Source organism: Panthera onca, chromosome B1 (genome assembly GCF_046562875.1).
Source record: "Panthera onca isolate mPanOnc1 chromosome B1, mPanOnc1 haplotype 2, whole genome shotgun sequence".
Lineage (NCBI taxonomy): Eukaryota > Metazoa > Chordata > Mammalia > Carnivora > Felidae > Panthera > Panthera onca.
This window is the reverse complement of record NC_138342.1, coordinates 141300666-141589023: the sequence shown is the minus strand read 5'-3', so window position 1 is coordinate 141589023 and position 288358 is coordinate 141300666. Positions and strand designations below refer to the sequence as shown.

The 288358-nt window shown below is 37.9% G+C and overlaps 1 pseudogene; it reads right to left on the bottom strand.

The window, feature by feature from the left end:
- Positions 1–123983: 123983 nt before the first annotated feature.
- Positions 123984–220390, bottom strand: LOC132692972 (large ribosomal subunit protein eL8 pseudogene; annotated as a pseudogene).
- Positions 220391–288358: the final 67968 nt, after the last annotated feature.

The window sequence follows — 288358 nt, the reverse complement described above, 5'->3', positions numbered from 1 at the left end:
TATATGGAGAAGGTACATAAAAATAGTATTTCAAGGAGAAAAAAGAAAAATGTAAACTATTCTGTTAAAGACTCATAAGTATTTTTTAAAATGAATGATTCTGGATATCAGATTATTATGCTATTTTCATAAGAAATAAAATCTGCAACATGCAAAAGGATGATCATATGGCTTTTCAATGTCATATTAACAGGAATATTGTCTAACAGGCTCAAACATGAAATACCTAATTTTCTAAAGCTAGTTCCTTTTTTGACCATTACATACTATTGATCAAAATACTTTGTAATTCTTTAAAAGTAGGTGCTATAATTGTAGAAAACTAATAGCAATGCAAAGATTCTTTTTTTTTTTTTTTTAATAAGTTCTAGGACAAAAGTGGGGCTTGAACTCACAATTCCAAGATTAAGAGATGAATATTCTACTGACTGAGTCAGCCAGATGCCCCAAATGGAAAGATTCTTGTTCAGTAAAATTGCAAAGGAATTTTCTTCAGTAGAAATGTGAATGACTTCTATAAAAAACAGTTCAGAGTTAACATTTTTTAAAAATTTAATTTAATTTTTAAAATTTACATCCAAATTAGCATATAGTGAAACAATGATTTCAGGGGTAGATTCCTTAATGCCCCTTACCCATTTAGCCCATCCCCCCTACCACAATCCCTCCAGTAACCCTCAGTTTGTTCTCCATATTTATGAGTCTCTTCTGTTTTGTCCCCCTCCTTGTTTTTATATTATTTTTGTTTCCCCTCCCATATGTTCATCTGTTCTGTGTCTTAAAGTCCTCATATGAGTGAAGTCATATGATATTTGTCTTTCTCTGACTGACTAATTTCACTTAGCATAATACCCTCCAGTTCCATCCACGTAGTTGCAAATGGCAAGATTTCATTCTTTTTGATCGCCAATACTCCATTGTATACAAATATACCACCTCTTCTTTACCCATTCGTCCATCGATGGACATTTGGGCTCTTTCCATTTGTTGGCTATTGTTGATAGTGCTGCTATAAACATGGGGGTGCATATGTCCCTTAGAAAGAGCACACCTGTTTCCTTGGATAAATGCCTAGTAGTGCAATTGCTGGGTCATAGGGTAGTTCTATTTTTAATTTTTTGAGGAAACTCCACACTGTTTTTCAGAGTTTACATTCTTAACTACTGGCATATTAACTAGTTTTATGTCTAATTTAGCAATCTTATTCCATTATACATCCTTTCAGAGACTATAAACACTCTTTCCTATAATTTTTTGAACCTGCTTTAGTTTCCTGCTGGTTCCCTCATCAATGACTTAAATAAATCTTCAATACATTCTCATTTTATATTTCTATGAATCATGCTTTTAATTTTGTAAATTATACTTTGGCTGATTCCAGTATCTACATTTTTAAAAAGTAATATAAAGTTTTTATTTAAAATATCTGTATTTACAGGTGTGCCTGGGTGGTTAAGTCAGTTGAGTGTCCGACTTCAGCTCAGGTCATGTTCTCAAGGTTCATGTCAGGCTCTTTGCTGACAGCTCATAGGCTGGAGCCTGCTTTGGATTCTGTGTCTCCTTCTCTCTCTGCCCCTCCCATGCTCATGCCCTCTTAGTCTTTCTCTCTCAAAAATAAACATTAAAAAATTTTTTTTAAATACCTATATTTACAATGTACCAGACATTACATCCTTGGCAACTTTTTAAACTCCTAATGAAAAAATTTTAAATGTCAACTCAAAAATGTGTGAGGACATAGTTTTAAAAAATTATCTTACATGGTATTTAAGAAAAAAAAAAGTCCTGGGTAATTATTTCATTGTTTCTTTCCCCTCAAACTTCCAACACCTTCCTCTCTTCCTCCTGCTTTGACTTCGTTTATTCACTATTTCACTGATTAAAGTAGGAGCATGAGCGGGGGAGGGGCAGAGAGAGAGACACTCAGAATCTGAATCAAGCTCCAGGCTCTGAGCTGTCAGCACAGAGCCGGATGTGGGGCTTGAACTCAGCAACTGCGAGATCACGACCTGAGCCGAAGTCAGATGCTCAACCGACTGAGTCACTCAGGTTCCCCAATAAGAGAATTTCTATTTTTCTTATTTATTAAGTTCCTATTGTGTTTTTTATTTGTCTAGATCCTGGGGGTAGTCAATAGTAAAAAAGGACAAAAATTATTTAGAAATGCTCTATTTGTTCAGGGCCCGTAAATTCTAAGAATATAGGCAAAATTAAATACTTTACACTGTAACTAAGTAGACTTGATTAAAAACTCATAGCTGGAAGGAGGTTAGGTATAATCTAGTCTAGTGACCTTATTTTATAGATAAAATCTAGAAAGTTTAAAAGATTTGCCCCAAATCACACAACTAGATCATATCATAGCTGTGAATTCTCTTCCCAGGACTTTGCCCTTTCTCATCAATCTTTCTGCCAAGTGGATCTATTAATGTAATTAAAGACAAGCGTTTGAATGTGTAGACTAGCTTTTTAAAGAAAAGTAAATAGATTCTTATGAATTGTGAATTGTCTGCGTGACTGAATTTAATAATACCTTCAACTTCCACACACATGATCATCTGTTCTGTGCAGTTCGCCGTTTATGTAGTATTTATGCGAATATCTTCATTTGAGGAATTAGAAGGGCTGTTTATCTTCAGAATTCTTCAGAAATGCTGATTCATTTCAAAAAGAAACAATTCATCTGTTGTAGCAGAAGCAGGCAGACTGCAGAGGGCCAAATCTGGGCCACGTGCCATTAGTTTTTGTATAGTCTGTAAGTCAAGAATGGTTTTCACGTCTTAAAATAATTGGAAAAAATGAAAAGAAGAATAATATTGTGTGGGTGAATGAAATTCACATTTTAGTGTCCATTTGCATAGTGTTTTTAGAACACTGCCATGCCCCTTTAAGTAACGTCAAAGTCTGCCCTCTCAATACACCACAGAATCGAACAGTTGCAACACAAACTGGATGGCCTGCCAAGCTTAAAATGTTTGCTGTCTGGCCCTTTACAGAAAAACTTGACTCATCCTTCATTATAGCAACAAGTATCACACCATACTTCCCTCTCTCCACACTTGTAAGACACTGAGATAGCTACTATTTCGTAAGAACCGGCTGCTTTCCTCAAAAAAATTAAAGTTTAAGGGGCACCTGGGTGGTTCAGTCAGTTAAGCATCTGACCTCATCTCAGGTCATGATGTCGAGGTCTGTGGGTTCGAGCCCTGCATCCGGCTCTGTGCTAAGAGCTCAGCGTCTCCCTCTCTCCCCCTGTCCGTCCCTTGCTCGTGGTCTCTCAAAAATAAATAAATAAACATTAAAAAAAATTAAAGCTTACAGGTGATGTTTACATCTAGGTGGCATAAAAAGCTTCCTATAGCCTATCCACAAAAGGTCTGTATTGAAATCATTTGTAATGGTGCAGCAAGGAACAGGTCCCCATGGGATCTATTTGTCAACAAGGGAGGATGTGTTCTTTTATGATTAGTTACTATGTCTCCAGCTCCTTCTACTCTATGTTTAGATATTTAAAACTAAATGTTTTACATTAATTTCGAAGCTTAGGATTCTTTGACAAGGAAATTCTGGGCTGATAATAGAAATAGTCAAGAAACAATTTCTTGTTTTACTTGAGACTTCTTGGATTATTAAAACACATTTTAAAGCAACTTTACCTTTAACCGCACTAAAGTTTACTAACAATGCAGTGGAAAAAGTACACAAAATGAATACACATATGGAAGTGTTTACCCTCATCAGAAGTTAAATAAATACAACTTAGAACAGTGATGAAATACGATTTTTCCTATATTAAATTACAAAGAAAAAATACACTTCCTATTATTGGCCATTCGGTAGTGACATAGTGAATATTGATATTCTTTTGTGGGACAAACCTTATACATAGACACTCCAGTGATTTCCAAAAAGGTGTAAAATACCATCCAAAAGAATTCATTTGAGCATTTCAGGTTTTGGTGCTCTATAAGAAAAACCAACTATTGCAGAAGAGGTCAATTCACATTCTAAATTGAATCCTATCTTGGATACAGGATTGTTACCTAATGTACAAATCTCACACGCCACTTCCCTGTTTAAAATCCTTTGAGGGGCCCCTGGGTGGCTCTGTCTGTTGAGCGTCCAACTTTGGCTCAGATCATGATCTCACTGCTCATGGGTCAAGCCCCACATTGGGCTCTGTGCTGACAGCTCAAAGCCTGGAGGCTGCTCCCGATTCTGTGTCTCCCTCTCTCTCTGCCCCTCCCCCGCTGGCTCTCTGTCTCTGTCTGTGTCTCTCTCTCTCTCTGTCAAAAATAAACATTAAAAAATTTAAAATAAAATAAAATAAAATAAAATAAAATAAAATCCTTTGAATGTTCCCAATAATCAGCTGAGTCAAATCCAGTTTATATAGAGGCATTAAAGTCTCTCATCTTAGCCTGGACCTCTCTTCTTCTTATTTTCTGCCAATCTACTTGTGTAAACAAATATTCTCCCTCTCTACCCCATTTAAACGCATCTTTCCAGTGACTGGCACCAAATCTCTGCATTATTATTTTCTCACCTTTCCTGAAGCATTTACAAGTGATCCTAGAACAACATGGGTTGTAACTGCGTGAGTCCTCTTATACAAAGATTGTTTTTGATAAGTACAGTACAGTATTGTAAATGTATTTTCTCTTCCTTATGCTTTTCTTTTCTTTCTTTCTTTCTTTCTTTCTTTTTTTTTTAATGTTTATTTATTATTAAGAGACAGAGAGAGACAGAGCATGGGCATGGGAGGGGCAGAGACAGGGGGAGACACAGAATCCGAAGCAAGCTTCAGGCTCTGAGCTGTCAGCACAGAGCCTGATGCAGGGCTCGAACTCAGAAACCAGGAGATCATGACCTGAGCCGAAGTCAGACGCTCAACTGACTGAGCCACCCAGGCACCCCTTCCTTATGCTTTTCTTAATAACATTTTCTTTTCTCTAGTTTACATTATTGTGAGAATACAGTATATAATACATACAACAACAAAATGTATTAATTTATTCTTTATGTTATCAGTAAGGCTTCCTGTCAACAGTAGACAATTAGTAGTTAAGTGTTGGGGGAGTCAAAAGTTATATGTGGGGGCGCCTGACTGGCTCAGTCCGTAGAGTATGTAATTCTTGATCTCAGGGTTGTGAGTTCAAGCCCTACGTTGGGAGTAGAATTTACTTAAAAAAAAAAAAGTTATATGTGGATTTTTGACTGTGCAGGGCAGGCTCAGCACTCCCCCGCCCCTCCCCACCATTGTTCAAGGGTCAACTGCACTTTCATCTTACAAGAAATTCAATCTGGGTCTCAGATACCCTCCAGCTACTGTCTCATTCTCTCCTTTTCTTTAAAACAAACTTTTTGAAAGAATTGCCTGTATTTTCTTGATGATTTGTCTCTAATCTCTCTCCTCTTATTTCTCTTGAACCCATGCTTTTCTCTTTTTATTTACCTTTATTATTAAAAAAATTAAACATACGCACAAAGAAAATTGTGAAATAAACACCCATATACCCATCTTCCGGCTTCTGCCAGATTATTTCAAAGCCGATCAGAGATATGTGAACATATGTAAACAGCTTTTCAGACTCATCCTGACAAACTACTCTTGTAAAAGCCAACAGTGACCTTCACTTCACTTATTTTGTGGAGTAAAATACACACCTATATATTTTTCTCCCAAGCAATAGCTTGGATTGAAAATTTACATATTTATTAAAAATGAAAACAGAAAAAAAAATCAACAGAAATTCTACCACATAGAGATGAGCATTATTAACAGTTTAGTGAATTTTATCCCAGATTTTATGTTATGTTTATATTAACATGTATTTTTAAAATAAGGTTATACTATTTAAAAATCTTTTATTTACTTGATGAATTATGAATGTGCCTTTTTATATTCAACAAATTATAGGTGTAGGAAATATTTTTTTTAAAGCTCCATAGCATTCCATCATTTTTATGTTTCATGATTTATTCAAAAAATCTTCTCTATTTGTATATTTTACATGTTTCTAATTTTAACTTTCATAAACATGACTATAGTGATTATCCTTATAAAGCATTTTTATGTACATGTGCTATATTTCTTCAGCATAAACTCCTAGAAGTGGAATTTTGAGTATTACATATTTTGAAAGCTACAAAGCAATGTTTTTTTTTTTTTCAAAACCATAAGGATTTAATCCATAGAATGCTGCTAGCTAGCAAAAAAAAAAAAAAAAAAAAAAAAAAAAAAAAAAAATTCTTACCTGTAACACGGGGTCATGGGATACCTAAAACAATGAGTGTGAAAATGCAGTGCTTCTCCAAATCTTATGCGATGTACCCAGAAGATTCTGTGGTAAATGGATGAGGATCCAGAGTTAGAGGTATGTTTCCTCTCAGCTCATACAAGTCTAATAGAGTAAAATAAGCTTCATCTATAAGCTGCCCAGATTTTTCATCTAATAACTGCTTGCCCCTTTCCTGAAGATGTATATTTGACTTTGATGGGAATGAACCATCAAAGACAGAATGGAGAACTCTTACAGAATGAACTAGTTTGGGAAACAAATTTTCAGCTCCATCTTCCATTTTCTTTTTTTTTTTTTTTTAATGTTTATTTTTGAGAGAGAGAGAGAGAGAGAGAGGCAGAGAGAGAGGGAGACAGAATCTGAAGCAGGCTCCAGACTCTGAGCTGCCAGCACAGAGCCCAACGCGGGGCTCACACAAACCACAAGATCATGACCTGACCCGAAGTCGGAGGCTTCACTGACTGAGTCACCCAGGCGCCCTTCTCCCATTTTCTGTTTTCAAATTAATCTCATTAGTCATAATTTATTTTATTGGTGGGGTCTTAAATATATAGTCTAGTTCAAAAAATGCCTAAGAAGATTTGAGAAAATATCAACAGTGCCTTCAAATAAAAACGGTAGACTTTAATATGGCAAAAATAAAATAGAAACAAAAATCGAAGGACTTGTCACCAAAAGATACCTTGTCACCAAAAGATAGCCTGTGGAAGGTACCAAGCTGCCCATCAAAGCCATCTGAGGAACTTCTCTTTGAGGAAAGAGAAATTAATTTTATTCAGGCAGAGGAAGCTGGATCTCAGTAGAAAGATCTAGGGCGAGCATATTTTACATACAAAAAATTCTTGGAAAAGTAACACACATTTCTAAGGAAAATAAACAGTTGTCAGGTATCACAAAAGCTGTTTATTCCTCTGACTTAAATTCTTAAATGACCCTCAATTCTGAAATCGTGGAAAAGGACCTTAACATTGCCAAATGTCTGACTGTCTACTCAGTATTTTCAAGAGTTAGAGAAGAGCCTAGTAACTGAAATTTTGCCCAGGGGTTTACACAGATAGTCGTTTCCATCTGCTTTCAGAGAAAGCCCTTGAAATGTAGAATGTCAAATGAGGCCTGGGCATTGATTAGCATAGTTTGAATGATAATAGAAACTTAAAAAAAAAATCAGTCAACAGTAAATCTGAGGGTTTCACTTTTATCTCTGCAACTACCAATTCGTGAATAACATTTTAAAAATAGGACAAACTACTTGTTAACTACATAATTTTACTATAAGGGATGTAAAAAATGGGATGTCTGGATTTTGTTTCTCCTAAATTGTTTTGATTTTGACTTAATTCTCTTAATTCAGGATATAATGTGAGTTTCAGTTCCTTGGATTAGATGGATTCTGAACTCAGTTTGGAGTTTACATAAGATGCTCAGTGAAGTCTTGAGTATTCAGCTTAACATGAGCTGACAAGTTGGTATGATATTCTAGAAAATGTTGTTGTTGTTTTTTTTAAGATTTTATTTTTAATTTTTTTTTTAACGTTTATTTATTTATTTATTTATTTTTGAGACAGAGAGAGACAGAGCATGAACAGGGGAGGGTCAGAGAGAGGGAGACACAGAATCCGAAACAGGCTCCAGGCTCCGAGCTGTCAGCACAGAGCCCGACGCGGGGCTCGAACTCACGGACCGTGAGATCATGACCTGAGCCGAAGTCGGATGCTTAACCGACTGAGCCACCCAGGCGCCCCAAGATTTTATTTTTAAATAATTTCTACACCCACCGTGGGACTCGAACTCACAACCCCAAGATCAAGAGTCACATGCTCTATCCACCGAGCCAGCCAGGTGCCCCATGATATCTTAAAAAAGGCCTTTGGGGGGAAGTGGTAAGCTGTTTCCTAGATTAGATATTATTAGGCCTTGCCAACCTGAACATTCTCCCAGTCAGTATACAAACTTCATGGTTAGGTGGGAAAATTAATAACTATGGTGGTAAATGGTGAGTCACAGTGCACCTATTCTGTTATCATTGAAACTTTCTGATGGCTCTAATAAGACTTAAGCCACAACTTTTCATAGAATTATAAGGCTGGTAGGTACTTTAGAGTTACTAGTTTCTTCTTCTACCAGTGGAAGAATTTCTTTTACATTGTACAAAGAGATGATCATCCTCAACTTTTCCAATGAGAAATTTATTTATTTATCTATGTATTAGTTATTTTGTCATGAAGAAGTCCATTGAACAGAGGTACATTTTTATTTTGTTAATTTTTAAATATTTAAATATTTAAGTATTTATTTATTTATTTATTTTAGAGAGAGAGCACACGAGCAGGGGAGAGGAGCAGAGGGAGAGAGAGAGAATCTCAAACAGGTTCCACACACAGTGTGCCGCCCAACGCCGGGGTCCATCTCACAATCCTGGGATCATGACCTGAGCTGAAATCAAGAGTTGGACGCTCAGCCGACTGAAGCACCCAGGCGCCCCTTTTAAAAACTTTTTTGTAAAGATTTTATTTTTTTTAAGTAATCTCTATAAAATATAAAATATTATAATATAATAATAAAAATATAAAAAATATAAAATATAAAAATATTTTAAAATATATTTTTATGGTGGCACCTGGATATCTCAGTTGTTTAAGTGTCCGACTTTAGCTCAGTCATCACTGATATCACTGTTTGTGAGTTCGAGCCCCACATCAGGCTCTCTGCTCTCAGCATAGAGCCGGCTTGGGATCCTCTGTCCCCCTTTCTCTCTGCCCCTCCCCTGTTCATGCTCACTCTCTCAAACATAAGTAAGCATTTAAAAAAATAATAATAAAATAAAATGTCTTTTTAATTATAAAAATTTTAAGTTTCTACTAAAATTATTTTTTAAGATGATAATAAATTAGGTCTTTTTTAAAATATCTAGCCATTGCTTCTAGTTCTGAATGTTGTGGCATTCTAGAATAAATCTATTTCTTCTTTTAAAGCTGTATGTTATGAAAAATACCTTTCAGTATTTAGAGAAAAACTTTGTCTCTCACTGAGCCTTCCCTTCTCCAGCCTAGGCATCTCTAGTTTCTTTAGTGAATTTTTGTATGCAAGATTTGAATATTTTGTTCTTTGCCATTCTGGGAGTCTGTCCTTTGTTCCTGTAACTTTTCCTATGTAATGTCAAAGCCAGAAAACAAGGCTTTCACAATAGATATGAATTACTTCAGAACCATATTATTGGAAAAAATAATTCAACTAAGTAAAATTTAAAGGTCTTACTGGCTTTATTCAGTGATTCACGAATTGGGCAGCATCTAATCCAGCAGAATAAAAAGGAGCTGCAAAGAGTTATACACAGTTTGAGATTTTATAGGCAGAAAGGAGAAGGAAAAGGAAGTCAGTATAGGCACAAAAAAAAAAAAAAAATGGATTGATTATCGCGAGGTTACTTTCCTTATAGGGGATTGCAGGAGTCTATTTGGCAGATTGCCGAGCTAATACTAATCAGGCAGCTCCTGATCCACTGGCTTAAGATTCCATTCCTGGGAAGCTGAAACTATAATAAAGTCTTAGCTTAGTTTTTTGGGGCTTAGAATAGGTGACTCCATTTGGGGCCTGTTGTTTCATCTTTGACAGTATTGGATATTTGTTGCTGTCATTTATGTGGTTGTGTATGCTACAAATATGTTTATTAGTACTGAAACTAATCCCACTATTTTCACTAACAAGTACGTCTCTATTTTTTTCTATTTGGGAGGAGGCAAAGATGTAGTTGATTTTAGAAGTTCACTTTTTTGGTTTCATTTTGTTTTTTAATTTTATTTTTTTAAGTAATCCCTACACTCAGTGTGGGGCTTGAACTCACAGTCCTGAGACTGAATATCACCTGCTTCACCAACTGAGCCAGCCAGGTTCCTCAAAAGTTCACTTTTTTTTTTTTTCTGATTAAATACATATCACATGCAATAAATGTTCAAATATTACAGAAATGTTGATTTAGAAATTAAATCTGTCCGTAATCTCTCTCCTTCTCACATACCAGTGGAAACAGTTGGTAAATATATTATTACAGATTTTTCCCCCCTGCGCATTTGTATTCAGTAATACATATAGGCAGAGAACTTATTAAGAGCTTGGGCTTTGGGAACCTTGGGTGGCTCAGTTAAGTGTCTGACTCTTGGTCTAGGCTCATGTCATGATCTGGGTTCGTGAGTTCAAGCCCCATATCGGGCTTTGAGCTAACAGTGTGGAGCCTGCTTGGGATTCTGTCTCTCTCCCTTTCTTTCTGCCCCTCCCCTGCTTGCTCTCTGTCTCTCTCTCAAAATATATAAATAAACTTAAAAGAGAAAGAGTTTGGGCTTTGCCGTCTGATTGCCTTAAATTCTGACTCTGCCATCCGTTAGTTGATGCTGTTTCTTTATTTCGAAAGTAATGATAATAATATGCCTATCTTATCAAGATGTTGTGATTCTTGAGTGATATAATACTTAAGATGCTCTGTACACATGGCATGATATTAAGTTTTTATTTAAAGTTAGCCACTTTTGGGGCGCCAGGGTGGCTCAGTCGGTTGGGCGGCCGACTTCAGCTCAGGTCATGATCTCGCGGTCCCTGAGTTCAAGCCCCCCGTCGGGCTCTGTACTGACAGCTCAGAACCTGGAGCCTGTTTCGGATTCTGTGTCTCCCTCTCTCTGACCCTCCCCCGTTCATGCTCTGTCTCTCTCTGTCTCAAAAATAAATAAACGTTAAAAAAAAAAATTACAGTTAGCCACTTTTTATGTTTATATGATATGTATTATATGTCAATTTACGGGCATGAGAATCATGGAGAATTTTGTTTTGTTTTGTTTTTAAGATTATTTTATTTTTGAGAGACAGGGAAAGAGAGAGAGAGAGCACATGGTTGGAGCAGATAGAGAAGGAGACAGAGAGAATCCCAAGCACTGACAGTGCAGAGCCTGATTTAACCTAGGGGCTTTAACCTCGGAACCTTGAGATCATGACCTAAACCAAAATCCAGACTCAGATGTTTAACTGACTGAGCCACACAGGTGCCCTGAGAATTTTATTTTTCTTATTTAGTAATATCCACCTCGAAACTGGTTTATATTATATCAATGTAACTGTCAATTTCTATCACATTCTTTTAATGTTTGCACATTATGGTAGGTAGTATTGTAATATTATAGAACTGCACCTTAGTTTATTTAAACAATACTCGTCTGATGGACAAGGATTACAGTTTCAGTGGTGTGATGGAGGTTGCTTATACCAGCTCATAAGAATTGATTGTCACATCTTTTCCTAACTCTGTGTGCAGTTGATATCATGTTGGTATCTTGAAATCAGCCATGGTGAGAGTGTTTACAACCTTGAAAATTGGCCAATGCGACATGAAGACTCCCCTTCTCCACCCCCACCCACACACATACCATTTACCAGAACACCACTGTGTAGTTCTCTAAATTTTCTAATAACATATAATTAGCATTCTGGAACATATATATTTGCACATTGGTGAGGGAATTTCCAAAGAAATATCCTTAAAAGAAAAAGAAACAGAAAAAAAAAAACACCCCAAAACAAAACAACAAACAGTAGGCCTTTCCCCAACCAGGTTATGAGTCAGAAACCAAGGGAAAATGTTTTTATCCCTTCATAGGGCATCCTTTGCTTCCTGGCTGGGTCCCACCCACCAATGCTGGTCCTTGTGCCAAGGAATTATGGTAACTTGGCGTTAATATTGTCATTACTTTCAATTAATGTAGGGGCATATGTGCCCAGAAAGACTTGACTGAAATCTTTTGGCTTTAGAAGTCAATTGGCTTTAGATAGTCAATGGGGGAAAGAGATACTTTTCCAGACCTACTTCCCTTCAGTTCTTTCCTTTAAGTGAATGGATCACAGGGGGAAGGTGAAAGGAGATGTAAATTTGAACCTATACTAAATTCCTTTCCTATTCATATTATAATGAAAAGTTGCTAATCACATCACAAAAACAAACTTCTTTTTAACTTATTCTCTGAACACAAAGTGGGCTTGTAAAACGCAGATTAGTTCTTAAAGATACACAGAGATACACAATAGAGAAGATCTATCAAGGACGCATTGGGAGGGCGGATAAAAGATGAACATAAAAAAAGAAAAGTCGAACATAGAAGAAAGTAAACTAATCCCGAGTTCATTGTTGTCACCACCTTCCATCCTTGGACCGCACCTCGGAAGGTTTTGTGAAAGCAGGAAAAAACTGAATGGAAAACAAATGACTAGTTTGTGCTGAAAGGTTTTGTGCTATTCATATTTGCCCTGCTTATTTTGAGGAACTTAGATAATTTATTTGACACTTTTAGATAGGGTTGTCACTTAGAAGAAGAAAAGCCATATTCTAGGGTCTGGGTAAAGCCTGGGGAAAGACTCTGAAAGGAAAGGGGAACAGAGCAGAATAGAATACATTTAAACCTCAATTGCATACCAAAACTGCATAGTACAGCTGATTTAGTTAAAACCTAATGCACACAGTGGCAATTTTAATAAGAACATACATATTTAGTTGGTAACAAAATTCCAAATAAAATCTCCAAATTTTACAGAACAAGGGTAGGAATGTGACCATGAGCAAAGTCTTCTTTAAGTGAATATTAGAGCAGCTAAAGAGAAGAAACACAAAGAAAAAGAAAAAAAGAATAATTTCACGGAACATTTCCTAACCTCATGGAATAGTGCTAAAAGGATATCCCAAATATTTAATTGAGAAGTGAGACCTCCCTATTTTCCTCTTATTTTTATTGAAATGCAAGTGACTTTTGTTCTCAAAAAGCAAAACCAACAGACTTTACTAAAAAATTATGATCTCCGCTTCTAATTGTTTGGAGAGCAAGAAAGTTAAAGTCAGAATGTGTTTACTTTGGGCTGAGGTGAATTTGAATAAAAGGGAATTGCTAGAAAGTTTAATAAATCAGAAAATTTTTAAACATTAAAATTGTATTCATCTCCAGGCAATGTGACTTAGGACTTGGTTATCCATGGATTTGGGTGGGGGAAGAATGGGGACCTGAAACGCTAGTTACAACTTGAAATGAACATAGCTGAAGCATTTTTTGTTTGTGCTTGTAACTTCTCAGACTTTTCTTTTGGTTCCAGACCATGAAGTCTCATCCCCATGACCCTTTAGCAAGTTGAGTGGCTTCCAACAAAACTCAGTCATGGGTGATGTTTAATTAGGCAGGAGACGATGCACAGAAAACATTTAGAAAGCTGCAGTTTTCTGACTTAAGTTACACATTATCAGCATCTATTTCTCATGTAAGTAAATATAAATGTGTGCTTTGGTCCATCAACCTAACCATTTGGCAATAGTGTGATTTGGTAAAGCGTACTAATAACTTCTCAAGTAGATGTTAGGATTAGGACACGTTTTTTTGTTTTGTTTTGTTTTGTTTTGTTTTTCAGCCAAACCAAAGCTTGTAAAAACAAAGAATGATGCCAAAAATAATGGTAGAATATCACTAAAAGTTTTCTTCATCAGCTTGTGACAGTGACAATTCCTGAATGATTCCCCTATATACACAAAATATATGCATAGTCCTGTATGGCTGCAGGAATAGAAAGGTTGCATCATACAATTAGTATGATTCTTTTGAATAGGAACTGCTTCTTTTGTTTTCGGGCTCATGTGTATTGCAGGTGCCATATTTTCATTTTCTTCTAAACCTCTTTGGTATAATTCTTTTCTTTGAGCCAGGCTTATTTTTAATGTGAATAACAGGATCCATGATGATAAAAATAGTGCAGGGAAGGCATGAAAGGATGCCAAAGTAAATAGAGCCATGGCCATCTCCAGGGGATGATCACAGCTCTAATAAAACCACATTCCTATAGTTTAGGCTGGGAAGTTTGCAAACTAGCTAAAAAAGCACCTCTTTCTTCCTGTCATATAATCTACAATATAGCTGTCTTGAGAAAGATATATATAGTCCTAGCACCTTCGTCCTGTGAATAGTGCTCCCTGTTCCAAATAAAGTGAAGCTTCCTGTCAGAAGTTCTGCCTGGTTTTCATGCCCACTAAACAGGATTGAAGGCAGTTGATATTGGTATTGGGGGTCAAGGTGGCTGCCTGAATGATTTATTTCGATTGTGCTTTTCAGCTGCTTTCATATTTCCCAGGTCTTAGACGTAATATCACTTCACAAAAAAGAAAAGGAAAGCTTTCAACAGTGCTCACAAAGTATGGGACTGGGAAAAGGAGCTTAAGTTCTCTGGGTTTTGAATGATCGTAGGGGTCCTTTTGTGTGTCTACTATGTATGGCTAAGGACATTTTATTGCAACAATAGTGGAATAAAGAAATAGTTCTTCCCACCCACCCCCATCCCGCCCCCAATAAATAGTTCTAAAGAAGGATTTTATTTTTCTGGGGTTTTTTTTGTTGTTTTTTTGTCATATAGAAGTAATAAAGAATTTAAATAACGAAGTAGCCATGGGAACTGAATTTAAACCATACAAAAACTATCAAGATATTTTATAGGATGGATACTGATAACAGCTGCTATTTACTGATCTTTTCCTAAGGGCCAGTCACTGTGTTTCACATATATTACAGATTTTAAACTTCCCTATAGTTGTAGGAGCTAGCTGTGAATTATGATCTTGGTCTTCCCCATGATGAAATAAGGTTAGGTTGGGAGAGATTCAACAGCTTGGCCACAGTTTTAAAGACAGTAACTATTTAATAATTTATGTATTTTAAAATATAAATAGAAAATAGAAAATTATAAAAATTATTGTAAATAATAAAATACTATTAAAAAGCTGGTTTTGAGGATGTCAACCTTCTTTTTTATTTAAATATATATATTTTTTCAATGTTTATTTATTTTTGAGAGAGAGAGTGCAAGCAGGGTAGGGCAGAGAGAGAGGGAGGGCAGAATCAGAAGCAGGCTTCAGACTCCCAGCTGTCAGCACAGAGCCTGATGCAGAGCTCAAACTCACGGACCTGCAAGATCATGACCTGAGCCGATGTCAGACGCTCAACCAACTGAGCCACCCAGGTGCCCCCCCCCCCCCACCTTTTTTAAACATTCTTAAATATTTTTTTAATGTTTATTTGTTTGAGAGAGAGAGAGAGTGTGTGAGCAGGCGAGGGGCAGAGAGAGAGAGAGTGAGAATCCCAAGCAGACTCTGCCCTGTCAGGGCATAGCCGGATGCTGACAAATTCATGAACCATGAAATTGTGACTGGATCTTAAATCAAGAGTTGGATGTTCAACGGACTGAGCCACCCAGGTGCCCCAAGGGTATGAACATTTTGGGAAGGGATGTGCTTTCCAGGAAGGGAAGAGTAATCTTTGAGGCCTACTTGGAAATCTCACATTTAGGGAAAATAGACACTTTATTATATAAGAAGTGTTTTGTATCTTTGTTCATGGTCCATGTAATGTCTTCTTTTAGTCAGAAATTAGGTCTTTAGGGGTGCCTTGGTGGCTCATTCGGTTACCCATTCAACTCTTGATTTTGGCTCAAGTCATAATCTCATGGGTCATGAGATCAAGCCCCATGTCAATTTCATGGGTCATGAGATAGAGCCTTGTGTCAGGCTCTGCTCTGACAGTGTGGAGCCTGCTTAGGATTCTTTCTCTCTCCCTCTCTCTCTGTCCCTCCCCTGCTCACTCTTTCTCTTAAAGTAAATAAGCAAACATCACAAAAAGAAAAAAGAAAGAAAGAAAAAGAAATTAGGATTTTAAGTGCATCGGGTTCTTTCTTGCTTTCTTAGGTTTTGAGGGGACCATTTGAGTTTTTGTATACATTAACCTGTGAATAATCTTCTGAAATTCTTTTTTTGTTTTTTAAAGTAAACTGTATGACCAACATGGGGCTTGAACTCATGACCCTGAGATCAAGAGTTGCATGCTCTAGGGACTCAGCCAGCCAGGCACCCCAGAATATCCAGAACTCTACTCTGGAGCCTGTTCTCCTGAAAAGCAATATATCCTTTTTTATAAATATTCAATCTAATTTAAATGCAAACTGGGAAATTTTACCTCACCCTTTAGTTATGTACATGCTTTAGTATTGTCCCTTGTTCCCAAAGCTAACCTTAATGGGTTTGCTCATCTATTAAAGTCTAGCAAAGATTTCTGCATCTGAACTCTCTTTTGGGAAACTAGATATCTTTTACTCAATGTTTTATGGAGTTTTGCTGGCTTGCACAAATACTGGGAAGTTGCTTATGCTTAAATGAGAGAACTAATTTTTCTGAATGTGCTTTAGAGGTATGGATTATGTCCTCTATAAGCTTAAGGCACAATATATATATATATACACTGTGGTTATATGATATTAAAGCATCCACCATAAGAAGGAATAAAGTGATTAGAAAATGATTAACACTGTTAGGACATACTAGAATTCAGGAATTATTGTTTTATCTGTTTCTATATTCCCTGTATACAAAAGTCTTCATGGTTGATGTTAGTATGTGCTCATTTACTTTTTTTCTTTTTAAGTTTATTTATTTTGAAAGAGAACACGTGTGCACACAAGTGGGAAGGGGCAGAAAGAGAGGGGGAGAGAGAGAATCCCAGCAATGCAGAGACTGGAGCAGAGCTCACCCTCACCAACAGATCATGACCTGGGCTGAAATCAAGAGTCAGATGCTTAATCAACTGAGCCACCCAGGAGCCCCTGTGCTCATTTATTTTTTAATTAAGTAAATAAAAATAAAAGGTTTTTAAAGGAAAAAACCAGAAAATGCTTCAACAATTAACTTCTGGATTAAGTTATATGTATGTACATGTTGTCTGTGTTTCTCCCTCCCTCCCTCCCTTTCTCCCTCCTTCCCTCCCTCCTTCCCTCCTTTCTTTCTTTCTTTCTTTTTTCTTTTTAAGATTTTATTTTATTTAAAAAAAAAATTTTTTTTTAACGCTTATTTATTTTTGAGACAGAGAGAGACAGAGCATGAACGGGGGAGGGTCAGAGAGAGAGGGAGACACAGAATCAGAAGCAGGCTCCAGGCTCTGAGCCATCAGCCCAGAGCCCGACGCGGGGCTCGAACTCACGGACCGTGAGATCGTGACCTGAGCTGAAGTCGGACGCTCAACCGACTGAGCCACCCAGGTGCCCCGACTTTTTAAGATTTTATTTTTAAGTAATCTCTACACCCAATGTGGGATTTGAATTTACAACTTTGAGATCAAGAGTCACATCCTCTATCGACTGAGCCAGCCAGGCACCCTTATTACCTTATTTTTAATATTAATTTTTATTGAAAGAAATATTGAACAGGTGGGGTGCCTGGCTGGCTTAGTCAGTAGAACATGTGACTCTTAATCTCAGAGTCATGAGTTTGGATCCCATGTTGGGCATAAGGAATTACTTAAAAAATGAAAACACTGAACAGCTAAATAAAATTTTAGCATAATGTTTTCATTTTTTCTCCCCAAATGTATCTTATCTAAATAATCTGACATTTTCTGACATTCTAGAGCCATAACACATTTCCACATCACATATGACATTTCCCGTCTCTCACTGTAAGGCCTTGCAAGATTAAATAAGGTAGTGACATGTGTTTTAGCGTATGGTAGTTGGCAATGGTGGGTAAAATAGCTAATCTTGGTCTCATTAGAAATGACTGATTTGTTGATATTAGACACATTTTTAACTGCTGTGTACCTCAAAGTCAGCACAAAAAATGCCTTTGAAATGATTCTGTCATTACCATTTATGATGGTAATAACCACATTTTAAGAGATCTGTCCTGTATATTTTTGAAACTCATTTAATTTTCAGTTTCATGCTATACCTATGGATTACTTGAAAAATGACGAGTGATTACAAGCTGAGCTGTGGCTCTGGTTAAAGGCCTACGTGCATGGGTAGTTTCATTTGTTACAAATGAATGCTCTTATTTTCATTAGCTATTTGACATTTTTATTCCAAGAGTTGCTGATTTTAGTTCTCAGGTTATCAGTTATCAAACTTTGTTCTTTTTGTTCATGAGTCCTCACATGACTCATGACTCAATGTAAAATAAACATTTGGCAAATTAAAAAAAAAAACAAACCACAATGGTTTATTTGATAAATGATCAAAGCTTGGAAATTAAAAAGAAATTAAATACATTAACATTTTAAAAATTAGATTTCCATTAGTAATCTTGGTGATATTAGTATAATCTAATAACACTTATTGTGCATCCTCCAATCTGACAAACACTCATTTTATACAGACGTTAAAATAGAATGTGTTCTTATGTGCAGGTAACCCAGTTTTCAGTGATGTCTTGTTCAGATTATACTTATCGTCACGCTTTCAAAAACGAAATAAATCTTCACAGTTCTTCCATACAAGTCAAACAAATGAATGTGAATACTTTACCATCCAGTTCATTATTTGATATATTCCTTTAAGACATGATCCCAAAGCACAGTACTCAGAAGTACTTAATAAATTTACAAGTCAATTTACTGCTAGTGTCTAGAAACTTTAAACAACCTTCATTAAATTACTGAGGAAAAAGGTAAAGTCTATTGACCTACATTCCCAGACGTTTTGCCACTCATTTAAGAGACACTAAAACAATGATATGAGATTTATTTAACTATTCTCTCCTGCCACCATCATTCCCTAGAAAGATAATACTGATATACTGATAAGACATCAGTCTTACAGTTTTTTTTTTGTTTGTTTGTTTGTTTTTTTTACAAAAAGTCATAACTTTTACAAAAGTCTTGGCTTTTGGAAAAATTTCAGGACCTGATTCTTAGGATTCAGTAGAAGAGAAAGAAAACACTTCCTGTCCTCCTCCTCCCTGTATTCCTTGATATTCACACGTACACCTGATTTTCAAGGTTTGGTTGATAGTGGGTTGATTTCTTTAGATGTGCTTCCAACTCAGTAGATCAAACAACAGAGGGTCCATTTCCTAATTGGGGCTTATTTAACTGTGACATAGGGTAATGACAAGTTCCACAAGACTAGGCCCAGAGGAGTCTTCACACACTAGTTGGTTGTCCACATCTCTTTGTTCTGGCACATGAGTCTGGCAGACGTCTTCCCTGTGAGTCTCACTTTGTTTGCATTCGTGCTTCTGCTCCTTCATAGGACAAAGAGGTTTCGGTGGATTACAAGTTAAAGACATGGTGTATGCCGCTATTAGCTTTACTTTTATCCAATGAAGGGTCTCATTGAATGCCTCAGAAAACAGAATCAAAAAGGTATTTTGACTTCACTCATGTTTCATACCCACTATGTGGAAAGTACCATTTTTGTCAGTGTGGCCAAAGTAAGATATCTGTTAAAACAAGCCCATCACCAGGAACTGCAAATAGAATGCCTTGGAGATTTATTCAAAACACAAGGCACTGGCATCTCTGAAAAAGTATCTTCAGCAATAGGTCAATCAGGTACAGAAGGAAGGAGGAAAGAACATTTCAGGTGGAGTGAATTGTAAGCAGAAGGTCAACACAGTGTGGGGAGTATCTAAAGATAGATGCTCACTGGGGCCAAGGCTGGAAGTGTGCGAGCATGTTCTGAGACGCGGGTGGAGATGACCTGGCTGACTGAGTTGAGGGATTTGGGCTTTATCATAAACATAATGGAAAGATAGAGTTTAAGGTGTGTCTGTTATGGGATGGAGGCTGTTGGAGGAAGGATGGGAGGACTGGACGTGGGATGAGTGCTGACAAGTTTTTGAACAGATGTCTCTAGCTGGATGGTGGAGAACGAATAGAATGAGAGCCAGTACAGCTGGGGGCTTCTTCAGTTGTCTTGATGAGGAATGATTGTAGCTGGGACTCTGGCGGTGGTGCTAGAGGGAAGGGAAGTGATGGATTAGATCTTTAAGGTTCTTTGTAGTTTCAAAAGTTTACCAAAAGACAAAGGAGAGTAATTTGGTGGGGAGTGGGAAAAAATGCTAAAGGAAAAGTAGAAATAATTATGATTTGGGGGGGGAGGATGTGGAAGGAAGTTCTGGTTATTAATATGAAGTTTCTTATCTCTAATGCACAGGGGTAAAATGATATAATTTGTTTTAGGAAACCTGGAAAAAAGAACTATCCAACTCAAACCAGTTTATATCCAACATATTACACTGAGAAATTAAGATTAATGGAGTCTTTCTTTGTAGACAGTTAGTTTTATGTTCCTTATATGATTAGGCCAAGGAAGATAAATTTTGGTCTTTTTATAGTCTATTTATAGCAAAAGATATGGTCTATTTATAGCAATAGATTTAATTGGAATACTTCATCAAAATGGCAGATTTTTTTTTTCTGAATTCTTTGCTTACAACATGATGCAGAGATACAACTGGTGAAATCACTCCTATTTGACCCATAGCGTTAATGAAAATTCAAAGTTGAGAAGCTTGTATAATTTGGTCTACAGGGTACTGACATGTGTTCACCATATGGTCTAAGTTGTTTACGGTTACGTTATTTAAACCACAGCAAAAATAGTAGCAACAACAAAGTACTTGTGCATTTGCCTTTTTTTTCCCCTAAGTGCAAAGGAATTTTTCTCTTGATAGAAAGCATTTGCTCTGGCTGACAAGTCTTAATCAGTTTTTGGTCATCACTTGGTTCAGACCTTGTGCCTAAAAAGTACTTGGGAGTTTCCTACAGGGAACTGATTCCAGGACTTGGACCCTGAGGGGCACAAGGAAACATGTTCTATTTCTTTCCAGAAAATTCCAAGGTCATCCTATCTTTTTCAAACTTTTACTTAAAATGTACCTGTTGAAAATGTAAGCTTTTTGTTATTCTCCTTTTAAAAAAAATTTTTAATGTTTATTTATTTTTGAGAGAGAGAGAGAGTGAGTAGGGGAGGGACAGAGAAAGAGGCAGACACAAAATCCAAAGCAAGATCCAGGCTTGAGCTGTCAGCATAGAGCCCGACGTGGGGCTCAAACCCACAAACTGTGAGATCATGACCCTAGATGAGGTTGGATGCTTAACCGACTGAGCCTCCCAGGTACCCCATATTCTTTTTTTAAAAATGTAAAAATGTACATGATTTCATCCTCCTCTCCCCTCCTCCCCATTCATTGCAGAAAATCACACTCATGCTTCTGGTCAGAGGACCTGTAAGACAATGGCAGGAACAATCTTTAGTTCTTTGTTCAAAAGATGTTAGTTGGTCTTTCACAGTTGCCACAGTTACTCTGCAGTCAGAGCTCCCCTGCTTTGTCTGTGACCCCAAGAAGTAATTTTGTTTTTAACTTTAACTCCAGCCTAGTTCACAGACATTGTTATATTAGTTTCAGGTGTACAATATAGTGATTCAATACTTCCATACATCACCCAGTGCTCATCGTGACAAGTGCACTCCTTAATACCCATCACCTACTTTACACATCCTTCCACCCACTTCCCCTCTGGTAACCATCAGTTTATTCTCTACAGTTAAGAGTCTGCTTCTTGGATGGCCTCTCTTTATTATCTTTTTCCCATTTGCTCATTTGTTTTGTTTCTTAAATTCCACATATGAAGTAAATTTCATATATTAAAAAATAAAAAAAAAAATAAAAAATAAAATAAATATACCTTTTTAAAAAAAAAAATTCCACATATGAATGAAATCATATGGTATTTGTCTTTCTCTGACTGACTTATTTCACTTAGCATACTCTATAGCTCTTTCCATGTATTGCAAATGGCAAGATTTCATATATGTATATCACATCTTCTTTATCTAGTCATTAATTGGTGGACACTGGGCTGCTTCCATAATTTGACTTTTGTAAATAATGCTTCAAGAAACATAAGGTTGCATGTACCCCTTCAAAGCTGTATATCTGTATCCTTTGGGTAAATACGTAGTAGTGCGATTGCTGGATTGTAGGGTAGTTCTATTTTTAACTTAAACATTTTTTTAATGTTTATTTAAAAAAAATGAGAAAGAGAGAGAGTGAGCAGGGGAGGGACAGAGAGAGAAAGGGAGACAGAATCCCAAGCAGGCTTCACATCATCAGCGTGGAGCCTGATGTGGGGTTCCAACCCATGAACTGTGAGATCATTACTTGAACTGAAATCAAGAGTCAGACACTCAATGGACTGAGACACCGAGGCACCAGGCACCGCTCTATTTTTAAGTTTTGACAGGAAATTCCACACTGTTTTCCACAGTGGCTGTGTCAGTTTACATTCCTACTAACTGTGCAAGAGGGTTCCTTTTTTTCCACATCACCAACACTGTTTTGTGCGTGTGTGCGTGTTTAAGTTTATTCATTTAGTTTTAGAGATAGAGAGCATGAGCGGGGGAGGGGCAGAGAGAGAATATCAAACAGGCCCTGTGCTCCACATTGAGCCTGATGGGGGGCTTAATCTTGCAGACCATGAGATCATGACCTGAACTGAAATCAAGAGTCAGCCGCTTAACCAACTGAGCCACCTAGAAGCCCCTTTGTGTTTTTGATTTTAGCCATTCTCACAGGTGTGAGGTGATGTCTCATTGTAGTTTTGATGTGAATTTCCCTGCTGATGAGTGATTTAGCATCTTTTCATATGTCTATTGGCCATCTGGATGTCCTCTTTGAAGAAATATCTGTTCATGTCTTCTGCTCATTTTTTAACTGGATTATTTGTTTTATGGGTGTCGGAGGTGTACAAATTCTTTATATATTTTGAATACTAACCCTTTACCAGATATGTAATTTGCAAATACCTTGTCCCATTTCATAGGTTGCCGGTTGTGTTTTAGTTTTGTTGATTGTTTCCTTTGTTGTCCAAAACCTTTTTATTTTATTTATTTATTTATTTATTTATTTAGTAGGGTTCATATGCAGCGCAGAGCCCAGTGCAGGGCTTGAACTCATGACCCTGAGATCAAGACCCGATTTGAGATCAAGAGTTGGGTGTTTAACTGACTGAGCCACCCAGGCACCCAGAAGCTTATTTTAATGTAGTCCCAGTCGTTTATTTTTGCTTTTATTTCCCTTGCCTCAGGGGAAACATCTAGAAAAATGTTGCTCAACGTCAGAGAAATTACCGCCTGGGCTCTCTTCTAGGATTTTTATGGTTTCAGGTCTCACATTTGGGTCTTTAATTCATTTTGAGTTTATTTTTGTGTATGTTTTAAGAAAGTGGTCCCGTTTCATTCTTTTGCATATAGCTGACCAGTTTTCCCAGCACCATTTGTTGAAGAGATTGTCTTTTTCCCATTGGATATTTTTTCCTGCTTTGTTGAAGATTAAGTGACCATATAATTGTGCATTTATTTGTGGGTTTTCTGTTCAGTTCTATTGATCTATTTTGTGCCAGTACCATATATTTTGACTGCGACAGCCTTGTAGTATAACTTGGAGTCCGGAATTGTGATCCTTCCTGCTTTGCTTTTCTTTACTCAAGGAGTGATTTGACTCTCCTTTGTCATACATTAATTCTTTCAAAGACCTTGGATAATGTTATGAGATATTCATTTAAGAACCTCCTATCCTCCCACCCCCCCAAAACATGCAAATATATAATACCCTAAAATCATGCATGGGACATGTCCAAGGAACTGGATGAGGGGGTATAGAATACCCAAGATTAAATCTCTGAGGCTAAAATTTTCATCAGTTCCCTTGTAAACATACATTTGTGGTCTGAGATATTATGGACTGAAATTCATACCTACAAATTTATCTCATTTATAATCTTCTGAGCCAATTTCCACCTCTCCTTTGGAGAATGCCTTTTCTTCACTGAAAGGTAATTTGAAATAATAGATGTGGGTGGAAAGATTATTCTTATTTCATTAGTGGTTTGATTACTGTACTCATGAAGTCATTAAAATTTTTTAAATTTCTGAATGCAATTTTTACAGTCTTATGTAATCTGGCCCTTAAGTTTCTTCTTTTTTTGAAGTCTTATATGGACAGTGACATGTTTATACAAATGTTTTCTTCCAGTGATGTTTTTCAGGAAGGAGAAGTTCTATAAAGCAGAGCTTTTTTTTTTTTTTTTTTTTTTTTTTTTTTAAGTGGGCTCCGTGCGCAATGTCATGCCCTGAGGTCAAGAGTCCGAAGCTCTATTGACTGAGGCAGCCAGGTGCCCCCAAAGCAGAGCTTCGTAAATTTGCAGCATAGCAGGGCTCTCCAGACTTTTCAAAAATGCAAATTCCTACATTCCACTTTAGATCCACTAAACCAAACTATTGCAGGTAGGGGTGGTGGGGAGGTGGTGTTAGAGTTTGCATTTTTTTGTTTGTTTTAAGTACACTTTATGCCCAATGTGAGGCTTGAACTCATGAGATCAAGAATCCCATGCTTTACTGACTGAGCCAGCCAGGCACTCCTACTAGAGTTTGCATTTTTAAAATGCTTCCCAAGTGATTCTGGTGTAACCATTCACTCATTTATGGACTGCTTTTAGGTGTCCTGTAAGCATTTTCTTGGACTGAATTAATTTACTTGGAAATCCTTTATCTTTGGAAGTGAAACCATTTTAGGATGCTGTAATGGGCTCAATTTTGTCCCCTTTGAAACTCATACGGTGAAGTCTTAACCTCCAGTAACTCAGAAAGTAAACATATTTGGAGATAAGATCTTTAAATAAATGATTAAGTTAAAAGGAGGCCATTAGAGAGAGGTCCTAATTCAGAATGACTGGTATCTGAACAAGAGGAAGAGACACCGGGGTGCCAGGTACATGGCCCTCAAAGCTGAACTCAGAGCACTGTGATCTTGGATTCTAGCCTCCAGAACTGAGAGAAAGTAAATTTCTGTTATTCAGAGATACCCAGTCTGGGATACATTATTATAGCAGCTTTAGCAAATTACTGTAGATGTCATGTACCATTGGGAAGAGCCATGTAGTAGCAAAAATATAGTCTTTAATTTGGGTGTTACTCACAGTGTTAATTTAAAAAAATTTTCAAAATCTATCAGAGGGCACCTGGGTGGCTCAGTCAGTTAAGTGTCCGACTTTGGCTCAAGTCATGACCTCACGGTTCATGAGTTAGAGCCCACATCAGGCTCTACACTGACAGTGCAGAGCCTGCTTGGGATTCTCTCCCTCTCTCTTTGCCCTTGTCCTTCTTGCTCTCTCTTTCTCTCTTTCTCTCTCTCTCTCTCTCTCCCTCTCTCAAAATAAATAAATAAACTTTAAAAAGTAAAAATCTATCAAGAATTAAATCTATTCCTATTGAGTTCCCAAGTATACCATTATGATAGAGTGGGATTAAACATTTAAAAAATGTGTCAAAGCGTATTATGAGTTTTGACCTTAAATTTGAGAAATTAAATTGGAAACCCACTTTTATTTATTTATTTATTTATTTAGAGAACACACATGCAGGAAGGGGATACACACAGAGAGAGAGAGAGAGAGAGAGAGAGAGAGAGAGAATCTTAAGTAACCTCCATGCTCATCTGGACACAGGCTCGATCCCATAACCCTGGGATCATGACTTGAGCTGGAATCAAGAATTAGATGCTCAACTAAATGAGCCATCCGGGTGCCCTGCAAATCCACTTTTAAAGATTGACCATGATAGCTTAAACAATTGACTGTGGCTTGCTGAATTCAGATACCTATTGAAGGCATAATTATATAAATTTACTAGTATGTAATGTAGCGTGGTATAATTCTTGATACAGCCAAGAAAAAAAAAAGCCATATCTCAATGCTATGAACAAATAGATAGATATAAACTACTCACTTTGTCAGCAGATTATAATCTTAATAGAAGCTGAGAGAATAATGTATGTACCAGGATAAGGTGTTAGGTTCCTTGAAAAGAAGTATGATTGACTTTGTAATGATAACTTCTTGGGACCTAGTATCATGTTCTGGGTTGCTGTTAATTATTTCAGGCAGAACTTTTGTAAGATATTCTTCCCATTCTCTCTTTTTTCCTCTCCTAAGTACTTCCAAAATCACTGTACTTTTTTTTTTTTTAATGTTTATTTATTCTCGAGACAGAGACAGAGTGTGAACAGGGGAGGGGCAGAGAGAGAGGGAGACGCAGAATCTGAAACAGGCTCCAGGCTCTGAGCTGTCAGCACAGAGCCTGACACGGGGCTCGAACCCACGAACTGTGAGATCATGACCTGAGCTGAAGTCAGACACTTAACCAACTGAGCCACCCAGGTGCCCCATGTACTTTTGACAGCATATAAATTTATTACTTACTACGATCTGTTATAAATACTTGTTCATGATCCTTAGAAACTGTAAATTCCATGAAGGTAAGACGTCTACATCTTCCTCCAGGTATTGCTCTCTACAATATCTGGCACATTTTAGATACACAGTAAGTATTTGTTTCATAAATAAAGGTCAACTGAAACAAATATAATTTATTATACTTGACTAAATAACATACTAAATAAATAAATATGTTAAATTTACTAAATAAATAAATCATATACAATTAGTAAAATCTTTATCAATTTAATCGAGTATAATTATGAAAAATACTGTGAAAAGCTTTTTGAGTTACTGAATATTCAGTGACAACTGCAGGTAGCTAAAAGATAAATTATATGAAAATAAACCAAGAATTATCAAAAGGTTGAAGAAAATTACATAAAGAAAGCAGCAAATTTTAAGGAAATTTCTAAGGGAATAAAAGATTATATTATATTTGCTAACTTAAATTGGATTTCTTTTTATGTTATTAGAACATCAACTTCATACAATTTGAAGAGAGAACATCAAAGGGCACTTCAGGGGGTTTGATTCAATGTTTTTTTTTCTATTTTTCTTTCCTTTAGTTATTTTTATTTTTTATTTATTTATTTTTTACATTTTTTTAACATTTTTATTTATTTTTGAGACAGAGAGAGACAGAGCATGAATGGGGAGGGGCAGGGAGAGAGGGAGACACAGAATCGGAAGCAGGCTCCAGGCTCTGAGCCATCAGCCCAGAGCCCGACGCGGGGCTCGAACTCACGGACCATGAAATCGTGACCTGAGCTGAAGTCGGATGCTTAACCGACTGAGCCACCCAGGCGTCCCCTTTAGTTATTTTTAAAATGCTAGTGAATGAAGATATAGTCCATACAAATCATAGATCATAATTTTCTTTGTTAAGCTTAAAAATTTTCATTTAAATAAATGATTTAAAAAATCGTTTATACATCACATGGTTCAAAGTTCAAAAGACACAAAACACGATATATTGAAAAATCTCTTTCCCACCTTTGTTCCTCAGACCCTTAGTTCTCCTTATCAGGAGCAAGTAAAGCTACCAATTTCTTATTTATTCCTTCATAGATTTTATGTATTCACAAGCAATGATATATCTATATCATCTCCATCTACTTTAAACATAGATGATAGTACACATTATTCTTAACACTTGATTCAACAATCGTTTTTGGATATCATTTAAGATATATCAGAATGCAAATTATCTTGCCACCTCCTCTCTTACCCCCACGGTTCACACTAGTGTTCATCTCTTGATTTTATTAAAGCAGTAGATACCTAACAAACAGGTCAACTGGAGTGATCCTTAAAAAAAAATTCAGATCATGTCCGTTCATCTGTTCTGGACCCTTTGATGGCTTCCCATCACACTAGGAGTGAAAGGGACGTTGTTTACGCTGGTGTAAAAGTGTCCTGTGCACTTTTCCCACTACATCTCAGATTTCATCCCACACCTCTACATAGTTATATACATATGTCTCCCCTCATCCTTTATATAGCTGCCACACCAGCCACCTGGCCATACCTTAAATGTGCCATCTCAGGGACTTTATATGGGAGCTGTATTGCTTGGTGGTTCTTTCTCCAGATATCTGCATGGCTAACTTCCTTTCTTCTTTCAGATCTCTGCCGAAATTCCACCTTAATATAGATAACTTCCATGACTATCTTAAGTAAAAGAGCAGCAATCTGGGCCACTACCTATCCCCCTTACGTTGTTTGGTTTGACCCCATTTGACATAATTTATTTGTTTATTTTTGGTATCCCATGTAAGAAGGAGCTTTGTCTTGTCCAATTTGTATCTTCTTTGTTTAGAAAACAGTTGGTGCTCAATAAACTTTTGTTAAATAAATAAAATCAATCAATAAATCAATAAAATAAACAAATGAGTCACCATATTAGTACATAAATATGTACCCGATTCTTTTTTAATGGTTACATAGTATTCCATTGGTGCATGGAAGGATGCCATTGGTGCCTGTACCTTAATATATATATATTTTTTTTAATTTTTTTTAACGCTTATTTATTTTTGAGACAGGGAGAGACAGAGCATGAACTGGGGAGGGTCAGAGAGAGGGAGACACAGAATCTGAAACAGGCTGCAGGCTCTGAGCGGTCAGCACAGAGCCCGACGCGGGGCTCGAACTCACGGACCGCGAGATCATGACCTGAGCCGAAGTCGGCCGCTTAACCAACTGAGCCACCCAGGCACCCCTGTACCTTAATATATTGAACTAGCCTCCAACTAAGGGATATTTAGGTTGTTTTTAATCTTTTGGTAAAAGGACAATACTGCAAAGAATAAGCTTTTACATACCTCTTTTTCTAAATATTTGACTGATGTATATGTCTGGGATAATTTCCTAACAGTAGAAATAGTAGGTCAAAGTAATGTGCTTTTGTGACTTTATTAGCTATTGCTAAATTGTCTTCCATGGAGATTGTAGCAATACATAATCTCATCAGTCATATGTGAGTGTCTATTTCTCCACATCTTCAACATGTGTTAAATAGTCCATATTCACATCACATGACTTCTTTCCTAAAAAGATTATCCTATTCCCAAAAGTTGAATGAATTTCGAGGGACATATGGAAAAATAACATCTTCCTAATTAACTTCCTAAAAAAGGTGAAATAAGTAGAGTAAGGATAAACATGAAATGACACATACATTAAACGAAAATCTGAGGAAGCTGATAATTAAATGAAAACATAATAGTCGCAGAATTATTGGAAATACTTACCAACATAAACTTCATGCAAATAGTATACCAGGAATGGGCAGAGATTATATTTTTACTTAGTGTTACCACCTCATTCAGGGTGAGAGTTTTTCCTCTAGGTCACAGTTATTAGTTTAATTTTCATTCAGTTTTAGTTTTTATTCCCTACCCCCAAATTTGAAGTGGACTTTGAGAGAATCAGAGTTTCTTTCTTGGATTTTTTGCTTTAGTCATACACCAGCAGACTTTCTCAACTGTCATTCTCCGGGAGAATTAAGCTCCAATTAACTAAGGTGGTGGCTAATGAACTTTTCTATAAAGGACCAGGTAGTAAATTTTTTTGACTTTGAAGGCCATGTGGTTTTTATTCACAAAAACTTTATTTACAAAAACGAGTGGGCAACTGATTTTGCCCATACGGCTGTAGTTTGTCAACACCTTACCTTAGACATCAATTAATGTAACAAATGAGCTTATTTTCTATGCAATTAGAATGGCACTAGCTATCTATTACCAGTGGGGAAATTAGCAAATAGTCATGCAACTAATCTTCTGTATGGCTAATTCTTTTGCAAACCATAGACACCAAAGTCTGTGGGATCTAGAAAGCCATCTTGTAATTGATGTCAACTGGTCCCTTTGAAACCTAAAAGCTGTGTCTCAGAAAGTGGCAGGCAGTGGTCCATGAAGCCCTCTTCATCTCTATTTAGCATCTTTAATCTGTGGCTTCTTTGAATCCACCTTGCCCCAATTCCTGAAGTCTGGTTTAAAGCACATATATTTCTACCTCTTGTGTCCTCTAATTCCCTAGTTTAGTCTGGATTTATGTTCTCATAGCTCAACTGATGCCAACAGTATTTTTAAATAAACATAGCCCCACTTATAGTTTGTGTAAGCTTTCTCCAGTGGGTAGAAAATGAAGGGATGGAGCGCTGGATGTATTTCTCACTCTAGGGGAGGTGACATGTGATTTCTGGAAGAAAATCGAGGCCCAGAAGATTAATGACCCAAATGCAGTAACATAGCATGTAGGGTCCGGTCCAAGCACATAGGTTGGACACTGAAGAGTCACTTCTGGATTATGTAGGGCAAGATTAGTCTAGCCTGAGATTGAGAAAATCACAGCTCATTTGGTCCACATTTTCCTTTCCATTTTTATTTTCTGCAAGCCTTCTAGAATTTTCCTTATACTTTTATATCTTTTTTCAGAAGGATTTAAGATTGAAAGAGGAAAAAGTTAAAACCTCATCTAGTCAGTCTAGTTTCTGATTAGCTCTTCAAATAATAGATTAAGTTTGAGAGAAGCTCAAAACCATTGAGTAAAGTTGGCTTTTGCATTATTTGTAAACTTTAGTTATTCTTTCTCTATTTCCAGGTAGTACAAATAATGGATTGTTAGTTTTACTTTTAGAAAAATTTACTTCACTTTGCAAGTGATTACACAATGATTATTTTATTTGGGTGGATAAATGCAGAGGTAGCATTTTGAACCCATCTGTGTATTTTATCACTGTCATGAATGCTTGAAATACAAAGGTTTTCTTAGGAATAGAGTGACCCAGATTTCCTGTCCATGGCCTTTCTTCCCAAATCAGGTCAAAGAGAAATAAAATACTTTAGCCTTTAATCAGTTAAAATACTGATAGTTGGGAAAATAACAAACAGTAGCTTGTTTTCCTGCCTATTGTAAAGCAAAATAAAATGTTTACTTGTTGGAAACACTATATCTTCTTTGAGTGTCTCTCTCCCTCTTTGTCCTATCTTTTCCTTTTTCTTGATGGAATTTTTCTCTTATCTGAGCAAACATTTTTCTTTGTCTGACTCTTATTCTCTGAGTGGGCATGACAGCGACACATTAACTCTAACATGGGTCTGACTATTTCAAGAGTAGGAGTTTGAAATACATACAATTCTTTTCCACCATATTTCTCCAATTCTTAGCTCCCCTTGACTGCCTTTTAAACACGTTGCAAAATGAGAAACCTGTTGAAAAAAACAAAACAAAAAACAAAAACAAAAACAAAAAACCCAGCTAATTCTTTTAGAGATGTACAAGGAAAAGCTATGAAGAGAAGCAAGTTTCTTTCTTTAGCATGTGGCTGCTTGAAAGTTGCTACTAAATCAAGAGGGCCTTTATGCCATATGATTAGAGTTTGAACAAAGCCTATTTTTAACATTCTCATTAGGAAATATACATAAGGGACCCAAATCTATTTATAATTTTCAGAGGGCATGCAGAAATTTAAACTTCCATTAATTGCACACATCAAAACAGGAGGCTTATGTGATGGGTACATTTCATGTACTTTACAAACTCTTTATCCAGAATCCAGAATGGGAAGCTGTGAGAATAGGATTTTTTGAGAATACCTTTCAGTCTCTAGAAGATTTAGAAGTTTCTTATTCAATTTATTATTACTCTAGCTATAAACCAGAAATGATAGAACACTTAGACCAACTAAAAGATGGAAAGTTTGTTAAAATATTCTTGGGGCTGGCTCAGTTGGAGGAGCATGTGACTCTTCATCTTGGAGTCATGAGTTCCAGCCCCACCATGGGTGTAGAGATTACTTAAATAAATAAATAAACCTAGAAAAATGTTGCCCTTGATAGGAATAAAGTTTAAAATATGTTATGTATCTAAGACAGTTTACTTACGACCTATATGCAAACATGAAATGGAAACATTCTTATTTTCAGTGTTACACAATGTCGGTTGTAGCAGTACAGAAACAACTCGAATTAATTTGGTAGATTGGTTATGCTCTAAGTGACACAATAATAGCCTAGGGATTTGGCAGTTATTCTAGTAAACATGTTAGGGAGATTTTATTTCATGTCTCTGCTTTCCCATCTGGCCTGAAATGTTCTTAATTCATTGCTAAGTGCTTCCCATTCCCACTCATTCAATATAATGTAAGATGAGTTAAGGGACTGAACTGGACAGCAGCCAAGTATTTTGAACCATGTTGTAGACTTTCCTGCTTTCCTGAAAACCTTATCAAGTAAACCTGAAGGTCTGAGGGAATATCAATGCTTTATAATAATAATGGCTAGCCTTTTTGAGCAACTACCTTAAGCGGTGAATTATACATTTGATATACATTGTATCTTATCCATTCATCAATTCAGCAAAGGTCTTTTTATCTTCTTCTTCTTTTTTTTTTGAGAACATCAAGGCTCAGAGAAATTAATTAATTTGCTAAAAAGACACAAAGGAAGATTGGAGTAGATTCAAACCCAGATCTATTTGTCCTTAAATTGTATGCTCTGTCCTTTTCTAACTCAGTGTGTCCCCCCACTTTTTTTTGAGAGAGAGAAAGGATGCAATAAATGAGGGAGAGAGAGAGAGAGAAGCAGGGCTCACCCAAAGCGGGGCTTGAGCTCACCCAATGTGGGACTTGAACTCACAAACTGTGAGATCATGACCTGAGCTGAAGTCAGTTGCTTAACAACTGAGCCACCCAGGCACCCTCACTGTGTCCTGGGAGACTTCTTGGTTAACTTTGCTAAACAATATGCTGACAATAATATGCATATCTACCTATGATAGGGAACTGCTTTTATTAACTCTTGCTTGAGAGCAAAATATATAAGGCAGGGACAAATAGAGATGAATTGAGTCTTTTACATATTAGAACTCGATAGCCAAAAGCATTATAGACCTAAGCTATGATTCTTACTAAAGGCATGTTAGGTATCTTTGGCAGTATTGTGGATTCCTTTCTGTCACTACAAGGCTACCGGTTATTGATTGTGATGATTTAATATCTCTTTACAACTACAGAAAATTTCACTTTTAGGGGAAAAAAAAGTAAGCAGAATGGCCCTTTTTCCAAATGCTTACACACTATGAATTTGCATAGTACTAGGATCAGAAGTTTATAAAGACTCACGCCATTGTAAACCATGTTGCCTTGGAGAACTTCAAAATTTGTGTTTTAAACCCCACTGAAGCACGGATAGCATTTTCAGTTAGTGCAAGCAATTCAAAATTTCAACCTTAAGTCTATGAAAATATGTAGTGTTCTTTCTATTTCATGCTTATTCAGTTACAAAAGCAGTAATACAGTTAATTATAGTTTGCACCATCATGTGTTAGGACAGTTAAGTCTTATGCATTTACCATATGAGTCTCAAGTTTAAACAAAATGATTAAAATGCATTTTTTTCCCTCTCAGCAAATTATAACGCATGTAATTTGGGCTCTTCTTGCTCTTGGTACCATATTAATATTGTTACTGCTTTGGCCATATTCCTCTGCATAATCCATTGAAACTGGCATGGCACCTTGCTCTTAAAAAGCATAATAAATGCTTTTTAAATAAAGCTGAGACATGAAGATGTTATGAAGTCTTCTCCCCAGTTGCCTTCATTAATGGCTGTTACCATCATGTCTGGTCAGTAAATGCATCTTCTAACTTCCTCGATCTTCTCTTCGTCTTATTTACTGTAAGTAGCTCCTGTGGGTCCCTTCTTCCATCTCTGTAGCGGCAAGTATCTGTGGCTGTGACGTCATAGGTGGCAGCTTCGAGCCTAAACAGTTTCAATTTTGTGCTCTTTCTTTGGGAAATTTTTCTTCTCTTTAGACTCTCTTCTTTTCTTTTTCTTTTCCTTTTCCTTTACTTGGTGTTCTTCCTCTATAATAAAATAGAATTTAGAAACAAAGGATTGGGAATCAACCATTTGCTAAAGTGGAAATTAACTTTGGTTATAAAAGGACTTGGGTCCTCACTAATGTAGCGTTTCCTGTTGGGTAAGGAAAGGGAGTGGACCTTGGAAAGGGGACAAAGCAAAGAGAAAGCAGAAATCTGACCACTGAGAGGAGACTGCCGAACATCACATCAGGTGATGTTTTTGTTTAGTACCACAAAGGCTAATAACATCCTTTAGAAGACATGAACTGCCTCTGAACTGTTTTAGCATTTAGGTTAATGTTAAAGTTAACTGTATGTGAGAAACCTGTCACCTGTGAAGACAGAGGGGGTGTAGAGGGTTGGGGGATAGATTCTTAGATCCTTAGGCCTGGGGGTCATTGTCATGTGGTCTGGTGGCCGATCTCAGTCTGTAATTCGGTCCTTGGACCTAGTGTATGAGCTATCAAGATAACATGTCTTTCTTTTTCTTAGAGAGAAAGAGAGTGAGCAGGAGCATGTGCATGTGAGTGGGGGAGGGGCAGAGAAAGAGGGAAAGAATAATTTTTTTTAATGTTTATTTATTTATTTTTGAGAGAGAGAGAGTTTGTGTGCAAGTGGGGGAGGGGCACAGAGAGAGGGAGAGACAAATCTCAAGCCTGCTCTGCATTGTCAGCATAGAGCCTGATTTGGGGCTTGAATTCATGAACCATGAGATCATGACCTGGGCCAAAATCAAGAGTCTGACGCCTAACTGGCAGAGCCACCCAGGTGCCCCCGGGAGAGAGAGAATCTTAAGCAGGCTCCACTCTATGCCCAGTGCAGAGCTCCACACGGGGCTTGATCTCACAACTCTAAGATTGTGACCTGAGCTGAAATCAAGTCTGTCACTTAACAGACTGAGCCACCCAAGTGCCCTGAAATACCATTTCTTTAAGCACTAGTTTGCATTTGTAGGGAGAAGTAAATCAATCACCACTTAGACATAATTATGACTGTCTTCCAGAGCCTCGGGAAGTCTTGGTTAAACCTCAAGAATAGGCAAGAGAACTAGTGAAGACTGGGGAAAACCACTTAGGTTTTTGAGATTTTCTTTACTTTGCCATGAACTAACAGTACAATTTTTGATAAATCTTTTTATTTCTCTGGTTCTATTTTCAAAAATTTTTTTTAAATGGGTTGTCTTGGGTGAGCTTTAAAGCACCTTATGGGTTTGGGATTCTATTTCTATCAACATTAATCATTCATACTGTCCATTTATAGTATTTAATGCTAATGTCAATGAGTATCATTAATCTTCATGTATTCATTCATTCAACAATTATTACCAAGCACCAACCATGTATCAGGTTCTGTGCTAGATGCTTGGGATACATCACAGAATAAAATTGGCAAAGATTTCTGTTGTCTTCTCCCTATATGCCCCAAGCTCACATTCTTGTGGACAGAAATAAGCAATAAACAAACAAACAAACAAAAAAGAAGATGTATATTATAGTAGTAAATGCTATATATAAAAAAAAAGTAGAATATGAGAAGGAGGATCAGGAGTACTGAGGTGAGGAGATTAACATTTAAATGAGGTAGTTAAGATATTCCTTACTGAGAAAGTGACATTGAGTAAAGATGGTGAAGAAGTGAGCTATATGGATATTTGTTAGCTGTAAGAATGATACAAGCAGAGTGACCAGTGGGAAGGCTCTAAGGCAGGAGCATGCCTGTGTGTTCCAGAAACAGCAAGGACAGCAAGGGAATCTGGGGGAGAAAGATAGGGAAGGAGGTCAAAAGACTAGGGGAGAGGTGCCTGGGTAGCTCAGTTTGTTAAGCATCTGACTCTTGTTCTAGGCTCAGGTCATGATCTCACAGTACCTGGGATGGAGCCCCGAGCTGGACTCTGTGCTGGCAGCGAGAAGCCTGCTTGGGATTCTCCCTCACTCTCTCACTCTGCCCCTCCCCCTCTCATGTGCATGTGTGTGTGCACTCTCTCTCTCTCTCAAAATAAATAAATGAACTTGAAAGAAAAAAAGGCTAGGGGAAAGACATTTGGCTCTGTAGACCATTGTAGGAATTTTTGGCTTCTACTGTCAATGAAACAGGAAGCTATGACAAGCTTTGAGCCAAGGGACAATATGATCAAATATCGTACTATTCCAGATAAGAAAGGATGGTCGCTTGGACCAGGTGGTGTCAGTGCAAGTTTAACAAGATGTGATTGAATTCTGCTCATATTTTGAAGCTAGAGCTAACAGGATGTACTGACAGTTTAGATATGGAGTATGAAAGATTCGTCTTGAGCTACCGGAAACATCTAGCTGTCAGCAACTTCGGAAGGAAAATTGGCAGGTGGAAGAGATGTAGGGAGTGGTATCGGGAATTAAGTTTGGGTGTTAAGAGTTTGAAGTAGAGATGCTGAGCAGAAATGAGGTCTGGCTGGGGATATGTGCCTGTGAGTTTTCAGTTTAGCAATGGTGTTTAAAGCCAAGACTGGCTAAAAGAGATCACCAACAGGGTGTGTGCACACAGAGAAGAGAAGAGGTCCCAGGATTGAGTCTTGGTCCCTCCATCATGAGGTGGAAACTGCAAAGGAGATGAGAAATGACAGGGGAGGTAAGGGAAAACCAAGGGTGCATATTTATATATTTCTCATTACTGCAGGAAGTCAGATTTACTATCAAATTTACTACAGTAAAACTATTGGCAGCTGGGAATGAATTTGACATTTCACCAATTGAAGAAAAAGAAAAGAATGAAATGTGATACTATAGGATTTCATTTTCACAAGGTGGATTGAAGACAATAGTAACAACAAATATATACGTACTGTTGGACATTTGGAGGTTTACTCAGAAGGAATGATTCAAATTCATTTACATGTTGGGTAGGCCAACATGTAAATGTTCTAAGCCTGTTCTAAGCCTGCTGAGAACTAGCCCATGAGCTGGGCATGTCTATAAATTTAGGAAAATATTGCACATTCTCAGAGCCCTTTGAAGATGTCACTGGGGGGGATTTCTTTGCGGTGTGTCTGAGGGTGTGTGATCAGAAGCTAAATGAAGAAAACTGAGATGTTACACATCATTAGACTGTGCTTTCTGTGAGGGCAGAGACTGTTTTTTGTCACCTTTCCATCACACAGACCTAGGATGTTGCAATCAATCAGTAAATAGTTATTACATGCATTATTAACTGCTTATAATGAAAGATTATTGATTGCTTACAACATGCCAGGGCATGTGAATATAAAGTGATTACAGTACAATCTTAATTTATTTATTAATCATTTGCTCTTCTCAATAATCCTATGAGGTAGATATTATTAAACCCTTTTTATAGATAAAAAAAACTGAAGCTTAGTGATATTGTGCATTTTATCCAAAGAGTCAGAAATCAAATTTCTAGATCTTTCTGTTTCATTTTGATTTCTTCCTTTTTTTCTTTCTCCCTGCTCTGTCTCTGTCTCTGTCCCTCACTGTCTCTATCTCTTTCTCTTTTTCTTTTTTTCTCCAATATTCATTAAATATGTTCCCTCTGGTAGAAGTGGAGTAAATTAAGCCTTTGCAGAAAGCTACCTGAAGATTTGGAAAAGTGGTATTCTAAACTCTGCTACTGATTGAAGCAACTTAGGGGTATATAACTTTTCCTTCCTTCACTTTTCTACCTCTAAGCACATTTTACTCTTTTTATTATGTAGATGTATAGGATGAGATATTTAGAAATGCTTCATAATCGTTCAGGAATTTTTTTTAATTGTGATTTTAAAAAACCACACACATACAGGGACACCTAGGTGGCTCAGTCCATTAAGCGACTGACTCTTGATTTTGGTTCAGGTCATGATCTCATGGTTCATGATTTTGAGTCCTGCATCAGGATCCATGCTGATGGTGCAGAGCCTGCTTGGGATTCTCTCTCCCTCTCTCTCTCCCTCTCCCTCTCCCCGTCCCTCTCTGCCTCCCCCTCCCCTGCCACGCACCCCCCTCGCACTCTCTGTCAAAATAAACAAACTTAAAAAAAAATTAAAAACATACACATATATGTAAATTTACCATCTTAACTATTTTTAAGTATGTGGTTTAGTAGCATTAAGTACATTCATGTTGTAAAGCATACCTCTGGGGGTTTTTTCATTTTGCAAATTTGAAATGCTGTCCCTATTAAGAAACAACTCCCTTTTTCTCCCCAACCCCAGCCCCTGATAACCACCATTCTACTTTCTATTTCTATGAATTTGATTCTAAGTATTGTAAGTGTAATCATACAGTATTTGTGTTTTTGTGACTGGCTTATGTTACCTAACGTCCTCAGGGTTTATCTGTATTGTAACATGTGACAGGATTTCCTTCCTTTTTACTTTTTTTTAATGAAAAAATAATTGGCACAAATATTGTTTTATTTTTTATTTTTTAAATGTTTATTTATTTTTGACAGAGAGAGAGAGAGAGAGAGACAAAGCATGAGTGGGGGAGGGGCAGAGAGAGGGAGATACAGAATCTGAAGCAGGCTACAGGCTCTGAACTGTCAACACAGAGCCCGACATGGGGCTCGAACTCACGGACAGTGAATTTGTGACCTGAGTCGAAGTCAGACGCTCAACCGACTGAGCCAGCCAGGTGCCCTGGCATAAATATTGTTTTAGTTTCAGGTGTACAAAATAGTGCTTCAATACTTATATGTATTATGAAATGGTCACCCCCTTCTAGTTACCATCTATCACCATACAAAGTTATCACTATGTTATTGACTATATTCTTATGCTATGCATTGCACCCCTGTGTCTTATTTATTTATTTATTTCATACCTAAAAATTTGTACTTTTTAATCCCCTTCACCTATTTCATCTACTCCCCTACACCTATTTCTCCCCTCCCTGCACCCATAAGTTTGTCCTCTGTATCTGTGCATCTATTTCTATTTTGTTCTTTTTTTTTTAGTTTTCACATATAAATGAAACCATACAGTATTTTTCTTTCTTTGTCTGTCTTATTTCCCTTCGTAAAATATCCTCTAGGCCCATCCATGTTGTCACCAATGGCAAGATTTTATTCTTTTTTGTGGCTAAGATTACACTGTATATGTATACTACATCTTTTTTTTTTTTTTTATTTTTAGAGACAGAGAGAACTCGAGCAGCGGAGGGGCAGAGGGAGAGGGAGAATCTTAAGTAGGCTCCAAGCCCAGGATGGAGCCCAAGGCGAGGTTCAATATCACAACTGTGAGATCACGACTTAAGCCGAAACCGAGAGACGAACACCTAATGAACTGAACCACCCAGGCACCCCAATACTGTATCTCCTTTATCCATTCATCTCCTGATGGCCACTCAGTTTGCTTCCATATCTTGGCTATTGTAAATAATGCTGCAATGCATATAGGGGTGCAGACATATTTTTTGAATCAGTGTTTTTGTTTTCTTTGGATAGATACCAAGAGGAAGAATTGCTGGGTCATGTGGTAGATCTATTTTTAATTTTTGGAGGAACCACCCAACTGTTTTACATAGTGACCGAACCAATTTATATTCCCACCAACAGTGCATCCACATCCTCACCAACACTTGTTATTTCTCTTGTTTTTGATAATAGCCATTCTAAGTGGTCTGAGTGATATTTCATTGCGTGTGTGTGTGTGTGTGTGTGTGTGTGTGTGTGTCTGTGTTTTAATTAAAAAAAATTATTTTAGGAGTGCCTGGGTGGCTCAGTCAGTTCAGTGTCCAACTTTGGATCAGGTCATGATCTCACAGTCCGTGAGTTAGAGCCCTGAGCTGGGTTCTGCACTAATAGAATTCTCTCTCTTTTTTCTCTCTGCTCCTCCCCGACTCATGCTTTCTCTCTCTCTCAAAATCAATGAATAAACTTTGGAAAAAAGAAGAGTCACTAAATTCTACTTTTGAAACCATTATTAAACTATATGTTGACTAGCTTGGATTTAAGTAAAATTTAAAAAATTTTTACAAAATGAAAAAAAAAAAAAAAAAAGAATGACTAAATTTACCAAAATAGAATTTTTAAAACTCAGTGATTACAATGTCATGTCTTGCTTCATATAAGCAAATAAATTTGTTTTTTAAATAGGATTAACTATTTAATGTCAATTTAATCTACTTAATGTAGTAAATTTACTGAAAATAAGAAAAAATAATCCAAGATAACATTAGAAGTAAGTATAAATTAATAATGGAAGTGGGTGGAAATTACACATGATCAATTTATATATAACTTTACTATTTGTTCATTGACCTCATGTATTTTGCTTTGGATCAATAATATTCTAAAAGTTGTTAAGGCCTTTAATTTTAATTTAATATCTTGAGATAACATAAATGGGGTTTTTTTTTACATTAAAAGTATTTACTTATCCATCCTTTTCAGTGTGGAATCTAGACTTTTTTCCTAATGAATAGCATTAATAATTTGACCAAATAATATTAACCCTAAGTATTTTAAGGGTTGAGCAACATTTACTCCTGAATAGTCTATAAAACACAAACAGAGCATTTCATTTTATTATTTATATAAAGTTGATTTGTTACCTTAGGTTTTCTGTTTTTCATCTTTCAGAAACAATGTATACTAAAATAAGGAGAGTCAAATCTGATGCTTCTTTACTTTATTTGTAGCCATAAGAATATATAAGTACTGGGTGCCTTGGTGACTCAGTCAGTTAAGCTCTGACTCTTGCTTTCAGCCCAGGTCATAATCTCGCGGTTTGTGGGATTGAGCCCCAGGTCAGGCTGTGCACTGATGGTGTGGAGACTGTTTGGGATTCTCCCTTACCTGTCTCTCTGCCCTTCCCACTGCTCATGCACTCTCTCTCTCTCTCTCTCTCTGTCTCTCTCTCTCAAAACACAAATAAACTGAAAAAGAAAAAGAATTTGTAAGTAATGTGTGAAGTCACTTAAAGCAAGCACTCTTGTTGAAATTTCTTGCATTACTTTTTTTCGAGTTTTTATTTATTGGGGTGCCTGCCTGGCTCAGTCAGTAGAACATGTAACTTTTGCTCTTGGGTTTATGAGTTTGAGTCCCACACTGGGGGAAGAGATTACTTAAAAAAAAAAAATTAAAACAAATTTTATTTAAGTAATCCCTACACCAACATGAAGCTCAAACTCATGACCCTGAGATCAAGAGTTGCACACTCTTCTGATTGAGTCAGTCAGTTGCCCCTGTTGAGTTACTTTAATAGGGATTTTGAAATCTGTAAAATAGGCAAATAATTCAGAGTTGGTTTTTTTTTTATACATGCTTCCTCACCCATTTCAAAAGATTAAAAAAAATTTTTTCTTAATGTCTGTTTATTTTTGAGAAAGAGAGAGACAGAGAACAAGCAGGGCAGGGGCAGAGAGAGAAGGAGACTCCAAGGCAGGTCCAGGCTCTGAGCTGTCAGCATAGAACCTGATGTGGGGCTCGAACTCACGGACCATGAGATCATGACCTGAGCCAAAGTCAGACACTTAATTGACTAATTCACCCATGTACCCCAAAAGATTTTTTAAATACAGTTTAAATGATTTTCTAAATCATTCAAGTGAGTGATAACAGGAAAGGAAATTGTTTAGCTTATGAGTTTTTCAAATTTCTTGATTAGGTGTTTTAGTCATCATAGTATTTCATGTATTTCTTTTAATTTTTTTTAAAGAATTTTATTTTTAAGTAATTTCCACACCCAACGTGGGGCTGGAACCCACAACCCTGAGATCAAGAGTCCCATGCTCCACCAACTGAGCCAGCCAGGTACCCCTCAAGGACGTTTTTCAAAGTAAGGGTTTTGCTTAGCAGAAGAATCCTGGAAGGATTCTGCTGCTGTAGTGGACTATTAAAGACTATATATTTATTGTTTATCTGATTACCTTTTATTTATTGCGAGAGAAAAGTAGGGAAAGGGAAACTGAGAGTGGTCTCCAGATGAAAAAATGGGTATTTCAAGAGAGTCCTTGGGGCGCCTGGGTGGCTCAGTGGTTGAGCGTCTGACTCTTGATTTGGGCTCAGGACATCCTCTCATGGTTTGTGGGATTGAGCCCCCCTACATTAAGCCCTGCATTGGGCTTTGAGCAGACAGCATGCAACCTGCTTGGGATTCTCTGTCTCCCTTTCTCTCTGTGTCCCTGCTTGCATTCTCTCTTACTCTCTCTCTCTCTTTCTCTCTTAAAATAAATAAATAAAGTTAAAAAAAAAAGTCATCTTCTCAGCAAAGCTAGGTTTCTAGTCCTTTGCTTCTTTGGAAGGAACATTCTGCACAAAAGTGTTAGACTAGGTTGATATATCATGAAAATGACTAAGAAGTGTCAGAGAAGAGGGAATCTGAGAGAGAGAGAGACATTAACTTCAGTTTTTGTCAAGAAAAGGATAAAGGATTAAAGAAAGAACTTTTTCTCAAGAATAGGAACCATCTTGCCGCATTGTTATCTCTGAGATGGAGAAAAGCACTGTAGTGATACAAACACACTGGTTCTGAAGAAGCATCAGATTAATAAAGATTTAGTTAAACTCTTCTGTCTCTGGTAATTACTATCAGGTCAAATTGATTTGCATTTCACTCTTTTCTAGATATAAATCCTATATGTAAACAGGAGTAAAACTCGAAAGGTTAAAGAACCACCAATTACGCACTGGGAATATCACGCCTCCACAGGGTGAAGTTTCTCACACAGCTGACAAATAAATTGGTAGACATGAAGGAAAAGTGTAATTATTTTAAAAGTTCATATTAAATGCCAACACGTCTTCATGAAAGTATGAAATTATTAAGTTATTCCTTAGTCCGATCCCTATAGATATTTGACCGAATTTTTGATATTACGTCTGGAATGTCATTCTAGATAAGGGAGAGACTCCAGCTCTTCACCTGACTGAATTCATTTCTACCTCTGTTATCCTTGATTCTCCCTCAACACCCTCAACATCAGTGTTGTTGACAAACCTATTTCTGCATTCCAGGACTGTCAGCTAATTATTTGCAGATCCTTGGAATCTGCAAACATTCAGAGAGTAGCACTGAAGTTAATTGAAAAATTCCTTATGATAATCAAATTATTCTTGAATTCTTGCTGTATCTAAGGAAAAAAAGACTTCCAGAAATAGTCCCTTTTGAGATTTTTTTTTTTCCAGATCACATAGAAGTTTTCAGGTAAGAACATCAGGATCACACACAAACAAGTGCTTTGTGTCAATTGCTCCTTAACTCTCAAGTTGAATTGATGTCTCAGAATTCTCCAAGTTTTGTTAAAACATAAAATCAAATGCATTTTATTTTCTGAACGGATGGATTTTATACCTGAAATAGTAAATAAGGATACCATAGGATGCTATGTGAAATGATTTGAAGTTTCTGAATAAGACATATAAAATATTGGATGTTTTTCTTTAAGTGGACTCAAGAAACCGTCTTAAAAATGGGGAGACAATGAATTTTATAGATTAGGATTGGCCGCTAGGAGTTGGCTGACCTGAAAAGTTGTTTCATCAGTACTATGACTAAGACACTAATTTCTGTTACTCTGTTTCTCCTTTTATAAAATGGAAATTCTAATATTTTCCATGGACTTAAAAAGTTCTAAAATTGAGATATAATTCACATATAACATATTAGTTTCAGATGTACAATGTAATATTTTGCTACTGTATACATTGTGAAATGATCACTGCAATAAGTCTAATTAACATCTCTCACCGCACAGAGTTGTACAGTTTTTTTTAATGTGATGAGAACTTTTAAACTCTTCTTAAGTTTTTAATTTTTTTTCTTCCAAGATTTTATTTAAGTTCCGTTTTGTTAATATATAGTAATACAGCACTGGTTTCAGGGGTAGAATTTAGTGACTCATTACTTACATATAACCCCCAGTGCTCATCCCCTATTTAGCCCATCCCTATACCTCTCCTCTAGCAACCATCAGTTTGCTTTCTATAGTAAAGAGTCTCTTAAGGTTTGCTTCCCTCTCTGTTTTTACCTTATTTTGTTTTTCCTTCCCTTCCCCTACATGCATCTGATTTGTTTCTTAAATTCCACATGTGAGTGAAATTATATGATCTTTTTCTTTCTCTGGCTGACTTATTTTACTTAACAATACAGTCTAGTTCCTAAGCTTTTTTTTTTTTAAGTATGTATTTATTTTTGAGAGAGTGAGTGTGAGTAAGGTAGAGGCAGAGAGAGAGGGAGACAGAGGGTCCATACTGTTATATTGTCAACTACTTTTCTGAATCATACGGACTACACAGTATTTAAAAAGTTCTTCCAAATCAGAACAAATGTTCAATGAACATTGGTGATATTTGTATTATTTCCCAAGAACAGCAAAGGTTTGAAAAGACACCTGAAAAGCATTGTGCAATCCAAAGTCTTCCCATAATACAAGAGTGAGGATGGTAGGGGTCTTTGAAAAAAAATGAATTAAAGGGCTGGGCAATGAGCCTAGACTGGGAACGATATTATAGCCCTGGAAAATTGACAATAACACATGCCCCAAGGCGGTACGCATGGACATAAATACATTGCCAAAGATGTTAAAAGAACAAGTATGTGTCTAGATGAGAACTTGATGCTATATTCAAGGACCTTCTCTTAGATGGTTAACTTCTTAAAGCACTAAAGAGACTAGAACAGAACAGGACACAAAACAGACCTATATCCTTGGGAAGCTGACAGTGTACATTTGTTTATATAAAATGCATTTTCTAAAGAGGGAGGGATTTGGAGGTCAAGATTCAGAGATGTAGAATTTCCATTACTCAAGTAAAGTGAGTTCTAGTTCATGACATTTGAGATTCAACTGTCAAAGCAGAAAGAGCGCAAAGAACACTAGGCTTACCCTGATTTTATCCACTAGTTTTAACTTTGTAAAGAAAAGGCCCAAATGCTTATTTTTAACTTCAAACAAAAAGGAAGATATAGAGAAAGGGAAACAAGAGAGGAAGACAGGAGGGAAGGAAGGGAGGGAGATTAAAGTACCAGAGACATTGTATGTTTATCCTGTGAACATATGCATTTCTTTCTCTAAACAACTTGTAGTAATCATAAAAATCTTGGCACACCATTTAGCAACCCTCCCCCCTTATTGTCTAGGGAATTGTAACATTAATTTCAACTTACTACAAGTACCATTATCCTATTTTTTTTAAGTAGATTTAAGAATTATTTAATGAAAACTCTGAGATGTAAGTAAAGAGCACTGAAAAGTATTAAAATAGAACCATCTACCCCTGAGGGTAGGACTTAATGTTACTTCTTTCCCTTAATTTTCTGTCCTCAAACATTTCTGGAAAATGTTCTTTGGTTTCTGCAAAGAATTGTTGGTGTTAATTGTAACCTCATGGTTTTCCTAGAGATTCCAAGAACAAAGTTTGAGCTATGATTCCTATGGTTTATGGGTGCTAATCTAAGGTATAAAGATACTTTTATCATAAATATCCTATACATACCCATTTACATTTTACATCTGGGTGAAGTCAAGCAGGCTCTAAACCTCTAAACCCAATCTAGAGTATCAGAGTGTTCAAACAAGGCAGTGACAAAGCCTTTTGGGCAAAATTCAACCAAGCTTTACTGGTTTGGATATTCTACCTACAAAACCTTGCCACTAGCATCTAGGCTCAAAAGAAGAAACACATCAGTAACTAATGTGTGAGAACATTTTCTAGATAATCAGTCGCTGGCCCAAGAATGTCAGAATAAAGCCCTAGAATTCTAGAAGGAAATATACACATAAGATAAAATAAATATTCAAAATTAAAATAAAAATTAAAAAAATAAAACACATATTCAAATGAACAAATATCAACCCCTCCCCCTCTCTCTTTTTCTCTCTTTGTATTTTTATTTAATTTTTATTTTTAAAAATATTTATTTTTATTTATTAAAAAAAATTGTTAATGTTTAGTTCTTTTTGAGAAAGAGAGAGACAGACTGTGAGCGGGGAGGGGAAGAGAGAAAGGGAGACACATAATCTGAAGCAGGCTCGAGGCTCTGAGCACACAGCCGGATGCAGGGCTTGAACCCACAAACGGTGAGATCGTGACCTGAGCCAAAGTTGGAAGCTTAACTGACAGAGCCACCCAGGCGCCCCAAAATGTTTAATTTTGAGAGAGAATGAGAAGGCAGGGGAGGTTCAGAGAGAGAGACAGGGAGACATGAGGTCTGAAGCAGACTCTGCACTGACAACAGCCAGCCCAATGTGGGGCTCAAACTCACAAACCGTGAGATCATGACCTGAGCTGAAATTGGAAGCTTATCCGACTGAGTCATCCAGGTGCCCCTTTGTCTTTGTGTTTTTAAATCCTAAGGTTTCTGGCAATAATTCTGACCACCGAGTGGCAGAATATTAACTGCCCATAAAAAAAAAAAAAAAAAAAAAAAAATTAGTTATCAAGGTTTCCAAAAAGATGTCATTGATGTACTCTTTCACCTGTAATATAGACCAGGCCCTGGGAATAGCTTTCAGGTAGCTCTTGAATGGAATTTTCAAGATCTCTTAGGACAATCTAATTGTAACCCATTAGTTAAAACTGGAGCCAAAAAGGCTGTCACTACTGGTGGGTGGAGGTTGGTTTACAGGGCAAATAATTTAGCGAACATCCTTCAACCAGGATTGAGTTCCTGGGAAACTGTGTCATAAAAATAAATTCTCCTACTTTCCTCAAATCTGTAAAGTTGATTTTTCCTTAGGATTATAATTTTTAGATGTAAATTGGATATTGGTTTATTGTACACACATACTTTCTTTAAAATGCTTGGTCTCTTGACCATCTCAGACAGGAAAACCATAGCTTATGTGGTCTTTAGGGACAACCACAATCCGTCATTGTACATAATTTTTACTATCTACAAATTGAAGTTTGGGATTGGATTTAGAGAACTGAGAGGTTCTGTGGTATCTGTAGCCATGATATTTAACAATCTATTCCAAATGATATTCTGCTTCTCCGCCGTCCCCCCCCCCCCCCCCCCCCGCCTTTTAAAAGTTTATTATTTTGAGAGAGAGAATGAGGGCTAAGGAGCGGCAGAGAGAGAGAGAGAGAGAAAATCTCAAGCAGACTTCGCACTGTTAGCACAAAACCCAACACTGGGCTCAAACTCATGAACTCGTGAGATCATGACCTGAGCTGAAATCAAGAGTCAGGTGTTTAATGGACTGAGACCCCCAGGTGCCCATCTGCTTCTAACATTGTAAGAAAGTGTCTGATCTTACAATTCTTGAGACATAGGTTTCCATTTGTTAAAGAGAGATATATAACAAGGTTATGTAAAGTATACATTGCATATTTGGAAGCTGGATCTCTGTTTCAAGAATCCATTCATTAATAAACAAAATATTTTTTAGTGCCTATATAAATAATTCCCTGAATATGATTAGTATTTTGTAGTTCCCAAGGTTTCTCGAGCACATCGTGTCATTGAATCCTCCCGCCAGACAGGCTAGGTGATGTTGTGTCCATTATACAGAGTGAGTGATTGAGGTTTACAATGTTTGATGAACGACCTTGAATTTCAGAATGAATAAAGTTTTTGAGAAATAAAGCAGTGTAAACCAAGGAAAATAACTAAAGAAACCCATTTTGGAGTGACTTCTAAAAGATTCTGTCCTGAAGAAATCTTTCTTCCTTTAGTAAATGTTGTTACAAGACTGAACTACTCAGGGAAATTAAAGAAAAAAAAAAAAAAAGTCACCCTTCACCTGCTCCTCACCCCTGGGGAGACAGGGAGCCCTCAGTAGCAGCTTCATAGCAAAGATCTTTTTGTCCAAAGACACAGTATTTCAGAAATACCCATGACACTCTGTATAATCAATTGAGATGGTTTCATCCCAATTCTTGTTACAATTCCCAGGTGTGTAAGTAGGATGTAGGTCCCCCAAACCAGCCTTTTCATTGCATCTCAGCATCCGAGGAAGTAAGCTGTTTGTGGGTCTTGTTTCTCCCAAGATCTCTTCTCATCTCTTAAATGGTAGTCAAGAAACAATACTCTTGAATTTACTGGTTTACTGCTGGATTTCCAGTCCTTTGAAATTCATTATGTCATATCTAATTCCACCTATTTGTGGGTTATTTTGCCATCTTTTAAAAAATGTCTTATACCCATCAAATGTCTATTTCTGCATTAAAAAATAACTTTATCTGGATATGTGGAATTTTCTATTACCAAGAACTAATGGCATCAGCAATCATTTACCAACAACGTATCAAACTGTTGCTTGACTCAGAGTTCAAGCAAAAAGGCAGCTAAGGTTATTAGTCTATAACTTAAAGACAGTCTTGAAAGCTAAGCTTGGAATGTCTTTTGTACGCTAATCATACATTTTACATCTCCCCAGGCAGTGGTGAGAAAGTCATGATGTCCCCTGATGGCTCCCACACTATTAGTCTCTTCTCCTGGCCCTGGCCTCTGCTTCCAACTTTTTCTTCATAGTTACTGCTACTTCTAATTTTTATTTTTAGGGCCACGATTCTTATTTTGCTTTTCAGCAAATGGTGTGTGAGCAGCAGAATTTATTATGCCCTGGTGAGGAGAAATCATGCCTGGAATCCTTGTCTTTTCCAAGTTACAAAAGCGATGCTTTGATAGTTAACTAAAAAAAATTTTATGTCATAAAGCAAATGGCTCCTTTATTTTCCATTTTCTGAGGTTTTTCTGTATAAGTAGCTATGGAGAAATGTATGTAAGTGAAGTAAAAATGTCTGTATGGGTAAAAAAAATCTTTTCATTTTTACATGATGTATTATAAATGCATATCTATATGTGTAAATATATGAAGAATATACTTTTCTATATTGGCAGACAACTTTCCATTCAGAAATGAATTTAAGATATGCAATAAATTAATTTTGTTGAAATGATTACTGTGAGGAAGCTATTATAATGTCTTTAAAAATTATCCTGTATATACAGATATACACACTTATTCATAGATTAAAGAACTTTAAACCTCGCCATACTGTTTATATGCTTTATAGTCACTGGTATATTACAAATATTCCCTCATATTTGACATGAAAATGCAGAACTCTCATTTAATGCTGCATTAAATATTATTCTTCTTAAGTTTATATATTTCAACTATGATATTTATTGTATATTGCTTTAGAGATAAAGAAGTGTTTTATGTGCGTTTTAAAATTTGTTTTTCAATTTACATAAAACAAAATTCACTTTTTTTTGGTGGACAGTTCCATGAATTTTGCGAAGACAAAAACATCACTGTCATCGGGATACAGAACATGACCCTTTATTCAATTTCCCTCGTGCTATTTCTTATAGTCAAACCTCCCTCCTATCCTTACCAGCTGGCAATCACTATTGTTTTCTGTCCCTATAGTTTTTTTGCCTTTTGCCAAATGTCAAACAAATAGAATCATACAGCATGCAACCTTTTGATTTGGCTTCTTTTGCTTAGCACAGTTGTTGTTCATGGAGGGCACCCTTGGTCCCCACAGAGGACATCTGACAGATTTGGAGACGTATTTGGTTGTCAGATCTGGAAGTACTCAGGGAGTGCTACGTGGATCTAATGGGAAGAGGCCAGGGATGCTGTTAAATATCCTACGATGCACAGCCTCGTACATCCTACGATGCACAGCCTTTGATGTGGCAGCCTCCCACAACAAAGAAGTATCTGGTCTCAAACATCCATCTATAACACTAGCTTAGCATAACGTATTTGAGATTTGTTCATATTGTTGCATAGATCAGTAGTTCATTCTTCTCTGTTGCTAGGAGTCCTGTGTTGTATGGATGTATTATAGTCTTTCTCCATTTACCCACTAAAGGACATTTGGGTTGTTTCTCGTTTTTGGCACTTCTGAAAGTTTTTGAGTGAACACAAGTACTGGGAATAGGATTGCTTGATCATATGGGAAGTGTATGTATAACTTTATAAAAAAAATCCAAACTGTTTCTCAGAGGAGCTGTAGTATTTTATTTTGTGTTCCTACCAGCAACATATGAAACTTCCCGTTACTCTGCATTTGGGGCAGCACTTGGTATTGCTTTCTTGTTCTCTTAATTTAATCATTCAGTTGGGTATGTGGTAGTGTCTCAGGGTGGTTTTAAATTGTCCACCTGGTTAACTTTTAGAATTTTAGAATTTAATGCACATTTTCTGAGATTTCAAAAATAGTTTTACATAAAGTATTTAATAGTTGGCACTAAATTATGAATCCCTTTGTAGACTTTTATTCTGTTCTTCCTAGTTGTAGAGTTACTGATCCTTTTATAGGATCCTTTCCATTTTAAGAGAATCCCAGTTTACCAATGTTAGGATTCACTGACCTACAAAGATCTTTCATATATGCTTGGCCCAGGCTACACAGACTGAGAAAAAGGGAAGGAGGAGGAGAAGCCATCCGCGTTTTATTTTATTTTTAATGTTTATTTATTTTCATGGGGTGGGAGGAAGAACAGAGAAAGAGAGAAACAGAGAATCTGAACCAGGCTCCATGCCATCAGTGCAGAGCTGGACATGGGGCTCGAACCCATGAACAGTGAGATCGTGACCTGAGCTGAAATCAAGAGTCAGACACTTAACCAACTGAGCTCCCCAGGCACCCTTGCCGTCCCTATTTTAAATATAATTAAGGGATTATTTGTAAGAGCTGCATGTAGTTGTCATAATTCACTGGTGAAAGAGACAAAACCTTGATGTTCCCATTGTTTAGCATTATCCTTGGCATGAAGCAAACTCCACAGAGGCAGGTCTTGAGCACAATAGAGTAAAATTATTTTCTCTTAGATTCCAGTGTTTGTAAAACATTTCCCCTTACTTCCTGGCCACTGAAATTACTTCTGGGAATCACATAGAGGAACTAGTTTGTTACCCACTCTCACAATTTGCTATATTTCCACCTTTAGCAACCCATTATTAAATGGTTTCTTGTGTCTTTTCCTTCTTTTTAAATAAAAGATCCCCACCATTGATCCCCACTATTTCCCTGGATTAGGTGTGTCTGGAGTATTGATGCTGAGAGGATGTTATGATTTTGTTTACAACAAGCTTGAAATTTGCCATCAGAAGTAACTAACTGTATCCCTGTATCATTCGTCATGGTCAAGTCTTCCAAGTGAGAGAAATAGGAGAACCTCAGTCCCACTAATGGCATGCCTTCTTAACCTTGGACAATTTGATTCATAAGTGCAGAAGGTTCACAGCATCCAATGAGAACAGAAAAATGGCAGAAAATTAGTCTTAAAGCTATGTCTAATAAGAGTGCATCTACAGATTGGCCAGCAATCTAGATTTGGTCTTTTTGCTAGGAGGGGCTTTCCTCACTTATGAAGCGAAGGCAGAGGCAGACAATTTGGGATCCAGACATGTTGGCATTTTATTCCCAACAATTTAACCAGAATCCTTGGTGCCTGTGGCCTTTGGCACCCAAAGCACTATGTTGCGAACCATTAGTTCAGCATGTTGAATAGTTCACCCACAAAGTACGGAAATAGCCTGGGGTGGCCAAAATGTAAACCCAACTCTAATTACTTAAGAGCTGGAAATGAACACACACAGTCCTCATCTATGGTCTTTATAAGACCACACTGTTTCAGTTATACATATCCTAATGTGAACTTCTCTGGGATCAAAAGACATTTAATTTATGTTTCCATTTAGGTAATTTATATTCAAACTCAGGTAATTGCAAACAGCCCTTGAAGGCAGCTAATGAAACCCTCATTTGAAGATGAGGATTCTCTGGATTTACATTTGTACCTTCCACTCTCAATATTATTTTACATTTTCCTCAGGGTAGGAGGTTGTTTTTTTCCACAAAAATTTCACTGCTATAGTAAACAATGGTGGCTTATCTTTGCTCAAGGACTCTTGAATTCAGAAGTGAGGGTTAATTTGGCAACTCGCTCTCAATCACACAGTTACTTCTGAGTAGATTCCCCTTTCCACTCTCACATCTGACTCAATTGTGCTAATTAAGAACATGAATCATGATCATGCACTCAGACCTAGACCTACATTTTCCTGAATAGGACCTTGGGCACATTGTTTCTGGGAGTTTCCTTTTCCTCATCTCTCAAGTAGAGGTAACAATACATCCCTACTTTCTAATGTGGTCACAAGGATCAGATGATGATTAACTATGTCAAGTGCTTGGCATGCAGTGAATACTCAAACTATTGTTATTATTTTCTCTGTGGCTACCATCAACTCTTGAAAATGCATTTTTTTGCAGATAACTCAACTTGTGTACAAAAGAAAGCAATCTTTTATCCAGTCATCTAGTATAACTCCCTCAGTGTATGCTGCTGTCATTGAATTAATTTAGTATTATTAGAGGCATATATTTATTTTTTTGTTTTGGGTTTACTGGTTGTTATTGTTGTTTGGAAAAAGGTGTATTGATATTGGAGAAAAAAATACCTCCCCTCATTTACATGGGTAAAATCGACATCATCCTTACTGTGGTTTTGCATCACCACTCTGACGACTATAAGGTTTATGTCTTATGACTACTTGTTGACTCTGATTTATGAGCCAGGTCTAGAAACAGTAGGAATTTCCTTACATGACAAATGGGTTTGGTGATGTCTGATTAACATGGAATCACTGCAGTGGTGATTTCTTTTAGGAACAGATAACTTTATTTCATTTATTTATTTATTATTTATTTATTTATTTATTTTTACATGCAACATATTTATTTTGAGAGAGAAAGAGACAGCATGCACAAGGGGGGAGGGGCAGAGAAAAGGAGAGACAGAATTCCAAGCAGGGTCCATGCCATTAGTGTAGAGCCCAATGTGGGGCTCCAACTCACAAACTGAGATTAGGACCTGAGCTGAGACCAAGAGTTGGCTTAACTGACTGCACCACCCAGGTGCCCCTGAACAGATAACTTTATTTATTTATTTAAAAAAAAAATTTTTTTTAACGTTTATTTATTTTTGAGACAGGGAGAGACAGAGCATGAACGGGGGAGGGTCAGAGAGAGAGGGAGACACAGAATCTGAAACAGGCTCCAGGCTCTGAGCTGTCAGCACAGAGCCGGACACGGGGCTCGAACTCACAGACCGCGAGATCATGACCTGAGCCGAAGTTGGACGCTTAACTGACTGGGCCACCCAGGCGCCCCCTGAACAGATAACTTTAAATCAAACTTTCATGACTGGCAGACCCATAAAACTTATAAAGCACAGAAATTTGTTTTAAGATCAGAACCGTATTCACTTTATGCTCATCTGATTTCATGGGTTTTGGAATTCTTTTTTTATCTTTATTTTTTAATAAAATTTCTTTCAAAATTTCGGTGGTGCTGAGGGGAGACACATTCATTGTTCCTCATCTAGGCCACTTCTTGCCTGGGTGGCCTCCATATCATCTTCTTGCTTATTTTCCTGTCCTGTCCAGCATTGTCTTTCCACTCTAATCTGATTGATCTTGTAAAAAGATGTATCTAATTGTGTCTCTCTCCTGCTTAAAATCATTAATTGTTGTCTTTTTGCTTATGGAATATAATCAGAAATCCTGACCCTGGCTTCCAGCCCACCTACTTACCTTGTCCCAGTCACCCTGCCTGACCCTCTGTGATCAAACCACATGGGGCATCCTGTTAGTTCTTTGTGCTTTTATTAAATGGCCTGCCCGTTTGGTCTTCCACAGATGGAATAACAGTTCTCTTTCTACCCACCCCCACCATTGCCTTACCCTCGTCTCTGTCAATGCTCAGCCTATATGTCATTTCTCAGAGACATTTTTCTGGGTCTCTCATGTGGTCAGATTCTCATATTGTATGTCTCTTCCTAGCACTTATCACAACTGTAATAAAATAGTTATGTGGTTAGATACTCAATTTCCCAACATTATGTATGTTCGCTTTATGAGGGACATTTATTTATCAAAAGAGTCAACTTCTGCCACAGTGAATCAATATTTGTCTAATACATGATTGAATGACATGTCCAGTATCATATTGTCAATGTCTAGAATATAGCAGATACGCAATAGCGTGTGATGACCAAATGAAACTTTTGTCTATTCAGAAAGAAAGGTGGGGGGCGGGGCTTCAGTAGTGTGGAATGAGTCTTAGTGAATCACAGTGAGAGGCCTGTGTGAGGATGATGAAAACCCAGGGAGAAAATGTCATGGATTATTTGGATAATTATCAGCTCACTAGAGTTTTTGTGCGTGTGAAGAGTTCCTCCAGTTTTGCTTGTTTAAGGAGTTTAGAGGGTACTGCATTTATGTCCGGATGTCAGGGTGTATGTTCTGTCACTGGCTGGCTATGTGACTTCAGAAAGTCACACACTTCCATTTCCTAGATCAGGAAGGACACAGGGATCTTCCTGCCTCCCCAGCCAACATCGTAGGTTTATGAGAGTCCCTTGAAACAAGTGCAAGTACTTTGTAAACTGTAAACAGCTATAGATGTATGATTATTCAACAGTGGAAGGAGTTTGTAACACGTTGTTGGTAAAAAAGTTCAGTCCATCAGTTCAGAAGGGCATAGAGTCCCCTCTCCCAATTCTTCTCTCCAGAGTTACCCACTTTTGCCAGTTTCTCTGTTTATTGTCCTTCAAGATATGATCAATAGATTGGTTGATCTATGTGTATGTATGTATATGTATATATGTGTGTGTATATGTATGTTTATAAGCACACACAAATATGTAAACCCCAAAACACAAATCAGATCACAAGGCTGCTCAGCAACGTATTTTTCCAAGTACTGCATCTTGGGCATTTTAATGATGGTGCTATTAGCTATTGCATAGTATTCTATTATGTGCAGCTACCATGATTTATCTTATGTCTATACTGATGTGTGTATAACTTGTTTCCGTTTTTTACTGCTGTAAACAATGCTTCAGTGAACATCCAATTTGATTTCTTATCGTCTCTATTTAAAAATCACTCAATAGCTTCCTATCTCTATCCTCTGCACTTATATCTCATGCCATGTGGTAGGAGCCTGGTGCCTACAGAATAGCAGTGCAACTGGAGCTGTCTTTACAATATTACCCTTAGTTTCATGGTAGTTTCAGACTTGTTTCTAGTGTAGCTTCCTGCTCTGGCAAGGCTGGCCTATTCACTGCATGTGACTTTCTTATCTTTTTACCTTTACAGATACCATGCTTAAACATGTTCCTATAACTCTCTTTAGTTTTTTTTAAAGTTTATTTATTTATTTTGAGAGAAAGAGAGCACAAGAATGAGGCAGGGGCAGAGAGAGAGGGAGAGAGAATTCCAAGCTGGCTCCATGCGGTCAGCGCAGAGCCCGACGTGGGGCTCCATCCTGTGAGGGTGAGATCATGACCTGAGCCGAAATAAGAGTTGGGCACTTAACTGACTGAGCCATTGAGGTGTCCCACTAGTTATTCATTGGATTGTTATGGAGTCCACCTCACTACACCAGAAACAAAAGTGGATATATGTACTTTGTAAGATTTCTTTTGTTATTCCTTGTTTATAAATTGTCACTATTTAAATTAACAATGGCTAACAGGTGTGCCCTAGCCTACCCTTAAAAGCTTTACTGCCAAATTCTGTTCATCGAAAACTTTGCTCTTGCACCTGCTGAATGCACATGGTGCTGTCTGTGAGATGGTATGATATGGTTAAGTGGGATAAAACCGTTCTTTGAAAGAAGTCAGAGGAATTTCTTAACATCAGGTCAGTATCGAAAGATTATGTGTTTACTGAAACGTGCAATACATTTGCCTCATGAATATTTAAAAGGTTGCTGTCAGGGCAGTGAACCCGTTTCAGTCAACAGTTACTTGCATGGAGACCAGCTGTTTAGTGAGGAAACTATGGAGGCATTTATAGGCCTTGTAGGAGATGATTCGGCTAGAGCCCTGGTTGTGTTGTAACAATTTCTATTTGTTGACGCTGTTTTGTATTTGCTCAGTGTTCCTTTGAGGACACAGCTACCCAAATTCCAGAATTCAAACTTGTCCTTGCAACAATTTTTTGCCAGTCAGAAAGTCTTTCCAGACTAAAGGAGGTGTCTTTTCTTATTTTGAAGAACTGTAATGTCTGATACAGAGATGAGTAGCAGGTACTCAATCTCTCTCTCTCTCTATATATATATTTTAAGTTTAAATACCCAACGTGGGACTCAAACTCAATGACCTCAAGATCGAGAGTCGCATGTTCTTTTGACCGAGCCAATCATGCACCCTAAAAAATACTTCTTTTATCATTTGGCACCCAGTGTCACCAAGAAAACCAAAGCCCAAACAAAACAAACAAACAAAACAAACAAAACAAACCGACAAACCATAAACAAAACAAAATTAGAACTAGCTTCTAAGTCACTATAGAAGTGAGACTTCCTTCTACATAACTCTGCTTTTTTGGAGTGAATTAATAGTATGCATAGAAGAACCACCAAGGGTATTCTATTAACAACAGCAAACGGATCAACCTGGAAGACACCATAGCTGTTAGCGTCACAGAACCATGAATAGCAGGTTATACGCGCAAACCAAAGGACAGCCTGGACAACATCAACAAAAATAGCAAAATAATGAAAGCGGCTGCTATGATTTAATTCTTGCAATAGGTAGCGTTTGTTTTAAATATATTATCATATTTTTAATTTTCACAGCAGCCTTGCGTGGGTAATTAGTATTATATAAATGAAGTGAGCCTCGAAGAATTTATACCATTTGCTCAAGTCACATTGCGAGTAAGTAGTGGGGACAGAATTTGATCCATTTCTATCTGACTCTAACACAAATTTTCTAACCATTATTTTCTACGGACCCATCTATCTAGTCCCTTCAGGTAGGAAGTGTGGGAAGGAGTGCAGGCCTTTTTGGACACATTGGCACAATTGGATTACCTTTGCTGAAGCATCTAAACAAACTCCTAATGGGTAAAAAGTTCTGGAATCTAAGGAATCCCAAGATAATTTAAAATTTATCTTATCAGGGTGGGAGTCCATCCCCCACCTAATTTCTCTCTCTAAAGTTCTGTGCACTATGGACAAAGTCACTAGGGCTGTTTACCTGGCGGTCCGACAGCCGTCCTGGAAGGCAACGCCCAGCCCAGGGATGTTGCAAGGCTACTGTCTGTCAGGAGGCTGAACACACCTTTGATGAAGGATCATTACCTAACCAGTGTCTCCTTATAATTCCCTGATGGGTCACTTACATTTTATCACTTCCTACGGTCATTAGACCAGACGGCTTTCAAAGACAGGGCCTGGTGAGCAGGTGGGCAACAGTGTCATTCAGGCAGGAAGTAGCTGGGGCTGCATCACAATGTGCTGGTCTCTAAAGATATAAAGAGGCCGTGATACCAGCCTCTTCTAGACTGATGCTGTAGTTTCACAGTGTCCAGTTTAAAAACTGAAGAACGATGGCATGGATGGAAAACGATTCTTTGTAATTCAGGGAAACAAAAGGAAGCCAAGGTCTGGATGATAAAAAAGGGGAAATCCACCACACCATTTATGTTTGGCTACAGCACGCATCCCATAATTTCCTCTGTCCCGCAGGCACACTCGTCCCAGCTAGGTTTTATTTGACTGAGGTTAAAATACGGTTTCAGTTCATGGATATCAAGGCTGACCATCATAACGGGTGATCAAATGTATCTTGAGTACTGTCATGAATAGCCTCTGTATATTGAGCTGTAGTTTGTGCCGCATATCACTGGTTTTCAAGAAGGAGGTTTATAAATAGTTCGGATGTTGACTTTGCACACACACAAAAGCCCCATCGTGGCCATTCAGCTCATGTACTAGTTTAGGGATTTTATAGACAGGGTTCCAGTGGGCAGTCTTGGCGGATTTTAGACACAATATAGTAGAAGTATCTGCTTCATAAATTTAATATGAAGTTTAAATGATGAATATACACAAAACAGTTCGAGCATTAGTAGTAGGAGTAGCAAGAGCTATAGAATGAGTGAGAGAGACAGCATATTACGCTAATAGTATTTGGAATTCATCTGTGGAGCTTGTCTAAAGAAATAAACTGCAGGTATTATTTATTGGCTTATTCAGTAATGAGTTACTGAGAGCCACCCTTGTCCCAGGCAGTGCTTTGTAAGTGCTGGGATGAAGCAGTGACCAAATAGACCAAACCTCTGTGTTACGGAGTTTACATTCCAAGGGACATGCAAAGTGGTTCCGCTTATTTTCTTTAAAACATCGCTTTTGGTGGTTTCCTGCCTTACTTTCTTGACTTTTCAACAAAAGCCATCACATGGAGATGAAGAATTTTATTTTTATGTGAACAAAATTATTGTGTACTTTTATTTACCTACTTCCTCCGTCCTATAAAACTGGAGATTAAGCACAAGACTGGTGATTGGGTAACGTGTTCTTCTCACCCCACCCCTAGCACAGTGTCTTCTTGTAAATGGTATGAAATAAACGTATATTTGTTGGATGGTCAATTAATTCCAGTAACAGATTATGGAGCTGTGTCTCATTATTTTGTGGTCACACGTCCTATACAAGCAAAGGTTATTAATAATACAAGGTGAAAAGGAGAAGTGCCAAATTAGTGATATGTAACAGATGTGCTAAAAGAACTCATTCTGGGTTCGAGTGATTATAAAAAGAGGAAATGGCCTTAAAGAATAAGTAAGATTCAAATAGAAGAGGAAGGCATTATTAATAGGTAAGTGGAAATTTACCTCTTGGAAGAAAACCAAGAGCTTTAGGAATTTTTACTTTATTTTCTTGGCAATGGTAAATTAGTGAAGGTTTTTGCCTGAGGGATTAACACGTAGCTTGTGAAAATCGTCTTCCCAGCTGTATTTGTTGCTATTGCCTGGATTTAGAGTTTAGAAATGATTAGAATTTAGTGGAATGTAATAGAATTTAATTAGGATTTAATGGGTCATGTAGTCTATCACGAGGGCTGCTATCAGCATTAAAAAAAAGAAGACAAAACAGAACATAAAGTATTAAAGTATGTCGCCTGGGATGAGGTGAAGTATTATCTTATGAAACTCTCATTTCAGTTTTACACACATGAATAAGCGTGTGGGGGGGGGGCAGTCAGGGAGGGATCTGGAAGTGGATTTCAGCCAAAAACAGTTCAAAGCCACTGAACTAGAGACCCTCTGGAGATTCTTACTAGTGAACACTTCTTTTTCTCTCCATACTAGAAAAAGTTGTATTTCTTCTAGCCACTATACTATTTATTTTTATCGTATACATATCAGATTATCATATATAAGGACTAGATTATGTTTTCCAAAGACAAAACTCAAGTGAAGATATTGATCTTATTCAGGCTATGGAAATAGGGAGAATACTTCAGACAATGTCTCAGCAGGGTGGTTTTACCTTAGACAACTAGAGACAGGAGTAGAAAAGTCACAGGTGAGTGCTTTACAGTTGGAATTGTTTTGTGATCAAAGAAAGTCTGTCAGTTAGCTGTGTAGGAAATGTTGATCTCTATGCCTAGTTAGTTTCAGGAAGACAAAGAGCTCTTTTTTTTTTTTTAAATGTTTAATTTATTTTTCAGAGGGAGAATGGGAAGGGCAGAGAGAGAGAGGGACAGAGGATCCAAAGCTGGCTCTGCGCTGACAGGTCTATGCAGACAGCAGCATGACGCAGGGCTCAAATTCACAAACCATGATATCATGACCTGAGCTGAAGTTGGATGCTTAATTGACTGAGCCACCCAGGCAGCCCCCCTTTTTCTAATTTTATTTTATTTTTTAAGTTTACTTATTTATTTTGAGAGAGAGAGAGAGAGAGAGAGAGAGAGAGAGAGACAATCCAAGCAGGCTTTGCACTGTCAGTGGGGAGCCAGACTCAGGGCTTGAACTCATGAACCGTGAGATCATGACCTGAGCAGAAATCAGGAGTTGGTAGCTCAACCGACTGAGCCACCCAGGCGCCCCGGGGAAGGCAAACAGGTCTAATCTCAGTTAAATCATTCATGAGACAAAGAACAGGGAGTTGGAGGGTCTATGTCTGTCCTTGTCAGCAGCTTCAGGCAAAAGGGGAAAGGTCTATGTTTGGCCCTGTCATTGGTAAACAAAGAAGTCATAGAGAGTCTTACAGAAGTCATGAGAAAGAATGGACAGTCTTATCTATGTCATATGGGGAAAGGTGGTTCTTTGTGGTAAGCCATTTCCCAGAACACAAGAGTCGGGATTTTGGAAAATAAAAGTTGGGACAATTTCTTAACTATAGCTGTCTTCCAGCAGCACAGAGCTCAGGTACATGAACATTGTCAGTTTTCTCTTCTGGGTTGACTTTAAAGAAAGCATAGGATCAAAATTCGGACCCACTCCTTCTGGTGGGTAGACTTGACAGCACGGATCCAGATAATTTCTTGGATAATAACTGATGGTGGCTAACACTGTTGAGCATATACTCTGTAACAGGAAATTTCTTTTTAATCTGAGAATAACTGGTACTGGAAAAGTTAATTTAAACTGAATCTACTTTCAGGGCAAAATTTAACAAGAGATAGCAACAAAGGTTTGAATGGACCTCTACCTTGAAAAATAAAACGTAAAATGACAAAAATAAATACATCGTCTCATTTAATAAAATGCAAATTGTAATTCCAACTATAAGCTAATTTCAGAACAAAGAATGGATGAGATGTTGGTTTGGAGGGCACTTCTGTCCTGACACACTTGTATCACACACGGCTCCATACACTACTCTTCTCTGCCATTTTCATAGGACAGTTTTATAGAGGATATCATTTGCAAAAAAAAATTCAAGGTTTCATCAATCTTCTTTTTTTTTTTTATTTTTATTTTTATTTTTTTTTTTATTTTTTTTTTTTCAACTTTTTTTTTTATTTATTTTTGGGACAGAGAGAGACAGAGCATGAACCGGGGAGGGGCAGAGAGAGAGGGAGACACAGAATCGGAAACAGGCTCCAGGCTCCGAGCCATCAGCCCAGAGCCTGACGCCGGGCTCGAACTCACGGACCGCGAGATCGTGACCTGGCTGAAGTCGGACGCTTAACCGACTGCGCCACCCAGGCGCCCCTCATCAATCTTCTTAAATGTCTTTCAATTCTTTTGTATTCACTTTATTCTTTTTTGAAATGCCTGTGTATCCTCCTCTTTTTCATTTTTCTAGGTCTAATTCAATCAAATACTCGTTTGTGAATGGCTTTGCCTGAGTAATTCCAGTAGTCCTTTCCCTTCCTTTACATCAGATTGATACCTTTTGTATGTGATGTCACCTTGTAGTCGATTTATACTGAATGGATTGTATAGCCAGATATTTAAAACAAAGACATTTACCAGGTGTGTGAACAGTTTATGTGAATACAAATTGTGTTGGTTCTGTAGTAAATGTTTTCCTTTGCTTGATAAAGACCTTCATTGCCCTCTCTAAATTCCTAATATTGAAGACTTCAAAAGAGAAAACCCAATAACAGGCACCCTTCTGTGGTTTATATGTTTTATTTCATGAAGTTCTCACTTCAACTCTATGAGGCAGGTGTTATTACCATCCCCGGACACAGATGAAGAAATGGAGGTTTTGAGAATTTGTGTAATTTGTCCTAAGTTACAGAGTCACCAAATGACACAGCCAGGACATGAATGAAGGAATGTTGAATAACTCAGTTTGTACTCGTTGCTGAAATGGTATGCTAGCCTTCTTACCACCAGACCACCCATTTCTGTTTCCCACCCTTACTTTTCCCTTTGTCTAGATTCCCTTATCTACTTATTGGAAATTTAGTTTTATTTTGTTATATATATTTTAGCCAATTAAAGTCCTTTGTAGGAATAAAGACAAGTATATATGCATTTTCTTTTCTTTTTTTTTTTTAGTTATAACTATTTCCAAGTTTGTTTATTTTGAGAGAGAAAGAGAGAGAGTAAGCGGGGTGGGGGGAGAGAGAGAGTGGGAGTGAGAGTGAGAATCCCAAGCAGATTCTGCACTGTTAGCACAGATCCTGATGTAGGGCTCAAACCCACGAACTGTGAGATCATGACCTGAGCTGAAACCAAGAGTCAGATGCTTAACTGACTGAGCCACCCAGGCACCCCCCCTCCTTTTTTTTTTTTTTTTTTTTTTTTTTTTTTTTTTTAAAGCAAGTATCTTTTTCAAGGTAATCTGGAAAGAAAGTATGCTAGTTACATATATAGATTCTCAAATCCTATAATCCAGAGTTCAACTTTGGCTCTGTCGATTATTAGCTGAGTGATCTAAGGTTAAGGTTTAAAGCTTCAGTGTCCTCACTTGTAAAATAGTGAAGTTATTATTACCCATCTTCTAGGATTGCTTTAAAATTAAATTAAATAATACATCTAAAGTGTTTAGCATCCTGGCGTTTATGTGGCAGGCATCATTGTCATCATCATTGTTTTTATGCTGACAGTGAGAAGGTGTAGTCTGGACTGGTAAAACAGTGTCCTAGACTGGGAGGAAGAAGTTCTGTCTCATTCTAAGTTCCACTTCTATGATGTAACTTATATTTTTCTCTATTTTTAAGTCATCAAAATGAGATGGCAATTATGTTTTTTCAGGTTGACTAGATTCTTAAAATATCTTTGGAAAGGCACTGTGTAAATTAATTCTCTTAATCATTAAGCTACAAGTATTTTATTTTAGTATTTTTAAGACAATATAGCAGTGAAGTAGGCACCCATGAATCTCAACGGAAAACTGTAATAGTCTTGAGATAATGTGTTTTGGGTGCTTGTGTAATGCCAGAATACGTTAGTGTAAGTTTGAGGTCCACGAAAGGACTTTTAATCATGGTGGTGTTAGATGAAGCTTCATTGAACAGCCAAGAAGATTTCTTTGGGGCTTCATGATTTTCTACAGTGACTAAATTCTGTTCTGTTTTGAATTTACAAATTTACAAATAAGAGCTATATGTATTTTAAGTTTTCACTTTAAATTTTAAAACATAGGTTATAGTCCAGAACAAAAGCAACATTCTTTAGTAACTCTTAACGGTCAGTGATCCATGTAAATTTAGTTAGGGATCAAAATAGCCAGACCTTCCCTTCCAGTGAGAAGATTGCTGGATTGACAGTGTTTGAAAAAAGTTTTATCTGGAGACTCCTTATGGTAACAAGAACAAAAATGTGGGTTATTGGTCAGTTTCTCAACAAATAAATTCTCCTGAAATATTTAAGGGCTTTGTCATACCTTAAACCTTCTTCTTCTTCTTTTTTTTTTTTTAAGCTTATTGATTTATTTTGAGAGAGAGAGAGAGAACACATGCATGTGGGTAAGGGCAGAGACAGAGAGAGAGAGAGAAAGAGAGAGAATACTAAGCAGGCTCTGCACTGTTAGCATGGAGCCTTATGTGGGGCTTGAGCTCATGAACCAGAAGATCATGACCTGAGCCGAAATCAAGAGTCGGATGCTCAACCGAGCCACCCAGGCACCCCTATGACACCTTCTTTTAACAAAGAAAATTGTCTTAACTGTTTCCTTATTTCTTTATCTCTATAGAGAAAGACTATTGAGAATACTAATTACAAATGAGATAGTGGATTCATAAACTAATAAGAGTTGCAGAAATCTTGTGATACTAAATTATTTTGATTTTAAGGAATGTCTGTGAATTTTCTAGATATATAAAATATTTTCCGAAATATAAGCCCACCCATTCCTGACATTTGTAGGGCCTGATGCAGGAATAGAGTGGAGGCCTGTGGTCTCTTTTCTCCTGCTTTGGTCTCTGTTCTGCACCATGTAGGGCCTTGCTTTCAGGCAAGTGGACAGCCCAGCCATATACCCAAGCTCTCTCCTTACTTGTTGCACGCAGATGATCTAGGCCACCCTTGGAGCCTAGGAATGTGTATATCAGTGGCTTGACTTATCTTCTGGAGCATTGTTATTACCTGGAAACTTACTAGAAATACAGAATTTCAACCCCTCATGTGAACCTACTGAATGATAGACCATTTATTGAATTCTTCTCTGTTATGTAACTGAATCCCCACTACACTATCAGGTAGAAACTGGGTCTTATTCATCTTTAGATCCTCCATTAATAATAGCTTAAGTCCACTAGATTTTTAATAAACATGCGTGAAATTAAATCTGCATCATTTAAGTTTATTTTTAATGGCTCCTGTAATTCTCTGCTGTGCTGTGAAAGGAAATTAAAATAGCCTTGCTGTTTTAATGAAGGTAGATTTTACTCATAAGTCTTACCACATTTAGGGAAGTGTACACCTTTTGCTTCTTATGTAAAATTGTGCTTATGTCTGTTCTGGCAGTCATGAAGATAAGTGAGTGCTAGGCCAAAGGTGTTCTTTGATGGGAATCCTTGAACAGCTAGTTCTAGTCCTGTTAGTATGATAGTATTCAGATGAAGGAGTAGCTTTAGCTTGGAAAATAAACATTAGATACAGGAAGAACAGAGTTGGAGAACAATAAGATTGTGAAAAATGGAAAATGAAAACGTAAAGGGAAGGTAAAATTCTATGACTCTTCTAACCCTTTGGCTCCTCATGCTCATGGATTATAACTAGGGATGCAACACAGTGTACTAAGATGGGGCAGTGAGCTTGGAATTACGGGGCCTGTGCTCTAGTTTTGTCTCTTCTTCTTATTAACTGAGCACCTGAGAAACTTACTGAACATGTCTGGGTCTCCGTTATCCCATCTGAAATGTGAACAGCAGAGATGAAATTTAGAAGAATGTGGGGAGCATGTGTAAAGACACATGGTCAAGTGTAACACCTAGAAATGCATATTCAGTAGGTTGTGGTGGACCCGAAGCATGTGTGTCTTTCTGATATTCGTTTCTGGTTAAGAATCAATTGATTAGATGCTCTCTTCACGTTCCTTCTAGTTCAAATGTTCCATGACTTAAGGACTATTAGCCCCATAATAAATGCAGGGTTAGGAGCCTATGTGTCTGGCAGACATTGCTGGTTGTGCCCTCTCTTCTTCCTTTAGGAACACAAACCCAAATTTTAGCTTAGCACATGCCTTGCAGAATAAAAATTACACTTCCCAGCTTCCCTTTGGGCATGGCCATGGACTAAATTCTGGCCAAAGGGAAGTGGTATGTGTGAATTCCAGAAGTACCCTTAGAGGAAAGAAGTGTGTGGTTCTTCCTTCTTTTTGCTGCTTGGGCTGCATACATGATAGCAAAAGATGGGTCAGCCTCATTCGTCCGTGACACGGGAGCTGAAAGCTGAAGAAGAGAGAGAACCAAGAAGGGACTAGCCTGTCCAGGACACCAAGGAGCACTGTATCAGCCATGAACTTACTACCTCCAGGCTTCCTTTCAATGTGGGAGAGATACATTATTATCTAGTTAAAGTAGCTTCTATTTTGGTTTTACTCTTTCTTTCAGCCAAACCCATCTTAAACTAACATAATGTGGAGTGGGAAAATGACTTATGGACTCCAATTATGTTTCCTAATCTCATGTCAGTATGAATTGGATTATCTATTCACTGTGACTTCTGTTTTCTACTTCTGTTAAATGTTGTATGTCAAGACAGAGAATAATATTTTATTTCACAGAGATAGCTTCTTTTAAAGCCAAAAATTGATGGATGGGTATCACAGTTGTAGGAAATACAATTTTCTTTTTATGATTTTTATCTTGTTCTCTACAAATATGTATAACTTCCTTGGCATATTATATATATGTAAACTTTTTGGTCTTAAAAATGGCCAGTTACCATCAATTTTGTATCAGGCAATACTATAAAATACCAAGCACAACCCTTTAAATCGTTAACAATTGTTATTATTGGCAACGGGAAAATATGTGGTGAGTTTTTAAGATACTTTTATTTTTCAAATGTTTGGGCTTTGACAAGAAATCATTAGAAAAAACTCAAATCCTTTTCCTTCCCATGTATAGTTGAATACACACACACTCTATACTATACTATACTATAATGCAATTTGTTTCTGATAAATTTGTGTTTATCTCGTAAAAAAATACCTTTAAAACTTTTTAAAACATTGAGCTTTCTGTACATTTTAAATTTCTGTTTTAGGGACAGGGATGGGAGGATGGTGAAAGTTAAAATTAGATAAACAAACAAACAAGCAAACATATATATCTATGTATATTAGGTTCAGGGCATAAGATCTGCCAAATTCTGGGATTAGAAGTCATGTGATGAATTTTTCCGTTTCCAAACTTTTAAAAAATATTGGTAAAGTGCCACAATAGCTCTTTTATGCTACTTAATAAGAAACTCTCTTCCCCCCCCCTTCTCACAGACACACACCACACCCCAAAACAAATGCATCCTCACATATAGAATAGAAACTAAACCAATCAGATCATACAAAAAGGTGATTGGAAAAGAAAGGAAATAGAGACTAACCACAAAGAGCTTTCTCTTTTTACCTTCATTCCTCTCGTCTGGGTTAGTGTAGATGGAAGCCAGAGTAAATAAGGAAAAGATAACAAAAGCCAATAAAATGAATGCCATTTCCAGGCTGGTGAATGGAAGCTCCATGAGCCGCCACAAACTTCTTCCCCTGAAACAGAAACCAAACATTGACTTAACACACTCTAATCCAGAGAGAGCTGGTTCAACAATTATTTCTTTTAGAATTAAACACTTGTGAGATTTGCTGAAACTTCTCGAAATACTCCTGTGCATCTGGAAAAATACAATTTGGCACTGGCAAAAATGGAGCAGGCTGTCAGTTTTTGAAATTTGGCATAACGATTGGTACAACTGAACTGACACCTTTACTCTGCAGATTGGAAGAGAACATGAACGTCTGAATAACAGAGTCAGTGGTTTATACGCATTTGTGAGTTTCTTGGACACAACTCTAGGAGTAAAAATACGGCGTATTTCATTTCATAAAGGAATACGTAGTAATGTTGATATCTGTCTGGCATGACTACACCAAGTTTCAGAGTAAAGTCTCTTTGGTTCATGTGCCTGAAATGACCTCGCATCTGTTAGGCAGGAGATAAATACACAATTGAAGCAATTTTTAGTGCAAAAAACCATAGACTTCAGAGTAGCCCGATCAAACCTAATCTAAGACAAATATGTTAAAAGTTCGACCATTGAACTTCCAATTTCAGACTCAAAGAAACAGAGCTCGTGTATTTAGAAAGGAAATAGTTACTCCACTGGGGGAAAATGATGGCATTAGCTAGTTGGAAGTAATTCCTTTTCTGTCCTTCTGTCTTTTGGTGTTTGCTACACAAATGCCAAACGTTGAAACCACTGCAGACGTATGTGGGAATGTTATCATTTTAAGAAGTCCCAGAGAGTGAGATTTCACATCCTTCTACTGTAACTCATCCCAAATTCATCATTTACTGTTTATTTGGCAGAAATGATTTACTGAGGTCTTGCACCAAAAAGCTGTTTCCTTTGAATTTGATCTGATTACATCAGATCCTGTAGAGTATGCCACATCAGAACAGAAGTGGGTGAAGGAATCATAAGTTCTTAAAAGTTGGTTGGTTTTCACAGATTTCTTTTCTTTTGAATGTATATATTTTTAAAATATTTATTTATTTATGAGAGAGAGACAGAGAGAGAGAGAGAGACAGAGAGAGGATCCCAAGCAGGCTCCATACTGTCAGCACAGAGCTCACTGCAGGGTTCCAACTCCCGAACCAACCTGAGCTGAAATCAAGGGTCAGACATTTAACTGACTGAGCCACCCAGGCACCCCTGGACATATTTTTTTATATTTGACAATAGTATGGGAAATATTGACCAGAGTTCTACAGCTTTTCATGTTTTGTAGGACAGAATCTTGTACACAGAATTTCTGTGTCATAGGTATGCACGTTTTAAAATATAACATATAAAGCTTACTACCAAAGGGGAGTTAAAATATATCTTAAAACCTTTTTTTTTTTTTTATTTTTTTTTTAACGTTTATTTATTTTTGAGACAGAGAGAGAGACAGAGCATGAACGGGGGAGGAGCGGAGAGAGAGGGAGACACAGAATTGGAAGCAGGCTCCAGGCTCTGAGCCATCAGCCCAGAGCCCGACGTGGGGCTCGAACTCACGGACCGCGAGATCGTGACCTGAGCCAAAGTCGGACGCCCAACTGACCAAGCCACCCAGGCGCCCCAATCTTAAAACCTTTTAATAGGACTGCATGTTGGTCTAGTTTAGTTTATTCTGGTTAATGGGAGCCCAGCTTTCGAGAGTGTGACTCCAGTATTATGTGTTTAACCACTCTTGAACTGATGGAGATTTGTGCTCTAATTTTTTTTTTATTACCAACAAGGCAGCAGAAAATTTTTTTTTGTAAATATAACTTTGCACACAGGTTTTCTCTAGGAAAGATTTATAGAAGTAGAACTGCTGGATCCATACAATTTTGAAATACTATTTCTTCATAAATTTCCCTGGAATTTGTAACCATACCAGTATACAGTATGTAAAGGATTATTTCCCCAGTCCTTCCCCAATGCTCTCTTTAGTGTTTTTTCAATTTGAAGTTAAAAATAGTATCTCTGTTTAAATTGGCTTTTTACTCATTTTAGTGAGGTTGAATATTTTTTCATATGTTGATTATATAGTCTGCTCTGGGAAAGGCTTGTTCATATCCTTTAAAACTGGAGATTTGTAATTTTCCCACTGATTTGTAGACGCTCGTGATGTATTTTGGATATATATACTATTACCTTCTATCTATTTTATGTCTTCATTTATGGTGTCTTTTGTTATTCAGGTTTTAAAAATATTTAATTTTGTGAAGTTAAATCTATCTTGACTGAAAAACCGTTGTCCACTTCTGGTCCTATTCCTAGTTCTTTCTGGGGTCTTGCCATCTCGGGGGTAGGAATTTGTAGTTAAGTATTACTTATGCCTGCCATTGCACTATTAAAGAACTGGAGATGCCATACATATTGCCTCACCATTGCTCTTTGTCATCCCGGCCACATTAAAACCCAGGCTCACAGTTATATTCTGAGATTGGGAAGGCATGGGAAGGAGCTGTCCAACACAGTAATTAAGAAAGTAGAAATGGGAAATTAGAAAGTAAGAAAAAGTGAATAAATTATTTTGTGGTGTGTCCAGTACCTCTGATCATGGGTGAATTCTATTTGTTTCTCTATGAGTGTATTGAGGTGTTTTTTGTGCCACTGTTGTGTTTCCAAAACCCAAGGTGTGTGACTGTGAGTACAGACAGAATTGCTAAGTCATGTTGACATGAACAGTCTAGGAGGTATTACAGGAACTGGCTGATATTAAGTCAGCTTGGCATAAATAAACAGACTCTAGTGATTTATTCAAAGGCATGATTCTTTGTGATAAGTAAAGGAATGTTGTGTGATTTTTGTAGTAACTCAACATGTTATTGGCTGCTTCCAAAGTCAGATACACTTTTTCCCCCTCTACATAATTTTGTGTTGTTTTTTAGAGAAAGCATGCAAGTGGGGGAGAGGAGCAGAGAGAGAGAGAGAGAGAGAGAGAGAGAATCTTAAGCATACAGCCCGATACGGGGTTTGATCCCATGACCCTGGGCTCACGACCTGAGCCAAAATGAAGAGTTGGACACTCAACTGACTTGAGCCACCAGGCACTCCCTTAATTTTAATTTTTTAAAATAAGAAATATTGAACAGATAGTACAGAGAATTCCAAATATTGTCCCTTCTCCCCTGCTACTTCTCTTATTATTAACACCTTGAATTAGTGTGGTACATTTGTTACAATTAATGAACCAATATTCAGACATTATTATTAGCTGAAATCCGTAATTTACATTAAGGTTCACTCTTTGTGTTGTACAGTTCTAAGGGCTTTGGCAAACTCATTCCAACCTCATGACAACATCACGCAGAGCAGTTTCTCTTGTGCTTCACTTATTCATCCCTCTCTTTCCTCTTTCTCAACCCGTGGCAATCACTAAACTCCTTACAATTGTCATATAATTGGAATCATACAGTACGTAGCCTTTTCAGATTGTCTTCTTTCACTTATCAATAAGCATTTAAAGTACTCCATGTGTTTCAATGGCTTGATAGCTCATTTCCTGTTACCACTGAATAATATCCCATTATATGGATGTGTTATAGTTTGTTTATCCATTCATCTATTGGAAGACATCTTGGTTGCTGACAGTTTTTGGTGATTATGAGTAAAGCTGCTATAAACATTCTAGTGCAGGTTTCTGGGTGGAAATGATTTTTCCATCTATAAAGGAATATTTTTGATGGATCATGTGGTAAGACTATGTTTAGCTTCATAGGAAACTCCCAACTTATCTTCTCAAGTGGCTGTACTATTTCGTATATCCATTAGCAATGAATGAGCACTCTTATTGCTCTGTATCTTTGTACATTTGGTATTGTCCTTTTTTTTTTTTTTTGGATTTTAGTCATTCTAATGGTAGTATGTCATTGCTTTAATTTGCAGTTCCTTAAGTATACACGATGTTGAACATCTTTTCATGCAATTATTTGACATCTGTATATCTTTTTTGTTCCGATCTTTAGCCCACTTTTAAATTGGGTTCTTTCTTATTGCTGAATTTTAAGAATTCTGTGTATGTTTTGAAGTCCTGTACCAGATAAGTGTTTTCCAGATAGTTTATCCCACTGTTTTGCTTGTCTCTTCATCTTCTAATTATAATAACTTATAATTATAATAAAGCCCAATTGATAAAAAAATTTTTTTTTCTTTTGTAGATCATGCTTTTGATGTTGCATCCAAAAACTCATTGCCAAACCCAAGGTCATGTAGATTTTCTTCTGTTATCTTCTAGAAGTTTTATAGTTTTGCATTTTATATTTAGGTCTAAAATTCAGTTTGAGTTAATTTTCGTAAAGGGTCTGGGTCTAGACCGAGACCCTTTTTGTAAAATCTGGGTCTAGATTCTTCCACTTCCTCCTCCTCCTCCTTCTGTCTCTTTTTCACATACGGATGTACAATTATTCAAGTACCATTTGTTGGGAAGACTATCTTTTCTCTATTGTATTAACTTTGCTACTTTATTGAAGATTAGTTCACTATTTGTGTGTGTCTATTTCTGGGCTCTTTATTCCGTTCCCTCTCTCTCTCTCTCTCTCTCTATATATATATATATATATACATGTATATATATGTATTAAATTAAAGCAATATATATATGTGTATATATATATACGCACACACATATATCTGTATATACATGTATATATATACACACACATGTATATATATACATATATATATCCATTTTTTCATGGAAACTTATTTTGTGGAGACTGCTTTATAATGCTTTAAGCACTGATTTTATGTCCTCAAAGCCACCTTCATATTAATTATTTTAAGATAGGAGGTGAGATACCTCAACCAACTGAGGCCAGCTCTTAATCCTGTGTTAACAGATCTGTTCCTGGAGAGCCTCTGTGCATGTCCTCTCTCATGGTGTGTAAAAGGAGCCCTGAAATCCAGTACTAAACCAAACCAAACTTGGTCTTTGCTAAAAGGAAATTCAGGTGGAAAACAAAAATTGGGCAGTAGGCATGAAAATAATTCTGGGGCTCCTGGGTGGCTCAGTTGGTTGAGCGTCCGACTTCAGCTCAGGTCATGGTCTCACAGTTCCTGAATTTGAGCCCCGCATTGGCTCTTCGCTGTTAGCACAGAGCCTGCTTGGGATCCTTTGTCCCCATCGCTCTCTGCCCCTCCCCCACTCCTGCTGTTTCTTTTGAAAATAAACAGTAAAATTAAAATCTAAAAAGAAAAATAATAATAATTCTGTAACACTTTAACAAGACCCTTCTATTCTAATTCCATTTATCCTTCACTTCCCAACTGGAGTTGCACCTCTTCCTCCAAGTCTTTCCTGACTACTCCGGCCCTAAGGGTTCTCATTCTTAGCACTTGATTTCTACTTTCTATCTTTACTTTTCATAGCTAACGCATGTTAGTAAATATTAACTGCGCCATCTTCCGTCTTGTTTTTCTCTGTGAGAGGGTAAAGCTCTTGCAGGCAGAGGTTCTTCTTTTGCCCTCCCATGGCATTCACTATGATTTCTGCCCTGAGAAGGTTAAAATCTAGAGTTGGAAATTACAATTAAAAGACTGAGAGAAAGCACACATTAAGAAAAAAATTCAAATAATAGAAAAACATTAAACACACACACTTGTATGCATGAAACATAAGAAGGTTTCAGAGAGAGTATTGGACCTTAAGCTTGGCACTAAAGAAATCCCAGCTTTCAGTAGAGAAAGGAGGCAAAGTCAAACCAAATAGAAGGTATTAGGGGTTCCTGGGTGGCTCAGTTGGTTAAGCATCTGGCTGTTGGTTTCAGCTCAGGTCATGATCTCATGGTTCCTGGTTTGGAGTCCCTTGTTGGGCTCTGTGCTGACAATGCAGAGCTACTTAGGATTCTCTCTCCCTCTCTCTGCTCCTCTCCTGTTCACATGCATGTGCTCTCTCTCTCTCAAAATAAATAAACTAAAAAAACCAAAAAACAAACAAAAGGGATTAATTAATTCAACATAATGTTTTTTGAACTTGGCATTCTGCCAAATTGCTTTTGTGATGAAGTGAGATGATAGGAGGAGAGAGAAGCTGGAGCAGGACACAGGTGACAATTAATGCGTACTTTGAACAGGTCAGATAGTTTCACAAGCTTCACAGCCTTTAACTCCTTGAATCTTCATGGTAATTCTATAAGGTAGATAGTTATTATCTTCATTTCATAAGTGAGGGCAGTGCAGCATTGAGATATGAGCTAATTTATTTTAAACTATAAACCTGGTGTATGGGGGCATCTGGCAGCCTCAGTCAGTAGAGCATGCAACTCTTGATCTCAAGGTCATGAGCTCAAGCCCCATGTTGGTGGTAGAGATTACTTAAACAAAATAAGAAAAAAAAACAAAAACAAAAACAAACAAAACCCTAGTATATGGCAGGGCTAGAATAACCACTCTGGCAGCTTGATTCCAGAAATCCTCACTCTTAATCAATATATACTATACTGGCCATCAACCAACCAACGAAGCAAGCAGGCAAGGAAACAATCCAAAACCTATACTTATAGTTAGAATCTTATTTTGCAAAGCATTATGTAGATTAATTGGAAAGTTTTTATATTAGGTAGCAGGAGAAGACAATAGTGGCTAGGTAAAGGACAACTGAAAGAATTTAACATCAAGGTGAGAGGTTAGACTGAAATGCTGTTAAAATGTAATATAATGTCATTAATAGTACAAAGTCATGGGGCACCTGGCTGGCTCAGCTGGTAGAGCACACAACTCTTGATCTTGGGAGTCATGAGTTTGATCCCCATGTTGGGGTGTAAGGGATGACTAAAAAAATAGCACAATGTCATGATTGATCAGTGTTTTGAGAATATTAATTGCATTTCCAAGTGAAGAATAGATTGAAGAAAAGAATTCTAACTGGAAAAACTGGGAATGAGATTCTTAGCTCTGTATTAGGTTCCAGCCTTGCAGAGAGAAGCGGTGAAGTAAGAACCACTGTAAAAGCAAGGATCTTGGAAGTTTGCTGGCTATATGGGGTGCAGTGGGTACCGCAAAACTAGTTAAAATGCAGTACAAGGAGGAAGAGAGGTGAGAAAAAGATCCATGGGATCCTGTAGGAACTCAGCAGTAGAAATTATTAATTTCTTAAGCTTCCTCATGGTCAGTAGAGATATGCTGTTGTACATTCTGCAATCCATCAATATTTGGAAATTAGATTGACTATGCTCTTCTTTTTTCAGAGACTATGAAGACTGCTAAGTTTGTTAAAGCAACTCAGAGAACCAAAAATCATTTTTATTGCCAATATCCTGTGAATACTGTTTCCTCAGGTAAAAATAAAACAAGGCGAAGCAAAATAAAAACAGAAAAGAAAAAAGAAATGGTGCCATCTAGTGGTGACTGAGTGCTATAGGTTGGAAACAAATGAAATAAATTTTTCAACCTCTCTGTCATATTTCATTCTTCCTATATGGTATCACACACCTATGCAAAATAGTTTCCCATATTCTTCAGTTTTGTACCATGCTCAGAACACTCACTGATTTTAAGGTAGCTGTTTCTAGAAGGAGGAACCCATTAGTGTTTCCTATACATGTAGATCATATGCAATGAGCTATTTCTAGCTCATCATACTGGATGCTGTTATTCTAGGCATAAAAACCATAAAGTAGGAGCACCTGGGTGGCTCAGTCCATTAAGCATCCAACTTGATTTTGGCTCAGGTCATGATCTCACTGTCTGTGAGACTGAGCCCCAATACGGACCCATGCTGGGGGTGGAACCTGCCTAAGATTCTCTCTCTCTCTCTTTCTCTCTCTCTCTCTCTCTCTCTCTCTCTTCCTGCCCCCCTGCTCACGAGCACTCTCTCAAAAACAAAACAAAACAAAACAAAACAAAACAAAACAAAACAAAACCCACAAAGTAATGACCCTTGGATTGTCAGTAGAAATTGAAAGTTGGGTAAAAAGAAAAAAAAAAAAAAAAAAAAAAAAAGAAAGTTGGGTAAAAAGAGGTAGTAGGGTAACATTTATTGTCAGATGATGTAGTGGGATAACAGTCAAATGATGTCATGGGATAATAAATCCTGTCAGATAGCTATCTATGGCTATTGAAAATGGAACCTAATTATCTCCTTGTTGGTGCTCAGAGCAGAGAGCCCTTAGCCAGAAACTTTCTACCATCATGTGCTTAATTCCAGAAAACAGTGGCTTCATGGCCATCTTCTGGGTCTCAAAGCCAGTCAAAAGTTTATTGTCTGAAGGCAGAAATGATGCCTTTAGAGGATGATGCTGTCTGTGCTCTCCCCACTGTGGAGTATTATTGTGGGAGCATCTAAAAAACAATTGGTTGTACAACCTGTTTTTTTCTTGGGTTGTGTGCCTAAAGTCTGATCTCTGGATACTTTTGTCCACCTCGGTTTACCTGATATATAAATGAATCACTTTCCCCTGTAGCTTCTCACAGGGTAGGAATAACTGAATTTATTATTTAGTAGCAGACTGTAGATAACACATACTTATTTTTACATATGAAAAAAATAAATCGTACTCCTTTTATCATACTGAATATCGTATCACATCTAAGCATATCTAAGCTTACCTAAGCTGATTTAAGTTACAATATATAGTAATAACTAAAGCATGGTTACCTTGATCTGTCATTATTATTTAGAAAATCCCTAGAAACCAATTTAGCTCATACATTATTTCTCTATTTCAGAAGGGAGCTGGGTCATTAGATTAATCTTAGCCCACGATCCTACACCCATGCTGTCCTCCAGCAACTAGAATGATCCTTGTAAGTAAATCAGACTTCGCTGCTCCGCTGCTTAATTTGCAAATGGCTCCGCTGAGAATAAAGTCTTAATTCCCAGCCCTTCCCTACAAGGCCCTGGGTCACGTGCCCCCAATCTCTGTGATGATGGTGTCTGTGATACTGGCCATGCTCCTGCACGCTGACTTTGTTTCTCTTTCTGGTCATACCCAGCGATCACACCCTACTGAGCAAGACACAGAGCTCTTTCCCTGCCAGGGCCTGGAGTGTTCCTCCACATTTCCCCGGATCTGGTTCTTGGGCATCATTTCCTGTTCCGTTCAATCACTGGCTACCCACAGAGGCCTCTCTTGCCTCCCATCTAAACCCAGCTCTGAGCACTCGTCGTCGTCCTGTTTTCTTTTCCTTGTCGTTTCTTACCCATTGCAATTTTTTTGTTTATTTGTCTTCATAAAATAAAACTGTATGAAAACAGGTCCAGAATTCTGATTGTTTACCTCTGTATCCGTAGAGCTCCCCAAAATGGTATGCCCTAAATATTTCTATAAAAGTTCATGAAATGAATGTAAGTGAATAAGTGAGCGAACATAAAAAGCATGTAAGTGGGGCACCTGGGAGGCTTGGTAGGTTAAGCTTCCGACTTAAGCTCTGGTCACGATCTCACAGTTCGTGAGTTCAAGCCCGGAGATGCGCTCTGTGCTGACAGCTCAGAGCCTGGAACTTGTTTCAGATTCTGTCTCCCTCTCTCTCTGCCCCTCCCTCGCTTGTGCTCTGTTTGTCTGTCTCTGTCTCTGGAATAAATAAACATTAAAAAACTTTTTTTTAATTAAAAGAAAAAGCACACAAGCAAGTTGATGCAGAGATCCAAATTTCATAGCTGTGGGAAAATCTGGGTTGTAGGTATATTCAGAAATCTTGGCGATATCAAGTGCTCTATTACTTGTGCAAATCCCACTCAGAGCACAAGAAGTATGCTTTGAAATGGTCTTAAGGATTTAATAGAATGGACGGCCTTGTTGGGATGGACGGTTTTCCTTGCTGCCATGATTGCTGGCAAGGTGGGGATGTGTTCTTGGTGCTGTGTTGATTTATTTTCTCTCTGGTGGTGGCTTGCTGCTCTAGGCTTTTCTTATGTCTCATCCATTTATTCCATGGATGTTGGAATAAACTCTCGAGTGCTGTTATGATCTCTTGGGGACTGTGCGGAACATCCTCTTTTTGTTGAATCACCTTCCTCGTGTGAACGCCTTGTGTTTGCACTGAGAGCTGAAGGGAATGGGTCAAGCGACCGACTTCATCTGACGAAAAGTCTGCCAGACCCAATACAAAGGGCTCATTCACAGTAAGTAAATAAACTTTTCTGGGCACCAAGGACTTTTTTTAGTATTTTGAATTCTTAAACCAACTCTATCAGAAAGCTATAGGCTAAAAAAAAATTCTATGAGGTTCTGCAGTTCCTCCTCTTGTTTTCAGAGGCCATGGGGGAAAAGTCTAAAAGCCATACTATTTACAGATATTCACATGGTCTCACTTTTTTTTATTATTTTTTTAAAAGTTTATTTATTTATTTATTTATTTATTTATTTTTGAGAGAGAGAGTGTGTGAGTGGGGAGGGCAGAGAGAGACAGAGAGAAAGAGAATCCCAAACAGCCTCCACACTGTCAGAGTGGGGCTCGAACTCACAAACTGTGAGATCATGACGTGAACCGTGAGGTCATGAACTGAGCTGAAATCAAGACTCTGAGGCTTAACCAACTGAGCCACCCAGGCGCCCCCACATGGTCTCACTTGAAAGCACAGGCTCTGGCCACTAACCCAACGCCCACACCATTCCCCTTGCCTGCTGCAGTTGTTTGCTCTTTGTGTTTTGGAGACAAAGTATCTCTGTCCCCTTTAAAATTTCTGAACAACACTCAGCTGCTGCATGGAACAATTGCCTTATTTAAATGATCTGAAATCAATTGCACCTCTTTCTGTTGTGTTTGTAGGAGTGAAAATGGTCACGTATATGTTTCTGTCCTGGTGTAAATATCATCCACAAAACAAGGCCTTGAACCTTAATCCTTTTCCTTTCTGAAACAACACCACCACGTTAGTTTCTGTATTATATGTTCCTGAACTATCTCTTTACTTTGTAGGCTCGTTGTTATGGAATGAATGTTTGTGTCCCCCCAGACTCCTCATGTTGAAATCCAGTCCCCCTAATGTGATGGTTTTTGGAGGTGGAGCCTTTGAGAGGTGATTAGACGATAAGACTGGAGCCCTGATGAACGGGATCAGTGCCCTTACAAAAGAGACCCCAGAGTCCTCCCTGACCCCTTTTGCAACATGAGTACACAGTGAGGAGATAGCTGCCTATGAACCAGGAAGCAGGACCTCACTGGACCTGGGATCTGCCAGTGTCTTGATCTTGGGTTTCCCAGAATCTAGAACTGTGAGTAATAAATGTTTGTTGTTTAAGCCACCCAGTCTGTGGTATTTTTGTTATAGCAGCCCAAACGGATACGCATACTCTTGGCTGCATTGCTGAATGACAAATGTGTTCCCAGCTCTTGTACTGTTGTTTCTACTTTATGTTTCAACGTTCTAAATGTCTCCTTGATTGATTTTCTTAATCTTTATTTTGGATTCCCCGTCATACTGATCTCTCCTGTCTTGGGCAACTCCGTATTTCAAGCCATCTTTTCTTCAAACTTTAGCTAAAAAAGCCATCTTCTTCCTGAGAACTTTCCCCTAAATAAAATTACAGGTTTGGAAAGAAGAAAGGACCACCTTGCTTATACACTACCTGATGATTGACTTCTCCCTAAACTGTTTTGGCAGAACAGATACTCAGCCTAAGCTTGAATTCCTCTAGTGACAGGGCACTCACTACCTTTGGAAGCAACTCATTTAACCTTTGGCTAGCTCTCTGCTCATTAGCAAACTCTTTCTTTAGATGAGCTGAATTCTTCTCATCACAGACATTACAATTCAGTTCTTAAATGCAGAGCTAGTAAGTTCTTCTTTCATATGAGGGCTGTTCAAATATTTGAAGACAATGAATCTATAACATGTCGTTCCACTTCCTGTCTTGTCTCTAAACAAATAGTCCTCATATGACACAGTGCCGTGTCTCTTTTCCCTTGTGATTTCTCTCCTTAGCTTCCAAGTCTTTTAAGTGATGTATCCAAGCTGAAGACCATGTTTTTTAATAGCTTTCCCAGAGTCCAAAGAGCAGTGGTAGTGTCCATTGCCTTTTACCTGTTCTCTTTCGTCAATGATCTGGTTCCAAATCAGGCCTAGTTTTTATTTATTTGTTTATTTATTTATTTATTTATTTATAAAGTTTATTTGTTTATTTTGAGAGAGAGAGAGAGAGCACAAGTGGGGAAGGGGCAGAGAGAGGGAGAGAGAGGGAGAGAATCCCAAGCAGGCTCCATACCACCAGTGCAGAGCCCGATGCAGGGCTTAAACTCACGAACTGCGGGATCATGACCTGAGCCAAAGTCATAGGCTTAACCAATTGAGTCCCCCAGGCACGCCAGGCCTAATTTTTAAAAATATTACACTTACTGTCAGACTAAACCCTCCATGTCTTTTTTTTTTTTATCTGCATTATTTCCAAATTGTCAAATCATAGTTCTTATATTAAATTCTTTTATAGTTGGTTGTTTGGTTTTTATAGCTTTTATCCACTAAATTACATATTTTTAGATTTAGCCCATCTATCTACCTGTGTAAGACCGTTTTTGGATCCTTCTTTTATCGTCCCACATATTTGCAAATTCTTTCAGCTTTATGTCACCTATGCCAATGAGTTAGTTTTCTACGATGGCATTTAAGTCTTGGGTGAAAACACTGCTTGGAACAAGGTTATTGGCTCAATAAGAACAGGACAAATACACTGTGGTTATTGGATTTGCTTAATCTACACATTTAGGGAGTCCACTTTTTTGGAGTTTTAGGGGGAATCATATGGGATAAAGTACCTTCAATATTGCTTTTACATTTGGTGGGTGCTCAGTAAATTAGTCATTGAGATTTATCCCACTTCCTGAAATTCTCTTTTTTTTCACACATTCTTTTTTTCTTTTTTCTTCTTTTCTTTCTTTCTTTCTCAAAGTTTATTTATTTATTTTGAGAGAAACAGAGAGACAGTGCGAGTGGAGGAGGGGCAGAGAGAGAGAGGGAGAGAATTCCACCCCCCCCCCCCCCCCCCCCCCGCCCAGTGGGGCTCAAACGCACGAAACCGTGAGATCATGACCTAAGCTGAAACCAAGAGTTGGACGCTTAACCTACTGAGCCACCCAGTGCCCCTGCTTCCTGAAATTCTTAAGTTTAATTTGCCTCTGCAGATCTGTTCTTTGTAAAAAATAAATCCCTTAATTTTAATCTGTGTCTCTATTTGGTCCATCTTCAAAAATTCTCAGGTTTTAACTACATACTTATTTTAAAGAGATTATTTTCATCCCTCCTGATGTATTTATTGGTTTCCAATTTATTTAATATCATTTTCAGGATTTCTAAAGGGTAACTTAAAGGTAACATTTACTGATTTTTTTAGTGATTATAAATGTTATATTTGTTGGAGAATTTTGGAAAATAAAGAAAAATAGGGGAAAAAATCCTGGAAAGTTCATGTTTTCATTTTGATATTCTCAAAGAATTCTTTAGGCAGTAGATTTATACTGCTGAAGGAAGCATTACCAAATTTGTGATTCTCAAAGGTGTAGATTTCCTAAGGTTTTTTTTTCTCTTCTACCTTCTAAGGATATATATATATATATATATATATATATATATATATATATATATTTAACTGTATTTGAGCTGTATTTAACTCAAGCTCATGCTCATGCTAAGAATATGAACTTTCATTTTTTTCTTTACTCTTTCATCTCTAGTTAGATATTCATCCTTTACTCAAAAACAGTCAGAATCTCTTTAGGATTGAAAAATAATAGATCTCCAAAGTCTTTATTAGTTCAGGGCCATTTGAGGTCTATTTTTAGTCCAAGAGAGCATTAATGCAGGTATCTTTAGATTTTCCTCTTTGCTTGTTCTTCAAAGTGTTTTGCTCTTCCAGGCGGTGTGGAACCACATAAGTCCACCCACAACTGAGTAGCTCCAATGCTTTTAAACCTGAGAGAGTTTAGATGAATTATGCAAACGTTTTGTATCTTATTTTATGGCCATATTGTTGGCTCTGCTTAGATGCTGTTAAGTGTTTTCAGTCACTGTGGTTGAATTAGACATTCACTCAATCATTTTGTTTGTGGTAGATAGTTAAAATAGAAGAAAGACATATAGGGCATTATAGCCATGATCCAAGCACCTTGAATTCCAGGTGATGTCTGGTGTGTCTCTAGTCTTTGGGCTTCCCTAAAACTTGGCAGGAGCTAGCCTATTTTTTTTTTTTTTTTTTTTTTTTTGCCCGTGTTTGTTGCCATTTTAGAGCAGACATATTTATAGTCACCTCCCAATCAAACTTCACATTGAAAAGTTTCTATTTAAAGTTAAAGACAGTTTCCTATTTTGTGACTCCTTTGCCCTGCAGAGCGTGTGTTGTGTGACTGTGGTGACTGGTGAAGTCTGGACAGATTGAGGTGGCTCTCTTGCGTGTTCTTCCTGTAAACACTGGTTGAGCTGGCCAAAGCCCTGGAAGTGGGAGCCAAGACAAAGCATCAGATACTTCATTAAATTGAGTCTGCTGTCCAGGCTGGAGGTTACCTATCACATCTCAGGCATAACTGTGATGGTGGGCCGTGGGGCTGCTGGACAGCACAGTCTTACTGACCTAACACTTTGCAACTACAGACTCTATTTTGGAAATGAGTAATTGGCCATAGCTTCTTTTCCTGTGTGTCAGTGCTATGATTTCTAGATCCCTAGATTCCAAAGGGCAGAAAATAGAAGCAGAGGAAAAGAATTCCCAATTATTTTACGAGGCTTACATTAATTGTGGTAAACAAACCTGATAGATATTAGAAAAACAACAACAAAAGAAAACTGCAGACTAATATTCTTAATGAATATAAACAGAAAAATCCGAACAGAATAAGAACAGAATAAAATCCAGTGGTGTACATAAAAGGATAATAGAATGACCAAGTAGTGTTTATCCCAGGTTATCCTAAGGTTGAAAATTTGACATTCAATCAATGTGATTTCCTATATTAAGAGAATAAATAGAGGCCCCTGGGTGGCTCAGTAGGTTAAGCGTCAGATTCTTGATTTGAGCTCAGGTCGTGATCTCATGGTTCATGAATTGGAGCTCCACATTGGGCTATGTGCTGACAGCATGGAGCCTGCTTGGAATTCTCTCGCTCTCTCTGCTCCTTCCCCACTCTCTCTATCTCTCTCTAAAAATAAATAAATTAACAAGGGCTGAAGAGTGGGCTGCACAGATCAAGGGACATGAAGGCTGCTGGGGAAGACAGCTGGCTTGGCACAGCAGGGCCTCACTGAAGTAGGGTGGGGTCAGCTGATTCCAGCTGCAGGGCACATACCTGCTCCCTAAGAATAGTGGCTGGGGCTGGAAAGACCCCTGGGCCATGGGAGAATTGGAATTGTCACTGTCATGAGGGCTTAGCTTTTTTTTTTTTTTTTTTTTTTTAAATAAAAGTGATTCCTATCCCTTTCTTGATTTTCTTAATGATAGGGAACCCCTGTTCTACTTTCTGTCAGAGTACCCTTTCACCCAATAATTCTTACCCTCTAACCCAAAGAAAAACCCTCCTGAGAATAAATCCCATTCAATTAATTATTATTGTTCTGAGTAGTATTCCATTTTATGAAAATCCCACATTTTGCTTATCAATTCATCTGTTGATATGCATATTTGGGTTGTTTCCAGTTTGGGACAATTATGAATAAAATTTCTATCACCATTTATGTAAAAAAAAAAAAAAAAAGAAAGGATCTCTACATTTAAAACTGCAAAAACACTTCTGAGAGAAATCAAAAAAGATCTAAATAAATTGTGACATACACCATGTTTATGGGTTAGAAGACTCAGTATTGTTAAATTTATTCTTAACTTAACCTATAAATTCAAGGTAATCATGGTCATAATCTTACCACAGTTTTTTGCAGAAATTGATTATCTGATTCTAAACTTTTATGGAAATGCAAAGGAGGTAGCACATCCAAACATTTTTGAAAAAGAAGAGTAAACTTAAAGGACTCATATTACCTGACTTGGCAACTTACTATAAAGAAGAGACAACTAATTTAATGGAACTGAATCAAGAATCCAGAATTAAGATCTACCCTTTATGGTCATTTGATTTTCTACAAAGTATCTGAAGGAATCCAGTGGAAAAGGGTAAAAAAAAATTTTTTTTTAGTTTATTTATTTATTTTGAGAGAGAGAGAAAGAGAGAGAGAGAGAGTACAAATTGGGGAGGAACAGAGGGAGACAGAGAAAAAATTTTTAAATAGTGGTGGAACATTAAAAAAGAAAGAAAAGAGCTTCCACTCTTGTTTCACACCAAACACAAACACATAGTTTTAGAGCTGAATGTAAAAGCCAAAATGATGACCTCTAGGGAAAAAGGAAAAACAAAACATAGAAGAGTATCTTTGCAACTTGAGTTGTAAAAAAAAGACTTTTAAAAATAGCATACACAAATTAATAACCATGCAAAAATAGGTAATTAGACTTCATCAAACTTTAAAACTAGTGCTTACCAAACCACACCTTTAAGAAAGTGAACGAGCAAGCCACAGACTGGGAGAAAATATTTCAAAATATGTATCTGACAAAGGATTTGTAGCTGCAATATATACTTACAAAAATGCCTCCAACTCAATAATAAAAAGACAAACAATCTATTTTTTTAAATGGACCAAATATTTGAATACACATTTAACAGTGGTATGCAAATTACCATGGGAAAATGCTCAGCAACATGAATCATCAAGTAAATGCCAATAAAACCACAATGAGCCAGCACTACCCAACCACCAGAATAATAAATACTGAACGAGCTGACAACCTTAGAATTGACAAGGATATGGAGCAACTGAAATTCTCACACAATATTGGTGAGGGCGATAAAATGATACAATCACTCTGGAAAAGGCTCTGGTAGTGTCTTATACAACTAAGATTATTACTACATTATGACCCAGCAGCATATGTCCAAAAACGATTTGTATAAGGATGTTTATAACAGGCTTATTCATAATAGTCAAAAATTGGATAAAGCTCAGGTGCCCATCAACAAAAGGATGGATAAACAAACCTTGGTATATTCTTACAATGGAATATTGCTTATCAATAAAAAAGCAATGACTTACTGATACACACAAAAACATGAATGAACCTAAAAAAAGCCATCGTGCATATGTACTGTATAAAGGACAGGCAGGATGCTTCCCCTGACTAGGCAGGGGAATAAAAACTTTCTAGATCTGGAAGGATGATGATGTTTTATGTCTTGACAAGGGTCTGGATCACACAGATGTATATATTTATCAAAACCCATCTGATAGTATACTAAAGATTTGGGCATTTTACTGTACATAAACTTTATCTCAAGGAAAAAGTTAAACAACAATTGAACTCTAATTAGTGATCTAATACCTAAATGTTTAGGTAAAGTATACTGAGGTCTGCAAATTTATTTATGTATTTATTTATTTTTATTTTTATTTTTTTTTAACGTTTATTTATTATTTTTTGAGACAGAGAGAGACAGAGCATGAGCAGGGGAGAGGCAGAGAGAGAGGGAGACACAGAATCTGAAACAGGCTTCAGGCTCTGAGCGGTCAGCACAGAGGCCGATGCGGGGCTCGAACCCACGGACCGTGAGATCATGACCTGAGCCGAAGTCAGACGCTTAACTGACCAAGCCACCCAGGCGCCCCAAGGTCTGCAAATTTAAAATGTATCATAGAAGTAAAGAAGATGGAGCCTCCAGGTTGATGAACATGTGTTGATTTGGGGGCAGTGGCACACCTGGACAGGACACAGAAGCTCTGTGCCCTTTCCCACACCTCACCCTGTGCTCTTCCTGAGTTAAATCTTCTTATTTTAAACTACATGTCTCAAAACATGGGACTGCCTGGCTGGCTGGATAATGAGTGAATGAAAGAAGGGTGGATGGATGGTTGGATGGATGGATGGATGGATGGATGGATGGATGGATCTGGCTCTTCTGGAGTTATATCCTCTTATTTTAGAATGTATATCCCAAACCATTAAAAACTATCCAAAAGAATAATCCAGAAAGAAAGAATTGAGAATCTGGACTTCATTAAAATTAAAAACTGCTTTGTGAGGAGTTCATGTTGAGAGGGTGAGAAGATAAGCCACAGACTGAAAGAAAATACTTGCAAAACCCATAATCTGATAAAGCAGCATTTTCCAAAATATACCAAGAACTCTGAAATTCAATAGTAAGAAAACAAACAACCCAATTAAAAAAAACAAAACAAAAACGAAGGCCTTTATTGACATCTCATCAAAGAAGATACAGATGTCACATAACATATGAAAGGATATTTCATATCATATATCATCCGGGAAAGGCCAATTGAAGCAACAATGAGATACCAGTACACATCTATTAGAAATCCAGCGCACTGACAGAATCAAATGTTGGTGACGATGTAGACGGAAACTATCATTCATTGCTGATGAGAATGCAAAATGGTACAGCCATTTTTTGATACGATTCGGCAGTTTCTTACAAAACTAAACATAACTCTTGCCATATGATCCAGCAGCCACTCTCTTTGGTATTTGCCCAAAGAAGTTGAAAATGTATCTCATGCAGAAACTGGCACACAGCTTTATTTATCATTGCCAAAATTTTGAAGATGTTCTTCAGCAGGTGAATGAGTAAATAAATGGTGGTATGCCCAGACAATGGAATATTATTCAGCTCTCAAAAGAAATGAGCCATCATGCTACCAAAAGACATTAAACAGTCACCGGGGTGGCCCAGTCAGTTGAGCATCTGACTTGGGCTCAACTCATGATCTCATGGTTTGTGAGTTTGAGCCCCACGTCCAGCTTTGCACTGACAGCACAGAACCTGCTTCAGATTCTCTACCTCCCTCTCTCTCTGCCACTCCCTCACTCACACACACACACACTCTTGGTCTCAAAAATAGATAAACATTAAAAAAAATTTTTAATTAAAAATAAAAATAGTATTAAAAAAGACATGAAGGAACCTCAAAATGCCTATTACGAACTGAAAGAAACCAATCTGAAAGGTAACATACCGTATGATTCCAACTACATGATATTCTGGAAAGGGCAAAACTACGGAGATGATGAAACCATTAGTGGTTGCCAGGGATGGGGGAATAGGCAACACCAAGAGTGAACCCTCCCATAAACTATGGACTTTGGGGTATTATGATGTGTCGATTTAGGTTCATCAATTGTAACAAATGTACTACTCTGGTGGGAGAATGTTGATAATGGGGGAGGCAGTGCATATATAGAGGCTGAGGCGATATAAGAAATATTTGTATTTCAGTCTTAATTTTGCTGTGAACCTAAAAGTGCTCTAAAAAAATAAAAGTAAAGAACATGAATAGATGGATGAATAGACGGAGGGGTATTGGATAGTATGTGAAGAAGCCAATGCAGCAAGATGTTGACTGTAGAATCTATGTGGTAGGTATTTGGGTGTTCATGGTATAATTATTTTTCTTTTTTGTATGTTTGAAAATTTTTAACGATTAGGGAACAAAATGTCTTTGCTGCTAAAGTCCTAGATAAAAACACTCTTAGTTGGACTTGAGAATATGAAAAGCAGCATTTTGTGTGTGTGTTTCTGTAGATTAATTGTAAATATTGCATCCTGGAGAATTTTTGCTTTTAATTGTTGATAATGTAATTGCTGCTCTGTCCCAACAGAGAGAAAGAAACCCTATGAGACCGGGTGGATTTTCTATACCTTATCACATGAACAATAGGCAACTCAATAGCCTCAGTTTGCCCCAATTTGAATTTCTGAGGCATATCTTATAACATTTTTACCTCAGAATGCTGGCTGAATATCTAGAACAAAATAATGTTGGTTACAGATTGCTATCATCAGATTTGTGTTACAAAAAGTCTTTAGAAATATTCAGGAGGACATGTTATCATTTATCTGCTTTTAGCCCTAAATTAAAAATAAAGAAGGCATTATTTAACTATGTCCCTCAGAAATGTTTCTCTTTTTTTTTTTTTTTTTTTTAGAAATGTTTCTCTTGAAATCGTTTCTGGCTTTCACCAAAATACAGTATCATAATTTCAACAATAGTACTTTTCAACAAAAGTACAAGAACTCAATGAGGTCCTGTGATTTAGTTTGCTTAATTCTACCTAGGAAGTAAATGAAAATACATTTCTTCTAACTTGGGGGACAAAATACTAGCACAAAGAAATCAATCATAGAGAGCAAAGAGAAGAAAAATATCCTGAAAGGGTGTTCCACAAAGCTCAGATTTCTTCTTCCTCTTTTTAGCCATATTTCTTTCATGCTAAAGAAACAAAATCTCCAGGAAAGAACAAAAAGTGGAATTTCATATTTGTGGCAATGAAATATATTACTAGTCAATATGGACTAATTTAAACAAAGTTTCATTTTGAAGTAAAGAAAATATGAGAATTTTATAAAAACTTACCAGAAGCATTCCTGTCCCTGACAGTGGCTAGGAAGAAACCCATGAGTCTGATTCAAACAGAGTCTTCAGTGTCTTGGGGTCAGGACAGGACAGGACAGGCGGTGTCCCTTAATAAACATTTTCACTGAACTCTACAAGGCCATGAAAACGTTGGTGCTTCCTGATGCCAATTCATTAACCAAAGTTTACTAATCTACCTGGAATTTTAATTAAGATTTGTCCAAGAAGAATATGTACTTCCAAAGGAAAAAAAAGTCACCCCCTCCTGAAGAATCAAGAAGGAAACAGGAAACTGAATAAGTTCAGCTATTTACTTTTTCTATCACATGCCCTTCTGTAAATACTGCTAATATATACAGCTTTGAGCAAGCAAAGGCTGTTCCCTCCGCTCAGCACACTTGAGATTCAACAGGTGGTTTATAGGAGTGACGTGTCTGAACACAGGTCAATTTCTATAGTGTTCTTTAACAATAAGTCAGGCTGAACAAATGAAGAGTTTGGTAAACAATTAACTTTCCAAGGTACTGTTTATCTTGGGACTTTGTCTTGATTTTTATTGTATTGTAAGTAGCCCTTTTGCTATTTACTCCACCAGGAGATCTCAGTATTTTCTTCTTATTCATTTTTTTTTAATTTTAGAAGCATTAACTAATTCATTAACTAATTAAGGAGTAAGAGCAACACTTCTGGAGGGACTTAAGCAATAAATGAATACTCCTGAACTGAGGCCTTTCAGTGGAGGCTGCTAAATTCGTATGTCCAGAACATTATTTACAGGTTGAAAAATCTTGCTCATATGTGCTCTTTGGTCTTTCAAACACATGAAGATTCTGTGGTTAGTTGGCCATTAAAAAAATAAGCTTTTAGAGCAACTAATGTTGCTGAGTAACATGCTTTGGCAAGTGCTATTTAACATTTCTTCTCTTGGTCATTTTTCATGGCTGTATCATTTCATGTGTGTGACTATCCAAATCTCCACGGCCAGTGCTGAGCGTATTTGTTCTGTACCTCCAACAATTTGCTTTCTAGTTTACATACATGTGTTGTTGGTTCCTTAAACTATTTTTAAAGCACGCTAATTTCTCCTAAATTCAATCTTTCAGTGTTGTTCAATACATTAGCTGCCAGTCACATGCGACTATGGAGCATTTGAAACGTGGCTAATCCAATTGAGTATGAAATACACATTTATACTTTGAATTTCTACATTGAAATGATCATACTTTGGATGTATTGGATTAAATAAAATATATTAAAATTAATTTTGCCTTTTTCTTTTTGATCTTTTTTTCAGTTTATTTGTTTACTTTGAGAGACAGAGTGTGGGGGAGGGCCGAGAGAGGGAAAGAGAGACAATCCCAAGCAGCCTCCACACCATCAGTGCACAGCCCGATGTGGGGCTCCAACTCACCAACTGTGAGATCATAACCTGAGCTGAAATCCAGAGTCCAACCTTTAACCAACTGAGCTACCCAGGTGCCTGTCTTTTTGATCTTTTTTTATGTGATTATTAAAAAATTTAATATTATGTATAGACCTCTCTTATTTTTACTGAATAGCACTACTCTATTCTTCCTTGTATCTCTCATCCAGGATCAAAATCTGATACCATCTTGGATTTCTCTGTTTCTTCAAGTCCAAGGCTGTTTTTCATAATTTCTCTCAGATTCAGCCCATCCTTTCATTGCCATTGCCAGGGTTTAGCCTTGTGATCATCGACCCTGGAGAATCTGTCCCCAAATTCTCATTCTTTCCCTTTTATTTCATCTCTTTTGCTCTGACATCCATTAATATATTCAAAGTGTGTTTCTCTGGCATTCTTCTGGAGCCATAGCCACATGCGTATAGGAAGTCACATTTTTATATCTTCTTATTTAATAGATCCATCAGTAGATTTTCCATGTACAATTTTCTCTTCCATCTGATGCCTGTGTACTTCTTTTCTCTATTCTTCTTCTTCTTCTTCTTTCTTCTTCTCCTTCTTTCTTCTTCTTCTTCTTCTTCTTCTTCTTCTTCTTCTCCTTCTCCTTCTTCTCCTTCTCCTTCTCCTTCTCCTTCTTCGTCTTCTTTTAAGGAAACTACTCCCAGTATGGGGCTTGAACTCACCACCTGGAGATCAAGAGTCACATGCTCCACTAACTGAGGCAGCCAGGAGCCCTCCATTCTGCTTTTTTTTCTTTTTATAAATTTTAATCAATTTGTTGAAGTATTTTTATTTTATGTACAAATAATTACCATTAAGGTAGGAATGTTGGATATCTGCAGTGAATCTTGGATTCAAGGAGGTTCACTTAATCCAACGCACTGAGCCTCCATCCTTTGCGCACTAATGGAAACACTGGTGGAATGTGTGGAGGCAGTATTTCCGGCTCAGACAACAAGGGTTTGAGCAGACGCGGCAAGAACCGGAACCCAGGCGGGATTTCCTGGGAGGGCTCCAGTAGAGCTGCTGGTGTCCCATCTTGCTCTCCAGGACGCAACGAGCAAAAGCCTTTTTTTAACGATTTTTATTTAAAGTTGTATATAAGATTATTTTATTCTTTCATCTTCTCAATTGTTTCTTCCATGTATTGGCCTGAGCCAAAATCAAGAGTTGGACACTTAACTCACTGAGCTACCCAGGCATCCCATGTATTTTGAATTTTCCATTTAATATATCAGAAATTTTCTTGGGAGATGAACTTTTAAAATAAAGTTATAAGGATTTGTTCTCTTGAATGCCATGTTAAAAACAGGTTTTTTTTTTTTCCTGTGCTGTAGTTACTTGTTTTAATTTTTAACTTTCATTTAATTTTTTCTAGTTTTTATTTCAATATTAAATTATTATTAAATTTCATGTTATTTTAAAGTTAAAATATTTAAAAAGCTTACACCACTAGATGGTGCTGTCATCACAAAGAAATGAAATATATACTGAAATGGTGCTGTCATCACAAAGAAATGAAATATTTAAAAATTAATTTGCACATTTTAAGGAAAAAAACTCAACTACTATAGAACTGTATAAAGTAAAAAGTATAAACTAAACTTCTAAGAGATATTCCCCAAAGGTAGTCACTGATGACATGGGATTTTTCTTTCTTCTCAATTAGTTTATCTATATATCTGTATATTTCTATATATTATTTTTCTATATATTCTTTTATAAAAGCTATCATACTGTACATTGTTATTTTGAAACTTACTTTTTTTAACCTAATCATATATAATGGCATTCTTTCCATGTCAGTACATATGATTAATTTCATTCTTCAATAAAATTTGAGTGAATTGTTTTAAATGGTGAAAACATTGTTATAATTATTCATACTTTGTTTATTTGTATAACTATTATAATTTTTTAATGTTATATGTATTTTTTTATAGTTTATTTCACTTCTCATAGTATATATTTAGATAGCTTCTGGATTTTTGCGTATCCACACAAACACCCTTGTACATTCACCCTACTACACAGTAGGTGTAAAGTCAATGTTGACATTAGTTTCTCTCAGAAATTTATAGGCATGATCTCCTATGAATTAAAACTTCTAGTATCGCTGTTGAGTAGTTAAACATAGTATTTTTAATCTTGATTCCTCTTAAACTCTTTGAATCTCATCTGTTCTCTCTCTACCATCTTCCCCATTTCTCTTTCCTCTGCTTTATGGATCATTTCTTTTTTTTTTTTTTTTTCTTTTTTAATATATGAAATTTACTGTCAAATTGGTTTCCATACAACACCCAGTGCTCATCCCAAAAGGTGCCCTCCTCAATACCCATCACCCACCCTGCCCTCCCTCCCACCCCCCATCAACCCTCAGTTTGTTCTCAGTTTTTAACAGTCTCTTATGCTTTGGCTCTCTCCCACTCTAACCTCTTTTTTTTTTTTTTTTTCTTTTTTTTCCTTCCCCTCCCCCATGGGTTTCTGTTATGTTTCTCAGGATCCACATAAGAGTGAAACCATATGGTATCTGTCTTTCTCTGTATGGCTTATTTCACTTAGCATCACACTCTCCAGTTCCATCCATGTTGCTACAAAAGGCCATATTTCATTTTTTCTCATTGCCACGTAGTATTCCATTGTGTATATAAACCACAATTTCTTTATCCATTCATCAGTTGATGGACATTTAGGCTCTTTTTTATGGATCATTTCTTTTGAACACCTTTGATAATGTCCCTAGGTGCCATTTTTGTTTCTGAACATTGTTTTGGGCCCTCAGTGAGCCCTTCCAGTCTGGAAACATGTGGCCATCCATTCTGGAAAATGTCCTTGCATTAGTTCTTTGATAATTTTCTCCTCTGTATGTTCTCTGTTTTCTCTTTGAAGAGCTCCTATTATTTGATGATCTATTTCCTAGACAGATTCTCTATTTTCTTAAATATTTTTTTAACTTTATAATGTTTATTTATTTTGAGAGAGAGAACAGAAAGCAAGCAGGGGAGGGGCAGAGAGAGAGGGAGACACAGAATCTGAGGCAGGCTCCAGGCTCTGAGCTGTCAGCACAGAGCCCAGTGGGGGGCTCGAACTCACAAACTGAGATCATGACCTGAACTGAAGTTGGATGCTCAACTGATGGAGCCACCCAGGTGCCCTGACAGATTCTCTATGTTTTTTTAAATTTTTTTTTTTAACGTTTATTTATTTTTGAGACAGAGAGAGAGCATGAACAGGGGAGGGGCAGAGAGAGAGGGAGACACAGAATCTGAAACAGGCTCCAGGCTCTGAGCTGTCAGCACAGAGCCCGATGCGGGGCTCGAACTCACGGACCGCGAGATCGTGACCTGAGCCGAAGTCGGCCGCTTAACCGACTGAGCCACCCAGGCGCCCCCAGATTCTCTATTTTTAAGAAATATGTTTTCTCTGCTTTTATTTTTGTCTCTGTCTCTCTTTTTTTTTATTTTTTGAGAGGTGGGGAGGGACAGAAAAAAAGGGACAGATAGAGAGAATCTCAGACAGGCTCTATGCTGTCAGTGCAGAGCCCAATGTGGGGCTCAAACTCCCGAACCTCGTGAGCCAAAATCAAGTGTCAGATGCTTAACTGACTGAGCCACCCAGGCACCCCTATTTTGTTCTCTTTGTTCTACTCCTCCTTTGTGCCCTCAACTTTATTTTCAAACTCTTCTATTGATGTTATTTCTGCTGTCATATCTCTTTTTTAAAAGTTTATTAATTCTTATTTGCTACTTTATAAATGATATTGAGAATGAAAATGAGGAGAATCAGACTGCAGCACTAAAATAAGGTTAAAATAATGTTTTTATCATTTAAAAAATTTTTCTTAATGTTCATTTATTTTGAGAGAGAGAGAGAGAGAGTGTGTGTGAACAGAGAAGGGGTCAGAGAAAGAGAGAGACACAGAATTTGAAGCAGGCTGTAGGCTCCAGGCTGTCAGCACAGAGCCCAATGTGGAGCTCGAACCCATAAACCATGAGATCATGACCTGAGCCGAAACCAAGAGTAGGACACTCAACCAACTGAGCCACCCAAGCACCCTGAGCATCCAACTCTTGATCCCAGGGTCATGAGTTCACACTCCAAGTTGGGCCTGGAGCCTATTTAAAAATAAAGAAAAGAAAAGAAAAGAAAAGAAAAGAAAAGAAAAGAGAATTCTTGAATGTTATTTATGTGCTTTAGTTTCTTTATTTACAAGTATATAGAATAAGTATAATAAATATAATAAAAATATTTTTTATGTTTATTTTTGAGAGAGATATAGAGTGCGAGCAGGGGAGGGGCAGAGAAAGAAGGAGACACAGAATCTGAAGCAGGTTCTAGGCTCTGAGCTGTCAGCACAGACCCTGATATGGGGCCTGAACTCACAAACCTGAGATCATGACCCAAGCTAAAGTTGGATGCTTAACCGACTGAGCCACCCAGGTGCCCTAAAAATACCTATTTCATATGGTAGTTTATTTTTTTTTTTTTTAATTTTTTTTCAACGTTTTTTATTTATTTTTGGGACAGAGAGAGACAGAGCATGAACGGGGGAGGGTCAGAGAGAGAGGGAGGCACAGAATCAGAAGCAGGCTCCAGGCTCTGAGCCATCAGCCCAGAGCCCGACGCGGGGCTCGAACTCACGGACCGCGAGATCGCGACCTGGCTGAAGTCGGACGCTTAACCGACTGCGCCACCCAGGCGCCCCCATATGGTAGTTTAGAGGAATTCATGAAATAATGTATGTAAATTGCTTAATAGAATACCTAGCAATTTATCAGGGCTGAATAAATATTAGCTATGATTATTACTCTTCTTTTTCAAATTTTTTAGAACTTCATAAAGACTTATAATTCCATTACAGAGTTCATTAAAATGTTCTTTCTATGAAATTAACTGATATGTTTTTGTATCTTTATTCTATTGTTAAAATGTCTTTGGAGTGTTTTAATGCTCAAAATTACTTAGACTGAATATATTAAATAAATGTTTGCTTAGACCTACAATCCTTTAGAGAAAGCCCATGGGTCTGGATGTGTTTTGTATAGAAAATCTTCTGTTTTAGACATGTTAGCAGATTCAGGTACCCTGTGTTATATAACACTCCCAGAGGAGGGATAGAAGAACATGCAGTTATCAAATATTTTAACAGTTCTACAGTAATTTATGAGTATTTACACTAAGAAGAATATAAAATGACTAAAAGTAGTCTCAATACAGGTCATGTTTCATTACCAAATGAATCAGGTCAGGTCATGTTTCAGTGCCAAGTGAGTTATAGAAAAACATTCAATTTTCAGAGTAGTTATTTTTTTAAAAGTTTATTTATTTATTTTGAGAGAGAGAGAGAGCACAAGCAGGGGAGGGGCAGAGAGCAAGGGAGAGAGAGAGAGAGAGAATCCCAAGCAGTTTCCACAGAGTCAGCACAGAGCCCAATGTGGGACTCAAACTCACCAACTGTGAGACCATGACCTGAGCTGACACCAAGAGTTGGATGCTTAACTGACTGAACCACCCAGGTGCCCCCAGAGTAGTTATTTGACCTCGGAATTATAAATAATGGATTATAGACCAGCACACATTCTTTGTATCAGTTCTGGGGATATAGCTGTGGAGATTGGTCCATAATTAGTAGTTGGTGTGCAGAAATGAATGGACTTGCCCAGTAAGATATGCAAAAGGACTAGAAACCATCAGCATGAGGTTCTTGCTGGGTTTCTTAGAACATTTATTTTTTAAAATTGCATGTTTGTATGTTTTTCTTATTATTTTGGTTTTATTTTTTTCATTCCTCATGAGACTGTTTTTTCCCCCCAAAATAAAGCAAACTAATGCCTAAAATCAGTTGCTGAAGTTCTGTCTTAAAGAACAACATAAATGCAGCCCAACCTAGGCAACCTAGAAGATTATGGACCCAATGATTTAGATAGTATCACAAACCTGAAAATAAATTGATTTAAAATATGACCCAAGGGGTGCCTGGGTTGCTTAGTTGGTTGAACATCTGACTCCAGCTCAGGTCATGATCTCACAGCTTATGAGTTCGAGCCCCACGTCGGGCTCTGTGCTGACAGCTCAGAGCCTGGAGCCTGCTTCGGATTCTGTGCCTCCCTCTCTCTGTGCCCCTAACCCACTCACATTGTCTCTGTCTCTCTCAAAAATAAATAAACATTAAAAAAAAATTAAGAAAAAAATAAAATGTGACCAAAAACGTCCTGGAAAAAGACATAGGGAACCTGCTGAAAATGCCAATTCGGTGATTTCTTAGTAGCACCAATCATTAACAAAATACAAGATAATGTACATTGGATAGAGGATTGTAGCATCAGGAATAGTCTTCCTCAAATACCTAGATTTAAAAATATAGAGTCACAGTCTTGTGAAATTTTGGGGGGGGCGGTATTATTAAAAGGATGGCCAGAGCTTTATGCTTGCCTCTTATCTTATGGTTTCGAGGAAAAGTTGGCAAGAACAATCTATTCGGATGGGTGTGAATAAGGTGGGGGAAGATCAAGGGGAAATAACCAGTCGGAGAGGGAGAAATGTGATCTCTATGTTTTTAGTAACACATAGAGCTAGAGAAACATGTTATACTTATTTAGAAATAACAACAATAACAGTTGTAATCATTAAACTTTTCATCCCAGAACTTGATTACAACTATGGATCATCTCCCTTATAAGATGTATTGATGCATGTCCGCCCAATTTTGCACACTGTTTTAGATGATTTACATATTAATTAACTCATCCAGTGACCTGGATGCCTGCTTTAAGTAAAATCTGATTTTTATCCAAGCCAAGATACAAATACTTGCCTTTGCTCCAACCTTAGGATAACAAAAAGGAAAAGATATGAGAGATTTAAATGGCTTTAGCATTTAATGATAGTTTATTATGGCTTGGTTTTAGAGTGTTAGGATATCCTGATTGCTTTTAGCTATTGGAAAGGGATTAAGAGGAAGCTTCTTTTTAGATTATCATTTTTGTTAAGTTATAGAATTAATATAACATTATAGGCAATTTAAGAGGATGGAAAATTACTTGATGGGATTACTGTGCCCACTCTGATGCATTTTCTTTTAGTTTTTTCCCTCAATTCAAAAAATAAACATTTCAAAATATATAACATTTATTTATTCTATTCTAATTTATTTATTTTTATTTTAGAGAGAAATTGAGACTGGGGGAGGAGGCAGAGAGAGAGAAAGAGAGAGAGAGAAAGAGAGAGAGAGAGAGAGACAGAGAATCTTAAGCAGGTTCCACACTAAGCATGGAGCCCAAGCCGGGGCTCCATCTCATGACCCTGGGATCATGACCTGAGCTGAGAGCAAGAGACAGATGCTCAACCAACTGAGCCACCCAGGTGCCTCAAAATTTCAAAATATATAAAAGTAAAGAGAATATGATGACAAACCCCCAACGTCCATCATATAGTGTGGCAGATGTTATTAAAAGATGCCTGGAACAATAATTCTATTTCAAATGCTATTCTTACAATGTGACCTTGCTTGCCATTCTGCAATTAAACGGTGGAGCCTGTGGCCCTTCCACTTGCCCTGAGCAGACCATTTATCTAAGATATAACTGAAGCACTGCTGAGTAACGTCTAGCCAGTAACAAAGAACACACAGCTCCTGCTGGTTTCTACTGGGACACTTGCTCAAGGCTTCCACTACCATGTAAGAAGTCTGTTTTCTCTGCAGCCACCAAGTGTAGAAGCCACCTGAGAAAGAGAGAACGAGAAGAGGCAGGAGAAGAGGAGAAAGGAAGGACACACTTGAAGAGTCCCAGTTCTCCCAGGCCCCGTCTGCTTGAGTGAAGAAGGAACCCAGATGCAGCCACTATCTGACTGCAGTTGCAAGAGACCCCGAGGGACACCTGCCCAGCTGATTCGAGTCAACTACCAAATCTGTAAGCAAAATAATGATTACTATTGTTTTGAGACCCTGTAGACAGTGTATTAAAAAGCAAAGGATAGTGGGAACACTTAGATATAAAATTATTAACAGATTTCCATACATTTCTATACATTTTATCTGATTTTTTTCTTTCCAGGAGAAATTTATTTTTTATTTTCTTTAAAAATTTTATAAAAATATTTATTCATTTTTTTTTTTTTTTTGAGAGAGAGAGAGAACAAGCAGGGGAAGGGCAGAGAGAGAGGGAGACACAGAATTCGAAGCAGGCTCCAGGCTCTGACCTGTCAGCACAGAGCCTGACGCGGGTCTTGAACCCAAGAGCAGCATTATCATGACCTGAGCCAAAGTCGGTCACTCAACCAACTGAGCCAGCCGGGTGTGCTCTTTCCAGGAGAACTTTAAGGCAAATTTCAGATCATGATATTTCATCCCTAGTTTATTTTCTATTCCTAATAATTAAGGACGTCTTTTTCCACATCATGCAAACTGTAAAATATATTTACATAAGATAATAACTAGTCCATATTCACAATTCTGATACTGTTCCTAAAATATTTTTTACACTTATTTTGTTTAAATCAGATCCCAAGCAAGACCCACACTTACATATGATTATAGCTCTTATATTTCTTTTCATATTGAAAACCCCAATTTTTTTTTAGAAAAAGTCATTGACTTGTAGAAAAGACCAAGTTTATATTTTAAAAATACTTAAAAATATAGTGAATACAAATTTTGCCAAGCACCCTGTAACATAATGAATATTTTTCATATTGTTACATCTTCATAAATATACCTGTTAATGCCTACAGTATACACAATTGAATTGCTACACTTTGGTTTGCTCACTGTTCCCCTAAGTTTGGACATTTGAAGAACTACCTGTACCTGTTCCTTTGCCTATGTTTTCACTGCTATCAACTTTATGAATAAATCTTTTCATTAGACTCTGAATTATTTCTTTAAGAAAAGCTGTCAGAGATGAACTTATTAAATCAAAACTTATTTAATATTTTTAGAACTTGTCAAAGAGAAATTGTACCAGACACTTGTTTTTAAAAGGGAAGATAGGGCACCTGGGTGGCCTAGTTGGTTAAGTGGCAGACTCTTGATTTTGGCTTCAGGTTGCGGGATCCAGCCCTGTGTCAGGCTCTGAGTTGAGCATGGAGTCTGTTTAAGATTCTATCTCTCTATCTCTCTCCCTCTCCCTATCTCTCTCCCTCTGTCCCCAGCCCCACTCATGTGCACTCTTTCTCTCTTGAAATAAAATAAAATAAAATAAAATAAAATAAAATAAAATGACAAGACAGGTTTTATTCGAACTATTGTAGTAGAGGAGAGAGACTTTGGGGTAGAAGCTTAACCTCAGAGCTCCAGTGATTGCCTTAAGGAACTTAAAACAAAATTATTTCTTTTACTTACTTTGCAGGTTTATCAAGTGGTGTCATGTGAAGACTCTGAGGGATGATATTTATCCAATAATCAGATATTTCAGTGCTTTTTGAGGTACTGCTTGGGAATATGTAACAACTCAATCTCCTGCTTTATTAGACCAAACCCCCAGGTGACAATAAATCCCACACAAATCTCTTCAGGGTATTTTAAATTTCATTTAATTTAAAGGAATCAGGAAAAGTAAAGAATGGATATTTGCCTAATATGGGAATTAGACATTTCAGTAGTAGTTTTAGGAAAATAAGGCTTTAACAATTTGCTATTCATGTTAGAGTTCTAATTTCAAGAGATACTCGCCGTTCTCTGCATTCCACTCCCTCCCCAGCCGAGCTCAGAATGGATGTGAGGGTAGACAGAATTCCAAGATTTCCCACCCTACTAGTGTATATGTACTGCATAATCCCCGGGGCCATGCATATGATGACCTCCACTCCAATGATTAGATTATGTCATAGGGCTCTGTTGGCCTTTAAAATATGAGATTATGTGTGTTGGCCTAATCGTTGAGTCTGTTAAAAAGCAGTTTTCTCCAGCTGGTCACAGGAGGGAACTTAGAACATGTTCCACAGAAGGGAACATGCGAAGAACATGACACGCTATGGCTGGCCTAAAGATTGCAGGAACGGGGAGGGTGGGGGGAGAGCGGGACACCTGGTGGCTCAGTTGGTTAAGTGTCTGACTCTTGATTTCAACTCAGGTCATGATCCCACGGTGGGATCCAGACCCATTTCAGGCTCTGTGCTGACAGCATGGAGCCTGTTTTGGATTCTTTCTTCTCTTTCCCTTCCCCTGCTCATGCTCTCTCTCTCTCTCCTTCAAAATAAATACATACACACACACACACACACACACACAAAATTGCAAGAACCAAGTGGCACAGGATTCAGAGTGGCATCTAGGAACTGAGAGTGGCTCCAGGCCGAGAACCAGCAAGGAAATGGGGACTCAGTCTTACAACTACAAGGAACTGAAATGGATTTTCTTCCAGGGCCTCTATGTGAGAACTCAGTCAAACTGATACCTTGATTTCAGCTTTGTGATGGATGCCTTGAGTAGAAAATCCAGTCATGCCATGCCAAACTTTTGACCTATCAATGTGAGCTAATAAATTAGCATTGTTTTTCTTGGTTTTTTTTTTATTTGTTCTCCAAAAATTTTAAATACAAAATAATTCAAACGTACAAGGAGATTCAGAAGATGATACTACTCATCACTCCGGTCATTTTTGCCATATTTGCAGGAATTCTTTTTTTTTGTTTCCTTATTTATTTATTTAATTTTAAGTAGGCTTCACTCTGAACATGGGGCTCAAACTCACGACCCTAATATTAAGATTCCTGTGCTCTACTGACTGAGCCAACCAGCTGCCCCAAGTTGTTTCCCTTTTTAAAAATTGTTGTAAAAATTGCATAATATAAAATTTGCCATGATAACAATTTTTAAGTATTTATTGATTGATAGAGAGAGAGAGAGTAGGAGAGGGGGCAGGAAGAGAGAGCGAGTAAGAGAATCCCAAGCAGATTCTGCGCCGTCAATGTGAAGCCCCATGTGGGGCTTGAACTCATGAACCATGAGATCATGACCTGAGCTGAAATCAAGAGTCATATGCTTAACTCACCGAGCCACCCAGGCGCCCTCATCGTCTTAACCATTTTTTAGTATACAGCTCAGTAGTAGTAAGTGTATTCACGTTATTGTGAAACAGATCTCCAGAACTTTTTCATTTTACAATTTTGAAGTTTTATACCCATTAAACAGCTCTCTATCCCCGACCCTACCCCCCAGCCCCTGGTAACCCCTATTTCACTTTCTGTTTCCATAAATTTTACTACATTAGATACTTCATATAAGTGGAATCACACAGTATGTGGCTGGCTTATTTCACTTAGCATTATGCCCTCAAGGTTTATCCACGTGTTACCATGTGACAACTGGTGGTGTTTTAAGCCACTAACCTGGTAATTTTTATCCAGTGAGAGAAAACGAATACAAATGCTTATCCATTTTTGCTTTATTAAATGTCTGTCTCTGATAAAAAGAAAAACGTTCCAGCAGTTTGATTTGTAGGCCACCTAACATATTTCACGGCAGGAAGCAGGCCTGGGCCAGGAGCGATACCATCTCCAACTAGAAAGAACCCGCTGCCACTGTAGGACCTCACAACGGGAGCGAGAGCACACACAGAGCTTCCAGCGTTGAAACCGATTTTTAGACATCTTGCAGGCAGTACTGCCCTCATTAGTTACTTCAGTGTGTATGCATTTAACATATCTGTGTTTTCAGATTTGGTGCTTAAGGCATAATTCAACATCAGGAATGACATAGCAATTGGTTTTCTATCCTGTAAGTACAAGTATATTTTTTTCTGGACAAATTTCCAGTGGTGATGGGTTTTTCCTTTAGATGTTATCAAGCATTTATTTGATATTTTTAAAATGCTTAAAATCTGGGATGAGGTACTGTATCCTTTCTCAAGAAATTCTTAAAAATGTTTTATTTATTTATTTTTGAGACAGACAGTGTCCAAGCAGGGGAGGGGCAGAGTGGGGGAGGGGGAGACAGAGAATCTGAAGCAGGCTCCAGGTTCCTGGTTGTCAGTGCAGGGCCCTACGTGGACTCAAACTCACAAATGGTGAGATCATGACCTGAGCTGAGGTCGGACACTTAACTGACTGAGCCACCCAGGTGCCCCCTAGGTATTGTATCCTGAAAAATCTTTGAAAATGAAAAAATAAATTGACGTGAAAGTGTTTTTTTTGACAAAAGCTGTTAACATCAACCTAAACTATTGCTGTTTTGTGTGATAATCTGAAATGGTTTAACTTCACATTAACAGATTTCTAATAATTTACTTGGGCAGATATCTACACATATTGGATAGTGAAGAGGCTCGTGTTTACTCATGAATGTCAATGTTCATGGGGCATTAATTTTGGGGTATATATCATATTCTATGTACTCATTGTTGCTCCTATTAGTTGGAACAGAAACATATGTAAATGTATTCTTTTTTTTTTAACTTGTTTTATTTTTTATTTTTTTTTAATGTACCTCCAAATTAGTTAGCATATAGTGCAACAATGATTTCAGGAGTAGATTCCTTAGTGCCCCTTGCCCATTTAGCCCATCCCCTCTCCACAACCCCTCCTGTAACCCTCAGTTTGTTCCCCATATTTATGAGTCTCTTCTGTTTTGTCCCCCTCCCTGTTTTTATATTATTTTTGTTTCCCTTCTCTTATGTTCATCTGTTTTGTCTCTTAAAGTCCTTATATGAGTGAAGTCATATGATTTTTGTCTTTCTCTGACTAATTTCACTTAGCTTAATACCCTCTAGTTCCATCCACATAGTTGCAAATGGCAAGATTTCATTCTATTTGATTGCTGAGTAATACTCCATTGTGTGTGTGTGTGTGTGTGTGTGTGTATATATATATATATATATATATATATATATATATATATATACCACATCTTCTTTATCCATTCATCCATCGATGGACATTTGGCTCATCGATGGACATTTGGCTCTTTCCATACTTTGGTTATTGTTGATAGTGCTGCTATAAACCTGGGGGTGCATGTGTCTCTTCCAAACAGCACGCCTGTATCCCTTGGATAAATGCCTAATAGTGCAATTGCTGGGTCGTAGCATAGTTCTATTTTTAGTTTTTGGAGGAACCTCCATACTGTTTTCCAGAGTGGCTGCACCAGCTTGCATTCCCACCAACAATGCAAAAGAGATCCTCTTTCTCCATATCTTCACCAACATCTGTTGTTGCCTGAGCTGTTAATGTGAGCCATTCTGACAGGTGTTAGGTGCTATCTCATTGTGGTTTTGATTTGTATTTCCCTGATGATGAGTGAAGTTGAGCATTTTTTCATGTGTCCATTGGCCATCTGGACGTCTTCTTTGGAGAAGTGTCTATTCATGTCTTTTGCCCATTTCTTCACTAGATTATTTGTTTTTTGGGTGTTGAGTTTGATAAATTCTTTATGGATTTTGGATACTAACCCTTAATTGGATATGTCAGTTGCAAATATCTCCTCCCATTCTGTCGGTGGCCTTTTAGTTTTGCTGATTGTTTCCTTCACTGTGCAGAAGCTTTTTATTTTGATGAGGCCCCAGTAGTTCATTTTTGCTTTTGTTTCCCTTGCCTCTGGAGATGGGTTGAGTAAGAAGTTGCTGTGGCCAAGATCAAAGAGGTTTTTGCCTGCTTTCTCCTCGAGGATTTTGATGGCTTCCTGTCTTACATTGAGGTGTTTCATCCATTTTGAGTTTATTTTTGTGTGTGGTGTAAGAAAAGTGGTCCTGGTTCATTCTTCTGCATGTCTTCTGGTGCTGTCCGGTTTTCCCAGAACTTGCTGAAGAGACTGTCTTTATTCCATTGGATATTCTTTCTTGTTTTGTCAAAGATTAGTTGGCCATACGTTTGTGGGTCCATTTCTGGGTTCTCTGTTTGGTTCCATTGATCTCTGTGTCTGTTCTTATGCCAGCACCATACTGTCTTGATGATTACAACTTTGTAGTATAGCTTGAAGTCTGGGATTGTGATGCCTCCTGCTTTGGTTTCTTTTTCAAGATCGCTTTGGATATTCAGTGTCTTTTCCGGTTCCATACAAATTTTAGGATTATTTGTTCTAGCTCTGTGAGGGATGCTGGAGTTATTTTGATAGAGATTGCACTGAATATGCAGATTGCTTTGGGTTATATCGACATTTTAACAATATTTGTTCTTCCTATCCAGGAACACGGAATCTTTTTCCATTTTTTTGTGTCTTCTACAATTTCTTTCATAAGCTTTCTATAGTTTTCAGTGTACAGATTTTTCACCTCTTTGGTTAGATTTATTCCTGGATATTTTATGGGTTTTGGTGCAACTGTAAATGGGATCGATTCCTTGATTTCTCTTTCTTTCTCTTCATTGTTGGTATATAGGAATGCAACCGATTTCTGTGCATTGATTTTATATCCTGGGACTTTGCTGAATTCATGGATCAGTTCTGGCAGTTTTTTGGTGGAATATTTTGGGTTTTCCATATAGAGTATCATGTCATCTGCGAAGAGTGAAAGTTTGACCTCCTCCTGGCCAATTTGGATGCCTTTTATTTCTTTGTGTTGTCTGATTACAGAGGTTAAGACTTCTAATGCTGTGTTGAAGAACAGTGGCCAGAGTGGACATCCCTGTCTTGTTCTTGACCTTAGGGGGAAAGCTGTCAGTTTTCCCCCATTGAGGATGATATTAGCATTGGGTCATTCATATATGGCTTTTATGATCTGACGTATGCTCCTTCTATCCTTACTTTCTTGAGGTTTTTTATCAAGAAAGGATGCTGTATTTTGTCAAATGCTTTCTCTGCATCTATTGACAGGATCATGTGGTTCTTGTCCTTTCTTTTATTGATGTGATGAATCACATTGATTGTTTTGCAGATATTGAACCAGGCCTGCATCCCAGGTATAAATCCCACTTGGTTGTGGTGAATAATTTTTTTCATGTATTGTTGAAGCCAGTTGGCTAATACCTTGTTGAGGATTTTTGCATCCATGTTCATCTGGGAAATTGGTCTATACTTCTCCTTTTTAGGGGGGTTCTGTCTGGTTTTGGAATCAAGGCAATGCTGGCTCCATAGAATGAGTTTGGAAGTTTTCTTTCCATTTCTATTTTTTGGAACAGTTTCAAGAGAATAGGTGTTCAAGCTTCCTTAAATGTTAGTAGAATTCCCCTGGAAAGCCATCTGGCCCTGGACTCTTGTTTTTTGGCAGATTTTTCCTAATTCGATTGCTTTACTGGTTATGGGTCTACTCAAATTTCCTATTCCTTCCTGTTTCAGTTTTGGTAGTGTATATGTTTCTAGGAATTTGTCCATTTCTTCCAGATTGCCCATTTTATTGGTGTATAATTGCTCCTAATATTCTCTTATTGTTTTTATTTCTGCTCTGCTGATTGTGATCTCTTTCATTCTTGATTTTATTTATTTGGGTCCTTTCCTTTTTCTTTTTGATCAAACTGGCTAGTGGTTTATCAATTTTGTTAATTCTTTCAAAGAACCAGCTTCTGGTTTCACTGATCTGTTCTACTGGTTTTTTTGGTTTCAATAGCATTAATTTCTGCTCTAATCTTTATTATTTCCTGTCTTCTGCTGGTTTGGGGTTTTATTTGCTGTTCTTTTTCTAGGTCTTTGAGGCATAAGGTTAGGTTGTGTATCTGAGACCTTTCTTCCTTCTTTAGGAATGCCTGGATTGCTATATGCTTTCCTCTTATGACTGCCTTTCCTGCGTCCCGGAGCTTTTGGTAGGTGTTGTTACCATTTTCATTGGCTTCCATGAAATTTATAATTTCCTCTTCAACTTCTTGGTTAGCCCATTCATTCTTTAAATTTTTTTTTTTAAGCTCAGCAAGTGGTTTATTAAGCAACTGCTATGGCAAAGTCATTGTGCTTAGGCAATGAGAAACCCAAATATCGTGTAACCAGAGCCCGTTTGTCCACAGGACCTTCTCATATTGTCTGTGTGCCTAGTGGACCCACCAGGATGCTGGGCGGCTCAAGGTAAGAATGGAAAAGGAAGAGCTGGCTGTTACATTTTGTGAAGGGTTATCCATTTAAATAATGATCCAAGTTTTGAAGCATCCTGTGTGGGCCTAAGTCAAACCATAACAGATTCTTTAATTTAAAAAAATAACTTAAAAATCAGCCTTGTCTTCTGATAGGATATCAACATTCTCCAAGCTGCCCTTCCTTAGTTTCAGCAATATTGAGCCCAAAGGAACTGAGTGAGGACCATTAACATAGGAACATCACCCTTTGGGAAGGCCAAGTTGAGGAGACCAATGTGTCTACAAGTCAACTAGCTTTTGTCTGTTCTGGGGAACTCTAGACTCCATGCTTTACTCCTGGAACCAGGCATTCGCACACGAATTTACACAAATAGGTCGCTGCTGAGAAAATAACTCAAATTACTTAAGTTATTAATGTTGTATCAGTAAAATCAATTCTGCATTAAGAAGCCAGAGTATTTTTCCACTTCACTTAAAACATCAAAAAAGAAAAAAAAACAAAACCCCACACACATATATATACATGCAAAAACCGTACATATGAAGAAGTTTTAAAATTAATTCTTTTCTTTCAAAGAAACACTGAACTTTAGTAACAACACATGGGTCCAAGTTAATAACCAAGAACATAAGATAAAAATCTTATAAGGATTTCCCACAGTTCCTAGGTTTCTACACAGCAGCAAAATAAATTCAATTTTGGGTTTACCTTTTATTCAAAGGATAAATACAAAATTAGGAAGCATAAAAATTTTTTTCAATGTTTTTATTTATTTTTGAGACAGAGAGAGACAGAGCATGAGCAGGGGAGGGGCAGAGAGGCGGGAGAGGAGGAGGAAGGAAGGACACACTTGAAGAGTCCCAGTTCTCCCAGGCCCCGTCTGCTTGAGTGAAGAAGGAACCCAGATGCAGCCACTATCTGACTGCAGTTGCAAGAGACCCCGAGGGACACCTGCCCAGCTGATTCGAGTCAACTACCAAATCTGAGAGCAAAATAATGATTGCTATTGTTTTGAGACCCTGTTTCTAGACAGTGTATTAAAAAGCAAAGGATAGTGGGAACACTTAGATATAAAATTATTAACAGATTTCCATACATTTCCATACGTTTTATCTAATTTTTTCTTTCCAGGAGAACTTTATTTTTTACTTTTTTATTTTCTTTTAAAAAGTTATAAAAATATTTATTCATTTTTTTTTAGAGAGAGAGAGAGAGAGAGAGAACCAGCAGGGGAAGGGCAGAGAGAGAGGGAGACACAGAATCCGAAGCAGGCTCCAGGCTCTGAGCTGTCAGCACAGAGCCTGACGCGGGGCTCGAACTCTCGGACTGTGAGATCATGACCTGAGCTGAAGTCAGATGCTTAACTGACTGAGCCACCCAGGCACCCCATTCATTCTTTCTTTAGTAGGATGTTCTTCAGTCTCCAAGTATTTGTTACCTTTCCAAATTTTTTCTTGTGGTTGACTTCAAGTTTTATAGCGTTGTTGTCTGAAAATATGCACAGTATGATCTTGATCTTTTCGTACTTGTTGAGGGCTGATTTGTGTCCCAGTATGTGGTCTATTCTGGAGAACGTTCCATGTGCACTGGAGAGGAATGTATATTCTGCTTCTTTAGGATGAAATGTTCTAAATATATCTCTTAAGTCCATCTGATCCAGTGTGTCATTCAAAGCCATTGTTTCCTTGTTGATTTTTTGATTAGATCATCTGTCCATTGCTGTGAGTGGTGTGTTGAAGTCCCTTATGGTATTATTCTCAATGAGTTTCTTTGTGTTTGTGATTACTTGATTTATATATTTGGGTGCTTCATATTTGGTGCATAAATGTTTACAATTGTTAGGTCTTCTTGGTCTATAGACCCCTTGATTATGATAAAATGCCCTTCTGCATCTCTTGATACAGTCTTTATTTTAAAGTCTAGATTGTCTGGGGGTGCCTGGGTGGCTCAGTCGGTTAAGCGTCTGACTTTGGCTCAAGTCATGATCTCACAACTCATGAGTTCGAGCCCCATGTCGGGCTCTGTGCTGACAGCTCAGAGCCTGGAGCCTGTTTCAGATTCTGTGTCTCCCTCTCTCTCTGACCCTCCCCCGTTCATGCTCTGTCTCTCTCTGTCTCAAAAATAAATAAACGTTAAAAAAATTGTTTTAAAGAAATTGTTTTAAAATAAATAAATAAAAATAAAGTCTAGATTGTCTGATATAAGTATGGTACTCTCGGTTTCTTTTGCTGACCATTAGCACGATAGATGGTTCTCCATCCCCTTACTTTCAATCTGAAGGTGTCTTTAGGTCTAAAGTGGGTCTCCTGTAAACAGCATATAGATGGATCTTGTTTTCTTATCCATTCTGTTACGCTATGTCTTTTGAGTGGAGCATTGAGTCCATTGACATTTAGAGTGAGTACTGAAAGATATGTATGTATTGCCATTATGTTGCTTGTAGAATTGGAGTTTCTGGTGGTGTTCTCTGGTCCTTTCTAGTCTTCACTGCTTTTGGTCTTTATTTATTTGTGGGGTTTTTTTTTCATCTTTTTTCCCCTCAGAGAGTCCCCCTTAAAATTTCTTGCAGGGCTGGTTTAGTGGTCACAAACTCCTTTAGTTTTTGTTTGTCTGGGAAACTTTGTATCTCCCCTTCTATTTTGAATGACAGCCTTGCTGGATAAAGAATTCTTGGCTGCATATTTTTCTGATTCAGCACATTGGATATTATCATGCCCCTCCTTTCTGGCCTGCCAAGTTTCTGTGCATAGGTCTTCTGCAAACCTCATCTGTCTTCCCTTGTAAGTTAGGGACTTTTTTCCCTTGCTGCCTTCATGATTCTCTCCTTGCCTGAGTATTTTGTGAATTTGACTATGATATGCCTTGTTGATGGCCGGTTTCTATTGACTGTAATGGGGGTCCTCTGTGTTTCCTGGATTTTTATGTCTGTGTCTTACCCGAGGCTAGGAAACTTTTCTGCTATGATTTGCTCACATAACCCTTTACCCTTATTTCTCTCTCTCTTCTGGGAACCCTGTGATTCTGATGTTGTTCCTTTTTAATGAGTCACTAATTTCTCTAATTCTTAAATTGTGATCTTTTGCCTTAATCTCCCTCTTTTTTTCTGCTTCATTATTCTCTATAAGTTTGTTCTCTATGTTGCTGGTTCTTTGTTCTGCCTTATCCATCTTTGCTGCCGTGGCCTCCATTTGAGATTGCAGCTCAGTTATAACTGTTTTTATTTCATTCTGACTAGCTTTTACTTCTTTTATCTCTAGGAAGGGATTCTAATCTATTTTTGACTGCAGCTAGTATTCTTGTTATCATGATTCTAAATTCTGGTTCAGACATCTTGCTTGTATCTGTGTTGGCTAAGTTCCTGGCTATCATTTCTTCGTGCTCTTTCCTTTGGGGTGAATTCATTTGTTCGTCATTTTGAAGTAAGAAAAGGAATTAATGAGGTAGAAAAAACTAAAATTAAAATTAAAACATTAAACACACACACACACACACACACACACACTTGAATAAATGATGCTAGATCCTAGGTGTGTTTTGGTCTTGGTGTTGAAAGGGGCTTGACAGGTTAGAGAAAAAAGGGGAAGGAAAAAAAAAGGAAGTCGTTTGAAAATTTGAAAAAAATGAATACACTGAATTAGACTAAAATGAAATGATGAAACTAAAATAGAATTTGAAAAATTTTACACAAAAGTAAAAAATATAGTAGAAAAAAATTAAAATATTTTTAATAAAAATTGAAAATAAAAATGATTTTTTTCTCTTTCTGTATTCAAGAAAAAGAAGAGAAACGAAAAAGAGAAAAAAGAAAAAAGAAAAAAAAGAATATTGAATAGATGGACTGGTGAACAGACTGAAATACTACTGAAATTACTTCGTTTTCCCCTAGAAGTCAAACTATGAAGCGCTTTATAGTCCCTAAACTAAGCAGGTGGAGAGACTCGTATTTGTGAAGAGCGAGGTTGGCCTAGTTGGGTGAGGTTTAGTGTAATGGCTCTGTTCTCCACTAGATGGCACTGCTTAGCTTACTGGGGTGGATTGTTGTGACACTTGTAGGTGCATATGCGCATGTGCTGGAGTGTTGAAAATGGGTCACTCAGCTACCCAGTCTCTAGTATCAGAACTCTGTTCTCCTTGATCAGCAACCATGCATCCGTCCTTTGTCTTCAGTTTCCGTCCTCACCCTGCTTTTACACAGTCCATGACCAAGCCCCAGGCAACACCTCCCTCCTGAGTTTTGTCTCAGATGTGGCTGTTTTTCCTGACCTCTTACTTCTGAGGGACTGTGGCTTTGACCTGTTCCTCCCCTCTGCAGGAGGGTCTCCCCAAGCAATGGCTGGATGCTCGCCGCACCCAGGAACGTTTGCAAGACCATGCTGCTGCCGATGCCCAGAGACTGTGGCCAGGTGCCAGCCCACCCCAGAAAAAGTTTGCAAGACAGTGTAGCAGCAGCGTTTCAGTGATTATGGAAAATCACAACACACATCTGGCACCAGACTTCACCCTTAATAACCATGTTCCAGCACCAGTGAATGTGATTGTTCTCCTGGGTCCACTGGGGCCTTGCCTTTGGGGCACCCACACAGTCCCTACCAGATGTCCTTCTCTCAGGGGAACTGCCCCTCCCCATATGGCATGAAGAACCCCGAACTCCACTCTGCTCCTGGGGATTCGCCCTTCCCATCAGAGCACCTCCAGGTATCAAGCTGCAGAGTTTCAGACTCTGTGCTCCCCTTGTTTATAGTCTTCATGGAATTTAAACAATCTCCTTTCTCCCTTTTTAATTCAGTCCCTGTGACTGTTTCCACTTTTCCACCCTCTCTCCAGCTGCTTTTGGGTGGGATGGTTTCCCATATCCCACTCCCCCCATCTGTGTCCTCTCTCTGCACACAAAAGCAGCTCCCTGCCCTCCGCAGCTTCTCCTCCCCCAGTTCACCTCTCCGCACCACGTACCTGCTGACTTCTGTGGTTCAGGTTGTGCAGATGGTTGTGTTAATCCTCAGATCAGTTTTCTAGGTGTGCAGGATGGTTTAGTGTTGGTCTGGCTGTATTTCATGGACATGAGACACGCAAAAAACTTGCATGCTGTTCTGCCATCTTGGCTCCTCCCTTCAGGCCAGACCGCTGCTTTAATTGTACATCTTGCAGTTCAGAATAAAAGACATTTCTAGCCACCCCTGCAGCAAGGTGTGACCATGAGTCCATGTTATGGCCAACAAGATGGTGTGGGTGTACTGCTTGGGACTTAAGAAAAGATATCTGAAAGGGTGCAAATTCAGTTGGGAGATGTCCTTTATGTTCATTCTTCTTTCCATTTCCTCCATCTTATAACTGTTCAGGGAATGTGATGCTGGGGCTTCAGAACTTCCAGGAGCCATCTTGGATCTCAAGTCATCAGCTTGGATAGTGGACAGCAAGAGAGGAACCTGTCCCCTACTGACGCCACAGATCTGCCATAATAGCCATGAACTCTTCACCACTAGATTTCTCTTACATGGGAGAGAAACTTGAGTCTTCTAAAACAGACTAATATTTAGGTTTGTGAGAGGCACTTGTACCTAATCTTAATTACCATGGAATAGAATCTAGGCTTTACCCTGAGAAAAACTCTTCTACCTTCCTTCTTCTTCCCCTGGTGAATTGTTACTCAGCCTTCATGTCTGAGCTCAGGTGTCATCTCCACTGAGAAGCTTCTCCTGCTTTCCTCAGTCTGGGGCATGTGCTTCCAAGGTACCTTATACACATCAGTCAACACAGTGCATCAGCACTTTATTATCACTCCTTAGATGATGAAATCTTTTAAGGATGAAAATAGTGTATACACATATGTACATATATGTTTATTTTATTTTATTTTATTTATTTATTTATTTTTAAAAAATTTTTTTAACGTTTATTTATTTTTGAGACAGAGAGAGACAAAGCATGAACAGGGGAGGGTCAGAGAGAGGGAGATACAGAATCTGAAACAGGCTCCAGGCTCTGAGCTGTCAGCACAGAGCCTGACGTGGGGCTTGAACTCACGGACTGCGAGATCAAGACCTGAGCCGAAGTCGGCTGCTTAACCGACTGAGCCACCCAGGCGCCCCTATATGTTTATTTTATAATGCTTAAGTATTTTTTATTAATCTTTGTTTTTTTTTTCAGTTTTACTGAGATATAATTGAAATATCCGAATCTTTTTCTTTTAAATAAACTTTACACCCAATATGGGGCTCAAGTTCATGACTCTGAGATCAAGCGTTGCATATTCTACCAACTGAGCCAACCAGGTGTCCCTAGAATGCTTAAATACTAATAGGACTCAAAGATTTATTGAATTAAAGTTTTATCATTTACTATTTGCATGAATTCTGACACTAATTTCCCTCTTAAGTAAAATAGAGAAGTTGATACAACAATACAATAACAACAATAAACTTACATGAAGCACATTGCCTTGCATTTGGTGAGTGTATAATAACTATTAATTCCTATCATCTTCTTTTAAAGGAGCAAAATAGTTATACATATATATGTATTTATAACACTTCAATAAAACAAATCAAAATAGAAATTCAAAAACCTCCATTTCCTAACAAAAGATTTCAGATACTATCACAAAAACAAAGAAAACACAAGAAATACTGCGGTAAAAGTCAACCTCTGGTGGCATTTTTGGATTAGAGGATCATGGTCAACGATCGTCACATATGAGAACCTCTTAAACATATAAAATAAAGGGCAGCAGAATTCTTTCACTTAAAATGAGTGCTGAGAATATAGAACCTCTTAGAACCACATATTACATCATCCATCTGTGAGGTGCATTGACAAAACATCCTCACAAGAGGGCACCATTGCAACTCCTATCACCTCCGCGACAGCAGACACTATTTTTGCAGTGTTACTTGATGTTTCTAACCTTTTAGTAACTGGCACAAACTCTCAGCCTCTGAGGGGCAGACTTTTCAGAAAATGTATCAAATTATTAGATATAAAATCAGCATTAAAGAGTACCAAAGGGAAGCCAAGAAGTTGTTTCTGTAAGACGGTTCAGTATGAAAACACTTTTCTTTCGTATATACATATATATATATATATATATATATTTTTTTTTTTTTTTTTTCCCAAACACCAAAGCAAAGTTTCTGTTTTTACCAACCGTTCAACTATCAATATGGTATTGTTCAACCAGAAGAAAGCTGATGAAAAGTTGTTTTGAACCTTAGGCAGATTCAACATACATTATTTTTTGTTGTTATCTCCAGAAAACAGAACTACAACTAAAATTTATAAAATGTCATATATAGTTTTAGAAAACAATTTTACTGGGCACCTGGGTGGCTCAGTCAGTTAAGCTGCTGACTTCAGCTCACGTCGCAATCTCACGGTTTGTGAGTTTGAGCCCTGAATCGGGATATTTGCTGTCAGCACAGAACCCATATCAGATCCTCTGTCCCACCCTCTCTCTGCCCCTCCCCTGCTCGAGTTCTCTCTCTCTCTCAAAAATAAATATAAAATAATTAGAAAGCATTTTTACTTATTAATTCCTATAGTTCTAAGAAGTAGGTTTTCCAGCTATTATTTCAGGTCATTTTATAGAAAGCTTTAGATAGGTTAATTAATGTGTCCAAAGACTGACAGCAAGTTTGTGGCAGAATTAGGACCTGGGCCCAATGGAGCAGAGCAAGTTTCTGCCTTTTGTTTTGTTTTGTTTTGTTGTTTTTTTTTTTTAATGTTTATTTTTATTTTTGAGACAGAGAGAGACAGAGCATGAACGGGGGAGGGTCAGAGAGAGAGGGAGACACAGAATCTGCAACAGGCTCCAGGCTCTGAGCAGTCAGCACAGAGCCTGATGCGGGGCTCGAACTCACGGACCGTGAGATCATGACCTGAGCCGAAGTCGGACGCTTAACCGACTGAGCCACCCAGGCGCCCCTTGTTTTGTTTTTTAAATACATAAATTCTTCATCCTCACATAAGATGTGCATCATTGTTTCCCTAAGGAGGTTTCAGAATTCTGTAAACAGGTCTGTGCCACATCTCTTGAAAATTCACAAGGCCTGTGCTCACATAAGTGTGACCTATTGTTAGCTCACTAGTAGGGCATTCCCACTTACTCCATCAAGTGACAGTCTAATCTGCATATATATCAGTAATATCATCAGAAAAGAACACCAATATGTATAATTTAACTATAAATGCATTACTTACCACTGATATACCAGGGATGTGAAAACACTTTGCTATGGCATCCAAGAAAAAGATGAAGGAAGAATGGCACTTGACCCCCAGATCATGCAGTCTTATGAGAGAGAACTGTCTGCTGCTGGGTTCTGGGTAATGAATCTTTAAGCTAAGTATCATGACAGTAACTCAAAAGTTCTTTTTGAAATTACGTCAGAGGTCACAACTTCAAATGCCTTTAGGTGCTAAATGGATAGCACGATGATATGGGACAGGGGTTAAAAAAAATGTTTTCCCATGAAATACTCAATCCTCTTAGTAGTTTTCATTTTCCAACTCTCAGTGGAGATGGTAGTGTGTGAGAGATTTCACTTTTCTCTTCCCTCTACTCTAAAAAGGACAGACACACAAACATCAAGACAGTGCCACCTGAACTCTAAGAAGGGGAGACAGCATGGAATGAGGGTTCTATGGTCACCTGCACAGAACAAGTCCATCTAAGAGGGAAGCTATTCCGTACGCCCTTACTCTTTCCTCACTTGAGGCAATGAATGTGGGTTTAATTTTACTACAGTTTCAATTTTTTTGAAGAAAAAAGCTGAAAATACGGATTTTTAGGTGCAGTGTCCTCGTGTTTAAAAGTTATTAGCGGACACAAAAATTAGCCAGGGGTGCTGACTAAACAACTTTGTGGGCAGGCTTTGGCATGTGATTTGCAACCACCTAATGGTGTCTTAACTTTTAAGTGATATCTCTCTCCTAAATTCCTGACCTGGGTAATCAGTGAACTACTAGCCTTCTCTACTGAGACGTGTACAGTTCTCATATGTTCAACATATGTATTCAGCCACACCACGGTCTTCCCCGTAGACCCCCCCTCTTCTGCCATTACCGCATCCAGCCAACAACAAACCTACCCACTTGTTTGCTTCAGTTCGTAACTGAAGTTGCTCTTGACTTCTCTACCTTGCCACCCACACCTGATCAATATGCACATTTTATTAATTCTTTCTCTGTCAAATTATTCCTCATTTCTCCATCTTCACCGCCCCCACCATGCCCACTGCCACCATCTGTGGTGTGGTCTGTCACCTCCATATGCGCGATGACTTCCTCACAGTTTTCCAGCATGCCATTTTGCCGTTGCTTAGTCTTCCGCCAGTATGATCTTTGAAACTGAAATCCGATCATGTAGCTTTCTAGCTTAAGCATTTAGACTTCTGACTGATGTTAGGATGGAGTTGAAAGTTTAACCTGGTTTTATGGCCTCCACGATCTGGCCCCCATTCAATCATTCACTTGACAAATATTTGTGGAGCACCTGGCAGACACATTTTAAGCTTCAGCACCCAGCAATGAAATAGACCAACATCTCTGCCTTCATGTTGCTTTCTGAGTGTGACTCTGGAAGCACGGTTTATTGTACAAATACATTTATCAATTGATTTTCTATCCTTTATCTCACTTACACTTAAGACCTATTATGGCCCAGGTAGTATTCTAGGTACTCAGGAAGCGAAGGCTAATAAGACACAGCCTCTGTGGTCTTTGCCCTAGTGCTATCATTTACACCTGGGACAGGAAAAAAAAATATCTCCATGACCAACATTCCCATCACCAACAGTGGGCTGGTCTTCTAATATTTTCTTTTTCTATTTTGTTAGAAATTTTGGAAAATGTAGCTTTCATTAGTATGAGTCATTTCAAAAGTGTGAGTCTTTTTTTTTAAAGGCAGTAAAAATTGATTTTATTTTTTTAATTTTTTAGTTTATTTTTTTAATTTTTTTTCTAAAGAATAATTTTTTTTTAATTTACGAGAATAAGATCTGTAACACCAACAAGCATTGGTCTGCATCATATTATTTTGAATTGCCATTTTCAGCCTTAATGAGGTATAATTAACAAAAACTGTATAATCATCGATTCTGTGTCTCCCTCTCTCTCTGCCCCTCCCCCGTTCATGCTCTGTCTCTCTCTGTCCCAAAAATAAATAAAAAACGTTGAAAAAAAAAATTAAAATAAAAAAAACTGTATAATCAAGGTATACAACTTGATATTTTGATATATATACATTGCAAAATGATCACCACAAACAAGCTAATTAACATATCAATTAGCAAATTTCAAGTATACAATACATTTTTTTTCAATATATGAAGTTTATTGTCAAATTGGTTTCCATACAACACCCAGTGCTCATCCCAAAAGGTGCCCTCCTCAATACCCATCACCCACCCTGCCCTCCCTCCCACCCCCCATCAACCCTCAGTTTGTTCTCAGTTTTTAAGAGTCTCTTATGCTTTGGCTTTCTCCCACTCTAACCTCTTTTTTTTTTTTCTTCTTCCCCTCCCCCATGGGTTTCTGTTACGTTTCTCAGGATCCACATAAGAGTGAAAACATATGGTATCTGTCCTTCTCTGTAGGGCTTATTTCACTTAGCATAACACTCTCCAGTTCCATCCACGTTGCTACAAAGGGCCATATTTCATTCTTTCTCATTGCCATGTAGTACTCCATTGTGTATATAAACCACAATTTCTTTATCCATTCATCAGTTGATGGACATTTAGGCTCTTTCCATAATTTGGCTATTGTTGAGAGTGCTGCTATAAACATTGGGGTACAAGTGCCCCTATGCATCAGTACTCCTGTATCTCTTGGGTAAATTCCTAGCAGTGCTACTGCTGGGTCATAGGGTAAGTCTATTTTTAATTTTTTGAGGAACCTCCACACTGTTTTCCAGAGTGGCTGCACCAGTTTGCATTCCCACCAACAGTGCAAGAGGGTTCCTGTTTCTCCACATCCTCTCCAGCATCTATAGTCTCCTGATTTGTTCATTTTGGCCACTCTGACTGGCGTGAGGTGATATCTGAGTGTGGTTTTGATTTGTATTTCCCTGATGAGAAGCGACGTTGAGCATCTTTTCATGTGACTGTTGGCCATCCGGATGTCTTCTTTAGAGAAGTGTCTATTCATGTTTTCTGCCCATTTCTTCACTGGATTATTTGTTTTTCGGGTGTGGAGTTTGGTGAAGTCTTTATAGATTTTGGATACTAGCCCTTTGTCTGATATGTCATTTGCAAACATCTTTTCTCATTCCGTTGGTTGCCTTTTAGTTTTGTTGATTGTTTCCTTTGCTGTGCAGAAGTTCTTTATCTTCATGAGGTCCTAGTAGTTCATTTTTGCTTTTAATTCCCTTGCCTTTGGGGATGTGTCAAGTAAGAAATTGCTACGGCTGAGGTCAGAGGGGTTTTTTCCTGCTTTCTCCTCTAGGGTTTTGATTGTTTCCTGTCTCACATTCAGGTCCTTTATCCATTTTGAGTTCATTTTTGTGAATGGTGTGAGAAAGTGGTCTAGTTCAACCTTCTGCATGTTGCTGTCCAGTTCTCCCAGCACCATTTGTTAGACTGTCTTTTTTCCATTGGATATTCTTTCCTGCTTTGTCAAAGATTAGTTGGCCATACGTTTGTGGGTCTAGTTCTGGGGTTTCTATTCTGTTCCATTGGTCTGTGTGTCTGTTTTTGTGCCAATACATCCTGTCTTGATGATTACAGCTTTGTGGTAGAGGCTAAAGTCTGGGATTGTGATGCCTCCTGCTTTGGTCTTCTTCTTCAAAATTACTTTGGTCATTCGGGGCCTTTTGTGTCCATATGAATTTTAGGATTGCTTATTCTAGCTTCGAGAAGAATGCTGGTGCAATTTTGATTGGGATTGCATTGAATGTGTAGATAGCTTTGGGTAGTCTTGACATTTTGACAATATTCTTCCAATCCATGAGCATGGGATGTTTTTCCATTTCTTTATATCTTCTTCAATTTCTTTCATAAGCTTTCTATAGTTTTCAGCATACAGATCTTGTACATCTTTGGTTAGATTTTATTCCTAGGTATTTTATGGTTCTTGGTGCAATTGTGAATGGGATCAGTTTCTTTATTTGTCTTTCTGTTGCTCCATTATTAGTGTATAAGAATGTAACTGATTTCTGTACATTGATTTTGTATCCTGCAACTTTGCTGAATTCATGTATCAGTTCTAGCAGACTTTTGGTGGAGTCTATCAGATTTTCCATGTATAATATCATGTCATCTGCAAAAAGTGAAAGCTTGACTTCATCTTTGCCAATTTTGATGCCTTTGATTTCCTTTTGTTGTCTGATTGCTGATGCTAGAACTTCCAACACTATGTTAAACAACAGCGGTGAGAGTGGACATCCCTGTCATGTTCCTGATATCAGGGAAAAAGCTCTCAGTTTTTCCCCATTGAGGATGATGTTAGCTGTGGGATTCTCATAAATGGCTTTTATGACGTGAGTGAGTCTTTTGAGGTTTATTTAGGTTATGGAAATATAATCCTCTACTGCCAATATAGAGATATTGTTCAGATTCGTAAAATGGCCTTGACTCCCCAAAGGGTGTTGTTTGACTAAAGGGATGAATAAAAGATTGAATCCATGAGTGCCACCTGAGCATCATGGCCAAAGAGCCATTGCTGCTCTAACTAGTGGAGAACACACATCAGACTTCTTTCAGCTCCACACTCTGCCCTGTGAGCCATCCACCCTTTCTTTCTTTTGGAATGTGAGATTCTTAAGCAAATTTTTCTGTATGCCTAGTATTGGAAAGACAGTGCTAAGCGAATCAGGATGATCATGAGCATTGGACGTAAGGAGGGAGGCAGATGAGGAAGAGATACTAAGACTGCTAAGTGCGTGTAGAGAGAGGGGGAAAGGCAGTTAGATCCAACCGAGGAGACTAGAACATGTGTATTTGACCTGGTGCCTACCAAAAGTATAAAATTTCAACAGGCGGACAAAAAGAGAATTCCAGCTGGATGGACTATTCAGAGCAGATCTGAGCCGTGTGAAGTTATGTCCCGTACTCAGGAGACAGCACCGTCTGTGAGATGCCTGCAAGGGCTGGGGAGGGTGTGGAAGTGGAAAGGCAGTGTGGGATCCAGGCCAGGCTGGGGTCAGATCATGTTACAGAGCCTGGAGAAGAAGGTCATAACGAGAAGTGAGAACAGGAGACACATTTGGGGATTCCTGGGTAGACAGCTTCAAGCAAATCAAAGTAGCCATTGTACATCTACAAGACCCTAGCTGCCAGCAGCTCTCCTGGCCTGCAGTCCTTAGGCGTGCAGTTTTTCTTTTTGAGTTACAGCATACTGCCAAATATCAATCCGGATAGAATAAACAGAAATATCCTTCTTGACAGAAGCCACTGACATGAATCATAGGGTAGTTCCCACGCATGATCTGTGTGGAGCATCCTGGTGGTCTGGCTGGTTGGAGGACTCCGTGGAGAAAGAAGGAGAACAAAGGAGTTAATTTGCTCCGTGAGGGTTCTAGGAGCACGGGCTTTGGCGGGTTTTAATAACAGAATTTACAGCTTTAATAAAACTGATAAAGTCTTTCTCACTTTTATACGTTGAAATATGATTTGATATTCACTGGAGATAAAGCTGATATAGTGAGAGTTTCCCCAGGGCTCCTGCTGGAAACTGAAATGGCATCATCTGTAATGAACCCAAGGATTCATCTTTGGATTAGGATCTGGGTGAGTTGGAGGAGATGAGGAGTAGGTCGAGGGTTCAAGCATGAGGAGAACAAATATGAAATAGAGTTTAAGTCAGATGGCCATAAGCATTTCTTAGTTGCTCTTATGCATCTGAAAATCTGGAACAAAGTAAGAGAAGGGCTTAGAGGGGCCTTAGCTGGCCCACCTCCATCACTCACAGGCTGCAGGGACTCCCACGATACCTGACCCTGATTCTAATAGGGCTACATGTTCGTTTACTGAAAACAGGATATAAAACAATGTGCTATTTCATCTTCCGTATTTATCTCTCCCAGATCCAGCGAGAAGCAAATTTGCACATAATGACAGATCGCAGGCATCTAGCCCCAAATAGAGTGCCTGGTTGTGATCCATCATCATGACGTTTCAGCTTTAGCAAACATGGCTGCTCACAGAGGGACACAATCCGTGAGTGAAATTGGAGGGAGAGGTTTTTAGGAGCCATACATCAATAGAAGAAGGGATGAGGGAGCGTAATGATGGGATTCATCCTCCAGCAGTGGGCAGCTGCATGATTCACCTCAAGCTCAATCAAAAGTCCTTTACATTGTATTTTTTTTTCTTTTCAATGAATATCCAAAGATCGTATATCTTTGTCACTTGGGAATCATATGGAGACTTACATCAGATGAAATCTAAGTTAGTGGTTGTTTCACCAAGATAGCCAAATCTTCCTTAAGGGATAAATCAGAGAAGGGGAACATAGGGGATTTAATTTAATTAGTTGGCTATAAAATCAAACGGAGTCGTTTTTGTTTGTTTGTTTTTTTGGTGTTGTTTTGAATTTTTGTCGGGGTTTGGATTATCACTGGATCAAATTTGGAGAGAGACCACACAAAAATTAGTTGTCATATACTTCAGTTATATTTTCAATCAAGGTAGAACCATTACAAAATCTTGCTATTGAAGAAAATATGAACAGATTCAAAATTTAGGCCATCTGTAAAGTGTTTATTTGACTAGCTTAAAAATAAAGACGTACATATTAAAGAATTAAGGCTGAAAGCTAAAAACTAAAAAGAAAACAGAAACATCAAAATTACGAGTGAGTAGAAAGTAATTGGAGAAAACACTTAAAATAAGGTATTTACTCTAGTCAGATCCTAACTGCCAAGTTAGGTGAGTCAGTGGATATGCAAATGACTCAGGTCTCTAACACTCAATATCCCAATCGAGGTGCACCACCTGAGTCTTTAGCTTGAGTTGCTCAGATAACTGCTGAACCCTCTGGGGTACTCGCCACAGAGTTAGGAGAGAGAGTCAAACTTGCATCCAGTACTAGTGAAATCACCACCCCCCTCCCCAAGTTAAAAAGCTACTGGGAGGTGATCTAGTTAGAGTACTCATTGGTTCATGCAAGAACACTGTGCCATCTGGTGAGGGGGATGGTCACTACATTTCTTCTTCAAGACACGTCATGCTGATTGATTAGTGGTTCTTTCCTATTGCTCCAGGAAGCAGTCAAATACAACCTCTCATTTTGGTAAAGTAAAAAATGAGGCATAGACAGTGTAAGCATTGATTTTATGCCATAAATGAAGACCACATTAACATGAAAGCTGTAACTTTTTCTGACTTAAGCAAATAAATAAGCCCCCAAAGTGTTGTGCTGTTAGAATAGAAACTCCATTTGAACAACTACAGTTAAAAGGGAAGGATACTAGGTCTCTTGAGACTTTAAGAGCAGGCATTCTGCATGGCCTTTGGAGGGCCAGCATGAACTGGAGTGCTGTAGAGACCCGTGAAACCCCTCTGTGCATATATTTTATTCTCCTTTTGTTTCTGCAGATCACTTTTCTCTGTTTCCCAGTCCCCATGGTAGTTTCAAGTACATTAATGAAGGCCCAAGAGTTAAATACAAGGACTGGTTAAAGATATACTTAAGAAAATCCAGAAAGGTGACACAGGATTCTGGACGTCAGTGGATGAGAGCAACCATAATGGAAGCGGTTAACATAAATTCATAAAAAGAACTTAAAACAGCACAATTAACCAAAACAACAAATATTACAAAATCCAGAGATGGGTAAGAGAAGGTGATTGCTTGCTGAATTTTAGCACTGAAATGTATGCAATCCTTTTTTTATTGTTTAATGCCTTAGGGATCTACTTTCACTGGAAGAGTTTAAGAGGGGACACTGTATCTCCAGGGAGAAACCAGACTTCATCTATGGTGAGGAAGCAGAGTGATTGATCTCTGATGAGTACTGTTCATAATTCTGCGATGCAAGCATTTGCGGAGACGCTATGTGGGGTTTGCATAAGAATGCAAGTAAACAAGAGACTTCTACAGACAGTTGACCTTTCCCATCAATCTTTTTTTCTTTCTTCTTTTGTTTGATTCACTTTTATTATTAGGAGCAAAAAGTGAGCAGATCAGAATTTTATTTCCTTTCATAATTCATAAACATGATAGACATGACTAAATAGTTTGGAAATTTTCCATTTCAACAGGTATCCTGTGTTGAACACAAGAATCTTCCATTCAGCCACATTATTATTGAATTTCCACTGGTTTTTCATCCAGAAGACATGTTTGAGTGATCTATATTGTACTGTGTGTGATCCTCAGTACTAATTAGCACAGACCATGCAGTGCTAACAGTGTCCGGCACTGTTCTAAGAGCCTCACCCACGTGACTTCATGTAATCTATATCCACATCCAGCCACATTGACATTGTTAGTTACCTGTTCTTTTGCTGAGGAAACTGAGGCACAGAGATATTAAACAATGAGGCCTGGGTCACACAGGAAGGAAGTTGGATGTGAATGTCAGCATGGAGTCTCCAAAGCCTTTTCCTTAACTTGGTTATCTTTCCAAAGGTCACAAATATAAATATCTACATTAAGGAGCAGTTTATGATACACACTGACAGAGTGGTTTTCCAAAAGTAGAGAAGGCATTGCTGATTTCCAGGTGTTTGACCTGGCCAAAAAAAATGTTGAATGATGGAGAATTATGAATGTTGAACTTAACTGTTAGACAATGGGGACCCACTAAAGAATTAGAGATTTTGCAGCAAAGAGGGAAAACCAAAGGTTTGATGCTTTAGTGGGAAGACAATTTGGCAGCCCTGTGAGGGAGATGGTTTCATCGGGGAGAACTGGGCCCTGGGATCTAGGGTGTTAGGGCCAAGGTGAAAGACTTCAGGAATAATCTCGCAATTGTGTAGGTATACAGGATTTGGGCTTACACCAATATGATTTTAGGAGACATGGAAAAGATAAAAAAGATAAACCATAATACTTTCCCTTTTTCTCAGCTTTCTTTCCTTACCACGAGTACACTTAATTTTTCTGTTTTGTTTCCCTGAGAGAATTTCCCAGGGCAGCAAAATAGTCATGTTTTGCCTTTGATATCTGAGTGCTAATCAGATGTTCAATGGCTTTGTTCTGCTGTTTATGACTTGAAAGGTAACCATATGGGACAAATGAAAGCATGATCCTCAGTCTATACTCTGTTTATGTAGATCCAGTACAGTAGCTTCAATGGCTACGTTTGAGGGACTCTGAATATTTAAACATAAGCAAAGCCTTTGAAGGCCTAGATAATGTTGATCAGTGTCTAGAAAATGACAGGGATTGACACACGCTCCCATGGATTTACATAACAGGGTAAGATGTATCTTAAGCTCTTTACACTTCTGCCCTTTATATTAGAGGGTTGCCCTCTTGAGGAAAGGTCTGATTCCTTTATATCCTTCAGTGCTTTGCATTTAGATTTGTATTGCTTGACTTTTTTTTGCTGGTAATTCTTACTAGGACCTGTTGGAGCATGTGGTTCTTTGTGTGTTTTTTTGTTTTATTTTTTTCATAGACCTCAGATCATCTCTTTTTATTTTATTTTTTAAAGTTTATTTATTTTGAGACACAGAGCACAAGTGGGAGAGGGGCAGAGAGTGAGAGGGAGAGAGAGAATCCCAAGCAGGCTCTGCCTGACGTGGGGCTTGATCTCACAAAGCATAAGATCATGACCTGAGCTGAAATTAAGAGTTGGACACTTCACTGACTAAGCCACTCAGGAACCACAGTCAGACTATCTCTTTTAAAAAATGAGTCATCCCTGGGGCCCCTGGGTGGCTCAGTTGGTTAAGCATCCAACTCTTGGTTTTGGCTCAGGTCATGGTATCACGGTTCGGATTGTGAATGTGAGAACTGTCAGTATTTCTACTGTCTGTGTGGAGCCTGCTTGGGATCCTCTCTCTCTCCCTCTCTCTCTGTCCCTCCCTTGCTTGCTCTTTCTCTCTCAAAAAATAAAAAATAAAAAATAAATGAGTTATCCCAACAACATACTAAGTGAACTAAGTCAGACATAAAAGGACAAATAATGAGTTTTTTCATTTGCAGAAGTTACTTAGTATAGTCAAATTCATAAAGACAGAAAGTAGAATAGTGGTTACCAGGGGCTGGGGTGGGTGAGGGGGAATGGGGATTGTTTAATGGATACAGAGTTCCAGATCATTCTATGGGACGATGGACAATTTCTCAAAATAGCTAGTGGCGATGGCCACACAACAATGTAAATGTAGTTTATGTCACTGAAACTTACACTTAAAGATGGTTAAAGTGGCAAACTTTATATTGTATATATTTTATCATGACCAAAAAGAGAAAGAGTCATACTAACTTACCCTAGTTCCCCCTTTCAAGACTGATATGTTGGTGGCTATGTTCCAGGGAGCTCACTAATAATTCTATATTGCTTGAAATTCCTTTTTTGAAATGTGCAATCTGGGAATTTATTAAAAATGGGGCAGGCCCCATCACTTACTTCCATCCAGGTAAATAATTGATCCTGTTTGCCTAGTGGCACTTCACAAGCCATATTCTCTTGAAACGTAGATCTACAAGGTGTTAATAAATGTCACTGAAAAATAATTGAGGGAATTATAGAGCTTGAGAAGCTGTGAGTTAACAGTACTAAGAATCTTTCTTACTCTCAGACTTCTCTCAAATTTTAGCATACTAATGTGCATAAAGAATATTCGAGAGAGTAGCAGAGTATGCATATCTCCCCCCAAACTTCTGGCCACACACCTGTCTAATAACAGAAAATATTTTGGGACTAGAATTCCTTGGATAATAGTTTGGGGGAATGGAGAGTGGCAGGATAAAGTCCAGCTATTTAGTATGGATTCCAACATCTTCCATGGCGATTCCACTAAAATTCCAACCTTCTACATCCCCACCCCTCACTCAGATAGTGCGTAGCCATGTTATACTTCTTGATTAGTGTAATTTGCACTCTTGGCTCCCATGTACTTGTTCAAGCTCAGTCTGGTATGCACTCCTCTCCTGTTTATCCTCCAGAGAAACTTGACCTCATTCAAGTTTTTCTTGGCTTTCTAAGTGTGAAGGCGTTGCAAATGTCTTATTACACCTTTTGAAGCATTAATGCATACCTTAGCTACTTACGTGAGCAATTATGACATTTTACCTTTATTATTGCTAATTGTTCACAAGTCTCTCTTATCTACTACATGTTAAGTTTCATGAGTGCAAGGCAAGGCCATGTCTTATTCGTCTTCGCATTTTCCCCACCCTGTTGTCATTCACGTCAAATAGGTATTCCCTATGTATATGTTTGCAAACTTGAATTTCATTACTTAGCAGTACCTATGGTGCATCAAGCATCCGAACCAGGTTTAATTGGTAGGATTAAAAAAAAATATTAGTCACAGTTTCTGTTTGTTAGCAGATAGGAAACCAACACATGCAGAGCTGAAATAATTTTAGAAAAATTATAAAGTGAAATTGCTGATGCAAAAGGGGGAAAAGAAATAGAATACGTGAGTGAGGAAAAGCAAAACCTTAAAGACTAATGTAGTTGGCTGGGTTGAAGGATAGCACTTGAGCTGAGTTTTAAAGGACGTGATGGACATGAATTAGTGGAGAGGACCAGAAGTGCTGCTTTCCTTTGCTGTCATCCTAATTTACATCATCAGCATCTTTATCAGAATTATTAAAACCCACCTTTCCTATCACCATTTTGTTATCAAAAAGCTGTCCATGGATGGTGCTGTCTGTTGACCTTTTCACATCTACCTGGTGTAACCGGACTTCCTTGGCTAAGACGATGTCTATTTCTATAGTTTAGCATCTCACTGGTGAAGTTATTTTTTTCCTTTGATCCTGTGGATGGTGCGTAAGTGACAAAGGGAAATGACAGAGGTGTTTTTATACTCTAGCGAGTCATAGTATATTAACCACATGACATAACTGTTGTTTTATGTATCATGACCTGAACCTTAATGCCATGTTGCCACCATATTCTGGTGGGAAAAAGACTCAGAGGCTTTTTCTGCTTTGGTATTATCTACTTAAATAATTCTGATTTTTAAGACTCCAAGAAAGTTGTCACAAGTCTTGCTTTATGGAAACCTACGGAAGGAGATGTTGCCTAACTGACGTCAGCCCTTGCTAATTACTTGGCAATCACTTGGCCTTCACAGGTACCATGGACGTTTCTGCCATTGCTGACAAATGGGAAGGGGAATCTAGTGACGTTCATTGTGCCACAGGCCGTCAACAGCAGGGAAAGACTGATTTGGCAGCTCCAGCGATGGAACTTCAAAAGGAAAAAATGTTGAAAAATTTAAGGTGCCTAGTTGGTTGAATTATATCACAGAAATAATGGGAACATTTAGGCCAGGCGAAAAAGAGACACATAACTGCATTTAAAGGATTGCCATATCATTCTACAAACCTCCAGCAGCCTACTTTCTCCAAACTGAGCATGCGGCTCTCTTACTAGGTGAAAGTCCAGCCGGGCATGTCTGCTTTCGTGAGCATTCAGCATGAGAAAGGCCAGCTCTCTTTAAGATTACAAACCACTAGGGGCGCCTAGGGGCTGGGTCAGTTGAGCATCCAACTTCCGCCGAGGTCATGATCTCACAATTTGTGGATTAGATCCCCGCCTCTGACTGTGTGCCGACAGCGTGGAGCCCAGAGCCTGCTTCAGATTCTGTGTCTCTCTCCCCTTCCCCGCTTGCGCGCGCTCTCTCTCTCTCTCAAAATAAATAAACATTAAAAAAAAATTACAAACCACTAACATTTCCTTTCATTGGGATACTTCTTTTGAAAGAGATATTAAGCTGTTACATTTAACCAAATAGTACATGGGAAGGTGCTTTGTAAACAGTAATTTCCAGCAGCAATAACAGAAGAATATTTTATGCATTATAATATACTTCTAACACTCCATTCTATATGTGAATGCTCTTATTTTCATTATTTGAGGCAATTTCTCATCCTGGAATTTAGAGCTTACTTGCATTTGGTTTATAAGACAGATTTCCCATTATCATTTGATACAGGCGTGAGAGACGGGAGAAACATTTGTAAAAAATGTTAAATATGAACAAGGGGCAGTGGTGGTGGGTGATTGTGGTTATGGGAGTAGAAGGAGGTCATGATAGTAAGGCCTGTCCTGAGAATCAGTATCATTCAATTGCTTGAATTTCTGCTGCCATAGGAGCAAATGTCAATGCCTCATTTCAGAGGCGTAGCTTTGGACTACACTAATGGGCAAAATCACAGGGGAGAGGAAAGGAAACTGCAAGGGAGTAGCTGTAAACAAAACGAACGTTATTAAGTGAATCTGGCACTTTTGTTTTTGTTGCCCATATAAATAATGTTAGAAATAACTCTAACTTCAGACATAAATTTCAGTCTATTCTTGAGATTGTATCTTGAGATATTATTTGTTAAGCGGTTCTTTCCTCTAACTTCTTTCCCCCTGGTTAATCAGAGACTTCCATATTGCCCCAAGAAGTAGGAATATTGTAAAAGGAATAAAAAGAACTAGAAAGAGTCAGTGTTCAGTTTCCTTGACTTTCAATATAGGGCTTTGAGATTCAAAAGGGAAAACCTAAACCATTTAAGGAACAATTTACACCTGGAAGTAGAATGAATGAGGAAGTAGAAAATGAGATTATGCTTGACTAGGGTCGCCTCTACCCTGCCCCCTGGTGGGAAGATAGAGGAATGACACAGGAATAGTTCGGGAGATTTCGATTAAAGACTTGGGCAATTTTGGAAACCAAATCATTGATTCTTTGCTGAGGGAGTCTTGCATGCAACCTGTATGAAGGAGGTACGACAGTGGCCTATCTTGTCCCTGAGGGTCCTTTTAATATTAGCTGTCTACATATTGCTCCCTTGTCAGTTTGCAGAAGGATTTCAGGCTGTACCTAAACTGCCCCATGTAGATAGATACCATCCTACCCCGACCTCTTTAAATAACCCATTACAAATTCTCAAGTTGACTAATATGCCTAAGGGAATACAGCCAGTCTATTGCTAGTATTCGCCCCAAACATACAGTTAGGATTCAAACTCAGACTATTTAATGCAAGGAACGAGCTCCATTTAACCACTAGGAATTACAGAGAGATCCAAGGAACTGAGTCATAAGAACTGTCATCGGAGGATGCCGAAACTGTGACAAGTTTACCTCTGAATTGGGCAGCCTGCTGCTTAGAAGGACACTTTCCACTAGTCATAATCTTGTGAAAAATAAAAAAAAAAATCTTTATTTTATTTATATTTAGAATGGCTTTTTATAGATGTTAATGATCATAAACTCGTATCTTATTTGTACCCTACTCAAGAAATGATCAACAACCTTCTGTCTTTTGTTTTTTTCTGAGGTTAAGTTTTTTTTCACTTATAAAATTAAATAAAACACTACTATACAGGGTTACGAGGATTAAATTGGGTAACATGTCAAATGTCGAAGCACTTAGCACAGTGTCTGACACATACAAGACCTAGAAAACTTTAGTGATTGTCTTAGAAAAAAAGAAAAAGAAAAAGAAAAAATGTTCTAGGGCTATTTTTATGTATTAACCACATAAAAAGGTCAGGTGCCAAAATAAAATATGTATCATTTCTATTTAATGGCTCTACCTCTTAATTTCCCTGGGAGATTTACCCAAAGGCACTTTTTCCCTGATATTATGATTCTGTTGAGATCTTGAGGAGGGATTTCAGTGATTTCACAGATGCAAATGAAATAAGAAGCAGGGGAGCCCATCTTCATAATCCTTTGTAAACTTCATTCTGCATGAGCTAGGGTATGTGCATATCATCCTGTCCCAAACATACCCTAAGTCTTTGTCCCCATGACGGCCAGAGCCAGAGCTCAATGCCTATCTTTGAGGAGACTGTGTTTTGAGTCTCCCAAACCCACATATCTGATTTCTTTAAGATTGGTATACCTCTGTACAATCTTTCTTCTGAAGAACTCATGGCATTATCATTAGAGAATGTTATCCCATTTCTTTCTTTGGTTTGCAGAATAGAGGAGAAACCGTTATTTGATGTTATACAGGTTATTTAGCAAAATTCTGGTCTCTCTAAAGGGTAGCTCGGAGTTCACATAGGAGGAGGTTTGATGCTACGCAAGGGGGCATCTCTGGTGATGAAGAGGGCCATTGTATGTATTTTTTTTTTTTTTTTTTTTTGCTTAATTAGGATAATCACTTTTCATTACCTGCTGCTTAATTCAATGTTTCTAAAATTCAGGGCCCATATTAATCTCATTTAACACAATAGCAACATTCATTAGAAAACATTTCTTATTTAGTCTTGATGGGCTCTTCACAATTGTCATATTATAGATAATGTAGTAGGGATAATTTTGTTTCAATACCTAGACCTATAGTCCCATCATTTTTGTTGTTATTGGTGCAGATAATAAACTGCTATTAAATCCCAATATTCTAAAAGATTGCTAAAATGACTGAGCATCTGTTAGTTTGAGCTTTTTTCCTCCAGGGCAGCAATTTGAATTTTTTGTAAGCTAGCTTTTGCTTGGTTATTTGTGTTTGTTGAGGCAGGAGTATTTAAATCTTGATACAACTTTTTTTTTTCTTCATGTGAAGGAACTCCAAAACAGTTTATATTCTCTTTCCACCTCCCATCTGCCCTGCCTTAGGCACCTAAAAAGATTCTGGTAAGGAAAACTAGAATCTTCTTTACTTTGTTGTAAGAGGCAAGAGACAAGCCTTCTGGGGGAAGAGAAGGGCTTGGCATTGATAATATTTTCCCAGTCTTTTGGCTTAAGCCCTCCTAAAATAAATAATTCAAAATGTTAGGGATGTTTCAGTGCATATCAATCCAAGGTGCGGAAGGGTGTGTCTGGTCTTTGCACAGCCAACAGCTAATCAAAGACTTGCTTATCATAAATGTATTCATGTAGGAAATAAGAACCTGATCTGTTTAAATCTTACAGAGCATATAAGACCCAGTTCACAGCTTTGAGTAAAATTCCTGACTCCCTTTGATAAGATTGTGGGGACAAATGTGAAATATTTTTAGAAAAGTAGAAACATCATAAAGACTGCAGGTACTTCACTGGTGTGTTTCTGGAATTTTCTGTCAATAGCATTGCTAGAATTAATTGATTATATACAGCTACATTGCTGTCCCCTCAATTCATCTGCACACATGTTACAATCACCTGTCTTGATAGAAACAAGCAATTGCTTCAGGATTGTTTTCTATACCAGTGTTTAGTAGAACTACTCTACCGGTTAGAATATTTCCTTACTCTTTGAATTTTGAGGAAACCATACATTATACTTTATTTTACCCAGAATGTCTCAAAAAAGTGAAACAGGTCATCTTCATAGTTTCTTGTTGTCTCTTTTTTTTTTTAATTTTTTTTTTAACGTTTATTTATTTTTGAGACAGAGAGAGACAAAGCATGAACGGGGGAGGGTCAGAGAGAGGGAGACACAGAATCTGAAACAGGCTCCAGGCTCTGAGCTGTCAGCACAGAGCCTGACGTGGGGCTCGAACTCACGGACCGCGAGACCATGACCTGAGCCGAAGTCCGCCGCTCAACCAACTGAGCCACCCAGGCGCCCCCTCTTGTTGTCTCTTAAGGTTTACAAAGTGGAGGAATTCATATGACTTGGATGAATTGTGCAGCTATTGGTTTTGAGGAGTTTGTTAAGTGCTGGTTTTATCCTCCAGTTTATTTGGGGATCTATTTATTTCATATAGAGGAAAGGAAAGTGGATTAGGGCACTGGTATAGGAATAGAAGAAATTGTGATTTTTCTCCTCTCAAGTGTTGAATGTTTTGTATACATTTTCAATGGTATGCACCTTCCTAGTATTTCTCTGTCAGTTATATATCTTTTACACTCTTATAATGTAGCCTGCAAATCTCCTCATGCAAACACAGAACTCAATGAGTGAAAATGCTAACCACCCGAGGGCCAGGGGCTGAGAGGTGGGAATTAATTTGTCTTTACGTTTCCTCATATTGAACTTTACTAGATGGACAGTGCTGACCCTTGCTCTTATTAATTCATTGACCTTACATTATCCCATAAGAAATTACTTAAGGAAATTTTTATTTGACAATTTGAGGATGTTATATGACTGTCAAAAGCAAATTATACAATTTCTCCTTCTCTAACATTTATGCTTTCTTGCAGTTTTTAAGTTTTGTCAGTCAACATACGTTTCACTAAGTTCCTTTTGTGGGTAGGAGGCTTCTAGAATTTTCTTTACAAGGGACAAGAGGATGCATGAAACATAGTTCCTTCTTAGAAGAGGTTTTAGGGGGAGCTAAGGTAGCTACTCTAGAACATTAAACAGTCATTCAGGTAGGTGCGCCTGGGTGGGTCAGTCGGTTAAGCATCTGACTTTGGCTCAGGTCATGGTCTCATGGTTCATGGGTTTGAGCCCCGTGTCCGGCTCTGACTGCTTGGAACCTGGAGCCTGCTTTGGATTCTGTGTCTCTCTCTCTCTCTCTCTCTCTCTCTCTGCCCCTCCCCCACTCACACACACACACACTCTCTCTCTCTCTCCCCAAAATGAATAAACGTTAAAAAAAATTTAAAAAAAAAAAACAGTCATTCAGGTATTGTTTGGTTAACTACCATGGAAGTGACATAGAGAATTCATGTTACCCTTCAGAGAGAGGGTTGTCAACAGGCTGGAGCAGTTGAGATATGGCACTTGTCCTAGGCTTTAGAAACAGTAAGGGGTGCCTGGGTGGTTCAGTCAGTTAAGCATCCAACTTCTTGATTTCAGCTCAGGTCATGATCTCAGGGTTGGTAAGTTCGAGCCCTGTGTCTGGCTCTGGGCTGACAGTGCGGAGTCTGCTTGAGATTCTCTCTCTGCCCCTCCCCTGCTTTCTTTCTCTCTCTCCCAAAATGAATAAACATTAAAAAAAAAAAAAAAAGCAGCAGCTATGGTGTAGGGTAAAAAAAACAGTAAAACGGGCTAAGCAGACCTTGGTTCTCACTTTAGACTAGACTTGAGTGAGTTATACAATCACCCTGTGTCTCAGTTTTCTCATCTGTAAAATGAAAAGCTTAGATATAATTTTAGTGTCTATCTAGAACTAAATGTAATTATTTGGGTGAGAAGGACTCTTCTGGGTAAGGCAGCTTCTGCAGTGTCTGCCAATGATCCCTGCCTTCTGTTATTTATGGCAACATTGAGGGAATGTCACTTCAATGATTAGATTATGAAATATTGGGACTTTTTTCTTGCTAGCAGGCTCCCTCTATTGCTCTTTTGGCTTGTGTGTTGATAAAGCAAGTTGCTGTGTTGGAGAAGCCCCGAGGCAAGAAACTGAGGGCCACATCCAGACAAAGAACAATCGATGAATTGAGGTCCTCCGCCCAACAGCCAATGAAGAGCTGAACGGTTCCAACAACTATTGAGTGACATGCTTCCCCAGGAGAGCCCACAGATGAGATTGCATTCACTGAGCCAACACTTTCACTGCAGCTTTGTGAGAGACCATGAAGCAATGAGGACTCGGTCACGTCCAGATTCCTGACCTACAGAGACTGTGGTGTAATAAATGGGTGTTGTTTTAACAGGCCATATTGTCGGATAATTTGATACTCAGTAATAGACAATGAATACACCCATTTAACTAAAATATATTGTTTGGTATCACAAATACTGTTTAGTTATTATGGAACTTTTATTACAATGTAAATAATGTAGTTAATTTTTACTATAACGTAGATGAGCAAAGGAGGTGTCTGTACGACTTTCTATGTTGAAATAATCCCTGGTAAAACCTTGATAAAGCCATTAACCATCATTAAACCTGTTGGACCTCTTTCAGCGTACACGTGCATGTGGTTTTGTTTCTCCATGTATCATTTGGTGTCATCTGTTTTCTTTCAGGAATCTTTCTTTCTTTCTTTCTTTCTTTCTTTCTTTCTTTCTTTGTCTCTCTCTCTTTCCCTTCCTTCCTTCCTTCCTTTCTTCCTCTTTCTTTCTCTCCTTCTTTCTCTCTCTTTCTTTTTCTCTTTCTTCCTTCCTTCCTTCCTTTCTTTTTCTTTCTTTCTTTCTTTCTTTCTTTCTCTTTGTCTGTCTCTCTCTCTTTCCCTTCCTTCCTTCTTCCTTCCTTCCTTCCTTCCTTCCTTCCTTCCTTCCTTCCTTCCTTTCTTCCTCTTTCTTTCTCTCCTTCTTTCTCTCTTTCTCTTTCTTTCTTTCTTTCTTTCTTTCTTTCTTTCTTTCTTTCTTTCTCTCTTTGTCTCTCTCTCTCTCTTTCCCTTCCTTCCTTCCTTCCTTCCTTCCTTCCTTCCTTCCTTCCAATACTGGCTGAAAATGAACTCATATTACCTTTACGTATGGACGACTCAGCAGTGCACGCTTAGCCTGATTTGGTGCCAGTTCTTTAGCCTTTGCCTTTTCCAGCTCAGCAACACAAGCCACTGACTTTGGACCCAGGACGATGCCTCCCCAGAGATGGTGGATCTCATCATATTTGTCATTGCCATTGGTCCTCATAGCTTCCACCTGCTTAGACAGACCTCCTTTGTCTTCTGAGTGAACCTGTGTGAGGTTTTCCTGTGGACCAGATGCCCAGCTTGGCCTTCCTCTTGATAATGCAATGGGGAACACCCACCTTATGACACAGGGCAGACAGGAAGACAACCAGCTCAGTGGGGTCCACAGAATGTAAAATCACTATCAGCTGAGACTTCTTTTCCATTAAGGTGGGGACAGTATTAACCCCCACTTGAAGAACAGGTGGCCTCTTAATGGGGTCATCCCCTTTGCTAGCAACTTTGTTCTCAATTCAGGCCAAAATTTCCTGCTTCTTCTCTTGCTTGGTCTCTGGTCTGAATCTGTGGATGAACTTAAGCAATTGAATAACTGTTTGGTGGTCCAAGGCCTAGGTGAACTGGTTAATGACAGAAGGAATTTTCAGATGTTTAAAGGGAAGAGCCTTTGCCATTGCAACCAGATACAGAGGGGACATTTCACAGAGTGAAGTCCCTTTGAGGCTGGATGTCCTGTCCCTTGTTTTAACAAGGGACCGACCACCTTTTTTGGCCTCTGGCTTCTTCCTGACAGCAGGGTCCAAGACCGCCTTCTTCCCTTTAGCCTTCTTTCCTTGTGGCAGCTGTGATAGCTGGAAGAGAGAGAAAGGAAAAGGAATTATCTCTTTCAGGAATTTCTTAAAATTCCTGTTCCATTGGTAGTACTTTTACAAAATACATAGATTTTTACAAAATAAAATTATTTATGTCATTGTTTGGGTTTAGGGTTGGTTGGAAGGCAGATGTTTGTGCTAGATCATTCATTCTTGCTGGTGCTTTCTTTTCCTAAATTCCTTCTCTCCTGGGTTCAGTGGCAATTCTGTGTCTAGCTTTTCTCTGGCCCTTTTAGGTCCTGCTTCTCAGTTCAGGCCAGGTTCTAGTCACCCTTGTTTGCTTTTCTTTTTTGGTTCACTTCTTAAATATGAAGGTTTTATTTTTAGAACTTTCCTGTTCTAAATCTGCATTCTCAGAGTTTATCTAGCTTGTACTTATGGTTTAAACTAGCATTTCCTGAAGTATGGGATAGGAATCACTGCCAGAATGGAATGATTTGGGGGGCTCATGCTCATATAGGTAACAATACTGAATCACATGTTGAAAACCTTAAATCCATTTTAATGCTTTTTCTATCCAGAGTACATCAAGTTAGGTATGAAACTTGAACACTCTTCTAATATAGGCTAACCATCCTTGGTAATAAAGGAATGCAGTCCTTATGAGCAAATTTATTTTTAGGTAAATAAACCTTAAAATATGGTTTGTTTCTTTCTTTTTCTTTTTCTTTTTCTTTTTCTTTTTTTTTTTTTTTTGTTTTTGTTTTTGAGGATTTCGGGGATCTATCAGGCAAATTACTTAACTAACAATAATCAGGCAATTTCTTTCTTTCCTTTTTTTTTTTGGTCCTGTTTTATTTTATTTTATTTTTAATTTAAATTTTAGTTAGCATACAGTGCGATACTGGTTTCCAGAGTAGAAGTCAGTGATTCATCACTTATATACAACACCCAGGGCCCATCACAGGTGCCTTCCTTAATACCCATCACCCATTTAGCCCATCCTGCACTCACCTCCCCTCCAACAATCTTCAGTTTGTTCTCTATTGTTACAAGTCACTTGTGGTTTGTTTCCTGCTCTTCTTTCCACCCCCTTCACATATTCATCTGTTTTGTTTCTTTAATTCCACATATGAGTGAAATCACATGGTACTTGTCTTTCTCCAGTTGACTAGTTTTGCTTAGCATGATACACTCTAGCTTCAACCATGTCATTGCAAATAGCAAGATTTCATTCTTTTTGATGGCTGAGTAAGATCTCATTGTATAAATATCACATCTTCTTTATCCATTCATCATTTGATGGACATTTGAGCTTTCTCCATAGTTTTGCTATTGTTAATAAGGCTGTTAAACATTGGGGTGCATGTACCCCTTCCATCTGGGTTTTTGTATCCTTTGGGTAAATACCTAATCGTGCAATTGCTGGATTGTATGGTAGTTCTATTTTTAGTCTCTTGAGGATCCTCCATACTGTTCTTTAGAGTGGCTGTACCAGTTTGCATTCACATCAGCAGGGCAAGAGGCTTCTCCTTTCACCACATCCTCACCAACATCTGTTGTTTCTTGTGTTATAAATTTTAGACATTCTGACAGGTATGAAGTGATATCTCACCATGGTTTTGATTTATATTTCCCTAATGATGAATGATATTGAGCATCTTTTCATGTGTCTATTAGCCATCTGGATGTCTTCTTTGGAAAAGTATCTATTTCTGTCTTCTGCCCATTTCTTACCTGGATTATTTGCTTTTTGGGGTGTTGAAATTGATATGTTCTTTATAGATTTTGGATATTAGCCCTTTATCAGATGTGCCATTTGCAAATATCTTCTCCCACTCCATAGGCTGCCTTTTAGTTTTGTTGATTGTTTAATTCACTGTGCAGAAGCTTTTATCTTGATGAGGTCCTGATAGTTCATGTTTGCTTTAGTTTCCCTTGTGTTTGGTGATGTGTCTAGTAAGAAATTGCTGCGGCTGAGGTTAAAGAGGTTGCTGCCTGTGTTCTCCTCTAGGATTTTGATGGTTTCCTATCTCACATTTAGGTCATTCATCCATTTTGAGTTTATTGTTGTGTATGGTGTAAGTAAGTGGTTCAGTTTCATTCTTCTGCATGTCGCCATCCAGTTTTCCCAACATCATTTGTTGAAAAGACTGTCTTTTTTCCTTTGGATATTCTTTCCTGCTTTTTTGAAGATTTGTTGCCCATATGGCTGTGGGTCCATTTCTGGGTTTCTATGTGTCTGCTTTTGCACTTGTACCATACTGTCTTGATGACTACAGCTCTATAATATAGCTTGAAATCTGGAATTATGATACTTCCAGCTTTGCTTTTTTTTTCAGGATTGCTTTGGCTATTTGGGGTCTTTTGTGGTTCCATACAAATTTTCGGATTGTTTGTTCTAGCTCTGTAAAAAATGCTGGTGGTATTTTGAAAGGGGTTGCATTAATGTATAGATTGCTCTGGGTAGTATAGATATTTTGACAATGTTCTTCCAATCCATGAGCATGAAATGCTTTTCCATTTCTTTGTGTCTTCTTCAATTTTTTTCATAAGTGTTCTACAGTTTTTAGAGTACAGGTCTTTTCCCTCTTTAGTTAGGTTTATTCCTAGGTATCTAATTGTTATTGGGGCAATTGCAAATGGGATTGATTCCTTGATTTCTTCTTCTGCTGTTTCATTATTGATGTATAGAAATGCAACAGATTTCTACACATTGATTTTATATCCTGTGACTTTGATAAGTTCATGTATTAGTTATAGCAAATTTTTTGGTGCAGTCTTTGGGTTTTATACATAGAGTATCATGTCATCAGAGCATAACTTTTGACAAATAAGGGTAGAATCTGACATTGTATTCTTCTTTGTAGTTAGCTTTTAGTCACAGTAAGTGGTACTTTCTGGTGATGGTAGTAATATAAATTTGTCCTTTAATTTATTAAAATAAAAAAGGGAATTTATTTAAGGAAAAACTTTAAGTAAATAATATGTGTGTACAATATGTGATGCATGGTTGGAGCAGAATTATGAAGGTAGTAACTGTGGTATGAGAATTTGAGAAGTGGTACACTAGAGATCTAGAAAACCACAAATGCATCATTATCCTCAATTGATCTATTTAATGGTTGTCAATGAACTGAGTATGGTTCTAAAAGGCACAGTATGGGGGCGCCTGGGTGGCGCAGTCGGTTAAGCGTCCGACTTCAGCCAGGTCACGATCTCGCGGTCTGTGAGTTCGAGCCCCGCGTCAGGCTCTGGGCTGATGGCTCGGAGCCTGGAGCCTGTTTCCGATTCTGTGTCTCCCTCTCTCTCTGCCCCTCCCCCGTTCATGCTCTGTCTCTCTCTGTCCCAAAAATAAATAAAAAACGTTGAAAAAAAAAATTAAAAAAAAAAATAAAAAATAAAAGGCATAGTATGGATCTGGATAATAAAAAAGAATAATAGATGTTATTAGATGTAAGAGCACTGAGTTGGAAATGATCCTACTTACATTCTCCTGATTGCCTCAGTTTCTTTGCTGGAGAAATCTTGTGCATGGCCCAAAGCAGTGGTTCTCAGACTTTAGGTAGGGGCATCAAATTCACATGGAAGTTTCTTAAAACATAGATTAGTCCCTTGTACCTTAAGAATTTCTGCTTTAGTAGGGTCTGAGAATTTGCAGTTCTGAGTTACTAGATCTGGAGACCATACTCAGTCTAAGCTAAATCTTGGACAAAATGCTTATAACATTCTGGGGGCTCAAATTTCAAAGGAAGCTTTTGGTTAAATAGCATAGACTTATAGGGTTTTAGAAATGGAAGCAATTGATCCTATGTGTCCTAAAGTGTGGTATAGTTTTCATTGCTGGTATTTAAGAAGACTTAGATGCATTTTAATTTTAATTTATATGTGCTTATATTAAGGTGTAGTAGAAAAGCACAGTGTATCAAACCTATTATTTTTCTGCTTAGCATGAGGCTTAATGTGAGTCAATAAAAATTACTGAGTAAAAGATAGTAGTGGGTTTTTCTTAGATTGTGATGGAGAACATGAATAATGGAATTGGGAAATGCTGATTCTTTTTTTTTTAATTTTTTAGTGTTTATTTCTGAAAGGGGGGGGGGGGAAGTGCGAGCAGGAGAGGGGCAGAAAGAGGGAGACACAGAATCCAAAACAGGCTCTGAGCTTTCAGCACAGACCCCCATGCAGCAATCGGACTATCGAACCCGAGATCATGACCTGAGGTGAAGTCAGATGCTTAACTGACGGAGCCACCCAGGCATCCCAGGAAATGCTGATTATTAAAGCCTTACCTCTTGACTGCACCTCCACTTTCATCTCCATTGGTTGCAAATAACCAATAGTTTCTTGATTCCTTTCCATGGTTTTAGTTAAGAGCTTTGACAACTCTTTCCTTGCTCATAGTGTTTCCTAATTGTTTTTTCTTCTACTCCATTCATTGTCTACACTGTTTTCAGTGATATCTCCCTGAAACACAAACTGCAGCATGTTATCCACCCTCCCCACCCGCCCCCCCGCCCCAAATCCATCAATGGCTTCCTAGTGGCTCAGAATGCAGTTCAAATTCCTTAACATCTTACACAGGCCCCACGATCAGCCTTCTACCATCACCCTCCACTCTTCTACCATATCCACCTAGGATTTGCTTTTACCAAACTACCACACATAATGAATACCTCTCCTCCTCCTAGACCCCTGTGCCTTTGCACATGCTAATTCTCTGCCGTAAGTGCCTTTCCTCTGCTATTCTGTCTGACTGATTCCTGCTTAGTTATTAAGTCTCAGCGGGTCCCATCTTCCATGGTTAGAAACTGCATATGTCTATCATAATATCTATCATGCTATTTTTTAAAAAGTCATAAAATATATGATTAGAGATTTTTCAAATATTACAAAAGTGTAAAGAAAGTCCTCCTTCCCAGCTTTCCCCAGCCTCACCTTTCTCCCTGAAGGAAACACTATTAATAGTCCAGTGTGTTTTTTACACCTTTTTAATCTGGATTTACAAACATACATATAAATAATGAAATCTATCTAAGACTATGGTTTAAGACGTTTTGTTTTGTTTTGTTTTTTTCATTTCAGATCTCATGGGCATCTGTGCACATCAGGGCTTGAAAATCTACTACTTTTTTTTTTTCTTTTTTTAGCAATTGCCTTTTATTTAAGGAGAGATCAAGGAAAGAGACTGACTTTCATGTCTCCAGGGTTTTTTTATAAATGTTAGAAAATCTTCATTTCATGCAGCAACTTGTCTTATTTTTATCCTTATTTTATGTCCTTGAATAAAAAATATCTACACTGTTTTCCAGGAGTGATTTCAAGCAAAACTTAGTAGCCGACATTTCTTATGTTATTTATCTATGTAGTCATTTATTTTTATCATTACTCTTATCCCATCTGAATGTTTTTTGTCCTTATAACCCATGCCACACTTCTAGGACCCATTCTTTCTTTATTTTTTTTATATTTGAATGAAACACTTGAGTGTTTCAGAATATTATTGAATTTGATTTTCACAGTGACTCTGAGAGCTAAGCAGGACAGAATCATTCCTCTTTTACAAGGAGGAAGTTGAGGCATAGAGAAAGTGGTCTAACTATAGCCTGAGCATTCTGTCCTACATCAACAACATGTCCTCTGTCCCTTGCTTGCTCAGTACTCACCATTGTGATGTCCCAGCAGATATGCTCTGAATCTATACTCTTTGAAATAAAAAAATCTAGTCTGTTTAGTTTTCCTTAGATGAATTAATTTACACTAAAATATTTGCAGTAATTGTGACTTATTGTGGTACCACTCCCAGATATGAGTGATTATCATAGGAGCTGGTGAGTTAATCTAAATGAATGATAAATCCCAGTAGGAACTGTTGGAGAAAAGAGTTTTTTTTTTGTTTTTTTTTTTTTTTTTTTTTTTTTTTATCGTTTGTTTCATTTTTATTATAGTACAAGTTTTGCTGAAAAAGTAGAAGAAGGGCTGAGGGACTGTGGCTTTGCAATTCGTATCTTTAATTATACAACTTTCTTTTTTTTTTTTTTTTTCTTTTTTTCTTTTTTTTATTTTTTAATATATGAAATTTACTGTCAAATTGGTTTCCATACAACACCCAGTGCTCATCCCAAAAGGTGCCCTCCTCAATACCCATCACCCACCCTGCCCTCCCTCCCACCCTGCCCTCCCTCCCACCCCCCATCAACCCTCAGTTTGTTCTCAGTTTTTAACAGTCTCTAATGCTTTGGCTCTCTCCCACTCTAACCTCTTTTTTTTTTTTTTTTTTCCTTCCCCTCACCCATGGGTTTCTGTTATGTTTCTCAGGATCCACATAAGAGTGAAACCATATGGTATCTGTCTTTCTCTGTATGGCTTATTTCACTTAGCATCACACTCTCCAGTTCCATCCATGTTGCTACAAGAGGCCATATTTCATTTTTTCTCATTGCCACGTAGTATTCCATTGTGTATATAAACCACAATTTCTTTATCCATTCATCAGTTGATGGACATTTAGGCTCTTTCCATAATTTGGCTATTGTTGAGAGTGCCGCTATAAACATTGGGGTACAGGTGCCCCTATGCATCAGTACTCCTGTATCCCTTGGATAAATTCCTAGCAGTGCTATTGCTGGGTCATAGGGTAGGTCTATTTTTAATTTTCTGAGGAACCTCCACACTGCTTTCCAGAGCGGCTGCACCAATTTGCATTCCCACCAACAGTGCAAGAGGGTTCCTGTTTCTCCACATCCTCTCCAGCATCTATAGTCTCCTGATTTCTTCATTTTGGCCACTCTGACTGGCGTGAGGTGGTATCTGAGTGTGGTTTTGATTTGTATTTCCCTGATAAGGAGCGACGTTGAACATCTTTTCATGTGCCTGTTGGCCATCTGGATGTCTTCTTTAGAGAAGTGTCTATTCATGTTTTCTGCCCATTTCTTCACTGGGTTATTTGTTTTTCGGGTGTGGAGTTTGATGAGCTCTTTATAGATTTTGGATACTAGCCCTTTGTCCGATGTGTCATTTGCAAATATCTTTTCCCATTCCGTTGGTTGTTTCCTTTGCTGTGCAGAAGCTTTTTATCTTCATAAGGTCCCAGTAATTCACTTTTGCTTTTAATTCCCTTGCCTTTGGGGATGTGCCGAGTAAGAGATTGCTACGGCTGAGGTCAGAGAGGTCTTTTCCTGCTTTCTCCTCTAAGGTTTTGATGGTTTCCTGTCTCACATTCAGGTCCTTTATCCATTTTGAGTTTATTTTTGTGAATGGTGTGAGAAAGTGGTCTAGTTTCAACCTTCTGCATGTTGCTGTCCAGTTCTCCCAGCACCATTTGTTAAAGAGACTGTCTTTTTTCCATTGGATGTTCTTTCCTGCTTTGTCAAAGATGAGTTGGCCATACGTTTGTGGGTCTAGTTCTGGGGTTTCTATTCTATTCCATTGGTCTATGTGTCTGTTTTTATGCCAATATCATGCTGTCTTGATGATGACAGCTTTGTAGTAGAGGCTAAAGTCTGGGATTGTGATGCCTCCTGCTTTGGTCTTCTTCTTCAAAATTACTTTGGCTATTCGGGGCCTTTTGTGGTTCCATATGAATTTTAGGATTGCTTGTTCTAGTTTCGAGAAGAATGCTGGTGCAATTTTGATTGGGATTGCATTGAATGTGTAGATAGCTTTGGGTAGTATTGACATTTTGACAACATTTATTCTTCCAATCCATGAGCAGGGAATGTCTTTCCATTTCTTTATATCTTCTTCAATTACCTGCATAAGCTTTCTATAGTTTTCAGCATACAGATCTTTTACATCTTTGGTTAGATTTATTCCTAGGTATTTTATGCTTCTTGGTGCAATTGTGAATGGGATCAGTTTCTTCATTTGTCTTTCTGTTGCTTCATTGTTAGTGTATAAGAATGCAACTGATTTCTGCACGTTGATTTTGTATCCTGCAACTTTGCTGAATTCATGTATCAGTTCTAGCAGACTTTTGGTGGAGTCTATCGGATTTTCCATGTATAATATCATGTCATCTGCAAAAAGCGAAAGCTTGACTTCATCTTTGCCAATTTTGATGCCTTTGATTTCCTTTTGTTGTCTGATTGCTGATGCTAGAACTTCCAGCACTATATTAAACAGCAGCGGTGACAGTGGGCATCCCTGTCGTGTTCCTGATCTCAGGGAAAAAGCTCTCAGTTTTTCCCCGTTGAGGATGATGTTAGCTGTGGGCTTTTCATAAATGGCCTTTATGATCTTTAAGTATGTTCCTTCTATCCCGACTTTCTCAAGGGTTTTTATTAAGAAAGGGTGCTGGATTTTGTCAAAGGCCTTTTCTGCATCGATTGACAGGATCATATGGTTCTTCTCTTTTTTTTTGTTAATGTGATGTATCACGTTGATCGATTTGCGAATGTTGAACCAGCCCTGCATCCCAGGAATGAATCCCACTTGATCATGGTGAATAATTCTTTTTATATGCTGTTGAATTCGATTTGCTAGTATCTTATTGAGAATTTTTGCATCCATATTCATCAGGGATATTGGCCTGTAGTTCTCTTTTTTTACTGGGTCTCTGTCTGGTTTAGGAATCAAAGTAATACTGGCTTCATAGAATGAGTCTGGAAGTTTTCCTTCCCTTTCTATTTCTTGGAATAGCTTGAGAAGGATAGGTATTATCTCTGCTTTAAATGTCTGGTAGAACTCCCCTGGGAAGCCATCTGGTCCTGGACTCTTATTTGTTGGGAGATTTTTGATAACCGATTCAATTTCTTCGCTGGTTATGGGTCTGTTCAAGCTTTCTATTTCCTCCTGATTGAGTTTTGGAAGAGTGTGGGTGTTTAGAAATTTGTCCATTTCTTCCAGGTTGTCCAATTTGCTGGCATATAATTTTTCATAGTATTCCCTGATAATTGTTTGTATCTCTGAGGGATTGGTTGTAATCATTCCATTTTCACTCATGATTTTATCTATTTGGGTCATCTCCCTTTTCTTTTTGAGAAGCCTGGCTAGAGGTTTGTCAATTTTGTTTATTTTTTCAAAAAACCAACTCTTGGTTTCGTTGATCTGCTCTACAGTTTTTTTAGATTCTATATTGTTTATTTCTGCTCTGATCTTTATTATTTCTCTTCTTCTGCTGGGTTTAGGCTGCCTTTGCTGTTCTGCTTCTATTTCCTTTAGGTGTGCTGTTAGATTTTGTATTTGGGATTTTTCTTGTTTCTTGAGATAGGCCTGGATTGCAATGTATTTTCCTCTCAGGACTGCCTTCGCTGCATCCCAGAGCGTTTGGATTGTTGTATTTTCATTTTCGTTTGTTTCCATATATATTTTAATTTCTTCTCTAATTGCCTGGTTGACCCACTCATTCGTTAGTAGGGTGTTCTTTAACCTCCATGCTTTTGGAGGTTTTCCAGACTTTTTCCTGTGGTTGATTTCAAGCTTCATAGCATTGTGGTCTGAAAGTATGCATGGTATAATTTCAATTCTTGTAAACTTATGAAGGGCTGTTTTGTGACCCAGTATATGATCTATCTTGGAGAATGTTCCATGTGCACTCGAGAAGAAAGTATATTCTGTTGCTTTGGGATGCAGAGTTCTATATATATCTGTCAAGTCCATCTGATCCAATGTATCATTCAGGGCCCTTGTTTCTTTATTGACCGTGTGTCTAGATGATCTATCCATTTCTGTAAGTGGGGTGTTAAAGTCCCCTGCAATGACCACATTCTTATCAATAAGGTTGCTTATGTTTATGAGTAATTGTTTTATATATCTGGGGGCTCGGGTATTTGGCGCATAGACATTTATAATAGTTAGCTCTTCCTGGTGGATAGACCCTGTGATTATTATATAATGCCCTTCTTCATCTCTTGTTAGAGCCTTTAATTTAAAGTCTAGTTTGTCTGATATACGTATGGCTACTCCAGCTTTCTTTTGGCTTCCAGGAGCATGATAAATAGTTCTCCATCCCCTCACTCTCAATCTAAAGGTGTCCTCAGATCTAAAGTGAGTCTCTTGTAGACAGCAAATAGATGGGTCTTGTTTTTTTATCCATTCTGATACCCTATGTCTTTTAGTTGGCGCATTTAATCCATTTACATTCAGTGTTATTATAGAAAGATATGGGTTTAGAGTCATTGTGATGTCTGTATGTTTTATGCTTGTAGTGATGTCTCTGGTACTTTGTCTCACAGGATCCCCCTTAGGATCTCTTGTAGGGCTGGTTTCGTGGTGACAAATTCCTTCAGTTTTTGTTTGTTTGGGAAGACCTTTATCTCTCCTTCTATTCTAAATGACAGACTTGCTGGATAAAGGATTCTCGGCTGCATATTTTTTCTGTTTAGCACACTGTAGATATCGTGCCAAGCCTTTCTGGCCTGCCAAGTTTCAAAGGAGAGATCAGTCACGAGTCTTATAGGTCTCCCTTTATATGTGAGGGCACGTTTATCCCTTGCTACTTTCAGAATTTTCTCTTTATCCTTGTATTTTGCCAGTTTCACTATGATATGTCGTGCAGAAGATCGATTCAAGTTACGTCTGAAGGGAGTTCTCTGTGCCTCTTGGATTTCAATGCCTTTTTCCTTCCCCAGTTCAGGGAAGTTCTCAGCTATAATTTGTTCAAGTACCCCTTCAGCACCCTTCCCTCTCTCTTCCTCCTCTGGGATACCAATTATGCGTATATTATTTTTTTTTAGTGTATCACTTAGTTCTCTAATTTTCCCCTCATACTCCTGGATTTTTTTATCTCTCTTTCTTTCAGCTTCCTCTTTCTCCATAACTTTATCTTCTAGTTCACCTATTCTCTCCTCTGCCTCTTCAAGCCGAGCCATCGTGGATTCCATTTTGTTTTGCAATTCGTTTAAAGCGTTTTTCAACTCCTCGTGACTGTTCCTTAGTCCCTCGATCTTTGTGGCAAGAGATTCTCTGCTGTCCTGTATACTGTTTTCAAGCCCAGCGATTAATTTTATGACTATTATTCTAAATTCACTTTCTGTTATATTATTTAAATCCTTTTTGATCAATTCATTAGCTGTTGTTATTTCCTGGAGATTCTTCTGAGGGGAATTCTTCCGTTTGGTCATTTTGGAGAGTCCCTGGCGTGGTGAGGACCTGCAGTGCACTTCCCCTGTGCTGTGGTGTATAACTGGAGTTAGTGGGCGGGGCCGCAGTCCGACCCGATGTCTGCCCCCAGCCCACTGCTGGGGCCACAGTCAGACTGGTGTGTGCCTTCTCTTCCCCTCTCCTAGGGGCGGGATTCACTGTGGGGTGGCGTGGCCCGTCTGGGCTACTTGCACACTGCCAGGCTTGTGTTGCTGGGGATCTGGCATATTAGCTGGGGTGGGTAGGCAAGGTGCACGGGGGCTGGAGGGGCAGGCTTAGCTCGCTTCTCCTTAGGTGATCCACTTCAGAAGGAGCCCTGTGGCAGCGGGAGGGAGTCAGATCCGCTGCCGGAGGTTTGGCTCCGCAGAAGCACAGAGTTGGGTGTTTGCGCGGAGCGAGCAAGTTCCCTGGCAGGAACCGGTTCCCTTTGGGATTTTGGCTGGGGGATGGGCGGGGGAGATGGCGCTGGCGCCTTTGTTCCCCGCCAAGCTGAGCTCTGCCGTCCGGGGGCTCAGCAGCTCTCCCTCCCTTTGTCCTCCAGCCTTCCCGCTTTCTGAGCAGAGCTGTTAACTTATGACCTCCCAGACGCTAAGTAGCGCTTGCTGTGGGAACACAGTCTGTCCGGCCCCTCCGCTTTTGCCAGCCAGACTCGGGGGCTCTGCTTGGCCGGCGAGCCGCCCCTCCGCCCCGGCTCCCTCCCGCCAGTCCGTGGAGCGCGCACCGCCTCGCCGCCCTTCCTACCCTCTTCCGTGGGCCTCTAGTCTGCGCTTGACTCCGGAGACTCCCTTCTGCTAATCCTCTGGCGGTTTTCTGGGTTCTTTAGGCAGGTGTAGGTGGAATCTAAGTGATCGGCAGGACGCGCTGTGAGCCCCGCGTCCTCCTACGCCGCCATCTTCCGGAACCCCCCCAAAAGAGTTTTAATCAGAGTAGACTTTTTGGTGTACTCCAAACAATTTTATATGAAAGATCCTTTGAATCCACATCTCCGAATGAAATCATACCTATTACTTATGTTTTAGGAGGACACAGCCAGCTCTTAGCAGACTTCTTTTTTTCTTTTTGCATATTCTGCTTTATTTTTTTCACATTTTTTCCCCTCTGATCCATCTCAGCCAGTTCTTCAAGTAATCCTGAAAGGAAAGTCAGACTTGCCTGGTTTCTTTGAAAACTTTTCTTCAGAATAGCTGACAAAGTTTTTGAACTGTTGGTATTCATTTTTCATAATAACCCTTCATGAAAATGACCAAAATATTTTCAGAAAGTAGACTACTGGGGGACCTCTTTACTATGCATTTGCCACTTGACTCTTGAGATCTCAATTTAATTCTGTGAATTGAGATTTTTATTGCTACAGGGTGATTAGAAAAATTAATAGCAATTTCCTCAAAGCACTTTGAGGTCCTAAGGGGCCATTTATTGTTTCAACAAGATATTCTCTTCCTAATGTGTGCGTATTATTGTTTATGAAACAATGAGGACCCAATGAAGAATAAGATTTGTTGTTGCAAAGAGTTTGCCTTTCTTCCTTATCTGCATTGAAACATGATTTTTTTCAAGAAGGATATTAGCACTGAAATCTCTAATCTTTATTCAGAAAGATGGCTTTATTTTTTTTAATAAAGGACGAGGCTGCATCTTTATCAGCCTGATTTTTTTCCATCCCTGTGGTGCTTTTAAATATACATAGAAAGATGGTCAGAGACTCTAGAAAGAAGGCAGAGCAGTTTCTTGATGGGAGTGAAAGAAGGTCAATAACATCTGTCCTCTGAATAGGGAAAGGGAGCTGCAGGTAGTGTAGACAAGGGTCTGAGCAAATTAATTAATACATGAGAGGACATCAGGAAATGGCTTCTCTGGTTTGCTGTAAATGGGATTTAATGAACTTTCGAAAACCAACAAAAAAAGAAAATCTGGGAATTCCTTAGAAATAGATCTCCCAGTTTCCCCTATTATCTCAATCTGTGAAACAATAAATTATTTGTCTTATAATGATTTCTATTATTAGTAATAGTAGAGATGATCATATAAAGAGTATCCACAATTAGCTCTGTGCTATGCATGCTACCTACATATTGATTCTTTTGTTTTTTGGTTTTTTGGGGTTGTTTTTTTTTTGTTTGTTTTTAGGTAGGCTTCATGCTCAGCACGGAGCCCAGCACAGGGCCAATGTGGGACCCATCAGGGAGCCCAATGAGAAGCCCAAAGTGGGGCTTGAACCTATGATCCCCACATCAAAACCAGAGCTGAGATCAAGAGTCAGATGCCTAACGGACTGAGTCACCCAGATGCCCCCAGATTGATTCTATTCAATCCTTCACATGGTCTTTGAGGTAAACGCTGTGATCCTCATTTTACAGATGAAGAACCTGAGTCTCAGTACTAACAACCTGCTCAAAGATGAAGAGCTAGTAAGTTCAGGAGTGTGAGCCAAACCAGGTTGTAGTCAAACTAGCCAAACACATCCCCTCAAGTACTTTAATGCTTCTTGACCTTTCCAAACTGTGGACTGAGTTGCAATGTTCTTCACATGAAATGACAACAATGGAAAACCAGAGTTGCAAATGAGGAACTCCCTTGGCATGCCAGAGCTGAACACTCTTTGCAGCATTTACAGTAGTACTAATAAAATAAATATTCCTGGGGGCAATGGTTTGATGTTTTAGTATATTCTCTGTGCTACTTCTCATTTAGTCAACCAAATTTAATGGACATCTGCTTTGTGAAACTGACTTAAGTGTTGTGTGCACTTGCAAGGGAAATTGCAGATTCCTGACCGATGGCCGGAAAGTTGTGTTGAGATGGTAATCCTGGGGAGGTGGGGAAGACGTGAGGAGATATAAGAAGATGGGACGAGTGGATCAATGCTCTTCACATTTATGTTGTTGATGATGAGAACATTCTAAAATTGGTTAGTATTGCATAAAACAAAGCAACATGTGGCGATTGCTCAGTTAATTTCACCACCATAACCACTTTAACTGAGTAAGCTTTGTGATCTGAATTACTCTGTGTGACTTCCTTATCATCTTCCCCTGCACACCCTCCCCAATTTCTACCTCCATTAGCTTCCCCTCTTCCTTCTGTTTGTTTGCCCTGATGGAAAGAACACTGAACTACAAGTGAGGGGCCATGAGCTGTGCTTCGATTGCCACATACTACCAGTGTGATCTTAGAAGAGGCATTCTAGGGCTGCAGTGGATGGCAAAGACAGCCATAGATTTATCATCTTTTACATTCACACCCTTTGCTTATATCCTCCCACACCGATTCTGGGCTGGACCATGTGACTTGCTTTGAACAAGGGACTTTAGCAAATGTGACATACACAGAGACTTGCAACATGCTTGCACATTTGGCATGTGCTTTTGCTGCTCTCAGAACTCTGCTACCGTCACGTGAAGAAGCCTGAGTTAGCCTGTAGAATGATGAAATATGTGTGGCCCAGTTGTCCTGTCATCCTGGCCAGACAATGAGTGAGTGAGGCCATCCTAGGTCAGCCAGTTGCTGGCTGACTCACTAGTGAGCCCAGCTAAAATTAGCTGAACTAGCCCAAACCAGAGGAAGCTGCCTAGCTGATTTGCAGAATTGGAGCTTCATAAAGGTTGCTTCACTAAGTTTTGGGGTGAGTTATTCATAGCAAAAGGTAACTAATAAAAAATCCAATTAAAAAAACGCTCAAACAATGAATAGCAACATATCCACTGCTTACCCTGGAAAATTGTTGGAGATTATATGGGATAATGAAGTAACTATGCCTATGATAGGCAAAGCTTCTGAGGAGCAGTACCCAGCGGTGTCTTGTGTTTGACCAGCAACTCGATGTTCAGTGAAGAAATTACTGGATAATAAGCTACACAATTATAAGGTGGCAGTAGCAGCAGCAACAGAATAATACAAAATTTAAAATAATTTTTTTAATGTTTATTTATTTTTGAGAGAAAGAGAGACAGAACGTGAGGTGGGAGGGGCAGAGAGAGAGGGAGACACAGAATCCGAAGCAGGCTTTAGGCTCTGAGCTGTCAGCGCAGAGCTGGACTAGGGGCTCAAACTCATGAACTGTGAGATCATGACCTGAACTCAGATGCTTAATTGGCTGAGCCACCCAGATAAATTTAATTTAATATATCAGCTACATAGAGAGAATTGAAAAGAACAAGAAAGAGCAGGAATGGGCAATCTAGGCCACCAGTGCTCTGGTCACAGGCAGGACAGCAGCCTGTAGCCCTTAGGGTTTTGGGTTTTCTCACTGTTGTCGGTAAGATACTGCCAATTGTTATCCTTCCCATTGGCTTTAAAATATTCCCAGTTATTTGACTTTTTTCTTTTTTTATTATAGCATGTCTAGATTCTATCTGGATATCATTCCCATGACAATAGTTAGTCTCCATAATGAAAAGTTTCTGAGAGCCAAATTTAGAGGTATAGAGAAGCATTTCTAGCCTATAAAAATGCAAAGACTACAAGATAAGTAAATCAAAAGAATTCTAGTGGGAGCAAGTATTTTCTGAGCTAAAGGTAATTGATCCAATGGAATCTATAAGGAATAAGGTTATGTACTTTGATTCACATTTATCTAGTGGAAACATTTTTTTTTCCAATCTGGTTATACTGTACAGTAAAGCCCATGTAGAGAAAAGTATGCAAAACCTAAAGGTACCATTTATTGAAAAATTATAGGGGCACCTGGGTGGCTCAGTCAGTTAAGCGTCCAACTTTGGCTCAGGTCATAATCTCACAGTTTGTGGGTTTGAACCCCACATCAGGCTCTGTGCTGGCAGCTCAGAGCCTGAAGCCTGCTTCCGATTCTGTGTCTCTCTCTCTGATCCTCCCCCACTCATGCTCTCTCTCTCTCTCTCTCTCTCTCTCTCTCAAAAATAAATAAACATTTTTTTTTTACAGGAACAATTACAAAGTGAATACCCATGTAACCACTACCCAGGTCAGAGATGGAGCCTTGCCTGAACACCAGAACTCTCTTACTATTCTCATTTTCTCCCTCACACTTTCCCCTTCACTTACCCTGTTAAATTGACCACAATGCTTAATGATGATCAAGTCCTTGTGTAGCTTTAGAGCTTTACCACCTCTGCAGAGTTAACCACCTATGTGTGTAACTTTAAACACTACATTTTAGTTTTGCTTGCTTTGAGTTTTCTATAAATGAAGTCATTCTGTATATACTCTTTTGCATCTTGCTTCTTTCGCTTAATGCTATTACTTGCTTTGTGTAGTTGTAGTTCATTCAATTTCATTGACAGGTGGTCTTCCATGTATGAACACACTAGACAATGTACTGTTAAGATACATCAGTAGCTTCCATCCTGTGGATCATTATAAGCAATGTAGCTGTGGCTGTCCTTACGTACCTCCTCCTGCACATGCATACAAGTTTCTCAAGAGGGTGCCTTTTTTGGGTCATAAGAGAGGCATATCTTCAAATTCAGGAGAAGAGGCCAAAATATTTCCGAAAGTGGCATGACCATTTTGCCTACTGCAAGCGGTGTGGGTGTTCTCAGTGCTCCGTGTCCTTGTCAGCACCTGATACTGTCAGTGCAGTAGTCAGTCGTTTTTGCCAATCTGGCAGATGTGTAGTGGAATCTCCTTCTGACTCACGTTTGCGTTTTCTCATTATTTATGAGGCTGAGCATTCTTTCACATATTTTTAGCCATTCAGTTTCTTTTTTATGAAGTGTCTGTTCAAGTCTTCTGTCCTTTTTCCTTTCTTCTTTTTCTTCTAATGTTAATTCACTGTTGAGAGAGAGAGAGAGAGAGAGAGAGAGCATGAATGGGGAAGGGGCAGAGAGAGAGGGAGACACAGAATCCCAAGCAGGCTCCAGGCTCTGAGCTGTCAACACAGAGCCCGACGCAGGGCTTGAATCCAAGAACCAAGAGATCATGACCTGAGTCAAAGTCGGACACTTAACTGACTGAGCCACCCCGGCACCCCTTCCGTCCTTTTTTTCTAATGTTTGTGACTTTTTCTAATGTTTTGTAGGGTTTTGCTTTGTTTTGTTTTTAACATGTTTTGCATATAAATGTCTCATTTTACATGTTACAGTAGCTTTTCCCATTCTTGGGTTTGTTTGTTTTGTTTTTCACTCTATTAATATGTATCTTTTAAAAATGTTTATTTATTTGTTTTGAGAGATAGAGCGAGAAAGAGAGCATGAACAGAGAGAGGTGCAGAGGGAGAGGAAGAAAGAGAATGTTAAGCAGGTTCCATGCTCCGTGTGGAACCTGATGCAGGACTCAGTATCACGACTGTAAGATCATGACCTGAGCTGAAATCAAGAGTCGGATGCTTAACCAACTGAACCCCCCCAGACATCCCTTAATATGTATCTTTTGATGAATTATAAGTTCTTAATTTTAATATACTTAAATAGATCTAATTTCTTCTCTTTTGATTGCTTTTTATGTCTTATTTAAGAAAATTTTTCCTATCCTGAAGACACAAAGAAGTCTCCTATGAGCTCTTAAAAGCTTTACAGCTTTGTCTTTCACCATAAGTGTATAACATACAAGGTATGATTCTTATCTGCGTATGAGTTAAAGCTGTGACTTCACTATTTTCCATATGAATGCATACTTCTTCCAGAATCATTGATTGCAAAGGACATTATTTCTCCACTGCCTTGCCATGACATCTTAGTTATAAATCAAGTGCTCAGGATGTGTGGGTCCATTCTTGGACTCCTTATTCTGCTTCATTGGTTTACTTCTCTATTGCTGCACTAATGCCATATTTTCTTTTTTTTTCCTTTCTTAATTTTTTAATGTTTTTATTAACTTTTGAGAGAGAGACAGAGTGAGTGGGAAGGGGGCAGAGAGAGATGGAGACACAGAAACTGAAGCAGGCTCCAGGCTCTGAGCTGTCAGCACAGAGCCCAACACAGGGCTCAAACCAGGTTAGAGTGGGAGAGAGCCAAAGCATAAGAGACCCTTAAAAACGGAGAACAAACTGAGGGTTGATGGGGGGTGGGAGGGAGGGGAGGGTGGGTACTGAGGAGGGCACCATTTGGGATGAGCACTGGGTGTTGTATGGAAACCAATTTGACAATAAATTTCATATATTGAAAAAAAAAAACCTCACAAGCTGTGAGATCATGACCTGAGCCAAAGTGGGACGCTCAACTGACTGAGCCCAGGCACTCCCACATTTTCTTAATTATCACAACTTTATAATAAGCCTCGATATCTGGTAGAACGAAAGTCTTTACACTTGGTTCATCCTCAAGAAAGAGGGTTAGCTATTGCACCAGGGAAACCAGAGAGACAAGTTTGGAATCTACTGGAATCATTAGAGCAGAAGATGATGAAAGCCTGTATTAGGATCATGGAAATAGCAATGGGGAGAGGGGCTGGTTTTAGAGCAGTTCAGGAGATCGCTGGAAAGAATGCCAAACAATTGCTTCTAAATGATGTAAGGAGATAAGCTTTGGTGGAAAAAGATTATATGAATAGATCAAAGAGAAAATAATGAATGGACAGCAACATCTTCAAAACAGGCTACCACAGGCTCTGTGGAAACTTTTACAACAGTAAAATTTCAGAAAGTTAAAAAAAAATAAAGACGAAAAATCAGAAATTGTAGAGAACTTTGAAGGAACCAGAGACCTGCAATTGATATGAAACTGGTGATTGATGATAAATATATTAACAGGAATTATGCATGGCTCCACTTTGTTTAATATTATTTTTCAGTTTTTGACATTCCTTGCAATAAGTTTTTCAATTTCAATTGTGCCTTTTCAAAGGCACATCTGGTGCCTTTCCGGTAACTTGATTTCAGTTTGTAACATCATAAGTCTTGCTGAAAATGCATTCAATATTTCCCAGTTGATAGTATCTTCTAGGGCTTGACTCAGCCTGTGTTTTCTAACAAACTCTCTTATCATTTTTTCTCCTATACTGAATTTTTTCTGATATGTTCTTTAACAAGTTCAAGAAAAGCAGATCAAACAATAACTAGACTAGTGTGGTCAGACTTCATATTTTGTGTCATTCCTGTTAAGAGATTAATTAATAAGATACATACTAGTTTGTGACTACCAGTTGATTACTAGAGAATTTTCATTTGCTTTGAAATGTAGGAACATTTAATGTAGTAATTCACAGCTGAATATTTCACACTCAAGATCACACCTTCTTATTTCTATTCCTTGCCCTTCTGAATTTTGCACTTTTGAAAGAAATGGGCCCTCTGGAGCATGACAAATTTGATTTAAAGGTATTTGCCACAGGATGTTATTTTCTGTCAAAAGTTAATGTAACAGTAGGTTCTCTCTTCTTAGTTTGGAACTCATGGGCTGGGGAACTGCTAATGTAAATTCTAATCTTAGACCTGTTGGCATGGCAAATATGGAAAAAAACCCAGATAATTGCTCAAGAGGTATAGATTAAGAAGGCTGCAGGACCTATAATTAAGACATTTTTGAATTTAGTGAATTATAACCTGATTTTCAAAAGTAATAGTGGCATTTGCAAATGAGAGAAGAAAAAAATGATAGGATGTAGGAACAAATGCAGCTAGAACTCAGATGTACCAAACTCTGTGTGTGTGTGTGTGTGTGTGTGTGTGTGAGAAAGAGAGAGAGAGATTGGTGTGGGTGAAGAAGGTTGTTTTAACTTTTTAGCTGTTAACACTTCAGAGTGAAAGATCAAATCTCTGAAGCATGGCGATAGAATGTTTAGAGAAGAAAGAAATAGACCCTGAGTGCTCCCTTGGAATGTATGGCATGTTAATAAACACGCCTACAGATCCAGAAATTCCACTTCTGGATATTTATCTGAAGAAAACGAAAACACTAACATGAAAAGACATCTCTACCTCTATGTTCATTGCAGCATTATTTACAATAGCTAAGATACGGAAGTAACCTAAATGTCCATCGACGGATGAATGGATAAAGAAAATGTGGGATATGTGTATATATGTGTGTGTGTGTGTATATACACACACACACACACACATACACACACACACACACACACACACACACATATATATATATATATATAATGAAATATTATGCAACCATAAAAAGAAGGCGATCCCACCACTTGCAATAACATGACTGGATCTTGAGGGCACTATGCTAATTGAAATAAATCAGAGAAAGACAAATACCATATGATCTTATTTATATGTAAATATAAAAAAAAACACCTTAGACCAGAACCCACCCCCCCCCCCCAATACCCTGAGCTCATAGATACACAGAATAGATTGGTGGTTGCCAGAGGTAGGAGGTGAGGAATGGGCGTAATGGATGAAGTTTGTCCAAAAGGGCAAGCTTCCAGTCATAAAATAAATAATTAATGAGATGTAGTGTACAGCATGATGACTATAGGTAATAATACTGTATTGCATATTTGAACGTTGCTAAGAGAGTAGACCTTAAAAGTTCTCATCACAAGAAAAAATGTTTGTAACCATGTATGGAAATGGATGTTAACTGGACTTGTGATCATTTCACAATATATAAAAATATCGAATTCTCATGTTGTACACTTGAAAGTAATATAATGTCACATGTCACATGTACCTCACTAACAAAAGTAAACATGCTTACATAGTATGAAGGTGTATCATCTCAGTTCAGGTTATAGTGAAAGTTACAAAACTTAGACTCAAAGCTTGATTATGTTTTTGGATGTCTCATTTCATCTCTGTGTTTTGCCTTTCATAGAAAATGATTTGCTCTGTATTTGTAATTCATCCTTTACTGTTTACTCAGCGAGGAATTGAAGGAAATTCTTTAGCCATTTAAGATCTGGTTTTGAATCTATTGCAGACCCCTATGGAAGTTATTCTATCTGCCCAATGTTCAGCATTCATAAAGTGGGTGTTTCCAAGGAGTGAAGAAGTGACATATTCCTCTGAGAAAAATGGTGTTAGGAGTGGAGTTTAGTATACCAAACTACTTCAAAGAGTCTGTAACAGTCTGGGTCTAACTGGGAGATAGAAACCGCATAGTAGGTTAAAGAGGAATTTTGATATAAGAATTTGTAACTCTAATAAAGAGTAACTATAAGACAGAGGAAACTTTATATAGTACATAAGGGCTGAGGGGGAATACTCAAGGAAAGACATGTTTGGAAGGAGTTCAGGCTTCTTGGATAAAGTGTGCTGTGGCCACCTAACAGCAGGCAAGTTGGCAGGAGTGGAGTTGTAGGCAGACATCAGGCAGTCCTCCAGGTGCATGCAGGTGGGGAGCAGACGATTGGCAACAGGTGGTGTGGGCATGCAGTGGGGGTCTTGATGTTAGCAGGGGCAGAAGGCTTTCCGGATGTAGGATGCGCTGGGAATGGGGGTGGGTGAGTGAAGGTTTTCAAGAGAGGACGAGTTATCACCAGGCCAAGCTGCAAGGTCGTGAGGGATCATGTTCTGGTCACATGGCTTGGGCAGGCTCCATCCGGACAAGGCAAACACCCAACTGTCTCCCCTACCTGTGCTGAGAATTTCCAGAAGCCTCTTCCTCTTGCATTGTCTCTTCAGTACCCTCTACTGGGGAGGCTTAGTATCATACTCACCCTAAAGGCAAAATGCTTCTAGGAATTCCTGGGTGGTTTATCATAAAGCGTTATATTCAGGGATGTGTTTGGCAATGAACTGATAACCAACGCAGAGTTCAAGGGCAGTAAAGAAGGCCAATACCGGCATTACAAAAAAGACTGGTGGCTCTTTTCAGTCTGTGAAAGGAGAGCCCTTAAGGGAATGCAGACAAACAACCTTTTTTTCCTGTTGACAAAAGACTCAAACACTTTGATATTTTTTCAACGTGTTATGGCATATTAATTTGTGCATTTAGATAAAGTGGAGCAAGTTTTTACCTGTTATTTTTAAATTAAAAATTTTTAATGTTTATTCATTTTTGAGAGAGAGAGAGAGAGAGAGGAGACACACACACACACACACACACACGAAGTGCGAGCGGGGGAGGGGCAGAGAGGGAGGGAGACACAGAATCTGAGGCAGGCTCCAGGCTCCGAGCTGTCAGCACAAAGCCCAACAAAAGGTTTCAAACTCATGAACTGGGAGATCATGACCTGAGCCCAAGTCGGACACTTAACCACCTGAGCCACCCAGGCACCCCATTTTGTCTGTATTTTTAAAGACAAATGCAAACCTTAGAGACAGTCATATTCAAATAAGCGTGTCCAAATAACCACAAGTACTAAAGCACTCAGCCCCTGGAAAACAATAAAGGGGACGCAGTTCATAAACCCAGGGAGCACTTCTCATGTCTCTTTTCCATCTTCGGCCTGATTCTTTTTCATATCATTTTATGCTGGAGCCTCTCCTCTGTGACCCTCCACTCCCACAGAAAAAAATCCTCTTTTTCTCTGAACCCCATGACTTACTTTTTCTCTCCCATTATTCTCTTTCTCTCTCAACTTTGTCTCTCGCTTTCTGCTCCTTTTCCTTTTCTCCTTAGGCTTTCCTCTCTGGATTCTTAGCTTCAATTGTCCTCTGCTCATTTTCTAATTCAGCCTTGCAGGATTCCTTGAACTAGTTTGTCAGAGAAGCTCCTCAGAAGGCAGAGGAGTGAGGGGTGCCTCATTCTCTTCACTGAGGTGGGTGGGGAGGCTGGGAACATTAACAGATTATAAATCCTGTCCCCTTCACACTTTCTCCTCATCAATCTTTGTTGACTCCTGCAAAGAGATATTCAATGTTCAATATTTAAATGTTCTTCCAGAAGTTCTTTGAATTTACAGCCTAAGGCCACCCTGTTCTTTGTTCTCTTTACAGGGCTGTACATCATTTCTCTTGGTTCCTTGGAAAGGACAGCCAGGTGAAGTGTGAGCATGCAAGCACGTGCACACACACACACACGCACGCACATTCACACATCATTCTCCCTTCTGGAAACCTTGAACATCCATATTAGCATTTAAACTCTTTGCCCTCTAGCATCTCTGCTCCTTAAAACTTGCAAAGAAAATGTATTCCCTACGTAACCATATTCACAGTTCGATGTTCTTTTTAGGTGCTCTTCTGCATAAGCAAGCATCTGTGCGAGTGCCAGGGAGTGGCCCCCGGTGGGCACTGAGACACTATTTACATACAACCCTGCCAGATTAGAGGCACATGAGAAGGCACAAGAGTTCATGCTGAAACTTCAGGCAGCTTTTACTTACCTGCAAACCAAGAAAATAAAGTTGCTAGGGTTTAAATACATCTGAGTTCATTATTCTTTTAAGAAGTATATAGGATTTTACTGTTTTAATGGAAATCAGCTAGGATTTACTTGCTAAAGGTGGTAGTCATAGTCTAATGGTGTTATTTCATAAATATCTCAGTTTCCCTTCTCTTCTGCACATGTAATAAGATTGTGCTGCCAGTGGATCTGATGACTGGAATTTCCAAGCCAGAGCATTTCACTGCCACTGCAAGACTCTGCAAAGCTGTCTTTCTTCTTTGGCATGGTGACTGGTCACATTCAAGATGGTGGCTACTCTCTCAGTAAGGCTCTAGTGTGTGAAGCAGAAAACTCAGCCACTCTGTGATGGACATGTCATCTAGGAGAGAAATAAGCCTTTGTTGTTCTAAGGTACTAAGATTTGGGGTTTTTTGTTACTTAGCATAATCTTCTGCTATTTATGTAATTTAGCTCATCTTGACCAATTCCCTAAGCACAAATATTTCTCCTTGCCCTACTGGCAATATTTTTTTGTCTTGGATAAGCATCTTGACTTACTATAGAACATTGGAACTATTGTGCCAACTTCTCCACTTTGTGATATTTCTGTCATTGTTTTTTGGAAGAAACATTTATGAACTTAATAAAAATAAAATTATTTTTATAGCAAAGATTCCCATATACAGGTCATGAATTTAATGTATTAAAATTATTGGAAAGAGAGAGATTTTCACTAGTGTAGGTCTTATCTAATTTTCTATATTAACTTCTGTGTGATTTCTTTCATTTGCTCTCATTCACTCATTCATTCATGTATTTATTTATTTATGTTTTTGTTCAATAAACTGTATTGAATGCCAGGCACTGAGCTAGGGTGGAGATATCAGTATGAATAAGAAATATTCCCTAATACCATTTTTATACTCAATAAATACTTCATGTCTTGTTTCGAAAAAACTAAGGATAGTTAAAAGTAAAACACAAGGTCACTTTAAAATAATTTTCCTTTTAATATGTGAATACTTTCTACATAATGAGCAGGTTTAAAGCTGTTTCAAACTATTATGAAACTGTTGTATATTAAACAGGCAAGGAGCCTCTTATTAGTTCCACCTACTTTTAACTCTTACAAATTTAAGATAGCTAACTTGAATTATACTCTATTTGTGATACTAATTTGTATGTGTATTTGGTATAAGTGAAATAACTGATCTAGAGATACATCAAGAGTGTTGTGTATCCACAAGTAAGTTGTGGAGGTGGATGACTTCTATTGTGAATTTATTTCATTTGCACAGACCAAATGAGATGATGTTGCATATTTTCCCATATGTAAGGGTGCTTTAAAAATGGTCCTACAAGTGGAGAAATGGTGTCCTCCAGTGGTTGAAATTATTCATTTAAGGGGTATTTGGCTCTCATGGGATTATCTTGGGAGTATCTGGTGTATTCTGTCACTGGATAGCTCCCCACCATTGAGTATTGAGTTTGGTTTAAAAAACTGCAGATGGTGTTTACTAAGATAAAAAAAAATATGAATTACAGAAAAGCAACACAAAAAGAGTAGAGCCCTTCCAGGTCGAGCCCTAGTAGAGAAGAATATAGAGAAGAAAATGTATTAGAAGATGTTTATGTGTAGGGGAGGAGTTTTCAAGATAAGAAATGAGGTGGTTGGGTCAAGGGCATGTGATAAGAAGTCTCTCACAAAACATGCATCCTAGGCTGATTTTTAGGGAAATGCTTCTATTGAGGCTGTCATCGTATCTTCAGTGAGGTACATTGTGTGTGTGTGTGTGTGTGTGTGTATCCCCTCATCTCAATGATAATCCTAAAACTTTCTGAAATATGACATAATATATTCTATAATGTATACCTCAATGTCATATTAACATTTGGGAAGAAAATATCATTCTATAGTACTACATTGAAACATTTATATGTGAAATAAGAATTTATTACTCTTTTTCTACATTTGCCACCAGGGATGCTCTTGATTTTTCCAGTGAGTTTTTAAATGACTTTTTATCTCACATTCCTGCCAGTACTTCATGTAACAGTTTGTTAGCTCATAAGTTCAGGAATATCACAGGGTAGACTAGGTCCTCAGGGATATAGCAATGAAATACAGTCTATTATATTGATGTGAATCTTGTCCACTGACACTAGAATTATAAAAGCATTATATTACAGTAAATTTGGCTCATACCAGTTAAGTACAAGTGGGAAATATAGTATAAAGGTCATGCTGTTTCCTACTTATTTTTTTTGTCTAATAAGCCTATAGAGAAGCAGTTTTGATCATGGAGAGTGAGAAAGATGGGGAGAAGGACAGAGGGCCATGGCAGAGCATTGGTAATATCACTCTTCTGATGGATGGCATTTTGTAGAAACCAAGAAATTGTTAATATTTCAATATATATAATATTTACTATCTACTAAAAGTAGGATTTAATTATATTAGAGAAATATAAAACTATCAGGAAGATCATGGACCTTTTTGAGAGCTATGGATACACACTGGTAATGATACCAAGTGAGAGCCACAGATGAATGAAAGAATTTGATTTAATTTCCGGCTTCTTTTTAGAGAAAGCCATTTGAATACACACACACACACACACACACACAAGCACATTCATTAACCATCTGCTCTAAAATCAAGCAGCATAGACATAAGCCTTTAGCCAATATATCCAATAAATGCTAAAAAGCACATTTCAATCCTCTGTGGGTACCATTTAAAGGCGAGAAAGAACATCGGAAATGGAGAGAAGACACAAAGCTCTGTGGTGTCTAATGAGCAATGTTCTCATTCCAGCTGGCTGGGCTTGGAATTCAAGCATTACCTAGTACCAATGCAGATGGAAATTATGGCTTTCTCATTGAACTTTGCTCATGGTTCTTTAACTAATATTATTCTTTTTTAAAAAAATTATTTATTGTCAAGTTAGCTAACATACAGTATAGTCTTGGCTTCAGGAGTAGATTCCTGTGATTCATCACTCACATACAACACCCAGTGCTCATCCCAATAAGTGCCCTTCTCAATGACCATCACTCATTTTCCCTGCTTCACCAACCCCTCACCCCATCAACCCTCAATTTGTTCTCAGTGTTTAAGAGTCTCTTATGGTTTGCCTCCCTCTCTGCTTGTAACTTATTTTTCTTTCCCTTCCCCTATGGTCTTCTGTTAAGTTTCTCAAATTCCACATATGAGTGAAGCATATGATACCTGTTTTTCTCTGAATGACTTATTTCATTTAGCATAATACCCTCTAGTTTCACCGATGTTGTTGCAAATGGCAAGATTTCATTCTTTTTCATTGCCGAGTAGTATTCCATTGAGTGTGTGTGTGTGTGTGTGTGTGTGTGTGTGTGTGTATACATACATACATACCACATCTTCTTTATCCATTCTCGGTTGATGAACATTTGGGCTCTTTCCATAATTTGGCTGTTGCTGCTAGTGCTGCTATAAACATTGGGGTACATGTGCCTTTACAAATCAGCACTCCTATATCTTTTGGATAAATTCCTAGTAGTGCTGTTGCTGGATCATAGGGTAATTCTATTTTTAACTTTTTGAGGAACCCCCACACTGTTTTCCAGAGTTGCACCAGTTTGCATTCCCACCAACAGTGCAAGAGGGTTCCCCTTTCTCCACATCCTTAACTAACATTATTAAGTTAAGAGGCTACTTTGAAAAGGATAGTTTCAGTCAGCCATCACTCATGGAATGTATTTCTTGTATATACTGATTTTGATACAGGGATACCATGTCACCGGACACTTGCAAAGGGTGGTTGACCTCAAAATAAAGGTGGGAAAAGGTGGATAAGCTGAAGATCTCTCCTAACCCCCTTCCAGACCTGCCCCTTCTCCAGTCTATGGACCATCTAATGGAAAATTCTTGCCATAAGAATGAAAATTTTTGCTGTGTCCATGTTCCAGCAATGTCACAGTCACTCTTGGGGGTGGACTGGTCTATTTATACTATAAAAAATGGAAGTTAATAATGGTGCACTTTCTTGCTTGCTGTATCATGTTGTTATGTTAAAGCACTCTGAGTAGCTTTAGAAGTCTTTAAGATGCAAGGTCATTCCTAAATCACTATTACCTATGTACATTATTCATAATTTAACGATCCACAGATATATACTGAGTGCCAAGTATGTGCCGGGCACTCTGTGAACTGTTGGGATAAATGAGTGAGCAAACATAGATATGTACATTTTTACCTCTGTGCTTTTCCTAGGCTGGAAAGCCTTCCATCTTACTCCCAGTATTTGTTCTATCTGAACTCCAAGTCCAAGCTAGAGTCTCCATCTACCCTATAAAGCTTTCATTCACTACTGCTTCTTAAAGCACTTTCTCTACCACATATTGGTATTTAATTATATGCTTTCTGAGCTCCCTTCATGTCTCCTACTTCACCTAGCACAGTGTTGGCCATGTAAATAGCTCAATAGCTACTGGTGATTGATTACTTTCTTCTCTACACCATACTATTATCATAGACAAATAAGATAATAAAAAAAGAAGGTGCTTTGGACACACACAGATGAAAAAATGCAGTTACAAATCTGATATCTGGTAAGAATTTCATGATCTATAATAGGAAAGAAAAAATAACTTGCCTGTCAAAGCAAAGTAACAAAGGTTCTGCAAGCTGCTACAGTTTTGTAAGAAAGATAATGGTCTTCTCTAATTTGGTTTGAAAATTCTACATTTGTACCTGAACTGTGTTTAGTTTAGTTGCAGCCTCTATGCGTGAAAGTAGACAGTATCTCCCAGCCTTACTCTTTGTCTTTTGACTCTTTTACTAAATGACTGCTGCATGCAAATATGTTTTTTGTGCCCAAAACAATAACTAGATGTTTAAAAAAAAAGATACCCCTGCCAAAAGAATTCTGCTTAGCTGTCTATCACACAAATTAATTCCTCTGAAAACAGGCTATTTTCTCATTTGTTTTAATGGTGCTCAGAACAGGTAGTTGTGATTTTTTGCTAGGTCTTATGCTCATGCACCCTATGAGCATTTTGTTTTGTTATGGACCATTAAAGAGTGGGGATGATAATGTTCCATCATTAGGCAGTCATGCAGAAGATAAATTTCTCTTTCAGACAAATGGAGTTAAAAGACTATTATTCTTTCCCCACTTTCTTCCCCCAGTCATAGATCATTCAAAAGCCATTGGGGTATAACACTTTAAAAATCTCTAAGAAACATTTTTAACAATGATAGTATATTCTTGCCCAATTTATAACCAAAAAAAAAAAAAAAAAAAAAAACAGAAAGAAAAGAAAAGAAAGAAAAGAAAGGCATAAGAAATCTTAGGGGAAAGTTTTCACGTTAGTGATTTCTTCTTTGTTCTTCCCCAGGGTGTGGTTCTGCCACAGCATTCAGTGGAACCCATGCAGGCTCTCCAGTGTTGGGAGAAGAATTTGCAGATTTCTGATTGGGTATTACAATCATTAAATCTATAAAGATAAGCCAGACTACTTGAATTAGAATGAATAAAGTACTGCAATTGTCAGGCTTGCCCATTTGTATTTAAACCAAATGAATAATAATGAATTAGCATAATTCAAAAAGATTGAAACTAAGAAAGATGATTTGGCCGTTTCAATATTTCCTAAATGAAATAAGTCACTTTCAGGACAATACTTTGCATTCATATTCAATGGTTTTGAACTTAGTGTGTTTTAAGAAAGGTTAAAAATAGTATTTTCACAATGCCTTGCAACTATAGTATATTAGACGCTTAATATATTTCTTAACTCAGGAATATTCTCCTTAGTGAACATAGAACTTGTCAGAGAGAAGTTTTGAATAGTAATGCTGTGAAGAGCACAGACACTGGGGTCAGACACCAGGAATTTGCCCCTTACTACCTGTGCGGACTGGGGGAAATTGTCCAGCATCTGTAACGGGCTGACTGGTGCCCCCCAAAAAGATATGTCCACGCCTTAACACCCGGAATCTGTGAATGTGAGTTTATTTGGAAGAAGAGTTTTGTGGAGGTACTCAGATTAAGGATCTTGAGATGAGATCATCCTGGATTATCTGGATGGTCCGTAAATCCAATGACAAATGTCATTATAAGAGAAAGGCTGAGGAGGGATATTTGAGAGAGACACATAGAGAAGGTGATGTGAAGACTAAGGCAGAGATTGGAGTTATGCATCCATGAGCCCAGAGCCACCAGAAACTGGATAAGGCAAGGAAATGTTCACCACTAGAGTGTTCAGATAGAGTTTGGCCCCGCTGACACCTCAGTTTTGGACTTCTGACTACCACACCTGTGAGAAAAAGTTTCTGTTGTTTTAAGCCATAAAGTTTGTGGTAATTTGTTACAGTGGCATAGGAAACTTCCCTAAACTGGAGTTTCTTTAGCTACAAAACAGGGATAATCCTAGTATAATAACAACCTCAAAGGGTTGCAATGTGGACTGAGTGAGATTTGTAATGTAAGAGCTCTGCACAGGGTAAGGCATATAGTCAGTATTCTTAGAAAGTACTGTTGCTACTGTTCAACGAATTGTTGTTCAAGTGAATTAATTTCACACTAACTAAATCTAAGAATGACTAAAATGTACAAACTTTGATAATCTTAATTCTCCTTGTACAAAATATTCAGAACTTCTTGGTCTGACATTTCTTTTAGAAGCCATTGCACCACTTATGTCTGGAGTGTACAAATAAGTAATATCACTATTCTCCATTATAGCCCTCCATTAATATTAGAGGCCCAGAATTAGGAAGAAAATATTAAAGTTTTCTGACTCCCTTCTACTGTTATAGTCTATAGATTTTGTGATAATCAGGCTCAATGGGAAAAAAATTTCACCCATTTTTCCTTTACTTCTCTTCTTGGAGCAACAAGTTTTTTACCTATTGGAGTATGTATATATAATATATACTATTGGAGTATATATATATATATATATATATATATATATGCTATAATATATATATATATAAATTTTAACTATATAAAATTATAATTTTATATATGTCCCCTTCTTCCAGAGATGCCATTTACTAGAGGAGCTTTATTTTATTTTATTTTATTTTATTTTATTATTTCATTTCATTTCATTTTTTTAAAGTTTATTCATTTATTTTGAGGGAGAGAGCGCATGTGTAAGCAGGGGAGGGACAGAAAGAGGGAGAGAGAGAATACCAAGCAGGCCTTGTGCTATCAATGCATGAAGTCCAACCTGGGGCTCATCGGGGTGCTTGGTGCAGGGTTCCAACTCACAAACCACTCACAAACTGCAAAATCATGACCTGAGCCTAAATTGAGAGTCCAATGCTTAACCGACTGGGCCACCCAGGTGACCCTAGAGGAGCTCTGTTTTTGTTTTTGTTTTTTAAAGAATATTTAATGTTTATTTATTTTTGACAGAGAGAGACAGAGAGAGATGGAGAGAGAGAGACAGAGACAGAGAGCATAAGCAGGGGAGGGGCAGAGAGAAAGGGAGACACAGAATCTGCAGCAGTTTCCAGGCTCTGAGCTATCAGCACAGAGCTAGACCCGGGGCTCCAACTCACGAGCTGTGAGATCATGACCTGATCCAAAGTTGAACGCTTTGTCCAGCATCTGTAACAGCCTGACTGGTGCCCCCCCAAGTGCCCCAAGGAGCTCTGTTTTAAAAGGAGGCTATTCTCAGGGCATCTGGGTGGCTCAGTCACTTGACTCTTGGTTTCAGCTTAGGTCATGATCTTGGTTCGTGAGACAGAGCCCTGCATTGGCCTCTGTGCTGACAGTGTGGAGCCTGCTTGATACTCTCTCTCTCTCTCTCTCTCTCTCTCTCTCTGCCCCTCCCCCTCTCTTTCTTAAAAAACATAAACATAAACATTTAGAAAAAAAAAAAAAAGGATATTCCCAAGCCATCACACAATACATTTGCTAACAATCACTGACCAGTAAGAGATCATTCACTATTCTCATCTACTCTTTCCATTTGAGTTCCTGGACAGGATATAATAAATCTAACATCCCAAGATTGAGAGCTATGTAATCTTTGTGTTATACACTCTGTACTCACAATATACAGCAGGGTATCTGGCCACTCCATAAATGTCCTTTGAATAGACACATTTGGGAAATCTTTGGTCTGGTACAAGAAACCACTGTTTCTTTTACTGTTTTTATCTCTAGGGAAAGCATAGATAGGTTTCCTTTTGCTTTTTCTGCTTGCGGATTATGATCAATATCCATGTCTTCTTCAACAAAGTGGGAACACGTATGAGCTATGTTAGGACAGTTAGTTTTTAGGCTTACTCTAAGAAGAAAGAAGTGGATTATCTTTGGCCATCTCTTTATATATGTGGGGAAGACAGCATTCCTATTAAGGGTTAGCTGACTTGGGGATTCAGAATTGAATTCTGCGGTCTTTTCACCTGGGGGCTGAAACATGGAAATCACAGTTATGAGGGAGCTTTGAAAAAGATAGGAGACACAGTCTTGTCTGTGGGACAAGCTGAGCCTTTATCTTGGTGCCTAAGGCCATGCTTTCTTCCTTACTTTTCAAGTCCAGGCCAAGATGCAATAGAGAACATGGACAATCATCTCTTCTGGATTTGGATGTATAAAAATAATACTCACATGGGTGCTAAAGGATAGTTCAGCTTGATGCAAGTCAAGAGAGATGCTACTAAATTGAGGGAAACCACGTGTTTGTACAGTGTAAAATATTCTGCATTTGTGGAACATGAAGATCTAAAGTCCCTGGGAGGTGTAGAAATACGTAGGTAATCAATTAATAGAAACAACCAAGATGTCCCTCAATAGATGAAAAGTTTTAAAAAATGTGATAAATCCACACCATGGATTACCTACTTAGCAATAAAAAGGAACAGATTATTGATAGATACAACTTGGATGAATCTCCAGGGAATTATGGTGAGGCACAAAAGCCAATTACTAAAGTCACATATTATGTGATTTCATTTATGTAACATCACTGAAATGACAAAGTAATAGAAATGGAGAACAATTTAGTAGCTACTTGGGCTAAGGAGAGGTGGAAGGAAAGAAGGCGTGCCTACAAAAATGCAACATGAGAAGTCCTTAGGGAGATGCAAATGTTCTAGTTCTTGACTGTATCAATGTCAAAATCCTGGTTGTGATATTGTGCTATAATTTTGCAAGATGTTGCCATTGGGGAAACCTGGGGAAAGATTACATGGAATCTCTTTATTATTTCTTATGATGGATATGAATCTAAATGATCTCAAAATAAACAGGTTACTTCTAAAAATTAATAATGATGTGAAGAAGAAATACCACCAAATGGAGTAAGTAGATTGTCCTCTACTTCTTAGCTATAAGTAAAAGTGATAATTGTATTAAGCATTGCTTTACAGTTAAAACAATAGATGTGAAATGGTATAGAGTGGGAAACTCAGGTGTCTGATCATATTGATTCTGGCAGGGACAGAAGATTTATACACATAATTTCAACTGTAGCCAAAGTAAGACAGGACCGTAGCATGATTAAATAGCATAATTATTGTGCCTTATTGTGGATTAGCGGTATTTTTAGCTGCTTAATACTCTGCCATTTCTCTTCTTCACTTTATATAGATAAAAAGCACTAGTGGTCCTATTGTACGAGAGGAAATCTTAGTTTGAGGTATATTTATAATAGTACTAAGTCAAACTGAAATGATGCAGAACTGGGGATTATTTCTAAGACACTTCTACAAAACTGAGGAAAATATAATTCTATTGATTAAATATGATTCTATTTAATCAAAAGTCAAAATGATGTGGAGCAATTTGAATTTGAAGGTTATTGCCAGTATAAGTGATGTTGCTGGTTACATACAGTTTAGGGTGCGGGGATGGGATCTGGCAATACAAAATGGGCTCATAACCTGTAACTGACTTTTGGGATATATGATATTTAAAATTTATTTTTCAGATAGAAAATAATGTATTTAAACTTTAGTCACAATATCATACACAAACATGCACTCAACATAGAAACATCTATGTTTCTAATCAGGGAGAGATTATTTTGCATTTATAAGATACTTGGATCTTTCTAGGGCAAAAATTAAGAAACTCATGTGGTATGATTGCTTACAATATAGAACATGCAATGTTGAAACATACCAGTGTCTGAACTCAGAAATAAATTTCCCTACACGTGTGCAACATTTTTACTCATTTTTCTTTCCTTCTAGTATATAATCAGTTAGCTTGTGGTTCTCTCTCTCTGGTGACAATTTTATATGCCACATATATCCTACTCAGCTGCATAGAGGCATCAGACCAAAATAGCAGGTCAAAATAGCAGGGCATATTTATTGCCAGGCACTGTGCTCAGCATTCACATGGGGTTATCTCATTCAATTTTCTCAGCCTCCCTATGAAGAGGACACTATTATTATCCCCATTTTCCAGATAAAGAAATGATGACAGTTTCAACTTTGGTAGCTTACCCAAAGCCACACAGCCCCTTGATCTAATAATTCAATGTGTGATTTAATGTGGCAATTTATTTTCTTTATACCTATTTCTTCAAAAGAGAGGGGGGAGGTTATTTATTGTTACCTGATAGTAATGTTGGGGTCACAGGTCTGGATTAGAACCCAAACAGGTCAGCCACACTCATCTTCACTTCAGACAGTACCCCTCCAAAAGTAAAAGGAGCTATGGAATATCAGTTATTAGAGAGAGTGTGACTTAAATATCTAAGAACTCCAGTTATGGTGGCAGTCACATGGACATCATATTGGAGGGGGGGAAGTTGTTGGTTGACATTTTTTACTTAGTTTTGCAAACGGAATCTCTGAAGTCTTATGAGAGAAACAAATCAGAAATCATGAATTCTATTTTCACCATTATAAGTGATTGAACTATATGATTATGGGAAAGTTAATTATGAATAGTCTAGCAAGTCAGTTTCCAAAAACCTTTAGGGACAAAAACTACATGCCTACAAACTGAATGTTACTGACCACAGTCTGGTTTTCAGACGTATTTCATGGGTGACCTTCTTGTTAAAATCTTGCCATCTGAAATGTAGACTCTTCCATCAACACTTAAAGGACTAATTTTCATTTCTCCTGTACAACTACTCTGCATTTCTATGAATCAGTCCTGCTTTGTGCTGTTTATGTCACACTGTAAAGCTTTTCCACCTCCACATCATTCTTTAAATCGTTCCCTCTGCTCATTTCTTTTTTTTTTATTTTTATTTTTTTAATTTTTTTAACGTTTTATTTATTTTTGAGACAGAGAGAGAGAGAGAGCATGAACGGGGGAGGGGCAGAGAGAGGGAGACACAGAATCGGAAGCAGGCACCAGGCTCTGAGCCATCAGCCCAGAGCCTGACTCAGGGCTTGAACTCAGGGACCGCGAGATTGTGACCTGAGCTGAAGTCGGACGTTTAACCGACTGAGCCACCCAGGCGCCCCATTCTGCTCATTTCTTCCAAATGCTACACTTTCTTTCCTGTTTTCTGGAATACAATATCACCTTTCTTTGAAATACAGCAGTTAAATCGAGTGTCACTAATAATAGTAACATGGATTGTTTCTAATGTGCCAGTATTGAGTGTACAAGTATCCATTCATTTAATCCTCACACAGGGCCTGTGCTATATATATTCTATCATTGCCCCCATTTTCCAGAGGAAGACAGGGAGATACCGCCAGATTATGTAATTTACCCATGTTCATAGAGCTGGCAAATTGCAGCTAAGGAATTAGAACCTCTGACAGTCCGGCTCCAATTGCACTAATTACTTTCTACCTTGTAATATGATTACCCTTAAACTTTTTATACCTCCTTCTGGATCACACAATCTTTGACAAATAAACTTCCCTTATCCTTCTCTGTGTCCCTCTGGAAATTTATAGTAAGGGCCTCACAGATATTGTTGAATTAAATTGAATTTCTTTCAATGGCTATGGTAATAGCTCTTTAGGAAGTAAAACAAATAAAAACTGGATGTCTTCTTTAGAGAAGTGTGGCCAACAGACACATGAAAAGATGCTGCACGTCACTCCTCATCAGGGAAATACAGATCAAAACCACACTGAGATATCACCTCACGGCCAGTCAGAGTGGCTAAAATGAACAAATCAGGAGACTATAAATGCTGGCGAGGATGTGGAGAAACGGGAACCTTGCACTATTGGTGGGAATGCAAACTGGTGCAGCCGCTCTGGAAAACAGTGTGAAGTTTCCTCAAAAAATTAAAAATAGATCTACACTATGACACAGCAATAGCACTGCTAGGAATTGACCCAAGGGATACAGGACTGCTGATGCGTAGGGGCACTTGTACCCCAATGTTTATAGTGGCACTCTCAACAATAGCCAAATTATGGAAAGAGCCTAAATGTCCATCAACTGATGAACGGATAAAGAAATTGTAGTTTATATATACAAGGGATTACTAGTTGGCAATGAGAAAGAATGAAATATGGCCTTTTGTAGCAACGTGGATGGAACTGGAGAGTGTTATGCTAAGTGAAATAAGTTATACAGAGAAAGACAGATACCATATGGTTTCACTCTTATGTGGATCCTGAAAAACTTAACAGAAGACCATGGGGGAGGGGAAGGGAGAAAAAAAGTTAGAGAGGGAGGGAGGCAAATCATAAGTGACTCTTAAAAACTGAGAATAAACTGAGGGTTGATGGGGGGTGGGAGGGAGGGGAAAGTGGGTGATGGGCATTGAGGAGGGCACCTGTTGGGATGAGCACTGGGTGTTGTATGGAAACCAATTTGACAATAAATTTCATATTTAAAAAAAAAGTTATGTTTATAATTTACTGTAGTCTATTTAGTGTGCAACAGCATTATGTCCAAAAAATAATGTACATGCCTTAATGAAAACTACTTTATTGCTAAAAAATGCTACCTATCAGCTGAGCTTTCAGCCAGTCATACTCTTTTTGCTGGTGGGGGGGTCTTGCCTTAATGTTGATGGCTGGTGACTGGTCAGCGTGGTGGTTACTGAAGTTTGGAGCAGCTGTGGAAATTTCTTAAAATAACACAGCATTGGGAGTGCCTGGGTGGCTCAGTCAGTTGAACCTCCGACTTTTGACTTTGCCTTAGGTCATGATCTCACAGTTTGTGAGTTCGAGCCCCCCATAGGACTCTGCACTGACAGTGTGGAGCCTTCTTGGGATTCTCTCTTTCCTCTCTCTGTCCCTCTCTCTCTCAAAATAAATAAATAAAAATAACACAGCAATGAAAAAAAAAACTTTCAGGTATTTATAATAGGTAAAAAATGTGTCTGGAAACACATAATTCACACTGCATGATCTTTGGGAGAGTGTGATCCTACATATTGAAATAAAGTGGAATATCAACATAAAAGATAATGCTTTCTATTCTTTCCTTGTTTTTCATTGTCTTCTTTTAGAGCCAAGGCAATTACCTGGCTTTGGTCCTACCCAATTGCTCAGTATGATTGTTCTTATCAAATATAACTGTTTTGTATAAAAGAACATGAAAGAGTGTTTTCATATTCTTATATAATAAACAGACTTGATCTTTGGCAGGTGTCCCCTCCCCCATTCCCCAATTTCTAACTCTCACTTAATAAGGGGCAGAACTCTACTTAGCAGCCTGAAATTCCCTGCTGGTCTTTACCATCTGGCACATTTTCTTGAAGCTCATGACATAGATTTTTGAATGTCAGCGCAGGAAAACTTTTTGCTTAGAGAGACAGGTTAGATGTCAATCATCATTAAAATAAAGATCTTTAGTGACTTAAGTCAATTCCCACAAATGGAAGAACACCTGCCAATCGGTGATGGTGTATACAGTTAGTATGGTGAGAGGCAGGACGGCTTCTGATACTGGTGCACCCATGTGGGGGTTAGTGTCAGTCAGGTTCTCATCTTCTCTGTGATCTCTAACCTCGGGCCTTCACTACTGAAATTCTCATGAAATTCTTGTATTAGAGGACTACTTAGGAATTCATAGTTAACTTTCTATTACCACTGTCATTATTAGAGAAATAACTAAAACGTGTAGCATACCTAAAAGTGTATAATGTTGTTCTAATCCTAGCAATTTCCCACCTCAAACCTAGTCATGAAGGAAATTATATCTAACATTTTCAAATCTACCAGAAGATGATTAAAGGATATCCACTCCCCAAGGAGTAGCTGCAGTCATACTCCTTACTTCTTACTGAGAATCTTCTATGTGCAAGATTTTCCACTCAATGACACAAGGGGCCACTACCCAGGATGATTTGTGCAGGGTCCCTGGCCTCCAGAGAATGTAATCTTACTAAGGAGTTTAGAAGTATATACATGTTAGCATGTGATAATTTTGTAGATTTGAAGTGATAGAGCAGTTGTTTTGGTTGACCAAGTTGTTTGTTTGTTTGTTTAGTCCACTCGTTAAGGTCAAATTCTCTATGGCCCACCTAGGTCATTCATTGTCACTTTCTAGGAGAAAAGAAAAAGGGTAAAATAAAGGGACCAGAAAAGAACTAAATGAAATCTTTTGATACCAACATATGTGACTCACTTATAAGTAAATTTTTGAGGATATGGGTTCATGCTTTTAATTTTTATAAAACAATGCTCTAAAAACTAATTAACAGTTTTATTACATTCCATTTGGCAATATATTACAAATTATTAAAATAGAACAAGCTCACAGATGACAATAATGACATATCAGTGTAGAGGCAAATTTTGAGGAGATTATAAAATCATCTATTTTAACAGTGGTGTAATGGGTGAATAAGAAATAAGGTCTTAAGTTCCAGTTAGTAGATCATTAAAGACCCAAACTATTCATGCAAATATCTTTACTACTCACTATAGACTTAACCAAATAATAGTACAAAAGCTATATTAAAATAACGATAACGGACATTTATTAAGAAGCCACTACGTTCTAACCCCTACTCTAAGTGCCTGACATGTCCTTCCTTTAATTCTATGAGAAACTGTATAAAGAAACTGGGGATGAGAAAGGCTGACCAGTGTGTTCAGCGCCACAGCTATAGGTGGCCCACTCTAGAGCTGATACGCTAACTTCTGTTGCTAATGTCCAAGGATGATAAGGAGTTAATAAAAGAAAAGTGACAGCTGAAGACAAAGGTATAGGCAACAAAAATAAGATCACAGTTATCAATGACCAAAATCGCCTGACACCTGGAGAAATTGAAAGAATGGTTAATGATGCTGAGAAGTTTGCTGAGGAAGACAAAAAGCTCAAGGAGTGCATTGATACTAGAGATTAATTGGAAAGCTATGCCTATTCTTTAAATAACCAGATTGGATATAAAGAAAAACTCCCCTCTGGGTAAGAAGACCATGAAAAAGCCATAGAGGAAAAGACTGAATGGCCAGAAAGTCACCAAGATTCTGACGTTGAAGATTTCAAAGCTAAAAAGAAGGAACAAGAAGAAATTGTTCAGCTAATTCTCAGCAAACTCTATGGAAATGCAGGCCCTCCCCCAACTGGTGACAAGGAACCAGCAGACCAACATGAGTTGTAGACATTGCTGTGCTAGTGCTGTAATATTGTAAATACTGGGCTCAGAAACTTTCATCAGGAGAAAATTGAGAGCTCGAATGTCATTGGAATCTTTGAGGAGGGCACTTGTTGGGATGAGCACTGGGTGTTGTATGGAAACCAATTGGACAATAAATTTCATATTAAAAAAAAAGAGGAATACAATAAAGAAAGAAAGAAAGAAAGAAAGAAAGAAAGAAAGAAAGAAAGAAAGAAAGAAAGGAAAGAAAATGCTATAGCCCAAGTGCCTGTTTACCGCTTTTCATTATCAGTTGCTCACATGTCTTGCAGTGGAGGGAAAGAACTGGCTATCTTAAAAAGTGGGTAAAAAAGCTGGGTTAGGGCATATGTTCACCTTGGAAATGTTCTATTTAAAAATTGGGTCATGAGCATCTGGTGTAGGAACTTTTTCTACTATAAGTGACACCACCAATAAATGTTTGTTATTTACCAAAAAAAAAAAAAAGTAAAGTGAGAATTGCACTAACTAAATATCATGACCATATGAAAATGCTCTGATGATGGGTTAATAACCAAGAACATGTAATGGTGAAACTTCCTACTATTTTTGAGTGGGTGTTCATGAACAGGCTTGGTGTGGCAGTTCAGCTTGAATAGAACATTGAATTAGAGTTCTCTGCAAACTTTAGTAATGCATTTATTTTAATTTATCAATATGAAATTTTAGTACTTGTATCAATTCATGAAGTCCCTATACCTTAGTAGCAAGTAAAAATAAAAACACTTTTTTGAAGAAAGGCCTAGAACTTCTGGTCCAGTGAGTGGTACAGCAGAAGGGCCCAACAGCATCTGTGGATATTTTTATTTATTTTTTTTTTAAAGTTCAATTTATTTAAACTAAAAAAATAAATAAATAAAAGCAATTCATCCATTTCTCCTCTCCTTCACTTCCCACCTCTGACAACTACCAATCTATTCTCTGTATTTATGAGCTTGGTTATAAATATATATATATATATTTTTTTCTTTTTGATTATACATATAAGAGATATCAAATGGTATTTGACTATCTCTATCTGACTTATTTCATTTAGCATAATGCCCTTGAGGTTCATCCATGTTGTCTCAAATGGCAAGATGTCATTATTTTTTATGAATAATATTCCATTTTATTTTATGAATAATATTTTATTATATATTATATATATCACATATATATCGTATTATCACAGTTTCATATATACAGAATCATATACTACAATTATATATATATTTATACATATAGTATCATATATCACAATTTCCATATCTTGGCTATTGTAAATAATGCCGCAATAAACGCAGCATATATCTCTTTGAATTAGTGTTTTCATTTTCTTTGGATAAATACTAGCAGTGGAGTTATAGGACCATATGGTATTTCTTGTGTGTGTGTGTGTGTGTGTGTGTGTGTGTGTGTGTGTGTGTGTGTGTTTTATTTACTTTTAAATTACATCCAAGTTAGTGAGCATGTAGTGCAATGATGATTTCAGGAATAGATTTGTTAATGTCCCTTACCCATTTAGCCCATCCCCCCTCCCACAGCCCTTCCAGCAACTGCCTGTTTGTTCTCCATATTTAAGAGTCTCTTATGTTTTGTCCCACTCCCTGTTTTTATATTATTTTTGTTTCCCTCACTTATGTTAATCTGTTTTGTATCTTAAAGTCCTCATGAGTGAAGTCATATGATATTTGTCTTTCTCTGACTAATTTCGCTTAGCATAATACCCTCCAGTTCCATCCACGTAGTTGCAAATGGCAAGTTTCATTCTTTTTTATTGCCGAGTAATACTCAACCATATGGTATTTCTATTTTTAATCTTTTGAGGGAGCTCCATATTTATTTCTATAGTGGCTGTACCAATTCACATTCTCACCAACAATGCCTAAGTTTTCCCTTTTCCACAACCTTGTGCTGTTAATTTCAGCCATTCTGACAGGTGTTAGGTGGTATCTCATTGTGGTTTTGATTTGTATTTCCCTGACAATGGGTAAGGTTGGGCATTTTTTCATGTGTCTGTTAGCAATCTGGATGTCTTCCCTGGAAAATGTCTATTCATGTTTTCTGCCCATTTTTTAGCTGGATTATTTATTTTTTGAGTGTTAAATTTGATAAATTCTATATAAATTTTGTATACCAACCCTTTATCAGATATATCATTTACAAACATTTTCTTCTATTCCATAGACTGCCTTTTAGTTTTGTTGATTGTTTCTTTCACCAAGCAGAAGCTTTTTATCTTGATGAACTCCCAACAGTTCATATTTACTTTGGTTTCCCTTGCCTCTGGTCAGAGGTCTAGCAAGAAGTGGATGTGGCCGAGGTCAAAGAGGTTGCTGTCTATGATCTCCTCTAGGATTTATTCTTTTGCATTTTGTTGTCCAGTTTTCCCAATACCATTTATTAAAGAGACTGTCTTTTTTTTCCATTGGATATTTGTTCCTACTTTGTTGAAGATTAGTTGGCCATATAGTTGTGGGTCCATTTTTGTGTTTTCTATTCTGTTCCATTGATCTATGTGTCTGTTTTTGTGCCAGTACCATGCTGTCTTAATGAGTACAGCTTTATAATACAGCTTGAAATCTGGAATTGCAATGCTACCAGCTTTGCTTTTCTTTTTCAGGATTGCTTTGGCTATTTGAGGTCTTTTGTGGTTCCATACAAATTTTAGGATTGTTTGTTCCAGCTCTGTGAAAAATGCTGGTGGCATTTTTGTTTTTACATTTATTTATTTTTGAAAGAGAGAGACAGAGCACAAGTGGGGGAGGGACAGAAAGAGAGGGAGACATAGAATCTGAAGGAGGTTCCAGGCTCTGAGCTGTCAGCACAGAGCCCGACGTGGGGCTCAAACTCACGAACAGTGAGATCATGACCTGAGCTGAAGTCGGACCCTTAACAGACTGAGCCACCCAGATGCCCCAGGTCATATTTTGAAAGGGATTGCATTTTTGCATTAATGTGTAGATTGCTTTGGGTAGTATAGACATTTTGACAATGACTCTTCCTCCAATCCATAAGCATGGAATGTTTTTCGATTTCTTTGTGTCTTCAATTTTTTCATAAATGTTCTATAGTTTTTAGAGTACCAATCTTTTACCTCTTTGATTAGGTTTATTCCTAGGTACCTAATTGTTATTGGTGCAATTGCAAATGGGATTGATTCTCTATTTCTTTTTCTGCTGCTTTATTATTGGTGTATATAAATGCAACAGGTGCATATAATACATCAGGCTGTCTGTGAAGAGTGAAAGTTTGACTTCTTCCTTGCTGATTTGGATGCCTTTTATTTCTTTTTGTTGTATGATTGCTGAAGCTAAGACTTACAGTACTTTGTTAAATAGTTATGGTGAGGGTGGACATCCCTGTCACATTCTTGACCATAGGGGGGAAGCTCTTAGATTTTCCCCATTGAGGATGATATGAGATGCGGATCTTTTATATATGGCCTTTATGATGTTGAGATATGTTCCATCTACACTTATTTTGTTGAGGGTTTTTAATCAAGAATGGATGCCATATTTTGTCAAATGTTTCCTCTGCATCTTTTGAGAGAATCATATGGTACATATCCTTTCGTTTATTTATGTAGTGTATCACATTGATTGAGTTGAAAATATTGAACTGACTCTGCATCCAAGGAATAAATCCCACTTGATTATGGTGAATAATTCTTTTAGTATACTATTGAATTCGATTTGCTAATATCTTGTTAAGAATTTTTGCATCCATGTTCATCAAGGATATTGGTCTGTAAATCTTTTTTTTTGTGGGGCCTTTGTCTGGTCTTGGAATCAAGGTAATGCTGGTCTGGTAAAATGAATTGGAAGATTTTCTTCCATTTTTATTTTTTGAAAGAGTTTGAGAAGAATAGGTATTAACTCTTCTTTAAATATCTGGTAGAATTCCCCTGGGAAGCCATCTGGCTCTGGACTTTTGTTTGTTGGGAGACTTTTGATTACTGTTTCAATTTCTTTGCTGATTCTGTTCAAATTTTCAAACAGAAAATTTCTGTTCAAATTTTTTATTTCTTCCTGTTTTAGTGTTGGTAGTCTGTATGTTTCTAGGAATTTAACCATTTCTTCCAGATTGCCCAGTTTGTTGGCATATGATTTTTCATAATATACACTTATGATTGCATTTCTGTGGTGTTGGTTGTGATCTTTCCCCTTTCATTCGTGGACTTATTTTTTGTAAAAATTTTTAAAAATGTTTAGTATTTATTTTTTGAGAGAGAGAGAGAGAGAGTGAGCAGGGGAGGGGCAGAGAGAGGGAGACATAGAATCTGAAGCAGATTCTAGTCTCTGAGCTGCCAGCGCAGAGCCCAATGTGGGGCTCTAATCCATGAATTGTGAGATCATGATCTGAGCCAACGTCGGATGCTTAACTGACTGAGCCAGCCAGGCACCCCCTCATTTGTGGATTTATTTATTAGGGTCCTTTCTCTTTTCTTTTTGATAAATCTGGCTAGGGGCTTATTTTCTTAATTATTTTAAGGAACCAGTACCTGGTTTCATTTATCTGTTCTACTTTGTTGTTTTTGTTTGTTTGTTTGTTTCTGTTTTGTTTATTTCTACTACAGTCTTTATTATTTCCCATCTGCTGGCTTTAGGCTTTATTTGTTTTTCATTTTCTAGCTCCTTTAGGTGTAAGATTAGGTTGTGTATTTGAGACCTTTGTTGCTTCTTGAGGTAGGCCTGTATTAAAATATACTTCCCTTTTAGGACTGGCTTTGTTGCACTCCAAAGGTTTTGGATTGTTATGTTTTCATTTTCATTGGCTTCCATGTACTTTTTAATTTCCTCTTAATTTCCTGGTTAACTCATTCATTCTTTAGTAGGGTGTTCTTTAACCTCTAAGTATTTGTGGTCTTTCCAATTTTTTTTTCTTGTATTGACTTCAAGTTTCATAGTTTTGTGGTCTGAAAATACTCATGGTATGATCTCAATCGTTTTGTACTTGTTGAGGGTTGATTTGTGACCCAGTATGTGATACATTCTGGAGAATATTACCTGTGCACTCAAAAAGAATGTGTATTCTGCTGCTTTCAGGTGAAATGTTCTGAATATATCTTTTAGGTGCATCTGGCCCAGTGTGTCATTCAAAGCCATTGTTTTCTTGTTGAATTTCTGCTTACATGATCTGTCCACTGTTGTAAGTGGAGTGTTACCATTGTATCAATGTCAATGCATTTCTTTATGTTTGTTATTAATTGAGTTATATATTTGGGTGTCCTCCAGTTGGGGGCATAAACATTTATAATTATTAGCTCTTCTTGTTGGATAGATCCCTTAAATATGATATAATTCTCTTGTTACAGTCTTTGTTCTAAAATCTAGTATATCTGATATAAATATGATTACTCTGGCCTTCTTTTGGCATCCATTAGCATAGTAGATAGCTCTCCATACCCTCACTTTTTTTTTCACTTGTCACACAATTTTTATTAAGTCAAACACTTATTTATATCTGTTTTGATTCATGTATACATATTCTGTACATTATTTTATTTTATTTTATTTTATTTTATTTTATTTTATTTTTTTTAATTTACATCCAAATTAGTTAGCATATAGTACAACAATGATTTCAGGAGTAGATCCCTAATGCCCCCTACCCATTTAGCCCCTCCCCCTCCCATTACCCCTCTAGTAACCCTCTGTTTGTTCCCCATATTTAAGAGTCTCTTATGTTTTGTTCCCCTCCCTGTTTTTATATTATTTTTGTGTCCTTTCCCTTATGTTCATCTGTTCTGTCTCTTAAAGTCCTCATATGAGTGAAGTCATATGATATTTGTCTTTCTTTGACTAACTAACTTCGCTTAGCATAATACCTTCTAGTTCCATTCACATAGGTGCAAATGGCAAGATTTCATTCTTTTTGATTGATGAGTAATACTACATTATATACAAATATACCACCTCTTCTTTATCCATTCATCCATCGATGGACATTTGGCTCTTTCCATACTTTGGCTATTGTTGATAGTGCTGCTATAAACATGGGGGTGCATGTGCCCCTTCAAAACAGCAAGCAAGTATCCCTTGGATAAATACCTAGTAGTGCAATTGCTGGGTCCTAGGGTAGTTCTATTTTTAACTTTTTGAAGAACCTCCATACTGTTTTCCAGAGTGGCTGCACCAGCTTGCATTCCCACCAGCAGTGCAAAAGAGATCCTCTTTGTCCACATCCTCGCCAACATCTGTTGTTGCCTGAGTTGTTAATGTGAGCCATTCTGACAGGTGTAAGGTGGTATCTCATTGTGGTTCTGCTTTGTATTTCCCTGAGGGTGAGTGATGTTGAGCATTTTTTCATGTGTCTGTTGGCCATCTGGATGTCTTCTTTGGAGAAGCGTCTGTTCAGGTCTTTTGCCCATTTCTTCACGGGATTATTTGTTGAGTTTGATAAGTTCTTTATAGATTTTGGATACTAACCCTTTATCTGGTATGTCCTTTGCAAATATCTTCTCCCATTCTGTCGGTTGCCTTTTAGTTTTGTTGATTGCTTCCTTCACTGTGCAGAAGATTTTTATTTTGATGAGGTCTCAGTAGTTCATTTTTGCTTTTGTTTCCCTTGCCTCTGAAGACGTGTTGAGAAAGAAGTTGCTGCGGCCAAGATCAAAGAGGTTTTTGCCTGCTTTCTCCTCAAGGATTTTGTTGGCTTCCTGTCTTACTTTGAGGTCCTTCATCCATTTTGAGTTTATTTTTGTGTATGGTGTAAGAAAGTGGTCCAGGTTCATTCTTTTTTTTTTTTTTTAAATATATGCAATTTATTGTCAAATTGGTTTCCATACAACACCCAGCGCTCATTCTAAAAGGGGCCCTCCTCAATACCCATCACCCACCCTTCCCTCCCTCCCACCCCCCATCAACCCTCAGTTTATTCTCAGTTTTTAAGAGTCTCTTATGCTTTGGCTCTCTCCCACTCTAACCTCTTTTTTTTTTCCTTCCCCTCCCCCATGGATTTCTGTTAAGTTTCTCAGGATCCACATAAGAGTGAAACCATATGGTATCTCTCTTTCTCTGTATGGCTTATTTCACTTAGCATCACACTCTCCAGTTCCATCCACATTGCTACAAAGGGCCATATTTCGTTCTTTCTCATTGCCCTGTAGTACTCCATTGTGTATATAAACCAAAATTTCTTTATCCGTTCATCAGTTGATGGACATTTAGGCTCTTTCCGTAATTTGGCTATTGTTGAGAGTGCTGCTATAAACATTGGGGTACAAGTGCCCCTATGCATCAGTACTCCTGTATCCCTTGCTTAAATTCTTAGCAGTGCTATTGCTGGGTTATAGGGTAGATCTATTTTTAATTTTCTGAGGAACCTCCACACTGTTTTCCAGAGTGGCTGCACCAATTTGCATTCCCACCAACAGTGCAAGAGGGTTCCCGTTTCTCCACATCCTCTCCAGCATCTATAGTCTCCTGATTTGTTCATTTTGGCCACTCTGACTGGTATGAGGTGATATCTGAGTGTGGTTTTGATTTGTATTTCCCTGATAAGGAGCGACGTTGAGCATCTTTTCATGTGACTGTTGGCCATCCGGATGTCTTCTTTAGAGAAGTGTCTATTCATGTTTTCTGCCCATTTCTTCACTGGGTTATTTGTTTCTTGGGTGTGGAGTTTGGTGAACTCTTTATAGATTTTGGATACTAGCCCTTTGTCTGATATGTCATTAGCAAATATCTTTTCCCATTCCGTTGGTTGCCTTTTGGTTTTGTTGGTTGTTTCCTTTGCTGTGAAGAAGCTTTTTATCTTCATAAGGTCCCAGTAATTCATTTTTGCTTTTAATTCCCTTGCCTTTGGGGATGTGTCAAGTAAGAAATTGCTACGGCTGAGGTCAGAGGGGTCTTTTCCTGCTTTCTCCTCTAGGGTTTTGATGGTTTCCTGTCTCACATTCAGGTCCTTTATCCATTTTGAGTTTATTTTTGTGAATGGTGTGAGAAAGTGGTCTAGTTTCAACCTTCTGCATGTTGCTGTCCAGTTCTCCCAGCACCATTTGTTAAAGAGACTGTCTTTTTTCCATTGGATGTTCTTTCCTGCTTTGTCAAAGATGAGTTGGCCATACGTTTGTGGGTCTAGTTCTGGGGTTTCTATTCTATTCCATTGGTTTATGTGTCTGTTTTTGTGCCACAGGTTCATTCTTCTGCATGTCGCTGTCCAGTTTTCCCAGCACCACTTGCTGAAGAGACTGTCTTTATTCCATTGGATATTCTTTCCTGCTTTGCCAAAGATTAGTTGGCCATATGTTTGTGGGTCCATTTCTGGGTTCTCTATTCTATTCCATTAATCTGAGTGTCTGTTTTTGTGCTAGTACCATACTGTCTTGATGATTACAGATTTGTAGTATAGTTTGAAGTCCAGGATTGTGATACCTCTTGCTTTGGTTTTCTTTTTCAAGATTGCTTTGGCTATTCAGTCCATCCCCTCACTTTCAATCCACAGGTGTCTTTAGGTCTAAAATGAGTCTCTTGTAGGCAGCATGTAGATGGATCTTGTTTTTTAATCCATTCCAATCCCCTATATCTTTTGTTTGGAGCATTTAGTCTATTTATATTCAGGGTGATTATTGAAAGATATGAGGTTAGTGTCATTGTACTACACGTAAAATTGGTGTTTTTGGTGATGTTCTCTGTTCTTTTCTAGTTTTTGCTGCTTTTTGTCTCCTCCTCACCCCAACTCAAAGAGTCTGCCTTAATATTTATCGCAGGGCTGCTTTAGTGGTCACAAACTCCTTTTGTTTTTGTTTGTCTGTGTAACTATTTATCGCTCTTTCTATTCTGAACAACAGACTTGCTGGATAAATTATTCTTTGTTGCACATTTCCCCCATTCAGTACATTGAAAATATCCACCATTCCCTTCTGGCCTGCCAAATTTCTGTGGAAAGATCTGCTGTAAACCTGCACTGTCTTCCCTTGTATGTTAAGGACTTTTTTTTCCTTGCTGTTTTCAGGATTCTTTCCTTGTCTGTATATTTTGTAAATATGACTATGCTATGCCTTTGTAATGGTTGGCTTTTGTTGAATTCAATGGGAATTCTCTGTGCTTCTTGGATTTTGATGTCTATGTCCTTCCCCATATTAGGGAAGTTTTCAGCTACAATTTGCTCACATAAATCTTCTGCTCCTTTTTCTCTATCTGGGACTCCTTTGAGACGAATCTTATGTTTTAACAAGTTGCTGAGTTCCCTTAGTCTGCCTTCCTGATCCATTACCTGTGTTTCCCTCTTATTTTCAGCTTCATTATTTTCCATAATTTTATCTTCTATATCACTAATTAATTCCTCTGCTTCTTCCATTCTCACTCATCCACCACAGAAGAACAAGGGACATAGGGCATTTGGCAAGAAAGTAGTTAAAACTACAGACTATGGATTTGAAAGTAAGCTCTACTGAAGTATACACAAACAGAAAGGTGAACATACCATAGAAATACAGCTTAGTAAAGTTTTACACACTGACCACCTGTGTAACCAGGACTAGGAGAGTAACATGAGTTATGGAATTTAGTGCAGAGCAGATAAGAGTGAGGACAGAAGAGAGAAAAGTACCAGGGACCATAGGATAAAATGATATTCTGATAATATTAAAGAACTGAGGCAAAAGTTGAATGAGAGGAAGGATAGGATGTTGTGACCACAGAAGAATGGCTACTTAAGTGTTTTATCCCAGGTTCCAGGTTTTAGTAGTAAGCTTGATGTGGTCTTGGGCGGGGGGTCGCTCATTTGGTGTCATTGAAGCCAAGTCATTTGACAGGTTATATGCTCAAATATTTTGGGCATCCGGGACAACAGAAAGAAGGACCTCAAAGTCTTAAAAACATACACAGGAGTGACCTGGAGTCAATAGATAATGGCAAGGAAAAGTGGTAGAGGATAGAACAATGGAGGCAGATCTTAAAAGTACTAAAAGAATGAAGAAAGAAAGATAATGAAGGACAAGGGGCCTTGAAGCAGCAGTAGGGTTTGAGGAGGATGTTGACCCCACCTTCAGATTCTGTGGAGTTGGGTATAAAATTCAGTCCCTACTTGAAAGGGCTGTAAGGGAGGAGGAACACTGGAGCAAAGGTAGTTGCAATGAAGGCCAAGGAGTGAAGGGCATTCTCTGCATAAAGGTTGGAGTTGGGAGAGTTTGGAAACCTTTGAGTGGATCTCCAGTGAATATAGGGGTAGGTTGGGGTGGCACGGAGATGGGGAGGATGTGATAAGACATTTTGTCATTTTGGTCAGGATTACTGTTCACTTCTGGACATTGTTTCTGCCCCTTTGATTTTCTTATGGTAGGCCTTTTGTGCCCTCTCTTACCTAGGTGTCCTCTCTCTCACTTCATCCATTTTGTAAGTGTTCTTCAAGGTAACTTTCATTTCTTTCTCTGAGAGTCGGCATTTTTTGTAAAATTCTAATTTCTTCTATCTCCTTAGTTTCACCTCTAAATTTTATTTGACTTTTAATGCCTTGCTTGGGTAAATGAGTAAATTTCAGACATTTCAGAGGAAGATCTAGAAAAACTTGGTTATCTCAATGAGAAAAAAGGGAGCCATTATCTCTGTTCAGTTTTTTGGGGTAATTTAGCTCCTTCCTTCTTTCCTCCCTTCTTCCTTTTCTTCCTTCCTTCCTCCCTCCTTCCTCCCTCCTTTCGTTCTTTCCTTGCTTCCTCTCTTCTTTCTTCCTTACTCCAGCTATAACATTTTGGCATAAGAACTACATTGTCTTTCTGCTGTTCTCTATGAGTGGTTTATTATTTTAATTGCTACCTTATCACTCAACAAGTTAAAATTCTTACATCATTCTCTTTGCACAGTATAAAGATCCTCATGGCTATAAACTCTGCTTTGACAGAAGGTTGGCAGTTTAACTTTTGAAACTAAAAGGTGAATACCACTAACGAAGAACTTAAATTCATGTCCAGGATTCTGGTTTGAGGGAGAAAGCAATGCTGAACTAAATGAGGTAAATGGGGCCCTACTATCAAAATGAACCAACTGTTACAGGGGCAGGATGATAATGTTCAATAACACCTCCTGGTTTAATTAAGCATAATAAATACAGATGAAATCTAGGTTACTCTTTCCCGTATCTTATCATTATATGATATATTCTTATTTCTAGAGGAGTATTTAAGATACTTGCATTCATGTGCTGCAGATGGTGTCTAATCTCTCAAATCTTCATGGAACATATTTATTTAACATCTAATTGAGTAAGGCAGCATGCTGGGTGTAATGTCAAGAAAAAAATATCTTATAAGGTTATAATGTAGGAGGAGAATTATGGAAGCATTTTCACATTTCTTTTCCTCATATAATCTTACCCTAGTTTTTAAATATACCTTAAGGTTTTAAAACATGTAACTTATTTATTGCTCTGTTTTAAATAATGGTAGAATTTAAGAAACTTAATTTTTAAAGAGTCACCACTTTAACAGAGTTTATGCACTTGCTGCCTTCAAGACATCACGTACATTAATGCATTCATGAGTAGCATAAATAAACAAATATAAAGATGCATATTATAGACACATTAGAAACGTGGATTTATTATAACAGAGTATAAGATTCTTGAAGAGGCAGTTCTGTTAATATTTTTTATGTTCTTTACTTGTGGCATGGATGATATTTCAGCTCCTTATGAAGTATTAGGAGTTGTCTTATGTGAACAAATTATGCTCAAATTTAAGTTCCTTCCAAGTTTGGCCTTGAAGTTATTAAATGAATATTGAATTATTTTAATGTGAAAATGTCTCACATTTTGAAAGCAGGTATTCTTTTCTCCCTGAGTTTCCTATTTTCCAAGTTAAACAGTGCCAGGTTTCCCAATGGCCTTTTTACATGACACAGTTTTTATATGGCATCCTGATTCTCTTTGACCCAGAAACAAGTATAATACCTTTAATAAAGTCTGATCAATGAAAAGCACAAGTTTTACTTCCTACATCTGATATACTTAATGATTATTATTAATGGAGTAGAACTTCTATTAATTGGCTTATTTTGTCGATATATTATCATTTATTTATATTTTATTCATTGTCAACTAGAGCTCTTAAGGTTTTACAGCTCATGTTAATAAGTAATAACCATAACAGTTGTAGTTAATTGAGTGCTAAATAGCTGACAAACACTGTTTTAAACACTTTGCATGTCTAATGATTTTTATCCCTCAGTAACCTTATGAGTCAGGTATGTTATTCTTTCTTCTTTAAAGATGAGTAAATTTAGACATTGCAAAAGGCCATGGAGTTAGCAGGTGGCAGATCCGGGATTCAAAGTTGGGCGGTCTGGATCTGGGCTCACGCTCTTATCTTACTTTTCCTATACGATTTAATTTACATACTCAGGAACTGTAGACTCAATTATTACTATCTTTAAATAAACATTTTATTTTGGAATAGTTTTAGGTTTACAGGAAAATTGAAGAGAAGTAGTTTTCCATATACTGTTCATCCAGTTTTTCCTATTTTAACATTTTACATAACCACTTGTAGAAACTAAGAAACCAACGGTGCATTACTATTAACTAAATGCCAGGTGTTCTCCTAATATCGTTAGTTTTTTCACTAATGTCTCTTTTCTGTCCCAGGATGTCATCTGGGATAGCACTTTATACTTAGTTGTTCTGTCTCCTCTGGGGTATGACAGCTTTCCAGCCTTTCCTTGTTTTCAATGACTTTGACAATTTTGAGGAGTGCTTGTCAGGTATTTTGTAGAATGTCCCTCAATTTGGGTTGGTCTGATTTTCCGATAAATAGACTGCGGTTGTGAATTTTGGGGAACAATGCCACAGAGGTGAAGTGCCCTTCTCATTACACCATACGTGGGCACATGCTGTCAAACTGATTTATTACTGCTGATGTTAACCTCAATCATCTGTCCAGGTAGTGTTTGCTAGGTTTCCCCACTGCAAAGTCACTCTTTCTCCCTCTTTTTCCTATATATTTTTTTATTAGATATTTTGGTTCAGTGTTTCCCAAAGTGTATTATACAAAAAATACTAGCTTGGTGAGAAGTTAATTGGTATTACTTGAATTAAGGAATCCATTACCAAATAAAAGTGGAAAATATTGGTAAAACAAAGGTAATTTTTCTTTATTGCATTGCTTCTCAGAGCATTTTTAAACACCTATATGCATTATACTTCTCCAGGAGAAAATAATACCCAGTGTTTCCAAATTTTGTATGATATCATAATAGTTAAAGCATCACAAGGACAAGCATTTTGTAAAAAACGTTTTAAGAATAGCTGTTTAATCTTGCCTTCTAGTCTAAATGAAGCTCATTTTTAAAAAAAATATAATTTATTGTCAAATTGGCTAACATACAGTGTGTAAAGTGTGCTCTTGATTTTTGGGGTAGATTCCTGTGGTTCATCGCTTACATATAACACCCAGTGCTCATCGCAACAAGTGCCCTCCTCAATGCCTATCACCCATTTTCCCCTCTCTCCCACCACCCATTCACCCTCAGGTTTTTCTCTGTATTTAAGAGTCTCTTGTGGTTTGCCTCCTTCCCTCTCTGTAACTATTTTTTCCCCTTCCTTTCCCCCATGGTCTTCTGTTAAGTTTCTCAAGATCTACATATGAGTGAAAACATGTATCTTTCTCTAACTGACTTATTTCACTCAGCATAATACCTTCCAGTTCCATCCACGTTGCTGCAAATGGCATGATTTCACTCTTTTTCATTGCCAAGTAGTATTCCATTGTATATATAAGCCACATCTTCTATATCCATTCGTCAGTTGATGGACATTTAGGCTCATTCTATAATTTGGCTATTGTTGAAAGTGCTGCTATAAACATTGGAGTACATGTGCTCCTATGAATCAGCACTCCTGTATCCTTTGGATAAATTCCTAGTAGTGCTATTGCTGGGTCATAAGGTAGTTCTATTTTTTTATTTTTTTGAGGAACCTCCACACTGTTTTCCAGAACAGCTGCACCAGTTTGCATTCCCACCAACAGTAAATGCAGCTCATTGATGTCTTAGAAGACATTGGCAGAGAGTCACCTGTAAAAGGGCAGCTACAGGAATTAATTTTACTATTTTGTAGTGTGTAAAGCAAATTATTCATGAGATGTCATGTGACTTCATCTTTAATGATTATTACTTACATTAACATTCCAAATGAATGAACTGAGTTCCAAATGAACATGAACTGAGTTCATGTTTTCCAAAGTTGTTTATTTATAGGCCATATAGCATTACAATAGTGTAGTCATAATTAAAATATATTTTTGGAACTGTTATTTTGGAGTTTCACATAGCTTGCAAAATACCTTTCATAAACTCATTGGCAACAAATTTCCATTCATAATTTCAGAAGCAACGAGTAACTCAGGGTAGGATGAATGAAGCCAGTGATCAAGAAGGGTAGTAAGTTTTTAATTTAAAAAAATGCAACTGTAAAGTAAGGAAAGTGATTTTTGTGCGTGTCTTGAAAATTATTTCTGATGGTTATTTCAGGAAAAAAGTCCAAGCACTTTTAGATCGTGGGAATAGTTATATCACTTCTAAGGTTTGAGACTTCTAAAGATTGAGAGGTCATTAAATTGGCATGTGAGATAGACTCTTAGATAAGTTCACCGTTCAATTTTGACAGAGACTGACAATTCTCATGGACTGGGTGGGTAATTTGTCAAGTCATATAGTTACTTGGGGGTAGAGCTTCAATCTACTCTACAGAATCACTTTATGTATTACTACTGTGATATCATCTCTTGGTCAACTGTGGCACATAAAGTAGGGATATCTTTCCTCTCCAGCTAATCCCTGCCACACGTACTGTATACACTGGTGGCAGGTAGAAAATCAGGCAGCAATGAAATTGTCAGAAGTGAACCTGTGTGAGTGGAGTTAGGGGTCAGGGTAGGACTGTGTTGAGGGTAAATGTTGGGAAAATGAAGCCATTTCTTGTGTGTATCTGACAGAATGTTGCTGGAGTTGAGATTCTGAACTACCTCTGGTTTCTCGTCTAAATTCCTTTCACCTGGTTATCCTAAACATTTAATTCTAGTGATCACAGAGGCTTTCTGAGTTCGCTAATTTTTAGTTACTATCTTTGAGTTTTAAAGTAACCCTAATAAGCACAGATTACCTCTTTATGTTTACTTTCAATATTTTTTTGTCTACTGAGGAAGTTAATATAGCTACAAGTAATGCCATGAAATTCACTGAAACGACATAATTTCAGTGAAACCAATGTGATTTCATTCAAAGTAGGTTCATTCTGGCAGAGAGAATTACATTTTCCTCACATTTTCTTTTCCTTTCTTAAGGCATTCCTCTGTCTCTGGTCTAAAACAGTTTCTCAGTTTCTTTGCAGGAGGTCTCCTTTAAAGGCCTTTTTCTGCCACGGACTATTTTTATCCCTCTCTTTTGTATTTTTATATTATAGCACTGTTCCACTTCTCAAATTATCCAGAAGAATAAATCCATTTAGTTTAACATGGCTTCTCAGAAATACTTCTTTCCTTCAGTCTCACTTTGTTTTGTCTTTTTTGTTTTTGTTTTTGTTTTTGTGTTTTTCATGGATCACTAGGATGACTAGGACAACTTGAAGCCAATAAAGAACTGTTTGACATCAGGAGACCTGGGCCATGTTATTGAACCTCTCTGAGTCTCAGTTACCACATAGATGTCCCATGGTTAACAGTGAGGTTGGCTTAGATATTATATTCACAACATAGCTCATAGACTTAGAGGTTATTATTATGATTCTAGGAACCAAAACCGTGAATATGAAAGACAATTTTAAAACAAGTGTTCCCTTTTGAACTATGAAAAGATTGTTAACCAAAGATGTTTTCTCATACTAGCAGAAGCATGGACTTCATGGCCCAGCTTTTTCAGAATTTGTTATTCTAAAAAGAGATACTTCTCTCCCCTCCCCCAGCATTTCTATACTGATGGGTACATTCATTCACAAAACTCCAAGAGTTTTTAGATAATTTTGTTGGATAGTTTTAGCTATTTGAAATATAATAATTTTTATCTATTAAAAAACTATCAGCCAGTCTTAGAATTGTCCTCAATACTTCCATATTCAGTTACATATAATTACTTGGTTATTGTAGGTATTTCTGTAATTTATAAGCACACCAACTACTACTCATCAGTGTTCACAGAGTAATCATTTACTAAATTAATTTACAAGTATCTTTCCTACAGATAAGTCTTTTTTTAAGTTCATTTATTTATTTTGAGACAGAGCAGGGGAAAGGCAGAGAGAGAGGGAGAGAGAATCCCAAGCAGGCTCTGTACTGTCAGCATAGAGCTCACCTTGGGAATCCAACCCAGGAACCGTGAGATCATGACCTGAGCAGAAATAAAGAGTCCCATGCTTAACTGACTGAGCCACCCAAGTGCGCCGTCTAAGTCCAAGTGCCCCTTATAAGTCTAAAAAAGTTTTGTTGAGGGGATAGTTCCTTTAAGCAGAAAAAAAACCTACTTCTGATGAAAACTAAAATCTAAGACTGCCAAAATTTTTAGGGCACTTTCAATGGCTGTTATGTGACTGTAAAACACTTTGTCATGTTTAACTCCCCATACCCCGCTAGCATTACTTTCAGCAAAACTGAAAATTCCTGTTGAAATCTTTATAGGGGGACCCCTCTTACTTAGCTGAGTCCCTCAGGGTCATGGGACAGGATGTAATGAGACACACAACCATGATGCACTTTCAGGCATCTGTAAAAGCAAACTGAACACAATACCCAGAAAACGGCTGACAGAGGCTGGAGGAAAAACCCATTCAGGGACACCCCGCTTTACCTACAGAATAACAGAAAGAAGAAATTCCGATGCCACTCAGTTTCCTTATTCAGAAGTGGAAAATTGTTTTCTGTTAGTTTGTAGATAATAGTAAACTAAACAGCTCCCTTGAATTCAGCTCCCTTGAATTCACTCTGTTGTGACACGTTTAGTTCCATATGTCACCCCCATCTCTACCCCCTTTCACTTCCTGCTTGAATTAGTAGTATATTTAATGTTACCTGAAAAACTATGGTGCAAATATGGACAGCCTGACTTCTCAAAGCAAATTCCAGCCCATTATGTTTCCTAGTTTTGGCACATTGGAAAGTCTATTCCTTCTGAGGCATTTTGGTTGCTTTTCTTTATTTTCGAATAAGGGAACCAGGAGGATACTGATGCAGATTCTTTGCCTGACTCCCAATGAATGGGAGGGATCAGGACCCTTTAATTGTTTGGGCAGATTTAGTTTACAATTTAGTTAGCTAAGGCTTATATAATTTCTAGGCTCTATGAAAAACAGAGTGAAAAATATTTGTGTTTTTTCAGATGTTTGTATGTATTTGGGCATGTTTTAAAGTCATACTTACCTTGCTAAGCAGAAACAAGTTGCCTAATTTTCCCCTAAAACATCTGTCAGTATTAGTTTTGGTGGTTCCTTTTGATTCATTACTGTGTTTCTCATTACTCATGCCCATTTTCATGGGAACTGCTCTGACACCTGTCAGCCCAAAGATCAACTACCTGAGTGTTTGGATTTCACATCATAAATTAACCTTGAACCTAGGAGAAGGTTAGCACCCAATGCCACAAAGATGTAGTTGGTTTTCCTTTTCACTCTTAATTTCACACATCTAACACTCTGATCATAGAAAAGGAATCAGTGTCTTTCTTGTTCTATATGGGAAATGTTCTGCCTTTACATTAACACCAAGGGCTTTCTGAGTCTAGGAGATAAAAGGGGATAATTTCACATGGAACATCACTGATCAAGTGATACCTAAGAATTAAATTTTAAGGATTTTTTTCATGTACTCTTATCAGTAGATAGGAGCCAAATATCTATTTTACACTAACCCCCATCTCTACAAATGTTTCTTGATTACCTTATTGAGCAGCATGAATTGGATAGTATTAGCTCATCTAATTTCCTTTTTTATGTGGTAAGAATTATTATAGTTTTAAATTTAAGTAATTCAAAATTAGAATTGAATTTAAAATGAGAGTTGAGATTTCTGGAAATTTAAAGTTGAAATCAATGTCAGTTAGGTAAGCACCAATGCTCTGTAAGAAGGAAAACAGATCCATGCTCAGACCTTTGGATTCCCATTCTAGGATTCTTTTCTACTCTCCAGACTGAGAAATATCCAGGGTCATTAGTGTCCAGTAAATGCAAGTTTGTGGGACACAAAAGGAAACCTCATTCCATGTTCTCTCCTGGAACAAGGCACATCTTCCAGTGAGGCTGGAACTATGCCTCATTAGAGAATACTCTCCATCTCTTCTCATACCACAGCTCTCCAGTTAATATGGTCTATAGCTATATTTCAGTACAGAGAAAAATGATTCTATATTCATATATATATTATATATATTCAGGTGTCCTCATGCTATTCTATGGGGGTGTATAATTACCTGCACATCTTTTTCTTACAGATGAGAAAATTGAGGTTTGGAGTAATTGAGTAATTTTCTTAAGATCACATGGAGTAATTGAGTAATTTTCTTAAGATCACAGTTTCTTTTTTTTTTTCACTTTTACTCATTGTCCCAATGTCTTTATTTTATTTATTTATTTATTTATTTATTTATTTATTATTTTTTAATTTATGTACAAATTAGTATATAGTGGAAAAATGATTTCAGGAGTAGATTACTTAGTGCCCCTTACCCATTTAGCCCATCCCCCCCCAATAATCCCACCAGTAACCCTCTGTTTGCTCTCAATATTTATTTATTTATTTATTTATTTATTTATTTAAAAAAATTTTTTTAACGTTTATTTATTTTTGAGACAGAGAGAGACAGAGCATGAATGGGGGAGGGTCAGAGAGAGAGGGAGACACAGAATCTGAAACAGGCTCCAGGCTCTGAGCTGTCAGCACAGAGCCTGACGTGGGGCTTGAACTCACGGACCGCAAGATCATGACCTGAGCCGAAGTTGGCTGCTTAACTGACTGAGCCACTCAGGTGCCCCTGCTCTCCATATGTAAAAGTCTCTTCTGTATTGTCCTCCTCCCTGCTTTTATATTATTTTTGTTTCCTTTCCCTTATGCTCATCTGTTCTGTCTCTTAAAGTCTTCATATGAGTGAAGTCATATGATTTTTGTCTTTCTCTGACTAATTATACTTAGCATGATACCCTCCAGTTCCATCCACCTAGTTGCAAACAGCAAGATTTCATTCTTTTTGATTGCCGAGTAATACTCCATTGTATATATATATACCCCACCTCTTCTTTATCCATTCATCCATCGATGGACATTTGGCTCTTTCCATACTTTGGTTATTGTTGATAGTGCTGTTATAAACCTGGGGGTGCATGTGTCTCTTCCAAACAGCACACCTGTATCCCTTGGATAAATGCCTAATAGTGCAATTGCTGGGTCGTAGCATATTTCTATTTTTAGTTTTTGGAGAAAACTCCATACTGTTTTCCAGAGTGGCTGCACCAGCTTGCATTGCCACCAACAATGCAAAAGAGATCCTCTTTCTCCGCATCCTCGCTAACATCTGTTGTTGTCTGAGTTGTTAACGTGAGCCATTCTGACAGGTGTAAGGTGGTATCTCATTGTGGTTTTGGTTTGTATTTCCCTGATGATGAGTGATGTTGAGCATTTTTTCATGTGTTGGTGGGCCATCTGGATGTCTTCTTTGGAGAAGGGTCTATTCATGTCTTTTGCCCATTTCTTCACTGGATGATTTGTTTTTTGGGTGTTGAGTTTGATAAGTTCCTTATAGATTTTGGATACTAACCCTTTATCTGATATGTTGTTTGCAAATACCTTCTCCCATTCCATTGGTTGCCTTTTAGTTTTGCTGATTGTTTCCTTCACTGTGCAGAAGCTTTTTATTTTGATGAAGTCCCAGTAGTTCATTTTTGCTTTTGTTTCCCTTGCCTCTGGAGACGTGTTGAGTAAGAAGTTGCTGCAGCCAAGCTCAAAGAGGTTTTTGTCTCCTTTCTCCTCGAGTATTTTGATGGCTTCCTGTCTTACATTTAGGTATTTCATCCATTTTGAGTTTATTTTTGTGTATGGTATAAGAAAGTGGTCCAGGTTCATTTTTTTATACGTGCTGTCCAGTTTTCCCAGCCCCATTTGCTGAAGAGACTGTCTTTATTCCATTGGATATACTTTCCTGCTTTGTCACAGATTAGTTGGCCATACATTTGTGGGTCCATTTCTGGTTTCTCTATTCTGTTCCATTGACCTGAGTGTCTGTTTTTGTGCTAGTACCATACTGTCTTGATGATTACAGCTTTGTAGTATAGCTTGAAGTCTGGGATTGTGAAGCCTCTTGCTTTGGTTTCTTTTTCAAGATCGCTTTGGATATTCAGGGTCTCTTCTGGTTCCATACAAATTTTAGAACTGTTTATTCTAAAATAATAATTTTAGAATATTAGCTCTGTGAAGAATTCTGGTGTTATTTTGATAGGGATTGCATTGAATATGTAGATTGCTTTGGGTAGTATCGACATTTTAACCATTTTTATTCTTCCTATCCAGGAGCACAGAATCTTTTTCCATTTTTTGGTGTCTTCTTCAATTGCTTTCATAAGCTTTCTATAGTTTTGAGTGTATAGATTTTTCACCTCTTTGGTTAGATTTATTCCTAGGTATTTTATGGTTTTTGGTGCAACTGTAAATGGGATCTATTCCTTGATTTCTCTTTCTGTCACTTCACTGTTGGTGTATAGGATGCAACCAATTTCTGTGCATTGATTTTATATCCTGCGACTTTGCTGAATTCATGAATCAATTCTAGCAGTTTTTGGTGGAATCTTTTGGGTTTTCCATATAGAGTATCATGTCATCTGCGAAGAGTGAAAGTTTGACCTCCTCCTGGACGATTTGGATGCCTTTTCTTTCTTTGTGTTGTCTGATTGCAGAGGCTAAGACTTCCAATACTATGTTGAAGAACAGTGGTGACAGTGGACATCTCTGTCTTGTTCCTGACCTTAGGGGGAAAGCTTTCAGTTTTCCCCATTGTTTGGAAAAAGTATGGAAGTTTTTCCCCATTGAGGATGATATTAGCACTGGGTCATTCATATATGGCTTTTATGATCTTGACGTATGCTCCTTCTATCCCTACTTTCTTGAGGGTTTTCATCAAGAAAGGATGCTGTATTTTGTCAAATGCTTTCTCTGCATCTATTGAGAGGATCATATGGTTCTTGTCCTTTCTTTTATTGGTGTGATGAATCACGTTAATTGTTTTGTGGATATTGAACCAGCCCTGCATCCCAGGTATATATCCCACTTGGTCGTGGTGAATAATTTGTTTAATGTATTGTTGGATCTCGTTGGCTAATATCTTGTTGAGGATTTTTGCATCCATGCTCATCAGGGAAATTGGTCTATAGTTCTTCTTTTTAGTGGGGTCTCTGTCTGGCTTTGGAATCAAGGTAATGCCGGCTTCATAGAAAAAGTTTGGAAGTTTTCTTTCCATTTCTATGTTTTGGAATAGCTTCAAGGGAATAGGTGTTAACTCTTCCTTAAATGTTTGGTAGAATTCCCCTGGAAAGCCATCTGGCCCTGAACTCTTGCTTTTTGGGAGATTTTTGATGATTAATTCGATGTCTTTACTGGTTATAGGTCGGTTTTAATTTTCTATTTCTTCCTGTTACAGTTTTGGTAGTGTATATATTTCTAGGAATTTGTCCATTTCTTCCAGATTTCCCATTTTAGTGGCATATAATTGCTCATAATATTCTCTTATTATTGTTTTTATTTCTGCTATGTTGGTTGTGATCTCTCCTCTTTCATTCTTGATTTTATTTTGGGATCCTTTCCTTTTTCTTTTTGATCAAACTGGCTAGTGGTTTATCAATTTTGTTAACTCTTTCAAAGAAACAACTTCTGGTTTCACTGATCCGTTCTACTGTGGTTTTTTTGTTTGTTTTGTTTTTTTGGTTTTTTGGTTTCGATAGAATTAATTTCTGCTCTAATCTCTATTATTTCCTGCCTTCTGTTGGTTTTGGGTTTTACTCATTGTTCTTTTTCCAGCTCCTTAAGGCATAATGTTAGGTTGTGTATCTGAGATCTTTCTTCCTTTTTTAGGAAGGCCTGAGTTGCTATATACTTTCCTCTTATGACTGCCTTTGCTGTGTCCCAGGGGTTTTGGATTGTGGTGCTATCATTTTCATTGACCTCCATATACTTTTTAATTTCTTCTTTAACTTCTTGGTTAGCCCATTCATTCTTCAGTAGGATGTTCTTCAGTCTCCAAGTATTTGTTACCTTCCCAAATTTTTTCTTGTGGTTGATTTCAAGTTTCATAGCATTGTGGTCTGAAAATATGTATGGTATGATCTCGATCTTTTTGTATTTACTTAGGGCTGATTTGCGTCCCAGTATATGGTCTATTCTGGAGAACGTTCCATGTGCACTGGAGAAGAATGTATATTCTGCTGCTTTAGGATGAAATGTTCTGAATGTGTCTGTTAAGTCCGTCTGGTCCAATGTGTCATTCAAAGCCATTGTTTCCTTGTTGATTTTTTGATTAGATGATCTGTCCATTGTTGTGAGTGGGTGTTGAAGTCTCCTACTATTATGGTATTACTATGGATGAGTTTCTTTATGTTTGTGATTAATTGATACATATGTGTGCTTTCATATTTGGTGCATAAATGTTTACAATTAGTGGGTCTTGGTGGATAGACCCCCTTGATTATGATATAATTCCCTTCTTCATCTCTTATTACAGTCTTTATTTAAAGTTTAGATTGTCTGATATAAGTGTGGCTACTCTGGCTCTCTATTGTTGACCATTAGCATGATAGATGGTTCTCCATCCCCTTATTTTCAATCTGTAGGTGTCTTTAAGTCTAAAGTGGGTCTCCTGTAAACAGCATATAGATGGGTCTTGTTTTCTTATCCATTCTGTTACCCTATGTCTTTTGATTGGAGCCCTGAGTCCATTGATGTTTAGAGTGAGTACTGAAAGATATGAATTTATTGCCATTATGATGCCTGTAGAGTTGGAGTTTCTGGTGGTGTTCTCTGGTCCTTTCTAATCTTTTGTTGCTTTTGGTATTTTTTATTTACATATATATTTTCTCATGTTTTCTCCCCTCAGAGAGTCCCCCTTAAAATTTCTTGCAGGGCTGGTTTAGTGGTCACAAACTCCTTTAGTTTTTGTTTTTCTGGGAAACTTTGTATCTCTCCTATTTTGAATGACAGCCTTGCTGGATACAGAATTCTTGGCTGCATATTTTTCTGATTCAGCACATTGAGTATATCCTGCCACTCCCTTCTGGCCTGCCAAGTTTCTGTGGATAGGTCTGCTGCCAACCTGATCTGTCTTCCCTTGTAGGTTAGGGTCTTTTTTTCCCCTGCTGCTTTCATGATTCTCTCCTTGCCTGAGTATTTTGTGAATTTGACTATGATATGCCTTGTTGATGGTCGACTTTTGTTGACTCTAATGGGGGTCCTCTGTGCTTCCTGGCTTTTGATGTCTGTGTCTTTCCCCAGGTTAGGAAAGTTTTCTTCTATGATTTGCTCACATAAGCCTTCTACCCCTATTTCTTTCTCTTCCTCTTCTGGGACCCCTGTGATTCTGATGTCGTTCCTTTTTAATGAGTCACTGATTTCTCTAATTCTTAAATCGTGCTCTTTTGCCTTAATCTCCCTATTTTTTTTCTGCTTTGTTATTCTCTATAAGTTTGTCCTCTATATCGCTGATTCACTGTTCTGCCTCATCCATCCTTGCCGCCACAGCATCCATCTGTAATTGCAGCTCAATTTTTAATTTCATTCTATTTTTTGCTTCTTTTATCTCTGCAGAAAGGGATTCTAATCTATTTTTGATTCTAGCTAGTATTCTTATTATTGTGATTCTAAATTCTGGTTCAGACATCTTGCCTGTATCTGTGTTGGTTAAATCCCTGGCTGTCGTGTTTTCATGCTCTTTCTTTTGGGGTGAATTTCTTTGTTTTGTCATTTTGAAGGGAGAAAAGGAATTAATGAGGCAGAAAAATTAAAATAAAAATTTAAAAAATATTAAAATTAAAAAATTAAACACACGCACACAGATGGAATAAATGATGGTAGATCATAGGTGTGTTTTGGTCTGGGTGTTGAAAGTGGTTTTACAGATTACAGGAAAAAGGGGGGAGAAAAAAAAGAAAATCGTTTGAGAATTTGAAAAATGAATACACTGAAGTAGACTAAAACGAGATGATGGGAGTAAAATAGATTTAGAAAAAATTTACACAAAAGTAAAGAATATAGAAGAGAAAATTAAAGAAAAATATTTTTAATAAAAATTGAAAATAAAAATGAATTTTTTTTTCTTTCTGTATTCAAGAAAAAGAATAGTGTAAAGGAGAAAAAAAAAGAAAGAAAATTGAATAGATGGACCTGCTAACAGATTGAAATAGGATTGAAATTACTTCGTTTTCGCCTAGAAGTCTGAGTAGGAAGCACTTTATAGTCCATAAACTAAGCAGGCGGTGAGACTTGTATTCTTGAAGAGCCAGGTTGGCCAAGTTGGGCGGGGCTCAGTGTAATGTCTCTGTTCTCCACTAGATGGCGCTGCTAGCCTACTGGGGTGGATTGTTGTAGCCCTCATTGGTGTGTATGCGCATGCGCGGAAGTGGGAAAAATGGCGTCACCCAGGTACGCAGTCTAGTATGGGAACTGTTCTCTTGGATCAGCAATTGCTCACCTGTCCTCTGTCTTTAGCTTTTGTCTGCTCCCCACTTCTTCACTGTCCGTGCCCAAGCCCCAGGCAGTACCTCTCTCCCGAGTTTTGTCTCAGATGCAGCTGTTTTCCCCGGCCCCTTACTTCTGAAGGACTGTGGCTTTGACCGGTTCAGCCCCTCTGTGGGAGGGTCTCGTGGAGCAATGGCCGAATGCCGGCTGCACCCAGGAATGCCTGCTGGACCCTGCTGCTGCCGGTACCCTGTGACTGTGGCCAGGTTCCAGCCAGCCCCAGAAAAAGTTCGCGAGATAGTGTAGCAGCAGGGTCTCAGGGTTTGTGGAAAATCACAACACACATCTGGCTCCAGGCTTCACCCTTAACGACCTTGTTCCAGCACCAGCGAATGTGGCCGTTTTCTGGGATCTGCTGGGACCAGGTGGTCTCAACAGTCTCTACCAAATGTCCTTCCAGCAGTGGAACCGCTTTTCCCCGTGTGGACCAAGAACCTCCTGGACCCCACTCTGCTCCTGGGGATTCGCCCTTCCCATCAGAGCACCTCCAGGTATCCAGCTGCAGAGTTGCAGACTTTGCACTCCCCTTGTTTGCAGTCTTAATGGAATTTAAACCCTCTCCTTTCTCCTTTCTCCCTTTTTAGTTTAGTCCCTGCGGCTTTTTCCAATATTCCACTTTCTCTCCAGCTGCTTTTGGGGTGGGTGCTTTTCTCATATTCTCCCCCCTACCCCCACCCATCTCTGTCCTCTCTCCGCCCGCAAAATCACCTCCCTGCCTGCTGCAGCTTCTCACTCTCCAAGTTCACCTCTCTATGCCGAGAACCTGCTGAATTCTGTGGTTCAGGTTGTGCGGATTGTTGTGTTAATCCTTAGATAAGTTTTTCTAGGTGTGCAGGATGGTTTAGTGTTTAGGCGGTATTTCATGGACACAAGACGCCCAAAAAACTTCCATGCTGTTCTGTCATCTTGGCTCCTCCAAGATCACAGTTTCTAAAAGGAGGAGCCAAGATTTGTACACATCTGTCTGCTTTTATAGCCCCTCCTAACTTTATTGGTATCTCCATCACCATAATATGCACCAGATGAGACAGAACAGTAACAGTCTTTTGCTACTATCAAGTAAAATAAAAAATTGAAAATCAAACAAATTAAAGCAAAGTCCTGTATCTATCAGCATCTCCTCCATTCACCTACTCTCAAAACCAGGTGATTGCAATTAACATCAACAAACTTAGAGAAGTCACTATTTACAAATGATTTTCAAATTTTAATTGTCATTATTTAGTCTGCATTTCTGGACATCAGAATGATTTATTGCCTTGATTACACATGTTCCCCACAGATTACAAATTCTAGTAATTAAAGGATAAGATCAGAATATTAAAAAAATTTTTTTAATGTTTATTTATTTTTGAGAGAGAGACAGAGAGACATAGAGACAGAGAGCAAGCAGAGGAGAGGCAGAGAGAAAGGGAGACACAGAATCTAAAGCAGGCTCCAGGCTCTGAGCTGTCAGCATAGAGCCTGACGTGGGGCTCGAACTCACGAATTGCAAGATCATGACTTGAGCCGAAGTCAGATGCTTAACCAACTGAGCCACGTAGGCACCCCAGAACATTTTTGTCTTTTGTCTATTCTGCATTTTTTAAATATAAGTTGAGGGAAAGCAGTGAATCGGTTTTGACCTACCGAATCATGGGAGTTCTGTAGGTCTCTTATTATCATTAATTCATATTTTCACTGGGGATTGAAATTTTTCATTTGGTTGGCTGAGAAAAGTATGTTGTAATTCTTTTTATCTTTTTATGAGTTTATTTTTCTCTGGGATGGTAACTTAGATCAGATGCAGGAAACCTCTTTGGAAAAAGAAGAATGTTTTTATTCATTCTAACTTGGGTATTCTGAAGTCTGTCATATTTGGAGCATTAAAATATTATGTGCTTGACCAACCAAGAATGGCAACTGTTCAGCAACACAAAAATCTGTATGGCAAACCTTGTCCCTGTGGCTTTTATAAGCGCACACAGTGTAGTCAATATGACACAGTTCAATATTTGTTTTATGTAATCAAATGAATAGCACATTTATCCAGAGAGTGCTAATGTAATAGTGCGATTATCAGCAAAGCAGAAGACTTTTATATCCATGCTATAGTACAATAAGGTATGTGAAATTTCAATAATGGCCTTCTCATTCGGGAAAGGGTGGTCATTAAGTGAGCTGGTTTCCCATCAGAGAGTGGTAATCATCAGTTTTCCAATGATGTTGATTTTTATATGAACACAAAATACCAATTCATTCTTAATGACATTTTCAGTAATAATAGGGATATTAATTCAAATTCCTTTTTCATTTCCCAGATCTTTATATTTACTGCTCAATCACTCTATTTCTGCTCTAAAGGAATATGTGCAGACCTTGAGGGAGACAGACATAAGACAAAGACAATGCCCTAGAAGGTTTACAGTCTCTTAAAGGCGACACATGTCAATAGATAATTGAAATGCAGTGAGTTAAGTGCTATGTCCACTTCTCACCTCCCTTTACTCCTCAGTCAAACCTACCATGTGATCAAAGCCACCAATAATCTCCCTAAAGCTAAACTCAATACATTTTTCTTAGTTGGCTTCCTGGAAATGTTTCCCATTGTGAGCCATTCCCACTCTCTCAAACATCTCTTGGCTCTGGGTTTCCATAGCATCACTTAATCTTGGTGTTGTTTTTTTGTTTGTTTGTTTGTTTTCCTATCTCTACAAATACTATTTTTATCCTTTTTTTTAAAGAGGGTTTTTCTGTCTATCCTGTGGTGGTCTCTAGAACTTTCATTTTACTATACACATTTGCCACTATTTCAGTTATTATCTTTGAACTGATGGTAAAATCTGAACAGCCACAGTTGTGAAGGCAGGTGGAGCCATGGGAATGGCGGGCCAGGGGACAAATAAGAAAGAGAGGAGAGAGAAGGGATTTAAGGGCTAAAGCCAATATACTGTGGGGGAAGGGAGTCTCCCATAAAGAGCCTCAGTCTGTGATTCAGTTGGCCCTATGATTTTAAGGCCAGAGATCACAAAGCTGCTTCCAAATTGCCTTCTCAGAGGACTGTCTAGCTGGCTCAATCAGTACAGTGTGTGGTTTTGAACTCAGGGTTGTGAATTTGAGCCCCACTTTGGGTTTAGAGATTATTTAAAAATAAAATCCTTGAAAAAAATCATTAGCCAAATTGCTTTCTCAGATATGCTTACACACTTGAACTAGATACTAGCTATCTTTTCCGCAAAAACTTTCTTCTATTTATGAATTCTGCTCTTAAATTTAAAAATGCACAGTTCCTGGGGTGCCTGGGGGGCTCAGTCTGTCGGGCATCTGACTTGATTTTGGCTCAGGTCACGGTCTCAGGGTCCTGGAATCGAGCTGCAAGTCAGGGTCTGCGCTGAGTGTGGAGCCTGCTTGGGATTCTCCCTCTCTCCTTCCCTCTGCACCTTACCTGCTCACACTTACTCACTGTCCCTCTCAAAATAAATACATAAACATTTAAAAAGTAAATAAATAAAACAAAATCTCTAAAAAACGAATACAGGGGCGCCTGGGTGGCTCAGTCGGTTGAGCATCCGACTTCGGCTCAGGTCGTGATCTTACAGTCTGTGGGTTTGAGCCCCGCATCGGGCTCTGTGCTGAGGTTCAGAGCCTGTGCTCAGAGCCTGGAGCCTGCTTCAGATTCTGTGTCTCCCTCTCTCTCTGACCCTCCCCTGTTCATGCTCTGTCTCTCTCTGTCTCAAAAATAAATAAACATTAAAAACATTTTAAAAAAAAATGAATACACAGTTCCTCTCTTCTTTTCCTATCAGACAAAATAAAACTGTTTTTATTCTGAAAGGAAAGACAATGCAACACATATTTTTCTTTTTCACTTGAAACTTGTGCAAAAAATGCCACCCAGAGTTGGTATGGAATCAGCAACTGCTGATTCAGGGAGCTGCAGAAGAGGGGTAGTGGTGAGCCAGGTAATGTGGGCGCCTCTACCTGGGGGAGCATCTGGAAAATGAGTGTGTATGTGTGTAGGTGTGTGTGTGTGTGTGTGTGTGTGTGTGTGAGACAGACAGCCTGAGAGACAGAGACAGAGAGACAACAACAGTGATTCTTTACCACTAATTGCAGGGATTCTCAAGCATTCCCATTTAGCTATCTCTAATGAGGGAGGAGAGGGGCAAATGTGTAACCTAGGAGAATCCATAGCATTGTGCCCTTCTCAGATGTGAAGGTGAAAGTCTAAAAGTTCTTTGAAAGACTATGTTTCATTTTAAAAAAGAAATCAAAAGTATCTCACTCCCTATTTTAGCCATGCTTGTTTTCATATAAAAAGAATATTTCAAGTAACTTGCCAAAAAGATGCTATTGCATTAAGTCAAACAATTTCAGAAAATGGTGCTGAATTGATAAAAGCAATCCCATCTGATAGGTTCAGAATCCTGGCAGTTTTGAGAACCCAGTTTCACACGAACATAAACCTACTAACGGCAACAATTTTTATCATTGCTTTTCAAGCTTTGCTGCACTGGGGAGACATATTCTGAAATATTCTGCCAAAAAAGCAGCAGGGTGCAATGCTTTCAGTGCCTCTTGGTGGAAATTTTGATAAGTGTTATCTTCTTGTGTGTGTTATTTGGCAGATTAAAAAGACTTTGATGGTACTCTCTTATTGCCCTAGGTGATCATTTATTGATTTATCCCAACAAATACTTTTTCATCGCCTACTATGTGCCAGGCATTGTTCTCTAACTATCAGTGAATTTGGCAATGAGTTTTTATAGGGAAGAAAGACAACCAAAGATACTACAGATTATTTTCATTCCAATGCTATAGTTTTTAATTTCATGTAACTGACAAAGGTGACTGTATTTCTAAAATAAATCTCTTCATTTAATGTTCAAACATTTTCATCATGTTATGTGTACTGAGATCACTTATTTATTCTCTGCAATCATGGGCTGAGATATTCACTTTTAAAACACTATCTGATAAAAAAAAGTCAATTTTGAGAGTTGTTCCTTGTCATAGGATAATAGCGGTTTTGTTTTTCTTATCTGAATCTTTAGCTACGGGTCAGGATGAGATCATCACCTCTACTCAGCCCCTCCAGCATACATTTCAGTGATAGAGCAAATTTTCAAAATCACTTCCATTTTCACTATAAATTTAAATAAAAGTAAAAGGCATATTCTTTGCAGTGAAATATTTCTGGTGAATGATTCAATGTCTGTCTTCCTGGGCCACAGGGTCCCTTGTGAGGGCCACTGCTCTCCTGGTTCAGACCAAACTGTGACCATCCATGCATATCTTCTAGTCCAAGCCTATGAGGGCTTATGAAATATCATTTATCTAAAATCTGAGCACGACTTTCTACAGGCTCTCTCGGGGCTAGAATATTCAGTCTTGTGCTCTACTGCCTGTATGAACTTGGATACTTGAATGAGTGGACTCACCTCCTTTTGTAAAAAGGGGATCACAACCACTTTACAGTGTTGTCTTAAAAATGCCATAAGCTTCTTAGTATAAAGTGCTGAGCACACTGTCCAGCACATAGAAAGTATACATAGAAAATTTTAGTATTATAGAATATATTAGCCTTTTTAATAATTAATTTTAAGCAAATCTCTTTCTTCATCCACACAAACTGAACATTCCTATTCTTGATAAAAACTGCTTTCCAGGGGTGTCTGGGTTAAGTGTCTGACTCTTGACTTTGGCTCAGGTCATGATCTCACAGTCATGAGATCAAGCCCCTCATTGGGTTCCGCGCTGGGAGTGGAGCCAGCTTGGGAATCTCTCACTCCCTTTCTCACACTCAAAAAATAAAAATAAAATAAAAATAAATTGCTTTCTAAATCCCTCTTTCTTCTTTTCCCTTATTTTGCTCCACATTGCATGTTTAGAGATGATATTTGGTTAAGTAGTCCATATGTCAGACCACAGTGTAAGACCTAAGAAGCCTGCTAAAACAGAAAGCTGAATGCTGGGACAGAACCAAATGGCTGGCCCAGTTCTGGGAATTTTAATTCAAGGAGTTTTTAAAGTGTGTCTGAGTTGTTTATTCCCACACAACATTTGCTAGGCTGCAATCTAGACACTTTGCATACTCTCTAGTTTAATTCTCCCAACCTCTTGTGAGGTACATTTTATTACATATATCTTACAGATAAAAACAAAGAATGAAACCTCGGAGTCTTGGAGAGGTTAGTGGCTTTTTAAAGAACTTACGTTTAATCAGTGGTTGAACCAAGATTCGAATACAGGACATTTTGGGTTGAAGCCCCAGATAAATGTTGCCCTATTAAAACAGAGCAGAGAAGTTCAGATATTTTGACAACACTATCACAAACCTGATGAATTTATTCTTGTTCATTGAATTTTTAAAAAGTATTATCCTGTTCAAGACTAGTGAGAATCAAGGACAAACAATAATAAAGAGAAATGTATCTAGGCATTTCAATTGCCATGGAAGCTCTTTGATTTGAATGAATTATGGCTCAGGAAAAACACAATTTGTCAGAGATCATCTGGGGATGAATTAGTTTGGAAGGGGTTAGATGCTAGTAGATAGATTCAGTCCACTGAGCCATTCATTTAGAGTCTGAGACAGTTTTTACTGGGTTGGTCAAAAGGCTATGTGACTCTTGCCAAGGTTGACTTAAATCCTCTACTTACCATCTCGAAAGTGTTCCAGAGTTAATTTAAAAAATAGCATCCATACCTTTAAACTAGAAAACAATATATGTTTATTGTAGAAAGCTCCTAAAAGAAATATACAGAGAAGCATTTTTCAAAGTTGTATCTAAATCATGCTGTTCAGAGATATTTCCTTCTAATTTGTTTCAGTGCCTGTGTAACTTGTACAAATTCAAGTCATTATATACTTTTTCCATATAACCACTATAACACATACATTTTCAATATCATTCAAAGATTCTTTGATATAGCAGGTCTTAGTTTATCTTATAATAATATTGTTTTTCTCATTTTATACACATTCTAATTAATACTTATTGCAGACAATTTAGAAAACCCTAAAATGCAAATAAAAATTACCAGTAATCATACCATCCCAAGATAATCATAGCTAATTTCTTCCCTTAGAGATTTCCCCATGTGTGTGTGTGTGTGTGTGTGTGTGTGTGTGTGTGTATATATATATATATATATATATATATATATATATATATATGTTTTATTTGTAATAATAGCTCATTTATGGACTGTGTCCTATGTACCAAAAGCTATTCTAACAACTTTCAGTCCTTAGGGCATCCCTATGACATGAATATAATTATAATATCCATTTGCTTGGAAAAAACTGAGGCACATTAGGTTAAAAAACTTTCATAAGTTTACATACCTAATAACGACAGAGGTGGGATCTGAACCCAGGAAATCTGCTCCATGGATTATACTCTTATTTCTAATATGATACTGCCTGTCTCAATTTCATAATTGATTATACGGAATAATTTAGAGACAAGCCTTAAAAACTTAGCACCACTATATTTCATTTAATCTGAGATATCATTTATTCTGTTACACCATTATTTTACATATGACTAAGGAAGAAAAAAGGCTATCAATTTTTGTTGTAAGATGCCATTGATTATAACATACATTTCAATTTCAGAGATGTTAAGATGTGGAAAAAATGCCTTTAAGAAAATATAAAAACCCATGTGACGAATATTTTCTGTCACCAAAAAAGCACCATTAAAAAGCATCCTTTACGGGTGCCCTACATGGCTCAGCCAGTTGAGCATCTGACTCCTGATTTTGGCTCAGGTCATGGTCCCAGGATTGTGGGATCATTATTTAGTTATAAATAAGTAAAAATCAAAATAAATAAATGCATTCTAAAAAAAAAAAGTACCATATAGCATTGCATCATATACATATACTCCAATTTGTTACTCAATCCCTTAGTTTTTACCTATGTTTTCCCAGCTAAAAATAATGCTGTAATTGTGAATAATACTCTGATTGTGGATCTAAATATTTTTGCACATCTCCTGTCAGTTCCTTAGAATACGTTTTTGGTTGTATAATTTTTTGTCAAACGTGTCAATATTTTACTATTTTCATATTGTGAATTTTGGGTAGGAGATTTTACTAGTTATCATTCTCATCTTCAACATATATACACTCACTTTATCTTACTCTTATGGTGGGATTTTCCTTTCATTTGAACATTTTCTTCTCCTGATAAGCTCAAGTGGTCTCCGCAAAGCCTTAAAATGAATGCATTCTAGAGTTTACACTGGAGGCTAATGAAGAAATATCTTAAATAAATTTTAAAAAGTATATAGTCTAGGCTACATTTGTTAAGAAAGAAAAAAAGGTCAGTTAATTGAAATCCCAGGCCCAGTTTTCATACTTTATCATGGCGTACATGCTTTCTTTCTTTCTTTTTTTTAATGTACACTTTCTTTGTTTTAGAGAGAGAGCACACACGAGTGGGAGAGAGAGAATCTTAAGCAGGCTTTACATTCAGTGTAGAGCCCAACTCCAGGCTCAATCACACAACCCTGGGATCATGACCTGAGCCCAAATCAAGAGTCAGACACCAAACCGACTGAGCCACCCAGGTGCTCCTATTAACCTTTATTTTAGAAGCCAGTTCATTTGCTGAACACTTTGAATTGGTCTAGACTCTGTTTTGTGCTTTGCTATTGCATATTTGGGGACAGCTTAAGTTATCTCCTTTGACTTAGAAGGACTCAACTTCCAACAACTGTGTCTTCTGCAGATCTCGTTGGAACTTGGCTTTAGACTTTCACAGGCATGTCTAGAGTAGGTCTTATTAGGGCATGATCCTTACTTCTAAGGTGTGGTGTTTCTGATGTTCCATCCATGTAGTGTCTGTTAACAAACTCTGTCCATACTGCTGGGACCAAACTCTGGTTGTTCAATGGAGCGGCGATTTCTGTAGCATGGCTTCACATCTTGTAAGTCTCTTCTACTCTAAAACACAAAACAACCAATATCTCCTCTGCCCTGTGTGGCCTCACCCTACATAGACAGCCCAGCTTCCAGCCATGGACTGACAGAAGACCCATTGCTTCAACATGGACTTCATGGCTCCTTTTACACAGTCCCCATGTCTAATTTCTGCAGATCTTAGTCATTTCACTGACTTTAAATTCTATTCTCTGCCTCCTCAGCTCATGCTCTGCTAGGACTCCAGCTCTTTGTTGCTGTGACAGGAAATTGTCTCCAGGCAGAAAGTGGGGGGCAATAGTGGAGTTGCCTTGTGAGTTTCACTTCTTTCTGGGATTTCAGTCTTGTAACGTCTGTTGTTTGCTCTCTGAAACAGTGACTGCATATATTTTGTCCAGTTTTATAGTTGCTTACCATAAGAGATCTAATTCAGTACCAATTAGTCCGTCATGAATGGACATTTTCTGCAAAGGCTAATTTTACACCTCTTCTCAAATGTACTCGTATTTCTCTAGGAGACACAGGAGGACAGGATGAGGAGTAACTTATGTAAATTCACAGTCAGACTATTTTTAAGCAGATTTGTTAGTACCATGAGTTAGTGTCAGGGAATGTAGAAAAAGAATAGATAGGTATCCACAGTGACAAAGTCTTTTATGACCTAAATGTGCATCCCTTAGAGACCTGTCATGGTAAGTCTTAGTTCAGAGCCACTCATTCTGTTCACTTACTTCCTTGATGTTACAATCCTCACCACACCATCCTATAGCAACTGACTACTAACCTTTGTTTAATTATCTCCAGTGACAGGGAACTCAGTGCCTTGTGAAGCAGCCAGAATTCCTTTTTTTTTAAAAAAAAAGGTTTATTTATTTATTTTGAGAGAGAGAGAGCACGTGAGCAGAGGCAGGGGTGAGAGAGAGGTGAGAGACAATCCCAAGTGGGCCCTGATGCGGGGCTCAATCTCATGAACCATGAGATCATGACCTGAGCTGAAATCAAGAGTCAAAGGCTTAACTGGCTGAGCACCCAGGTGCCCCTAACTCAGCTTCTCCTATCTTTGGATGGTGAAATTTAAAGCCAGATATTGTTTCATTTTTTTGAGCTGAACTCTGTCTCCTAAAGCCATCCCTCCGGTATCTTAGTTTTATTGGCTACCAATGACCACTAAGACTCATCTTTCATGACAGTTCTTCAAATATTAGCAGACAAGGAGACTGTTCCTACTGAATCTGCTGCTCTCTGTGGTTGGTTGGGAAATTGGTCCCAGGCAGAATATGAAGACAACTGTGGATTTTCTTCTTTCCGGAATTATAGACTTATATTGTCTGTTGTTTGTTTCCTGAAAACAGTTATTTTGTATATTTCTTCAAGTTTTATAGTTGCTTACTGTAGGAAGTCTAATTGAGTATCAGTTACTATATCATATGGGGTTAACATGCTTTACAAAGTCTAATTTTGCATTTTGAGAACTTAAGGTTTGAGAGCTTAAGGTTTGAGACTTAAGCGGTGGTCTCAAACCTTGGAATCATGCCAGTGTCAGTGAGGCTTTATTAACTTAATAAGTGCTCTTCAAATCTCTAGGAAGTAGGTGTAATTTTATCCTCATTTTACATAGGAGGAATCTGAGGCACAGAGAGGTTACGAAACTTGCTTAATGTTACACAGCCAGAAAATGAACATTTCTGGACTATATAGACTGAGAAGTAATGTGCATTCATTGCAGATTTCTTTTTATTATCTCTTTTGCTGAGTGAAAGTCTGATTACTTTCTGGCCTTTTGATAGCTCTGGGAAGCTTGTATCTGATATCTCTTACTCGTCATTATTAAAAACATAAAATTACAAAATCATTTCATTCCAAACTACTCGTAGAGAATAGAACTGATTACAATTTGAAATCAGAAACCACTTTTGGGGATTATAAACCTCTGTACTGGGAATGCCCAGTCCAAAGAGCCACTAGTTTTTGTCTGTTTTGTTCACTGCTACACCCTCACAGTTAGAAAGAGCAGCTGGAAAGAAATGTACCCTTCATACATATTTGCTGAATAAAATTTTATATTGTTCAATTTCATTGACAATAGGACCACATTTTCAACCTTCTATTATTAAAAATCTATGTTTATCTTGCAATTACAAAGGATAACTGTATTCCAAATTTTTCACTGCAAGAATACTTTCTAAGACTCGTGATTTTTTGCCTTGTGTCAGGCTCCATGCAGGGCATAGAGTCTGCTTAATAGTCTGTCTGCCTCTGCCCCTCCCCCCATTCACATGCATGCTTGTGCTATAAATAAATAAGATAAAGCTAGTGACTATTTCTGGTTTTTTTATTTACTTCTTTTTATACATACATCTTTTGCCTTACACAAATGTTACCTCTCATGTTACAAGGTGTCAATAACAAGGTTTGGTTTGATGATAACTTGATATTGGTAGAGTATTAGAGAACTCTCATTGCTTTGACATAAAGTAATACAGATGCAGAGATGGGCATATTTGGGTGCAGCATGTTTACAAGGAAGACACTTCCCTTAACGAATTAGTCTCTTGGATAGTTCTGGATTACAAAGATGAAGAGTACATTATTAAAATTATTTATGTATTTTTTTAACTAAAGAACTATTGCACTTTCTCCTATATGCCATATCTTTTCACTTCACTTTTCATATATTATCATTGTTCTATGGAGCTTGCTGGTGTGACTTCCTCATGAAATCTAATTTTCATAGCATGAAATGCCAAAGGCTTCATTCCCCAGGGATTAAAGGTACCCAGTATATTTCATGCAGTCACTAAAGGGAAAGCTTTGAAATATGGTCACATGGTGACCTTTTGTACTTGAGAAAATTGGCCAAACAAGCCTGGGCCTGACAGAGAAGAATGGCAAGTAAGATGAACAGTGTGCCTTTGTGCATTTATCCCGTAAGAGTGGGGAATCTTGCAAAAATATACATACACAGCAATTCTCAGATTCTGGACCACCAGTTCTGGAAGCTATCTTTTTATTAAAGATAGCTTTTCTTTTTCTTCTTCTTCTTCTTTTTTAGAACAGCTTAATTAGGGTATAATTAGTATACAGAAAACTGCACACATTCAAAGTACGCAACCTGAGTTGTCTGGACACAAGTGGGATACTGAAACCATTACCAAAGTCAAGGTACTAAACATACTGTTAGTAGCTTTTCTTTAACTTTTTGTCTTGGTGGGAGGAATGTTCTTTGGTTAGTCATTAGTAAGGAGTAGTGGGGTTGTAAATGGCCAAAGAGCAAGCAAAAGCTGCTTAGTCAATAAGAAAACAACATAAAAGAAGAGATGTTTCTGCTTAACAGCAGAGGCCTCTCACAAGACCGTTTAGATAAAATTTTTCTCACTCAAGAAACAAAATATCTGTTGTGGAAAATTATATACAACTTTATGCCCTTTTATTGTGTAAAGTAAATAAGAAGATATGCCAAAGGAACAGACATTAATGAAAACTCTCAACTATAACTGGCCTCATTGGAATAAACAATTTGTGCAGAAAATAAAATAAAATAAAAGCAACAGCAATCACCTGTCTTAGGACAAATGGCTGGAGGCAATCTTCTTCACAATGGAAGCCTTTGTCAGCTAGCATTCTTTATTATTCTTTTCCACCTTGCACTCATTTTGTAGAAGTTGCGTAAAGATAGCAGGTAGAGTGTCCAGGGTTTATGCTGAAGGATTGGATGAACTTTGAACCCTCCTTGGCTCCTCTCTCTCCACCTCACGCCAAGGAAATCCCAGGGGGTTTTACTCAGATCCGGTCACTTCTCAGCATCACCATTGCCATGACAGGGCACATCACCATTTCTCATCCGGGTTCTGTGCTAGCCTCCTTCAAGATCTCTCTGTTTCCATTCTTTGTACAATCTATATTTTTTCTTTCCAAAGTTTTGTTTAAATTCAAGTTAATTAACATATAGTGTAGTTGGTTTCAGGAGTAGAATTTAGTGATTCATCACTTACATATGACACCCAGTGCTCATCACAACCAATGCCCATCACCCATTTAGCCCACCTCTCTACCCACCTCCCCCCAGTGATCCCCAGTTTGTTCTACAATCTATACTCAGTGCATCGGTTGGAATGCCCTTGGATAAGTAAAACAAACCACATCACTCCTCTGCTCAAACTCTGTAGTGGTTCTGCTTCACCTAGAGTAAAACACGGAGTCCACAGGAGGGCACACAAAGTCCCAGCCCAGGGGATCTGGTCTTGGTTATTTCTCTGATCTCATTTCCTACTCTCTCTTCTACAATTATTCCACACCAACCCCATGGCCTTCTTGCTTCTTGACCTTATCAGGTATCTTTCTACCTCAAGGTCTTTACTCTAGCTGTCCTTTTTGCCTGAAATGCTCTTTTCCCAGATGCCCACCCAGTAGATACCTTCTGAAGGTCAAATCTTTGCTCCAATCTCATCTTCTCACTGAGGCCTTCCCTTCCACCCTAGTTAATATTGCAACCTAGTCCTCCTACCCTGCATTTCCTGTACCCCAACTCCTTTTTCAAGTAGGTATCACCTTTTACCATACTATATACTCTTTATTATATTTACTGCTGTCGTTAATCTCTGCCCTGTAACTTCTTCTTCCCCCCAACCAAACATAAGCTTCATAAAGGACAGAGAATTTGTCCGCTTTATTACCTGATATATGCTAAGGACCTAGAACTATACTTGGCACATAATAAGGTCTCAATAAATGTTTGTTGAATGAGTGAATAAAAGTTATGTGGTTCTCTGAATAAATTGAATTCTATGGCTGCTATTTAAAGTTTCTTATCAAACTTTAACATTATTTTAAATTAGTTTTTTTGAATAAGCAATACAAACACATGACACACAATTTAGAAGGCACAAAGAATATATAATAAAATTAAGTCTCCTTCACACCTCTCCACAGATCATCTTTTGAGAGGAAACAAATTACTAGTTTTTTTTTTTTAATACGTCTTTTCAAAGGTATTCTATACATTTAGAAGTCTATAGGCATTTGTAACCTTTTATGTTAACATAAATGGTAACATTTTATTTATCTTGCTTTTGGTATCTTGGTGATTATGTTATTATAATACACAGATGAACTCTCTTGCTCTTTAAAAAGAATTTTAATGTTTATTTTTGAGAGAGATACATACAGAACATGAGCAGGGGAGGGGAAGAGAGAGAGAGGGAGACACAAATCTGAAGCAGGCTCCAGGCTCTGAGCTGTCAGCACAGAGCCCCACGTGGGGCTTGAACACACAAACTGGGAGATCATGACCTGAGCCGAAGTCAGACGCTTAACTGACTGAGCCACCCAAGAGTCCCTCTCTTGCTCCTTTTAACAACTACATCGCATTTCATTTATTTATGTACAATTGGGTAGACACTGTTTGCTCTTACATATAATCATTGCAATGACTGTCATGTGCCTGTGTCAGCATAACTGCCAGATAGAGTTCTAGAGAAGGAATTGCTGGATCAAAGAACATGTGCATTTTAATTTTGAAATATACTGCCAAATACTCCTCCCTGGAAATGTTACCAGTGAACGCTTTCTCCAACAATGTATGAGGATTTGTATACTATTCTTCATGCTGTGTTATGAAAGATTTTTGTCCTTAATTAATTGTATTTCAAATCAATATGGCTAATAGTAAAAAAATAAAAACACTACAATAGTACAGAATGTATAAAGTGGTCGATGAAAGCGCTCAAGTCTTTCAGAGTCTTCCTTTACAGGCTCCAAAGATATTCATGGTTCACAGCATTTTGCATATATTTTCAATACATACATAAGAATTATATACAAATGTATAAAATTCTTTTGTACACAAGTGTAAATACAATATAATAATGCTCTATGACTTATTCATTTGACAACATATCATGGGTAACATTACAGTTAATACATATAATGCTGCTTTATTTTTTTTTAATGATTACACAGTAGAATATGTACCATGGTTTAGTCTGTACAGATGGAAGTTTAACACATTTTCATTTATTTATTTATTCATTTATTTTAAAATATTTATTTTGAGAGAGAGAGAGAGAGAGAGAGAGCCTGTGTGTGCCATGCACATGCTTGCATATGGGGGAGGAGAACAGAGCAAGGAAGAGAGATAATCCCAAACAGGCTCCATGCTGAGCATGCAGCCCAACATGGGACTCGAGGTGAGGCTCCATCTCACAGTTGTGAGATCACAACCTGAGACCTGAGCCAATATCAAGAGTCCGACGCTTAATCAGCTGAGCCAAACAGACACCCCTGAAGTTTAGCACATTTTAAGGATTTTAAGTGCAAACGGTGCTGCAAAGGATGGCTTTGTGGATGCATCTTTAATTTGTTGTTTGTTAATGCAAATACATTTTTAACAGTCAAGAGATATGTGTATCTAAAATTTTGATAGTTCTTTCCAAGTTACTCTCTAAAAAGTTGGAATGCTATTCTTTAAATTAGAGATCTTGCTTCTCTACTTACTGTTGTCCTTTACCACTATTACGTGTGTGCAGAATCAGCATTTGTTCAACTGATGTGGAATGGTGTGTGTTCTAATGGGATGTGACACTGGGAAAGGAAACAACTTTTCCACTGCCAGTGGGGATCCTCCCCAATTCTGAGACTTCTGCAGAATGCCATGTATAGCAAACTCAGTATATTTCAGATCTCTGGAGAGGCCTGCATTGCAACTGGCTGCCTAGAAGGAGGCAATGCTACTGAAGTTAATAGAGAACTTTGTTGCTGGTAAAATTTTGTACACATAGGTTGCCATCCTACTAAAAATGTTTCCCATATGTGTCCTCAATTCTTCATTGTGACTAAGAGTTGCTATTACAGCAAATGAATTGTCATGAATTTTGCATTATTGTGATCATCCTTAAACATCTTTGCATGCTGCCTAAACTCGGGAGACACAATTATTTACATATATTTTCAATCTATTTAAAAAGGATATATACATGGTAATCCAACAGCTCATTTATTCTGTGGTCTTGATAGGAAAGCTGGCCAAACATAATGCAATAGTTTGCTAGTTGATTGCAAGTATACAATGGAGTGAACTACAAAATAAATTACTTCTTATAAAGATTTAAAGGTTGGCAGGAACGAAATCCAGAGAAGTTGTTGTTGTTATTTTGTTTTCCCCGAGGTAAGCAAACTATTTATTGAGTGTTTGTGCCCAACCTATTTTATCTGTCAAATGATTTCCCTTTGTTTACTTTGGAAATTGTTTTCTTCCATCAGTTTATAAGGAATAGCTAGCTATTTAAAGCACCCTACTTTGTAGATTCTAGACTCTAAGGCATTGCTCGTGACAACATAACAGGGCAGTTAGTTATTTCAATACCAGGCCAGAGAATGGAGAACAGAAGCAATTATAAAGTATAGTCACCTTGTTATGCTAGAGATCGGGCAGCAATGGAATAGAGCTAGCCGGAAGACATGCATATCTGGCATTCTGGTAAGACCCAAAGTTCCAGCAAAGACAGGGGTCAAGATCAAATAAGGTGAAGCAGGAGGACCTATGGCTTAAGTCTAAGGCAGTGCTTCCCAAGTTTGAATGATCATAGAATTGTATGATGATGTTTGTGAATAAACAGATTCCAATATCTCACTTTGAGACTCCAATTGAGAAGTCAGCGGCAGTGGGAGGGGCAAGAGGAGTCTACATTTTCACAAATGATCCTACTGCAGATAGTTTACCTACTGCATGTTGAGACACAGTCAACTACTGGAAAGTTGTCTCAGTCTAGGGGTCAGAGATTTAACCATTACATCACTGGTAGGCAGGGTTGCTGTGCTCCACTTCTACGCAGAAGGTGTTTCTTCCATTTTGTTGAATTTGCCTGATGGTGTGAATTATCCTTGCACATGAATCTGAGCTCTCATGGAGAGATAGACAGAGATCTTAGGAGAGTGCACATCTTACACTAGACAAAAGTTGTGTCAAATTAATAGTTTTATTTTAGTTGTGCTATTGTCCTTCGACATTTGTGACCTGGAGTCGGATCTTACCTTTGACAGCTTGTGTAGTGTTCACTTTTACTCAGTTTTTCCTGTTTAAGAAGTTATTTTGCCTTTACATTTAAATTCTTCCTGCCCAAGGGGTCCCTGGGTGGCTCAGGGGGTTAAGCAGCTGGCTCTTGACTTCAGCTCAGGTCACAATCTCATGGTTTGTGAGTTCAAGCTCCATGTCTGGCTCTGTGCTGACAGCTCAGGACTTGCTTGGGATTTTCTCTCACTTTCTCTCTCTGCCCCTCCCCTGCTTGCATACTCTGTCTCTGCCTCTTTCTCTTTCAAAATAAATAAATAAATAAACTTTAAAAATAAATAAGAATACATAAAAATAAAATAAATTTAATAAATTATTCCCACCCAAGCCTCCATTTGAACAGTTTCTGTATGTTTTCCTTTTTTTTCATTCTCTTCCCCATGAAAGTTCATTTTCCTAATAGGAATTGTGAATGATTTTAAATCAGACAATCTAAAGAATTACTGGTTTCCATGGGCTTATGATTGGCCTTAATCAGGGCGTCTAAACTCAAATGCATCAAAAATTGTGGGGAAGAGTGTATGCGGAGAACAGGGGTGTGAATCAAAAGGGAGTCACTTCAAATTGACAAGTGTACCACCTGCCTAAAAACATCAAAAATTCAAAACAAAGCACTGTGTTGTCAAAACAGAACAGGTTTTCAGACCAAATTCTGACGTCTGGCCTCTCGTCTATGCCCTTGACTTAAAGACTTATATTGGTCAACGTGTAGGTCCTATCTCAGTTGGTTATGACTTCATGTTGATACGATATAAGTGACACTACAATAAAATGTTGTATGCACATTAGAGCACAGTATGATACAACAGAAATTTGGGGGATATATTGGGAAGAGCAAGAATAAGGAGGTGGGGAATAAAGAGAAAGAGAGAGAATATGCAAACTGTGTCAAACACCTACTGCCTACATGAACTTGAGTAAGCTACAAAGCCTCTCTGAGCCTGTTTCATGTATAAACTGGGGATAAGATATCTGTCTCAGGAGACTGTCTTAAGGTTTAAGTGAGATAATACTTGTTAAACTTTATACACTGCTTGATACATAGTAGGCACTAAATAAATAGAGTCCTTTAATTGATTTATATGACAGAATTTGCTGAGAATATTCTGAAGAAGATGGGATTTCTCTAGAACTAATACATATATACTTGGTGATATGATATATGATGTGGACCCATCTCCAAGGCTAAGCTGGAAATATTGGATGGAGATTGCTCATAGCTGAGAACAAGGCAAACTACATTCTCTGGCCACTAAATTCAAAGTCACACTCCTACTGTTCTTTGTTTTTCTTTTTTCTTTTCCCATTCCCCCTCACTTCTAGCCAAATCCAGTAATGGTACCTAGTCCTTTTCTTGAGTTTTCTGGATGGCAATCCCCTCCAGAGGTTATGAAGTGAACCATTGCTCTTGGTTTGGGAATAGGGTAGGTGGAAGAAGTCAATCTCTATAAGATGACAAACAGCAGGCTTCAAGGAGGGCTTAGCCGGGCACCTTAGACCCTCTCTTATGCCCACACAGAAGAGCCAGGGTCAGCTTTTTCTGGGAGAACAGAGCTTGAGTTCCTCAGCTTTGGAAGACTCCTGCAGCCTTGGAGCGGCTGCATAGCCAAATAAGGAGTGGCCTGAATCATTCGTCTTCCACCAACGTCCCATTACTTCTCTCCCTCAGACGAGCATTGTGAAAACGGGGGTCACCAACAAGAGGGTGAAGAGAACTCTGGGGAAGAGATAGTTACTCAACTGTGATAGGATTATCTGAACTTGATTATCTGTAGGAGATAAGGTTTTAAATTATAAATGAGGGAAAATTTGTTGGGTTGGATTGGACATACTGAAACGGGGAGAATAAGTGTTTTGGTCTGGGCAGGGGTGTGGGGATGGAGTAACGCATGCAGTTTTAAAAACTTAGCAAGCTTCAAGCAGCACATATCTGACGTTTTACTGTTTAATTCATACATGACATGCATATTCTCTAGCAATTCCCCATTACATTTTTGTGTTTACCCTGGTCTCTCTCCTGTTTATTGTCCTAATGTCTTTACAAATGCATGCAGGTTAAAGCGAGGGGACCACAGTGTGGGACTGGTCTATGGTACTCATTTCTGCTTGGAACTGCCAATTTCTATGGTTATCACATCAGCAACCTTGGCTTGATTAAGCTGAGAGTCAAAAATATTGGCTGAGTACCTAATGTGAGTCAAATACTGTACCACACTAATTTTTGCGTTTCTTCATTCAAGAATAATATTTATTGAAAGCCTGTTTTGTTCCAGATACTCTTCTAGGTGCTGGGAACACATCTTTGAACCAAACAAAGCCCCCATTCTTATAAAGTTTACACTCCAGTAGAGGAAAGCAGACCACACCTCCCCCACCCCCCAAAAAAACACCACCCCAAAACTTGCTATATTCTATGTCAGAAGATGTGATCCAGTGGGGGAGGTAGCATTTGAGCAAGGACCAGAAACAAACATTAGATGAAGCCATGTAAATATCCACATAAATATGCAAGGTAGAGGTAACAGTTCTACAATGGCTTTGAGACAGAAGAGTACCCAGTGTGTTTGAGAAACAGCGAGACCTATGTGGCTGGAGATGAAATAGTGGTGACACCAAAGTAGATATCAGAGGGATCCTCAGGGAGCAATCACTGAAGGCCCTAGCAAGGGTTTTGGATTTTATTTTGCTGAAATGGAAAGGCACTGGAGGGTTTGAATATACAACTGGCATTTTAAAAAGATCATTGCTACTGTGTGTGGAAAATGTTGATTTCGCTGACTATGCTATGATTAATACATTACCATTTTGTTTGCATGTAGGATGATAATGTACAAAATCAACCCATAGACTTTGTTTTCATGTTTACAAGGCAAAGTGTGTTTCAATTATTATTCCATGGTATGATATGCCTCTTATGAAGATATGCCTTTTAAGAGGCAGCACTTGGATTTTCTGTTGTGGTGGTTGTTGTAAGGGTGTCTCTAGTTTGTCTGTAAAGTAGTTTATCCTACTTCAAAAGTTGTCATGATACTGAAATCTGGAACCTACCCCTCTGTTCCACCCTTTCATTCTTAACATCTCATAAATACCGTAGCAGACCACAGTCTGTCTGCCAGAATTAGGAAGTGGTGGTAGGTATCTTAGCTCAGTAGGTTCTAGTTTAAAGTACGATGACTTAAGGGGTGCCTGTGTAGCTCAGTCGGTGAAACATCCGAGTTCAGCTCAGGTCATGATCTTGTGGTTTCTGGGTTCGAGCCCCCATTGGGCTTTGTGCAGACAGCTGGAGCCTGGAGCCTGCTTCAGATTCTGTGTCTCCCTCTCTCTCTCTGCCTCTCCCCCACTTGTGCTCTGTCTCTCTCTTTCTCTCTCTCAAAAATAAATAAATGCTAAATTTTTTTTAAAGTATTATGACTTTAAAAAATTGTATGTATAAAAACTGGTATGTTTTTCAAGTCTTATTAAGAAGATTTGCATAATGTCAAAGTGACTAATAAATGAACAAGGCACCTTGTTTCTGCATAATTATAAATTAAAGTACCCCACAGATGAGCAAAATCAGATAGTTTAGGAAAAAAGAAAATAAACTTTAAAAGAAACAATCTTTTAAGAACACTGTAAGAAATAAATTACATTCAAGAGAGAGTGAGGGTCAAAGGCAAAGAGGAATACGTAAGCCAAGAAAAGGACTTCCAGGAGACAACAAGAAACCACTTTTAGACCATTTTTTTTTAAATGTCTTGGTGATCCTCATTAAATACTCTTTATTTTTAGAATAAGCTGAAATTTTCCTGGAAACTGTCATGAAATGGCTAAAAAATAGGATAATATATTCACCATACAAACTAAGAAGGCCTTAGAGAAAGACAATATGATGTTTTTCCCCCATAGCTGAGTTTCTTGGTGAATTAGGCTCAATGTCTACAAGAAATTATTACTGAAAAATGAGATAATACCCAAATATTAAATAGAATATATTGTCACTGAAGACAAACTTCCATATTTTATTCTTCCCTATAAAACAATAAATTATACCCATTTTGTCAGTAATGAACTTAATAGCAAGCTAAAATTTAATTAAAAATGAGGGAATTAAGTCAATATATTTTATTCAGGGAACACTAAACTAGAAATATTAACTTCCCCACTTCAAGAGGTAAAAAGTTTCGATATTCTGATTGATGCCTTTTTAAAAAATGCACAACTTTTAGTGGTTTATACTGTTGCACACTATTTTTGACCCTTTCCATTAATAAGTCAAAATATTTTATAATGAATAATTTTTATACATTTCCCCCAAATACAATAGATATATTAGTTTGTCCATACAGTTATATTTATTTGTTTTAAAAATATGAAACTATATCTGGAATGACTTGCTACTATTGTGCTCCAAGGTGGTAGAGTGATTCCAAACCCCCAAATAACTGGGTTGGTAGGGCTAACTGAAAAGAAATCCTTGTGCAAATCAAGTAGATGGAAACCCAGGAACATATGTGGCCTCACGCGTTTGGTTTAACCTTTTTAATTATAATTTTCATCTATGGAAAGGAGGTTACAGAAAGAATAAATGAAATACTATCTACAAACATCTAGTATAGTAGGTGCTACATACAATTTGCATTCCTTTACTATCCAATGAATCAATTAAGGGATATCATGATGGTAGTTATATATAAAATATAAGAAATGGCCCCTGATTGGTAAATTTGCCCTATTTCATGAATTCAAAGCAACAGGAAATTGAATCACTATTTCCTGAACTATAATCTTGCAGCTGACATGACATAATTTTTAGCTCCAAGCACAGGCTCATTGGGAGTAAATGGCTTGTTTTGGTACCTTCAGCTTTTTAATTGTGCCCTCATTTTCTTGTTCTGTTGTTCTTTCTCTTGTTTGCTTTTTGAGCAACATATAGATTCACACAATCCTAGAGTATGAAAGACTCTTAGATTAGAACATGAGAAACCGTTGTTTTGATGTAGTAATTCCTTTGACAACATGCCTAATAGGTGGTCATTCATCCTCTACTTGCATACTTTTAACAAAAGTGAGTTGAAACCTGTCTCAACACACTTATGTAGAGAAGTAATTGTTTTCTCAGACTCCCTTGCAGCTGGGTGTTTACTACTTACTAAGTTTATTCCAATGGAATGTGAGCAAAAGTGATACACACCGTTTCAAATCAGAGATTTAAACTACAGAAGCATCCATCCTCCACATAATCTCTATGAACCAGAATGTGGGGATATGCCCTCATTGCAGCTTCAGTCAGGCAAACAAACAAACAACAACGAGAAAATGAGAAACCTCCAAACAGTATTGAAGAAACCTGGCTCCAGAATGACAATCACCCTCTGTCTAGAACACTAACTGTGGATTGTTGTATAATAAAAAAATAAACTCCTGTCTTCTTTACACAGTTGAATTAACATTGAGTCTCTGATATATTATTATTAGGAATATTCTGTTATTACCCTAACTCATGCAAGAGACACTTCACTTTTTCTATTCTCTGGAAAAGGTTGCTTAAGATTGGATTTATCTATTTCTTGAATATTTCATAGAACTTGCTTATAAAATCATTCAAACTGATGTTTAGAGTTATCCATCATATTCTCTAAAGTTTTAAAATCATTCCTACATAACTAGAAAGTAGTTATGTCCCTCTTTTTACTCTTGATGTTGTTTAGTTGTTTAACTTTTTCCTTTCCCATTCTTACCAGTTATAATTTTAAATTATCTTTGTCATTTCAAAGGAACAACTTAGGCTTTATTGATTCTTTATTTAATTGTTTTTTAATTTAATGTATATTTATTTTTAACAGAGAGAGAGAGAGAGAGAGAGAGAAGGGGAGGGGCAGAGAGAGAGGGAGACACAGAATTCAAAGCAGGCTCCAGGCTCTGAGCTGTCAGCACAAAGCCCAATGCTGGGCTCAAACTCCCAAACCATGAGATCATAGACGAAGTCAGACACTTAACCGACTGAGCCACCCAGGTGCCCTGAATTGTTTTGTAATTTAATTCAGGCTCTTAAATTTATTATTGTATTCTTATTTGGGGGTGGGTTAATTCTATCCCTTTTATTCTAAGTTATTAAGTGAGAAACTTAACTAATTTTTAACTAGAAAGCCATAAATTACATACAAGTATGTGTTTAAGTTTCAAAATATAGAAATGAAGCAGTTGGGGTGCCTGAGTGGCTCAGTTGGTTTAAGTGCATGACTCTTGATTTCAGCTCAGGTCATGATCTCACAGTTCGAGGGTTCGAGCCCCGTGTTGGGCTCTGTGAAGACAGTGTAGAGCCTGCTTGGGATTCTCTCTCTCTTTCTCTCTCTGCCCCTACCCCCACTCTAAATAAATACATAAATATTCTTTAAAAAAAGAAATGAAGCAGTCATTTAAAGGAATTAGTATCAATTACTGAGAAGGACATATTAAAATCTCCTATTCTGATAATAAATTTGTCAGTTTCTCCTTAAGGTTCAATTCCCTTCTCCCCTTTTTTTTATTTTATGTAATTTGAAGCCATGTTGTTTGGTGCATATAAAATATATATATATATACACACATATATATATACGTATATATACGTATACATATATATATATATATATACATTTACTATATTTGATCTGTTTTGACTTATTGCTGTCTCCTTTTATTTATTCTAGATTTTCCATGTTTGTTTCTTTTTCTTCTTGCCTTTTCTTGGATTAAATTTTATTTTGCTTTTGTTCTGTTTTCCCTTCTTACTGGTTTGAAAACTGAACACTCTGTTATCCTAAAAGTTTTAACATGCATATTAAATACAACAAAGTTTAAAAGACTTTCTAAATGTTCTAACATCAACTGCTATTTCATATAGTCAATGTTTATTCATATTTCAATATGTTTACCATTTTCTGTAGAGGCCGCTTTTAGGCAATAGGCTTGAGCAATGGAAACGATCAAGGTAAAAGAGCCCACAGCTACCACCAAGCTGAATGCAAATAGGCTCATTAAGCAATCCGCTTTGAAATAGCCATAGGCTTTAACTAACTAATGTGCTACTTACAACCTGGCACAGTTACCAAAAACTGGAAAATTCCATAGTTCCCATATTCCTTCACTCCATGCTATAACTGTTACCCCTCACCCCCACCTTGTGGCAGTCTCTGCTTTGCTGTTCTGCCCGCAGCTCCCTTGTGGTGTATTCAGTAAACTTCTATCTCCCTTGTTCTGTATCAGGTGAATTCTTTCAGCCCTGGCACTATTGGTCTCTACCCAGGTTGCCCCACATTTAATGGCCCCCCATCCTATCAGGAGACCCCCACATTTTCTTTGTTTATTTGTCTTTTTCACATTTTACTTATTCCTTCTGGAATCATATTCTTTATCCCGAAACATTTCCTTTTATGCTGCAAAAAGCGTTATTGTTTCCATTTGGTTCATGGCTTGAGAGAGGGCTCCAGGGTGGTTAAAAAGCTGTCTAGTGGCTGCAGGGAGAGGCTCAGGCACAAGCCTTGGCACGAGAGGGATGCTAGAGGGGTCCCTCCAGGCCAGGAGGCTTCAGAAGCTCCTAATTGTGCTTGAGGGGGAGCTATTTGAAGAAATACTCCCCCAGCCCAGCCTGGAGGGCCAGCCAGCCTGCAGTTAGTCAGATGGTCACCATCCTCTGGGTGACTTTTACCTCCTTATCAGGAAATGGCTCTCCAGGAAGTCACACAGATGGGGGCTTGCGTGGGCAGAACCCAGGTGCATGCAGATCCAAAAGGACTAGGGTCAGGCTCTTCTCTAGAACCAGGGCAGTTCTCATGGCATCCAGGGTTTTACCCCACTCAGTTTGGGATGGGTTCTGCACTGAGGAGGACGCCCCCCCCCCCCCCCACACACACACACACACTGGGTTGGGCATCTTCAAGAGACTCAGTGCCCTCCCGCTTCTCTTCAGCCAGCTCGTGGAAGAAATGGCCCATGCCCTCCAGAGCCACATGGTTTGGGTCAAAGTAGAAGCCCAGAGAGGAGTAAGTGCAGGAGGCTTGCAGATACATGTTGACCAGGCAGTTGATCATGGCCTCCACATCAGTGGAATAATTCTGATGAATCTAGGAGCTCATGAGTGATCAGTAATAAGAAGCTAAGCTTAAAATAGGGTGTTGGCTGGTCCCAGAAGCAGAGGGTCACAACTGGAAAAAAGGTTGGACCGTGATTAGAGGTTGGTGGAAGGGGCAGGCATCCTTGGGTCTGTCCTGTCCAAACACTGTCAAAGCAAGAGACAGATCTGCAGGACCGCTGTGCACACTACTATCCTGAAACATATTTTTATTTTATTTATCTTTTTCCTGAAACATATTTTTAAAAAGTTTAGTGGAAGTATCTTAATTGTAAGTTGTCATTTCTTTAACTGAAAAGGTATAATTTCATTCCTTTTTGAAAGGTAGTTTTGCTGTGTATAAACTTCTAAATGGTGAGTTATTACCTATCAGCATCTTGAAAATATAATTCTAAATTGTGTTGTTGTTACTGAGAAATCAGATGTCAGTTTCATACTCCTTCCTATGAAAGTAATTTCTCTTTTCTCTTGAGTTGACTTTAAGATTTTGTTTCTTTGTTATGTGTAGTAATACTGGGATATAATATTTTAAAAAATGTTCTGCTGAGAGTTCATTTGGTTTACTGAATCTATGTCTTGGAATGTTTTGTCAGTTCTGGATTTTTCTCAACCATTATCTCTTCAAATATTTGCTCTACTCTGCCCTCCCATGGAGCTCCAATTTAATGAAGGCCAGTTGCACCCCCTTATTCTCCATATCTCATCCATGTAGAGATTGCTAACACCATTTCTCCCTCCGTTTCTCTCCTAGCTAAGGAAACCCAGCTTTAGAGATAGGCAAGAAGTTTCTGAGCAAAGATAAAGGCAAAGGTTTGTTAGCTGGAATCTCCTCATCTTTGTTGGATGTATACACTCTTTAGCAGATACTTCCTTTTTTCTTATCTTTTCTTCTCTTCTCTTGTCTTGTCTTTTCTTCTCTTCAGATGCTTCCTTCTCTTCTTCTCTCCTCTTTCCTCTCCTCTCCTCTTCTCTTTTATTTTCTTTTTCTTTCTAAGTAGGTTTCATGTCCAGTGTGGGGCTTGAACTCAAAACCCTGAGATCAAGTGTTGCATACTCTACCTACTGAGCCAGCTAGGCACCCAGATGCTTCCTTTTCTTGATGGCTGTTTCCAAATTTGCCAATGATGAAGTTTAGGCAATCAGTGCAAATACTTTTATATCTATTCTACTTTATTCTATTAATTCCCTTGCTGTCATATTTTTAGCTACTCTTAGTCCATTTTTGCCCAATTTTGATGGTTTCTGTACTCCTAGTTAAACAAGGTTCTTTGGCTTTCTTTGCTTGCTCAGATTAAATTCGCCCAGAAGACTCAGCAAATTAGACACCAGAGTACCTTTGAATAACAGGGTATCATCTCCTTTGTGTGTTATTAAGTTAGGTTCCTAGATCTTTGTATGTTGTAACCATGTGCAACTATGTATTGATTAAAGTTAAAAAAAATGTTTAAGAAAGTTCTAGAGAATTAGGAATAATGATTTGACATGTATAAAGAGTTCTATTTTTAATGGTCTTTGGTGGGGGGATGGCATATATATTTGAAAGAGAATGCATGTGTGAGTGGGGGAAGGGCAGAGAGAGGGAGGATGGTATATTTAATATATCCCTACTTTCTTAAAGGACAATAAAGTTGGATTCTCTACTTTGTTTTGGCAACTTTTGAAGGTAGTAACCCGTACTATATGAGGGGACAAGACCAAATGAGTTAGCAGGACTTTAGTTTAATTAGGACAAACAGGCACTGAAGGAAAGGAGGCCTGTGCCTTTTGAATAGATTCCCTATTATTGGCTAATGAGGGCCATGAAAATGCACATTTATTCACTAGTTTTGGCATCTTAAATTTTAACCTATAATTTTATTATCAATTAATTATAAATTTTTACTGGTTTTATAGGCCAACAATGCCATCTTTTTTTAATTTTTACTTATTTTACAATGAGTGAAGTTAAACATCATTTACAGACCATTACTGTGGTATTTCAAGGTACAAGAAACATGCTGGATGCATACTTTAGAAACCGCTATTTGAATACCTGCTATTCATCATTGACTTACGGGTTCTTTTAGGTGCAGAAGTTAGTAGAAGGAACAACTCAATGTAAAAATCACGGAATGCTTCATGAAGGAGATAGTAACATGAAAGATGAAGATTTATCATCTGTATACTTGGTTCAGCGTTCTGATGCACCTGACATTGATTCACTAGTAAGTAGGGTCGGGATTTTTTACCAGAGCTGTTGGTGTGACCTTTGTTCAGAATGGGAAAGAGACTATAGTGAAAAATTTGATGCAGGAAGTAATCATATGTGAGCAAGAAATCTACAGCCAGCAAGTCAGCAAGCTGGGTCTGACAAGTTCCAGATAATCTGTTAAGTCTTAAGTAGCCCTGACCATGAGCTCCATTTGTTTAAAGGAGTCAGCCTAAGGAATTAAGTCTGGCCAAGGAGGATGGAGTTTCTCTGGGTTGTGCATTTGCTTCAATGTCATCAGAAAGACTAGCAAAGTGGAGTAGATGGGAAGGAGTTTACTCTGTCAACAGACAAGTCCTTTCTGCTCAGCCAGCAGAGCTCTTGTAGGAACAGGGTGAGAAGATTTTCAATTTGGAAACTGTACTTCTCTTGTCCCTTTGATATATATAGAAAATAGCTCAAATCAGAGTGAAATGTTATTCTTGAAGTGGCTAGTCAGAATACTCAGAAACACTCAGATTTGGGGCATGACTGCATGTTAATTTAAGGGAGTAGGGCCTTGGGAACCATTACTTAGAATTCTCTTTATGTCTCTTGTGCCTCTGGAGTTTCTATTGCATGTAAGATGAAGGGTGTTTGAATACAGTGCTTGATCTTCTGATTACAGTTACCCTGCCCGGCAGTATTCTTCCTTCCAAAGGCAAGGGAGGCAGCAGGGCAGGAAAAGAGAACTTTCCCAGGTAGACATAGGCAGGTAGAACCACACAATTGGAAATAAACCACACTTTGAACATTTGCCATCAAGGTATGATAGCAAATAGAAAAAGAAGTGCAAGCAAAACATCATTTTCTATGCTTAAGGGAACTTAGGCCATAAGACAGTGTTAGAGGTAACTATAAACTTTATACACCTTTCCATCCTTGTGGGTTTTTTGACAGCCCTGGTTAAAAACTTTTTGTTCAGCTTTTATCAGCTTTTATCAAGGAGGGAGATTGAACTTGTTGGCCAAGGCAATATTTTAGTCAAGTTTCTGACATCCACAATGATAACAGGTAAGCAACTTCCTTTATGGAATTTTCCCTTGCACATGCCTTATTCTTCTGTGTGTGTTATTCTTGTAGGCATCACCATCGTGTATGATTCATACATTAAAATGCTGATGGAAGGAAATTTGGTCAAGGAAATGATTTTCTTTTTTTGTATAATGAGAAAAACAATAATATATTCTAGTTTTTTTTTTCAGTTGGTATATTGCACTCTTCATGATTCTACTCCATTAAGTTTTATCTCTCTCTCCTTTTCATTCCAGTAAACTTTTCTTTATCTGCTCCTACTTATCCTGTTATCTCTTTTCTGCCTCTGTCCTCCTAAGTACTACTTTTATTTATTTAGATTTAGTTTTCCTCTCTTCTTTAAAACTCTATCTTAGGAACCACCATGGGAGTCTGTGTTGCTATTATTGACCTACTGACATTGTTCTTGATCAAAAGTCTGAATTGTAGTTTCAATTACATTGTTGAAGATTTACCTACTAATTGACCTGGGATGTGAATTTATGCTTCAGCTGAAAGGCCTAAATATGGCAGGTGAAAAGCCTCTAATGGAGAGGGAAAAAAGCAAACAAAACAACATGGAATTCTTACTTGTTCATTTCTAGAGCAGTGTAGGCAAGATATGTAAATAATGGAGCTATTTATATCAGCTGTCACTCTGCTTTCCCTGAGAAGTAACTCTGCAGCTTTAAACAATTCTGCTTGGCATCTGTTTGGATGGGTGATAACTGTAAAACATTTTCAGTGTCAAGAACTATACATTTTAATGTCAATTTTCATTTTAATGGAGTCGGAAGCTTTGAGAACAGTTCTGATGGATAGAAATCTTCAATCAGCCCTGAATCCGCTGTTACATTAAACAGTTAAACAGAAAACAACAGTTTTGTCTCAGCAAATACGTAATCATATGCACAACCAATTTGTAATTGAGAGTGAAACAAGAAAAATAACTTTAATGTTTTGGAACTGATTGGATGTATTTCCCACTGGATATAGAATTCTTTCCTGAATTTAAAAATGCAAACATTTGGAGTATTTAATACAAGTATGCTGTTGTTTTGCCAAATATTTGTTAAAACATTTATTTTGCTTTTCTGGAAAAACATCCTCTGCTCTAGGGTATGTGATCCTTTCCAAAGTTTCTTTTCTTTCAGTAAACGTTTTTATTGAGCTCATGGATCCTATGCTTGAGAACATATGTTTTTACAGTTTTAAAACTGATTCATTTCCTTTTTCTCATCTTTTATATGTTTGACTGTATTTAAAAATCCAAATCACATTAAGCTAGCTCACTGAATATGTATTTAGAGATAATGAATATAAAAATCAGATACTTAATTCTTTTCTTTGGCGGACTATATTTAAAAACTTTGTAAATAATTTTTGTTTTCTTTTGTTTCCATTATACAATTCCATGTTAGAAAAATTGATATGCTTTGTAAATCATTTGGTTTTCTTTTGTTTCCATTCCGCAGTTATGTATTCTGAAAAATTGATACAATGCCCCCACGAGAAAAAGCTCTCTTTTTCTTATCAGGACCAGGAATCCTGGTTTAATTCATTTTTCAACATGCATAATACAAAAAAGAACCATTCTGTCACTTTGAAAGTTATGCTGTGGAGTCAATGTTATGTCTTGAGAAACACACAATCTTTAGTGCACAGAATACATATAAAATGGTAGTCCTGTAAAACTGTATAGTAAGATTCCATCCCTAGCTTCTTCAGCTGGGCATCATTTTATTTCTCTGGGTCGCATTTTCCTCACTGGTAAAACTTGAAGCCATATTTGCCTTAATTTGCAGAATTTTGAATATAAGATGAGGTAATCAGTGATAAGTGCTTTGCAGTACATGGCTCTTTCCTAATGCAGGACTCAGGATTGTCTTTGACTTTGCAGATCTCCACACAGTAGCCCTCCTGTGACATGCAAAACTCATGTGAAAATAAAAGCTGTCTGGTAACCCAGACACAAAAGCGTTTATACTAGCTTTCATACTCACCTGCTAGTAATGCTAGCAGTTTATTTCACCTTGCTGTTTGTCAGTGGATTCAAATGTACTGTCAAGATTAGAAGATTGACTCATCTTACAGTACCACTGTGAGGCATAACCAATAAAAAAGAATTTCTCATTTAGCAAAATCACAAAAGACATCGTAAATGCTATGAAACAGTGTTATAATTCCACCTCCCCAGCATGACCTCTGGCATTAATGTATTCATGAATCCAAATAACGCACTGACTTTAGTACAGAGTAAGCAAATGTAATTTTCCTGCCCATTTTTCCCATCAAAGTGCTCTTACTTCCTGAAATGGTTCATCAGATTTTTCAGAATTGATGACAATCAGTCACATCTTCATTGTACATGTGTAAACTCTATTGCTTAACATTTTCATAAACCCAGAGAATTCACAAACATGTCATCCCTAATTACTCACTGCTGTAGGAACGAAAATAGAAGGCAAAACACAAGGGAAATGGTGTTTGGAGAACATTCTTGGAAATGACCTCTGATCATGGGGAGGTAAACAGAATCTTGCATTGTCAAACTACTTGAAATACCTCGCTTATGGTATATCATACAATAACATGAGGTAATTAGAAGCCTTAAGAGATGCGCAGGTCTACACTATAAATCTCCTAAAGGGCTAGGTGAGAAGTGGTTTTATTCATACTCTTACTGGAGTTGTTGGACGTATTGGAATCGCGGTGAAGTGCTTTATTCCTATCCCGCATCCACCTTGAAGTGGAGCTCAGCAACTTGTCTCATCCTCTTCCCCCTGCCCCTGGCCAAAGTGGATACAATTTCACCACTCATTAGCAAGCTAAATATATTTTACTTAAGGTTTCATGGGGGAGTTGGGGAGAATAATTCAGACAATGAGAACAGCACAGGCAAAGGAGAAATATAAGTATTCAGGGAACTGAATGGAAGCCAGTGTGACTGGGGCATGGCAAGTTAAAAGCATGGTGTGAGATGACGGTCAGGTAAAGGCCTGTCTTGGCAGGTCCTTGCAGGCCAGTTTGAGGATTTGGGTCTTTAAGTCCTTTGAAGGTTTTTAAACTGGGACAGGGCATAGAGAAAAGGGATGTTTATATTTTGCTGCAACAGCTCTGAATAGAATTAGAGAATGAATTGAAGCGAGGAGCAGAGGGCATGTAGGGATGGACAAATAGTTAGAAAGCCCTGAAGACATCCACTTTCAACATAATGGGACCTTGCACCTGAGTGGTGGCAGCTGAGATGGAGGAAAAGGAATACTTATGAGTGTTAACTGGGTTTGGGAAGAAATGGCAGAAGGGAGGTTTTAGAGATCCCTGATAGGCTTGAGGCTCGCATAACAGGTTGAAAGAAGGTGGCACCTTTAACTGAGATAGAGATACTGGAAGTAGATAAGATTTGGGAAGGAGGCCAGGATCTCTTGTTTCATATGCTGATCTGGAGATGCATTTGAGGAATATATATGGAGATTGGCTCTATGAGCCTGGAGTTCACAGAAGAGGTCTAAGTTAGACATAAAAGTTTGGATCATTTCCATATAGTTGGTTTGCCGTTAACTTTTTTTTTTTAATTTTATTTTTAAGTAATCTCTACACCCAATGTGGGGCTTGAACTCACAATCCTGAGATCAAGAGTCACATGCTGTTCCCACTGAGCCAGCAAAGTGCCCCATTGTTATTACCTTAAAAAAATAGATTTCTTGAAATAGACTTAATATACTGTATAATTCACCCATCTGAAGTGTGCAAATAATCCCATGATTTTGAATGTATTACAAATATGTGCAGCCACCACCACAGTCTATTTTAAAACATTTTCATATTTCCAAAAGGAAAATTTGCATGCTTTAACTGTCACAGCAGCCTTTCCTCAGTCCCAAGCCCTAAGCAACCATGAATCTACTCCAATGGATTTCCCTGTTCTGGACGTCTCACAGGAATGTGGTCTTTGTATCTGGCTTCTTTCACTTAGCATAATATCTTCAAGTTTTATCCATATCATAGCAAGTATCAGTACTTCATTTGTTTTTATGCCTGAATAATGTTCCATGCTACGGACACATCACATTTGTTTATCCAGTTCACATGCACTTACAGGTGTGATTATCTGAGAAAAGATCATGGTGTGAAAAGAAAATAGGGCTTCATGCCACACTTAAGGAATTTCTTACATTTGGGTGCCTAGGTGGCTCAGTGGTTAAGCATCTGACTTTGGCTCAGGTAATGATCTCATGGTTTGTGAGTTCGAGTCCCACATCCAGTGAACTCTATCCCCGCTTTGGGTAAAACACGAGCCCCACTTCGGGTGACCCCTGCTTCTCTCTCTCTGCCCCTTGCTCACTTGTGCCCTCTCTCTCTCTCTAAAAAAAAAAAAAAAGGTAATTTCTTAGATTTAATAGCCAGATGGCAAAGAATGAGTTTGTAAAGGACATGAAGAAAGAACAATCAGAATGATAGGAGAAAACCATGGGGATTTGGTGTCTTGGAAACTAAACAGCAAGAGTATTTCAAAAGGAGGGAAAAGTCAACAGTGCCAATGTGAAGTCCATTGAGATGGGGGCTAGAAATATCCCTTAAGTTTGTGGATGGAAAGTTCATTAATGACCTTAGCAAGTGCTATTTTGGTGCAGTGATGAGGTCATGAACTCATACTCTAGTGGATGGAGGAGCCAAAATGAGGAAATGGGGATAGAAATGTTAATTACAACAGCAGCAGTTTTAAAGAAGCTTGACTTGGAAAGACAGGAGCAAAGGACAAAAGAAGCTTCAGAGTTGGAGGGAAATGTGTGGTTGAGGAAAGGTTTAAGGACTCAACCAAATCTGGATGATTTAATTGTGAGGAAGAGGTTAAATACACAAAAGAGATCTGGAACAAGTGAAATGGGTTCCCACACAAGATGACAGAAGAGACAAAAGAAACAATCCTTCCAGAGTAATGAGAGAATAAAATGGATACAGTCCTAGATGGGTGTGCCTATTTAACATTTGGAAGATGAGAGGATGCCCATCTACAGGCCTGTGTTTTCTCTGTGAAGCAGAGGTAAGGTCATCTTTTTGCCTTGAGGGTGGAGGCAGGGAGACCAGGGGTTTGAGGAGGGTAGAGAAGGTTTGCAATGTCACTGTGGGGGCACCTGGGTGGCTCAGTTGGTTGAGCATTCAACTTCAGCTCAGTTCATGATCTCCCAGTTCATGAGTTCTAGCCTAGCATCAGGCTCTGTGCTGACAGCTCGGAGCCTAGAGCCTGCTTCGGATTCTGTGTCTCCCTCTCTCTCTGCCTCTCCCCTGCTCATGTTCTCTCTCTCTCTCTCTCTCTCTCAAAAATAGATAAACATTAAAAAAAAGAAAAGAAAATGTCACTGTGGATGTCAGAGGGTCAAATAGCAAGTGGAGCTTAGACTTCTGGGCAAGATGTGGGCTTAGTTTAGGTGGTGATTATGAATTGATAGTGGAATCAATCAGCAACCAGATATTTATTGTCACTTCCTCTGGAGGTTTTCTTTTTCTTTTTTTTTTTTTTTTAACGTTTTATTTATTTTTGAGACAGAGAGAGACAGAGCATGAACGGGGGAGGTGCAGAGAGAGAGGGAGACACAGAATCGGAAGCAGGCTCCAGGCTCTAAGCCATCAGCCCAGAGCCCGACGCGGGGCTCGAACTCAGGGACCGCCAGATCGTGACCTGAGCTGAAGTCGGCCGCTTAACCGACTGAGCCACCCAGGCGCCCCTCTCGGGAGGTTTTCTTACACTCCTTAAAAATGGGTCCCTCCCATCATGGTCTGTAGCCTGGAGTTTGAGGTTTAGACCTTGCCTTTTACTCCTCTATTTCTGTCCTCTCCACCACCACTCATTTATTCACTCATTTATTCAGAAATATTTATTTAGTGCATATATGTGCTAGGATCTCCATTACCTCAACAATTACCTATTCCTCCCCCATCCTTACCTCTTTGCCCTTTATACTAGCCTTCTCCTGTTTCCTTCTTTTTAATGTTTTTTTAATGTTTATTTTATTTTATTTTTTTGAGAGAGAGACAGAGTGCGGAGCCTGGGAGAAGCAGAGAGAGAAGGAGACATAGAATCTGAAGAAGGCTCCAGGCTCTGAGCTGTTAGTACAGAGCCTGATGCAGGGCTCGAACTCACCAACCGTGAGATCAGGACCTGAGCCAACGTTGTATGCTTAACCAACTGAGCCACCCAGGCACCCCTCCTATTTCCTTTTCACTTTCTTTTTCCCCCTTTGTTTCTCTATATCATGATGGGGAAGATGGAGTTATCAGTATTTCCCCCAGATTCTAATAGCTTTCATTCATGGATAGATGAATATGTCAAGCCTAGAGGTGCTGTGCATTGAGACCCACAATTAGGTGGGGCAGGATAGTCTGTAAGCCTGTGTTACTGTGATACCCATATAGGATATGCAGAATGTGTTATATTTGAATGGTTTATTTATATGTTCTCCTTTCTAGACTGCCAAGTTTTATGATAATTTCTGGATTTTAGTAACCACATTTGCTTGTTTAATAAATATTTATTGAACTACTATGTGCCTATGAATTACTATGCACAAGAGGGAGGGAGACAGAAATAGAGCATTGAAAAGAAGCAATCTTTTTTTTTTTTTTTTTTCAAGGAGCTCAGAGTCCCATAGGATAGATACATAGTTGAAGACATACATTATAATATGATGTGGCTAAGGGCATAATATAAGTATATAGGAGAAAAGAATTAATACAAAAGAGGGTGGGTCGGTCAGGGAAATTATTTGGCAAGAATTTGAAAGGATTGCAAGTGGTCAGTTGTTTACCAGGGAGGAAGAAGACAGAGCACATGAGTGACGGGAGCGCCTTTTAAGCAGATGGAACAATAAGCACTGCTAAGACCTACAGAGTATGGGGAAGATTGACAGGAGAGAAGAAAGTAAACATAGGCATGGGCCAGATAGGGAGAGGTCTTTCATCCATGCTAAGTGTTTGGGCTTTATTTTACAGGTGATTAAAAGAGGTGAAGAGCTTTAAGTAGTTGCAACGACATGACCTAAGTTGCCCTTTAGCACAATCATTCATGAGGCAATATGGAAAAATTATTTGGAAAGATTAAAACTTAGAATAAGGAGATCAGCTAAGAGTTTAGACAAGAGATAAAGATGTTCTGAAGTAGGTTGTGGGGGTGTGAATCAAAGAAAAGCACGGATTCAAGTTCATGGGGCAAAAAGAATCAACTAGACTTATGATCGACACACCCAGAGGGAGAGGAGTGGGAAGCGAAGATGAAAGGTGACTCCCAGATTTCTGGTCTGTGTGGCTGGTGGCATCACCTATGATGACTCTCAGTACTAGATGAGAACCAGGTGTGGGGAGAGAGTAAAAGATCCATTTTGAAGCTGTTTATTTGGAATAGCGTTGGAACATCTAGGTGGAGATATACAATAGGCAGATTTACAGAGGTTAGGAAAGTGATCTATGTAAGGAATAAAGAGTTGTGGCTTTAAAGCTTGAGAACAGTAATTAAAATTGTAAGAACAGATGAGATTGCCAAGGACGAGGTAAGAGTGAAAAGAGGGAGACTGAAACATAGAAGCCTGAGAAATATAAGTAGTTTACGGTGTGGTAGAAGAAAAAGAAAAGAAAAGGCATCATAACAGCATAAAATGGCTATACAGATAGAAGAGAACTAGGAGAAGTCAGTAAAGGACACCGCTTCAAGGTAAAGGGTGATAAATATAAAAAATGGACAGTGGTAAGGATTTACTCTTGTTCGTTGGTTTAGGAATTAGCATTTGTTTGTTTGTTTGTTTGTTTATAGAAGTGTGTGTGTGAGGAGGGGAGGGACAGAGAGAGAGTGAGAGAGAGAGAGAGAGAGAGAGAGAGAGAACCCCAAGCAGGCTCCATGCTGTCAGCACAGAGCCCAATGAGGGGCTGGCTCCATCTCATGAACCATGAGATCATAACCTGAGCTGAAATCAAGAGTTGGACAGCTAAGCAGACTAAGCCACTCAGGCACTTCAAGAATAGCATATTTTAATGTCCTTTGTAAGTACAGTTCCACAGGTAGGCATGAAGATATTATATTCGTGTCAAAAATGATCAGTAATCAGCTATTACTGGATTGAGGGCTAAATGTTAAGTGAGGAAAATAAGAAGTGAAATGTTCTTTAAATACTTTTAAATTTTAGCACAGCTAGGATGATGAAAGGGTAAAAATATTTAATGTCCTCCAGCAAGGGCTCATTAAACTTTTTTTCTTTTAAATACTCCATGGCCAACAGGTGGGACATTGGTTGTTCTTCTGTGTGGTTCTACATGTCACTACAATCAATGGGAGTGGATATTACCCAAAGAGAAAATATTATAATAAGAGATTTCTAACATAAGAACGTCCTTCTTAGCAAGGAAGGAAATTCATTACCCTAAGACATGTTAAAGAAGTCTGAGTAGCCACTTATCAAAACACTGCAGAGGAAAGTCCTGTGTCATTTAAATGTTTGAAAGAGTCTCTTTAATATGAGACTTCATTCAATTATTACCTTTTGTTTATAATGGGTAACAGTTGTAATTTGAATTTAAATTATAACTCTAGATGACAGGCCTCTAGACTTATTTCATAATTCCCGTCTTATGTACTCTCTCTTCCTGGTAAACTTTTGCTTCTGCTACCAGTTAATGCTCTCCCTTTGATCTCTATCTCATTTTGCACCCACCACACCCAATCGACTGAAATCGTCTCTTCTCTCATCCATGTTAACTTTCTTTCCCTCCTGGAGCCTTCTCAGACTAGCCTGCCTCAAGTTCCTGTCACACTGGTTGCTCCAGCAGACCCTCTCTTACTGGCATGTGCCAATCCACAGGTCAACGATACAGCCACTGCTTGTCAGCATGTCAGAAAATATACACATGCCTTTATATGAGTGGTTTCCTAATTCGTCAGGCAACTGCCATCGTATATCAGCATCCCCTGGGTTCATTCAAAAATATAAGAAAGGAAAGATTGACCTTGAAAACCAAGAGCTGATAGAGAGAAGGGGTTCTTTTATAAGATGAACATTTTTTTTTGATATGTCTTGGTTTCCTGTGAGGAAAAAAACCACATTCAAATAAATAATAATAATGAAGGGATCACAACAATGGGGATATGATCACCATTTTCTATTTATATGTGTTAGTTGATTCATCAATGATAGTCCTGAACTATGTCTATTCCTGTTATATGTACATATTACCACCACTGTCTGCTCAGAATTTTTAAGGGTGGAGCTAATACAGGTAACTGTTTTCCAAATAGTTGAGGGCTTACCTGAGTATAAATACTGCTTTATCTTGTTGAAATATACATTAAATTGCTTTCTTAAAAGGAAACTACTGAAATAAACTTGGCATTTCATGGGTTCAGAGTTAACATTATAAGATCAACTGATATGCTTATCTCATTGAATTACTTCTTCCTTTTATGGAGCCCCTATCAGCCAGCAAAAACCAAGTTAGGCTCTGGGGCTGGAGTATAGTGCAACACAAGGAGGTGTGGGGGCTTGCTGGCACTTAATGGCCAGTGCTTTCTTTGGTTTCAGGCTTTCTATTTTAGCCTACCTTGCTGTCAAGACTCCCAGTTTCAACTGTTTTTGAAAGTAGACTCACCTCTAAGCAACCTCCTTCACCACCTCTGTTTTTTTTTTTTTTTTTTGGATAGCTTTTCTGTATACATAATAAAAATGAATATATAAAGCAAGTACATAAATCAAATGTAAATCTGCTATGAGTGCGTGAAGGGGCTCTCCTTAGAGTAATTGCATAATTTTAGAGCACAAACATGTCATCAATTTTAGGTTCTGAGAGGCCACACATGCATATATTACTATAGAATTAGATTGGTCAAGGGAGCGCAAACCATAATTGATTATGTAGCTGCTATTGCTTCTTGTTTTCATTTCAATTGTGGGTGTATAAACAATGTTTATTAAATAATAATTTCTGACTTTATACTCAAAACTAGGTGTTTTTTTTAGTGTCCTTCCATTTATTGGGTACAGCTGATGGCTTTACTGATGTTACCAAGATGGAAAAATTTTATTCATAGAATTTCAGGGAGTTTGGGCTTGCTTTGATAATGAATAGCTCCTTGAAAATAAGTAATATTATACTTCCCAGGCATTTGTAGGCAATGAGGAGGATGAAGTGGAGGGGCATATGTATAGTCTTTGGAATATAACCTGGCAGGAAAAGACAGGAGGAGCCAGGAGCCACTAGTATGGCAGAAAGTTGGGTGGTACATGATCTAAATGCCTCCCATAATGCCTTTAATCCTCAGGAAATTTACACTCTTAAAATCATGTGATCAGTTTTTTTGTGGATAGGACCACGAAAGGGATAAAGGATAGGACCGAGCTACGTTTCTGAGATAGAACCCAAGGAAATAAGGTTAAGAATTTGCAGAAACCATAGAAGGAAGTTCTGAACTTAAGAGGCCACGTATTGACTGTTCAATCCAAACTTACTTAATTTTTGTAAGGAAAAGAGAGTCCCAAAATGATTATTAGGTTACATATAAATAAGAATTAGTGCAAAAGTAAAAGACTAAATAGATATATTGTTCATGTTTTTGCAAATGGTTTTTAACTGCAAGTCTGCATACATCTGTAGCTACTATATAGATAGATAATTTTCTTTATGTAACATAAACGTATGTGGGATTTTTTTAAGTTACTTGCATCAGATTGAATTGGTATTTCTGGGTGGGAATCTATTAGGTCTTCCATTCTTGCAACTTCTCACAGAGTGTAGTGTAGTTCAAGGGTAGGTAATCAATGTCATTGTTTGCCCTACTACCTGAATGACAGCAATAGTGGGTCCTCTGTTTGCATGAGTAAATCCAAATATTGAAGCGACAAAGGGATTGACAAGAGAGGTGGAAAAATGGAATAAAAGAATTAGTGGCAAGAAAAAGATATGGAGTACTCTAGATCTATATAATGGAATTATGTAAATATTAGGGTAAATACCCTAATTTTGATCCACATTATGATATGTCATTAAAGTTTCAATAAGCAATATATGTCATCCATCAGACAAAAAACAAAATTAAACAAAATCCAAAACTCTATGACTTAACTTAATAGAAAAAGGGGAGCATTTTAATGTGAGACAAGCTTAGGTGTGATCCAGTGGGATATAAATAGAAATGAAGTCTGTGTTTCTCAAAGTATCATTTGCAGACCGTCTGTATTGTAAGCACATGATGCACTTGTTAAAATACAGAGGTATGAGTCCCACTATAAAACACTTAGAGTTTCTGGAAGAGAAGGCCCCAGAATCTGCACTTTTAATCTGCACTTTAATTGTAATCTACTCAAGTTTGAAACCACCATCCTAGAATGCAGATTTCATTGTGGTTTCAGAGTTGATGGATAGGACTGATATTAGAGAGTAGGGAGAAATGACGAGGGAATATTTGTTGGTAACTAGACAGGGGGATGTGGCAGTGAACTCTGCTTTATAGTAAAACAGAACAGGATTTGGGGCGCCTAGGTGGCTCAGTCGGTTAAGCATTGGATTCTTGATATCAGCTCATGTCATGATCTTGCAGTTGTGAGATAGAGCCCCCGCATCAGCCTTTGTGCTGAGCATGGAGTCTGCTTGACATTCTCTCTCTCCCCTTCTCTCTCTGCCCCTCCCCTACTTGCATATGTTCTCTCTCTCTCTTTCTCTCTCAAAATAAATACATAAACATTAAAAAAAAAGAAGACCAGGATTTTACTAGATGATACCTTGAGCAAATCATTAATTTTTCTGATCTCTGTCTTCCTTCCTGTAAAATTCAAGTAAGAGTACTCCTGTAGGATTGTGGTCATGAATAGAGATAGTTTGTGTTAAAGAGTATGACATACGTAGGGCACCTAATAAGTCATGGCTATGATTGTTAACCCCATGGAAAGACATTTCATCGTGCTTAAATTCTGCAACCCTAGGTTTCAGAAAACTACCAGGAAGCACAGAGATCTCACATTTGAGGAAAATGTTTTGTAAACAGGTCCCCTAATGCAATCCAATCATCACCAATAATGTATACATGGAGGGCAAATATGATTCCATAAGAAATTCATGGCCTGAGAGAAAAGGAAATAAAATCTGTTGCAGGGACATGGTAGAATAATGCAAACTTTCCACTGCTTTGCACCGGTACATGATTACAAAGGAAAAGTGTAACTTCCTAAAGAGGGAAAGAAATTATTTTGGCTAAATTTGATGGGCTAGAAAAGATAAATGCTGCAGATAACAAAGAAACTAAAATTATAGCTCCAAGGGGGTAGGAGACAAACATCAAGTTTTTGTTGTGTATGTGATTAAATCTCAGAGGAGCATGACAAGAAGACCTGAAGTGAGAAGAAAAGAACTGGTAGGTAAAATTTGTAAATGTTCAGTGTCCCTGTAGCAAATTGGTGCAGTTCTGTGTTTGTTTCTTTGAGGAAATAACTATTTCAGGCCTCAGGGCCTGATATAGTAAGTTAGAGTTGCACTATCATGTATGTAATAGCAAAGACTTTAAGAAAAAAAATTTTTTTTACATTTATTTATTTTTGAGAGACGGAGCACAAGTGGGGGAGGGGTAGAGAGACAGAAGGAGACACAGAATCCGAAGCAGGCTCCAGGCTCTGAGCTGTCAGCACAGAGCCCAACATGGGGCTCGAACTCACAAACCGTGAGATCATGACCTGAGCTGAAGTCGGATGCCCAACCAACTGAGCCACCCAGGCGCCCCGCAAAAACTTTTTGAAGGAGGGAATGTACTTAATCTTTTTTCTTCTTAAATTCTCAAAGTGAGTATTTGGACAGTTGGATAGTTGTCAGAGGTAGATTTTAATTTTTACAGCTTTTTAAAAATGGGGGCAGGGGAGGGGCACAATGTCTCCTTAGAGAATCCTAACATCATTATTTGCAGCTTATTATGTGGTTGAGGCTCCAGTGTTGAACCACTGGAAAGAGAAATATTTTGGTAGTAGTTAGATTATTGGTATCAGGCAATTAGCAAAGAAAACAGGGCTTCTTTATGAATCAGTTGACTTAGTTTCTCCCCCAACTTTACTGAGATATAATTGACATATAACATTGTAGAAGTTTAAGCTGTACAATATTTTTATTTGATGTATGCATTTATTAAAAAATGATTACCACCATAACATCACATAATTACTATTTCTTTCTTTCTTTTTTTTTTTTTTTTTGGTGGTGAAAACAATATCTGCTCTCTCAGCAACTTTCAGGTATATAATACAGTATTATTAACTATATTCACCATGCTGTACATTAGATCCCCAGAGCTTATCCATCTTATAAATGGAAGTCTGTACCTTTTGACCACTGTCTCTCCATTCTCCTTCACTATGCTCCAGCCTTTGGTAACCACTACTATGGTCTCTATTTCTATGAATCTGGCTTTTTTAGATTTTACATATAAGTGAGATCAATATTTGACTTTTTACATCTGACTCATTTCACTTAGCATAATGCCTTCATGGTTCATCCATGTTGTCTCAAATGGTGGGATTTCCTTCTTATTCATTGCTGAATATATTCCATTATACACACACACAGACACACACACACACACACACACACACACACACACACATATACATTCTATGTATATACGTGCCACATCTTCTTTATTCACTCATCCATTGACAGACACTTGGGTTGTTTCCTTGACTGTTGTGAATAATACTGCAATGAACATGGGTTTGCAGATATCTTTTCAAAATATTTATTTCGTTTTCTTTGGATGTATATCCAAAAGTCAGATTGCTGAACCATATGATAGTTCTATTTTTAATTTTTTTTTTTTGAGGAAACTACTATTTTCCATAGTGGCTGTCCCTATTTACATTCCCACTAATAGTGTCTGAGGATTCCCTTTTCTCAATACTTTCACCAACACTTGATATCTCTCTCTCTTTTTTTTTTTTTTTGATGACAGTCATTCTAGCAGGTGTGAAGTGGTATTTCACTATGGTTTTGATTTGCATTTTTCCTAGTTATTAGTGATGTTAAGCAATTTTACATGTACCTTTTGGCCATTTGTATGGATTCTTCAAAAAATATCTGCTCAATTCTTCTGTCGATTTTTAATTGAGTTGTTTTTCTGTTATTGAGTTGTATGACTTCTTTATAGATTTTGGATATTAACACCTTATAAGTTATATTTTTTGGAAATATTTTCTCCCATTCCACAGTTTGCCTTGTCATTTTGTTGATTGTTTCTTTGCTGTGCAGAAGCTTTTTAGTTTGGTGTAGTCTTATTTATTTTTGCCTTTGTTACCTTTGCTTTTGGTGTCAGATTAAAAAAAAATCATTGCCAAGACCAATGTCAAGGACCTTTCCTGATATTTTCTTTTAGGACGTTTACAGCTCGGGTCTTACATTTAAGGCTTTAATACATTTCAAGTCAATAATTTTTGCAGTGATATAAGATAGAGATCCAGTGTCATTCTTCTGCGTTAGATTTTCCAGTTTCCTCAATGCCATTTATTGAAGAAACTATGCTTTCCCCATTGAGTATTCTTGACTTCCCTGTAAAATACTAATTGACTGCATATGCAAGAATTTATTTCTGGGCTCTCAATTCTATTCCTTTGGTCTATGTGTTTATTTGTATGCCAGTACCACATTATTTTTTATTACTATAGCTTTGTATTATAGCATATATGAAGAAATCAGGAAGTGTAATGCCTCCAGCTTTGTTCTTTTTCAGAAGTGCTTTAGCCACTCAGGGTCATTTTGTTCCATAGAAATTTTATAATTGTTTTTTATATATCTGTGAAACATGACATTGGAATTTTCGTGGAATCTGGTTTTTTTGTTTGCTTTTTAATAATGCCATCCAAGAAATAGACTTAACATTACTACTCAAGAAGTTTTTTAATGACTGTTTCTGCCCAATTCTAGGAGTAATTTTTAGCTTAAACTCCAACCTAAAAGTCCTTTCAGAAACAAAACAAATAAGACAAAACCCTCTATTACTAATAAAGGAAGAAACCACGAGTAAAGAAAGCAAAGAGAGAGAAAACTGTGGACCACAGAACTCAACAGGGAGATCCTTCCTCAGTTATGTTCACTTGACAGTTCAAAAACTCTACTGAATAAAGGCTAAAGTTGTTTAGAAATCAGTTCATGAGGATTTTGTTGTTTATGGTATTACCAGTAGATGACAATAGATAATCTGATAATTGTAGATTTCCATGGGAAAAATGGAAAACATCCAAAATATAATGATCAGAATAAAAAAGCAACATCCTAGAGTAGTCTAGAAGAAAATCACTCATTTGGCCATATCTAACCAAAGGTTTTCACCATTTGCTAGGGGTCAGATGTTTAGTATACATACTTCATAATATTATTAAGCACATAGAAGATACCTAGTAGATGCAAGAGACTCCGAATTAAAACACAGACTATGTTATCAAAGAGTCTAAGGAACTAGAATCCTACATGTTTTCTGTGTGTGTTTCTATGTGTGTATATTCACATGTGTATTAAACATGAGCTTAAGGTGTTCTGAAATGTAAATTGCCATTATTTCATAGAATAAACTTTTTATTCATTCTCAATTAATCTTTCCACTGTTTTTCTGCATAAACTGCAAGGCAATGCTATTGAGAAATAGCTAGAAGAGGCACATTTACTCAACTTTTCAGTGTGGATAGCAGTGACTAATTATGACCAGGCCACCTGTTATACCTTCTGAGGAACATGGCTTTAGGGGGCTTATTTGAAGCTAGAAGGGCTATACACTTTGAACAAAGACACACTGTTCCTTTAAAATAAGAAAAAAATCACTGTGAATGGCTGTACAGAAAAGTGATGTTAAATACAATAGCTAAAATAGTTATTAACTTCCTTTTAAGACATTTCAACAAGAATCTAAATCTTCTTTTTTATGAGGGAGAATCCAATTTTTTCATAAAGTATATCATTATCATCTGGGCCTAATTCATTGGCAGGGAATGATTGCTCACACAGATAGTGGTGATAATATAGCATTTGCATTTTTCAGAACTTTATGTTTAAAAAATGAATAACGGGTAAGAATAGAATCCTATTCCATCTCTACCTTCCCTGAGACACTAATACCTCTTTAGCATGACTTTGTCATGCTAGTCCAGGCTGAATGGCCAGTTTGCTATTTTTAAAAGTATCTTTTCTAACCATCTCACTTCAAAGGTGATTATTTTAAACTCAGCTACATCTTCTTGGTGATTTCTTGTATTTTTGGTAGAGGAAGTTTGCTTTATTTTGACATGTGGTATAATGATCATATCCAAATGGACAATATGGACTTCAGTCAAAAGGCCTTGACTAGTTCCTTCTAAAGCTATTTAGTGTCCAAACCAGGCAGCTGTAGTTATGCTTTTAATTCTTCCATGTGACTTAGAGAGGAGGTGAGAAACCAGCTTGTACACACACACACACACACACACACACACACACACACACACACACCCTACATATAGTTTTTTCTCCCCAAATTCATACAAGTGGAGTCACATGTGAAAGAAGCACTTTCAGTTGCTTTCCATAATGATTAATTGCTGTGCAAAAAAGGCTTCCCCAAATCCTCTGAAAGAACATCTTGCTGGCTTACAATTAATACATCTCTTTTGACAAAGTCACTAGCAGGAAGAGGGGGAAAGAGCTTATTTTAAATAGTGAACACACTTCCATTTGTCATAAACCCAAGCTAAGCTTTTCACAGCTGCTTTTCATTTTCTTTGTCTCTAGCCCAATAACCTCTAAACAAGGGAAATCTCACTTTAGTTATGACATTACTGAAGTGTTAGCTTTTTGTAAAATTCCAGCCCAATCTCCTTCCTTTCTTTTAAATACTAAGCATGAGGTCATAAATTAGAAAATGCATAGATTTTCGGTTATAATCCCATTTATTAAGGTTTGACAGAATAACTCCATCTAGTTAAATCTAGTTGCAGTGCACTAAGATTTATTAAAGGAAACTGTAATGCATCTCTGTCAAAGAAGAGCTAGGCACATCTACTATATTCGGAGTTAATGGTGATTTAGAAGAAATGTACAGAACATTTATTTTTACTTCTGACTTTATGACATTTTTGAAAGCCTCAAAAATAATAAACTATAAAATGTAATTTTTCTCTCTAAAAGATTGTCTTGTGGGTTTGGTATTTCCCACTATCTAAAATGCGTTATTGCACAAATTTTGCAGATACACATATCTCTGTCATAGCAGAATGCTTGATAACAAGGAAACAAATTGCAACAAGTCCATGTACTGTGGCATTAGAGGTGTTCTTCATTTCCTTTCTGATCTAAATTGTCCATAAGAGAATGTAATCCTGGTCCTTTGGCTCTTGCATAACAAACTATTAGAAAAATCATCTTAATGGTAGAGGTAATTCTCAAAGAGTATACTGAAATAAGCAACAACAGACATTTAAATGGCTAAATAATGAGGATAATAGAAATTGCTAGTAAGTTGTTCTGTTTTCTTAATTCTACCAAGAAAAAAAAAATCTGCGATGTTGCAAAAGTTGTACGGTCATTTTGGCCATTCATGTAGGAATGCTTGGACTAGTAAGATCATTCAATGGCGTATGACCTAAGCATATCAAATAAATGTGAAAAAATATATTTATGACATTCTGTGAACATTAAAAAATTACTTGTGCTTTGTTCTGTGGGCTTCTCTTGCTACCCTACACCACAGTGGCCAACTGTTCTAATAGGCAAGCATTTGTGAGCAGGTAACCCAATGTTTTCTGTATCTTTAGGGTCTAGTCTTATTGGCATACAGCACTCATTCATCCATATTACTCAAATCAGTGATGGAATGATAGAATAAGCTGATGGAATTTTTTTTTTAAATCTTTGGTTCTCCTAGCATTTTTAACTGATATATAAAATAAAGTATTGGTATTATGGAGAAAAAGCACTAATTCCAGTAGTTGGAAATATAGTAATTTACCAGTTCCTACATGTGAACTGTCTGCCCTTTGATTTGTACACACTGCCTTTGGGCTTTCCAGCTACCTTTATTTTCCTTGGGCACAATGTATCCTTTCTACTTTTTCCATTGTTTCCATGCTTTAGATGCTGGCTTTCTAGTTACAGTCCAAGTTTGATGTGGGGCTCAAACTCATGAACTGTGAGATCATGACCTGAGTTGAAGTTGGATGCTTAACTGACTGACCCACCTAGGCACCCCCAGTTATTTTTTAAATAGGGATATAATTTGGTCTGAATAAAAATGAAATATTTCCATTATGTTTTGAGCTGAAGAGTTAAGGTCACAGAAATGAGGATTAAAAAAAGGTAAGTCAAGTGAGAAATAATAAGAATTGTCAATTCTTCATTAGCATTAGCTGATTATCCAGGCAAATGCACTTTGCTCTCTTTCATTCCCTGTTTCTGGCCAGTTTACAGAATAGAGACAAGTAGATTAAAGCAATATTCACAATTTCAGTATTTTTGTAATTTCACTCACTCATTTTACAAGTAACAAAGATTGCTACCAATTATTGGCAAATTCCTGTGTGTCTGTCTTTGTGGTGAGGACTTGACCCACATCAGCACACATTTAATCTTCACAGCAACTCTGTGAGTTAGACAAAATCTCTGTTTTACAGATGTGAAAACTGAGATTTATAGAGGCTGAGATCATATAGCTACTTAGCAGCAAGAGCTATATGGCTCCAAAATCCAAGCTTGTAAGCGAACACTCATTTATGAATTTAATGAGCACTACTCTGCTGCTCTCTAACAGGATACCAACTATTTGGGGTACAGGATTACATTAGTCATTAAAGCTATGTTTGAATTTATAACTTGATTTTATTCACTCATTCTATCTAAGTTTTTTTTTAATCCCATAATGAGAAAGAATTAAGAGTATGGGTTAGGCTTACATGAATAATATCTATTCATAACACAACCATGACCATGAATCTACAGAAGCCAATCAACTCTGGCAAATCTATCATATTTCCATAGGTTGTTTCTGTCTCCAAAATGACTATCTTATTCATGCTCCTCTCTTTTCTTCTTTTCCACCCCCTGTCATATCACATCCCCTGACTCAGCTGATAAAGTTGATAAATGATAAAGACTCATTTTCTTTTTGGAAACCAGTACAGTTGGAACTCTCCCACCCTCCTGCCATGAACCCTACTGCCCTTCCTGTCCTTGAATCTGTTCTCTCTCCTTTTACAAAGGAGGAAACAATCTGCCATTGTCAAGAACCTCCTCTTCCACTTGTGACCTGGACCCCAATGACACTGTGTTTTCAAAGATTTTCCTCCTGTGTTTATCCTGTCTCTCCTGTCTCATAGGTTTCTTCCTTTTACTGAATTGTTCTTACTAGTATACAGACACGCTTGTATCTTTCGACTTAAAAAAGAATGCTCTATTTAGCCCTTATTTGCCTTCAGCTATCACTCGCAAATGTCTGCTCTTCACTAAAAAACTTCTTGGGTTTTCTGTATTAACTGCCTCTATTTTGTCACCACTCATTCTCTCCTCAATTCACTCCCATCAGACTTATGTTACCAGCAATCCTTTGAAACTGCATTTGACAGGATGGCCAATGAAGTCCTTTTCTCAAATCCAGTGATCACTCTCTCTGACGTTGACTTGCCACAGCATCTGACATAGTTGACTACTCCCTTCCTTTTGAAGCACTTTCTTCTGTTAGCTTCCATAACATCACTTTTTTCTTGATTTCCTCCTACCTGGTAGTCACTCATTCTCTGTCTCTCTTGTCTTTTCCATTGGGCCTTGACTGTGAACTGATTGTAGGCTTTTCCATTTGCATGTCCATGGTAGGCAATTTCATGACTTATATACTCTCAAATATCTCTAGCCCAACCTTTCTCCAGAATCCACTCACCTACTCAACATGTCATGTATAATCTAATAAATATCTCAAATTTACATTTTTTCTACTCTCTGTTTCTATGATTTTGACTTTTTTCCTTTTTTTTAAAGATTCCACAGTTAGATGATATCATGCAATATTTCTGTCTTTCTTTCTGGTTTATTTCACTTAGCATAATCCCTTCAAGTTTCATCCATGAATATTGCAAATGACAGGATATCCTTCTTTTTTAAGGCTGAATAATGTTCCATTGTATTTTGTTCCACTTCATTTTATTTCTTTCTTTTTTAATGTTTATGTATTTTAGAGAGAGAGAGAGACAGAGAGAGCACAAGCAGTGGAGGGGCAGAGAGAGGGAGACACAGAATCTGAAGCAGGCTCCAGGCTCTGAGCTATCAGCACAGAGCCTGATGTGGGGCTCGAACTCACAAACTGTGAGATCATGACCTGAGCCAAAGTTGGACTCTTAACTGACTGAGCCACCCAGGTGCCCCATATACACGCCATTTACTTTATTCATTTTTCCATCAACAGACATGTACATTGTTCCCATACCATGCCTATTGTGAATAATGCTGCTATGAACATGGGAGCACAGAAATCTCTTTAAGATAATCATTTCCTTTCCTTTGGATATATACCTAGAAGTGGGATTGCTGGATCATATATACGATAGTCTGTTTTTAATTTCTTAAGTAATCTCCATACCATTTTCCATAGTAGATGTATCAGTTGACCATCCTGCCAACAGTGTGTATGAGTTCCCTTTTCTACATATCCTCACCAGCATCTGTTATCACTTGTCTTTTTGATAATAGACAGATGTGGGTGACATCCCCTTTGGTGTTTTCTTTGGAAAAATATCTATTTAGGTCCTTGCCTGTTTTTTTCTTTTTTTTATTTTTTTGTTATTGAGTTGTATGAGCTTTTTGAATATTGACCCTTACCAGATAGATGGTTTACAAATGTTTTCTCCCATTGCTTAGGTTGCTTCGTTATTTTTTAATGCTTTCCTCTGCAAAGAAGCTTTCTAGTTTGATGTAGACCCACTAGTTTATTCTTGCTTTTGCAGCATTTGGTTTGGTGTCAGATCTGAAAAAATTATTGCCCAGACTGATGTAAAGGAGCTTAATGCTAATGTTTTCTTCTAGGAGGTTTACTGTTTCAGGTCTTATGTCCATTTTCAGTTTATTTTTATGTATGTTGTAAGATAGTGGTTATTTCATTCTTTTGTGGCTATCCAGTTTTCTCAACACCATTTGTTGAAGAGACAGCATGTTCTTGGCTCTTGGCTCCTTTGTCTGAAATTAATGACCATAAACCCATGGGTTTATTTCTGGGCTCTCTATTCTGTTCTATTGATCTTTTTGTGTCATTTACATGTTGTTTTGGTTAGTATAGTTTTACAATATAGTTCAAAATCAGGAGGTGTGATGATTCTAGTTTTGTTCTTTCTCAGGATTGCTTTGGCTATTCAGGCTCATTTGTGGTTCCATACAAATTTTAGGATTGCTTTTCTATTTCTTTGAAAAATGTCATTGAAATATTTATAGGGATTGTATTGAGTCTTTAGATCATTTTAAGTTGTGTGAAGATTTTAACAGTATTTATTTCTAGTCCATAAGTGTGGAATATCTTTGCATTTGTTTGTGTCTTCAAAACTATTGAGTGGCTGATGGATTAAAAAAAAAAAAGACCTAGCTATATGCTGCTTACAAGAGATTCATCCTAGCTTTAACATAGACTTGAAGAGATGGAAAAAGTATTCCATACATATGGAAATCAAAAGAAAGCAGGGATATCTACACATAAAAAAAAAATAGACCTTAAACCAAAGGTTGTAACAAGAGACAAAGATGGCCTTTATATAATTCTAAAGGGGTCAATTCATCAAAAGAATATAATACTTATAAATATTTATGCACCAAACATAGAAGCACCTAAATATATCCAGCAAATATTAATAGATCTGAGGGAAGAAATAGACAGCAATGTAATAATGGTAAAGAACTTCAACACCCCACCTTCAACAATGGATAGATCATCTAGACAGAAAATCAATAAGGAAACATTGGCTTTAAACTACATGTTAAATCAGATGGACTTAACAGACATTCACGGAACATTCCATCCAACAGCAACAGAGTACAAGTCCTTCTTAAGCACACATGGAACATCCCCTAGGATAGATCATGTGTTAGGAAACAAAATTTAAATTTTTTAAATTTAAGAAGATTGAAGTCACATCAAGCATCTTTTCTGACCATAATGGCATGAGACTGGAAATAAATTACAAGAACACTGAAAAATTTACAAATATGTGGAGATTAAACAAATGTGAACACACAATGGGTCAGAGAAGAAATCAAAAGAGAAATAAAAAAGTATCTTGATATTTTCTTCCAATGAAAATGGAAATACAACATAACAAAGCTTATGAGGTGCAGTAAAAACCGATCAAACAGGAAAGTTTATAGTGATAAATGCCTGCATTAAGGGAAAGAAAGATCTCAAATAAATAAGCTAACTGTATATCTCAAAGAACTAGAAAAAGAACAAACTAAGCCCAAAGTTACTAGAAAGAAGGAAATAACAAAGATCAGAGAGGAAGTAAATGAAACAGAGACTAACAGGGCAATAGGAAAGACCAAAGAAACTAAGAACTGGTTTTTTGAACTGTAAACAAAACAAACTGTTAGCTATACTTCCTAAGAAAAAAAGGAAGAGGACTCACACAAACAAAATTATAAATGAAAGAGGAGACATTACAACTGATACCACAGAAATACAAAATATCATGAGAGACTACTGTGAGAAATTATATGCTAACAAATTGGATAAATTACTAGAAACACACAATCTACCAAAACTGAATCATGAAGAAATAGAAAATCTGAACAGATTAATTATTAGTAGTAAGGAGATCCGATCAGTAATCATAAACCTCCCAACAAAGAAAACCCGAGGACCTGATGGCTTCACTGGTAAATTCTATCAAGCATTTAAAGAAGAACTAATACTGATGCTTCTTAAACTCTTGCAAAAACCAGAAGAGGGGAAATACTCTAATTCATTTTAGGATGCCTAGGAAGGACATCACAAGAAAAGAAAACTATAGGTCAATATCCTTGATGAACATAGATGCAAAAATCCTCATCAAATTATTAGCAAACTGAATCCAACAATTTATTAAAGGGATCATTCAGCACAATTAAGTGGGATTTGTTTTGGAGATGCAAGGATATTACAACATCTGCAAATTGTGATACACTACAATTAACAAAATAAAGGTAAAAAAATCATATGATCATCTCAATAGATATAGAAAAAGAATTCGACAAAATTCAACATGGTTTTGTGACAAAAACTTTCAACAAACTAGGCATAGAAGGAACATACCTCAACATATTAAAGGTTGCATATAACTAACCTACAGCTAGTACCATAATCAATGTTGAAATGCTGAATGGTTTTTCTCTATGATCAGGTCAGATTCTTTTCTTTTCTCCATACCTAATATATCCATCCTTAGTTCTTGGTTCATATATTTCTCTAAAGTATATTCTTTCCAGGGGAGGAGCCAAGATGGCAGAACAGCATGGAAGCTTTTTGCGTGTCTTGTGTCCATGAAATACAGCCAGACCAACACTAAACCATCCTACACACCTAGAAAACTGATTGGAAGATTAACACAACAATCTGCACAACCTGAACCACAGAATTCAGCAGGTACACAGCATGGAGAGCTGAACTTGGGGAGCAAGAAGCTGCGAAAGGTAGGAAACCCCTTTTGCAGGTGGAGAGAGGATGGAGACTGGGGAGAGGGGAGCATACGGGAAGACACCCTCCCCAAAAGCAGCTGGAGAGAAAGTTGAAAATTGGAAACAGATGCAGGGACTAAACTAAAAAGGGAGAAAGGAGAAAGGAGAGGGTTTAAATTCCATTAAGACTGTAAACAAGGGGAACTCAAAGTCTGCAACTCTGCAGCTCGATACCTGGCGGTGCTCTGGTGGGAAAGGTGAATCCCCAGGAACAGAGTGGGGTCCGGGAGGTTCTTGGGCCACACGGGAAAACAGTTCCACTGCTGGAAGGACATTTGGTGGAGACTGTTGAAGCCACCTGGTCCCAGCAGACCCTGGAAGGCAGCCACATTCGCTGGTGCTGGAGCAAGGTCATTGAGGGTGAAGCCTGGTGCCAGATGTGTGTTTTGATTTTCCATGGTCCCTGAAACGCTGAGGCTTCACTGTGTCGCGATCTTTTTTGGGGGCGGGCTGGCAACTGGCCACAGTCTCTGGGCACTGGCAACAGCAGGGTCCAGCGGGTGTTCCTGGGTGCAGCTGACATTTGGCCATTGCTCATTCAGCCATGGCTCAGCGAGACCCTCCCGCAGAGGGGCGGAGCGGGTCAAAGCCACAGTCCTTTGGAAGTAAGGGGCCGGTGAAAACAGCTGCATCTGAGACAAAATTTGGGAGAAAGGTACTGCCTGGAGCCTGGTCACAGAGAGTGGAAAAGCGGGGAGTGGACAAGAGCTAAAGATGAAGGACCTGTGCATGATTGCTGATCTGGGAGAACAGACTGGGTGGCTGGGTGGTGCCATTTTTCACCGCTACCACACATGCGCACCGCCAAGTACTGCAACAATACACCCCCGTATGCTAGCAGCGCCATCTAGTGGACAGCGGAGCTGTTACACCGAGCACTGCCCAACTGGGCCAACTTCGCACTTCAAGAACACAAACCTTACCACTGGCTTAATTTATGGACTATAAAGAGCTACATGGACCTCTAGGGGAAAACGAAGCAATTTCAGTCCTACTTCAATCTGTTAGCAGGTTCATCTATTCAATTTTTTTTCCTCTGTCTTTCCTTTTTCTCTTTTACAATTCTTTTTATTGAATACAGAAAGAGAAAAAAATCTCATTTTTATTTTCAATTTTATTAAAAATATCTGTCTTTAATTTTTATTACATTTTTTACTTTTGTGTAAATTTTTTCAAATTCTACTTTACTTCCATCATTTTATTTTAGTCTACTTTAGCACACTCACCTTTTCAAATTTTCAATTTCCTTTTTCTTTCTTTCCTTTTTTTTTATTTTTTCTTTTTCTTGAATGCAGAAAGAGAAAAACTTCATTTTTACTTTCAATTTCTTTTAAATATATTTTTATTTAATTTTTATTACTATATTTTTTGCCTTTATGTAATTTTTTTCAAATTCTTACTCTCATCATTTTATTTCATTCTACTACAGTATATTCACTTTTTCAAATTTTTAAATGATTTCTTTTTTTGTCTTTTCTTTTTTTCTTTATCTTTTTTCTCATATTCATTTCTTTTCTTTTTTCTTAAATACAGAAAATGAAAAAATTAATATTTCTTTTTAATTTTTATTAAAAATATTTTTCCATAATTTTTTTCTACTATATTCTCTACTTTTGTGTATTTTAGTCTACTTTAGTGTATTCATTTCTTCAAATTCTAAAACTATTTCCTTTTTTTTTGTCTCCCCCCTTTTTTTCCTATTTTTTTTTGTTTTTGTTTTTTGGGTTTTTTGTTTTGTTTTGTTTCTCTAACCTGTCAAACCACTTTCTACACTCAGACCAAAACACACCTAGGATCTAGCATCATCTATTAGATTTGGTGTGTGTGTGTGTTTTTTTTTAATTTTTAATTTAGTATTTTTTTAATTTCAATTTTTCTACCTCATTAATTCCTTTTCTCCCTTCAAAATGACAAAACAAAGAAATTCACCCCAAAAGAAAGAGCACGAAGAAACAGCAGCCAAGGATTTAACCAAGACAGACACAAGCAAGATGTCTGAACCAGAATTTAGAATCACGATAATAAGAACACTAGCTGGAGTCAAAAATAGATTAGAATCCCTTTCTGCAGAGATAAAAGAAGCAAAATAGCCAGAATGAAATTAAAAATGCTGTAACTGAGCTGCAGTCACAGATGGATGCAGCAGCGGCAAGGATGGATAAGGTAGAACAGATTCAGCGATATAGAGGAAAACTTATAGAGAATAACGAAGCAGAAAAAAAGAGGGAGATTAAGGCAAAAGAGCACGTTTTAAGAATTAGAGAAATCAGTGACTCATTAAAAAGGAACAACATCAGAATCATAGGGGTCCCAGAAGAGGAAGAGAGAAATAGGGGTAGAAGGGTTATGTGAGCAAATCATAGTGGAAAACTTTCCTAACCTGGGGGAAGACACAGACATAAAAATCCAGGAAGCACAGAGGACCCCCATTGCAGTCAACAGAAACCGGCCATCAACAAGGCATATCATAGTCAAATTCACAAAATACTCAGGCAAGGAGAGAATCATGAAAGCAGCAATGGAAAAAAAGTCCTTAACCTACAAGGGAAGACAGATCAGGTTTGCAGCAGACCTATCCACAGAAACTTGTAAGGCCAGAAAGGAGTGGCAGGATATATTCAGTGTGCTGAATCAGAAAAATATGCAGCCAAGAATTCTTTATCCAGCAAGGCTGTCATTCAAAATAGAAGGAGAGATACAAAGTTTCCCAGACAAACAAAAACTAAAGGAGTTCATGACCACTAAACCAGCCCTGCAAAAAATTTTAAGGGGGACTCTCGGAGGGGAAACAACATGAGAAAATATATATGTAAATAAAAAATACCAAAAGCAACAAAAGATTAGAAAAGACCAGAGAACACCACCAGAAACTCCAACTCTACAGGCATCATAATGGCAATAAATTCATATCTTTCAGTACTCACTCTAAACGTCAATGGACTCAGGGCTCCAATCAAAAGACATAGGGTAACAGAATGGGTAAGAAAACAAGATCCATGTATATGCTGTTTACAGGAGACCCACTTTAGACCTAAAGACACCTACAGACTGAAAATAAGGGGATGGAGAACCATCTATCATGCTAATGGTCAACAAAAGAAAGCCGGAGTAGCCATACTTATATCAGACAATCCAGACTTTAAAATAAAGACTGTAATAAGAGATGAAGAAGGGCATTATATCATAATCGAGGGGGTCTATCCACCAAGAAGACCTACCAATTGTAAACATTTATGCACCAAATATGGAAGCACACATATATATCAATCAATCACAAACATAAAGAAACTCATCAATAGTAATACCATAATAGTAGGAGACTTCAACACCCCACTCACAGCAATGGACAGATCATCTAATCAAAAAATCAACAAGGAAACAATGGCTTTAAATGACACATTGGACCAGACGGACTTAACAGACACATTCAGAACATTTCATCCTAAAGCAGCAGAATATACATTCTTCTCCAGTGCACATGGAACGTTCTCCAGAATAGACCATATACTGGGATGCAAATCAGCCCTAAGTAAGTACAAAAAGATCGAGATCATATCATGCATATTTTCAGACCACAATGCTATGAAACTTGAAATCAACCACAAGAAAAGATTTGGAAAGGTAACAAATACTTGGAGACTGAAGAACATCCTACTGAAGAATGAATGGGCTAACCAAGAAGTTAAAGAAGAAATTAAAAAGTATATGTAGGTCAATGAAAATGATAGCACCACAATCCAAAACCTCTGGGATGCAGCAAAGGCGGTCATAAGAGGAAAAGTATATAGCAATCCAGGCCTTCCTAAAGAAGGAAGAAAGATCTCAGATTCACAACCTAACCTTATGCCTTAAGGAGCTGGAAAAAGAACAGCAAATAAAACCCAAAACAAGGAGACGACAGGAAATAATAAAGATTAGAGCAGAAATTAATGCTATCAAAACCAAAAACACAGTAGAACAGATCAATGAAACCAGAAGCTGGTTCTTTGAAAGAATTAACAAAATTGATAAACTACTAGCCAGTTTAATCAAGAAAAAGGAAAGGACCCAAATAAGTAAAATCAAGAATTAAAGAGGAGAAATCACAACCAACATAACAGAAATAAAAACAATAATAAGAGAATATTATGAGCAATTATATGCCAACAAAATGGGCAATCTGGAAGAAATGGACAAATTCCTAGAAACATATACAATACCAAAACTGAAACAGGAAGAAATAGAAAATTTGAACAGACCCACAACCAGTAAGTAATCAAAAATCTGCCAAAAAACAAGAGTCCAGGGCCAGATGGCTTTCCAGGGGAATTCTGCCAAACATTTAAGGAAGAGTGAATACCTATTCTCTTAAAACTGTTCCAAAAAATAGAAATGGAAGGAAAATTTCCAAACTCTTTCTATGTTGCCAACATTACCTTGATTCCAAAACCAGACAGAGACCCCACTAAAAAGGAGAACTATAGACCAATTTCCCTGATAAACATGGATGCAAAAATCCTCAACAAGATATTAGCCAACTGGATCCAATAATACATTAAAAAAATTATTCACCACGACCAAGTAGATTTATACCTGGGTTGCAGGGCTGGTTCAATATCTGTAAAACAATTAACATGATTCATCACATCAATAAAAGAAAGGACCAGAACCATATGATCCTCTCAATAGATGCAGAGAAAGCATGTGACAAAATACAGCATCCTTTCTTGAAAAACCCTCAAGAAATTAGGGATAGAAGGATCATACCTCGAGATGATAAAAGTCATATATGAGCAACCCAACGCTAATATCATCCTCAATGGGGAAAAACTGAGAGCTTTCCCCCTAAGGTCAGGAACAAGACAGGGATGTCCACTCTCACCACTCTTCTTCAACATGGAAGTCTTAGCCTCTGCAGTCAGACAACACAAAGAAATAAAAGGCATCCAAATTGACCAGGAGGAGGTCAAACTTTCACTCTTCGCAGATGACATGGTACTCTTTATGGAAAACCCTAACGATTCCACCAAAAACTGCTATAACTGATTCATGAATTCAGCAAAGTCCCAGGATATAAAATCAATGCACAGAAATTGATTGCATTCCTATACACCAACAATGAAGAGACAGAAAGAGAAATCAAGGAATCGATCCCATTTACAGTTGCACCAAAAACCATAAAATACCTAGGAATAAATCTAACCAAAGAGGTGAAAAAATCTATACACTCAAAACTGTGGAAAGCTTATGAAAGAAATTGAAGAAGACACAAAGAAATGGAAAAAGATTCCGTGCTCCTGGATAGGAAGAACAAATGTTGTTAAAATGTCGATACTACCCAAAGCAATCTACATATTCAATGCAATCCCTATTAAAGTAACACCAGCATTCTTCACAGAGCTAGAACAAATAATCCTAAAATTTGTATGGAACCTGAAAAGACCCCAAACAGCCAAAGCAATCTTGAAAAAGAAAACCAAAGCAGGAGGCATCATAATCCCAGACTTCAAGCTACACTACAAAGCTGTAATCACCAAGACAGTATGGTACTGGCACAAGAACGGACACTCAGATCAATGGAATAGAATAGAGGACCCAGAAATGGACCCACAAACATATGGGAAACTAATCTTTGACAAAGCAGGAGAGAATATCCAATGGAATAAAGACAGTCTCTTCAGAAAGTGGTACTGAGAAAACTGGACAGCGACATGCAGAAGAAAGAACCTGGACCACTTTCTTACACCATACACAAAAATAAACTCAAAGTGGATGAAAGACCTCAATGTAAGAAAGGAAGCCATCAAAATCCTTGAGGAAAAAGCAGGCAAAAACCTCTTTGATCTTGCTCTCAGCAATTTCTTACTCAACACATCTCTGGAGGCAAGGGAAACAAAAGCAAAAATGAACTACTGGGACCTCATCAAAGTAAAAAGCTTCTGCACAGCAAAGGAAACCATCAGCAAAACTAAAAGGCAACCGATGGAATGGGAGAAGATATTTGCAATGACATATCAGATAAAGGGTTAGTATCCAAAATCTACAAAGAACTTATCAAACTCAACACCCAAAAAACAACTAATCCAGTGAAGAAATGGGCAAAAGACATGAATAGACACTTCTCCAAAGAAGACATCCAGATGGCCCACCAACACATGAAAAAATGCTCAACTTCACTCATCATCAGGGAAATACAAATCAAAACCACAATGAGATACCACCTCACACCAGTCAGAATGGCTGACATGAACAACCCAGGGAACAACAGATGTTGGCGAGGATACGGAGAAAGAGGATCTCTTTTGCATTGCTGGTGGCAATGCAAGCTGGTGCAGTCACTCTGGAAAACAGTATGGAGGTTTCTCAAAAAACTAAAAATAGAACTACCCTATGACCCAGCAATTGCACTACTAGGCATTTATCCAAGGGATACAGGTGTGCTGTTTCAAAGGGACACATGCACCCCATGTTTATGGCAGCACTATCAACAATAGCCAAAGTATGGAAAGAACCAAATGTCCATCGATGGATGAATGGATAAAGAAGATGTAGTAATTATATATACAATGGAGTATTCCTCGGCAATCCAAAAGAATGAAATCTTGCCATTTGCAACTACATGGATGGAACTGGAGGGTATTATGCTAAGTGAAATTAGAGAAAGACAAAAATCATATGACTTCACTCATATGAGGACTTTATGCGACAAAACAGTTGAAGATAAGGGAAGGGAAACAAAAATAATATAAAAACAGGGAGGGTGACAAAACAGAAGAGATTCATAAATATGGAGAACAAACTGAGGGTTCCTGGAGGGGTTGTGGGAGGGGGGATGGGCTAAATGGGTAAGAAGCGTTAAGGAATATACTCCTGAGATCATTGCTTCACTGTAAATGGATGTAATTTGGATGTAAATTTTAAAAAATAAAAATAAAGTTAAATTATAAAAAAATTAAAAATAAATAAATAAATAAAATATATTCTTTCCAATATTCTTAATCATTATCACTACTACTTTAGACCAAGATACTACTGTTGTGACTCCTGCTCTATTGTAGGACCTTTCCAGTCTCCTGTCTCTGTGGTCTTGTCTTCTCTACAAGTGACTTTTTGCATTCACCCATTTAAATCACAGGAATCAAAGAATACTTCCTTTAGGCGTGGGAAAAGACGTGCTCTTAAAAACAAACACTACCTTTTATTCCATGAAAGATTCAGGTGTGGATGTCTTTGTAGATGCCCCATGATTAGTACAGTTATTTTGCAAATTTCCCCAAAAGAGCAAGCCATCAAAAGGCACAAGGAATAAGTGTCTGCGTTTTTATTCTTGGGGAAATAGACTTAGGTTTCAAATATTTTACATACAAATGACATTTTTATTATGATTTCTTTGCTGTGCAAAATTGAGAAACAAGCTTATGTTAACCGCTTCCTACTTAAAGGCCAAGAACACAGTCCACTGACTTCAGTGAATCTTTGTGCATTACCCTGATTGTGAATAAACAAAAGGCAAGCCACCACTTCTATGATTGTAATGTTCTTCCTATTTAATTTGGTTCTTCAAAAAACATCAGGTAAATATATCTGTCTCCATTTTCACTGTCTGACCATGATAGTAAACAAATTAGAACTAGACTCATTTCTACTATTTATAAATAACAATTTTTATAAATAATTCATTATTTTAGCTTGTGGATGAGAAAAACCATTTGACTTAAAGGCTAAACACGAGGGGAAATTAAGGGTATGCATCCTAACTAGATGTGTGTTTGTTAGTTAAGGTTCTATTTTGCTTCCTGATAGATGTGAAATCAATAACACTTAAAGCATAAGAGAGCTCAAAGACTAAACACTTCTGAGAAAAAAAAAAGATTTGTACGAGAGAACGGGGTTCTAAACATATTAAGAAGCAGAAGGGACAGTCGTTAATTTGGTTATGGTATGGAAATTAGGTAATAGAGATTCTGAAGGTGACCATTGGTAGCATTTTCATTTGGGTTTGTAGATTAGAGTCCTAAGAAGTCTTCCTCTCCTCCTCCTCCTCCTCCTCCTCCTCCTCCTCCTCCTCCTCCTCCTCCTCCTCCTTCTCCTCCTTTCCTTCCCCTCCTCCTCCTCCTCCTCCTTCTCCTCCTTTCCTTCCCCTCCTCCTCCTCCTCCTCCTCCTTCTCCTCCTTTCCTTCCCCTCCTCCTCCTTCTCCTCCTCCTCCTCCTTCTCCTCCTTTCCTTCTCCTTCTCCTTCTCCTTCTCCTTCTCCTTCTCCTTCTCCTTTTCTTCTTTCTTCTTTCTTCTTTCTTCTTTCTCCTCCTCCTCCTCCTTCTTTTTTCTTTTAAGAAGTCTTCTAATTAGTGCCCCTCTGGCAGTGCACATGCACAAGATAGATATTCCCATTTGGGTATTCTGGGGCCAATTGCTCATTCTGTTTCTCAGTTCTTATATTTATCGACTCATCTTCCTCAGATCTTGGACATTACTAAATTAGTGGCTTCCCCTTTACTCCAATATTTAAGTCCTCTATGTACTCAGTTCAAACTGTGGGAGGTAGGGAATAATAGAAAAAGAAAGCATTAATATTGTGAAATTTCAATTGACTGCATGTCTAAAATGTAAAATGGAAAGCACTTGCAACTTGTGATGTGATTTGATAAAATTAATTTGTGGTCACAATTTTCTAGCAATATGCCTATTAAGTGAGGAAGAATCATTTTACTGTTTCTTGGCAAACCAGGTAACTGGAAAGCAAATTTTTATCAAGGACTGCATAGTGCTTATGCTACCAGAAGGGGTATTTTGACACCCTGCTCATAATGATACGTATTTAATATCTTAAAGGATACATACACTATTTATGGTTATTTTTTAATTCTTTATATAAATTATTTACTATATAGGCCTCACTAAAAATTCATAACTAGCTTCTTGGTGAGGATGGCATTTTTTATATACACTTTTGGGCTATTCCTGTTAAAATACAAGCTAGCTGTGCTGTAAATTATTTTTAAAAAAACATCTTGGATATTTCGGTTCCAAACTCCTCCAGTGCTGACTAGGAGGGTCTCAGTTGTTTTTAGCAGTTCTTTTCAAAGAGGCAAATAATAATTCATGTTATTAGTGGTTACTATAGAATTTTTCTTGCCTTTCAGAATTGGAGAAAGTCCCCTAGGGCTGGAGTAGGACATTCACATGTCATGGTGAGACTTTTCTGTTGTTGTTTGTTGTTGTTGTTGTTGTTGTTGTTAAAGCTGCAGTTAGGCAGCCAGTACGTGGGGAAAGAAAGATAGTTTCAGTGGTTCCTAGAATTTAAGTGTTCTTCTTGAACTCTTCTCTTACAGAAAAATTAACATGGGAGTTTTCTTGATTTCCATCCAGCATAGTAGGTGAGGGGTGATGGCTGAGAAAAATTATTTGACTTGCATCATTTTGAGCGAAAAATTAGGAACCCCTGTGAACCTTTGAGAAAATAATGTATGCAGACACTTGAGCCTCTTCTTTATGCTGTACACCCCCAAATCTCTCACAATATCATCTTTTGTTCCTTTTATATAAACTAACTCTCTTCTCTCTGATTAATGTGAATATTTTTGCTATTTACCTGTTTGGTTCTGTTACCTATTTTACTTCTTTGGTTAAAAAAAATTTCTCTTTGCTATTATTCAAGTAAGTCACTTTATAGAGATGATATTGTCTCTTAATATAAGCAATGGTTCTCGATATAGAATGCAAGAGAGTACATCAGAAATTACAGAGGCACTTAGTATATGTACTCCCCCTTCCTTGTGTGTGCATATGTATGTGTGCATGTGTGTGTGCGTGTGTGTGTATTTGTGTGTCTGTATTTTCCTGGGTATTAACCTGTTTCCCAGGCAATTCTTATACAAAGCACTATGTGAACCCCTCTAAATAATGTCACAATCCAAACCACCACATTTGACCCTTATGGAAAGATAAAGGATGTCTTCAGTTATCTATACTGGGTCAAGTATTCAGATAGTAAAAATTCTTTACAGGAGTTGTGAAGAGACAAAATTTTTTATCCTTGTGTAAAAATATCTTTCTTTGGAATTTTATCTTTTACAGGTTATTCTTGTGGGTTTGGGATACTAAAATGAGAGCACATCACTCCAGCTTGTGAGGATGTGCCAAAATGAGCTTAGGACTCAGAAGAAAAGAGGCAGGAAATAGTATTGAAGTGGGCTCTCATCTTGGGCAGGTCTTGGGTTAGAGTGGACAAGACCAGATAGGGTCCAGATGGCTTTCATGAGGTTCAGGGAGTGAAATCTGTCTAGTAATAAGATATCTCTTTGCTTGGAGGACATCATCTTTATTGAAAATACTCCTTGGGGAGGGATCCCCCTGGGTGGCTCAGTCGGTTAAGTGTCTGACTTCGGCCCAGGTCATGATCTCACAGTTCGTGAGTTTGAGCCCCGTGTCAGACTATGTGCTGCGAGCTCAGAGGCTGGAGCCTGCTTTGGATTCTGTGTCTCCCTCTCTCTCTGCCCCTCCCCCACTCGTTTTCTCTCTTTGTCTCTCAAAAATAAATATATATATTTTAAAAAGGAATAAAATACTCCTTGGAGAAATTGCTGGTGCAGCTAACTAACATCATAGAAGATCATGTGATACGGTAGGGTTAGGGTTCTGTTTCACGTCCTAGGAGACATGATTAACCAAGCATGCTACAGAGAGAAAACGTGTGTGGGGTGGTTAGCAGTAAGTCCGATGGTGCTTCTGAGTGTGTCACTATCCTGGGAGGCCCTTGACCTTTTTTACCTGACATGTCACATTAAAAAAATAAAACAAAATAAAAATAACGAGATCCAAACCTGTTATTTAAAAATCAAGGTTATCTGGGGCACCTGGCTGGCTCAGTCGGTTGAGCATCTGACTTTGACTCAGGTCATGATATCACGGTTGGGGAGTTCGAGCCCCACACCAGGCTCACTATTGTCGGCACAGAACCCCCTTCAGATTCTCTGTCTCCCTCTCTCTCTGCCCCTCGTCCACACATGCTTTCTCTCAATAATAAACAACAACAACAAAAATCAAATTTATCGGTGTTAAAAAGCCTTTTTAAAGTCTTCCCCTTGATATGTGCTTCCGGACTATCACAATGGACGATCTGTTCTTTAATTTTGAAAATGTAGTTTTGTTTAGGTTCTGTTTGACTCTGTGTTAACTGTGAGAGCCCCAGTACTGTACATGCTCAATGCAGCTTCAGCTCCTGAAATGTAGCCTGCACCACAGAGAGAAAGGAAGCCTTGCAGACCCTTTGCAGGTGTGAGCAGACCCATGGATGGGTTTGTGAACCCTCACAGAGGGATGGTTTAACCCACATTCATCCTATTTAACTTGACCATTTAAAGGGCTGACCTTTTTTAAAATGTTAACAACTTGAACAGATTCCACATCTCTTTTATGACTGAACTGCTTTCTTTCTAACTTGTTATTTTTTATGTGTGAAAGGCTTTAGATCAGATACTGAGAAGCTCATCACGCTAAAGGGAGCTTAATTAACGTCAATGGAAAATTCACAGAGAAAATAAAAGCAGCAAGCAATAGAAATCACACGGGCTAGATCTAGAAGCCCATAGGGAATAAGCCCAGGAGGCTTAATGCCTTCAGGACAGTCTATCAGATCAAGGGAGGGAGAATAAAAAGTTGAATCTAAGTTAAAAGAGAAATCCCTCACTGCTAACTCAAAATTCTGTATTCAGAATATCCTAAAGGACCAGATACCCAACAGAGCCAAATTCCTTTGCTTTTTTTCCTTTTTTATTTATGTTAAACTAGATTTTTGTGATGATGTGGCATGTTATAGAATAGGCATCACAGGTACACCTAGGGGCTTGGATTGGGAGTGAAAAAGTGCCTTGGAGTATGATCCCTTTCATGGCCTTTATCACACAAGTATGAGTGTTCTTTTGGGTGAAGCCAGGAGAATCATCAAGCACTTAGCATATGTTGGGTCTACAGCAATTGTGGTTTCTTTGGGTCACTGTTTTCTTTTAAGTGTCTAATGGCCCCTATCTTCTTATTCTACTCTGCTTGATTTGAGCCTTTGGTGATGTGACATAGCACAGTGGACCGATGCTAATGAGAATAACTCAAAAGGCTGAATCTCACAAGATGTTTAACGTTTAAAAATTTTCCTGACATCTCTGATTATGCTTGCCATTTCTTGATTATGTATTTTCCAAGGTCTAGGTTATAAAAGGAATCATACATTTTCCAAATGGCCATTTGGCTGTTAGGGGTTCCGATAGAAACTCCTACAGATTTTTGTGCATGTTAATATTGCTGTGGGGATGTCAAGAGCTTGTGGTCTCTTTGGTAACATAGCAACAGTTCCAGGCATGACTGTTGCTCAGCACACTCAGCAAAACGGCGTGTTCAGTGCTTTCCTATAAGGCAGTAATGGCTGAGCCAGTCTAAGGCCTGCCCTTGACCAATTATGCTGTTAGAGGTGCTAATCACATGGAAGGTAACTTTGAACCCTGCTTCAAAGGATCCCCCTCTTTTTGCCTTAAGAATGAAGTTGTGTTTAAGGGCTTTTGTTATTATTTATGTCTATAGTGTGAAACACATCTTATGATATTAAGATAAATGGTGTCCTCTTACATTTCATTTAAGATTCTAGTTCCCAAAATGATCAAATATTTACTGAAAAAGGACAGCTGTCTGTCCATTAGTGTGATTGTCTGAACATTATCTTATAGTTATTGATTTAATTTGCTCTACTCCTCTTCCCTCAACAGTGATTTTTCTAAAACAAGGCAAAATAAACCCGAATCAAATCCAACTGAGGCAAGACAAAATGAATTCTTTAATTACAAGCAGCTAACATTTGGGCATCTCCACTATTTGTTTGCACAAACAAAACTAAGTATTTCACTAATGTCATCTGATTCCCATGAACTCTATGAGTTATTATCTCCATTTTGCCGGTGCAGAAACTGAGACTTCAAGAAATTAAAGATTTTATCAAAACCACAGAGAAAGTTAGAGGTGGGATGTGAGCCCAGGTCATTCAGACTTCAAAACTTGTCCTACAAGCCACCTTCTCTCCTTTGAGGGCTGTGATTTGTCATTGTATAGCCAGTGCCCACACAGTGCCAGTGCCTGGCATATTAGGCATACAGTAAATATGTTTGGATTGATTTAATCCAGCTTGACAAGTATTTTCAGTTAGTCTGTTTGTACAATTGTGGAAAGTAAGAGATTGCTCTCTGTTTCTCCAGGTACTTTATTTGTTTTTATTAAGATTAAAAAATTTTTAATTCCAATACAGCTGACATATAGTGTGAAATTAGTTTCAGGTGTACAATACAGTGATTCAACAATTCTGTACATTACTCAGTGCTAATCATGATAAGTGTACTTTTTAATGCCCATCATCTCTAGGTACTTTAAATTATATTTGGAATTCTTTGGGGGAAGTCAGAACTCCAGGAACCTAATTTAATACTCGTGAACACTTTAGGTTTGGAATAGACAGCAGTCTTTCTTGGGGACTTAGTTTGTACAGCCCACATGACAAGTTGGCAAATGGGAGAAGTGAGGGACATTTTGCTGAAGGATTTGAATGAGGTGAGTAAGCAGGGAAAGGAAATGGATAAATTTGTTGTTGCCTCAGAGGTTAATGGAAAATATCCGTGCTTTGCTGAGCATAACTCACTGCATAAAAGATGTAGCAAAGTTGCTTAACAAGGTCACTCAGCTCTGGGGGGATTTTTGATCTATGTTCAGTCAAATCCTTTCACCTGCAGTGGCCGGTCAAACCTTGCAAATGGAGTCAACCAAATTAGTCACCCGAAATTCAAGCGCCTGGATTGCACTTTCTTAGGATTTAATTCCCTGTCACTGTCACCACCTGGGAGTGACACCTCCTAATTGAGTGTATTCAGTAATGCCCAGAGGCTTCTCAGCCATAAGCCCCAGAGGACACCTATTTATCTTATTTAGATTCAGGCTATTTGCTGATGAAGGCATTTGTGTCAGTGGAAGGAGCTGGCTTTGGAAAATAAGGAGAATTCCAACAGCGTAGGGGTCAGTTATCACTGCATCACTTTCTAGATAAACGAAAAATAATTTTTTTTTTAAAACATTGAAAGCATAAGGATAGGGTTAAGAATTAAGACCACCATTTTTGGTCTCAGCTGCCATTACAACTCATAGTGCCCTGGCCCAATTCTGAGCCACTCAGTATGTTACTATCCAGAGCCCACAGTAATGAGAAGACATGTCAAAACCACCTATTCATGGTGATGCTGGATTACTTGAGGTCAGTCTCCTGGAAATACTTGAACCATACTATTTAAATATTATTATAAAAAGCTATGATGACATGCTTTACCTGATTCTGTTTCTGACTATATTACAACACATTGGTTACTTACGATGATGCTCTAGCAAAAGACTTGTTTTCATAGAATTAGATCTGTTGACTTCTTGTGGAGAGACAAAGTTCTTGAACAATTGTGATAACCATCTTGGTTGAAGTATTGGGTTTAATTATATGCTTCTCACCTGAACTATGGAGGCTACTTTTGCTTCTCACCTGAACTATGGAGGCTACTTTGTCCTTCCCAACTCTTGTTACTCCCCATACCAATTACTGCTAGTCATTACTGAGATATGAATCATAACTTTGTCCATGGCACTTTTTCTCTACGTGCAATTTTATGTCTCCCTATTGCCTATAGAATAAAGTCTAAAAATCTTAACCCGACACAACCTTCCAATTAGTTGTCCCACATATTTAACTCTTCTGCATTGAAATCCAGTTCTTTTCTTTCTACGCAACATATATTTTTCTTCCTTATTTTTGTCCATGCTTTTATTGTCTTCTGAAATTTTCATCTGCCCTGTCTTGTGGACATTCTTTCCATCTGAAAGGGTATCTTTTCCTTGAAGTTTTCTGTTGCTCTCAAAAAGGTCTACAGTAAAACCTTGGTTTGCGAGCATAATTCATTCTGGAAACATGTTTGTAATCCAAAGCATTTGTATATTAAAGCAAATTTCCCCATAAGAAATAATGGAAGTTCAGATGGTTCATTCCACAATCCAAAAATGGTCATATAAAAATGATTACAATACTGTAATATAACACAAAATAATAAAGAAAATACAAAATATAAAGAAAAATGAACAAATTAACCTGCACTTAATTTGAAAATCTTTGTGGCTGCTGTGAAGGAGACAAGAGAGAGAAGGATTATTGTGTAGGATCACTTTAACTATCACTCATGGGATCACTGCTGTCTATTGGCTCAATGGAAGCTTTTCTGCATGGGGGCCATTGTATACGCTTGCACGATGTTGACTACAGTACAGTATTAATAAACTCTTGTCATATACTGTATTTAATGTAATTGGCAATAAAGCAGCAAAGGAAAGGGTCTGTATCTGCTGGCAGCCTGACCTAGAATGAAGCAAAGCATTCCTAAGCTTACTCTTGGATGGAAAAGCAAAGTACTGCCCATAGGTGCTTTGAACTGACAAAAAATATGCTAGTGCCAGTTGTGGATACCTTCCAAAGTTCTGAAAAGTCACTGATTTCTGTCAAACACCACAGCTTGAGACTGAGCATCTGAGCATGGGAGACCATCACCCACAATCCCAGAGACAGAGAGAGAGGAAGAGAGAGAGAGAGAAGAGCCATTGGCTCAGTTGTGATCATGTGACATTTGGCATCACGTACTACTTGCATTGTAAGACATGGCTTGTTTTTCAAATTAAAATTTATTAGAGGGGCGCCTGGTTAAGCGTCCGACTTCAGCTCAGCTCTGATCTCACCATTCGTGGGTTTGAGCCCTGCATGGGGCCCTGTGCTGACAGCTCAGAGTCTGGAGCCTGCTTCGGATTCTGTCTCCCTCCCTGACCCTCTCCTGCTCACACTCTGTGTGTGTCTCTGTCTCTCAATAATAAACATCAAAAAATAATTGAAAATTTATTGGAAATATTTACTAGTCTTGCAGACACCTGCAGAACAAATTACTCACAATCCAAGGTTTTACTGTATTTTCTTTCCTTTAAACCTTCCTGGTACTTAGAATCTCCCATGGTAATTATCCTTACTCTTTATTTTTATTCTGTCTCATGATTTTTGCAAATTTATATCCTCTAATCAGGTTGTAAGTAACATGTGGTTAGGGATTATGTCTTATCTTTGTTTTATATAATGTAGGATTTTAGTTAAATTTTTTTTTATTTGAACTAAGCTCTTGCTAATAAGGCTGATTCAATTTCTTCTAAGCTTCCACTTGTTTCTTTTCCATCAAAAGAATGGTATCATTGGTGATAATGTGGCACTTGTAAGTTCTTTTAACAGTATTTGAAATTCTAATGTCTGTTGGATGTGATCCATTTCTAGTGTTGAAAGGAAGTGGGTTAAAGGTTGTGGGAAGAGGTTACATTTTTGCCTGAATTTTCCCCTACTTTGAATCCTGTCATCACAGGAATTAGCCTTCTGTGGCATTTAATTACTTAACAACACTCCAAACTACTTGGCATTCCACAAAATTAGTTAAACACTGTGTTTTGTTAAAGATGATAAGTAAAGCTAATTTTCCTGTAATTTTCCATACATTTACTCTGGCAGGAACTAGAAGATGGGAGATTGTACCCAGTAGCCTTTTTACATTTAATTTGTTGTGGTGGTGGTGGTGGTTTGTTTTAATTCTTAACTTCTCCTCTGGCATTTCAAGTACTCCAGAGACTGGAGTACTGATGGGTTTGAATTACAGTGGTTTGAATCTATACTGAGACTTCACTTAAGAATTGTAGCATTTCAAACTGAATTGAAACAAAAATTAATCTTATAGGCTATCATGCTTCATTAGGGATGCTCAGGACAAGAATTCACTAAACGTTCACTGGTCTATTCAGTTATATCTAGTTCTCTCAGGTTCACATGCCTGAAGTTTAGAAACCAACTCAGAACTACAATGAAGTTGCAGCCAGAAACATAAAGGGGAATTAACCATAAATTAACACTATTGTTCAAAATATTTTTCTGGCAGTTTAAAAACCATAATTTAAGCTTTCCATGTAAGCTCTTAAATATCTAATATGTCTGTATAATTATGCCTAATCATTAACTTCCTTACTGTCTCTATAATAGTACCTTATTTCACTTTTGTCATTCAGGGTATTTTAGGGCAATCTAGAACAATTAAACTAACTCCAAGACAAAAACAAAAACAAAAACAAAAAACCTGCCAGTTTTAGGCATAGACTAGATACCATTTTTTAGGCCCAAGCAAACTTTTTGAACTGCAACATGACAATAAGTCTATTTAGATGTGTTGTAGTTCCCATTAAGAAAAAGGTGTTTATATCTATTCCTGCTGGTGTTAGAATTTTTATATTTGCCAGCCTAGTGCAGCTTTGAGATGTCATAATGGGCTTTTTATAAGCATGATACATTTAACTTTCAGTTTCTAGTATTACTTTACTCTTTATTGGAATATAGCAGCAAAATTAATGACCGTGAAAATAAACATGCACTAATTTTAGAATAATATGCTTTAAACTGCTCTAGAAATGTTTTTAAGACTCCCTGAAGAGACACTGTCTAGTGACCAAACTGAGCTAGTACAATAGTCATCCCAGCATGATGCCAGCTACTTTTCAGTTGACATCAGTTAGTCCTCAGCCATGCAATGCTATGGTGTGCAGAAGTTTTGGGATTATGCTCAGTGGCATTGTTTCATGATTGTTAACAACAGAAGGTGGCTCCTCCTGGATGAAGAAGCAACAGAGAATATTCTGAAGCCTATGTTTGAAAAAGGCAACAGATCACTAACCCTGGCGATGTATTGTATCTTAGGGAAATCTTAGCAGACAGCTATGTGACAAGACCACAGGATTCACAAGACTGTCAAGTCTGGAACATTTCTGAATATGTTGACTTCTTATGCGGTGAAAGAGAGAACGGTCCAACTGATAATTATAGGTGAATTCTGGCTGCTGTTCCAGTGCACATTTTCATAAATTATAAATAAACTTTTTAAATTGAGGTCTAATTGACATACAACAATTATGTTAGTTTCAAGTGTACAGCATAGTAATTTGATATTGTGTAGGCTGTGAAATAATTGCCACATAAGCCTAGTCTAGCTAACATCTGTCACTACACATAGTCCCAATTTTTTTTTCTTGTGATGAAGACTTAAGACCTACTCTCTTCACAACTTCTAGATATGTAATACAGTATTAACTATAGTCACCACGCTGTATCTTACATGCCCTTGACTTATTATTTTATAACTGGAACTTTGTTCCTTTTGACCTCCTTTGCCCCCTTTTGCCCACTCCTTGCCTCTGGCAACCACCAATCTGTTCTCTGTATCTGTGAGCTTGTTTTTACTTGTTTGTTTTGTTTTGTTTTGGTCTTTGGGGTTTTTTTAGATTCCACATAAGTGAGATTATATGGTATTTGTCTTTCTGGGTCTGACTTATTTAACTTAGCATAAAGTCTTCCAGTTTCATGTTGTCACAAATGGCAGGATTTCCTTTTTTCTCATGGCTGAATAACATTCTGTGTGTGTGTGTGTGTGTGTGTGTGTGTGCCCCTTGAATAATATTCTGTGTGTGTCCATGCTGCTATAAATGGCAAGATTTCATTCTCTTTTTATGGCTGAGTAATATTTCATTGTGTATTTTCTCTATCCATTCATCCATGGATGGGCACTTTGGTTGTTTCCATATCTTGGCTGTTATAAATTATGTTGCAATAAATAGCATTGTTTGGTACATATATAATATACATATTGGGTACAATATAATAATATATATTATATATGTATTGGGTACATAGGTATATTACAATAATAATATATTATGCATTGTTATGTATTATTATTATTATTATTATTATTATTATTATAGAGGTGGTCGTATATTTTTTCAAATTCATGTTTTGTTTCCTTTGGAAAACAAAAACCCAGAAATGGAATTGCTGGATTATATGGTCGTTCTACTTTTAATTTTTTTGAGGAACCTCCATAATATTTTCCACACTGGTCACATTGATTTACATTTCCACCAGCAGTGCACAAGTGTTCCCTTTTCTCCACATCCTCTCTCACTAACACGTGCTATTTCTTGTCTTTTTGATAACAGCCATTCTAACAGGTGTGAGGCAATATCTCATTTTGGGTTTGATTTGCATTTCCCTGGTGATTAGTGATGTTGAACTACTTTCATGTATCTGTTGGATAAATAAATATTTTTGAATATTTCTTTAAAATCATGTATTTATCTCAATTTTATAAAATGGTAAAAATACATAATTGACAATGTTGCAATGTATTGGAAACTATTTTGATTTTTATTTTCTTAGGAGAAAACTAATATTTCTTTAAACATTTCAACAGTTAACTTGATTGTTTTGTGTGTGTGACCCAAATCAACATGTTAGTGGAGTAAGCTGTTTTGGAGATGAGCTATCACAGTGCGAAGGGCAGGTGAACAGTGTTAACTTTGTTAATTTTTATTCACAGGCATTTCATACAGACCACCCTGGGTCAGTTCTATGTTTACAAATTTGTGCCTATCCGTATTTTCATCAGAGTGCTGACAAGAAGCAAATGACATTCTCTATGGAGTAATTCAGGCAAGTTTAATGAAGGGACTTTTTTTTTTTTTTTTTAATGTTTATGTATTTTGGAGAGAGAGACAGAGACAGAGACAGAGTGTGCATGGGGGAGGGGCAGAGAGAGACGGAGACAGAATCCGAAGCAGGCTCCAGGCTCTGAGCTGTCAGCCCAGAGCCCGACTTGGGGCTCACAATCACCGACCACGAGATCATGACGTAAAGTTGGCCGCTTAACCGACTGACCCACCCAGGCGCCCCATGAAGGGACTGTTTTAAAGTTGTGGATAACTTAAAATAGCCAGTAAGGATTGCTGAAGCATTCTGTTAATAGTAATTATAGGAAACTATTACCATCTTTGGCCTGATGGAGCAATGAAGGGAATTTTCAACGGGAACTATGAGAGCAGTGGCTGCAGGAGAGGGACACCCAATGAAAGAAATATGCAGCTACTGTCAACCATGTTGGTACAGAGGGATCTGGGGGGAATAAATACATCTGTTTCCAATAGCCTTCCAATACCCAGCTGTTGTCCTCCACTAGCCAAACCCAACCAGAAGCCAGAGGCAGGGCAATTGGTTGATATGATCCTTAGGGGTCAGCCCCTTGGGTCACAGAACAGGGTGTCAATAGGTAGAGTGTAGATCTGGAAGAGCAAGTGGAAATGCCAGCACACTTACTATATTGTCAAATCTTTTAAATAATGACAGTGAACGTGTTCATTCACATGAGTTGGTGGAAAATCTTGCTGGAAAAATACCTCAAAACCTTATCACACAATGACTGAACTTATGAGAATGTTCTTCAAAATAGCATTTATAAAATTGTAAGTAATCTAAATGTCTTAAAGCAAGAAATTGACTAAGACATTTCTTTTTTTTTTAAGTTTTTACTTAAATTCTGATTAGTTTACAGTGTAATATTAGTTTCAGGTGTACAATATGGTGATTCAACACTTCCTTCCAACACCTGGTGCTCATCACAAGTAGTAAGCTGTTGTTTATTGATACAGAGAAGTAAAATTAAGTCGCATAAAATGATGTAGAAGTGGGGCGCCTGGGTGGCTCAGTCTGCTAAGCATCCGACCCTTGATTTCTGCTTAGATCATGATCTCATGGTCATGGGATCAAGCCTTGTGTTGGGCTCCACACTGAGCATGGAGCCTGCTTGGAATTCTCTCTTTCTGCCCCTCCCTGCTCACATGCACTCTCTCCCCCTCTCTCAAAATAAATAAATTTTTAAAAAATGATGTGGAAGTTTATCTTATGACATGAAACTCCATCTCATAACTTTTTGTAAAAGAGATTTGTGATATGACCTTATTTTTGTATATAAAGAAACATAATATGCATGAATATGGAGCAAAAAGATCAGAAGGATATTTATCAAAAAATGGCAGTGTTTCTGGTAGATTATGGATGATCTATTAAATTAAACATATTGGTTTGTCCATAATTTCAATGTTTTTTATGGTTAATATATACAGTAATTTGGTTATTCAAATAAAATTTTCAATTAAGTCAAATAAAAACTATTTTATTTAAAGTGGAGCATGTGAAGCACTTGCATAAGGAACAAGTCAATTTGCTTCAGTTACAAAGAACAAGGTCCATAAGGTGCCTGTTGGAATTGCAGAAATCAAAAAATCAAAAACTGATTCAGGAGACAAGCAGATAGAGATAAAAAAAGTCAGTTATCATTATTTTTTTTAATGTTTATTTATTTTTGAGAGAGAGAGACAGAGCACGAGTGGGGAAAGGGAGAGGCAGGGAGAGAGAGACACACACAAAATCTGAAGCAGGCTCCAAGCTCTGAGCTGTTAGCACAGAGCCTGACGCAGGGCTCGAACTCATAAACCATGAAATCAGACCTGAGCTGAAGTTGGACATTTAACTGACTCAGCAACCCAGGTGCCCCTAATGTTATCATTATTGAGGGAACTTTTGAACCAGGGCTTAGGCATACAGAAGTAATAGGTTGCCAAGTTCTGTTCTCAGCCTAAGACAGCTGTATCTGTTACAGATGGCGCCACACCCTACCAGCCATGTCCCCCAGGGCCTTGAGCCTGTGAGGTGTGGACAAGTAAACAATGTGCTCCCAGCAGAAAGGCCAGTCACACAAGTAACAAGATGTTAAACTGTTCAGGTCCAGTTGCGTTTTTTGTTTGTTTGTTTGTTTGTTTGTTTTTTGTTCCTCGGGTCCAATTTTTTCCTAAACTTAGTAGTCTGAAAAGTCAATTCTTCTCTCAGAATTGAGAAAATAATAAAACACCTACATGGAAAGAAACCTGCCTAATACATCATTCTAACATAAAAAAAAAAAAAATCAGTGTGTGAATGCTCATAGCTATTGTTATAATTTCTTTGAGATAGAGTTAATAGGAATTATATTTAAACCAATTCAACAGACATATCACCTACTATTAGCTCGGTACATTGACAGCTGTTAGGGATGTAAATATGAATAAGATATAGTCCTTGGAAAAGTAACAGAAGTAACAGATTCTGCAGAAGAGAATCGCACCACACAAAACTAATCAGCATCTCTGTCCATATGTCCAACTGTCTAGTTCACCTGTTTATACTTCAGGCACTCAAAGCCAACATGTCCACAGTAAAATTCATTATTCCTTCCCTGTGAAATTGTAATGATTCTTGACTCCGCTTTTTTTTTTTTTGGTGAAGGGCAGCGTGACCTAGCGGTCCATGCTGAAACCTGGAAGTCTTCTCCAGCTCCTCTTCTCCTTAATTCCCCACATCCAACTGATTATCAAGTCAACTCACATCTATCCCTTATTATCATTTAATTTCATAACCCTTTCTTCTTTTAAATGGTCTTTGATCTATTCTCTTTCATCTGGATTATGTCCAATGCTGCCCACAAATCCATATCCTAAAATGCTGCTTCATGTTGGCACTAGAGTGACTTGTATTATATGCATAATTAATTATAGTTCTTTCCTTACATGAAAAGACTTGAATGACTCCCAGGTTAGACTACAGCCCTAATAACTTAGCTTGTGGGCAAGGCTTTCTATGATATTCTCTCTAGTTTTTGAACCTCATTTCTCAGCATGTTTTTTGTTGTTTATTTTTGTTTTGGTGTTCCCAGCATAATGAAATATACGTGGTTTCCTAGTGTGGCATTGTGTTACTTGTCTTGTCTTTGAACCTGTTGCAATTACTGCTCTCCTACTCTGACACACTCCAGTTTGTTCTAAAAACTCTACCAAAGCAGCAGTCTGGTGGGTTGAATTGCCATCCACCAAAAGATAATAGCTAAGACCTAACCCCTGGTATCTATGAATGTGACCTTATTTGGAAAAAGGGACTTTGCAGATGTAATTAAGGTAAAGATATTAAGATGAGGTCATCCTGAATTAGGATTGGCCCTAACCCCGTGTTCTTATAAGAGATAAAAGGGGAGACGACACAGAAACACATAGAAGGCCATGTGGAGAAGGAGGCAGACATTGGCATCATGCTTCCACAAGCCCAGGAAAAAAACAGCTGGAGTCACCAAATCTGGACAGGAAAGGAGGGATTATCCCCTAGAGCATGGCCTTGCCAAGACATTGATTTTGGACTTGGAGCCTCCGGCACTGTGAGAAAATAGAGTTCTGTTGTTTGAATCTATCTGCTTTGAGCTAATTTGTTATAGTAGGCCCTAGGAAATGGATGCAACCATTTCCTTGGTAAACCTCTCTTTGGGAAGCAGTATCAAATTATGGTTACACGTGTGGATTTTGGTTTCAAGAAGACCTGCATAGCAAGCTTATCTTATCAAAGAATCATTGTGGTTTGGGGCTAGATTTCTAATTTCACTGAGTTTTTCATCTATAAAAGGAGTAATTACGTTTATCCTACAGGTTTGTAATAAAGAATTAAATGAGACAATCATGGGAAATACCTGCATGATGTAAGAGCTTAATAAATACAAACTTGTATTATTATTCTTCAAAAAGCCCTACTCCTAATCAAAATTAAGTGCCCCCTTTTTCCGTGTTCCCATAAGCACCTTTAACCAACTCCCATTATGGTGTTCATTAATCTGTATGTAATCCCTTTATTTTTATATAAGATATGTTTGCAGATATTTTCCCCAAGCTGCCTATTACACTCATTAAAGGCAAAACTATGTTTTATTCCTTCTCATCTGCCCAGTGTATCATACAAAGCCAAGCATATGGCAGGCAGGAACAATCGAATTGAGAGACTGTGGTACCATGATGCTTTCCAGGATGGGGCGTGGCACAGCACTATGAAAGGGTAATTAATGGTGCCAAGTGGAAGTTATTCTGTGATGCTCTATAGGACTCACAGATCTATAGGACTTATGGGAAAACTCTGACAATTTATACAGAGACAACAATTGACCCATATAAACGCATTGATTATTGAACTACCTTATTTTCAATTTAAAATCACAGAATCTTAAACTAATAGAGGCCTATAAAGTTCATTACCTTGCTCAATAATTCCTTGCTCTAAGCCTATGTTGAGATTCCTCCCTCCCCTCTCCAACCAAGTTAGTCATTTCCTTTTCTGTTTTATACATTTCTGCTGTTGCAATTTCAGAAGTGAAAAGCTTGTACTTATTTACTTACTTGTCTAGGCTGTACACTGTTTGAGGACAAGTTCCAAGTATTATTCATGTCCATATCCTTAGTGCCTAGCAAGGTACTTAAGTGTGTAATAGGCAATAATGAATATTTCTTTTTTTATTTTTTATTTTCATATTTAATTTATTTATTTTAATTTACATCTAAGCTAGTTAGTATATAGTGCAACAATGATTTCAGGAATAGATTCCTTAATTCCCCTACCCATTTAGCCCATCCACCTTCCACAACCCCTCCAGTAACCCTCTGTTTGTTCTCCATATTTAAGAGTCCCTTATGTTTTTGTCGCCTCCCTGTTTTTAAATTGTTTTTGCTTCCCTTCCCTTATGTTCACCTGTTTTGTATCTTAAAGTACTCATATGAGTGAAGTCATTATATTTGTATATCTCTGACTGACTAATTTCTCTTAGCATATTACCCTCTAGTTCCATCCACATAGTTGTGAATGGCAAGATTTCATTCTTTTTGATTGCCAAGTAATACTCCATTGTATCTATATATACCGCCTCTTTAACCATTCATCCATTGATGGACATTTTGGCTTTTTCCATATTTTGGCTACTGTTGATAGTGCTGCTGTAAACATTGGGGTGCATGTGCCCCTTCGAAACAGCACACCTGTATCCCTTGGATAAATACCTAGTAGTGTAATTGCTGGGTCATAGGGTAGTTCTATTTTTAATTTTTTGAGGAAACTTCATATTGTTTTCCAGAGTGGCTGCACCAGTTTGCATTCCCACCAGCAGTGCAAAAGAGTTGCTCTTTCTCCACAACCTCGCCAACATCTATTGTTGCCTGAGTTGTTCATATGAGCCATTCTGACAGGTGTGAGGTGATATCTCATTGTGGTTTTGATTCATATTTCCCTGATGATGAGTGAAGTTGAGCATCTTTTCAAGTGTTGGTTGACCACCTGGTTGTCTTCTTTGGAGAAGTGTCTATTCATGTCTTTTGCCCATTTCTTCACTGGATTATTTGTTTTTCGGGTGTTGAGTTTGATAAGTTCTTTATAGATTTTGGATACTAACCCTTTATCAGATATGTCATTTGCAAATATCTCCTCCCATTCTGTCAGTTACCTTTTAGTTTTGTTGATTGTTTCCTTCACTGTGCAGAAGCTTTTTATTTTGAGGAGGTCCCAATAGTTCATTTTTGCTTTTGTTTCCCTTGCCTCTGGTGATGTGTTGGGTAAGAAGTTGCTGCAGCCAAGATCAAAGAGGTTTTTGTCTGCTTTCTCCTCGAGGGTTTTGATGGCTTCCTGTCTTACATTGAGGTCTTTCATCCATTTTGAGTTTATTTTTGTGTATCGTGTAAGAAAGTGGTCCAGGTTCATTTTTCTGCATGTCACTGTCCAGTTTTCTCAGCACCACTTGCTGAAGAGACTGTCTTTATTCCACTGGATGTTCTCTCCTGCTTTGTCAAAGATTAGTTGGCCATACGTTTGTGGGTCCATTTCTGGGTTCTCTACCATGGTCCATTGATCTATGTCTGTTTTTGTGCCAGTACCATATTGTCTTGATGATTACAGCTTTATAACACATCTTGAAGTCCAGGACTGTGATGCCTCCAGGATCAGTTTTCTTTTTCAAGATTGCTTTGGCTCTTCGGGGTCTTTTTTGGTTCCCTACAAATTTTAGAATTGTTTATTCTAGCTCTGTGAAGAATGCTGGTGTTATTTTGATATGTATTGCATTAAATATGTAGATTGCTTTGAGTAGTATTGACATTTTAAAAATTTTTATTCCTATCCAGGAGCATGGAATCTTTTTCCGTTTTTTTGTGTCTTCTTCAATTTCTTTCATAAGCTTTCGATAGTTTTGAGTGTATAGATTTTTTCACCTATTTGGTTAGATTTATTCCTAGGTATTTTATGGCTTTTGTGAAACTGTAAATGGGATTGATTCCTTGATTTCTCTTTCTGTTGCTTCATTGTTGGTGTATAGGAATGCAACCAATTTCTGTGCATTGATTTTATATCCTGGGACTTTGCTGAATTCATGGATCAGTTCTGGCAGTTTTTTGGTGGAATATTTAGGGTTTTCCATATAGAGTATCATGTCATCTGCAAAGAGTGAAAGTTTGACCTCCTCCTGGCCAATTTGGATGCCTTTTATTTCTTTGTGTTTTCTGATTGCAGAGGCTAAGACTTCCAATAGTATGTTGAAGAACAGTGGTGAGCGTGGACATCCCTGTCTTGTTCCTGACCTTAGGGGGAAAGCTCTCAGTTTTTCCTCATTGAGGATGACATTAGTGTTGGGTCATTCATATATGGCCTTTATGATCTCGAGGTATGATCCTTCTATCCCTACTTTTTAAAGAGTTTTTCTCAAGAAAGGATGCTGTATTTTGTCAAATGCTTTCTCTGCATCTATTGAGATGATCATGTGGTTCTGGTCCTTTCTTTTATTGTTGTGGTGAATCACATTGATTGTTTTGTGGATATTGAACCAGCCCTGCATCCCAGGTATAAATCCCAATTGGTCGTGGTGAATAATTTTTTTAATGTATTGTTGGATCTGGTTGGCTATTATCTTGTTGAGGATTTTTGCATCCATGCTCATCAGGGAAATTGGTCTATAGTTCTCCTTTTTAGTGGGGTCTCTGTCTGGTTTTGGAATCAAGGTAATGTTGGCATCGTAGAAAGAGTTTGGAAGTTTTCCTTCCATTTCTATTTTTTGGAATAGCTTCAAGAGAATAAGTGTTCACTCTTCCTTAAATGTTTGGTAGAATTCCCCTGGAAAGTCATCTGGCTGTGGACTATTGTTTTTTTTGGAAATTTTTGATGACTAATTCGATGTCTTTACTGGTTATAGGTCGGTTTTAATTTTCTATTTCTTCCTGTTTCAGTTTTGGTAGTATATATGTTTCTAGGAATTTGTCCATTTCTTCCAGATTTGCCATTTTATTGGTGTATAATTGCTCATAATATTTTCTTATTATTTTGTTTATTTCTGCTCTATTAGTTGTGATCTCTCCTCTTATATTCTTGATTTTATTTATTTGGGTCTTTCCTTTTTCTTTTTGATTCAACTGGCTAGTGGTTTATCAATTTTTTTCATTCTTTTAAAGAACTAGCTTCTGGTTCCATTGATCTGTTCTACTGTTTTGTTTTTGTTTGTTTGTTTGTTTTGTTTTTTGGTTTTGATAGCATTGATATCTGCCCTAATCTTTATTATTTCCTGTTTTCTGTTGGTTTTGGATTGTATTTGCTGTTCTTTTTCCAGCTCTTAAGGTGGAAGGTTAGGTTGTGTATCTGAGACCTTTCTTCCTTCTTTAGGAAGGCCTGGATTGCTATCTACTTCCCTCTATGACCACCTTTGCTGTGTCCCAGAGGTTTTGGGGCTGTGGCATTATCATTTTCATTGGCTTCCATGTACTTTTTAATTTCTTTAACTTCTTGGTTAGCCCATTCATTCTTTAGTAGGATGTTTTTTAGTCTATAAGTGTTTGCTATCTTTCCAATTTTTTTTTCCTGTGGTTGATTTAGAGTTTCATAGCACTGTGGTCTGAAAATATGCACAGTATGATCTCGATCTTTTTGTATTTGTTGAGGGCTGATTTATGTCCCAGTATGTGATCTATTCAGGAGAACGTTCCATGTGCACTGGAGAAGAGTGTATATTCTGCTGCTTTAGGAGGAAAAGTTCTGAATATACCTGTTAAGTCCATCTGGTTCAGTGTGTCATTCAAAGCCATTGTTTCCTTGTTGATTTTCTGATTTGATGATCTTTCCATTGCTGTAAGTGGGTGTTGAAGTCCCCTACTATTATGGTATTATTATCAATGAGTTTCTTTATGTTTGTGATTAATTGATTGATACATTTGTGTGCCCTCACATTTGGTGCGTAAATGTTTACAATTGTTAGATCTTGGTGGATAGACCCCTTAATTATGCTATAGTGCCCTTCTTCATCTCTTGTTACAGTCTTTATTTTAAAATATAGATTGTTTGATATAAGTATGGCTATTCCGGCTTTCTTTTGTCAACCATTAACATGATAGATGGTTCTCCATCCCCTTACTTTCAATCTGAAGGTGTCTTTAGGTCTAAAGTGTGTCTCTTGTAAATAGCATACAGATGGATCTTTTTTTCTTATCCATTCTGTTACCCTATGTCTTTTGATTGGAGCTTTGAGTCCATTGATGTTTAGAGTGAGTACTGAAAGATATGAATTTATTGCCATTATGTTGCTTGTAGAGTTGGAGTTTCTGGTGGTGTTCTCTGGTCCTTTCTAGTCTTTGTTGCTCTTGGTCTTTTTTTTTTTCCATCCTTTCTCCCCTCAGTGAGTCCCTCTTAAAATTTCTGGCAGGGCTGGTTTAGTGGTCATGAACTCCTTTAATTTTTGTTTGTGAAACTTTTTATCTCTCCTTCTATTTTGAATGACAGCCTTGCTGGATAAAGAATTCTTGGCTGCATATTTTTCTGATTCAGCACACTGAATATATCCTGCCTCTCCTTTCTGGCCTGCCAGGTTGCTGTGGATAGGTCTGCTGCAAACGTGATCTGTCTTTCCTTATAGATTTGGGACTCTTTTTCCTTGCTACTTTCATGATTTCTTTCCTTGCCTGAGTATTTTGTGAATTTGAGTATGATATGCCTTGTTGATGGCTGGGTTTTGCTGAATCTTATGAGAGTCCTCTGTGCTTCCTGGATTTTGATGTCTGTGTCTTTCCTCAGGTTAGGAAAGTTTTCTGCTATGATTTGCTCACATAACCCTTCTACCCCTATTTCTCTCTCTTCCTCTTCTGGGCCCCCTATGATTCTGATGTTGTTCCTTTTTAATGAGTCACTGATTTCTCTAAATCTTAAATCGTGATTTTTTGCCTTAGTCTCCCTCATTTTTTTTCTGCTTCATTATTCTCCATATGTTTGTCCTGTGTATCACTCATTCACTGTTCTACCTCATCCATCTTTGCCATCATGGCATGCATTTGAGATTGCAGTTCAGTGATAGCATTTTTTATTTCATCCTGACTAGTTTTTACTTCTTTTATCTCTGTAGATAGGGATTCTAATCTATTTTCAACCTGAGATAGTGATTATTATTATTGTGATTCTAAATTCTTGTTCAGACATCTTGTTTGTGTTAAGTCCTTGGCTGTAGTTTCTTCCAGCTCTTTCTTTTGTGGTGAATTCCTTCGTTTCATCATTTTAAAGGGACAAAAGGATTGATAAGGTAAAAAAAAAATTAAAATTATGAAATTAAAAACAACACAGAAACATACAAAAAAAATCAAATAAATTATGTTAGATCCTAGATGTGTTTTGGTCTGGTTGTTGAAAGGAGATTGGCAGATTAGAGAAAAAAAGCAGGAGGGGGAAGGAAAACATTTGAAAATTTGAGAAAATGAATACAATGAAGTAGAATAAAATGAAATGAGGGAAGTAAAATAGAATTTGAAAAATAACAAAAATTTAAAAATATGGTAGAAAAAAATAAAGAAAAATATTTTTCAGAAAAATTGAAAATAAAAATATTTTTTTCTCTTTCTGTATTCAATAAAAAGAAAAGAAATGAAAAAGATAAAAAAAGAAAATGTTACAGATGGAACTGTGAAAGACTGAAGTATGATTTAAATTACATCGGTTTCTCCTAGGAGTCAAACTGTGAAGCACCTTATAGTACATAAACTAAGCAGATGGAGAGACTTGTGGTGTTCCTGAAGAGTGAGGTTGGCCCAGTTGGGTGGAGCTTAGTGTAATGGCTCCGTTCTCCACTAGATGGCGCTGCTTAGCTTACTGGGGTGGATTTTTGTGGTGTTTGTAGGTGTGTATGGGCATGCGTGGGAGGGGTGAAAATGGTGTCACCCAGCTCCCAGTATCTACTATCGGAACTCTGTGCTCTCCCTGACCATCAAGTGCACACCTGTCCTCTGTCTCCAGCTTCCAGCCACTCCCTGCTTTTTTTTTTTTTAATTTTTTTTTAACGTTTATTTATTTTTGAGACAGAGAGAGACAGAGCATGAACGGGGGAGGGGCAGAGAGAGAGGGAGACACAGAATCTGAAGCAGGCTCCCGGCTCTGAGCTGTCAGCACAGAGCCCGACGCGGGGCTCGAACTCACGGACCGTGAGATCATGACCTGAGCCGAAGTCAGCTGCTTAACCGACTGAGCCACCCAGGCGCCCCAGCCACTCCCTGCTTTTGCACTTGACTAAGCTGTCAGGTTACCAGGCGGCACTTCTCTCCTGAGTCTTAACTCAAACGCGGCTGTGTTTCCCGACCCCTGGCTTCTGAGGGTTGTGGCTTTGACCCACTCAGATCCTCTGGTGGAGAGTCTCACTGAGCAATGGCCAGGTGCTGGCTGCACCCAGGAACATTCACAGGACCGTGCTGCTGCTGATGCCCAGAGACTGCAGCCAGGTGCCAGCCCACCCCACAAAAAGTTCATGCGATCATGTAGCAGCAGCTTTTCAGGGATTATGGAAAATCACAACACACGTGTGACACCAGGCCTCACCCTTAACGACCTTGTTCCAGCACCAGCAAATGTGGCCATTCTCTGGGGTCTGCTGGGCCCAGGTTGCCTCACAGCCTCTACCAAATCTCCTTCCAGCAGTGGAACCGCTTCTCCCTGTGTGGCCCGAGAACCTCCTGGGCCCCACTCTGCTCCTGGGAATTCGCCCTTCCCACCAGAGCACCGCCAGGTATCAAGCTGCAGAATTTCAGATTCTGTGTATCCCCTATTTATAGAGTCTTAATGGAATTTAAACCCTCTCCTTTCTCCTTTCTCCCTTTTTAGTTCAGTCCCTGAGGCTGTTTCCACTTTCTCTCCAGCTGCTTTGGGGGCGGGGTGCTTTTCCCGTATTCTCCCTCCACCATTTCCATCCTCTCTCCACACGCAAAAACAGTTCCCTGCCCTCCACAGCTTCTCTCTCCCCCACTTCACCTCTCCATGCTCCATACCTGCTGAGTTCTGTGGTTCGGGTTGTGCAGATTGTAGCATTAATTCTGAAATCAGTTTTCTAGGTGTGCAGGATGGTTTAGTGTTGATCTGGCTGTATTTCATCGACGCCAGATGCAAATAATAATAATAATAAATATTTCTTAAGTGAACAAATGAATGAATAGAATCCCAGTGTTACAGGTGATAAAAAACAAGATCCAGAAATATTTGAAATGTTCCCTGTTACTGACTTGAAAATTTGGGATCAGAACACAGAACTGTTAGTATCGAGTTTTATGCTTGCTCCACTATATTTAAAGGCAAATACTATTTGGGGGGAAATATTGAGTATTATCCAGTATTAATTCTAATTCTCACATGGAGTTGTAGACTTTGCAACAAAGTGAATCAGTTCACCACTTCCTATTTTTCAGCCCACTGAAACTTGGAACACAGAGAATTGCAAAGCCTGGATGGCTTGTCATGGACTAGACTGGTCTCTTCTCAGGAGGCTGCTTTCCCACTTAAACCATAATTCATATGCTGTGCTTTTTAAATTTAGGCTTCATGGAATGTCAAACATTTTTTATCATGGGTTGCATAATGCAGTCCATTTATGGAATGGCGATGGGCATAATAATCTTTTCCATAAGGCTAGTTCCACAGAGGGGAGGATTCTGTCATGACACAGTGATGAAAGCTAATTACGTTTCCTCTTCCATAATCCTTCTTCTGTCAGGCCAAAGAATGACTATCAGGAGATTGCCAGCTGGACCACTCTCCTCTTTCACTCAGACTCTGTCAAGAACTTTATTTACCACAGAGGTGGAAAGTCTCTTTCCTCCTGCCTTAGGGCTTCTACATATAATTTTGACAGCCTTTACTTTATCAAAGAAATTGTGTCAATTTAAAAATTGTAACCTCCCTTACTGTGGTTGAATATCAAATTTTAGATATGGAAGGATCTCTTAAAAACCAATTTAAAAGAGAATTTAAGGGCAAATTAGAAAATATGTATACTTTTGAAAGGCCATTAATATTATAATGATCGCTGTGGCATTCTTTCAAGAAGATTTCTGGAAGTTTGAATTTTCACCAGATTCTACTATTGTTTTAGGCTATAAATAGGTATACATGCCACATGCATGGCAGGCTATGTATATATTCACAAAGTGGGGGGCACATTTCAGATCCCAATCTGTATAACTTCAGGGAAGGATTTCCGATTGACGAAGGTAGTTGGTAAAGAAACATAGAGGCATGCATCTCTCAGGCTGATATATCTCATCAAATGACCAAACCAGTGCCACTAAGGATTTGATGGGTCTTTTCCAAAGAGCAGCAGACATGTCCCTACAGACCAGAGTGTACTCTGCCTTTGTGCTTGACTTTTCTCTTGCTTTTCTAGACATAAAGCAAAGGTGCTATGTCCTAGCTGTATAATGGAAACGGGTGCACATTATAAATATCTGAGGGAGTTCTTTTAAAAATCTGATGATTGGATCCCATCCTGGTCCAATTAAATCAGAATGTCCAGGGATGAGATCCAGATACGGGTACTTTTAAAAAGTTCCCTAGATCATTCCATTGCACTTTAAAGGCATATCCAAGCTAAGTTTTAACTTGCAGTCACATTAGGGGGCTGACATAGTCCCCAGAAATGCATCGTAAACATTGTAGCATGACCTTCTACTGTCAACAGGCTACCAAAATGGTTATAAATTGGGGTTTTTTTGCTTCAGTACCCTTCCTGCTCACCACCACGAACTCCCTCCCCAAGGCAGTTTCCAAACAACTACACAATGCCAATTTAACTGGAAGGTCAAATCAAAGTAAGACCAGGGTGAACACAGGAGCCTTATACTATGCCCAGAATAGCTATCGCTTGAAATGCCTAAACAGACAGACATGACCAGAGGGAGATAAATGGCACAGGAGAAATATTCTAGGCAGACAAAAGTCTTTTCTCAATTCCAGCTGCTCTTACTTCTGTCTAGTCTGGTTGTTAGAGGTGTTCTTGTGTCCTTGTCCATTGCTGCACTAATTGGTTGTATCTTCCCCAGAATTTGAACTCAAGCTACAGTTACTAGGAAAGACCTTGTATATTCTGAACCAGTTAATATGGAAAGAAAGTCTTCACATGATCCAATCAAGCCTTTTCTCCCAGCTATCAACCTGAACACCTGGTCCACAGTACTCCTAGAATGTTAATCCCATGAGGCCAAGGTCTGTGTCTCAAGCCTGATCTGGTGACGTGGGAGAAGTATTTGGGTTGCTCCTTCCTATTTAGGATTCACTACTTGTGCTGACAGACTGCAGCTGTGGTAAAACCTCTATTTGTTCCAGTTGGTTCTTTCATTCCCTACTGGACCATCTTGTAAATTGGCAGTTATAAGTAATGACAAAGAGACTCTCTCAAGGTTGGCAGGTGTCATGAGTAAGTAACATGCCGACATATCACCTGCAGTAAAACAATCTCTCAGCTGTCTCCTGAGATGGGAAAAAAAAAAACCTCTCCACCTTTATCAGCTTTCCCCAGTAAGTATGAAATCTCAGTTTCTCTTCACCATGAGCCTTGAACCTCAGTTTGATTTAATCTCATAGCAGCCTCTATTTTCTTGCTCTATAAGAAGTTGAAGCTACTTAAAAGGAAATGGAATGAAATGGCATACCTATTGACTTCATTTTGGCAGGTAAATTCACTGGCTGATGAAAAACATAATCCACCAGCATAGAAGGAGCCACTGATTAACAGTCCCTGGACAGATTAGCAATTTAAGGTTAGATTGGATTATGGCTATCAATTTTAACAACCCAGAGCTAAATCCACCAATTCATCTTTGATTAAAAACAAACAAAAAACAAAGAACAACCGTTTTACAGATTCCTTATATTTTTTTTTAATTTTTTTTTTTCAACTTTTTTTTATTTATTTTTGGGACAGAGAGAGACAGAGCATGAACGGGGGAGGGGCAGAGAGAGAAGGAGACACAGAATCGGAAAGAGGCTCCAGGCTCCGAGCTGTCAGCCCAGAGCCTGACGCGGGGCTCGAACTCACGGACCGCGAGATCGTGACCTGGCTGAAGTCGGACGCTTAACCGACTGCGCCACCCAGGCGCCCCTAGATTCCTTATATTTTTTAAAGTTGAGTCCACTTCATAAAATTGTCCTCTATTTGAATTTAGAAGATTTATTATTTATTGTATTTATTTTATTTTATTTTTTTGATTTTATATATGGCACCAAAGGTAAATAGTATAGGTTTTAACCTCATCTTTCACATAGTCTACTTCCTGCATGTCAAGCACAGGTAAATGAGTTTCTGGGCTATTAAAAAATAAATTTAAATTGATGAGGGCCTTTGGTTTGAGGATATTGTAATTCAAACTCTCCTTTATTTTTTTGGAATGACTACTGATCATGATGGGTTTTTTGTTTGTTTGTTCTGAGTTACCATCATGGCCATATTTCTGAAACTAAATTCAATAATAAATTCTCTCTACTAATCTCCCAGAGAAGTTTAGTTTTCATGTACTTAGATTATAATAGCTTTTTAAAGCAATATGGATTATAAGGCAAGTTTCAAAATTCTTGACCTATTATTAAAAAGCACTATAATACATTACTACATCTATAATATTATCAAGGACTCTTAATCCAGTGATTATTCGCCTGCTAGACAGTGAATGAGTCACATTTTTTAGAAATATTGTGATTTATCATCTTAATAGGAACTTGACTATTTTAGAAATGAGATGGGCTATAACCTCAGGACTCTTTTCTGCTGTTGCCAGAGTGCATTTTCACCTGGGAAGTTTATATAGCGAACAGTTAAAAGGATATGCCCAATGAATGGTGTCTCTGCTGCATAGCCCGATTGCTTTTTCATTTTTCTTGTAAATTCCTCTAGGCATTAGGCCACCATAGAATACTGGCCAATGACTCATTGCTTTTAAAAATGTAAAGGGCCCAAATTCAAAGGATTCTCAGCCTTCTGCCTTTCTCCTTGTTTTGTAATACATATAACCTGCTATCTTTGGTTATCGTGTGTGTGTGTGTGTGTGTGTGTGTGTGTGTGTGTGTGTGTGTGTGTATATATATATTTTTTTTTTTTTTCGAAAGAGAGAGAGCACGAGTGGGTGAAAGGAGCAAGGGGGTGAGAGGGAGAGACAGAGAGAGAGAGAGAGAGAGAAAATCTTAAGCAGTCTCCACGCTGAGCATGGGCTTGACTCCATGACCCTGGGGCCATGACTTGAGCCAAAATCAAGAGTGGGATGCTCAACTGACTGGAGCACCCATGCCCACCCATGCTCCCCTGGTTGTTGTATTTTTAAATAAAAATCCTCTCTTATAGTCTTCTTCTTGCCCTGTAGCAGCCCATTCACAATTCTTGGAACCACAACAGAGAGCAGGACTATGCAGAGTTTAGGGTGCAGGTATAGATTGGGTTTTTAACACAGAAGGAATCCTGAGGTTCTTAGGAAAAGTTATTCAAGTCAAATTGAAAATAGTGGTGTTTTCACCATGGTTAACTAATGTTTTCTCCTTTCCCTTCTGGTTACAGTTTTTCCCTGCTTTAGGGAGCTGCACTTACTTTTGCTTGTTCCAAGACCATCCTCTTGGTCACAGGAGTGATAGTATTACCCAAGATACAATACGTAGAGTACTTGCTTATTTTTCATTTTGTTGCTTGTGCTTTAGGGGTCATATCCAAAATATCTGTGCCAACACCATGTCAAAGGACTTTTCTCCTATGTTTTTTTTTCTGGGAGTGTTATGGTTTCACATCTTAAATTTAAGTCTTTGATCCATTTCAACTTAATTTGTGTAGTATAAAATAGGGTCTAGTTTATTGTTTTACATGAAGATTCAAATTTGCCAGCACCATTTATTGAAGAGACTCTTTTTTTTCATTAAATATTCTTGCCTCCGTTCTCAAATATTGTTTGACCATGCAAGCAAGGGTTTATCTCTGGGCTCTTGATTCTGTTCCATTGGTCTATGTGTCTGTTTTGATGACAATACCACTCTGTTTTGATAACTATAGCCATGTAATATAGCTTGAGCTCAGGAAGTGTGATGTCTCCAGCTTTGATCTTCTGTCTCAGGATTGCTTTGGCTATTTGGGGTCTTTTGTGGTGTATTTTTAAATATCAGGGAAAATTGCCACTATCAGCAAAACTAATACAGTCTAACTAATAGTATCTTATTATGAATGTTTTTTCTTAGCAAAAAATGTTTATTTTATATTAATATTTTAATTTTTTGAATGTCAGCATTTTGATTAAAGTTTTAAAGTACTTTAAGTATGAAATGTGCTTTTTTTTTTTTTTTTTTAAAGTAGGCTCCATACCCAATGTGGGCCTTGAACTCACAACCCTGAGATTAAGAGTTGCATGCTTTACCAACTTAGCCAGACAGGCGTGCCTGAAATGCGCTTTTCATTAACAAAAATAAATTAGGCACTATGTTGAAATAAGGGATTACACAGACAGTTTAGTCTTCACTATTCTTGTCTTATTTAAAGTTTAAAAAAGCAGGACAAAATATTCTGCCTTTTCCTCTCATAAATAGTTTCTTTATTTAGAATGAATGAATAATATATGAAAAAGAAATATTCATTTTCTAACTGCAGCAGCAATTACTACTATTACAAACCAGATTATCTTTAATGGCTTCTGATTACCCAGTACTTCAGTGACTTTCTACGAGGTCACTTGGGGAGATATTCTTTAAAACTTCGCAGGTTCCTAAAGTTCACTGTGGTTGGTATTATGAATCATATTTATAACATTCCTGTGTCACTTATGGTTTGTTGCTACAAGAGATTTCCTTTTGTGCTACACTGACAGGGACAGAGAATTTGGCGGCATCCACAAAGGCCCGATTATAGAACAAGAGGGCTGAGGTCTCTGCAGCCTAACAGGGTTGGGTGTGTAAACACAGGAGAAAGAAACAGGAGACTGTTGTTTTGGGTGTTTCAAAGCTGTTTGAATCTGGGAAATCTGATGTAGAGGCGGGGGAAAGGCAACAGGAGCATGCTTTTGGAAAGGGTCAGACTGAGAGGAATCGCAGATATCTGTTCCACTACATAAAGTTGGAGGTCTGGATGAGAAGGGTGGGGATGTTGGGAAGATCCATGAGCGACTATTAAGGAGCTGGTTGTGGGGATGTTGGGATAGAGCACCCAGGAATCTGGATGCTGGGTAGACCTGGACCCCAGGCATGGAATTCCAGCACTGGGAAGAGTGTGGGTTCAGAATCTGGGTAATGTAAGAGTTAAGTCACTGAGGCCCTGGGTACTGGTCAGGAAGCTCATTTTGCACTGGTTGTGAGGAAGGGCCCAGTCATAGGGAACTCAATCAATCCAGAACTGCTATGGGCTTCCTTGCTCCAAAGAATATGCTCAATTATTCCCAAATTAGACTGAAACCAGACTAAAAATAATATCACCAATACTAATAGTAGCTAAGACTAATGACTTTCTACATTCTAAGCATTATTCTAGGTTCTATCATATGTATTCATTTAAATCTCCAAGCAACCCTATAAGGCAGGCTCTACCTTTATCTACATTTTACAGAAAAAGAAAGGCTAAGTGACTTGCCCACAGCCATACAGCTAGGAGGTGGTGAGCCTAGATTAGAACCAGACGGTCTGACTTCAGAGCCTGTGGTCACTTTGCCATTGGGTGTCAATGTCAAATTGACCATATCAATGTCAAACACTGTCCCAGGTTGGGATTTCCGGGAAGCAGGTTCTGAGATAGAGCTTAGTATGCAAGATGATTTTAGGGAGTTCCCTTGAGATAAACACCTGTGGGAAAGGAAACATTATTGGGGAGTTGGAGAAGTCAATCCATGGGGAGCTCTGAGTCTAAATGACCTGAGAGAATTGTCTCGTGTTGGAATGAAACGGCCTGGGCTGCCCTAGGAAAGGCACAATCTTGGGACAAGACAGCCCTCTGTAGCTGAGGCATGAATGAAGGGACTGACAGTGGAGGCTGCCTGTCAACACCATTCCTAGGAGTTGGGGAACTTTCTTAAGGTGGGGGGGGGGTGTCTTATCTGAGTAGTACATCTCTATGTCCATTACAAGTATACTCATATTTCTGAAAGTTTCTAGAAAATACTAATTAGGATTTATTCCACCTATTCCTGTTCATTCATAGAGTGAACTTAAATCCCAATTTGCTCAACAGTCTTCTGTTTACACTTGTATTTCCAGGATAATTATTAGTAGTTCCCCCTTTTACTCTTAAAAGTGTCCTGGTTGGATATACATTGTTTTGCCTTCCTAACGTTCTTCTGCTTCTTCTTGTTCCTCTACTAATCATATTTTGTTATTATAGTTTCTATAAAAATTTTATTTTTGTAGAAATAAGCACCCTGATTTGTGTACAAAATCTTTCAAAGATAAACAATTACCAGGTTTGCCACCATTTATCTGTTACAAGCAGGCTAGCTGAAAGAAAAACTCAAAGTTTGAAAATCACAGCTAAATATCTTTTCTTGGGGCACCTGAGTGGCTTAGTCATTTGGGCATATAAATTTGGTTCAGGTCTTGATCTTGCAGTTCGTGAGTTCCAGCCCCCCATTGGGTTCTCTGCTGTCAACTTAGAGCCCGCTTCAGATCCTCAGTCTTCCTCTCTCTGCCCCTCCTCTGCTCATACAAGCTCTCTCTTTCTCTCTCAAAAATAAATAAACATTAAAATTTTTTAAAAATAAATATATTTTATTATACTGATATTCATGGGATAGTATTACCTATTACTAAGGATAACTTTTCTTTAGTCTTGTAAAATATAATGTAAAGATGACTCTAGAATTCCTTAAGACTGGCTACCTAAATAGAAATAACGTCCATTGTTGCACTTTCATGAAAATTTACACTTAATTCAAATGAAGTAACATCAATATAAACATGTGAGTTTTGCTAAGGCATCACTCACACCCTATACCCCTTACCTTGAGTCCAAAATAAGTTTACCAATTTTTCTCAATTATTTGTGTGGATTTCAAGGAGGTGTCCCCTATGTCCTGAGAAATAAGACCGTGCATATTCTTCTGCTATGGCCTCCTAACTAAATTGTTATTCTCACAAGCCATCAGAAAGGACAGCCTGGCTTTTAGAGGGCAGCCACCATTGCCCTTGTGATCACTGTGTTTCCCTGATAATACGCTGCAGTGCTCAGAGCTCTCCGCCTCATGGCCTCTGCTATCTCCTGGGTATGGGGAGTTGCCCCTCCCCATGTCAGGGCTGTGTTCAGATGCAACACTGATTGTTTGGAGCTTCATCAAGATAGTCCTGTTACTTGCATACCTTGGTCTTAGTGGATCACATCTACTCCCTGGAGTGGGGCCAAGGACAGATCACAGATACTCTCTATTCTCTTGTGTCTCTCAAGTTTGGTCCAGGCATCTCAACACAAAATATCAAGGGCAGTATTGCACCAGGCACACAAACTCATTAAACAGATGCCTCGAGATCACTGACCCATCAGTTTGTCAGATAATATTTTATTAAGGTAACATAGTGTTATAGTTAACATTTTATTAACATTTCATTAATGTCATTAAGATTGTATTTTCAAAAAGTTAAGTAGGTAAGTCCCTTAGTGGGTACATGTTAAAGATTCATAGATTTATTTATCTTATTGATGATACATTATGACAAAATTGATTAGAGACACACATACACAAATACACACACGTGTGTGTGGAAAATGAATTATGGAAAGAATTCTAAGTAAGAGTAAAAACTGCTTAATGTCCCACAGGGAAATACAATGGTAACCTTTGAGTTATCTTACCTATTGTAATAGAAACCATATTCATTTCTCCTGGACAAAATAATTTGTAACCTATACATTTTCTAGAAGAGAACATCTAATTTTTCAAAGTCTGAGCCCTAATAACAGTAAATAATAATTCAAATAAAGTTACATTTCCTAGGGAGACAAACAACCTTCAGGGAACCAGTTATCCCCCAGATGGACTTGTTACACAATGTTCTGGCATGATTTTGAAAGAGTTTGCTGTGATATTCTTGCCTTGTTTTCAAGTTTTGGATGAGTTTTTCTAATATAGATATACCATAACAGGACTCTGATTCTCTATTTAGGCTCAACTGTATCCCCACACATATAAATATGGATGCTCAGAAATAGAGTTTGTATTTAGTGAATATTAGGAGCCCCAGTAGCTCACTATAGGGAACAGCTTGGTTGGCATTGCATTTTTGAAAAGATCATTTGTTTCTGAAAACTTCCCCAATTCTACATGTGGATAGCTACATGACACATAACAACACATCGGTGTGTTAGTGTCTTAAAGCACTTTCTGAATTTTAAGTAAAAATTAAGTATTTTGCAAATGCATATGCTTTGTGCATATAAACATTGAAAATAAAGTAATTATATGTAATGTAATTGAAATTGTAAAGATTTTTCCACTTCCAATGTGGGAGGGAATATAAGAGCTTGCTAATCTCATATGGCAGCAGCTTTTGCCAACTGGCTTTTCTCCAGAACTATTACTTGTTAATGTTCCTAAATGTGCTACTATTATCACCGTTCAACAACGTGACACTGGTAACACTGTGCAGTGCTCTGAAGCATCTAAATTGAATTGAGAAAACCGTACTGCCCCTGCTTTTGAACTATTTCATTTTTTTTCTAGAGGAGGAATCCAAGAACTAGCTTAAGTAATAATTATTAGTTATTAATTTAAATATATCTTACAGGCTGTTAAAGATATTGGCAATCGAGGGCACTTTGTTGCACGTGAAGGAAATCTGGAATTATTTTTTCCAGTAAAAAGACACCTTTTATTAAATTCTAAGTTGCTACCTACATTAACCCACATTTTTTGATATATATTTATCTTTCAAAGAGC